The following is a 288,358-nucleotide window of genomic DNA, read 5'->3' as shown; positions in this document are numbered from 1 at the left end:
GTACTTTGAAACTATGTAAATACCCTATTCTTTGCCAAACTTTCAATTCTTTCATTTACATATTTATATCAATATGGACTCTAGATTCCCTATTTTATTCCATGGGTTATTATCTATTGTGATCACTGTTGACTTTGATGCACAAATTGTCCCAGATATGGCCAGTAGATGCCCCTTCAGACTAGTTTCTGTGTCTCTCTGACTTGTACCCATTGTATTCCAGGCTCATCTTGTACTTTGCCTGTCCCAGCTGTGAAATAAGTCATTTCTCCAAAGAACACAGTTTCCTTTATTGTAGAATAATACTTAGAAACCAAGATCACGATGCTAAATGGGCTTATTGCTTTATGGGGCATCTTCATCCTCAGGACTTCTATCAGTGGACATAGCTCGGGGAGATTAAATTTGTACACATACACACACATCTATATTTGTCTCTATATCTATATCTATTTGTGGGAAGTAATGAGTTCAATTCCAATCCAACACTACAGGGTCCATTCTGCTTTCTCTCCTTCTGTATTTGTAACATCTTTCTCCAGGGGGTTAGGCAATCACTCCAATTATCTATAACATGTTTACTCATTTGGCCAATTCCCCACAGCGTCCCATAGCTGCTGCCACTTCCTCTCCTATGACAAGCCCTCTCCCCACCCTACTGGGGCTCTGACACCCGCTCCAGGCTGCAGCCACTGACTGTCCCCATGGGCACCCTCCTCATCCGCCCACGCTCCAACACCCAGCGTCAGGCTGCTCCTCCACACGGGCACCATCCTCGTCCAGTTGGCTCTGACCACACGCTGGCAGCCCACCCTTCCTCAGGGACACCCTCTGCACCCCAGGGCTCCCCTATCCTGACCCCCCCCAAGCGTGCACCTCTTCCTCAGCTGCACCTCATGGCTTTAGCGATGAATTGTTGAACAAGAGAAAAGAAGACAAATAAAGGAAAGAGGTAGAGGATGAGAAAGAAAGAATAGCTACATTTTTTTGTTTGTTTGTTTTTAACAGAGAGGAAAAACTTCTGGAGTATATATATTTCCAATCCAAATTTAGGAGTATATAATTTTACTTAATTTCTTCGATTTCATATTTTTATCTTTTTTCTCTTAAGCCAAAGATCTTGATTCCTAACCACATCAAGATGATTATTTACTCTACCTTACTATATGTTTAATAGTTTCAGACTAACAAAACCAACACTATTGCGAACAATATGATTGGTGAAAAGAGTTTAAGATCTTTTAGAGTTCTTTTTATCCTAAGGTATTCCCCACTAAGGGTGTACAGTCAAATTACTATGTTTAGGTCATTTAAAATAATTACTCTCAGTGTGGTTAAGCCTCCAACTCAAAATGCAGTTGTGTATTATGTTTCATTTTGCTTTTGTATTTTCGGGATAACTAGAGGGAGAAAAGAGATATGAGTTGGTAATAATTTTTGGCAGAAAGAACACTCTGAAGGAGACTAGTTCAGGACAGGTGGAGGATAGAGGGGAGAGGTCCAGAAAGTTAGGAGAGGGTCATAGAAAAGGACTGAAAAGCCACAAAAACCACATAACCTCTTTGGAGAGGAGCTTGGCAATATCTACCAACATACATTTGATACTTTACTACCCTGTAATATTTATCACTTACTGTAGGGTTAGCATGTAAGTCTATAAGTAAAAACATTTGACTCAGCAAACCCCATTTCTAGGGATCTATCCCAAAGACACACTGGCATAAATATGAAAAGATAACGTGTTCAAGGCTGTTCAATGCAGCACTATTTGCAATAGTAGAAGATTAGGGATAACACTAACATCCATTAGGATGTTGAGAGACTCATGAGGACATAGGGCCGTGAAGGGGCCTGATAAACCAAAGTTTGAGGAAGCAGAAACCATGAGGAAACAGCATTTACGAGGGAGAAAGAGAGAGAGAGAGGAGAGAAGAATCAATTTGACTAGAAGCTCCACGAGGCCAGGCAGGAATCGTTCTCAGTTTTAGTCGCTGGAGTATCTTCAACACTTAAAATGGTGCTTGGCACACAGTAGGTGATCAATAAATATTTATCAATATATTGATAAATAAATAAGGTAGCAAGGTGGGGGAGAAAGAGTAGCACTGACAGAGAGACGCAGGAACAGACACCCATGCAGGGCACAGAAAGGACACTAAGTGAGCAGCATTTCCCCTCCCAGCCAGCCCACCACGTTCTAGTGTGCTTGATGCAAAGTCTCCTGGGATCCAAAATCTAACTCAGGGGTTGAGATAAGATCTGCCTTTTTGTACATTCTACCCTTTGTCTTCTAGAATTATTAGAATTTAAAAATGTGGTCAAACTTCTGGGTTTTTTTCTGTAGAATAGAAATGATTCCTCTGTGCAGCTTAAATGTGCATTTCTTCTATTATGAGTAAAGTTGATCAGCTCTTTATATGTTTAACGGTCACTTGTATTTTTTGTTTTCTGTCCCCTTAATGTCCTTCTTGACATCCTGATTTGGGGGAGCTCCATACCGCCTTTGGGAACAAGATAAGCCCGTCTTATTTACTTTATGACATAATTTGGTTCTAATGGTTCAAAAGATAATAGTAGACAGGCACGATAAGGTGAATGGTAAGTAAAGCAGCTTCCCAACCAATTCCATTCTAGGGTCCTGCTCCCTCACCCCCACTCCATACACACACTCTCCCCAAATTAGCCCAAACCTCACAAACAATAGGAAACGTATTACATTCCTAGCAACACCATCCGGCCAGTTAGTCTCACGTCTCCCTCACCCCACCCCCTCTACCAACTTGTCTCCTTCTGACTCCAGATCGCAACTTCAACTCTTGCCTGGATCTCCAGCCTGACAGACTGCGCTGCAGACTTCAAACTGGCCAACCAACCCTCACAATTGTATGAGCCAATTCCTTAAAAAGAAATATAAAAATATTTACGTGTGTGTTTGTGTACACTGGCTGAGATGGCCAGTAATGGTGAGTCACACTAAAATGGTATTTAGAGCAGACGGCAGGGAAAACCCAGTGGCTGCCTATATGCATAAGATTGAGCAAATAAGTAAATAAATCGATGGTAATGGGAGTCAGGCTTCTCACTGACAGAGAAAGTAGGTGTAAATGTGAAAATGCGGAATGCAAGAATAAATCCTGTAGTATGGATTGAAATGGAAGTATCAGTGTGAATTCACGGTTTGATAGATAGATAGGTAGGTAGGTAGGTAGAAAGACAGATAGATAGGTAGATAGATAGATAGATAGATAGAAGATAAATAGATAAAAAAATAAACGGAGATGAAGAGGTACATACATGTGCGTTCTCCGTAGTACTGTTGCAACCTTTCTGCAAGGTTGAAAGTGGTCCAAGATAAAATTACAGAGCTCCATAGAGATGTAGACACAGATACAGGTATAGGGATGTAGATGGATATATAGATAAACACTAGAATGATACCCCCCCATAAATAAACAACTAATAAAAGGGGTAACCTAGGGCAGCTGGGCATGGGTGAAAGAATAGATGCAGTCAGGCAAGAAGATAAGACTTTTCAATGTAGATCTTTTAACATAATTTTTATTTCAAACCATGCGATAGTATTAACTACTCGAGAAATAAACCAAATTTAAGAAGTATAAAACACAGCTCTGACCATGTCCCTCCACTGCCTGAACCTTATCGTGGCACTTGGTTGCGTCTGCCTGTCTGTCTGTCTGTCTCAAGTCTTCCTTGTTATTCTCCTCACCAGTCACACCCCTCAGTCCTGCCTCCCCAGACCCTCCCTCAGGTTCTATTATGACCACAGACATTGATGGGCACCAAGTACTCAACGCGGGGCCAAGCCCTTGACTCATGTATTATCTGATTGCAAGGTCCTCCGCCTCTATGGCCTTGTTTCTACGGCAGACCCTCTGCCCAGAATACTCCTCCACAACCTGGTATGTTTGAAGCGATCCTTTGAATCCCAGATCAAATGCCGCCTTCTTGTGGAAACTTCCCTGCCCCAGGCTACTAAATGGCCCCCTCCTCTGGGCTCTCAGGGCGCTTTTTCATCTAGTCACTTGTCAACTTCAGGAGTGTCTTTGGGAAAAGTCATCTACTTCCCAAATCCTTAGGCGGTGCCTGGGAAGGTCAGATGTCCCACGAACGTTTATTGAATTCATTTGGACTGAGAAAAACGTTCCCCAAAACGTTAGACCAGCACTAAAGACCTTTCCTGGGCAAAGAATGGATTTCAAATGAATTTGGGAGTCCTGTGACTCCTAACAGAGACCTAGAGACCAGAAGTTTCAGGAACTCCCATTCCAGCTCTACTGTTTTCAAAACTTAAGTTGGATCAATGGTAAAACTCTAGACCCCCAGGGGAGTGGGGGAGTATTTCTTGGGAAAAGTATAGAGAACAGTGGAATGATTCATTTACGACACAAAAGATGCAATACCAGATATGTAAGCTTCAGCTTTTCACCAGCTGAAGACAGAAAGACTGGGGGTGCCGGCTGGATACTTCACGTCTCTCTACTCTCCTTCAGGACTAATTAGAATTTCAAAACACCTAGATGACTGTATAAAAGCAAAAATCTTATGCCCTTATCTTCTCTCCCCTTCTTTGAAGTAACGTGTCCGTAGTCTTATAACTAACTTCAGAAACAGAAAAAAATTCCTATGTTCTTCTTTGGAAAGTGAAAGTATAATCACTTTCCCTCCCTCTAAATCAGCTAAGCTCAGACATCCAACAGTGTCAGGACATAAATAGAAGATAATAGAAGATCGTTATGTTTGGAATGTCATACCTTAGAAAGTGTTTTAATGCGAAGAAAAGCTACTTCACCTGCAAGAAGAAATGCAGGTTGTTCCATTCTGGGAGATTTTCAGGACGTGGAGTTTTTGAAGACAGAGACAGCAGCAAGCTTGATCCTATCCACACAGGGAAAGACGGGAGGGGTAATGATGATACTTCTCAGAATGGAGATGAGGCCTAGGCTGGGTGATGCTGAGCAAAGCACTTTACTTCTGAAGGTCTCAGTTTCCTCATCTGTTTAATGTGCATAATAGCGAAGGGGTCTTAAGGATTAAACAACACTACATCTGGCACTATATATAGGAGGTGCTTAGTAAATGTCTGTTGTTTATTCCCCTGTTTCTGTCTTCAAAAACTCCATGTCCTAAAAATCTCCCAGAACGGAACAATGTGCATTTCTTCTTGCAGGTGATATAGCTTCTCTTTGCAATTGGAGAAGCAAATGTAGTCAATTACAAGCTAATTGCCTCCATTCCCAGTTGCCTTTAAATAGCCAACCCTCCTCACTTATTTAGGATTTCTGCCATCAAAACGTCTTGGGAGGAAAGAGATAAAAGACACAGTCCTTACTCTCTGGGAACGAGTAATTACTTACGATTTACTTTGAGAAGTGGAAACATACAGGTCACTGCAAAGAACCAGGGAATAGAGAGAAAAAGCAGGTGACTCAGCGTAAAGATGGCTTCCTGGAGATATTTGAGCTAAGTCCTCAAGGATAAGCAGGAGTTGGCCAGGTCAAGGAAGGGGGGGGACAGGGCTCTTCCCCAGGAGAGAGCAGCAGCTGGGGAGGTTATGGAGCTGACAGGAGACACTTGGGGCTCAAAGGCTGAGCTTCAGCTGGGTAAGGAAGGACCCCTAACCCTCTCTGTCAATTGAGAATCAAGAAGGGCCAGACGGTCCTGATGCTGGAGGCCCAGTCTCCAGCCTTGCCCAAGGCAGCAGAAGAGTCCAGTGAGGCTGAAGGATGAGAAGTAGCAGGAGCTGGGTGGAGCCAGAGCCGTGCACACGCTCTCCGGGCCCAGGTTTCCCCTTTGTCCTTCATGGGAGCTTTAGGCTCAGGTCTTCCCAGACCCTTTTCTGGGGTGTGTATGGAGGGAATAGGCACCCTGGGCAGGACCCTGTTCTCTCCCCCACCATCCTGAAACTGCACACCCCAGATTGGGACTCAAACTCACAATCTCCCAGCTGAAATTGCACACCTGGTCTCAGGACTTAATGAAGCTCAGGTTCTTTACGTCTTGTCGCAGAAGGAATTCAGGGAGAGGTAAAGTGATAAGAAGTAGATCTATCGAGAGAGGTATATACGCTCCATAGGCAGAGTGTGGGTCATCTTAGAAGGTGAGAGTGGCCCTGAAATATGGGGTGGTTAGTTTTTATGGGCTGGGTAATTTCATAGGCTAACAAGTGGGAGGATTATTCCAACTACCTTGAAGAAGGGATAGGAATTTCCAGGAATTGGGCCACCGCCCACTTTTTTGCCTTTTATGGTAGGCCTTGGAATTGTCACGGGCGCCCTTGGGTGTGTCACTTAGCATATGCTAATGTATTACGATAGCGTATAATGAGGCTCAAGGTCTACTGGAAGTCGAATCTCCCGCCACCTTGAGCCTATTCGGTTCTCAACAGTTTATTCATATGTCATTCTTTCAAAGGTTGTGCCCTGCCCACTTCCCTCCTGTCTCAATCCCAGCCCTAGTCAGGTCCTGCCCCTTCCTGGATCTCTCCAGCAAGGCCAAAGATCGTCACACACACACACCCCCGCCCCCCACCATTCTGGGAAGAGGAGGGATTTCTCCCCCAAAACAGGCCCATTTTCAACCTCTCCAATCAGGTCGTTGCAGGTCCTTCCTAAGCCCTGGTTGGGAATCTTGTCTTGTTCTCCAAGTTTGGGGCCTGCTGGGCCTGGGAGGCAGGTCAGTCATGTATGGATGTGTGGGGTGGCAGGGAGGGTGAGGGTAGGCCATTCTGCTTGTGCCTACGACTGGGTAGCTCCCAGTTTGGGGCAGCCTGAAGCTGATACCATTTGCCAGGAGGCCCTCTTTAGGAAAAGGTGCGTAACATTACAAATGCAAAATTAGACGCAGACCTTGGAAGGGGGTCTGTGCAAGTGAGGTGACCCTACACATTAAGCATCATTGGTTTCATGGCAAGCCCGCTAAGACACTCACCACATGCTCCACCCACCTTGGGAGTGGGGGTGGGCTGCAGAAAGAGTACAGGCCTAGGACCCTGATTCAGTCCAGCCTCTGCCCTGGATAATCAAATCAGGGCATATCTCTGTTCTGGCTGATCTCTAAGGTACTTCCCAGCTTCATGAACAAGGCCATTTAAAAACTATCCAAGTCCCTGTTACCGTTTTTGGAAGCTCCAGCCCATCTTACATTAAATGCAATAAATTTTTTTTTTGGCCATGCCACGTGGCTTATGGGATCTTAGTTCCCCAACCAAGGATTGAACCCATGCCCCCTGCAGTGGAAGCGCAGAGCCCTAACCACTGGACATCCAGGAAATTTCCTAAATGCAGTAAAATGTATTTAATTAAACATAAACCCATTAAATATATATTTGGATTTGCTGTAAAATTTGGAAGCTGTTTTTAAACTTCACTTTGGGAAGTGTCATTCATTCAGCAAATATGCATTGCATGCCCACTCTGAGTCAGGCACTGTTCTAGATATTGGGGTACAGAGTTAACAAAAACCCCTGCCCTTATGGAACCTATGTGGGCTGGGGCCCAAGAAACAGATACAAAAAATAGATAGTGTGGCAGATGGTGATAAGTGCTGTGGAGAAAAATAAAGCAAGAGATTAAAAAAAAAAAAAAAGCAAAAAATAAATTAAAAAATAAAGCAAGGATGGGGATAGGGCTGGCTCATTGCTCATAAAGGCCCTGGAGTTTGGTGGTCAGTTCTGACCTTTGGCAATGACTGATGAAAGACAATTGGGATTAGTTGTGGCCTCTGATGAGACAAAAGTCAGTGAGACTGGGTGTCTTGCCAGGAATACTCAGGACTCTGGAGCTCAACCTTAATTCAGGGATGAGTCAGCGGTTCTTTGGCTTTGATTAATTCAAATAGTTTACAAGTGAGTACAATTTCTCAATAATCAATGCGCATTGCTAACTTAGAAGTTTGAAATGAAATGTTTCTATGCTAACTCTAAGCATAAGGATGGCAGACTACTATTACATTTGTAGACAGTAGTTGAACACGTATTTGTGTGCTGGTTTCTATTTAAATTTGGTAGCCCATCCATGCTTTTAAAAGTCTTAGACATTTCGTCTGCCCTGGGAAAGCTGGCAGGAACTGTGCTGAATGGGTGACCTGCCCTGGTGATGACCTCCTCCCATTGGGGCAGGTGCTCTTTGGTAGTGAAATTGAATAAAGACACAGGCAGGCCCTGGGTGCAGGGCACCCATTGTTTTTGTTCACATCTACCCTGGGCTTCACATCTCTAAAAGGGAGCTCGTATTCATGAACTACCCCATGGGGTAGTTTGAGGCTTCAGCAAGGTCACTCCTGGCCCTCACAGAGGCCTGCCAACTCTTTTTTAAAGATTTTTTTTTTGATGTGGACCATTTTTAAAGTCTTTATTGAATTTATTACAATATTGTTTCTGTTTTATGTTTTGGTTTTTTGGCCATGAGGGATCTTAGCTCCCCGACCAGGGATCGAACACGCACACCCTGTATTGGAAGGCGAAGTGTTAACCACTGGACCACCAGGGAAGTCCCAGGCCTCCCAACTATTGGTGCCTTCATCCCTATTATCCACAGAGCACTCTTTGAAAAACCATTCACTAGCTCCCCTGCTACATCCTGCAACTCACCAACCGGCCTCCACCCCCCTCCTGAAAGGCTGACTCCTGGAACTGCTGTCACAAAGCCCCGACCTTCCAGCTTTGTCACCGTGAATTTTCATTCACTCTCAAACCCTTTCCCTCCTTCACCCTCCTCCTTAGCCAAAGTGGCTCTCCCCTGTCCCATGGGGTCATCTCCCACTGCCATCACACTCTGTGGCCATATAGGGAGCTCTCCCTCGTTCCCTGCTGAGAACTCCAGGCCACGAACCCATCACCATCCCCTGCTCCTCCTTTGAAGTTCATCTGTTTCTGGCACTTTCCTCTTCAACTCCAGTGGCTCTGGCACCTAACATGGGCCTGGCGCCCTGACCTGGTCCGTGGTGCTCGCCTGCCTGGGGATGCCCCCCATGAGCCTGCTCCCACCCTGACATCACCCCCCGGGTCCATCTTCAGCAGCACGCAGCACCCCTTCCCCAGGCCACGTCGTCACCCTACTCTGTGTCCATCCTCCCGGCCTCACGCTCAGTGGCTTCCCTTTCCTACCATAACCATAACCCACTCACCTCTCCGCAGACCCCCAGTCACATCACCTGTCCCGTCTCCCCCACGCACTCCACTCTCATGCCGTCTGATTTCCTTCCCCTGAGGGCTGGAGCCCCTCAGCCCTTTGGATGCTGCCCTTGCCAATGGCCTCAACTCTTCTCAGTTTACCCCTCTGCCCCGGACTGTCCTGTCTTCTCTCTCCTCTCCTGTTCCTTGGCTGGGAGTTGGCTGGTGGAGAAAGTTATCATTCCATGCTAAATGGACCGACTACAAAATCATTCTAACTCTGCCACTTCTTCGGCAATCTGATCCCTTTTCCCATAATAGCACGCTTTTCATTACTCCAGGGACTATCTCAACCTTGGCCTTTTGCTCTCAAATTCTTAATACCGCGCCTATTGCCAATTTCTTAAAATTACTTCGCCTACCACTTTCTGGAAGCCAATCTTTAAGAGCTTTGTCCTCTTCCCATCTCTGCAGTAAAATGCCTTCCTTGTCTTAGGGGATTAGTTGCCTCTGATTCTCTCCAAGTCCTAACTTCCTGGTCCAGATCAAGGACACTCCAGGTAGCGAAAACTTGTGAAGGGGGGTTCTCTCAATGCTGTTTGAGAACTTTGAGAAATCATGGAAAGCAACAGGTCAGAAAACATAGGTCTGATTTTTCAAAGGTCGAAGGCGATTTCCCACAACTATAGGCTTGGTGAGCTTGCCCTCAATCTCCGACAAAATCATGGAAACCAAAAGGCTGCTTTATGCTCTTTAAAAAACAGTAGAGCAATTACTTGGAGCCAATACACGTTCTCTAAGCCTCATTTTGACAAGTCTGCTGGACAGGTAGATCAGGAAAATGCCATAAATATAGTTTATCTGGATTTCAAGCAAGGTTTTGTGTGTGGGGGGGTTTAATATTAAAATATAGTTGATTTACAATGTTGTGTTAGTTTCAGGTGTACAGCAAAGTGATTCAGCTATACATATATATATTCTTTTTCAGAGTCTTTTCCAGAATATAGTTCCCTGTGCTATATAGTAGGTCCTTGTTGTTTATCTATTTTATATATAGTAGCAAGGTGTTTTTTGATAATCATGTGAGCAAGTAGGAAAATATCGTCTGAATTAAAGTAAAACTAGGAGAATTAGTTACTGGGTGACTGTGCCCAAAGAGTGCTAAATAATCCATTAATCTCAGTCAGAAGGGATGTTTCTAGAAGTTTGCTGAAGGTACTACCCTGAGACTTACCCATTCAACATTCCCCAACATTTTTTGGATGATAATATAGAAGGAATACTTACAAATATGTAGATAATATTTATAAAGGGTTAGAGGAGATCATTAAAACCAGAATTAACTCAACTCTAACAAGATATCTTTAATAGGGAAAATTAATTAAACACATAATATTGAGTGAAAGAAGCAAGTCATAGAAAAAAATCACAATAAGATTCCCTTTATATAAAGTTCAAAATAGGCAGAACTTAACAGTGTATTGTTTTGGGAAACGCGTGTAGGGGATAAAAGCCACGAAGAAAAGCAAGGGAATGATAATCACAGAAGCCAGGAGAGTTGAGAGGGAAGGAAGGGATGTGACTAGGGACAGGAACTAAGGGTCTGTGGGGGGCTACTGTTCTAATTTCTTAGCTTGGGCAATGGAACACAGTATTTATATTATTATTATCCTTGAAAATGAATATATCTTTCCATGCATTCTTTTGAGTGTTTGTTACATTTTACAGTAAAAAAAAAAAAAAAAAATTGAAAGGAATAAATCTGAAGCTCTCTGGTCCAAAAAACTCCCCCAAAGTTCCAACAGTCTAATCAACATGATGTGTGGAAAAGACTTAGGGGACTTAGCTGATAATGTAAGTCAAAGAGTCAGGTGATCTAGGCTAGGCGTGGAGAATGGTCTTTACCCTGCTCTGTACGAGCCACTGGGGGCATGGCCAGAGACCGTGCACAGTTGGGGAGCTGCTCTTTCCCTGGGAGGAGGGGACTTGACTCAGGTGATATGAGGCACCATCATCTGTCCTCAGATGCCTGCTTTTCCTGCTAATGGGAGTTTAGGAGGAATCACAGTTGGCAGTTGACAGCTGTCATCAAACCTTTCAAGGCTGTTACATGGAAGAGGAATTCAACTTGCCCAGGGTAGCTGCAGAAGACAGAACGATGGGTATGTTACTGTGAGGCTGACTTTGGCTCAATCAAGTAACTTTCTAATAGTCAAATGGCTTTAAAAATTCATGAGCTTCCCGTCTCTGGATGCATTCACGCCAAGAGTGGAGGAGCTCTGTTACGGGTGGTTGGAAAGGACACAGAAGAGTACGATTGGTTTAAATAATCTTTCAGGTCCCTTCCAACCTCCACAGGCTACGGTTCTATGAAATTCCATGATTCAGTGCAACTTGTGCATTATGCCTGGGAAGGAAAGCGAGAGGCTGATTCTGAAACAAGAGAGATTTGTTCTCAAATATAAGCCTTATGTTTTGACAACTTTTTTTTTTTTTTTTGGCTGCACCACGTGGCACGCGGCATCTCAAACAGGGATCGAACCCGCGTCCCCTGCAGTGGAAGTGTGGAGTCTTAACTATTGGACCACCAGGGAATTCCCCCAGCTTCTTTTTAGATCGATACATGGCATTGGTTTAGAAGGTTCGGGCACCTTCTACCCCACATTTCTGAGATTTCAATGGCCAAGAGCTTTGAGACCCCACCCCCACCAACAGAAGCATCTCTTTTCCTGATGTGCTTCAAGATTCTCGGTGCTGGAGGGGTCCCTGAGGTCCCGTGTCAACCTCCCATCCAACTGCAAGAATGCAATACGGGCTCAGAGGGACACCCGGAACTACAACCGGACGGAAGCTGACTCATGCTGTTCTCTCCTGCCACCTTCTGGCCCTTCCCTTCATCTCCTGCTTCTTCAGAATGCTGGAGGTGTCTACTCAGGATAAAACATTTCCAGGAGGCCTCTGCCACCCAGAATTCCTAGGGGGGGAGGGACCCTTCCTATAAGGGGAAAAGCTTGGAGGACTTCCAGTGGTTCTTACTAAATCTAGGAAAAGCATAAATTCACAGATGATGAGGACTGCAAGAGACCTCAGAACTCTTCTAACCCAGAGCCCTCAAACTGATAGCCCGTGGGTGACAGGCAGCCCATGGACAGGTCTGATTGGATCTAGCAGCGCTGAATAATTTTGAGCTACCATATACACATTTGGAAATTTGACTTAAAAACCAGATTTGTAATGTAATTTGCTATTGGATATTCATGAAGTCTCAAAACTGAGAGCAGTAAGTAGTTGAGTATATCCACATTCTACCTGCAAGACACAACAATAGCCAGATTACAATAGTGTTTATCCCAAAGGACCCCTCCCATTGGCTCTTGTAAAGGAGGACCAAGTGGTAACCCTCCTTAAACCTACCTTTCTAGCCTGTGCCCCGCCCCTAGAGGAGCCAGCTGCTGGGGGGCAAGGGGAGCCCAGGGAGAGCTGGAAGAGGCAGAGTGAAGAATCAGACCTGAACTAGAAGGTGGGTTGAAGTTTGGAATCCTATTTGTGGTTAAAGTTTGGATTTAAATGATACTGGAATTTTTTTTTAATTTATTTTTTATTGAAATATAGTTGAATTACAACGTTGTGTTAATTACTGCTGTTCAGCAAAGTGACTCAGTTATACATACATATTTTCTTTTTCCTATTCTTTTCCATTATGGTTTATCACAGGATATCGAACATAGTTCCCTGTGCTATACAGTAGGACCTTGTTGTTTATCCATTCTATATAAGACTGGAATTTTTAATACATAAAAGGAAACTGTAATTTAAAAATGTAACTGTTCCTATCCTGGGAAGCAGCCAGAAAGTCATGGAATCTGACCTATTCATCCAAGATGTCATCCAAGGGTAGGGAAAGCAGACCATTGTGGAAGGTGAAATTAAAACGCTCTTCTTTTTCCCCTGTCCTGTCAAGTTCAGCTCCTTCAATGAATGTTATGCATTGGCTTGTCTTATGGAACTTGATTTCCCTGGAGCAATTCGCAGCTGGAGCTCAGCGGCAGCTGCCCCCTTTAGAAGAGCTACCCACACGTGGTGCGCACAAGCTTGCCCACCTCGCCTCACCGGCCCTCATTCCCGTCACCGGCCTGCCCCCCGTAGCACTGGGATTTATAACCCTTCCTCTAGTCCTATTCCTCTCTCCAGTGGGCAACCGGAGGCCCAGAGGGGACAACTGACTTGTCGTTAAGTCACATAGTAAAGGAGCTGAGTTACATCCTAAAATGCACACTCCTAAAGGTAAAATCTAGGGTGAAAATGGTGTACGGCTCCCTCTCCTTCACGATACCGGGCATATCCTCACCCACACTACATCTTCTCTCCCGTCCTTTCCGCCATAGTAAGAAGAGGCGATGGGATGCAGGGTAGCTAAGGTAGCAAGCTGGGGGCGGGAGACAGAACCCAAGGGGGGCGGGGGTGCTGACATCCCGAGTTGCCTGAGGCCAGTCCTGCTCCAACCCCCTCCCCACCCCCAAGCACAAACTGAGATGAAAGTAAGCAGTTTTCTTCCTTTTCCTTTGTTCGTTCTCCACTGCGCTCAGATTTTAATTGGAACTCGGGAGTTTACTGAGAGAGAACCCGCCCTGTACCTCCGTGTCCAGGCAGAGGTTGTTTCGTGGATGGGGACACCAAGACACCACTCGTCCTCTCGTTCCTCTCCATTTCTGAACTCCTGACCTTCCCCTAAGCCCCAGCGAGGGGTGACTCTGGGAAGGGGCTGGGCATTTTCTCTTGGATTCAATGCCCCAGGAGGCAAAAGCATAGAGCAGTCCCCCCATACTCCCCCTTCGCTGAGCCGCTGGTACATCCGGGCTGAGAAGCAGGCCGAATCCCCGAGCTCAGCTGAGTCCAGATCTAGACATCCTGCCTTTAATAAAAAACTGGTGCTACTGGTAGCCTCCAAGAAGGGGAACTGGGAACATTTATCACTCTACCCCTATTTTCTTTTAAGTAGACTTTATTTTTTAGAACAGTGTTAGGTTCACTGCAAAACTGAGTGGAAGGTACAGAGAGTTCCCACGTACCCCCTGCCCCCCTCACATGCACACAGCCTCCCCACCATCAACATCCCTCACGAATGGTACGTCCATTACAGCTGATGAACCTACATGACGCGTCATTATCACCCAGAGTCCACAGTTTGCAGTTGGGTTCACTAGGTGTTGGACATTCTATGAGTTTGGACAAACGTATAATGACATGTATCCACCATCAGAGTATCATCCAGAGTAGTTTCACTGCCCTAAAATACCTGTGCCCTTTTCTACCTTTTAAACGCTGAATTTCTAATCATATAAAGGGAAATATTTTAAACATTCTTCCCAACTCAGAATCCCCGGAGATCCAGCGGAGTTCACTGGTGCTTGGAGGGAGGAGTCGACATGCTGGAGTGAGGGAAGGTTTGTGTGTTTCCTTTATCCTCTTTAATCCCTGATATACGAGCAGTTGTCTGGACAGATGTGAGGGAGAAAAAAAGTCCTGGTAATCAGTGTATTGTCCTGTTCACCAAGGTCTTAACGACAATAAAGCCCTAACGACAATAAAGCCCTAATCGATCACTGGACTTAAACATGGCAGCGGAACGCTTTCCGCCACGGCAGGAGCAGGACCTCGAGGGGCATCGCCGAGGGGCGGGAGGCGGGCAGGAACACAGGTTGCCCTCTCCCTTCTTATTGAAAAAGTAAACATTTTCCAACCATAGGCACCAGTACAGCTTTTCCTGTGACTAAATTTAAGCCTTGACTATTTCAGACCTTCCATCCTTTTCCTAAGACTCTTCTTAAAGCAATTCTAGTTTGGAAATAAGTTATGTAAGCCTCATTGGGTGCAGAGTACATTAACCAAAGAACAAAAATTTCAGAGTTTTGAAGGGATTATTATAACGAAGCGAGGGGCTTCACAATTGAAGATAATTCTGGCAAGGCTGAGACGGATAAAAGGCCATTGCCTCTAACTGTATTTTTCTCTTTACATTTCTCAATCTGCAATTTTAACCTGTTGACCCTGAATCTGACTAAGAGCTAAAACAGTTCAAGAGCCACAGAATAGCCCTCAACACCTGGAAGATCCCGTTCTCATAAGCATATCCCAGAAATCATAAGCAAATGTTGACCTTCTCTCTACAAGGCAAACTGCTGAGGCAGAAACCAAAATACCAGCAAGAACGCAGGCAGCTAAGCCTCCATCTAGGCAGGATGTGAAATGTCAGGCCATTAATCTTATATCTTTAATGCAGTGGTTACAGGATGGGGTTGATGTGGGATTGAAAAACAATACTGACTTTGGAGAATTCCTTTTTATTTTAGCCTTTAACACTGACTCCCACTCACCAGGGCTGGGAACTAGCAAAAGCTACATGGGATTCTAGGGTGAGCGTTCATTTCCCCTGGCCTCTGTTCCTTGGCTGTCAACAGAAGCAGAAAATGCCTAGTCAGAGCCCACTGGCGCATGCCAACACAGAGACCTGTTTCTTATTTCATCTGGCACAGTACAGAACTGCAGTCATAACCACTAAGGTGGAGAGCTTGGAGTTCCTCCAATAATTGACACCATGAAATCAGCAAGACAAAACAAAGCAATCAATTGTGAGAAAATGGAGGTACGTATATTCTAATGGTAAGCCATGGTTAACACATGGCGTTAGATAGCTATTTGTATTTTCAGTGTACTCCTGAGTCCACCAAGAATATACACGGATCTCTACATTTTTCTATATGAAAAGTCTGGTTTCAACCTACATTCCCCAGATAGGTTGATTTACTCAAAACCTTAAACCCCAGGAGTCAAGTAGCTAAGGCAGTTAAAATCAAAAGGGCACAGGTATTGCCTTGACTAGTGACAAACAGAACCCAGCATCCTCTAATAAACATTTAAGAAGTCAAACATGCTTTTTATAGCTGGGAGCGAAGCCTGACTGTTTCTGTGGTTCCTTCTATCCTGATACCTCCTGCCAACACACTGGGTAACGTTAGAATAAGCACTGCCACAGAAGGGGTGACTGTATAAACAGAACACTGGCCCAGAGATACGACATTCATCAGTGATACCATTCCAGCAAGTCTGCATGTTTTGCACCTCATTCCAGGGTCAGGGTCTCAGGCAGACCCCTAGGAACTCTAGGGGGGCGGGGAATGAGTTGTAGACATCAAATTCTAGGGCTCAAAGATCACGGCCCTCAGGCTCCGAGTTCTTCAGTTCTCTTCCTGGAATTCTTGGGGCATCTTCCCTTTACTCTAATTTGCTCTCTTCTTCCTGCTAAAGGGCAAAACTGACTGTTCGAAGGGCATCATCTCAGGTAGCCAAGAACCTCCTTCTTCCTACTTGCCTAAAATAATTACACATCCCATCAGTGAGACTGTGTCATGGAGGAGAAAAGTAAAAGTGAAATCCCACACACACACTTGGTTCTTCTCAAACTATCAGCTTTTATTCTATTTTACATATCATTCATCCAGAACATGATGAATACGTGACTGGCATCATCCATTTCGTTTGTGAAATGATATAACGCACCCGAGTCTCTTGCCCTGTGCTGGGCCCACGTGCACCTGGCAGAGAAGAGCTCTCACGAAGTCCAACTTGAACGTGAGCCTGCTGAAGCATCAGCCGTGCTGTCCTCATTTCCCAGCTGTCACATACTTGCTGGAGTCAGATGGGTCAAGACGGACATTTAGCTTGGAATTTAAGTTTCTAATTTTACACTTTTGAGTACAGCTGGATATTTTCACAGTCTACTTTAAAATCCAAAGGTTGCCCACTCTACTATGATCATTCTGAGTGTGGGATTCATTATTCACAATGCTGTACTTCAAATCAGAGAAAAGCGGCTTCAATACCACAGCTCGGGAAAAACTGGAAAGTGTTCCATTTCTCCATCCTGCTCAGTTTTTCCCATAACCTGTTCCAGCTTGGAAGACGAGAGCTTCCCGTCTCTGAGGGATGCAAATGTGGGAAGAGGAGCTTCGCTCTTAAACAAGAGGCTAGAGCTGAACTCTCCTTCTCTAATCTTGCTGTATGTGTGGCTCATACCTTCCTTCCCAAGTGGGGGAAACCACTGGCACTGAAGAGTTAAAAGGTTCACCAAAATCTGGGCTTCAGAAAATGTTAAAAACAGCACAACAAAGAGATACTGAAGGGGTTCAACTACAGCTTAGTGCCTACTTTGCTAAGGTCAAAACCATCCGTATTTTGGTAAACATCCTAGTCTGTTCCACCACAAGCACTGTGACAAACTTCCCTTGCCCAAAGATCATGACCCTACGTCAACAAAGGTGGATAAGAAATAAATTCTCAAGCTACAGGAATACAACAGAGTTTGTGAAGTAAATTAAATGATAATGTGAACCTCACCTGCATGCAGATCAGAGTGGGGAAACCGAAGGCAGAGCTGGAAAGAGAAATCCTCTTTATGCATGATTTGATCAAGGACACAGCTCATAAAACTGCCAACAATTTGGAATTTTCCTACAGAAAGCTGAGGAAACATGCCAATAGCAAGAAATGAGATGACTTCAGTGCCGACAGTTTGACCTGTTGGCACTGAACCAATGTCCTCAAAAGAAAAGGACGATGCTTCCTCTGGGACCGCGGGAGCTGGGGAAAAAAACCTACCCATCGCACAGGCAGAGGTAGGAGGAGACCACCACAGAGCGGCTAGAAAGGTTTGAGCGCCGGGGATTCAGAAGAGAGGCCCTGACATTTGAAACCAGTGTCAGCTGAGAGGACGTGTGTACGATGTGGACCCCAGGATCTCCCACACTAAAGTAAAAATAGATGTATTCTTCAAAAGCTCTCCCTGTATTGTATATGTTATAATGTGCAGTAGAGAGGAGTCCTTCTTAAGCAGCAGAGAGCTGAGGTGACAAAGGCGATGTTAGAAGCAAAGTCTCCCCATTTTAGACATTCGCAGCAGTTTGCCTACAGTAACCAGGCAGGAGGGCCACCTGATTGAAGAAGCACGGTTACTAATTTACACTCAATCCAGAGTGTGTCTGAGAAAGGTCATCCACTCTGACCCAGTGGGCATCTGGGGGAGAGACACATTTATCAGTGAGGCGGGAAGATTACCCCATAGAACCTGCCAGTTTAAGCCTATATAATAGATGAGGTTTTCACAGCCCGATCACCCTCAAAACTAGTTTGGGGAAGGAAATAACAAGCTAATTCTAAGAATTTATATATCAGTGTCCTCCCAAATAAAAAAATGAGTCTTTATTATTACATTTCCAACTCACAACTCCAGGCTGAAAATGACTGGACATATATACACACACAATCACAAATTTCTGGAGTCATCTCCCACACCCCTTCTCACAATTTGGCCGAGTTATGTCTCAGGAAATCTTCCAGTTCAACCCCATACACCAACTTGGGATAAACAGAAACCTTGAAGTCTTGTGGTTTTACCCGCCACTCCAAAGTGCTGTTACAGGTGGAATATCTGTTGGAGGACATATTTTTGCTGGGTTAGAATACAGCTGCAGACTCTGCGTGTGGTTAAAATGTGCATCTGCATGCCTTCTGATCTGCAGGCTTTGTGCCTTCCCCTTTCATTGTCTTGTCTTGTCTCTTGCCACACGGGTTGCCTTGCAGGCTGTAATAACAATATATCTTCTATTCAGAATTATCCTGGAGGGTAGGTGGTGCAGATGGGTAGGACTGCTACATATTAAGTTACTGAGTCTACAATTGAGAAATCTCAACTCTGGGGTTCTAACTCAAAATAAATATTATTTCAAGGTAAATAAACTACTTGGCTGGTTAGTGAAATGCTTAATTCTTTCTAAAACCATAACTGCCAAGTAGACTTGTGCTTTATGCTACATCCCAAGACAAAAATCAGGTAACCTACATCTTCAAAATAATTCACAGAGCATCCCTTCCTATTTCTCCCCTCAGTGCTGAGAAATGACTCTGGAGCCTGGAGTTTAATATACGCAGCTGGGGTTACTTGGTGCTCAGGTAAAAACTGCCATAAGGCCCAACCTTGATTAACACCGACTATTTATTTAAGTCTGATGGTACCTGGATGGAGGCTCTCAATGGGAAAAGGAAGGATGTAGCACATGGAAGCTTGGACAAGCTGAGAGCTGAGGGCAGCTCTGCTAACAGACTCAGATGGCACAATGGGACATGACCATTGAAGCCAGCAACCTTCTGAAAATATCACTATCACCTTCAAAACCCATGCTTTTTTTTTTTCCTAATCAGGAAATCAAGGGTGAGGGGAACATTCCAAGAACAAGGGCAGCCAACCTTCATGAGGTACCAGGACATGCTCTGGCAAAAACATTTTCACTTTCCTAAAGTTATATGCTGTCTTCAAGTCCAACTATATTGTGTGTGTGTGTGTGTGTGTGTGTGTGTGTGTGTGTGTGTGTGGTGTGTATTTATCTGCTCCTTTTCTGAGAGCAGAAAAGGGAACAATTTTTTTTAACTCCAAAGTTGGTAATATTTGTAGAATATTATTTTGGTTGGTTGTTGTTTATGACTCAGAACACAGATGAAATCAAAACTTCTGCAACTGTCCCTAAATTCACATCTTTAAAAGGTCTTTTTCTCCATTCACATGAATTCATCTGAATCATTGCCGTCCTGTAGGAAACAAAACAGTGAAACCATAAAAGCCTTCGAAATAAATAACTTGATTTAAAAAATTTACAGTTAGTATTAAGTAACAAGCCTCCTTATGCCGAACTGCAGAATTCAGAGTAAAAAGTAAAATAATTAAATTCACTGATTTCTTCTCTGTCTTTAATTGCTAGTTGTTTAGAATAGCTAGATTAGCGGCTATATTCTCTAAGGTGTCATTACATGGCCTGGATTGCCCAGCAATAAGAGACCAATGATTCCCAAATTATGAAGTAAGGCCCAGTGACTTAGTATAGGATGTAGCAAGAGTGACCGAAAGAAAGTGTAACTCTTCCTTCAACAAATATACCATAAAATGAAACCAAACAAATACTGCCTCAATGTTTTAATGCCAACAAAGCTGCAAATATGCAAAAATATTTTTGACCTAAATTCCATTACTTTGAGCCTCAGGGTTATCACGTATTTGTTACTTCACAAGATGGCTTCTTTTCTTTTTTTTTTTTTTAAACTGAAAAAGTCACCAGGAAACTACAGGCTAGTTATCAAGTTAGCTGGCTTGCCAAGCTTTTGATGAAAAAAATCTTACATGATGGTGGTATACAGTGTAAACAAGTCCTGAAGATCAAGTACAAAAGTAGAGCCCCAAACTCCTTTCTGAGCTACTGCACATCCTAAGAAAACTGCTCTGGATGCCAACGTTCACTAATAATGTGAGTTCTGGGACATCTGCTTGAAAATGTCATAACTTGAACACAACACTGTTTTGACTTCTCTCTCTTTCCCGCTGCTTATATACCTGACTTGTTAGAGAGGGAGAGGACTTACGCTTATAGGTATGCTATATGCTTTTCTCCTTAATAACTCGTATTAAAGATGGGCAGGGAAATAGGAGGAACAGGTAGAAAACAGTGATTTCTGTGAAGTCTGGTTTGATCTCTAGTTTCATTCAGCAGGCGTCTCTGTGCTTCTCTTCAATTAGCACAACAAACTGAGGCCACAGTAAAAATGCCTTGGATAACTGTACAAAAAGAAAACTAATGTTTGTAGTCTATCCACGCACCAGAACTCTGACTGCCCGAAAGTTCTAAACTGAAATAACAGCATTAGGGATGTTGAAAGAGTCAGCCTGCAACTCTGAAGGTCAGCTTTAGATGCCAAACACTGAGGGTGTTTGTGTCCCCAAAACTCACTAAGATAATGTGGCTCAGGGCCAATCCAAGTGAATTACTCCCTATAAAGGCTGTGCGTTAGATCTGCAGAGCTCCCATGTGTCTGAGGATCTGTGTTTTGGGATTAAAGTAACTTTGAAATATATAGCTGTGATCCAAGACTTGATTTGGACAATTTTTGTATTTTAGATTCCCTTTAAGAGTCAATATGTTGGGCTTCCCTGGTGGCGCAGTGGTTAAGAATCTGCCTGCCAATGCAGGGGACACGGGTTCGAGCCCTGGTCTGGGAAGATCCCACATGCCATGGAGCAACTAAGCCTGTGAGCCACAACTGCTGAGCCTGCGCGTCTGGAGCCTGTGCTCCGCAACAAGAGAGGCCGCGACAGTGAGAGGCCCGCGCACCGTGATGAAGAGTGGCCCCCGCTCGCCGCAACTGGAGAAAGCCCTTGCACAGAAATGAAGACCCAACACAGCCAAAAATAAATAAATAAATAAATAAATTTATTTAAAAAAAAATAAATAAAACACTCATCTTTAAAAAAAAAGAGTCAATATGTTTTTCAGCGTAGCAAAATAGGTTTCTTGTCATCCACTTAAAAAGTGATAAGCAAATAAAATGTCAAAAGTAACTGCTGATGGTTCCTGATGCCTAATTTAGAAAGATTAGAAAGAAATTATAGATTGAAGAGAATTATTCTACACAGGAGAGCAAAAACTCAAAATTAAAACCAACCTCAGAGCGGAAGACTAATATTTTTCCTGATGAGCTTATATAAGCTAAATTAAAAATTAAGTCATATCTTATGTAAACACCAGCCTTTGACTGAAAATCAACTGATCATGCTGCCAAAGTGGATCAAAAAAAGGTCTGCGTCCCCTTAACAGAAGACAGTTACAAGGAGAATGAAAGCCCATTCTTTCGATGTATGAGGAAAAGCTGTGTGAGTCCTACCACTGTGTGAGAGAGAGAGAATGGAAACACCTAATGCAAAACTTCCTCAGAAATTTGAACCCGATTCCAACCTGGGCCTCAGGAACAGAGGTTGCAGCAATGGGGGAGAGAGGAAAGGCAGAAGGTTAATAATCCTTTGGTCTACAAATCTGACTTCCTAATCCTGGAACTTTTAACATCCGTAGCTATATGCTGGTGTTTGTATACATATGTATATTCCTGTGTGTGTGTGTGTGTGTGTGTGTGTGTGTGCGTGTGTGTGTGTGTGTGTGCGCGCGTTTATTTCTTAATTCCAAAACAACATTCAAAATTTGAAAATCTATGATGAAAATGCCTAAGGTCATAACATAATATACATGCCAGATTTCTGCTGAAAAGTTGTCTCTAAATAACAGGAAACTTCAATAGCAACAACAACCACAACAAAGACATTAGATTTGGGTTATGTTAAAGACTTCTGCTCAACTGTTAAACTGTTTTCTAAGAATAGTTTCCAGAAGGGATTAAATACATCTCCTCTTTTGACACTGATACTCTGTGTGTAAATAACAACTAAGGACTAGAAGGATAAGAAATAGTAATGACCGTTTATACTGAGTGTCTAAGTCAAAGAAGAACTTTCACACACATGACCTTGTTTAAATTTCAGAACAGCCTCAGAAGTAATATGTCTCCTTTTATTGCTGATAAATACTCCTTCTGAGAGGTTAAATAACTTTATTAGTCTTATCCAATCAGTAAACGACAATTTAAGTGTCTAAACTTCAAATTCAAGGTTCTATTTAATTACATAATGCTACTCTGGAATTTTTCAGGAATAAATTATGAAGATACGTTTCTGACTCATAAAGGAGCCTCATAAATTTAGTTTTTCAAAGAGACAGGAGTACAAATATTGTTCTTATCCATTTTTAGAAGGACATATAGATATGAACAAGGTGTAAAATCCTATTAACAATTATAATTCATGCACTGAATATGGGGTTTGGCTAGGTGACCCTTAAGGGACCTTAAATTCTGTTATTTCCAAGCATCTAGAGCAGTTTTGTTTAATACTATTTTTTGCTGTGACGGAAATGTTCTATTTCTACACTGTCCAATATCATAGCCACTAGCCACACATGGCTAGTGTGACTGAGAAACTGAATTTTTAAATTAAATCAAATTAAATGTAATTTAAATAGCCACAAGCAATGAGTGCCCAGTGCACTGGACAACACAGATCTAAAGCATCATACACTATACTATAAACATTCAACATAGCAAATATATCCACCTAATTTCAATTTTCCGCAAAGACTGTTTAATAATAGCTAAATTGTACTATCTCCAGACACTTCAAAATAAATTTTGGGAAAGACAGCACTTGTGGACACTAAGTCCCTGCCACAGTTCCAATCAAATAACCAAGTGCTGATGCTAAGACGATCCTTTCCGCGCTATAACGTGGATCACCGTTCCCCTTTACCGTAGGTCCTGAGGAACATGAAGACAACCAATGCTGCTGTTTAGTCTACAAATAAGATCTTTTGTTTCATTTAACTGAAGGTGATAATTTTGTCCTCGCTCAATTACAATATAGAATCTACGGTCACATTAACATAGAACAGTAATAGATAAAGGCACTTTTGCATGCCTGCAACTGGAAAAGAGGGGAATGGGGAATCGGAAAGTCCTATAAATACTAACAGACCTGCACTTCACAACAGACAAGGTGTAACAATCTCTTTCCACGAGGTGACCTACTTAAAAACAAACACAAGACAAAGTCCGCAGGGAAGGGGGGGGGGGGGTGGGTCAATGTCTAATGGAATCCACCTGAGTGTAGGACTGTTGCCAAACCACGTCAAGCCATCTGCGAGATGTGAACCAACACTGGCCAGAAACTCAGTCATTAAAAACTTAGTGAATTATTTCAAGGCACAACATTAGAGCAAAGAACTTGAACATACCTGATTTGAAGACATATTCTCAACTTTCATTAGTGACGAGTAGCTCCTAGAAGAAAAGACACATTTAAAGTAAGGTTATTTGGCTGCCAAGTATCTCATGAACCTTTACCAGGTATCTAGCAATGCTGAGGGCCTTTCGAAGAAAATATAATCCCTGCTGAGCTCAAGGAGATTGCAACATATAAAGGATAAATATCTCTGACAATAAATAACATGTGCACTACACTTTATAGTTTACAAACACGCTTGCTCACTCATATCATGTCACTTCCACAATAACAGTGAGGTGGTGGCATTATTCAGATGAGGAACTTCATTTATAGTCAAGAGCAGACATGATTCAGAGCTGAAGTACACTGTTCAGACTATAGATCTACAGGAATTCAAAAGAAGAAACACATTAGTGTGGAAAGGACTGTCGGCGTACTCTTCTCAGGTGACGTGTAACCCAAACTGAGCCTGACAAGTAGGGAGGATGACTGAGGAGGGCAGATGCAGAGATCAGCATGAGCAAAGGCAAAGAGATGGTACTTACAATGACATTTCAAACCAACTCAGGTGGAGTCTGAAAGCAAAGTAGTGGGAAATCAGGCCGGATGTGTGGGGCTAAGTTACCTTGTCCTAACCCTGTGAGTCACAGCAGTGTGACCAGCAGGAAGCCGCAGTACACGGTGGAGTGAAGAGATGAGACTCGACAAGTATTTATTAAATATCCATGATGTATAAGACCCTGCGCTAAGCCTGGGGAGAAAACGGAATGGGAAGAAACGAGAAAATGATGAATAAGACAAAGCCTAACCCCAAAAAGCTTATCAGGAAAGGAAATAAGACCTATTCAGTAGTGGCTACATAAAAAGTTCTAGTAAAAATACATAAAGAGACAAAGGAAAGTTAAGACCACGTAATACCAGTGTTTTAAAAAGTGTAATCCGGGGACTTCCCTGGTGGTGCAGTGGTTAAGACTCCGCACCCCCAATGCAGGGGGCCCGGGTTCGACCCCTGGTCAGGGAACTAGATCCCACATGCATGCCGCAGCTAAGAGTTTGCATGCCACAACTAAGGAGCCGGCGAGCTACCACTGAGGAGCCGGCAAGCCACAACTAAGGAGCCCGTGAGCCGCAACTAAGGAGCTCGTGTGCCGCAACTAAGGAGCCCACCTGCCGCAACTAAGTAGTCTGCCTGCCACAACTAAGACCCGGTGCAACCAAATAAATAAATAAATATATTTTTAAAACATAAATTTAAAAAAATAGAGTAATCTGTAGCAGAGAGAAGAGAGGGAGAAGGGCAATTAAGGCAAGGAGACCAGTTAATGACAACGGTACTTACCATTTACCAAGGACCCTTTACTTGCTAGGACCTGTACTATGTGCTTCATAAATTACTGCTCATCCCCACAACCACCTCATAAGGCAAGGGATAGCAGCAGGCCCACTGTACACACAGGAGTTACAGAAGCTGTCCAAGGTGTCACAGCGAAGAAGTGGGGAGAGAGGTTTTGAACCCAGATCTGACTCCCAAGCTTATACTCAGGCCATCGTGCTCCAGTCCACCGCAATATCCCACCTCGAGGGCATGAACGCAAGGGGTTAACGGCTGTGCTGGTAAGAAGGGATAAATCTGAGAGGAATCAACAATGGCACCAAGGTTTCTAGCATGGGTGATCTGAAGGAAATAATGTTACAACTGAGAGAAATGGGAAAATGTTGCAAAGAAGATGTACTTGGTTTAGGACAATGTCACACTTGAAGCGATGGCGGGACAAACAAGTAAATATGAACTGTAGAAACTGGAAAATGAGGACCAGAGGGAAGGAGACTTGTCACAGACAGAGACAATGAGCTGAGAGACACGCAGAGAGAGACAGCAATCATGCTTGTAAGAGTCAGTGGCATCGATAAGGTATAAATGGACAGATAGGATCAATAAGCTGCATGAGCAGAAAAAGAAAGCCATGCTGATAAAGAAGTAGTTAAGAGCAGAGAACCTCACTTCCAGCTGTATCTTAAAATCACCTGTGAAGATTAAAATATCTTCAAGCGCCCAGCTGCGGGCATCTACGAGCCAGGTTCAGGAACCACAGGGTCCGAATTCCCACTCATATGAAAGCAACACACAAATTACCCTTCTTTAGGCCACACGCCTCCTCTGAGCTCCATCCCATTAATCCAACTGCCTGTCTGACTTTTTCGGGGGATGCCTCAAAGATACTTTCAGATTCCTAGGTCCATACACAACTCGTGGTCTTCCCCCCAACCAAAAACAGTTTGGTTCCTTTCCAGCATTTCCTAGCTCAAAGAACAGCATCGCTATCCATTCCATTTCACAAGCCAGAATCCCCGCAGTCATTCTTTTCCCTGCCCCTCCTCTGAATCCAATCTATTTTCAAATCCTGTAATTTTATCCAGGGAACTATTTCTCACTGGTCCAGTTCTCTCCACCTCCACATCACCACCACAGCCCAAGCGACTAACTCTGTCATGTGGACAGCTACTGGCCTAGCCACACCCCTACCTGGCGCCCTTTCCAATCAGGTCAGTCACAGGACCTTTCCAAAACACAAACCTTTTCACACTACCCCTGGCTTAACACTCTCCAGTGACCTCACGAAACCCTCAGCCTGAAGACACACATGACCAACAAGGCCCTGCTGGACTAGCCCTTGATCCCCGGGCTCCCTCACCCCTGCTGCTCCAGACGTTTGGGTCGGCTTTTAGTCCTGTGATGTGGTCTTTGCACAGACAGTTCCTTCTGCTTCCGGTACTCTTTCCACCGCCCCTGCCCTTTTAACTAGCAAATAGTTTGGATCTTAGCTCAAGCATCACTGTATCAAGGGAAGCTAATCTCAGTTACTTATTCATCCGTAATGTACTGACGAGTCACTCACTGCATGTGCAAAGCACAGGGTCACAATCAAGGAGATACAGGAATGCAGAAGTGCCTCTTTGAAGGAGTTTATCATTAAAACAAAGACCTATGGCACAACACAGCATTATTTATGGAAGGCAGCAGCAGTAGTGCGTGAGAGAGAAACAACAGGAGGTACAGTGAAAGCAGCCACTTCTACACCTGACCATACCATCCTTTCAATCACTGGTCTCACCATTACCTCCTTGACACGTCGCCAATAAACCCTTCCGACAAGTTTTCTTCTTCCTAATATCCCAGGAAACCTACAGTGGTTCCTTAGCACTTACAGCATGAAATTCTGGACTAAACAAAACCTTTTAAGTCACTCTCTAATGTACCTAATTTTTCATTCTTTTATTTGCCTTTGAATCACCTTGACTCAGGTCTTGCCAACCTGGGCATTCTTTGCCTCACAGGCAGCAAGCTAACAGTAGAAGTGTGGACTTCAGAATTACAGACTTGAGTTTGAATTTCCTGCTTTGCCACTGATCAGCTATAACCTTTCACACATTAACCTCCTTGCTAAAGTAATCTCTGCCCCCAAATCAAGTTCATGCCAATTCTCAGACGTACGACATGCGTACCTGTGACTTGCCATCTTACCTGGGTCTTGTACTTTCCTGACTTCAATCACCTGAACGTCAGGTTCCAATTCTGATCTTTGAGACTCCCAACTTTTAAATATCCCCATCTCAGGTAAACTTTGGCCCTACCCTTGGTCTTTTCTGATCTGTTATTGACTTGCTTATTTCTTCCGGTTTCAATGTTCACATGGTGAGCTTGATTTTGATGTTAATAAATGTTTGTTACAGTATGACAAAAGTCAAGTAAGTGAATACAAGATTATACCCTGAGAAAACCATAATTCGAAAAGAGACATATACCACAATGTTCATTGCAGCACTATTTACAATAGCCAGGACATGGAAGCAACCTAAATGTCCATCGACAGATGAATGGATAAAGATGTGGCACATATATACAATGGAATATTACTCAGCCATAAAAAGAAACGAAATTGAGTTATTTGTAGTGAGGTGGACAGACCCAGAGTCAGTCATGTAGAGTGAATTAAGTCAGAAAAAGAAAAACAAATACCGTATGCTAGCGCATATATATGGAATCTAAAAAAAAAAAATGGTACTGATGAACCTAGTGGCAGGGCAGGAATAAAGATGCAGACATAGGGAATGGACTTGAGGATATGGGGGCAGGGCGCAGGAGGGAAGGGGAAGCTGGGAGGAAGTGAGAGAGTAGCAGTGACATATATACACTTACCAAATGTAAAACAGATAGCTAGTGGGAAGCAGATGCATAGCACAGGGAGATCAGCTTGGTGCTCTGCAACGACTTAGAGGGGTGGGATAGGGAGGGTGGGAGGGAGGCGCAAGCGGGAGGGGATATGGGGATATATGTATACATATAGCTGATTCACTTTGCTGTACAACAGAAACTAGCACAGCATTGTGAAGCAAATTTACTCCAATAAAGATGTATTAAAAAAATAAATAAACACAGCAGGTAAGCAGGCTGTAACCATGAATCCAACTGCCGAGATGAAACTAACTACGACACACTGCAGGGAGACACGGACACTCTTCCACAGCACCTGTACTTTCAAAACCTATGTAGACTCTCTTCTGCTACATCCTCTTACTCTATGTATGGCTTACAGCGTAGCAGGTACGGAAAGAACATGCCATGTGAGGCTTCCTCCCTACACCTAACCCTACACAAAGATTCTCTAAACTAAAATCCCATGAGATCCTAGGCTGACAGGGCAAGTGTGAGCTAAAAAGCTGTCTAAAGAGCTAACGAACAAGATGGGTAAGTGAGAATTAATATGTGAAGCCTAAATAAGGGGAACTTTTCATTATTGTGTGAATGAATAAAATGGTTAATAAAAGATGTTAATATACTGCTACCATTTAGCCTCCACACTTTGGCGTCCTCCCAAACAACCTAAATATTTCTTTAAAAAACTACCTAAAAGGATGATCTTTATGTAGACCTATCTACATTATCAGATCACTGGAATTTCTGCACACCGAGGACAAGGGTAAAGCACTCATTTGCAAGAACAAGATGGAGTTCTGTCTCCAGGGGCTGCTTCCTGCTCTTTTCATCTGAGAAGGAAGTTGGTGCCTTCTGTGTTGTGGGCTTTGTTCTGTTCTGATCCCGAGGCTAATGGATATACTCCTGACTAGAGCTCAAAGAACCTGGACTATACAATGACAATTCCATCCATTTTTTTTCTCCTGGTAGAAATTAGAAATGAAAAGCTTACTGCCATTCCTGTTCAGAAAGTTGAAGAAAGGAGTCTAGAGTCTAAATAATGGCTTTAGAATTGGAAAGAAGCTGGATATCTTCTGGGTGTGAGGCTGTTAAGGATTTCTTCCCTGAAATCATCTGGAAGCACCGGGGATAGTGTCCAGGATGAGACTATCTTCTCAGTTTATCTGTAGAATCCCCTGAAGACTCGAAAGTCAATTTCCTTCAGCTATCACAGCAATTAAATTGGACATTCCTTACCAGATGGTCCAAACAAAAGAATCAACTGTTGGTGAAACTTAATGGTATTTTCCTTGTCAGAAAGGCAAGTGAAAGACTTCAGAATGAGAAGATTTTGTAGGCATAGCATTTGATCCCTCGGGTGGAAGAGTCAAAGACAGACAATTAAAGTGATGCTAGCACTGCAAATGTATAAAAACAGGTTATAGAACAAGTCCGAAGCTTAGAGCTTTTTGCTGGAGTTTCACAGAAGCTGCGGAATAGACTGGACAGAGGGCAGAAGAGAGTGGTAACAGTGTGAGTGAGCTTGAGAATCAGACTGAGACGAGCTACGTGCCTTTGAGCGAGTTGCTTAACTGCTCCTCAGTCTCAGTTTCCTCTTCTACAAAATGCAGATGATAAAAACATTTGCCTCACATGGCTATTGTTAGGATTAAATGAGATAATGCAGTAAAGCACAATACAGTGTTGGGCAGATGACAAGTGTCCAAAAATGTTAGCTAATCTTTCTTATTGAATGTTATGAGTAAGGGACTTCCCTGGCGGTCCAGTGGGTAAGATGCTGCGCTCCCAGTGCAGGGGGCCTGGGTTGGATCCCTGGTCGGGGAACTAGATCCCACATGCATGCCACAGCTAAGAGCGCACATGCTGCAACAAAGATCCCGAGGGCCACAACTAAGATCCGACGCAGCGAAATAAATAAATATTAAAAAAATAAAAATAAAAAAATAAAGAGCCTACAAGTCTAAAAAAACATGTTGTAAGTAAATTAAGTGACATTATATTTCTAGCATATAATATTATGTCTCTAAACAACATTACGGCAGAGTTTTAAGAGGCACAAAAAGGCATGTTTTCAATTTTTTCTCCACTCCACACTAAAAACAAAAAGAATAAACTAGTCTAAATCCTGTATCACTCAAAATTCCACACATTTCTCAAAAGTAATGGTGTTGGTAATTTGTCTTTCACTCACAACACAAAATGGACTCACAATTCTACATCAAATTGAACGTTTAAATCTCTGCATCAGTCTGTCTCATGCTGGCAGCTTATAACTTGGGGTAACACTTCCGGAGTTCTCCATTTGAATACTGTATTGTAAATGAAGTCACTCACCCTGTTTTAGCAGAACCCCCAACAGGGACGCGTGCATATGGATAACAAATAAATACCAGTGCTTGATCATAAAGCCTCCATTCTGGCCCAATGATCTTTCTAATAATCCAGGGTATTCCAAGGAAACTAGGTCAGGACAGGGCAAGACAGCTCACATTGATCCTATACCCTTCCCAAAGGAATCAATAACTTTTTGTTTTTTGGTATACTTATCACAAATGAAATCTATGGAAAATAGTGGAAAAAAATCTAGGAATTCTGTGACTGGAAGTGGCAGGATTAATTTCCTTCTTTCTCGAAGAAAAACTGAGGCCCCTTCAGGTATAGTACTATGCATCTATAGAGAGTCAGTATAGTAGGCAGAATGATGATCTTACCCAAATGTCTACGTCCTAATCTCCAGAACCTGCGAATATGCTACCTCACATGGCAGAAGGGACTTTAATTAAAGATCTTAGATGGGGAGGGGTGGGATAGGGAGGGTGGGAGGGAGCGAGACGCAAGAGGGAAGAGATATGGGGATATATGTATATGTATAGCTGATTCACTTTGTTATAAAGCAGAAACTAACACACCATTGTAAAGCAATTATACTCCAATAAAGAGGTTAAAAAAACCCCAAAAACATAAAACTATACAAAAAACAAAGCTCATATCTTCTTTAGACTTCACCCTATGTAAATTTAGAGCTGTAATAAAGAGGAGAAGACTATAAATTGTCATGAAGACTGCTTGACACAGTGAGAATGGAGCTGATAACTTGGCAGTCTCTGAAAAGGCATGGAATCTGACTTGGTGAATAATAATGAGGAATGGAAAAAGAGAGTGGATAAGGTAAGATGATGAAAGTACAATGGTTCATTGTGTAATACAGGCAGGAAGAGAAAAGTAGTTCATCTCTAGAAGTTCTTGTGAGCCTGCGAGCACTGAGACAAATGACATTTGCAAGGACTTCTGGGAAGATGCTGAAATGAAAGTGCCCGGGATGCTGTCCAGCTACTACTCGGCACTATTTTTCTAAAAATCAATAGATTCCAGAATTCATTCCCTTTCTGTTAACGGAGTTCCTGTGATTTCTCTCCATTTGTGTCCGATTCACTTATTTAAATTTAATTTAAAAGAGGTTTGATGTTCAATTTACAAAACTGAATACATTTTTATCATTTTAAAATAAAATGAGAATTAAAAAAAAAAAAAGATCTTAGATGGGGAGATTATCACGCGGTATCTGGGTGGGCCCAATGTCATCACATCAGTCCTTAGAAGCAGAGAAGGCTGCGGTCAGAGAGGGGGCTGTGACTATGAAGGGGCAGAGAGATGCACTGTTGCTGGCCTTGAAGATGAGCAAGGAGTCACAAGCCCAGGAGTGTGGGCGGCCTCTAGGAGCTGGAAGGTAAACAGATTCTCTCCTAGAGCTCCAGAAAGAAACACAGCCCCGCAGACACCTTGATTCTAGCCCAGTGAGAACTATTTTGAACTTCTAACATGAAGAACTGTAAGATGATAAATCTATGTCATTTTAAGCCACTAAATTTGTGGTAATTTGTTATAGTAACAATAGAAAACTAATATAATCAGTACTTTCATGGCCTTATACACTAGAATTTCAGGATGCAAGACGTGTTTTAACTACTATTTATTGTTTAAAAATGCTGTGTTTTGGAGCAGGCCTCTCCACATTAATTACTTTAAACTTTCGAAATCTATAAAAAAGAGGTTTTAAAAACAGCTTTTAAGAGTTACTAGCACTGGCCTTTAGAGCTGAGACAATTTCATTCAAATACCATAGCTAATGTAAAACACTCAATATAGTATCTCTTCTTTCCCTGAAGATGTTTACAAACCAAACTCTAAAGATAACCTGTAATGGTTTATCTAAGATTAAAATTAGCTATTTCATTTCCTACACTCTCATATCCTGCCCCTATAAAAGGGCAATTCATCTGACCAACACATTAGCATAAATGCCTTATTCTAACTCATTTAAGGCTTGGAGCTTGTTATATGTCCCTTCATCTACCAGAATACTCTTGTCCCTCGGAATCCATGGGGGATTGGTTCCAGGACCCCCCTCAGATACCAAAACCTGCAGATGCTCAAGTCCTTATAAAAATGGCATAGTATTTGCATATAACCTACATACATCCTCCCATATACTTTAAATCATCTGTAGATTACTTATCTGACACACTGTAAATGCTATGTAAATAGTCATAAAGGTAAATGCTATGTCAATAGTTGTCAGCACAAGGGAAATTCAAGTGTTGCTTTTTGGACCTTTCTGGAATTTCTTCCACCCCCAAACATTTTTGATCCATGGTTGACTGGATCCGTGGATACACAGGGCCAACTGTACCATTCTTAAGGGTTAATCCCTAATTAAATCAGCAGTGAAGACTCTCCAAGGTCAACGTCAGTGCCTTAGCTCCAACATACCTAAGTTCGTCCATCTCCCTCTTCTTTTTCATCTCTTCTTTTTCTTTCCTTTTCATTTCCTGAATCTGGGCTTTCTTCTCATTCCTCTCTTCGCGGTCTCTGCATTCTTTCTCTGCCTCTAGGTCTGGGAACCGCTCCATTTTGGTCTTTTCCAATCGGTTCAGGATCTCATTCACTTTCTTCTCTACTGTCACAATTTTCACCTTGAGGGAGATGGAGGGAAAAAAAATACTGCATCTTTATGTTTTTTTTTCCCCCCCCAGGACAGGGCAGGGCTTTCCAGCAGCTTAGCAACCCAGCTTGATTCCCTTTAGGAAAGAGACATCATGCTGAGCCCTCAACAGCAGAGACAGACACCCACTCAGCGCCAGGGCTCTGCCACCCTGTGATGCTCACACTTACGTCCTTCTGCCTGTGAAAGCCTATCTGTCCCACATCCATGTCGGCCGTTTTCTTCAGGTTAGACCACGGGGTATAGACCACGTTGACGTTGTTCATCTTGCAGCCTGCCAAGAGAGACTGTCCTCAACATGCGGGCAGGAGGACGCTGAGCAATGCGTCCCCTCACCCACAATGAAGTCACCATAATCCAACAAAGGAAAAGGCTGAGAATGAACAAGCCACCAAGTGTTTCAAACCACAAAATACTTTTTTTTTTAAAAAGAAGCCACCCACAAAGGCAAATGGGAAAGCCGACAAACAATTCAAGCTAAAGTATTCTGATGAAAAGCAGGGTCAAGAGATCAGCTTCAGGGATCTTTGAGACTCTCTAAAATTGAATGCAAATTTTATTGTATGTGTTTTTAAAGAGAAAAGGACCAAACAGGTTTCCTCAGATCCTCAAAGGAGCCCTTGATCTAATAAAGGTTAAGCAGCAAGATAAAGTGATTCGAGACACCGGATTCTACCCTGCACTACCACAAACCAGCTGTGTCGCTTTGGGAAAATCCCCATGGCTCCTGGCATCTCATCTGAAACATGAGGAAACTGGACCAGTTTAGTAGAGCTTTTTGGTTTTTGTTTCTTTAGCCGTGGAACCTCTTTTACCAAAGAAAACGTAACAAAGTAATCAAAGCAGAGATGCTCCGGAGGAAAGGGGTGCCAGCTGTCCTGCTCACTCCTCCCCCCCCACCACCCCCACTTCGCGTTTCCCCTCCACCCCTGACAGCCCCCCAGGCGGCTCTGAGAATCACAGTCTAATCACTGGTCCAGTGCTCTCAAAGGCCCTTCCAAATTAGATGGCAATACATTTCAATGTTTATTAAATGACCACGTACACTGGGGAAATCTGGTGAACACGACCTTACCTAAGCGATCAGTTAACATCGCCAAAAATGAGGCAAACTGGCAGCATGTGCCTCCTGACCGTAATGCACAAGACTGCACTTACGCAGTATTCCTGCCGCAAAATGCGTAATGTGGTCCTACTGAACAGGAAGCATCGGACCAACCCAAAGTGGTCTCCACTCTAAAAGTGTCAACGTCTTGAAAGACAAAGAAGTGTCCAGATTAAAGGAGACCAGCGATACATGACAAGTGAATAGAATGTATGATCCTGGATCAAAAAAAAAAAAAAATGCTATAAAGTGACGGTAGTGGGACAACTGACAAAACTTACACATGCACTCTGTATAACAGTATTCTACCCATGTGAAATTTCCTGAATTTGATCACTGTAATGCAGTTACTTAAGACAATGTACTTCTTAGGACATGCTGAATGGTCACGATGCCTGTGATTTTCTTTCAAATGGTTCAGCTAAAAAACCATTGAGTGAATTACAGGGAGAAGGCAAACAAATACGGAAAAACTGTTGATTCTAAATTTTCTTGCAACTTTTCTGTAGGTTTGAAATTTTTTTCAAAATTAAGTCAAAAAAAAAAAAACTCCACGTGCAAGGCACTGTGGGAGATACAAACATGGATCAGATAATGGATCCTGCCTTTGAAGATTAAAGGAAGGCAGATAAGTACATAAGTAATTTCAATGAAAATTAGAAGTCATCAAGTGATGTTGGAAAGATACAGGTAGAGTTAAGGGAGTTCAGAGAGGGCAGTGGTCACTCAAAGCTGGAGGAAGGAAAAGGCTCCGTGGGAGAGGTTAAGTTCCTTAATTCTTAATTTCTTAAATTCAGCCTCCTCATCTATAAAATGAAAGTAATATCTTAATTCAGTAGAGTTGATAAATGAACAATCTGTAATGTTCTTGGCACAGTGCCAGGCATGTAATTAACATTCAATGCCAGCTGTTATTACTATTACTGTAACTACAGCGTAGCCCTTGAACCTTAGCTCGAATCTAGACATGTGATGACTGAGCAGGAGTGTAACATTGAGGGCAGAGGGAACAATACAAGCAAAGGCACAAAGTAGGAAAACAGCAAATATTTACTTTGGCTGCAGTATGAAATACATGAAGGGAAACAAAGTCTGTGTTCAGATCAGAGATGCTTAAATGCCAGCTTAGGAAGTTTGGGTTTAACTGTAGAGACAAGGTGAAGGGTGTCACAGAAAGTGTCTAAGTTTTTAGAAAGTTTAATCTGGCAAGAGATTATAAAATGAATAAAGAGGAGGCTGACCAGATTCTCTGATGACAAACAGCGCTGAAGGTGGTCAACCAGGGACGGAAATATTTTAATAACACAGTGACGCAAATGTAGTGTACTTAGCAAATCTCACAGCAAAGACAATCTTCTTCACTCCTCAGCATCCTCTGCTATTGACTCCTGAGAGTGAGACGCTTGGGCTTAGCTCCTTATGAGTGAGCTATCCCTGTGGAAGGCTGAAGAGGAGAGAAGAGTGATTCAGTGATTCAATGACTCTTCCTCTTTTTTGTTTTCTTTAGAACTGGTAAACTATAAAGGGATTAAGAAGAAAGAGGCCGGGCCAAGAATAATGAGTCCAAAGCTCTTTTAATAAATTCACATCTGCTAGCCAGGGGCACAAAAACACATTAAAGAGGTTGCAACACACAAGGAAGGAGGATAATGACGTAGTTTCAATTTTCATTATTTTTCTTTCCATAACCAAAGATTTTAACTGGAAATCTGAGGAGCTCTTCTTCTACTCATAAAAATGGAACGTCCTAAAACTAACTGCAATTTAATGATTTGTGGAGTTGAAAATGAATGGCTCTGTAAGACAAGACTTCCAGTTTCTTTGACTAAGCACCTGATTCAGTAAAGCTGCCGAGTGAGATGCAGGAAAACGCGGACTAAGTGATGGGGGAGGGAGCACACTGCCCAGCTCTTCTCCTATAATCACCAGCTCCCGGTACCTGCTGTCAGCTCTGTGTCTGCCCCATGCTTATCTTCTATGCAAACCATATTTTTTCCGAACCCTCTGGATCACCCCTCAACTTTATATCAAACCAAACTTACCTCTACCTTATCTAGGTCCATGTCCTACAACTAAAATCCAGTCTACTAGCTCATTCCTAGCAGAATACCATCACCCAGCTCCCCTTTATAACTGCCACCTCCACTCCATTAACTGTCCTTCTTGACCTATACTGACTTGACAAATTAAATCTTGTACAGTAGAACTAAACCAGCACCAAGGCCAATACTACAGGTCCTACTTAAAACATGGAGGCCAACTGTCTCAACACTCTTTGCACATTAGAATCACCTGGAGAGCACTGTAAAAATACTGATTCTAATGCATCACCCTAGACATATTATTTAAGGTTCTCTGGGAGATAACAAGATCAACAGACTTGATACCTTCACAATTTACAGGGAGAAGAAAGTATGGAAGGAGAGAAGGAAAGAAAGAAACAGTAGGAAAGAGTAATTGGGAGACTTGGGTTCTAGAATCTAGTAACAAATAATGGAAACAAACACATCAAACATTACAAATAAAGCCATGAGACACATCTCTTGCTTGGCAATTAACATAATGCAATTTCCAAAAGTCTTTCTACAAGTAACCTTAGGGGTAGGCAGGTCTAGACAATTTTCTTTTCTTTTTTAAAATTATTTATTTATTTTTGGTTGCATTGGGTCTGTTGCTGTGTGCGGGCTTTCTCTAGTTGCGGTGTGCAGGCTTCTCACTGCAGTGGCTTCTCTTGTTGTGGAGCATGGGCTCTAGGTGCACGGGCTTCAGTAGTTGTGGCACGTGGACTCTAGAGCGCAGCCTCTGTAGCTGTGGCGCACGGGCTTAGTTGCTCCACGGCATGTGCGATCTTCCCAGACCAGGGCTCAAACCCGTGTTCCCTGCATTGGCAGGCGGGTTCTTAACCACTGCGCCACCAGGGAAGCCCTAGACAATTTTCTATTCAAGGTAAAGAAAACAGGGTAAAAAAGACTTGAGATGGGGCCATGAAAATTAGAGGGGCAGGGAGGTTGGCTTTCAGTTCTCTGACAGGTAGTGCAACTGCCACCTTAAAGAACAAAACAGGGGAAAGGCATATTACATGTCATTCCCTTGACTCAAGCCAAAGTCAGTAATATGTTCTCTAAGATGTAATCCATTTCAGACACAGAGAAAGCAGTGCTAATTCTGAAAACACCTCTAGGAAAACTGACCTTGAATGCTATTGGCCTTCACAAGATGGGCACAGTCCATTAGTACTTCCTTTGGAATGTCTTCTATTTTCTCCCCCTGAAACACAAGAATAAACCAAATGGTCCACTACCTTGTTACTGATCAATACTGCAGCACTTTTATAGGGCTTTGCTACCTTACTAGGCACAATTTTATTAAAAGCAGGGGCTCTTCAACTGTATTTCAAAACACTGAAAAATGAAGTCCATTGTGGAAATGTTTACTTTAAGAGAAGGCAGTAATATGGAAAATCCTGACTTAATTAAGTGGGGAAAAAAACAGGGTATGAAAGAAAACCACTAAAATATTAACTGTATTTATGTCTGAGTAATTTTTCCCTCTTCCCTTTCTTACTTTTAGAAACCTTGTGGAGAAATGGTGCCTATTTTTGGCAATGGGAAGTCTTCTTAGCTGAGGTCCCTACAAACTCCCTCTCAAGAGACATCTTATAGTTTTGGGTCTCCATGATCTGGTAGGTCATCTACCCTCAGAATTAGTCAGGAACCAAGCTCCTGGTGTGTTAGATATAACCTTCTACCATAAAAGAGAAAAAATACTGATTCATTCTCTTTACAGATACCGTATCAAAGTCTAAGCTGAATAAGCAAAGCCATTCCAAAAGAACAAAAATATCTGAGGCAAGAGCTAGTGGAAATCAACTCAGCACTTGGCTATTAGGCATGGGATTACTGAAGCACTTCTGTCTGGGAATGAAATGTTTTATCTACCTAAATATTTGAGATAAATTAAGTTTATTCCATTATGTTTCTGTTTTTTTCCTTATTTTAAATGTTTCAAAATGGGAATCTCAATTACCTAAATTTTGACCAAAAAATACGTGATTTAAGTTTGTCACTACTTTAACGCCACATCTCATCCTGTGAGATTCCCTGACCACTTAAATAGAGGATTCTGAATTTACCATCTTGATAACACAATGTCATCATCATGAATATCAACCATTACACTAGGCTATAATATAGTGATAGTGATGCCTTCAGGGGCATCTAAAATACACAGAAGCTGACTGACCCTATACTAAGTAAATCACAGAAAAAATTAAAAAACAAAACAATAGCTACCACTTTTTGAATATCTGCTTTCTGAGTGCTAGGTACACTAAATAAATGGCCATATGAAATGGATAGTACTACGTTCACTTTGCCAATGAAGAAAATGAAGCTTGGAGAGGTTAAGCAACTAGGCCAAGCTCCCCAATATCTAGTAAGTGACAGAGCTGAGAGATGAACCCAGGACTAACTAAAGCCACGCTCTAACAACTGGCCCCAGAGTGTGGTGCTTATGGAGTTTCTGTGGAAACGTACAGCTTCTTGGTCCTTGCTATATCAGGCTATGTCGCAACATCCCTTCTTGCTATTCCTGAAGCAACAGCCTCTTCTTGTTTTGCTACTTCTAATATAATATGAGCATACCAAATAAAATAAAAGAATTCAGCTTAGCATTATGCATAAAGTCAGAGTAAACAAATTCTGCATGGAGAGTGTAAGGTACTCCCATATGTAAAGGCCAGAATTTTGACTGTGGGCTTTGTGCCATCTGTGTTAATGAGATAAGCGACCTCTTGATAAGTGAGATTTTTCTATAGGTTTTCAAAAATCAAATAAGCCTAGGAAAACACACTTGTTGAATATCCATGATCTTCAAGGCTTGGGCTGAATTCACCTGAACTTGACAAAGAAAGAATGAACACACATAGCGCTTAGCATGTGCCAAGCATTATTCTAAATGCTTCAGTTATGCTAGCTCATTTAATTCTCACAACCCAGTAAGACAGGGGCTGTTAGCTCCCTTTTACAGATGAGGAAACGGGCACAGCTGAATAACTTGCTCAAAGTCGCACAGCTGGTAAGCAGCAAGGTCAGGATACAAAGCTGGCAGTCTGGCTCCAGAGTTTGGGTTCTGAACTACTTATACTTAGTCTCACTGCATCTCCAACACTTACTTGGTACCTACTAAGTACAAAGGGCTATGTCGTTTACTGCAGGAGATCAACCAGGTAAAAGTTCCGCAAGGAGCACATATTTTTATCTAGCACATTATGTGCTTCCAAAAGAAAATGAAATCAAACTCCTGTTCAAACAAGTTCTAACTGGTGGCAATGTGAACTTGGGACTACCCACCGTTATTTCCATTTTCTGATGCAGCAGAACCCAAAGGAAAAAATTTAATCTGAACCAAAAGGAAAGTTGGGAACACCATACTTTATTTTCTCTAGACTTAAAATAGTTCCAAAATGGCAAGAAGTTGCCTAGGAAAATTCAGAATTTTGTTCCAGCAAAGAGTTCACAATCTTCTTTTTTTTTTACAACACAGTTCTCAAAAATATAAATAGAATAAGTAAAGATGTGGTAGAACGTTTTACCTTGTTAGTAAATTAAGGAGTAAATATTATAAGCATAATGAAGTAGTATCTTGTATTTATTAAAATGGTCAAAAGGTTGCTATTTTTCTGAAGTTATAAAACCCCAAAAAGTTTTTGGAAAACCTATATATATATATATCAGGTAGCATTTTAAACCAGCATAATATTTTCAAAGGGCAATCTGGCATAAAAGGAGTTATCAAAATGTTTATATCTTTTGACCCAGTAATTTCATTTCTGAGAACTACTCTAAAAAAAAAAAAAAGAAAAGAAAAGAAAAATAGAAAGTAGTTCATTAAGAAAATATTTCTTGTTGGGGATTCATAATGCTGAAAACTGTAAACAACTTATATTCTGACAAGGGAGCTTTCAAATTAACTGTGGCATATTATCAACTCAAAGCAGCCAGTCAAAACAATAAATATGAAAATAATGCAGTAACGTGAAAAAGTCTGTAAACTGTCACTTTAAAAGTAATACAATCTTTTTGATATCGAGCTCCATGAGCTGTTTATATATTTTGGAGATTAATCCTTTGTCCGTTGTTTCATTTGCAAATATTTTCTCCCATTCTGAGGGTTGTCTTTTTGTCTTGTTTATGGTTTCCTTTGATTAAAAGCAAAAGCTTTTAAGTTTAATTAGGTCCCATTTGTCTATTTTTGTTTTTATTTTCATTACTCTAGGAGGTGGGTCAAAAAAGATCTTGTTGTGGTTTATGTCAAAGAGTGTTTTTCCTATGTTTTCCTCTAAGAGTTTTACAGTGTCTGGTCTTACATTTAGGTCTTTAATCCATTTTGAGAAAACCATAATTCAAAAAGAGACATGTACCAGCGTAAATGCAGCACTATTTACAATAGCCAGGACATGGAAGAAACCTAAATGTCCATCGACAGATGAATGGATAAAGAAGATGTGGCACATATATAGAATGGAATATTACTCAGCCATAAAAAGAAACGAAATTGACTTATTTGCAGTGAGGTGGATGGACCTAGAGTCTGTCATACAGAGTGAAATAAGTCAGAAAGAGAAAAACAAATACCGTATGCTAACACATATACATGGAATCTAAAAAAAAAAAAAAGGTTCTGAAGAAGCTAGGGGCAGGACAGGAATAAAGACGCAGATGTAGAAAATGGACTTGAGGATATGGGGAGGGGGTGGGGTGAGATGTGACAGGGTGAGAGAGTGTCATGGACATATACACTACCAAATGTAAAACAGATAGCTAGTGGGAAGCAGCCACATAGCACAGGGAGATCAGCTTGGTGCTTTGTGACCACCTAGAGGGGTGGGAGAGGGAGGGCGGGAGGGAGGCTCAAGAGGGAGGGGATGAGGGGATATGGGGATATGTGTACGCATATGGCTGATACATTTTGTTGTACAACAGAAACTAACACAGCATTGTGAAGCAATTATACTCCAATAAAAATGTGTTAAAAAAAAAAAAGTAATACAATCAACCAGGGGAAGCCAAGGTGGAATGCAGACTGAGACAAAAGAACCTAAGTGTGTGACAGACATCACTGAAAGGCATGAGGTGGGGAGGGCGGGGAGCAGCTGACAAGTAACTTTGAAAAACAGCATTTTGAATGGAAACTGTAACTGCACTGTACTTTAGTTGATAAAGTTGTTTCTTATGGGGATACAGGCTAACAAATCTGAAACCACTTCCATATATACTGGATTCAAATAAGCAAATGATGGTGGATGGTGGGAGCCAGGCTTCCCACTGTCTGAGAAGGAAGTAATAGCTAAGCAAGGAAGGAATGTGAGAAAGGCCCCTGTAGTAACGGGTTCATCAGAGACACCAGTCATGTTTAGCTTACTGCAGATACAGAAAAAATTATGCATACGAATTACTCACACGGGTTAGTATACATACACCTATTTCCTAGCTCTGTCACATGAGAGGGCCTAGAAGCAATGATACTGTAGCAGCAATGAGCACACCCAGAGTCCAGGTCTTGATTTCTAAATACCATTTCCCAATAAAAGAAACCAAAGTTCCTCAGAGAAACGGCTGATCCTAGAGCTGGAGCAGGGAAAACACAAGATGAGTCTGGAGCATATTGAGTGTCAGAAAGTAAGGAAGTGCTCAGAAAGTAAAATGACAGGAGCACGTCAAAGGAACACAAGAGCCAAGCTGGAAGAGTCAAAGCAGGGACAATTTTAGCAACAAAATGACACAGTACTGGATTACAACCCAAAGTAAAAAGTAAATGTGTGAGTCCATACTGATATAAGTAAATGACTGAATTAAATACATAGGAGAGAAGAGATGAATTCCTTACAGAAGAATTCCAAACAATATATGCAGGTACTCCCCGCGCCAGGACGTGGAGCTCTCCCCCTTGAGTACAGGCTGGACTTAGTGACTTGCTTCCAAATAATAAAGTATGTGGGGAGAAGAGCAACTCTCTAGTGAAAAACCCTGACAAACATTACCCTGGCCAGGAGATCAAGGTTAACACCATCAGTGCGAAGTCCTATTAATGCATATACCCCTGACATGATGGGATAAGAGCACTTCACCTCTGTGCTATTGTTCCCCCAAACCCGTAACTCCAGTCTAGTCATGACCTGATCAGTACTTCTCAAACTGTCAAGGTCATGACAAACAGGGAAAGAGTGACAAACTGTCACAGACCAGAGACTAGGCAGACATGACAACTAAAATGCAATGTGTGACGCTGGACCAGATCCTGGAACAGAAAAAGGACATTAATGGAAAAACTGGAGAAATCCAAATAGAGTCCAGAGGTTAGTTAATAGTGATGCATCAGTTCTGGCTTCTCAGTTCAGACAAATTTACCATGGTAATGTTAAGATGTTAACAATGGGGAAAACTGGACATGGGGTATATAGGAACTTGTACTACCTTTGCAACTTTTCTGTAAATCTAAAATCATTCCAAAATAAATATTTTAAAAAATACACATAACAATTATCCATACCCTATAATTCAACTACACAAAATACAATAGATGGATATAAAGACAGATTGGAAAAACAGTGGTTTTATGTGACTAGGGAACATTAAATCTTTTCCCTTTACTAGGATAATGCTGTTTTAAACCTCCCAAAGCAACCCCTGATAACTAGGAACATATGCCCTTGGTGAGGCAGGAGAATCACATGAGTCTGAGAAAAAGGAACTACAACATGATCTTCCTAGAAGAAGACAAAGTCCAGTAGTGTCAACTGAAATGACAGGGAGAGAGAGAGGTGACACACAGCACACCTCAGCTGGCAGGACAAGGCAGTGCTTCTATCTGGGAAATATGTGCTGTGTCCCCTTCCAAGCCTCAAAAATCACCAGAATTGCCCTTAGTGGTTTCCTGGGTTGGGGGAAGACATCTCTTCATTTGCTAATTTGTAGACTTTTGTACATATTTATTACTCTAAACAATTTATTTGCCAAAAAAAAAGGATGGAGGACAAGATAGGATGCTCATCACTACAGAAAAAGTCACAAATCCATGTTTAAATCCAGTTACCTTATGTAATCGAAGGTATACATGAGCCGAAGAGAGTTTGTCCACATGAAACCTACAAAGAATGAAAACCACTTTTAGCAAGAGGTACAAGATAACCATCTCCTCAGGCCACCTGCATTTAAAGCATTCCAATCCAAAAATATTAATTCAGTGCCGACTGCACACTGAGCACTATGGGGGCAGAAAACAGTCACCGCCTCCAGAGAGCTCACTATCCACTGGGAGACGTGAGAAGAACACGGAAAGTTCTGCAGCTGTGTGAGACTAAGTATCAAGATGAGTACAGGAGGCAATGAATGTTAAAAGCCCAGGGAAGGGTGATTTTTGAAGCGAGAAAGAGCTATCAGTGACCCAAGGCTTCATTGATGAACTGAGACTTGGTGGGTCCCAAGCTGAACCACGGGACTCAGAGCAAACACGGGGAAGGAATTTTAGGTGAGAAGAGAAGGGAATGAAAGAAGTCAGCAAGACTCCAGGGTTGCAAGCCTGGGAGACTCACAGGACCACTGACAGTAACATCTTACAGTTGGAGAGGGAGCCAGTTTGGCAAAAAGATGACAGGTTTGGTTTGGGAAATCCTGAGTTTCAAGCGATGGCAAAACAATCCAAAGAGAATGTCAATCACAGAGATGGAAGAGTCAGGTGAGGACTGAAGCAGTAAGCAGACCACATCACCAAATGGGTCAGACCAACAATTCATCCAGCCTTACCTCTGACAATGACACTAATACGCGTCTCCTGGGAAAGCATGGTGATTGCCCTTTATGACGCTGTCCTAAAAATATTCAGAATACCCTCTCACCCCAGTATCCTAAATTTACCTTTCATTAAGGCTCTATCATTCACCAATTTAATTAAATCTTTTAAAACTTACTTCTTTTTTCACCTAGTCCAACATTTGGGGATTTTAAGTTTTTCATATTTACAATTCACCAAATGAAGTTGACCGCTCTTTCCAACACCCAGAGAGGCCTCCAGAATGCTAGCAAACAATGGTAACACATGACTGTCACTTTGTGATTTCTGTTAACTTTACTCATCTCTTCCTTAGTCCTTTCCTTTCCAGACTGAGGAATGTTCAGTAAAATCCTAAGGAGGCAACGTCACGTCCCATTACATATTTCTTTAGACATTTTCTTAGCATTAATGGATTTTTTAGAGCTGCAAATGGTTACACACTCATACCTGGTCCAAGATGTAGGCAGTGTGATTCTATATAAAGGTCAAGGTTTGCTGTTTCTCATGCCCTCTTTAAAAAGGTCAAGCATCTTGCTAGTCACTTTGGATAAAGAAAATTTTTACACATTTTTGGCAGTCTATGATGACTCTAGGTTTTATTCCTAACCATTAGTGATAGCCAGAGATGAATATAACATCTTAGTTTGATTTATTTTTCTTCTGCTGGTTCATTTACTTATTTGCATTCCCACGTAAGAGATTCCTACTGATTATCATCTTCAGCTTGGCATTTTCCAGCCAGAAAATGTGTTTTTTGAAAATCTGGAAATTATACCTCACTACTCTGTTTCAGAATCTTAGGAAAATACCCCATTAGTAAGCAGGCTCAATTGAGAAAACTTCTCCCATTCCAATTTGTTTTAAGTTCTCTATTTACAACAACTCTTTCCTACATACCCATAGTAGCTTGATTGTATTCTGATTTTCCTTAAAGGTCTCTGATGTGGAATTTTATCAAAAGACATACACAAGTAATTCCATGTCTATAAACACTGGGTTCATACATAGGCAGTCAAAGTACTAAAACACACCCAGGAATATCACTGCTGATCTACACCAACTTCAGGCTTGTAGGTACACCTCTACAAAGTGCAAAGGGAATGCATGTCCCAACGGCGCTTTGGTTCAAATGTAAAACGAACAAAAAAGTCAGTTCTGTAAACAAACTATTTTGAGTGAGTTTCCTTAAAAAACCTTCCAAACCTCCCAAAATGCTCACTCCAAGTTTAAATTATGCCCACTAGTTCCCTAGTTACCTCTCTTCCTTGTTACCTTCCTCTCCCTGCTTAATCACTATTACTCTTTATTGAATGCAGAGACTAGAAACATGAGCATCCCTGACCTGAGAATGTAGAGATGCACGGGACCCCAAGCTGGGTCGTTTAACTCCTTAAAGTGGGGTCTCTAGAAATACTACTCATTAGGGGTATGGAAGCAGTGAACGCACACTCTGTATTTTCCTTTGTTTAAAATGAATTTAGTTCCATTCTCATTTAAGCCTAGAAAAATTCTTTGCTTAAAAGCACCTTAGGAGGTTTCCTGGTATAAACTTAGATGTTGGCATTCCCAGAGGTTAAGTTCCAGGTTGAAAATCTGCCCTGGAATGTAGATCAACTGACTCATTCTTTGCACACCCAGGAATGTTTCCAGGATTGACAGTTTATTAACTGTAACAGGTCTTGAAATTTAGGGCTATGCCAGCTCACATCTGACCTAGAATAGCTTCTGGAAGTAAAAGTCAATCACTTCCGACAACAGACATTAAATCTCAAGATTAAAGAGTGTCGAAATGGCTATCGGGCAGCTATAGACACCAGTCTGGTAAGTGCCTTCCAGAAGTCTACCTTAACGAAACGAAAAACCCAAGTCATAATACATGAGGTGTAGGTTGTAAATTGGAAATTTCTCTTCCACTTAATTTTTTTTTAAATGTCAAGTAAAAGGCTGTAGTGAACTGACTTTCATGGTGCATCTGAGTATGTAACCTTTCCTATGCAGGTATTTCTGCCCCAAACCTTACAGCAGGTAACTGCATAACAGGTGTGATCATCCTTATCTCTTGTGTGACAGATCTGGAGATCTTTGGGGCCATAAGGACAACTGAAATAATCCAGCCAAGGGTGACAGGTACTCAAAATGGAGATGACCAGAATGCAGTTACTGTGAAGAAATGTCCAGCAGAGATCATTTCCAGACAGGCAGAGAGCTAGTCAATTAGAAAGTCCACATCTATTGAACATTACTATGTGCCAGGTCCTACGCTAGGTAGTGGGACAGAGTAGTAAACAAACCCGATGGATCACTGTCCTGGGGTGGGCGGGGGAGGCAGGGGAGTAGAGCTTATAGTCAAGGGTCCTAGGAAGGTAAGCAGCACCCAGTGCAGAAGCCCTGAGCAGTGCAACCTGCCCACCTGAGGTATGGGGGCACCAAGCAGTGTCTACCTTGATGACATATTTGAGTTCAGAAGATGGGTCGCTGTGCTGGAACAGGGGGCTGATAAAAAAAACCTTTAAACTTCCTCAGGTTTCTAGTGCCTCTTGGTTCCTGGAGTGTGGACTTCAGAGAGGGCAAACAGACAGGGAAGTACTTCCACGGGGTCAGGAAGCGGCTCTTTCACAATGAGGTAGGCTGGAGCCAGAGAGGCGCCCTTCAGTGGGCTCCTGCAGGTAGGCCCGGGGGTTCCGAGAATGGCTACATCTAGGGAGTAGCTTAAGTTAGTCTCCGGGCAATATCCTTCCTACCAGATGCCCAATGCTGCACATCTTACTGAAAATCAGTCAACTCTTCTAAAAAGTGGCAGCCTAAGCTCTGTCACTATAGGAAATTAAGTGAAGGATCTGGGCCCAAATAGCCTGAGGGAAGACAGAAACAAGGATCTAGAACTCGAGCTGGCTGGGGGCCAGCAACGACCCGAGTGGATCTGTTCAGTTTCCCTTAGCCTGAGTTTCCTCATCTGAAAAATGGGCATGATATTGGTAACTACTTCACAGGGTTGTAGTGAAGTGAAATGTATTAGTGGAGGTAAACACTCCACAGGATCTGGCCTACAGTTATGTGTTTGGTGAATGTCCATTACTACTATCATTAAAGCCAACGGGATCCAAGTGCTTCTCCTCAGGGACGGCATTTGGTAGGGGGGTGTTAGGAGTTGTAGAGACCATATCCCGCTCTATAGTAGGTAGAATTAGGCTCCAGGAGAGAGACATCACAAGGGTCAGAGGGAGTGGTGGAAGCTGCAGCTAGAAAAAGAAAGCAAACTGAGTATGAGAGCATTACATGAAAGAAAAAGAAAGTAGCAGGAATCCATGAACTCCTCACAGGTTTTGGGTTTGAGTTGTAGAAAAGCCCATATGGCATCCCAAGGCAGTTAGAAAAAGAAAAGAATTCAACTAAAATGAAGGGTTTTTTTTCTGCATTTGTTTTGTTGTTTTTTTAGAATGGGTTTGGCAAGCAGCAAAATAAAATTATCTTGGAAGGAGGCTAAGAAAGAATATATTATAATTTTTGAAATTTCCATAAATTCTTTTAGAAAGAAGGGATAGGGGCTGGATCAAGCCAGGGTTAAACTCTTTGTTGAGAAGACAATGGGAAGCCAGTCTGTGTTTTCTTTAAAGCTGGATCTGGTCAGATGCTCTACCTATTCCAACGACATGGAAGCTTGTGTCTATTTTCTTCACTGCTTCTTGTGAAGCCTGCATCCATCCACTCAAAAAGAGTGCTCTGAGTGTGTTAAGTGCAGTGGTCTCAGTAACCTACTACGAGGAGACACACAGGAGGTAAAAGCAAGCCTATGTTCCTGAGACCTTTGCAGTGAGGCCCGAGATCTAGCCCTAAGACCTCATTCCCAGTTAACGTGGTAATTATAAACGAAGGGAGCTGGCTGGCAGCTATTTACCACTGAACATTCATAGACAAAACGCAAAGCATGAGTTCTAGTTTTAATCATAGGAGTCAGGTGGTTGGTCAAGTCTAAGAAAGTAAATAATGATCCATAAAAAGCAGAACCAAAATTGCTACTTACCAAATATCTTCAGGCCAGCCATACTTTATCAGATCTTCATCTGCAGAGAGACAGAAGAGAACAAAGAAAAGGAAAGAAAAGAGAAATGAAGGTCTGAAGGGATACAAACTACTATGTATAAAATAAATAAGCAACAAGGATACATTGTACAGCACAGAGAAGTACAGCCATTATTTTGTAATAACTTTAAATGGAGTACAGTACAATCTATAAAAATACTGAATCAGTATGTTGTACACTGAAACTAATACAATATTTTATTTATTTATTTTTTTAATTTTAAGTCAGTTTTAAAAGTATTCTTTGGTTCTTTTATTTATTTTTTGGCCATGCTGCACAGCTTGAGGGATCTTAGTTCCCCGACCAGGGATCGAACCTGGGCCCTGGCAGTGAAAGCGCTAGGTCCTAACCACTGGACCGCCAGGGAATTCCCTAATATAATATTTTAAATCAACTATACTTCAATAAAAATAATTTTTAAATTTTTAAATAAAACAAAACTAAAAACATGTTTTAAAGAGAAGGTTAGGGGCTTCCCTGGTGGTGCAGTGGTTGAGAATCTGCCTGCCAATGCAGGGGACACGGGTTCGAGCCCTGGTCTGGGAAGATCCCACATGCCACGGAGTAACTAAGCCCGTGAGCCACAAATTACTGAGCCTGCGTGTCTGGAGCCTGTGCTCCGCAACAAGAGGCCACGATAGTGAGAGGCCCACGCACCACGATGAAGAGCGGCCCCCACTTGCCGCAACTAGAGAAAGCAGTCGCACAGAAACGAAGACCCAACACAGCCAAAAATAAATAAATTAATTAAAAAAAAGAAACTGCTAAAAAAAAAACATGATGGCAACTTTTTCAGAGAGTGGTAGGATTATTTTCTGATAAAAAAATAAAAAATAAAAAAATAAAGAGAAGGTTAAATGAAATATGCCAAAGTTTATCGTAAGTTGGGAAGGGAAAAAAAAAAACCAATCTTTTCCACAAAACTTTTTCTCTCCCTTAATAAAGAGTAATTCAAAGAGGCTTTGATGCTTGAAAATACCAGAACATTTTTTTTAATAGTTTTTACAATTGGACAATTATAATCATTATAATTTTGTATAACACTTATAATCTAAAGTTCAAAGATATTTCTATTTGAAGATAAAACTAACACTGGCAAATCAGAGCAACTGAGATGTTAGATAATGTCTTAGAAAACTGATTCACTATAACAATACTTATATGTTAAAATGGTTTTGCTACAACTTTAAAACCAGTGGACTGCATTTTACATCTTAAAAAAAAAAAGCTTCTCAATTATAAAATTGTAGAAAATTAGGGAACAAAACAAACACCAGAAATATAAAGAAAATAAAAACACCTAAAATTCTGTCACATATGAAAATAAAAATAGAAGAAATAGGTAAAAGTCAAAGTAACTGTCTCTGAGGGTAGAACGTGGGTATTGAAAAGGATGGGGTAGTGAACTGATGTTTTTTACTATAAGCATTCTGTTATTACTTGAACTTTTGAACTATATATTTGTTAGATAAAAATAAAAATTTTAGAAGTTCTTTGGAAAAAATGACTACTTGATTCTATCATATGGATAAACTTTCCTGTTGTTGACATTTGGATTGCTTCTAATTATAAATGCTTCAGTAAATACTTTTTAAATAAAAATGTCCATACTCCTGATTATTTCCTTAAGGTGTATTTCTAAAAGGTGAAGTATTCATTCAAAACATATGCATATATATGTTTTTTTGTTTTGTTTTTTTTTTTTGTTTTTGGCTACACCACATGGCTTGCAAGATCTCAGTTCCCCGACCAGGGACTGAACCTGGGCCATGGCAGTGAAAGCACCAAATCCTAACCACTAGACCACCAGGGAACTCCTATGTATGTATATTTTTAAGGCTAATAATATATATCTCTACAGAAAGGTTATCTCAATATATACCTCTAATAGCCATATTAATAATTAGTAATACACAAGCATTACTTAAATTATTAAACCTAAAGTTAAAAATTGTAAGGTAAAGTGAGTCACATATGATGATTTAAAATGTACTCAAGTATAATCTATCTAACTTGAATGAGGTATTTATTTTCCAGAAAAGCAAAAAGATGATAGAGTACCCTCTTGGATGAGGGTACTCTAAGCAACTGCAGACACCCTGAGTTTTCTGAAGGGTTTTCTACTAGCTTAAGTAAGAAGCTGAGCAAATAGCCGACAAGTAATTAGAAAAATCAGAAAAAGGGAATTATAAAAACCTCTTTTCCTCATTTGGGCAATGTTTGGCTCCCTGGTGACACCTGCTGGCTAATAAAAAGAACACACCTGAAAGCTTTTTAGAGAAAGGACTCATTCAACTTAAAATTCATTTATGTTCCATCCAGCCCTTAGCCTGAAGTCATCAAGGCTATTGGAAGTAAACGTGATGTGCTAGGAGCGCTAGAGAACAGGCAACTTAAAAGTGTAATACCGTTCTTACAAAGCAGACTAAGAGAGTTGGATGACTCTTAAGAGTGCCTGGGGAAAAGTATTCTACATACAGATTTTTTTTCCTGCATATACTTTAGTGACAGCAAACCACCACTCCAGTGGGCTCTAGACAGAATCTAAATTTACATCTGCAGACATAAACTCTGTATCTAGATTTGTATCTGTAGAGAGAAATCCCTACAACGGAGGTTTAAAGGATTCATTCTAGCCCATCCTAACCCACTCTTCCACGAAGCTTCTCAGCTCTCCCTAACCACATTTACTCTCTGCCCCCTCTACTTCTACAGTGTTTGCTATTAATATTACTTCATTTTGCCCATACTTTTGTTTAATAGACTTTATTTTTTAGAGCAGTTTTATATTCACAGCAAAACTGACCGCTATTTGGTTTTTGTATGTGCCTCCACCTAAATGAACACTGTGAAAACACAGACTCAGTCTTCCTCTTTGGATACTCAGAGGCTGGCACATGGCCTCACACAGACCAGCCCCAGAGAACAGGAAACTACAAGGGAAGGGAAAAGAGACACGGTGGGAATGTCCCCGGCACAGCTGCCTGCGTCAGCAGCAAGGGTAGCCCATCAGTGTGCACCGGAATCAAAGCGGCCCTTCGCTGTAATACATACATAAAGCCGTCCCCGCCCCACCAGGGCTGCACAGTGCAAAACCCGCACGACCTCGGCTTTAGGTGCCTCTCAGGAACCTGAGTCTTGGGTTCACACCCTTCGTGTGGTAGAAGGGAAAGTAGATTTGGTCAGGTTTGGATCCATATCTACTGTAGATAACTAGGACTCCTATAACTGTGCCTTACTGTTCAATGTAATATAGGGAGACAGTATCCCCTCCCCCGCTATGTTCATCAGGAGGACGCTATGAGAAAAGTTATCCATGACAATTCACCGGTTACTAGGAGAAATATAAAACTCAAGTATTAATATACTGCAGACAGCTTCTCCATTAAGTCACAACCAGAGTCAATGGCATAAATTCATTATAAGGAAAAAACCATTTAAAAATTAGTTATTTTATGCTATTGGTTTTTTCTCTTGGCTAGGATGTGACAGTCTTGCTTATACTGATTCTGCTTATGGTTATAGCAGGGTTTGAAACTGTTATATAGATCTGATTTATAGTTATATAGTTATATAACTATATCACATTATTATATTTATAACATTATATATATTTTATGTAATGTATGTGTATATACACCAACTACATATACTTAGCATGTGTAACTATACATATACATACAACTATATATGTTTTTATAAAACTATACACATAGTTATATCTAAGTTATATATAACTTATCACTGTTCTTTGACATCTTTTAATCTGGGGCCTTATTTCATTAAGCAAGTGTCTCATACTGAAGAATGTTATACCTGTCTCTTTTAAAGGATCAAGTTTAAACTGTCAGTTACAAACTGCACCTAGAACAGACACCGATGGTTCTAGAAAAGGAAAAAAAAAAGCAATACCTGAGGGTTAAAGAAAAGTAACTGAAGTGAATCAGGCAGCTCTCAGACTACTGAGGCAGAGTCACCCAGGTCTGGAGTATTCCCACGGCAGAAAGGAGGCGGCTTCGGGGAGCTCCAGAGCTCCAGAGAGAACCATCAGTTACTGAGCGCCCACCGTGGGCCAGGCACTCTCCCCAGACTCTTTCATTTAACCTTCACAGCCCTGCAAGGCCGATACCGTCCCAGGATCCTCTTCTTACATCTAAGAACCCTGAGGTTCAAAGGGGTTAAGTAACTATGGCTAGTTTGCTGAAGAGGTGGGATTTTAACCCAGACTGGCCGGACTTCAGAGCTGTCTTTTCCAGAACATGATGCTACCCTCAAGAGAAGAGTAGCTGTGCTTTTCAAGCTTGAAGAAGAGGAATTCTGTCACTTTCTCCACGCTCCCTTGTTGCAGTTCTTTCCTCCCTCACCTCAGTGTCCCACACCGTGAGGGTCAGTGCTGTCACCTCCCTGCTCTCTCTCTCTTTTTTTAAAATAAATTTATTTATTTTTATTTTTGGCTGTGTCGTGTCTTCATCGCTGCGCGCAGGCTTTCTCTAGTTGCAGAGAGCGGGGGCTACTCTTCATTGCAGTGCACGGGCTTCTCATTGTGGTGGCTTCTCTTGTTGCAGAGCATGGACTCTAGGCGTGCAAGCTCAGTAGTTGTGGCTCGCGGGATCTAGAGCACAGGCTCAGTAGTTGTGGCAAACGGGCTTAGTTGCTCCGCGGCATGTGGGATCTTCCTGGACCAGGGCTCGAACCCGTGTCCCCTGCACTGGCTGGCAGATTCTTAACCACTGTGCTACCAGGGAAGTCCTCCTCCCTGCTCTCTTGATCAAGAAAACTACAGTTCCCTTTTGGCGCCCCCCGCCACTCGTGCAGTCAAAAAGGTGATCCCTAAATCAGTGTTTTTCTTGTAAACTTTATATCAAATTCATTAGTGAGTCATAAAATTAATTTAGCAGGTTAAGACTAGCTTTTTAAAAATGAGATAAAACAGAAAATAGAGGGCACAGAAAATAGTATGGGTATTTTTTGGTAAATTTTTGTTTTAGTTAGGTGAATGTTTATATCATTTAGTCATAGGAATGTGCACAGTATGAGATAACGTGTTTCATTCTGAGAGTGGTCAAGAAAGCACTGTTAACATTTCAACTCAAAAAGAACCATCTTCTGCCTCAAAACAACCAAGATATGTTTCTTAAACAAGGTAAAAATGTACAGAAAATGATCTTTTCAAAGTCCAAGCCACAGATTATTTTTATTTAATGAAAACCGGCACAAGTTAACCTCTAATTCCTGTCACCCCTAAATCAAACGATACCACAAAACTCTTTGTAAAGATTCTAATCAGCCACAGGTGGTCCAATTAGCTCAACTATTATCTGATATAATGAAATTCTAAGGAAGTTAATCCTTTGGAATTCCTTATAACTGGTTAGTTAGTAGTTACTTGAAAACTCATATCCAACAAACCATTGGGAGAAAAGGCAATTAACACTTACCTGGTGGAAATTTCAAAATCAAATGCTTTTGAAAACTTACTTTCATATTTATCCTTTCCCATGTAAATAGTGTAAGCAGATGAGTTAACTAAGACAAAACAAAAATAAGAATAGTTAGATAACTTCAACACCGACACAACTGTCTGATGGGAAAAACAAGTGACAAGTGCTTATTAGGGGTTGGCAAAACATTCATGGCCGGTAGGCCAAATCCAGCCCTGTTTTTGGACAGCCCTTGAGCTAAGAATGATTTTTACATTTTTAAAGGGTTGAAAAAAGCAAAATGAAGAAGAATAAGCTAGAGAGACCGTACGTGGCTTACAAACTCTAAAATACTGACCATCTGGAGAAGGTTTACCAACCCTCATTAAAAATGGCTACTTTCCTACTTTCTCAGGATTTAGTTCAACGCAATTCCAGTTCAGTCCTATACTTTTGCCTTCTTCAAAATAGTTTTAAAAAAACAACGACCGAAACTCTTCACCTCAACCATTTAAAAATAGGTTCCTATACTTAGGCAAGTTTTATTTTTCATAATTTGATTTAGTTATGTCCTAGGTGTGCTGCAAATTATAAGAAGCTCCCTATCACATTCAGGGGAAACACTGGCTCTCAAGCTTCTTCTAATCAGTGGCTCTGAACCCTGTTTACACATTAGAATCACCTAATTTTGCCCCAGCTCCACCTAAGACCAACCAAATCCAAATCTCTGGGGATTGGGGTTTTGCAAAAGATCTCTTTTTACAGTGATTCTAACGTGAAGTCAGCATTAGGAACCACTACCGTAAATCAAAAAGAATATTCTAGGTATGGTTTACCTTAGAAATGACATTTGATCATTATTATACTGAATTATTCTAGTATTTTTGTTACTCTCACCCAAATATTAAGGTTGATTAGTATGGGAACTAGTTATCTTGAAGATACCTGATACAGGTGTAGCAACCAGACCAACTTTAGAGGCACTGTGATAATCTCATAATTTATAGAACAACCTATCTTGAGACAGATGCTAGTAAAAGGTACTAAAAGTACAAGTGAAGTTAATGAGCCATGCACAGGTAATTTGTGGGTCCATAAATCAGAGGGGCTTAAGTTTGACACTGGAAATATAGCAAGGCTAATGTTTCATTATTCTATTATGAGAACATGAAAGAATAAAACTAAGCAGATTTTAGAGATACTAATTTTAAAAGGGAAGGCAAAAACTTCCTATTGAGATTTTCAACCCATTTTTTAAAAAAGTTTTTTTGCAGTAAACCATCAGTTGCTTGAAAAGCTTAGCTATCTATACGAAGTCATTTCCTGCAGATTCTGTATGTTCAAGTTGTTTTCTGTACTAGGATATATAAAGTTTTACTACTATCTTACTGGAAGTTATAATTTTTCCATTAACTTTGCAATTTTAAAAGCTGCACAAGTGCAGATTTATTAGACTTAGAGACCAAATGTTTTTCTGACAGGAAGCAATTCTGATGTTATAATGGAAGCCAATGAGAAAAATATGATCCACAAATCAACTGAAGCACTCTGTTCTATTAAGGGCACCTGCGTGTGTATGACTAGCGCTCAAGGAATTTAGAATCACTTTAAGGAGAATAAAGCAGCCAGCATAAAATACATTTAGTACCTATATGGCCTGCCTGTAGTTTTCATTCCATTGCTGGACTTGTACAGGTAACTATGTTGTCAGGGACTCTCATGAGAAGCTACAAAGAGACACTCCAGTTATCTGGAGGGGCAGGACAGGACAGAGGGAGGATGAAAATGCTATTAGGGGCCTATAATGATTTTTCAGGCTAGTTTGAATTTTGTTTCTAGTAATTTTAAACTAAGCCTATAGAGACAGAGAAATAGCTTATGGTACACCGTGGAAGCCTAAACTACTGAGAAAAATGAGATGTGATAGTATGATGGAGTAGCAGGGGAGGGGGTCTGTGAGTTACAACTTCCCTGGGCTTCAGCATTCTCATCTCTAAAAAGCAAGTACCACTCTATTCAAACCCACACAAAACTGCGCAGCTAGTTTCACTTAAATCTCACCTTTAACAAGTAGGCAGAGACAGTAGCAACAGAATAGAGTGTGCTAGAAGTCAAAAAATACCATTCATTTATTCAATAAGTATTTATTGAGTAACTATTACGAGCCAGGCACTACACTAGAGAAACCAGGAGATCCCCTCCCTGCCCTCAAGGGGCTTACACTCTATCTCAAGCAGACAGAGTTTAATATCATATGACAAGTGCAATGCCAAAGGCATACATGGGTGTTAAGGGGATCCCCGAAGAGTTATATCTAAGCAATCCTGGGGTGGCGACAAGGTGGGAAAGGCATCTGGAAAAGATGGGCGAGGGCTGTCTCAGGGGAGAAGCAGCTAACTGGGGGGCTGATTATAGGCAAAGGGAACAACATAAGCAGAGAAATGAAGACACAGTATTTCCTGGGAACTAAACACACCCTTTCCTTGCCTGCCAAAGACAAATCAGAAACATTATCATGTCACTTTTCAAGATCTGGGACATCAACTCTGCCCAGTGAGTGGCTTTATCGCCATTCCAGAGTCTTTTTATGGCTTTCTGTAACATCCAGGCCCTATAACCCTTTCCTAGAAGGCTAAGGCGCACTTCCTATAAGGCAGAGTTGTTGGCAGATGTCTCCTTTCTTTCTCTATGCGGGTAATTACCAGGGCTTAGCAAGATTAAAGGTTACGGGGGTAGGTGGGGAAGGGAAGACTTAGGATAGGGGTGCGAAAAAGTCCACAAACTGTCCAATTCCAGGTAGCGACAGGTCTTTCTGATTGAGGGAAAAGAACAACTCCCGGAGGCAAAGACAGCAAGGGGGATGGTGCCTCTACGCGCCCGCAGGCCCTGACGAGGGGGCGCACGGGGGGAACTGGGACAGACACGGTGGGGGGACCATGAGAACGCGGGAAGAGGCACCCACTGCCGAGGAGGCGCTCAAGGACCAGGCTCAGCGGCGACCTGGGGGTCTCGGCTTCGGAGCCCCGCGGTCGAGCAGGGACCCGGGAGGTCTCGGCGCCCACTCACCGCTGCTACTGGTGAAGTAGAACACCATGATCCCGGCGGCGGCACGGCGACTCCAGCGCCGAGCAGCGGCACTCAGCTCCGGAAGCTCAAGATACCGGAAGCGCGGAGGCCGCGTCCCCCGGAACTCCTCCGTGCACTTCCGGCGGACGTCGGGCAGCGTCATAACGCCGGCTGCCGGCGCCGTCTTCAATCCTGGCGGGCTCCCCCCGTCGGCCCGCTGGGAGCTCAGTTTACTAGGGGGTTGAGGGGAAAGAGGATGGAGTCAGGATGATAGGTGATTGGAAAACTGCGGGGAAACTCCGTCTTCCTAAGAGAAAAATGTCATTCACTGACTTTATTTTCAGAACCTCCACCCCGTGAGCGGTCAAATCTTGAGGCTTAGCTCTTGGTCTTATCTGCCTCCTTTTACCCGCATCTGGCCTGCCTGAGTAGAAACCTTTTGCCTTCTTCACAGCTAGGCGTTCACTGAGCCAGTTACGGTACTTGGCACTTAGTAGGAGCTCATTAAATTTTGACTTAACCTTAGGTGTAAAATGAAGATGAATAGAGCTGCTAATTCACAGGCTATTTTGCCAGGGTTAAATAAGTTAATGGGCATAAAATGTTTAGAATATAGTGAGTAAATTGTGATATTCCCCGGAGGCAATATGCCTCTCTGCGTAAGATCTGCCATCTATTATTACCTGTGAGACTGGGCAAACCTCTGAACCTCAGATATCTTCCAGATGTAAAGTGGGAATTATCTGACTCAAGGAAAGTTCCCACAGCACTTAGTTTTGACCTATTTCTCTTAACTTCATCTGACCGACTTCATTCTATGAAGTTAAGCGCATCACTTTAACTAAATTTATTTAGAGCTAAGAAAGAGCCAGAGACTGTACCAGGAGCTGGTACACAAAGATAACAACAGTAGCTAATAATCAGTGAGTGCTTTAGGAATCTTTGGACTTTGCAAAAGAAGAACCTAGCTCTGTCTTATAAATAGTCATTGTTTTCAGGCCCTCAGTTTTATTCTCTGTAAAATGGGAATGATGATTCATATCTCATAGACTGTGGTGAAGAGTAAATGAAATAAAACACATCAAACGTGCAAGAATGCCTGGCGCATAGATGTTACTGTCATGAATTTTTAATTTAACTTGAAAAATGAAAAAATGAGCTGGAAACCTAACGTATTACTAGTCAAAAAAAAAAAAGTAAACTCACAGTAAAGCTTCAAATGTGAAAAATAACTGCCTCGAAATCTTAGGCTACTTTACAAAAACATCTTACACTAAGTGACCTTAGAATGTGCCTGGAGTTCCAGAGGGCGCCTTTATTCTGCCAAAAACTACAATTCCCAGAATGCATCTTAGATAGGGCCACCGGAATGGAGCCCGGCGCGCCTCAAGGGATTGTGGAAGACTTGATTTCGGTGAGAAGAGAGCTTTTAGCCTTGCAAGGGCGGGAGAATCTTGGAGACCGCCTTTCGGGTGGGCGGGGCAAACGCTAGTGCACAACCAATCACCGAGCCAGCCCCTGGACGCGCTGGGAAGCGGCCAATCGGAACTCACCTACTTCCGCTTGGACTGGCGCGCGAGAATTTGAATACAGTGGGGATCCGTGGCTCTGCTGAGGAGAGGTTGCCTGTCCGAGGAGCAGGTAAGTCCTGCGGAGGGTCGAGGCGTGGGGTGGAAGAGCCAGGAGACCGGGAGGTTCTGTGGAACGTGGAGGTGAATGTCAAGGAAAAAGAGCTTGTGCTCGGTGCTTGGCGCGTTCGCGGCTGGAGACCGAAGCCAGCGAGCGGGTGTCCGCACTTCATTCAGGTCACCGGGTTTCCATCTTTCTGACGCAGAGTTTTCTCGTCTTTTTGCCCTGACAGCGTTTGGGGACAGAGGCGCTTTTCTCTCCTACCTTTCCTCATTCAGCCCCAGAAGGGTCTTCCCTTAAGCCGCAGCTCGACACTAATTCCCAGACACCCAGGTTTTTCTGTTTGTTTGAAGTCACGCTTGTGTTTTTTTTTTTTTAAATATACTTGATCCGAAGGAAGGGGAAGGGAAAACCCTTATTGAGCAACATACCATCTGCCCGAGAGTTAACATGTGTGATTGTGTTTACCCGCAGCCTTAGGAGGTCAGAGTATTTTGTAAATAAGGAAACAAGCGGCTCCTCGACTAGAAAAATGAGAGAGGATTATGCCTCCCCGTTTTCTTGCTTCTGATGAAAAAGCTAGAGACGGTCTCTGCCTTCTTTGAACATGCAGGCTGTTGAGAAAAATAGTCAAACTAACAACAAGAAAATGTGCTAAACGGATACCAAGGAGGTGCAGGATGGAATGGAAGCCTAGGGCAAGAGCACCTAACAGCGGGAGGGGTAGGGGTGAGGGCAGTGGCAAGGACAGCTGCCCAGAATATAAAGTGATTAAACTTGGTATGGATTCATCAGGCTAATTGAGGGGAAGGTGTGTCCTGAAATGGGGTAAAATCCTTCCTCCTTGGTAGGATCATTTTCCGGCTTGAAACATGTACTATTCCTGCTTAATTAGTTAATTAAATTGTACTGTCCCTGCTGAATTAGTTGCTACTGTGATGTAGTGTTTTTCCTTTTCCTTTTTTTTTTTTTTTTTTACCTTCATGGTTTAAACCTTTATTAAAATGATTTGCTTTTTAAACCCACCGCCCCCTTTTTGGATCTTTATGGACCGTCACCCATCTGAGAACTCTTTCAGACCTATAAAGTATAATTTTGATTTAGTGATTTCTATACACATTGGATTAATTTGGTTATTATATTGTTCTGTTGCTTTTAGGAGTTCAGTTAAGAAGATGTCAACTTTAACTCCAAGGAAAAGGAAGCAGCATTCTTTGAACTGTGATAAGTGAGTCTCATCCTATGAGTAGAAACTGTTAAAAAAAGAAAAATCCACCATCTTGCATTTTTTATCTCCTCTCTTCTGTCTCTAAATATTTCCATTCTTCCATTCACCTACTCCTTGTGGCTACAGTAATACTTTATATTCTAATTCTAGTCTGGAAATACTGTAAGCTTTCATAATTAATTCTTTAAGGCCTTTGGAGGGAATCAGAGAAAGGGCTGTTTCCTATGGCTTGGAAATGTGGGTCAGAGCTTTTATTACCTTGCTCCTTACTGCTCTCTTATGTAATATTTAACATACTGTTTTGCATATAGTAGATACTCATCCGTAAGCAATCCTATAAAGCTCTATACTCTATGTATGTCGTACCAGAGATATATATTATAGAACAGCCCTAAGTGGTCAGTTTATTACATAAAATTAATCATTTTAGGTAAATTATAGCAGGTATATGGCCAAAACTTAGAAATAGGTTTTAAAACACACACACACACACATATACATATACATGCATCTCAAAGCTTCTTTGTAAACAGTGTTTATTTTTACAAACATTGGAATCTTAGTTTTGAAAAATATTCAAATGCTTTGTTTGGTAAAGACAGAATTTGAGAATTCTGCTGTTAAACTACTAATGTATATGGATGGATATTTGGTGGAGAAGATGCATTTTTAATATGCCTTACAGGTAGAGCTGTTTATTGCTTAGCAGTAAATTGACATAGAAATGGAAGCAAAATAACAATATTTATCAATGGACTGTGTTTCTTTTCATAGCCTATTATCAGAAATTCCATCAAAGAAATTAATTTCGGACTTTACTGAAAATATATTTCCATCACCTAATAAAAAGCACATTTGCCAAAGCAGTGATAAAAATGAAGAAAAGATTCATTGCTCTCAACAAGGCCATTTCATTTCAAGTCCACTCAAAACGACTAAAAATAGATTGCCATCTGCAAATCAAGGTTCACCATTTAAATCTGCTGTGTCTACTATATCCTTTTACAACAAAGATAAGTGGTACCTCAATCCACTGGAGAGAAAGCTGATAAAAGAGAGTAGATCCATTTGTCTAAAAACTAATAATGAAGATAGATCATATCCCAGTGTGACAGAAAAAATGCAGGGAAAACCAGCCTGCTCCAAGAAGATGAACAAAAAACCACAGAAGAGTTTAACTGCTAAGTGTCAACCAGGATATAAGTGCATCAAGCCTGTGTCAAAGAATTCTAAAAATTCCAAGCCAAATCGAGTGGCCTATAAGCCAATTGTGGAGAAAGAGAATAATTGTTACTCAGCTGAAAATAATCTGAAGGCTCCTCGCGTTCTAAGCCAAAAGGTCAAACCACAAGTTACCCTCCAGGGAGGAGCGGCTTTTTTTGTTAGTAGGAAAAAACCCTCTCTGAGAAAATTGCCCCTGGAAGATAAGCCATTACTGGGACTCACCCAAAAGAATAAATCAGAAGTTATTGAAGAGTCTGATGTGGAAACTGTCAATGAAAGAAGTTTTGAGACAAGGCAAGTGCCAAAGTGTTTATTAGTAGAAAAAAAACTGAACACTGAGCTGCTGAGTGAAAGAAGTAAAAATGAAGAGAAATTAATAAAGGTAAATGTAAATGTATCACTTTTAAAACTAAGCTGGTTATATAACAGAGCTTCAGTATACATTGTATATATGTAACTTTGAACAAAATTTGTTTTCTTTTTTTTTTTTATAAATTTATTTTATTTTTGGCTGCGTTGGGCCTTCCTTGCTGCACGTGGGCTTTCTCTAGTTGTGGCGAGCAGGGGCTATTCTTCGTTGCGGTGTGCGGGCTTCTCATTGCGGTGGCTTCTCTTGTGGAGCATGGGCTCTGGGTGCGTGGGCTTCAGTAGTTGTGGCTCGCGGGTTCTAGAGCACAGTAGTTGTGCACGGGCTTAGTTGCTCTGCGGCATGTGGGGTCTTCCCGGACCAGGGCTCAAACCCGTGTTGCTTGCGTTGGCAGGCAGATTCTTAACCACTGTGCCACCAGGGAAGCCCAAAATTTTGTTTTCTTTACAGTCTGTAGGACTGCTTTTATGAAGCCAAATAGTATCATCACTATAAAGAATTTAGAGACAGGGTAGAAAGATGGGCTTTTCCTCCCTTTTTTGGCTTACGGAAGCCCAGCAACATCTTCTTGGCATTAAGGTTTACATCTCATTAAGTTCCCTCATGACTGTGGTCCAGAGAAACGTAACTTTTACTTGGTAGTCAGTGTTTTTAGAAAGTAGAAATAATAAAATTCATGTAGTAGATTTCCAGAGAATGAGCATATTTTTGTTTGTTTGTTTCAGCTCGTTATTTAAAGTGCTAGCTTATTCTAGAAAATTTAGAGAATACAGAGAATATAAAAAATATGTATTGCCCTTGTGCAGAAACGAAGACCCGACACAGCCAAAAATTAATTAATTAATTAATTAATTTTAAAAAAATGTATCTTCTGTAATCCCACTACTTGGAGATGATCACTGTGAATGTATAGTTGGATTTTTGTTTATTTTACATAGTATGTTTTCATGGGTGCCGTTCTGTGCTTTTTTGATTGTGCTCCTATTTGTCACAGCCGGCCTAGACTAGTGCTGTCTGATAGAATACCAATACACGTAATTTAAAATCTTCTAGTGGCCACATTAAGATAGTATCTAAAAAGTTTAACCCAATATATTTTAAATGTTACTATTTCTATGTCATCAATATAAAAAGTTATTAATGAGATATTTTACATTCTTTTTTTTTGTACCAAGTCCTTGAAATCCATGTTTATTTCCACTGGCAGCATGTATCAATTGGGACTAGCCATGTAGCAAGTTCTCATTAGCTGCTTGTGGCTGGTGGCTACCATAATAAACAGTGCAGGTCTATACCTTCTATTGTTGACCTCTTGTCAGTAGGGAGAGAAAGGTGGTTTTTTTCCATGTAGCCAAGTGCAGAAAGTAGTTCAGGCAACAGGCCTTAAGAAGGGCTCCCAGTTTGGTGACTTCCATGTCTGTGGTGACTTGTTTATGTTCATCACAACCCTTGCAGCTGTAGGCTTTCACATACACTCTGAGGCTCATACACTGCTGAGCAATTCAAACTCTCTCTGCAGTCATTTCCCTCCTCACCTCCTCTTATTGTTCTCATTGCCTCCTCCCAAATTCAACCCCAGTTCCTACCTCTTGTAGTCGCCTACATTTCAGATCTCAATGGCAAAGATTATAATTGGTGGCCAGTGGACCAAGTCCAGCCCATGGATGTTTGCTTGGCCTACATAATGTTTAGAGCCAGCATTTTTTTTTAAATGTAAGGTAACAGATTTCTGGTGTTTCATGAAAAATTGAACTCTGGCAAAGCTAAGCCCACATTCCTGCATGGCAGTAATCTCCCAGAACAGAGTATCAGGCTACCATTTGACAGGTATGGGCTCTTCATTTCCTTCCACTAAATCAACGTATGGATACATATCTGGATCAGTCCAGTTTTGCTGCTAATTTCATTTACCTGCTGCCCTTGTAAGCATTTCTATCAAGTATTGCCAAGTATATTGTTAAATGGAGCATGTTCTTGCTTGCCTAAGCCATAACAGCAATTCTGCTAATTCTTCATCTTATTTCTGACCCAAAAAAAAAAATAAATAACCCTATATCTTGATAGGGGTTTTGGGTTTGAGTTACATGATATATAAGTTTATGAAAAATTCATCAAACTCTACTTTGTATCTGTGCATGTCACTGTATATAAATATAACTCAGTTTTTAAAAATCTAGGGCATAACTCAAGCTAAAATTAATTCTCAATCCAATGAAGCAAAGTGCGTGTAGGGTAGGGGTCCTGATTAGTATTCTCCACATCCATTTGATAATGAAGAGACAGTCTTGTTACAGTGACATGATGATTTCTCTGCAATACTCTTCTGACTTTTTTTTCTGAGCTTCATTTTAAGGGGTTAGGTTTTGGGTTCTGCCTAGTTTTTAGTAGTTTGAGAAGCTGGGCTTTTGTGCATCTTAAATTTGTGGAACTGGGCTCTGTTCTCTACCTAAAGTTTTGTTAAATACCCACTACTAGTATTCATCTCTGCTAGATGAGGGTGAATCCTATTTTCATTAGAGGGTGCATAACCTTTCCCCAACTCCTTATGGACCCCTGAGAAGTGGCACACTGATGGGTTGTCTCACCTCTTCTGAGATGTTATGATGTTGAATGAGTTCCTCTTTAATCAAAAGTTTTTTCCTTTTCCCCCAAGCTATATATTCTGAGTCTCACCAAACAAGTAGTGTTAGTCCCTGCTACTGCCCAAAAAGTGGGAGTTTAGAAGCCTCTCCAACTACTCCAGAATGTTCTTTTTCTTTCCTTGGCTCCCTGATTTTAAAGCGTGTGACAAAAGGTTGTTCCTTTTCAGCTTGGCAGCTGCTGGGGAAATTTTTGCTGTTTTCACTAATTTTTTTGTTGTTGTTCAATTCATTTTTGTAGAAGGGATGTTCTATAATCTTCATTCTGTCATCTTTGTCAGGAAATAATACATTTTTGACAGGATGACAAATTATAGACTTAAATATGCACACTCTGTCTTTTAAAATATTACATTTAGTAGATATAAAGGGAATTTTCCTTAAAATAGACTGCAAATTGAGAATCTAAGGTCATTATGAAATATAATTCATAATAAACTACATACTCTGTTTTAGAAGCAGATCTATTGGGATTCATTCACTAAATAGAAAATGATTAAGAATTATAGGTTTCCTTAATTTTACTTATTCATTATTTTCAGGATGCATCAGATAGAGTCATTTCTTCAAGGGAATGTAAAACCGATGAAAATAAGAGTTTTTCTTCAGAGGAGTCTTTCAGTGAGAACAAGGCAGGTAAGAGAAAAGTTTTCTTCTCAAAATGAGTTTATTTGCTTGTAATAATGCTTCATTACATGTGTCAATATGAAATTATATACAATAATATTTTGGTTTTTTTAAATATTCAGTATCTGTGACCTGTATCTTTGTGTTTATCTTGGTAACACTGTTTTGTATGATAAGCAGTGCAGTGCATTTTGTGGAGGAGACAAAGAGACCTTAGGCTGGAACTTAAGACAAAATACTGATGATTAATTGGTCTGTGAGATGTGGCCAAGTTACTTAAGCTCTCTAGGGCCAGGTGTTCTTATCATACATACCCTACCTACCTTTTACCCCAAATAGTAGGAGGGAGTGAAAACAATTTGTTATATATCTATGATCAAAGCCCAGTTGTAAGCAGAATTTAAAAGGCCATAAAAGGGCACTGAATTGGGCATCAGGAACCTTGGGGTTTTGTCTAGGTCTGCCACTAATTAACTGTGTGATCTAGGGAAGAGATCTCTGAAGTAAGGGGTTAGTCTTAATTTTTAAATTTCTCTTAGTCCTGAAATCCTATTGTTAACTTATGGTGTCACTGTTCACTTAAACAGTATTTACTAAACTATGAATATATAAAGAGGTTGATTAACATTCTACTTACCAGCCAGATTCTTGGTAACTTTAACTTGTTCATTATATCTATAAATTTGGAAATAAATTAAAGTTCTAGAAGTAGATATGCAGACTATAGTGAGAAACTGTAGCTCACAGGAAGAAAACAAAGATAAAACTAAAAGCAAAATAGCCCTTAAGAGGATCTAATGACATAAGGATATACAGAATGATGATTCATAATGGTTATTCTGAGATATACTGTTAATAACTAGTACTTATTAGCTGCTGAATATGTACCAGGCAGCGCTAAATGTTTAGTACGCTTTGTGTTTTCCATGGGTTGTGCTATCCCTGCTATGACAGAACCTGGAGCAGAAAAATAATAACGGCTTTTCATTTACAATAGTTATAAAATTTTCTTTAAAAATAAATTTATTTTAGTACACTGTCTAAGTCCATTTAAGGAAAAATATTTAATAAATAAAATATAATACAAATGGTACAAGGGACTTCCCTGGCGGTCCAGTGGTTAAGACTCCGTGCTTCCACTGCAGGCGGCACAGGTTCGATCTCTGGTTGGGGAACTAAGATTCTGCATGCCACTCTGCGTGACCAAACAAACAAACAAAAGAACAGATGGTACAAGCATATGGCAAAATTCATAAAGGTAGTAAACAAATGATAAAACCTTATTACTTAATAACTAATTTATCATTTAATTCTTACAACAACCCTAGGAAATAAGTTTGTATGCCCATTTTACAGATGAGGAAACAGACTTAAGGTTAAGTAACTTATCCATAGCAGGTCAGATTCTCAACTGTCTTGGCCTTGTTTCTAGAGAATGAGTTCTAATTATTTTTCAGTGCAAAGTTAAAAGTTTGCTCTTTTACTAAATAGCATACTTTCAATGTACTATTTTTCTCGAATCAACTACTATTTAACTTTTTTCTTTCTTTTACTTTTTTTTTTTTTTTCTGGCCATGCCATGCGGCTTGTGGGATCTCAGTTCCTGGACCAGGGGTTACACCTGGGCAGTGAAAGCTCCGAGTCCTAACCACCAGGGAACTCACACCTTTTTTCTTTTTTTTAATAAGCTTTTTATTTTGTAGTAATTTTAGATTTACAGAAAAGTTGTAAAGATAATACAGAGAGTTCCTGTATTACCCTCTTTCCCCCTTTGTTAGCATCTTAAATTACTGTGGTACCTTTGTCAAAACTAAGAAACCTAGATCATTGGTATGTTCCTATTAACTAAGCTCTAGACTGTATTTGGATTTGATCAATTTTTCCATTAATGTCCCCTTTCTGTTCTAGGATCCACCCTGGGGATCATATTGCATTTAGCTGTCATGTCTCCCTAGTCTCCTCTGGTCTGTGATATTTTCTCAGTCTTTTCTTTGTTTCCATGTTTTTCATGACCTTGCCATTCTTAAGGAGTCCTGACCAGATATCTTATCTGGATGTTCCTGAACCTGGGTTTGTCTGATGTTTTCCTCATCATTAGACTGGGGTTATGGGTTTGGGGGAAGAATGCCACTGAGGTGAACTGCCCTTCTCACCACATCGTATTGGGTGCTGATGTCCACATGACATTACAGATGATGTTAACCTCTGTCACTTGGTGAAGGTCAGGTTTGCCCTATTTCTCCACTGTAAAAGTTACCCTTTTTCCTTTCCCAAACTCTGTTCTTTGGAAGTAAGTCACTCAGTCTGGCCTGCCCTTTCAGGGAAGGGTGGGGATTAAGTTTCATCTCCTAGAGAGGAAGATTTTTCATATATTATTTGGATTCCTTCTTTTTTTTTTTTTAAACAATGTTCCCTTATTTTATTTTTAAAAATAATCCTTTATTTTTTATTTTTTTCTAGATTTAGTTTTATTTATTTATTTATTTATTTATGGCTGCATTGGGTCTTCGTTGCTGCGCGCGGGCTTTCTCTAGCTGCGGCGAGCAGGGGCTGCTCTTCATCGCGGTGCACGGGCTCCTCATTGCGGGGCTTCTCTTGTTGCAGAGCATGGGCTCTAGGCGCGTGGGCTTCAGTAGTTGTGGCACGCAGGCTCAGTAGTTGTGGCTCGCGGGCTCTAGTGCGCAGGCTCAGTAATTGTGGTGCACAGGCTTAGTTGCTCTGCAGCATGTGGGATCTTCCTGGACCAGGGCTCGAACCCATGTCCCCCTGCATTGGCAGGCGGATTCTTAACCACTGCACCACCAGGGAAGCCCAATTTGGATTCCTTATGTAAAGAAGAGTTGTCTTTATTTTATTTTTTTGTCTGCGTCGGGTCTTAGTTATGGCACGCGGGATCTTCATCGCGGCATGTAGAATCTTTTGTTGCAGTGCACGGGCTCTTTGTTGTGGTGTGCGGGCTTCTCTCTAGTTGTGGTGTGTGGGTTTTGTCTCTCTAGTTGTGGCGCACAGGCTCCAGAGTGTGTGGGCTCTGTAGTTTCTGGCATGCGGGCTCTCTAGTTGAGGCGCACAGGCTCAGTAGTTGCGGCGTGCAGGCTTAGTTGCCCCGTGGCATGTGGGATCTTAGCTCCTTGACCAGGGATTGAACCCTTATCCCCTGCATTGGAAGATGGATTCTTTACCATTGGACTACCAGGGGAGTCCCTATTTATTCAATCTTTAAATAAATAAATGGACTCCTGGATATTCATCAGTATGCACTCATGAATATTTTATATTTTGGGTTAAAATTTAATACTACATTATTTATATATTCTGTTGCTCATATTGTTCCAGCTTTGACCATTGGGAGATATTTTCAGGTCAGTTCTCTTTGACCTGTCCCCTTCTTTTGCTTTTTGAGCACTTCCTTCTTACTTTCTGTCACTACAAGATGCTCCCGGCTCATCCTTGCGTTTGCTTTGACGCAGTCCTAGACTCGGCCACTTCTCCAAGGAACCCTAGTTCCTTCTGCTGGGGAATATAATTTAGAAACCAAGTTCTGGACTTGGTGTGCTTGTTGCTACTGGAGTGTCGTGGCTCCTAGGCCCTCTCAGCAGACAGAGCTAGAAAATATCAATATATGTATGTATCCTAATCCATGTATATGCACACATCTATAATTGTTTGTGCATCTCTCCATCTGTACATATGCTAAAGAAACTAAGTTCAAACTTGATGTCTCCGACTAATCCAGTCCCACAGGGTTTATCCGTCCCTTCCTTTTGTGCTTATCTGTAACTTCTCTCAGATAGTGAGAACCTGGCTCCTCCCAGCCACTGTGCGCCTACGTAATTAAGTACAGTCCCAATATACCTGCAACACAGTTTCAGAATTAATTCATACTCCTGTGGGAAACAGATTTACCAGCGTATACCATTTAAGTACAGTCCTTTTGTCTTTAGCCTTCCAATTTCTAGTCAAAATGTTGTTTTGTAAAGTTACTTAGGTCATCTTTCCTTTCTTCCACTGTCTCCTTCAGTGCAGTTCTCCGTGCAGTTCTAATGCAGTTAGATTCATTTGTCACAGTCTGCATTCCATCTTGGGGTCCCTCAACATCATGGTTGATTTTTTTTTTTTATACATACATTCAATTTTACTCTCTGTTATATATAATTCTATGGATTTTGCAAGTGCATAGAGCCATGAATCAACCCCTCCAGTACCCTGCAGAACAGATCTCTCATCCTAAAATTTCCCTTGTGTGTATCCTTCGTAGTCACCTATTCTACCCTTCTTCATCCCCCTGGCAACCGTTAATCTGTTTTCTGTCCCCATGGTTTTACCTTTTCCGGTAAAAATGTCACACAAATGCAGTCGTGCAATAGGTAGACTTTTGGGTCTGACTTCTTTCACTTAGTAAAATGCGTTTAAGATTCATGTGTGTTGTTGCATATATTAATAGTTCATTCCCTTTTTTCTGCTGAACTATGGAATTACCATACATAGTCTGTTTATCCATTCCCCCATTAAAGGACATCTTGGTTGCTTTCAGTTTTTAGCAATTATGAATAAAGCTGCTATAAACATTTGTGTACATGTTATTCTGTGGACATAAGATTTCATAATACTTGGGTTAACACCTACAAGCATGATTGCTGGGTTATGTGGCAAATCTATGTTAAACATTATAAAAAAACTGCCAAAATGTTCCATAGCAACTGTGCCATTTTGCATTCCCACCTGCAATGAATGGGAGTTCCTGTTACTCCCCATTCCCTCCAGCATTTGTTACTGTCAGTGTTTTGGATGTTACCCATTCTAATAGGTGTGTAGTAATAGCTCATTGTGCTTTTAATCTGCATTTCCCTAAGGACAAATTATGCAGAACATCTTTTCATGTGTTTATTTGCCATCTGTATGTCTTTGGAGAAGGGTCTGTTCAGATCTTTTGCCGATTCTTAATTGGACTTTTCTTATTATTATTGAGTTTTAAGACTTCTTTTTATATTCTGGATACAAATCTTTGATCAGAAATATGATTGAAAGTATCTACTCCCTAGTCTGTGGCTTGTCTTTTTATTCTCTTAACAGTTTTTGCAGAGCAAAACACTTAAATTTGATAAAGTCTGACTCATTTAATTTTTCTTTCATGTATTGTTCTTTTGGTGTTGTATGTAAAAAAATATTACCAAACCCAAGTTCATGTGGATTTTTCTTCTAGAAGTTTTATAGTTCTACATTTTGCATTTAGATCTGTGATCCGTTTTGAGTTAATTTTTATGTGAGTGTTGTCATTTTTTTGCATGTAGATGTCAAATTGTTCCAGCACCATTTGATGACTGTCTTTTCTCCATTGCATTAACTTATGTCTCTTTGTCAAAAATCAGTTGACTGTATCTGCATGGGTGTTTCCGGGCTCTCTATTTTGTTCCATTGATCTATTTGTCTATCCCTTTGTCAATACCATACTGTCCTGATTACTGTTAAGTCTTGAAATCAAGTAATGTGAGTATTTTGGTCTTATTAACCTTTATACTCTTATGCTTTAAAGCTTTAAGTTTATTCTGTGATACAAATTATTGTCACCTTTTTGCCTACAAGTTTCTCCTGAGACCCTTGTCTATCCCATCTTCACCGTGTCTTCAGTCAACACAAAAAGGTAAGTGTCACTCTTATTTTAATGTTCAAGGTTTAACTGTGAGACCACTGGGTCTCTTTTTCTTTCTTACACTATTTAATTTGGAGAACATTGTTTTTCTTCCCCATTAAAGAGATATTGAGAATTGGAGATGAAATCAGATCCTCTCATAGAAACTTCATAAAAACTTGAAGAGTTGAGAGAAGGAAAAGACCTTTGTGGACTTGAATAGCAATAATTGCTACGTTTTTATATAGTACCTGACCCATAATAAGTAGTTTATATCCATTATTTCACTTATCCCCACAACAACCTAGAAGGTTGATGCTATTATTACCATTTTCAGCTGAGAAAACTGTTTGTAATTCAGCCACGGTTGCACAGCTATTATAGTTGGCAGGGCCAGGACTAGAATCCATATTTTAACCAAAGCCCATTAGGCTGTATTGCCTCCCCTGTGTGACAACATATGGATAATAGTTCATGTTTAATGGGCGTTTACAACCTCATGGTGTGGATACCATCGTTACCCCATCTTATAGATGAGGAGACTCTGGCCAGAGGAGTAAGTAACTTGCAGCAGCTTAATGCTGTTACAAATCCCAGCTGAAGCTACCACTATCCTGGTCAAAACTAAAACTGGAAGTGCGGGAGGCATGGGTACATGTGAGCATAAGTGGAAAAGCTCTGAAAAAGAAGTTTCTTATAGTCTGAACGTCTCATCTCGCTAAGCAGCTTTGGTTCTTTTCTCCCTGTTTGATGATAAACAACTAAAGGTATTGAGCAAGGTACTTCCTAGGTAAGTTCTCCTACTCTTAGGGCATCTTACCCTAAATTGCCTTGGAGATTGGGTTGGTTGGGCAACTTTTCCCCTTCAAAGGCCATATTCCTAGTTTTTTTCACCCTTTTCTCATCCGTCTTCTTTCATGACTATTTATTGAGGATTGAAACCTACCACAATTAGCTAATAACAGCATATAAACTAATTTAACCTAGCATAAGGAGATATTAGGAGACTGTCGGTTGAATCATTTGAAATTTGCTCATTATGTAGGACCTAAAAAATCAGATATCATCAATTTCTTGTGGTTTAATCTGTGAGTTTTACTTTAGGTAGTTTACAGATTCTTTGGATTTGTAGTCTCACGTTTGGCAAACATTTATAGAGTACCATGTGGTACTGAAGTACACCGAGTTTTAGAGATGTGAAGGTAAATAACACATGGTCCTGCTATCAAGGAAGTTATGGTTAGAAGAGGACAGGCATTTAAACAAATACGTATAATAAACTGTTAAAATTGCTAGGATAGAAATAAAGAGATTGCGGTCACGCATGCAGAGATGGCAAGAGCTGTGGTACTTAGCAAACGTTGTATAAGGGGTGGAGGGGGTCAGCGACCTAGACAAGTGTTTTTTATGTTACAGGCATTAGTAGTTTATCAAATCAGTTTAAGGGCATCACATCTAGCATTTTTTTTGAATGGAATAATGCATCTCTCACGTAGTAAGTGTATTTAGTGAATCCTTTTTTTTTCAGTTATATATATGTATCTGTATTGGTCATGATGTGAAATATATTTCTCACCATAGGTTTGTCAAGTCAGTTTGAAAGCCATTTTCTAGTCAGTTGCTAGCAAGACACCTTGAGTTAGCATAAAGCGTTAGACAGGGTTTTTTTCCAGTGTTTTTTCATTTGTCAGTATCAGTTTCTGTTTGAACCCCTTGCTTTGGGTACTTGGTTTTTTCCCTTGCCTCTACTCTCTAGAGATTTCTATTTCTTTGATCCTTGGAAAAAGGTCATTTCATTATAAGGCAAGGGTTACAAACTCAGTGCCTACAGAGCCAGCCAGGCTGGGCAGAGACTGGAGCCAACTGGAGAAGCATGCCCCACCTAAAAGAGCATGTGCTGTGTAGCTCCAACTAGTAGATTCTTCGATGAAACAGAGGTCTAATGATCTTACAGTGTTTTTGCAATGTTGGAAAGACACATTTTTAAGTGGAATCTCTAGATTTTAAAATATTGGTAGCTAATCCAAAGTTTTAAACTCTGTGCGAGTTGATCAAAACATTTGCTAGCTGGTTTTGGCCGAAGGGCTCCTGTTTGCAATCTCTATAAGCCAGTCCCAGCGTTCTCTCCTAATGTGAAAAGGTTGCCTCAACAACATCTATCCAGCCAATTTTTTTTTTTCTCTAAGAATTTGAGAATAGTAGGGTGCTGCTTTAGGCATGCGGACTAGCGAGTGTATTAGCCTCACTCACTGCCCCAGTAAAAAGTTGTTGGATCATAATGTGCTGATGACTGACTTCCTGTGGGTCTGTGAGATTCAGTATTAGAGTCTACTTATCTGCTGTGGTATTCCAGGAGTTTCTTTATGCCTACATGGGTAAATATTGTCCTAAGGTTTGATAAAGCAAGAAAAGATTAAATTTTAAGGGTGACGTCGACTTACAGAGAAATCCTGCATATATGCAGCTGATACTGTAGATGAAATCCCTTGGATGTGGAGTTAGAAGACAGGGATTTGAGTCTTTCTGCCATTCTTCACTAGTTACTTTACCTTGAGTAGTTTACCGATCCTGTCTGAGTGGGCCTCAGGTTTCTCATTGTTTCTAGCCCTATTACTTCATCAAGTTATGTCAATAGAAAGCCCTAAAAATTGCAAAGTCCTCTGCAAATGTTATATACATTTCTTTTCTTTTCATTATAATTTGTCAAATATTTTTAAATTATTAAATAATACTTACCAACTTTCTACTTCAAGATCTCTAGTTGAAGAACAGTCTTCTGTGGGATCTGTCACATCTACTAACTTCTTGAAACAAATCAATATACAGAAAAATACTAATACCAGAGATGCAAATAAAGAAACAAAAGACCAGCTCGTCATTGTGAGTAAATTTAAAACAAAGCTCCTCCTGTACGTGGCTCTCACATATAGAACCTGAAGTCTGACATGTTGTCTAAGCATAGTTACCGGGGGTTATAGATATTCTGAGTTTGTAAATGCTACCTTTGCTGTAGTGGCAGCATTTAAAGCTAGTCAAGTACATTTTTGAACTGATGGTGTTGGGCAGTCCTAGCAACTTAGTAGAAGGCTGATGAATGAGTTGCCTCTGGATAAGGAAAATTATTGTTCATCTATAAAAGACTTAATGAGAATAGCAACATTGCATTAGACCTGGGTTTGGCAGACTATGGCTGTGGGCCAAATCTGGACCATGGCCTGTGAGCTAAAAATGGCTTTTACATTTTTAAAGGGTTGGAAAAAAAGAATATGTGTGTCCTGCAAAGCCTAAAATGTTTATTTTCTGGCCCTTGGTAGAAAGTTTGCAAACGCCTATATAGACAATTCAAAATTTGGTATTTTTCGGTAGCATTAAGCAATGCCTTATGAGATAGAATGGGAATTAATAAGCCTTGACATTGAATATCCCTGAATTCTCTATATTCACTAATTTATCTGCGCTTTTCCTGAACTTTTACTATGTATTATACTTATTTTTTATCAACTCTTGGGGAAAAGACTTTTTAGACTCCTAACCACTTAAGGAAAAAATACTATATAATGAATGTATAAGTCCTGAAATTTTTGCTCTACCTCTTTGAAATGAGGCTTTTTTAGGCCTCTCGTATAAGAGCTTAATAAGGAAGTTCCATTGTTCATCTTAGCTATAATATTTATGATTTAATCTTATTGCTTCCTAGAACTATGGGTCCAGCTAAAGAATCTTGATTTTTTTCCCACTGTCCAAAGAGGCAGTTTCACTTCTTTCATCACTATTGCACGTTTAGGGCTCTTCTTATTCCATTTTGTTTATGTGGAGAGAGAAGAAGATAGAGTAACCAGACTTTCATTTAGTATTTCACCTGTGCCAGCATAAAAAAAAAAATGAGGACAAATTTGAATGAATGGACAAATTTACATGAACTAAATGTAGAGCTAACTGTGATGTGTTTAGATAGGCTTTTTTTTTCTCTTCCAATTGTAGGACGCTGGTCAGAAACATTTTGGAGCCACCATGTGTAGGTCCTGTGGCATGATCTACACTGCTTCCAGCCCCGAGGATGAACTGCAGCATGTTCAGCACCACCACAGATTTCTGGAGGGAATCAAATACGCAGTAAGTAAAAAAATACAGTCGTTTCCATTTGTTCTAAAGAGTGAAGCTGCTTTTACATCTCTTTTGCCCAAATATGGAAAGATCTATGTGTCCAAAAATATTTCATCATCTGCAATTTTGTTGTCCTTAATATTTGAGACTGTTGGTATTTAAAAGTTAAGTTTTAATAAAAGTGCCACTTCAAACCTCCTGTCCTAATATAAGAGAAGCTATTGTTCTAGGTTGAGTGAACACCCTGCATCCTTACCTCTAGCTTTCAGAGCTGAGCAGTCAAGATACAAAACTCAAAGACTTGAGGAGTTTCTCCTTTCCTCACTTTAGTTTCTTCTTTATAGATAACCTTAGAAAAACGGCTTTTCTACGACTTCTCCAGACTTTTTCTTTACTGAGAAGAGAGGTCCCACCTCTTCATCAAGCACCCTCCTACTCCAGATACATCCTATTGTTGGCCTTATCTTTATGACTACACCTGCTACTCAAATGCACTCCCTTTTCTCCCTATTTTTATTGCTGTAGTTCATGCCTTCATAATATTTTTAGCCTTATTTATTAAAACTCTGCTTGGTGACTTCCCTGGCAGTCGAGCGGTTAAGACTCTGCGCTGCCAGTGCAGGGGGTGCAGGTTCGATCTCTGGTCAGGGAACTAAGACCCTACTTGCTGCTGGTGCGACCCAAAAAAAAACCCCTCTGCTTATCCCACCCCTCCCCCACCTTCACACCCCTGATAATTCATTGTTTTTTTCTCTATATTCCTATGAAGGGCTCTTATTTGACTTCAACTTATTTTATAATAGATTGTTTACATGTCTCCTGATAGGGTGTCAACCCCTGGAGGGCAGACACTTTGTTTTAGGCATCTTTTATTTCCCTTACCACATTCCTGTAGTTGGGTTTTATCTTTTTTGTATCATTCATTGTCCATCTTTTTGTTCTCTCCAGACCATATTATTTAATTTTTTTTCCTCTTCAGATTAAACTGTGACTTTTTTTTTCCTTTGGCAGGGCTGGAAAAAAGAACGTGTCGTAGCAGAATTTTGGGATGGGAAAATTGTGTTGGTCCTGTCACATGATCCGAGTTATGCTATCAGAAAGGTGTGGAACATTAGTTTTTCTTTTCTTTTTTTAATTGAAATGTAGTTGATTTATAGTGTTACTTTCTCAATCTTCGTTTTCCTCCTACTCTCCCCATTCTCTACCAAGAAATCAACCTATGTTGAACTGTAAAATACCTTTGCTAATAGATAATCCGCTGTACTTTGGTACAGTTATAAGGAAGACTTTCATAGTACATCATACAAAATTAAACTTACAGTTACAAGACAAAGGAGCGTCAGGTGGAGAGATTAAAGAAGACAGATAAGGCTCTATAGCTTATCTTTTACCTACATCTTCAATTTGTGAGAGAGAAACTAAACTTTTTAATAATGAGAAATTAATGGCTCCAGAGTCTAATTCTTATGTTGGTGTTGCGTTTGTTTCTTGGGCTGGATGTTTAGCCCCAGTGAGCAATGAATAAAGCTGAAATAAAATTGTCCTACTCCTTATCCCTCCCAAGGGTCTGAATTTCTGTCTGCTGTAAGCAATCTTTAAAATAGTTTCTTAAAACCCTGTTTCCAAAGTGGTAGAGACACGCATCAATAGTGAAATAATTTTGGGATTGTGTAAATTTAGGAAGTAGAGATAAAAGAGGCAAAACATGGTAATCATACTTTTTGTGTATATAAATATGTATATTTTCTATTATACTTTTTAAAACAAATTCACATCTTTTGGTTTTTAACATCATTAGGTCGAAGATGTCCAAGAACTTGTCGATTATGAATTGGGCTTCCAGCAAGTTGTTCCCAGATGTCCAAACAAAACCAAAACTTTTCTCTTTATTTCTGATGAAAAGAAAGTAGTTGGGTGTTTAATTGCAGAGCCCATCAAACAGGTATCATATATGTCTAATAAATTGCTGGTATAATTTGTGAGCAAAATAAAGTAGTTGGGAGAAGTCTCAAGCATTTAAGAATGCTACCATTAATGAATTTTTCCTTCTAAAATATCCTTGACCATATAGATAATTGAAGTCATGTTTTTCTATTATATCTGGTATTTTGCCTTATATAAGCAGGATAAGTCAGTCTTAAGTTCATGTTGTCTTTTATATACCTGGACTATAAAGTATAGTATTTTAAATAAGCTCAGTTATTGAACACATGTGGCTTAGTGCAGGTAAATATATTTGGCAACATAGTCCTTACTTGTGCCTTAATTAGAATCTACTTTGGATACTAATTGGCAGTGTTCTGGCAGAGGAGCAAACAATAGCCCATGGGCCAAGTGTGGCCCTCCACCTGTTTTTGTAAAGTTTTATTGACACACAACCATGCTCATTCATTTCCATATTAATCTGTGGTTGCTTTTGTGCTACAAAGGCAGGGTTGAGTCAGTGCAAAAGAGACCACGTGGCCCAAAGAGCCTAAAGTATTTAAAATTTGAACCCATACAGAAAAAGGTTACCAACCCTTGTTCTACAATAGAGATATATAGTTTTTGCCTTTCAAGGAGCTTACAGGGTAATCTTTAGCTAAGAAGACTTATAGTTCAAATGTGTTCTTTAAACCTGACTTTATAATGTCCCACACTTATGTCTCCTTCCTTTTAAAAATACTTATCTGTCTCAGTACATCTTGAAACGATGCTCTTAGTCCTTTTTATTTTATTTTATTATTTGAATTTTATTTTATTTTTTTATACAGCAGGTTCTTATTAGTTATCTATTTTATACATATTAGTGTGTATACGTCAATCCCAATCTCCCAATTCATCACACCACCAACCTCCCCCCACCCCCGCTTTCCCCCCTTGGTGTCCATACATTTGTTCTCTACATCTGTGTCTCTATTTCTGCCTTGCAAACCGGTTCCTCTGTACCATTTTTCTAGATTTCACATATATGCGTTAATATACGATATTTGTTTTTCTCTTTCTGAGTTACTTCACTCTGTATGACAGCCTCTAGGTCCATCCACGTCTCTACAAATGACCCAATTTCGTTCCCTTTTATGGCTGAGTAATGTTCCATTGTATATATGTACCACATCTTCTTTATCCATTCATCTGTCGATGGGCATTTAGGTTGCTTCCATGACCTGGCTGTTGTAAATAGTGCTGCAATGGACATTGGGGTGCATGTGTCTTTTTGAATTATGGTTTTCTCTGGGTATATGCCCAGTAGTGGGATTGCTGGGTCATGTGGTAGTTCTATTTTTAGTTTTCTAAGGAACGTCCAATACTGTTCTCCATAGTGGCTGTATCAATTTACATTCCCACCAACAGTGCAAGAGGGTTCCCTTTTCTCCACACCCTTTCCAGCATTTGTTGTTTGTACATTTTCTGATGATGCCCATTCTAACTGGTATGAGGTGGTACCTCATTGTAGTTTTGATTTGCATTTCTCTAATAATTAGTGATGTTGAGCAGCTTTTCATGTGCTTCTTGGCCATCTGTATGTCTTCTTTGGAGAAATGTCTATTTAGGTCTTCTGCCCATTTTTTAATTGGGTTGTTTGTTTCTTTAATATTGAGCTGAATGAGCTGTTTATATATTTTGGAGATTAATCCATTGTCTGTTGATTCGTTTGCAAATATTTTCTCCCATTCTGAGGGTTGTCTTTTCATCTTGTTTATGGTTTCCTTTGCTGTGCAAAAGCTTTGAAGTTTCATTAGGCCCCATTTGTTTATTTTTGTTTTTACTTCCATTACTCTAGGAGGTGGGTCAAAAAAGATCTTGCTGTGATTTATGTCAAAGAGTGTTCTTCCTATGTTTTCCTGTAAGAGTTTTATAGTGTCTGGCCTTACCTTTAGGTCTTTAATCCATTTTGAGTTTCTTTTTGTGTATGGTGTCAGGGAGTGTTCTAGTTTCATTCTTTTACATGTAGCTGTCCAGTTTTCCCAGCACCACTTATTGAAGAGGCTGTCTTTTCTCCACTGTATATGCTTGCCTCTCCTCCTGGTCAAAGATTAGTTGACCACAGGTGCGTGGGTTTATCTCTGGGCTTTCTATCCTGTTTCATTGATCTATATTTCTGTTTTTGTGCCAGTACCATATTGTCTTCATTACTGTAGCTTTGTATCTTACTCCTTTTTATACATGCCTTCCCTTTTTTCCCCTCATTTCTACCATCTTTCTTATTTTCCTTTTTTCTGCTTTTCATCTCATATATATATATATGCACACACCCACACACCCACACATATACATATATAGTCTCTTGTGTGTTTATCAGACAGTAGAGAGAGAAGAGCAGTTGGTTTGTACTATGGGCTGTAAAAGTGATCAACTTGGCCTTTTCTTTCTTTGATCTTTTTCTTTTTTTTTAATAAATTTATTTATTTAATTATTTTTGGCTGTGTTAGGTCTTCATTGCTGTGTGTGGGCTTTTCTCTGGTTGCGGCGAGCGGGGACTACTCTTCGTTGCGGTGTGCAGGCTTCTCATTGTGTTGGCTTATCTTGTTGCAGAGCACGGGCTCTAGACGCACAGGCTTCAGTAGTTGTGGCTCGCGGGCTCTAGAGCGCAGGCTCAGTAGTTGTGGCGCACGGGCGTAGTTGCCCCGCAGCATGTGGTATCTTCCCAGACCAGGGCTTGAACTCATGTCCCCTGCATTGGCAGGCGGATTCTTAACCACTGCGCCACCAGGGAAGCCCACAATCTACATTTACCGGGATGTAATCCCATCATAAGTTGAGGAAGATCTGTATAGCCAGCTAACTCATACATATACTCTTCTATTCATTCTCATTTCAGAAGCAGAGTTTTCTCAGTGGGAGTTAAAACTTAATATCCACCTATCAGAACAGCTACAATAGAAAATAGTGACAATAGCAAATGCTGGTGTGCATGCAGGGAAACTAGATTTCTCGTACATTGTTGGAGGGAAGGTAAAATGTTACAGCCACTCCGGAAAAAGGTTGGCAGTTTCGTAAAAAACTAATCATACATTTACCATATGACCCAGCAATCATACTCTTGGGCATTTATCCTGGAAATGAAAACTTATGTCTACACAAAAACCCACACCTGAGTGTTTATAGCAGCTTTATTTGTAATAGCCAAAACCTGGAAACAAGCAAAGTGTCCTTCAGTAGGTGAGTGATTAGAGAAACTGGTACATCCATACAATGGAATATTACTTAGCGATAAAAAGGAACAAACTGTGGATATGTGCAACAACTTGGACAGGTGTCAAGGGCATTGTGCTGAGTGAAAAAGAGCCATTCTCCAGAAATAGAGACACAGACGTAGAGAACAAACGTATGGACACCAAGTGGGGAAAGTGGCGGGTAGGATGAATTGGGAGATTGGGATTGACATATATACACTAATATGTATAAAATAGATAACTAATAAGAACCTGCTGTATAAAAAAATAAATAAAATTCAAAAAAAAAGCCATTCTCAAAGGGTCACATTCCGTATGAGTCCATTTGTATGATATCCTCAGAATATCAGAGTTTTAGAGATAGAGAACAGATTGTGGTTGCCAGGGTTTAGGGATGGTGGGGGGCAGGGAAATGGGTGTGATTATAAGGAGGTAACAAGAGGAAGAGCTTCGTGATGATGCGGTAGCTCTGTATTTTGATTGTGGTGATGGTTAAATCAGTGTTCAGTTATGTTGAATTGTCATGGAACTATACACACACATTGTACCCATGTTAATTTCTTGCTTTTGGTGTTGTACTATAGTTATGGAAGATGTAACTATTGGGGGAAATTAGGTGAAGGATACATGTCCTCTTTGTACTATTTGTCAACTTCCTCTGAATCTATAATTATTCAAAATAAGAAGTTTAAAGAAAAATTTAAATACCAAATTTCATAGTTTATATGCAAAAACCTTCTTTAGTGTTATTAGTTTTTTAGAATATCAAATGTACATTTTAGGATGGAGAGAATGGGAGAAGTTTATGTACTTTATTAGAAGTAAGAGGCTTTTATAATTTTTTTAAATCAACACTAAGTTTCACAATGGTATAATACACTAGGATGTGGGACTATCTCAACACCACTAGTAATTTTTAAGTGTTGTGTTACTATAAATGGGCAAGAATTCAAGAAAGAGCAAAGAATTTTAACATTTTTGTGAAGGTAGGATAAGATTAATTTTAGATACTTAAATTTTGTTTAAAGAATGGTTTTTAAAAAGAAATGTGAACTCAGTTGTATTGTTAGCTCTAGATGCTTCCGTGTATCATTGCAGGCCTTCCGTGTCCTGTCTGAACCAACTGGTCCAGAATCCCCAAGCTCTAAAGAATGTCATAGGGCTTGGCAATGTTCAGATGTACCAGAACCTGCAATCTGTGGGATAAGTAGAATCTGGGTCTTCAGACTGAAGAGAAGAAAGCGCATTGCAAGACGACTGGTAGATACTCTCAGGTAAGAAATCAAATAAAATGGATTAGACCCAGATTAGCTTTCCCAGAACCTTTCCCGGCTCATGAGCCAAAGGGAATGATGTTGGTAAGACACTCCTATATAAATACTACCAAAGTCAGGCTAAGGCAATGCTGGCACTGAAAAAAAAAAAAGAACTAGATATACTCAGTTTTGGGCACAACATTCCAAGTCTGAAACATTCTAGCCCAGTGCTTTTCAAACTACCTGTGGTCAAAGACTGGATTTTGTTACAGACCAACACATTAACAAAATAAAGATAAATTGCTAGGAAACAAACAAATGGAAAAATGGAAGCCCAAATTTTTATTAGATTCAACAGATGTAAAATTACATTTAAATAAATCTATAAAAACAAAATATAAGTTTAAAAAAAAGAATTTTAGGGACTTCCCTGGTGGTCCAGTGGTAAAGAATCTGCCTTCCAATGCAGGGGACGTGGGTTTGATCCCTGGTCAGGGAACTAAGATCCCACATGCCATGGGGCAACTAAGCCTGTGCACCACAACTACTGAGCTCACGCGCCTCAACTAGAGAGCCCGCGTGCTCTGGAGCCCGCGCGCCACAACTAGAGAGAGAAAGCCTGCACACTACAACTAGAGAGAGAAAACCCACGCACCTCAATGAAGAGCCCACATGCTGCAACTAAGACCCAATGGCAGCCTAAATAAATAAATAAATAAATATTTTTTAAAAAAAGAATTTTAGAAATTGTACATAAAAAATAAATATTTTTTAAAAAAAGAATTTTAGAAATTGTACATGTTTATTGACCGTGTGTGACTAGGTGATTAATAAAGACTTGCTGTAACTCACAAGTGTAACTAAATGTAAAAGTAAATTAGCAAGACAGCCCACAGAATGAGAGAAAATATTTGCAAATCATTTATCTAATAAGAGTCTAGTATATCCAACATATATAAAAGAACCCTTACAACACACAAAAAGACAACCCAATTTAAAAACAGGCAAAGGATTTCAACGTATTCTATTTTCTTCCAAAGCAGAAATACAAATGGCTGATAAGCATGTGAAGCTATGCTCAACATCCTTAGCTATAAAGGAAATCACAAATCAAAACCATCATGAGATACCACTTCACAGCCACTTGGATGACTAAACGAAAACAAAGGGAAAATAACAAGTGTTGGTGAGGATGTGGAGGAAACTAATCCTTGTATGCTGCTGGTAGGAATGTAAAATGCTACAGCTGCTGTGGAATCTAGTCTGGCAGTTTGTCAAGAAATTAAACTGTTACCATATGACCCAGCAATTCTGCTCCTACAAGTATACTCAAGAGAAATGGAAGCATCTGTCCACGCAAAAACTTATACATGAAGGTTCATAGCAGCATTATTCATAATAGCCAAAAAAAATGTAAACAACCAAATTCATGACTAATGGATAATCACAATGTGGTATATCCACACAATACTACAATAGGATATTCAGCCACGAAAAGGAATGAAGTTCTGATACATGCTACAACATGGATGAACCTTGAAAATATTATGCTAACTAAAAAAAACCACCCACAAAATACCCCATATTATCATATGATTCTGTTTATAGAAAACATCCAGAATAGGCAGATCCATGGATAGAAAGTAGACTAGCAGTTTCCAGGGACTGAGGGAAGGGTGAATGGAGAGTGACTGCTAATGGCTACGGGGTTTCTTTGGGTGATGAAATGTTCTTGAATTTTGTGCCATTTTTGAATATACTAAAACCACTGAACTGTGTATTTCTAAATGGTGAGTCTTTGGTATATGAATTCTCCATTTTAAAACTACAGTATGCACACTCTGTACTAACACTGTATGTTGGTACTCAGTTAATAATGGGACAAATGAGTTTGCTTCTTTCTTGCTTGTTAATTACCTAATCTAGGTTAGATAGATGAGTTTCACAACACTTACTCTCTCAACTTCTGTCTTTAAGATAACAGATTACAAACCAATGATTCCACTTTGACAAAACCAAGGACCACACTTTGAGTAGCACTATTCTAGCCTTTGGGTTCCATACACTTTTTAAGAAAGAACACCAAGACCACAGCAGGGCTGCAGCCCTAGGCCTCAATCCTAGTCCCCCAGCATACCTTACAAAGGGGAGCAGTGAGAGAAGTTGGTGTCTGTAAAGATTTTATTTCATAGTGAATTGTGAAATGCCTCTATTTTCTATATTTTATGTTGAGATACATAAATTTGGTATGGAGAATACCAGTATATAACCTGGTATGTATTTCTTAATAACAAGGATATTCTCTTATATAAGGACAGATCAGATATCAAATTTGGAGTATTTAATATCCCAATATAATGCTATGCTATCTAATGTATAGTCGATATTTCAATTTTGTCATTTGTCTCAAATGCCCTTCATAGCATTTTTTTTCCTGTTCGGGATTACATATTGCATTTAGTCATAATATCTCTTTAGTATTCATCTTCCTTAACCTGGAACAGTTTCTTAGCCTTTCTTTGTATTTCATGACTGAAGAATTTGAAGAGTACAGGCCAGTTATTTCATAGACTATCCCTCAGTTTTGTTGAATTCTTTCAGCTATTTCATTTTCTTTTAATCATAGTTGAGCTGGATCAAGGAGAGTTGTAGTCAAAATGTAGATTAGTTTTTGTCTTCTTAAAGCTCTGAGTGCGTGATGTAGTTGAAAAGAATATAGTTATTGGTTAAAATAATTATTTTTTTGTTGTTATAACTATCTGTGGCTTTTAATTAGCAATAGTATCTCGTATTCGTTGCTTACTATCACGGATCACCTAGAGTCAACCGGATGGTTTGTGTGGCTCCCTTTGCCTCAGCAGAACTTTTTCTGGGCCTTAGTGTTCTCATCTGTGAAATGATATCATTAGACTTCCACCTGTAAAATACAAGGCATGGAGTCATTTTACCACTTAATAAAATAATGTTGGTTTTAATCAAGAATACGTAAAGAGATTGAAATTTTTTAATTGGATTGCTTTAAAATATTGATATAATTGTGCTTACGTTTAATCAAAATTTTAAGTTGTTTCCATTGTTAAATTATCTTTTTCTCTTTTTTAGGAATTGCTTCATGTTTGGCTGTTTTCTCAGCACGAATGAAATAGCATTTTCTGACCCAACACCAGATGGCAAGTTATTTGCAACCAAGTACTGCAACACCCCTAATTTCCTTGTATACAATTTTAATACTTAAAGCCAATTTCAACTATAGAACAGTTACTATATGGATGAGTTCAGACAGCCCATTATCATAAAATACAAACTATTTAACAAATATCAAAATAAAAATACTAAGACACACACACATATGCAGAAACCTGCCTCAGTTTTGTTCCTTATGAATTGAAAAGTCAGGGGTAAATTCATTGAAAATTATCTAGGGATACAAAGAAAGGAAAAGTCTTTGGATGATGTATACTGACTAGCACTCTGAATCCTTAATTATGAAACTTAGTAGCTATAGCTGGAAAATACTTGCCTTCTATGTAAGAACATTGACAAAGCAAGGTGGTTTTCCACAGAAATGTGACCACTTATCATTTATAAAGCACACTTTGGGGCCAGAATTATCTCGTGCCTGATCAGAAGCAAAGAGGAAAATTTAAAGACAAGCAAATAATTTCCATCCCCATTTTTTAAAAGGTAATTCCTGAATTCGTACACAAAATTCTCACTTTATAGGCACTTGGCTGTAGCAACTCAGTTTGAGTATATTTAAAGTATTTTGAGTTTCTAATTTGTACCAGGGAAAGATGATAAAGCATAAGATTTCCATATCCTTTTGTATAGAACAGAATTCTAGAGCTTAATATTTTTATCTTTTTAAAAATCATTAATCAAAACACACTTGTCATCAGATTTAATTAAACTTAGTAATTGCACTATTGTCATTTCATTAATTTTTGGTGTTTGAAAATGCTAATTGTGTTACTTTTCTTTAGTGAACTTACTGCTGGTGATTGATGTCTAACAAAATGGATACCCAGTTGGATTAGATGATTCATATGATTACATTTTAAATGTATACTAACAGAACCAAGGTTAGTAAATAAATATATCTAGGCTGATGGGCCACAGAACATGATGACATTATGTAAATACACCTAAATAGGCACACATTTTTCTGGTATAATTCTTGGATACTTACTTTGAAAAGCAAAGAATTATTCAGGTTTTTTTTTTTTTTATTCTAAAAAACTCATGTCATAACTTCTCTCTGGCAATAAGACTCTAGGGAAGTAGTGTCCAGGTTGTAACTCTATGTAGAATCTGTTCCTCTACATTCTTTTATTTGCCTTTAATGGTTCAAAAATTTAAAAGCCTGGGTTCCACAAAGACTGTGGAAGTGTTAAAATGTGTGTAATTTTACAAACATTTTAATGCTATTTTCTGCACTGCTGTGTTTAAAAATTGTCTTAAATAGTTTATTTTAAAAAATTTTATTAACATTATTTTGCTCAATGCCTTTATGATGAATCAATTAAAGTTCTTTTCAATATTCTCTTATTCAGTTGAATGTACTGATTTTCATTTTAAATTACAGTTTGTGGTTATAAAAATAGTACATGCTCTTTATGAAAAACAATCATTGAAAACTATATCCACACAAAAACCTGCACACGGATATTTATAGCAGCTGTTGACATAAAACAAATAGACTGCCAGTTATTTCTCCATCAAAAATGGGTTTATTCGAGATTAGCAAAGAATTACAATTCAGGGTCTGTAACCAAGTTGACCATGTTCAAGTCCTCAACAAAAAATGGCGGGAACTCTTTTACAGAGAGGAAGAGGAAGTTGAGAGGGCAATAGTAAACCAAGAGTCCAGCACTTATCATTGGCTGAGCTCTAGCCAGGCAAGAAAAGGTTGGCTTCCTCTTGTGCTCTGCTATCTTCATAGGGCAAGAGCTCCCCCTTCTGGCCTCCCAACTTTATTTTTTTATAATTTTATTTTGATTAGAGGTCTGTTTCTAAAATATAATTTCTATTTATTTTTGCCACACAAAAGTATCGCTGGTCTCTGCAATATGAAAATAATTCTAAAATAATCTGCATGTTGACCATTTCTCATTACTTTTTTTTTTTTTTTTTTTTTTTTTTAGAAATTTCATGTAATGTCTGAAACATTTATATTAACATATTTCCATACATCTCATTACTTTTTTTTAAACCTTTTTTTTTCCATTTTATTTATTTTACTTAAGTATAGTTGATTTACAGTGTTTCAGGTATATAGCAAAGTGATTCAGTTTATACATATATATATATATATATTCAGTCACATATTCTTTTTCAGGTTTTTTTCCATTATAGACTATTACAAGATATTGAATATAGTTCCCTGTGCTATACATTAGGTCCTTGTTTATTTTATATATAGGAATATGTATCTGTTAATCCCACATTTCTAATTTATCCCCCCACCTTTCCCCTTTGGTAACTATAAATTTGTATTCTATGTAAGTCTGTTTCTGTTTTGTAACATTTGTTCATTTGTATCATTTTTTAGATTCCACATATAAATGATATGATATTTGTCATTGTCTGACTTACTTCACTTAGTATGATAATCTCTAGGTCCATCCATGTTGCTGCAAATGGGATTACTTCATTCTTTTTTTTATGGCTGAGATGTACCACATCTTCTTTATCCATTCATCTGCTGATGGACATTTAGGTTGCTTCCATGTCTTGGCTATTGTAAGTAGTACTGCAATGAACATTAGGGTGCATGCATCTTTTTGAATTAGAGTTTTTGTCTTTTCCGGATATATGCCCAGGCATGCGACTGCTGGATCATGTGGTAAATCTACTTTCAGTTTTTTAAGGATGCTCCACACTGTTCTCCATAGTGGCTGCACCAATTTACATCCCCACCTACAGTGCAGGAGGGTTCCCTTTCCTCCACAGCCTCTCCAGCATTTATTATTCGTAGACTTTTTGATGATGGCCGCTCTGAACGGTGAGGTAATATCTCATTGTAGTTCTGATTTGCATTTCTCTGATAATCAGCAATGTTGAGCATCTTTTCACGTGCCTGTTGGCCATCAGTGAAGAAACCATCAATGAAAAAAACTGGAACCTACCAGAAAAGATCTAAAACTAAAGACATAAAGAAGGAACCACAACAAGTTGGGTAGGAGGGGCAGACTCACAGTACAATCAAACCGCATACCCCGTGGGTGGGCGACGCACAAGATGGAGAAGAATAATATAGCAAGGTCTTCCCACAGACGTGGCAGTTTTGAGCCCCACGTCAAGCTCCCCAGCCCAGGGATCCGGCACTGGGAAGACAAGCCTCCAGAGCAGGTGGCTTTGAAGGCCAGCAGGGCTTAACTGCAGGAGCCCTATGGGACTGGGGGAAATAGAGGCTTCACGCTTAAAGGGTGCAAACAAAATCTCAGGCACACCGGGACCGGGGTAAAAGCAGTAATTTGATAGGAGCCTGGGCCGGACCTACCTGCTGGTCTCGGAGAGTCTCCTGGGTGGGGGCGGAGGCGGCTGCAGCTCATGCTGGGGACATAGACACTGGTGGCAGACATATGGGGGAACAGCCAACCTTGGGGACACACGTGGTGGCGGCCATATTGACTCACTAGCAACAAGCCTGACCCCGCACAACGGCCGGCGGGCTCCAGTGCTGGGAGCCTCAGACCAAACTAACTGGGGGGAGTCACAGACCCAGCGTCGGCACACAGGCTGCCTGAGGACTAACGAGCACACAGCCTCCCGCGGACGGCTCCCCCCAGACACACAGCCCCAGCGTCGGCACACAGGCTGCCTAAGGACTAACGAGCACACAGCCTCCCGCAGGCAGCTCCCCCCCCCAGACACACAGCCCCAGCGTCGGCGCACAGGCTGCCTAAAGACTAACGAGCACACAGCCTCCTGCAGGCAGCTCCCCCGAGACAGGTCCCAGCTCACCAGGGGAACAACACCCAGCTGCAGGCACTGGCGGGCAGGCACCGGCCCCTCCCACCAGGAAGCCTGTACAAGCCACTAGATAAGCCTCACCAACTGGTCTGTGGCCATCATCAAAGAGTACAAACAATGAATGCTGGAGAGGGTGTGGAGAAAGGGGAACCCTCCTACACTGCTGGCGGGAATGTAAGTTAGTACAGCCACTCTGGAAAGCTGTATGGAGGTTCCTTAAAAAACTAAAAACAGAGGTACCAAATAATCCTGCAATCCCATTCCTGGGCATATATCCGGAGAAAACTAATTCAAAAAGACACATGCACCCCAATATTCATTGCAGCACTCTCTACAATAGCCAAGAGATGGAAGCAACTTAATGTCCATCGACAGATGAATGGATAAAGATGTGGTGTGTATATATACAATGGAATATTACTCAGCCATAAAAGAAAGAAATAATGTCATTTTCAGCAACATGGATGGACCTAGTGATTATCGTACTAAGTGAAGTAAGTCAGAGGAAAACAAGTAAGTCAGACAGAGGAAGACAAGTACCATATGATATCACTTACATGTGGAATCTAAAATATGATACAAATGAACTTATTTACAAAACAGAAATAGACTCACAGACATAGAAAACAAACTTACGGTTACCAAAGGGGAAAGGGGTGGGGATGGGGATAAATGAGGCGTTGGGATTAGCATATACACACTACTATATAGAGAATAGATAACCAAGGACCTACTGTATAGCACAGGGAACTATAATCAATATTTGTAAAAAATAAATCTGAATAAAGTATGGACTTGTTAATAGTAATGTATCAATATTGTTTAGTAATTGTGATAAATATACCAATGTTAAGATTTTGACAATAGGGGAAACTAGGTGTGGGGTTTATAGGAATTGTCTTTGCAACTTTTCTGTAAGTCTAAGACTTCTTTAAAAGTTTATTTTTAAAAATGTACAGTTCAATGAGTTATCACAAACACCTTCATAACTACTACCCAGATAAGAAATTTTTCACAAGGAATCTCAGATTGAACTTTTTAAAAAAGTTCTCAAGGCCAACAAAGCCACACCAAGGGTGTGTCATAGATTCTGTCTGTGAGATCTATAGATTTGGGCGATAGAGATTTGGGCAAATTTCTCTCTTCTCGAGATCCCCCCAAATTTCTCGAGATTCCTGCATCCATTAGGAGGTGGTCTTCCTTATTTACCAGATAAAGCTGCTGGAAACCTAACAGTTTCCAAATTCTGAAGGGATCAGGTAGAGAGAAAAGGTAAAAATTCCATATCTACCAACAGAAGTGTAATTTAAAGGCTTCCGTATATCTGGAAAACACAGATTAAAAACCAGTAATATTTCAGATAAAAACCAAAAATTATAACCATACTCATAAGTTCACTCAGTCCTATGTGACTTCCTTGATCTTAATCTTCTGTTAACAGTTTTATGAAGCCATCAGGTTTTCCAGTAGAATTCTTTAATTTCTTACCCAGTTCAGCAGTATGATCTGAAAGTTATCAGAAACCTGTACTTGTCAAAAAGTCCTTTCTATGAATCTTCTTGAAGATGAAGCATTTTTGCAAAAACACTGGAGTAAAATAACTGTCTATAAATGACAAAAAACTTTCATTGAAAAGTCAAGGTTAAAGACCTGATCACAATGCAGCTGACAAATAAACTGGGGTACCTCTGTGACATACAACAATTTAAGATAATAACTAGAATTATGACTGATATCACTTACCAGGACATACCAGAAGTTTAGGAGTGCTATATTAATTTCTAGAATATCTGTATTAATAACATTTACCCATACAATACAACCTAAGAAGTTTTATCACCACTCATTTGACAACACTTAATGTAACATACCAAATAAGCCTAATTTGTTTATTCCTCTCCCTGAGATGGAGAGAAAAATACTTTTAGGTGTTCCAGGGACCCTTTGGAAAACCTCAAAGTTAGCTAGAGTTCAAACGAACTTCATTTAGAATTTATCTTTGGGAATTTTGTCAAAAATACCAAAAAGCTTCAAAACACCTGGCCAAATAGGATCATACATCACTGTAAAACAATACCCATTCACAGCCAAAACCCAGATTGGGATTTGAACCCACGGTCTTTTAACTGAGATCGCACACCTGGTCTCAGGACTTAATGAAGCTCAGGTTCTTTTTTTTTTTTTTTTTTTAGCGCATTTTCTTTTTTTTAATTTTTATTTATTTATTTATTTATTTATTTATTTATGGCTGTGTTGGATCTTCGTTTCTGTGCGAGGACTTTCTCTAGTTGTGGCAAGCGGGGGCCACTCTTCATCGCGGTGCGCGGGCCTCTCACTATCATGGCCCCTCTTGTTGCGGAGCACAGGCTCCAGACGCGCAGGCTCAGTAATTGTGGCTCACGGGCCCATTTGCTCCGCGGCATGTGGGATCTGCCCAGACCAGGGCTCGAACCCGTGTCCCCTGCATTGGCAGGCAGATTCTCAACCACTGCGCCACCAGGGAAGCCCCAAAGCTCAGGTTCTTGATGTCTCATCGCAGAAAGAATTCAGTGAGAGACACAGTGATAGGTAAGAAGTGGATTTATTTAGAGAGAAACACTCCACAGACAGAGTGTGGGCCATCTCAGAAGGCGAGAGCAACCCCAGGGTATGGGGTTGTCAGTTTTTATAGGGGTGGGTAATTTCATAGGCTAATGAGTGGGAGGAGTATTTCAGCTATTTGGGGGAAGGGGTGGGAATTTCCAGGAATTGGACCACGGCTCACTTCTTGACCTTTATGGTCAGCCTTGGAACTGTCATGGCACCTGTGGGTGTGTCATTTAGCTTGCTGATGTGTTACAATGAGCATATACTGAGGCTCAAGGTCTAGTGGAAGTCGACTCTGCCATCTTGGACCTATGTGGTTATAATCAGTTTATGTCGTGTCCTCAAGCTATGTCATTCTTTTAAAGGTTGTGCCCTGCCCTCTTCCCTCCTGTTTCACTTCCATAACTTTCTGCATCCATATTACTCTGTCCTTCACTTTCTTTTTCATTCAGAAACAGCCAGCTCTAGGACCAAAACCATCCTTTTTTCCTTTAACAAAATGCATCTCCATTCCTCATACCTTCTTTTACTGAAAACATGCTTCCCATCTTCCTTGCATACTGAAATATTTCCCTTATAAATCGTAACCTTAAAACCTTAATCTATAGCGAAAACCAAGAAGTAAGTAATTGTGAACTGTTTGTCATACCAGCACTTCCTGATTGGAAAACTTATGCAAGATATGTGTTAAAAAAACCCAAACATCTTTAGTTTCCCTCTCATAAGAAGACAAAAGTAGGTAATCTTAGACCTGCCCAGCAGTTAATGTTCCAGTATTTTATCCTATTTGAAATGACCCAGAGAGTGAATGAATTCTCATAGTTTAACTTAGTTTAGTTTCAAATAACCAAAATCTGGATATACTATCCTTAAAGGAGATATTCCCAAAACACAATTATTCCTAAAGAGTTTACCTAAAAGCTCTTATCTCATTTACCTTATTTTATTTACTTAAAAATTTCATCATTGGGATTTCCCTGGTGGCCGCAGTGGTTAAGAATCCGCCTGCCAATGCAGGGGACACGAGTTCGAGCCCTGGTCCGGGAGGATCCCACATGCCGTGGAGCAACTGGGCCCTTGAGCCACAATTACTGAGCCTGCGCTCTAGAGCCCGCGAGCCACAACTACCGAGCCCACATGCCTAGAGTCCGTGCTCTGCAACAAGATAAAGCCACCAGAATGAGAAGCTCGCACACCGCAGTGAAGAGTGGTCCCTGCTTGCCGCAACTAGAGAAAGCCCACATGCAGTGGCGAAGACCCAATGCAGCCAAACATAAATAAATAAAATAAATACGTTTAAAAAAAATTCATCATATTGTTATTTTTCTTGTTGACAAACTTTGTAACAGGAATACGGTCTTGATTTCTAGTCAACCTAGGTACAAATAAAAGTGTTATACTTAATGTTGATGACTTGAAAGACATGTCTATATTAATGAAACTGAAACCCAGCAGGATCCTGTGGGGCCTTCCCAGGTACAAATCCTTTCCATGACCCCTGTTTCTTGTTTGTAGGAAATAGGCTTCATTCAGCCTCTGTGACCTTCCTTGAGTTCCAAAGGGCAGATTCAAATAGTTGCTTATGAGAAAAGGGAGGGAATGCAGAAACAAAGGAGGAGCAGTCAAGAAACAATAGTGCAGGGTCCTGGCTTCTACTCAAGGAATATACGTAATAATATACCTTTGAGTTCTTCTGTAAGAACTAAGGCACCACCCAGGTAGAGGATGGTAACTTCAGGCTGAACACAAGATTCCTGGAACACTGCCCTGTTACCTCACCACCAACCAATCAGAAGAGTCTGCACACAGTGGATGATAATGAAGATTCTGACCCCTTCCCCAAATGATTCCCCCTTTAAAAACTTTCATGGTGGAGCAGTCTTAGAAGTTGGTTTTTGGACAGGAGTCCACCTTCTCCCCAGGTTGCTGCCTCCTGAATAAAGCAACCTTTCTTTTCCAACCAACCCTTGTCTCTCGAGTATTGGTTTTTGAGCGCAAACAGCCAAACTGAGTTGGGCAACAAAACCAACAAGCTTAAGCTAGCTTCAATACCAGATATCGATTCAGTACTATTTCCCAGATCACGTGACCCTGAAATTCATTCTGGCCAGTTTCTTTTATATTTCTGAGTATATAAGTGCTTAATTTCCTTTAAGCCAATTAAATAGAGTTCTTTTACAAATTAATTTTGGCAATACCACACATCTACAACACACATATACAGATATGCACAAACACACAGACCTCATAGTTGCCATTCCAAAATTTCAGCCAGGAGTCAGGTGCAACAATATAAAACCCATCAGTTACAAAAGAGGCAGGTTTCAAATTGGTGGGTTTCTGGCTGATGGAACAAACCAAGGTCACCTGTCTAGATGGCTAAACACTTTTACTAATATTTATGGAGACGATACAAGATTTCTATTTGTCCTTGACTATTCAAGTCCCAAGTTACCTATCCCTCTTTCCTGAACTTTGCATTTTGAAAAGATGGCGGACATAAGGGTTCCTGGAGAAAACCAGGTAGAATATTTGCATCTCAAAGATATAGGAGGAGAAAGGCAAGTTCCTCCTTGGATGACTTTGTTCCCTTAAGGCCAGAAAAAAAAATTTTTTTTTCAATACTTACAAGCCTCTTAAGATAAATAGGGGAGATTTGGGGAGTGGTAAAAAGATTTACCACTTTTAGATTATTTCTGGAGCCACACCTCTGGTCCTGTAAAGACTAGATTTGTAAAACAAGTACAGTTGCTTTTAATTCCTCAAAGAACTGAGTGGCCACCTCAGTGATAGCAAAGGACTGACATACCCATTCACCTATGTTGGGATGTTTTACTTTCCCTCATTTAGCTTAGGGGAGAAGCACCTGCACCCCCCAAAATAAAATTCCTGTCAGGCTCTGAACATCAGCTATGGTCAGTTTAGTCAGACCTGTGGCCTCCTATTTTGGTAATCCATTTACAAACAGTTGAGGATCCTCCCTGGGTTTAAGAAATTCTTTAACTATGGCCCTCAGTTCAGCTTTCTATCTGAAGAGACTGCCTACAGCCTCAGGTGGTCCGATTTTTTTTTTTTTTTTACATATACATTCTTTTTCCTATTCTTTTCCATTAGGGTTTACCAGGTGGTCCCATTTCTAAAGGTAACCATTTAATACTGTCTTCAGAGTGGAAAGGCAATTCAGACAGATTTCTAGAATGAGTACTCAAAGAAGGATAGAGAGGAGCAATAAAGTTTTACGTACCTTTTTTTTCCCCCCCCCGACCGCACTGCGCAGCATGTGGGATCTTAGTTCCCAGACCAGGAATCGAACCTGTGCCCCTGCAGTGGAAGCACGGAGTCTTTTTTTAAAAATAAATTTATTATTTAGTTTTGGCTGCGTTGGGTCTTCATTGCTGCGCGCGGGCTTTCTCTAGTTGCAGTGAATGGGGGCTACTCTTCGTTGTGGTGCGCAGGCTTCTCATTGCGGTGGCTTCTCTTGTTGCAGAGCATGGGCTCTAGGCGTGTGGGCTTCAGGAGTTGTGGCACACGGGCCTCAGTAGTTGTCTCACGGGCTCTAGAGCGCAGGCTCAGTAGTTGTGGCTCACGGGCCTAGTTGCTCCGCGGCATGTGGGATCTTCCCGGACCAGGGCTCGAACCCGTGTCCCCTGCATTGGCAGGCAGATTCTCAACCACTGCGCCACCAGGGAAGTCCCTTAGGTACCTTTTATATCATTAATCTTTCATCAGCCTTATACAACGAATCTTTCAATGAGGACATTTTGGAATTTTGAAGCCTTTGGGGACTTCCACATACCAATTAAAATAGTTTAAAATAATTGAAATCGTTTAAGATGAGAGCTCTCTAAAATTTTAACAATTTAGAAGTTTCTCCAATTCAAAAGATCCAAGGAGCTAGCCTAACAAATTTTTCCCTGCTAATCTAATTTTAGAAAAGAGAAAAACACTTACCACTGTTATTTCCAGTAGACCCTGCAGGCACAGATCCAGAAGATTGCTGGCTTCAACTGTGCACTCAAAATTGTTTTGGAGTGCCAGCAGAACCCCAACTTGGCCATTTCAGGGCCCAATTTCCTTTAGCTCCCATTTGAGCACTTGCAAGCATACATAAACCCAGCTGGTATTCCCATAGGTGGCTGTTTGCATGGGACCTGTTTGGCCATTGAGGCACAATTCCCACTATTAATTTGGTAGCCTAATTCAGATATGAGATATGAGATATAATTTGAACAACTTTCTGAGGACACTGTGCTTCTGAGTCTAGCACCCCAGGGAGTTACCCTTGGGTCAGTTTGACTTCTTTTATGTGGCTTGGTTTCTCCCTGTGACAGTCTAAAACCGCCATGTGTGCTCAGAGCACTAGATTGTCATCCTCTGTCACGTCCCCCGGATGAGCAGTATTTATTTAATGGTTGTAGTGGGTCTTCCTTATTCTTCAGATTTGACTAATTCATTCTCTCATTTCACTAGCAAAAGTTTTGTTCAGACCATATATCAACTCATTTTTTTCGATTTAAGTCAAATTTAACAAAAACCCAGCCACCTATGTTTCCCTGGGCCTCTTGCCCAGAGCCTCTGTGTCCTGCCTAGGAAATGCACTGGTGCCCCGTAAGGCCCAAGGCTTAAGTGAAACAGCTCAAATAAAATTTTCAGGATCCTCACTCAAACAATAAAATCCAGATATCAGGAGAACTCACTGGAACACCTGAGGAGTACCGAGAAGTCTGTGGGGCTCAATGGGCCCATGCTGGTACCGAATGCTGGTACTGGGTAGACTCCAGGTGCCCTCTGATGGGTATCTCTGATATCCTGCCAGCTATGCCAGGCATGAAGACAAAGTTAATCAGCCGATCTAAGAAAGAAATGGAAAACTTTACTGGACCCAAATTGAGGATTATAACCCCGGGAACAGCATCTCAGAAAGCTCCAAGAACTGTACCATCTGTTACAAGTCAAAACACAGTTATAAAAGTTTTTTCAGACAGAGGTCTCTACATTAAATATTATTGACAGTTAACAAAATCCAGATCTAAGTGTCCTCGTGGCCCCTTACAACATCAGGAAGGAATGTTATCTTTTAAGGAGTTGTCTTGTTGATGCTGGGAGAATATTGCTCTTTATGGTTGAGCAGGTATTTCTGCTGATGGGGGAGGTTCGGTCGATGCATAATGCAGGTACACAGCGCGCAGTGGAGGGGACAGAGGAGGCCAAAGGGCAGAGGACATTTTTTTATGTTTAAATTTTTGTCTCGCCATAAAATATGAATTTTATTTCACATCTCTAAGGGCACGATTCCCATTCATGAGGGTCACCCTCATGGCCTAATCACCTTCCAAAGGCCCCACTTCCAGATACCATCACAGTGGGGATTAGGCTTCAATATATGACTTTCAGTGGAACACAAACTTTCAATCCATAGCTACTATAAAATGATGTTTACTATAGCTTCCTTGCTAGATATGGACACCCTTTCTTACATTAAGGAAGTTCCTCTCTAGTCCCAGTTTTCTAAGATGCTTTTAAACATCTTGAAGAGATATTGGATTCTATCAACATTTTTATTCCATCTTTTGATTTTTCTTGTGTTAATATGGGGATTACATTGTTCTTTAAATGTTAAATCAACCTAGCCTTCCTGAAATAGACCCAACTTGATCTTGATGAAGTTTTTCCTTTTTATGTTACTGGTTTTGGTTTACTAATATTTTGTTTGCGAATTTTCATGTGTTCATGAATGAGGCTGGATATCTACAGGATCTGCAGTGATGTTTCCTTTTTAATTTACGACATGTCTTTTTTGCTCTCTATATAAGTCTTGCTAGGGCTTATCAATTTTATTTATATTTTCAAAGACCCAACTTTTGGCATTGTTGATCCTACTATATGTTTGTTTTCTATTTTCTATGATAGGTTTTGTTTTAAAATTTTTGCTCATTTCTTTCCATTGGAAGGGAGCCTTACTTTGTTTTTCCTAGATTCTTAGCTGATTTTTCAGCCTTTCTTTCCTAATATAGCATTTAAGACTATAAATCTCTCTAAGGACAACTTCAGCTGCATGCCACAAGTTTTTATATATAGTATTTTTGTTATTTAAAAGTCAGCTCTAATTTTATTTTAATCAACAAATTGTAGATTAAGTAGGTACCATGAGGCATGAAAGAACAGTCCTCTACATTTCTTAAGCAAGTGCTTATTATCTCCGTTTTATAGAGGTACAAACAGGTTCCTGGAGGCCTTCGTCTGGGAGGTGAGAAAGCTACTTCAGAGAAGTCTGTTTTGATTTGCCAATTATAATTAATTCAGCAAAAAGATTAGTACTGCTATATCCTCAACCCAGTCACACGTAAATTTTTCCTGAGAATGAAGCAAATGACCAAAAAAAGAAGGTAACTTAAGAAGAGACTTCAAGAGCAAGTTCCAGAACAAGAATTGTAAAAGTTTTCTTGCCATTGGTAGTAAAATCTCTGCAACCTTGTGCTGAGGGTCTCAAGGCCCTATCCAGACTCAGAGGGAAAAGCAGGCTGGGATCACTTGGTAACGTCTGCCACAGACAAGTGCTATGGATTTGCACCCCCAGTCCTTGGATGTTAGTTTGTTTCCATTTAGATATTCCAACTATAGGAACTGGAAACAATTATTCAAGGAAAAGTATTTGTTTATGTATTAAAAAGAACGTTGCAGTTCATGAGAACAGGCTAAGAGAGAGCAACTCCTTTGTCAGCTTGGCAGACCTAGTGAGAAGCAACACAACATATAAGTTAGTCAGGATAACTGATGTCAGGATGCAAAAGTGTACATAAGTAAAATTTTTCCATAAATCAGTCGGTTTTCCATTTACTTTCTTGGCACTTTAATGTTATTTTGATAGAAGATAAGCCATTAATGATCTGTATAGTACTGCTTGGTACAATCTCATGCTAAAAGGAACCCTCCATTGAATTCCAGAATTGTTTAAATCTCAGAGAGCAGTGGTTCTTAATCTAAGATCCCCCATGTGACAGTAATTTTTAGTCTACGCATACCACCTAGATTCACAAGCACAATTCAATAACTGAAAAATCTCAGGGAGCTGTGGCTCACAGATAGAAACTAACGATTCAAATCACCCTCATTTTACAGATTAACAAAATAAGGCCAAGAAAGAGAAAGAAGCCTCCTCACTTTCACTCAGTAAGTTTAATGACAACATTCAAATCAATGGAGTACCAAATAAGATAATAAACCTTCTGGTAACTAAAGTGTCCTTTACTCTATATTGTTCTATTAGAGTTTTATTATTTTTACACCAATACTGTGATATGCTTAAGTACAGACTAGTAAATAAAAAAAATTTTAAAGATATCAGTACAGAAAATACATTTAATAAATTAAAGCAAAACCCAAAGATATGGCTGGAGCCAAGAGAGCAAGAAAAGCCTCAACCAAAAATGTTTAGAAATATCCAAGGAGCTACTCTTTTGAGCCATATCCCAGGTCTCTGGTCTCAGTGACCTTATTTAATAAGCACATCAGCCAAGAAAGGCCAGCAAAAGGTTTAATGTTTTAAAAGATAAGCAAATGTAGACCTATTTTGTAATACACAAAGTGCTAATTTCAATAGATCCATTAAAATAGAGAATATCTGAGAAAGATCATTAAGAAAAGTAACAGTCACTCAATCCAAATTAATGTTAGAGTTTACAGCAATTTATTTTAAATCTGTATAAACAAGTTCAAATACTTGAGTAGCTAGTTTCTTAAACTTTATAGAAAACCTACAATCTCAAATGCTTATTAGCATAAGCATACACGAAATACCTTTATAATAGAAATAGTCGTTCAAATGTTAAAAAGGTGCTATCTACGGTCCTAAAATGGCCACTTCTGAAAAGTCTAATAATTATGGGCCATCATAATAACTATATAAATGTATTATGGTAAACAGAACAGCTATACACACAAGCTACACTTGAAGCTCCGGCAGTCATGAGCATGAGGTGATCACAGGACATCCATTTCCAAAGCGTCAACGACGTGCGCAGCAGAAGGGCGATCTTTCGGGTCTTCATGAGTGCACACAGAGAAGAGCTCGATTGCTGTCTGGTACGACGCGTCCAGTTCTTCCATGTTAACAGGAGGCCTCGTTCCCAAGGCTGCATAGTACGCTTCATCATCAAAGTCACTTTCATCAAAAGTTCTATCTGCTCGTGAAGGAGTTGGAGATTGAAACAAAATCACTTTAAATCATGGAAAAGCTTAGCGACTGCTCAAATTCACTCTCCTGAAATAAGAATTCATCATCCAATGTGCTTTTCATTGTACACAGGCAGTCTCTTCAATTGACCTGCCATGGTGTAGATTAGCTACTGTCAGGGAATTTTTTTTTTTTTTTTGGCCGCACACGTGGCATGTGGGGTCTTAGTTCCCCGACCAGGAATCTAACCTGCGCCCCCTGCAGTGGAAGCGCGGAGTCTTAACCACTGGACCACCAGGGAGGTCCCTGTCAAGGATTTAAAGGTTATTGACCCCAACCCTCTTACTGTTGTAACTTTCCAATCATTTTCTCAGGCAAGGGGAGTTTTTAAGGTAGCTTTTCGCTCCTCTGGATTTTCTCAATTTACCTCCCTATTCTCATTTACTCTACATCTCATTTGTATGAGATTAAACCAGGATGGTACCAAATTAATCATCAGTATTAATATAACCTACATCTTGTGCCACTAAATCAAACTAATAGCTCTTTTAAATTTTAACTTAATAGAGAAAATATAATTTTATAAGCTATTCTTTAGTTCAAACTGAAGAGATTGGGATTTATGTTAAAAATATGCAGTTATACCTTCATCATCATCATCATCTGGAAGACTAATGTGTGGAATAGATAAAGTCATCATTTCCCACAGAGTAAGGCCAAAGGCAAATATGTCTGCCTTGTCAGTAATAATACCATTCTCCTCCAGAGCCTCCTTAGGTTTCCAGGGCTCAGTGCCAATATAACAGGCCTCAGGGTCAGTCACTGAAACAAGTAAAATACAGGCAAGATGGTCATAAGGGCAAGCACCAGAAACCACTAAGAAAGGCAAACAACCCAAAGAACAACGAGCAAGTTAGTTAACAGGTTTTTAAAGGTTAATAAATATAGCCAGTAAACATGAAAAATACACTTAGCCTTGTAAAAAGAGTCTTTCCCTCTCAGATTGCTAAATATTCAAAAAGCTAGTCAGTTGGCAAGGGTGTAGAGAAACAGCAATTCTCTTAGAAAGGGGTAGGAACATAGATTGTGGATGTCTGGAGTACAGACTCTGGAGCCAGATTGCCTTGCCCGGGTTCAAAGACATGTGCAAGCTGTGTGACCTTGAGCAGATCACAATCTCTGTGCCTCAGTTTCTTTATTTTTCAAACTATGCTGTCTTTCAGCTGAGAGAATTACCACTTCTTTGCTTTTATGATTGCTAAATCAGGGAAAAGGGAGAGTGGAATCACATAGTGGCTCTTAAAGCTTCTCTGCCCAGGAATGACATAGGTCCACTCACATTTCCATTTAAATGTTAAGAGTCAACTTGTCAGTTTCAATGAAAAGGCCAACTAGAATTTTGATTGGGATTGGACTGAATCTCTAGATCAGTTTGGGAAGAATTAACATCTAAACAGTATTGTGTCTGTCAATCCACAATCATGATCTCTCCATTTACTTAACATCTTATTTAATTCTCTCAGTGAAGCTTTATGGTGTTCAATAAAGAGGTATTGGACTTTTTGCTAAATTTATTCTTGAATATTTTATGCTTTTTGGTATAGCAGTCTCCCCTTATACCTGGGGGATACATTCTAAGATCCCCAGTGGATGCCGGAAAACTATGGATAGTACCGAACCATATCTATACTATTTTTTTTCCTATACCTACACACCTATGATAAAGTTTAATTCATAAATTAGGCACTACAAGAGATTAACAACAACATAATAAAATACAACAATTATAACAATAAACTGTCATAAAAGTTATGTGAATGTGGTCTCTCCTTCTGTCTCAAAATTATCTTATTGTACAAATTTGATGCCTTTTTCTTCTTAACTATGCACTTATCACACACTATGGCCATAACTTTTGCAGTCTGAGGCGTAACAGCAAAACTAGGATAAACTTCTTTTTCCTTCTTCACAATTACATGGACAGAAGATTCGTCCTTACTGTAGATCTCAGCAACCTCGGCATATGATTTTTTTTCTTTCTTTATTAAGTGGAGAACTGTCACCTTTTCACTTGAAAGAAGCGCTTTATGGCCTCTCTTCGGCGCATCTGAATTCCCAGCATCACTACTCTCTCACTTTGGGGCCATTATTAAGTAAAACAAGGTTCACTTGAACTCGAGCACTGCCACACTGGCAACAGTCATCTGATAACCGAGATGGCTACAGAGTGACTAACGGGCAGGATATGCCGGACAAAGGGATGATTCACTTCCCAGGTGGGATGGCAGGATTTCATCATGTTACTCAGAACAGCGAGCAATTTAAAACCTATGAATTATTTATTTCTGGAATTTTCTATTTAATATTTTCGAACTGCAGGTAACTGAAACTGGAAAGCAAACCTGTGGATACTGGAGGACAGCTCTATTTGTAAATAGAAATCTTAAATTTTTCTTTTTTTCATTATTTATTTTGAATATATAGAAGTATAATATAGCTAACTTCATTTATTGGTTGTAGTAGTTATTCTGTAGATTCCTTGAGTTTTTCTACCTAAACAAAATATGAACAATTTCATTTCCTCCTCAATCTTGATGGCTTTTACTTTTTTCTTGCCTTATTTTAACGGTAGGACTATAAGACAGTGTTTAACCCTGGTGAGAGCAGGCACATAAGCCTTGTTCTGTAAGTACGATGCTGCCCGTAGGTTTTTCTGTTAGGTACCCTTTCTGAGGCTAAGTTCCCTTCTATGTCTACTTAGCAATTTTTATCATGAACGGAAGTTGGATTTTGTTAAATGCTTTTTCTGCTTCAATTGAGATGTTTTCAAATCTCAAAACAGTTTTCAAATTTGTTAATATGGTGGCTAGCATAAACTTCTGAATATTAAAATAACTTTTCTTTCCTGGGATAAACTCTTGTTGGTCAGATGTACTATCCTTTTTATATACTGTTAGATTCAATTTGCTAATATTTTGTAAAGGATTTTTGCACCTATGTTTGTGAGTCGGTGATTTTCTTTTTTCATGAGTATTTGTCAGGTTTTGATATCAGAGTTATGCTGGCCTCAGAACAAATTGGTCAGTGGTCCCTACTCCTCTATTTTCTGAAAAATTTATGTAAAATCGGTGTCATTTCTTCCTTGAATGTTTGACAGAAATCAGCAGTGAAAACATCTGGGTGTTGGGCTTTCTCTGGGGGAATGTTTAATAGATATAGGGCTACTTGGACTTCCTATTACTTCCTATACCAATTTTGGTAAATTGTATTTCTCAAGGAAATTGTTCTCTTTATTTAAGTTGTCAAATTTGTTAGCATAAAGTTGTCTGTAATGGCCTATTAATCTTTAAATGTGTGCAGGATCTGTAGTGATAACCTTTCTTTCATTCCTGATGTTGGAGATTTGTGTTTTTTCTTGATCAATCCAGCTAAGGATCTGTCAATTTTATTATCTTTCAGAGAACCAGCTTTTGGCTTTATTAATATTTTCTTGTGTTTATTTTTTATTTCATTGATTTCTGCTCATATATTTATTATTTCTTTCCTTTGACTTACTTTGGACCTGTTTTGCTCTTCTTTTTCTAGCTTAAGATGGAACATAAATTATTCATTCAGATCCCTTCTTTTTTCTACTATAATCACGTACACAGCTACAAATTTCCCTCTAAGCCCTGCTTTAGCTATATCTCACACATTTTGATATGTACTGCTTTCCTTTTTATTCAATTCAAAATATTTTCTAATTTCCCTTGTCATTTTCTTTGACACACGTTATTTGAATTTCCAAATACTTGGGGTTTTTCTAGACATCTTATTGTTACTGGTTTCTAACTTAATTCCATTGTAGTCAACAAAGATACTCTATAATTTCTTCCATAATTTTATACATGTTCCTTTTCATATTTAAAAATTTTTACTTCTGCTATGACTAGGATAAACTCAAACACTTACAAACAGAACATTCACTTCAGAGTATACTGTACTAAAAATGGAATTTTTCAGTACTTGATTGCTATAATCTCCATTTCCTCACAAATAAGGTTAGAGTGAAAACAAACTGAATTAATATAACTCACTTTCATACAGGAAGTAGGAAAAAAACACAGGAAGCCTGTTTAATGAAAGAAGCTTCTCTTCAGAACTAAAGGAAGGTCTGCCTTGAGGGTCTCAAGAAATTTACAAAGAAAGGGGAGGAAGAAGGAAACTAACATTTAGAGAACTAAAGGGGCAGACCAAGAAGGAAGACATAAAGATACAGAAGTCAGGAAATTGAAGATTCCAGTCAACAAGCACTCATTCATTCATTCAGCATTTTGAGGAAATCTGCCTAAGAAGTAAGCGGGCTCTATCTGAAGATGAAGTGAAAACAATGATGCCAGACTAGAACAGTACCCAGCATTGGGTGGCCAGAACAAAATATGTGACAGCCTTTTTACTTAACCCAGCTTTAGGAGATAAAGTTTGGAAGGCAGTCATGTCCAGTATAAGCTGCTTGAAGTTTTCCCCCGTATCACCTCACATCTAAGAGGCCCTAATGGAATGCATGACCGGGTAAAGAGTCTACAGACATGGTCCCCATGGGCGGTGACTCTGTGGCAATAAGGAAGGATTCATACCCCATTCTAAACAGGTCAAATTCCTACAGGGATCCGCCATGCTGAAGAGTAGCTTTCTAGAAGTCTGGGTCTAATATATCAGTTCCAATTGGAGACTCTAGCCAACCACAAGTGTACTTCCTATATGTCCACTTACTACATTTCTCCAAGTCTGTGCTTAGACTTTAAACATAATAGAAGTGGTTCCCCCACATATGTTACTAATTAAGTTTACTTCTCTGTGAAGATGAATTTTTCTGACAAAAGTTTGATGAGATCATAAGTCAATGGTTCAGTCATTCCTTCTTGTCAACACAGAAACAACTTAAATATTTTATTGCCCTTTACTGCTTTCAAAGAGTTTAAGCGGACATTACCTTTTTCAGTTCTCATGGACACAAATTGAAAACTGATGAAACTGGAGGTTCTACTCATCCTTCAACTCTCAGCTTAAACATTAATTATTTAGGGAGGCCTTTCTCAACATCTAGGCTGAGTTAAGTGTCACTGTCATGTTTACAAAATTCCTTACATCATAACGGTCATTATACTTTAGTATTAGTTATTCAAGAACTGCTTTCCATCTAGATTATGAGCCCTAAAAGGGCAAGGACTGTGTCTATCCTTTTTTCCTCTACATTTATAGTTCCTAGCACAATGCCTGACTGTACTTAGTATTAAAAATATTTGCTAAATAAATAATCATCCTGGAATTTACCACTGTTAAGATTTGGGCTTTTTAACAAAACACCCTGTGTATATTATAGTTGTGAAATATGTGACTATGTTACCTACTAAAACACAAAACTTTAAAAAAATTTAGTATTTTTTAAACTTCTCTTAATGTGTATGTAAATACATATTTTAGGTGCTATTTTATCATCTGTTCATCTCACTTAACATATTTAGATATATTTCCATGTCAACAAATGTAAACCTATATAATTTTAATGGATATATGGTATTCTATTGTGTGGTGGTACAATAAATAACACCATCCCTTCCTTATTGATGGACATTCTTGCAAAATCTGTTCTGGTACAATGTGTACTTTTCTAACACAAATTAGCTCATACACAACTAGTAAAAAAGATTAATTATGTGATTTTTTTTCCCCAGTATGTTAATGTTATCTTTTAAGTGATTAGGAGTAAACTTCCTCACAAAGAAAAAGCCTTAGCCCGCAGAAACGCCTTCCCTCAGAGCACTGCTTTAAGAACTGCTGTGCTGACTATAACACTAAACTATCTGGTGAAGCTGAGAGTGCAGGTAAAAGAGCTGCCAAGACATTTCCCCCAAGCTTAAAAATACTTTTTTGTTATTATTATAATTTTTTATTGAGGTATAGTTGATGTACAATATTATATAAATTTCAGGTACACAACATAGTGATTCACAATATTTAAAGGTTATATTCCATTTATAGTTACTATAAAATATTGGCTATACTTCCTGTGTGTACAACATATCCTTGTAGCTTATTTATTTTATACACAGTAGTCTGTACCTCTTAATCCCCTACCCTTATCTTGCCTCTCCTCCCTTCCTTCTCACCACTGGTAACCACTAGTTTGTTCTCTATATCTGTGAGTCTGTTTCTTCTTTTGTGATATTCACTAGTTTATTGTTTAGATTCCACATGTAAGTGATATGATACTTTTTTATTGAAAAAGCCAGATCAAATTTTTAATTTTAATGAAAAGTATCTATTGAAAATAAACACCCTCATATTTACCTTCAAGGAAGCACAAACCCAGGGTTCGTGGCTACACAACACTGAATGATACTGGGTGCCAGTGAAGATCTAAGGTGTTAGTATTTTTACTAGGATTGTTACTGTTTTGGGTATTGCTTTGTTTTCAAGGTTGCATGGGTTTTGATTCTTCTGTTCCAACTCTATTTCTTCTATAAGCCTAGTTCTAGCTTTTGACTTTTCCAGAAATTAATATACCAGGTTATTGTAAAAAAATACCTGTACTGCCCAATTATTTCTTTGGAATGTGTTCTTGGAAATGAAATTACAGGATCGAAGGGCATAAACATTTTTAAGGGTTTTGTTTTTTAGAAAAATACGTATTTCCAACTGCCATCTGAAAAGGCTACACCACTGTGATAGTTACTAGTGCTGTACATCAAGCAGTTCTTCTCTCCACTTTCTACACACACAGAAGGACCACCTTCTCGACACACAGAAGGACCACACTTTCTGGCCTGTCATGGCTGGGTGAAGCCATTTGACTAGTTCTAATCAGTGACTTGTGAAAGAAGTGACCTGTGTCATTTCTAAGCTGGAGCATTTAATTGTTAGTGTAAGACTTTCTAGGGTGGCACTGTCCAACAGAACTTTCTGTGATGATAAAAATGTTCTGTATCTGCATCATCCAATATGGTAGCCACTAACCACACGTAGCTACTGAGTACTTGAAATGTGCCTAAAGTGGCTGAGAAAATGAATTTTTAAAAACTTTAAATATTAATTAATTTAAACAGCCATACATAGCTAGTGGCTACTGTAGTGGACACTGCAGCTCTAGAGTTTTTTTTTACCTTCCACACAATGATGGCAGTATTCCATATAGTGGATGTCCTAGCAGCTTAGGTCCTAATGTGAGAATGACATGGAACACAGCCCTAATGGACATGTAGCTTGAATAATAAGCCTTGGTTTAAGGCACTGAGGTTTTTGAGGGTCTATGTTGCCACAGCAAAACTTATCTTAACCTGAATGATACACCAATTGCAACTTCCATGTAGTGTATGAGAGTATATTAATCTATACTGTTGCTCATACTAACATACAGAAATTTTTCAAAGAATTTTCAGTAGTCATGACTTTTTTTTAAAAAATGGTTTCTGGGGCTTCCCTGGTGGCGCAGTGGTTGAGAATCTGCCTGCCAATGCAGGGGACACGGGTTCGAGCCCTGGTCTGGGAAGATCCCACATGCCGCGGAGCAACTAGGCCCGTGAGCCACAACTACTGCGCCTGCGCGTCTGGAGCCTGTGCTCCGCAACAAGAGAGGCCGTGATGGTGAGAGGCCCGTGCACCGCGATGAAGAGTGGCCCCCGCTTGCCACAACTAGAGAAAGCCCTCGCACAGAAACGAAGACCCAACACAGTCATAAATAAATAAATAAACAAACAAACAAACAAATAAATAAATAAAGACCGTGAATTTCAAAAAAAAATTATTAAAAAAAAAATGGTTTCTACCTCTGGTGTCCTTCTTAAGCCCAACGTTAAGGAAATATTTACCAACAATTTTTTTCTGCTACTTTTTTTTTTTTATCTTTGATCTACAGGGATTAGAGTGTGAGGATAGAAAACAACTTTCTCTAAAATGACCAGACACCATCATTTACTGACTCAACTACCTCTTTCTCACTAATACAAAAATGTCACCTTTATCATGTAACAAATTTTATATATTTGGGAACTATCTCTTGACTCTCATGTTAAAATTTTCTGCCTAGTTTGGCATGAGTATCACGGCTTTAATTACTATAGCTTTATAATACTTCACATCTGGTCAGGAAAATTCCTACTCAACACTCTTTCACAGAATTTTCCTGGCTGTGTTTGAACATGTATCCTCAAGGATAAACTTTACATCTCTTTGAAATGTTCTAAAATAACATAGATCATATTGGGATATTATAGAATTTATAGATTTTCTCATTCATTAATTTCTCCGTTCTTTTAGGGCTTCATTTTTTTTTCTGATTTCAGTTGAATACTCAATTTCATAAAGGTTAAATAATGAAAATGTTTTCCTTTGAGTATTTTGACCATATAAAATAGGTTTTGATTCGTTCTTACATTCTCATTATTTTCTAAATAGCGTGTAACTGGAATTTCACTTCTTTTGGCCAAGAACTATATACAATTATATTAAATTCCTGAATTTTTGTTTCCAACTGTACTACCAATTTCTATATTTATAGCACTGAGGATAATGAATGTTAACCTTTAGTCTAGTTCTACTTTTTGTAATCTGAGATTTTCTTTTGTAACCTAACTAGTATATGGTCAATTTTGATAAATATTCTAATGCATAGAGATTGAACGTATTATTTACTCAGATCTTCTACATCTTAGTTTTGTCTATTAGATCTATTAAGGATTGAGAAAATTATGTTAAAAAATCTTATTTTTATTCTTTTTGACAATTTCTCCTTTTATTTGCTGAAGTTTCAACCTTGTACCAGTTATTTAGCCTAAGGGTTCATGCCAGTTCTGTCTTTATTAATGATTACAGACATCATTATAAAGTCAATCTATTTATCTTGGCTTTTTCCTTCAATTCAACTTGTAGACTTTAACTAGAAATTAAGATGTACATAAGTTCGAAACAGTATCATTAGCCTTCCCTCTACCTTATATTTATATAAAGAGGTAAATTTAAATATTACTTATTAAATAATATGTTGAAAGCAGAGGCTTTCTCTTTAAGGCTTTTGCCTTTTTGTTTTTGTTTCTCATCAAGAACATATCTTAAATTCCCTACAGTCTCTTCAGCAAGTGGTACTGGGGAAGCTGTACAGCTGCACCTTGTCACACCCGCTCACCATTCACAAAAATAAACTCAAAATGGCTTAAAGACTTAAACATAAGACAAGACACCATAAAACTCCTAAAAGAGATCATAGGCAAGACATTCTATGACATAAATCGTAGCAATGTTTTCTTAGGTCAGTCTCCCAAGGCAACAGAAATAAAAACAAAAATAAATGGGACCTAATCAAATGTACAAGCTTTTGTACAGCAAAGGAAACCATAAACAAAACAAAAAGACAACCTACAGAATGGGAGAAAATATTTGCAAATGATGTGAATGACAAGGGATTCCAAAATATACAAACAGCTCATACAACTCAACAACAATAAAACAAACAACTCAATAGAAAAATGGGCAGAGGACCTAAATAGACATTACTCCAAAGAAGAAATACAGATGGCCAATAGGTACATGAAAAGATGCTCAACATTGGTAATTATTAGAGAAGTGCAAATCAAAACTGCAATGAGGTACCACCTCACGCTGGTCAGAATGGCCATCATTAAAAAGTGTACAAATAAATGCTGGAGAGGGTGTGGAGAAAATGGAATCCTCCTACACTGTTGGTGGGAATGTAAGTTGGTGCAGCCACTGTGGAAAACAGTATGGTGGTTCCTCAGGAAACTAAAAATAGAATTACCATTAAGATCCAGCAATCCCACTTCTGGGCATATATCCAGACAAAACTATAATTCAAAAAGATACATGCACCCCTATGTTCAGAGCAGCACTATTCACAATAGCCAAGACATGGAAACAACCTAAATGTCCATCAACAGATGAATGGAAAAAGAAGATGTGGTACATATATACAGTGGAATACTACTCAGCCATGAAAAAGAATGAAATAATGTCATTTGCAGCAACATGGATGCAACTAGAGATTATCATACTAAGTAAGTCAGAAAGAGAAAGACAAATACCATATGATATCACTTATATGTGGAATCTAAAATGAGACAAATGAACCTATCTATGAAACAGAATCACGGACATAGAGAACAGACTGGTGGTTGCCAAGGGGGAGGGGCTTGGGGGAGGGATGGAGTGGGAGGTTGGGGTTAGCAGATGTAAGCTTTTATATAGAGGATGGATAAACAACAAGGTCCTGCTGTATAGCACAGGGAACTATATTCAATATCCTCTGATAAACCATAATGGAAAACAATATTCAAAGAAGGTATTTAAAAAAAAAGAAAGAAAGAACATATCTTAAATTCCCTGAGAAGATAATGGTCAGTATTCACAATAAAGAGAGAAGAATGAGGTGCGGTGGGCCAAGGGGCAAAAAGCAGAAGACAGGCATTAATTAGCACCCTTCTTTCCTACTCCCACTCCAGTTTCTTCTAGCAGTTTCCCAAATCTTGTCACTATGCTGATGCTAAATGAATTCCTTTACAAAACCTTATAAAAATTTTGTTTTCTATTCCCAGATCTTTTACCACTTAAAAATCCTAATCCAGGTTAGAAATAGTTCCCCACATTTCTTCAATTAAAATATATACTAATGAGAAACCAATAATTTATATTGTGTGTGTGGCAAGAAAGGGGGCTAGAGGCTGAGTAGAAGAGAGACATAAAAGAAGGGATTTTTTTTTACTGTACGCTTTTTATTCATAGTTTTTGATTTTTGAAGAATGTGAACTTATTACCTTTTTAAATATGTAAAAATTAGAAATTTAAATACTGTATAAAAGCAATTTTAAAAATTAGAATTCTTGGGACTTCCCTGGTGGCGCAGTGGTTAGGAATCCGCCTGCCAACACAGGGGACATGGGTTCAAACCCTGCTCCGGGAAGATCCCACATGCCGCAGAGCAACTGAGCCCCTGTGCCACAACTACTGAAGCCCCCGCGCCTAGAGCCTGTGCTCCGCAACAAGAGAAGCCATCGCAATGAGAAGCCTGCACACAGCAACGAAGAGTAGCCCCTGCTCGCCACAACTAGAGAAAGCCCACATGCAGCAACAAAGACCGAACGCAGCCAAAATAAAATAGATAGCTAGTGGGAAGCAGCCGCATAGCACAGGGAGATCAGCTCGGTGCTTTGTGACCACCTAGAGGGGTGAGATAGGGAGGGTGGGTTGGTGGGAGGGAGGGAGATGCAAGAGGGAAGAGATATGGGAACATATGTATATGTATAAATTATTCACTTTGTTATAAAGCAGAAACTAACACACCATTGTAAAGCAATTATACTCCAATAAAGATGTTTAAAAAAAATAATAAATAAATAAATAAATAAATTTATTTTTAAAAAAAATTAGAATTCTACTTACCGGTCATATTTTCATCCAATGGTAGAGAGACTCCTACATCACAAATTTTAATTGTTTCAAAATCACCTTTAATAACAACATTTGAAGACTTTATATCTCCATGAAGCAGTTTCTTGTCTTGGTGCAAATACTAAAATAGTGGAAAATTTAACACATCTGAGCAAAAAATACAAACTAATTAAAAAAATATAACTCTCAAACAAAAATAACAACTTGAATGCCCTTCCTAACCTACAGGCTTATATCTGTCCATCATTTCAAATTATTCGAAGCTAGAGAAGGGACCATCCCAAGCTATCTTGGTCTGCTATACTGACCAGAAATCTGAAAGATTCTTTGGAAACTGATGTCTATTTATAGATAAGCTAACTTTTAATTTTCAAACCCACCTCACATACTTTTACATCAAAAATGCTACTGCAGATTTCAAAATATACTACAATTTTACTTGAGGCTAGTAATTTTTAGAAATAATTTTGTAATCTTCACAATGACACAGGGTTTCCTCAAATTGTTGAGATAATGCTACAAATAATTCACAAGCAGAAGATGAAGGAGTAATGTAATCTAAGACTATATTTTGTTTTACACATTAACTCTTTCTTAGAATTGACAAGTGATGATATTCATCCATAATCAAAAACGTCCTGCAAAACTGTTATTTTTTCATTCATCAGCATTTGGGCATCTACTGTGAGCTGGGCCTGAAAATGATGCAGAAACAATTCTTGGTATTTAACTTGGAACACTTACTGTGCTGAATTTAAATGTTGCTGACCATAAATTGAATATGCTCAAATATATTTATAATGTAATTTATTAATTCCATTATGCACATTTAAAATAATTATTTATTAAATAATTCAAATTATTAATTTAGTTCATCCTACCTATTTAAAATCAGTTTTTCTATACACATATTAAAATATATATTTAGAAATACTGCCTTTTTCCAGTTTCACATTTCATGAAACAACTTTATTTGAATTCTTAACATACAACTCTGACATCAGTATCATTACATAATCTGTTTTTTGAGTCACCCAACAATTTTCTGGAGCCATAATTACTTAAGTTATTTAGGATACAGAATTCTTTTTATCTCTTACTTATTTCTTACAGTATGTCTACTCAAAGGCACAATAATTTGTTTGCATAACATTGAGAGCACTTTTTTCACTTGACCTATAGATGTATATTCACCATGTCCAAAACTTAGTATCCCACAAAAAAATCTTTGAAAGGCTTGTTTATAGCAACAGAGGGTTAGAGTACACCCCCAGGAATAATGACTAAATTTGTTTTAAATATATTAGTCCATTTAACTAAATCTAACACGCAATCTCTATAAGCAAGACTTCCTGACTTGGGTTATTTAAGGCTATGTGAAGGTGTGAAGGCCTCTAACAATATTTTGCTGATCAAAATAAATAAACAGTGCACTCTTCAATGTGAAAGATTCTATAAAGACTTTAACTTAAAGCAACTCCCTCTTTGGGAAAAACATTCCACCTTGTAATTAGGTATATTAATATCTGTTCATCAACAGATGAATGGATAAAGAAGATGTGTACACACACACACACACACACACACACACACACACACAGTGGAATATTACTCAGCCATTAAAAAGAATGAAATAATGCCATTTGTAGCAACATGGATGGACCTAGAGATTATCATACTAGGTAAGTCAGAAAGAGAAAGACAAATACCATACAATTATCACTTATATGTGGAATCTAAAATATTACACAAATGAACTTATTTACAAAGCAGACACAGACTCACAAATATAGAGAGCAGACTTGTGGTTGCCAAGGGGCAGGCTGGGTAGGGGAGGGAAGGATTGGGAGTTTGGGATTAGCAGCTGCAAACTATTATATATAGGATGGATAAATAACAAGGTTCTACTGTATAGCACAGGGAACTATATTCAATATCCTATGATAAACCATAATGAAAAAGAATATGAAAAAGAATATATAAGTATAACTGAGTCACTTTGATGTACAGCAGAAATTAAACACAACATTTTAAATAATAAATAAAGTATTTCATTTCTTCAGGTCCCACAAAAGTCATTTAAAATATAATAGCATGGGATTCCCCTGGTCGTCCAGTGGTGAAGAATCCGCCTTACAATGCAGGGGACGCAGGTTCAATCCCTGGTCAGGGAACTAAGATCTCACATGCTGCAGGGAAACTAGGTCAGCACGCCACAACTACTGAGCTCACGCCTCAACTAGAGAGCCTGCGTGCCACAACCTACAGAGCCCACGTGCCCTGGAGCCCACATGCCACAACTAGAGAAGAGAAAACCCGCATGCCACAACTAGAGAGAAGGCCACCCGCTGCAATGAAAGATCCCACATGCCTCAACAAAGATTTCGTGTGCCACAACTAAGACCCGACGCAGCCAAAATTAAATAAATAGATAATAAATAAATCTTAAAAAAAATATATAGATATAATAGCATAGTTACCTTTAACCCTCTTGCCATATTCAAAGCAACTTTTAAAATTATGGCTGCTGGAAAAGGATCTCGGCTATCTCTATTTCGTTCTTCTATTAAGTCATTCAGAGACTTTTCACCTCCGTATTCCATAGCAAGACAGAGACTACCATCGCTAGCTTTAGTGAAAGCACGGTAACCTTAAAGAAAACACGACATTTTCTTACTGGAATAGGGAAGAACAACAGTATTTAAGTTTTTTACAGTAATGTGACCGAATACAGATCCGGATTAACACTGTCAAATATAAAATGAAATAGCTATTATTTACAAAACTCATTCAGTAGATCTAATTTAAAATGCCTTCAGTGTTTGCCAGTAGTATCGCAAATTGAGGTATTTTTTAATACTCAATGCCTTCCTAAATATAATGGTTTCACCAGCCCTACTTACATTAAAAATGAAAATAAGGAAATTATGTAAATGAATATCATATTACATTCCTGAATTCTCCATAGTAGCAGCACCATAAATGACTATATGTACTCCCATGAAGTTTTAAATATATACTTAAGCATCTAAAAATACATACTAATTTTTTTTTTTTTGGCCAAGCCGCGCGGCTTGCAGGATTTTAGTTCCCCGACCAGGGATTGAACCGGTGCCCCCTGCAGTGGAAGCACAGGGTCCTAACCACTGGATCACCAGGGAATTCCCACTAATTTTTATTTTAGAATGTTCACATTAATTTGATTCTTGCCAAACTCCATCACTACCCTCTTCATTTTTATTAGTGAAACCAGTTAAGATATTATATAAACCATTTCTGGATAAACAGAATACTATACCAGATACTGTTACCAAATAAATCTAAACTTACCTATAATGTTTGGATGATTAAGGCTTTTCAAAATCTTAGCTTCATCAGTTAGTCTCTTTTGATACACACTCTGATAATCATCATTACATCTAGGATTAATCTTTTTCACAGCCCAAGGAGAATGAGACAAACCTCTTGGAGATCTTAAAAAATAATTAATCAAAAATGTACAGAAAGATTATATAATACTTTCAAATGACTAATAAGAACTTCCAAATTTTGAAAAGGACTTAATAATAATTTGTTGTTTTTTTTAAAAAAAATAGTTAAAATATTTTAGACTATCAACACTTCTGTTATACATCCTCTTTAATTGGGTACTTATATCTGATAAATTTATTGATTACGAGAGAAGTCTGATATCTATTACTGGAAGGGAAGGGTTAAAAAGAGAAAACTAAAAGGAAAAAGATGAAATGTTATAAATTTTAAACTTCAAAATTACTATAGTATTTTCTAATTTTTTCATTCAAGCATGTCAAACTACCAACTACTCAAAAAGCATTTAACTATATGTACTAAATATGAGTTACAGAATGTTAAAGTAATAAACACTAATGTCTAAAAAACAATCTAAAGAAGATATACATTTGGCTCATATATAACCGTGCAAAGAATAACAGACTGTTCTTCACCAACAAATATTGTGCCTCTAACAGACTTAGCAGTTCATCTTATATACCTCTCACCATATACATGTGTTTAGGGAGATAATAATAAACATAAAAATAAGAAAAAAATGTAAATTTCTATTTTCTAGGCAGATTCAGCTGTTTTAAGAATATTTAAGGTATAAATGTTTTGAGGCCTAAATAAACAAACAGGTAAAACGAAGTCAGGGAAAGGTTTGTTCACCTGGTAAGGTAGGCGTTTATGAGTATGGCAAATTACAAAGGACAAAGTGTATGCAGCATATGGGCACAATAGCTAGTCAAAGAGTCAAAAGTTAAAGATTAAAAGTTCAACCATAAGAAGGTAAAACAATAGATTGAACCAAGAGCCCATTTAGCTCTGTACTACCTCATGAGCACAGCTCTATGATTGCAGGACCTCTGTTTAGAATCAAAAAACGTGTATTCAAAGGATCACTAGATTTCTTAATTCATATATATCTATCATGCATAAGTTTATCTAAATTATTCTTAAACCTCCAGTTTTAGATAACAATAGCATTTCGGGATACCTCTTCCATCTCATTTTAATATGAAAAATATATTTTTCAAGTTTCAAGGGGTACCCCATAGCTCTCAATTATTTAGAATTCAGTGAGCAAGTCCATCTTCACCTTTTCCATAACATATCCTAACCTACAGAATGACAAGAAAGTATTTACAAAATCTGAATACAAATTCGCCAAGTTAAAAGTTGGTTCACTAAAATACTAATAAAACAAGCAAATTTCTGTTGAGACTGCACAAGGAAAACAACAAAAGGAGACACAAATAATATTGCAAACAAAAATGGGGACATATTCAGCAGAGATTTAAAAATATATAAGTGAATAAATACTAAAACTTTTAAGGCCAATATATTTAAAAGACAAAATGGACAAATTTGTTTAAAAAAATCTAAGAAAACTGATAAAAGAAGAAATGTAATCAAGAGTTTAAAATTTTCCCTCAAGAAACACAAAACCTAGATAATTTTATAGGTGAGTTTACTAAATTTTAAAGGAACACATTATTCAATCCCATACAAACTGTTCCAGGGAATAGAATGAAAAGGGACTATGAGTCGAATATAACCTTAATAAAAAAATCAAACAGGGACAAGGAAAATCACAAGGAAAAAGGAAAGGAAAAGGAAAAATCACAAGCTAATTTCACTTGTATCAGAGATGCAAATATTCTAAACAAATACTAAAATGAATCCATCCATTTATTAAAAGATAATAATACATCACAACTATGTTGGGTTTTATCTAGCAATGCAAATTTGACAGTAAAAAATGTAGACTTCTGAATTAAAATGATAGCCTGAACATAAACATATAATTTTGATCCCTCTCAGGCACCTCTAAAATAAAAACAAAAGAATATTTTAAGACATACACCGACTGACAATGGATGGAAATAATGAAGAGGAGACAACAGCAACAAAGTCTCAGAAGCCTGAAAAGCAGTTGAAAGTTACTGACTTAACAGGCCCAATGAACTTCTTGAAAGTTGTTTTAAAAGCAGGTGCATTCCTAGATATGATCCTCGATTCTGTATCAGCAGGCAGTTGCCCATCCTCTATCCCCCAGCTTCTGAAGATGGAAGACTGGCTTTGAAAGGGGAAAAAGCAGAGGGTCTTTAGCCTAAGGTTGACTGACATAGTTGAGAATCTGTGAACCATACAGGAACAGAGTAATTCACGACCACATGCACCCTAAATGCTCAGTGAGTTTTCACACGTGTATATACCTGTGTTATCAACATCCAGATCAAGATATACAACATGTCTAGCATCCCCACAAGACTAAGGATGCCATCTTAAAAAGGAAAATTTTCAGATAATTAGTTAAAAACAAGATAGACAAAAATGAAAAACTCAATGGAAGTATCAGAAGATGAAGTTGGGGAAATCTCCCAGAAAATAGAACAAAAAGAGAAAGAGAAAATAGAAAAACAGACGAAAAAAATAAATAAAATAAAGGTAGATCAGAGATCAGTCCAGTAAATCCAACATCCAAATAATAGGAGTTCCAAGACAGAGAACAGAAAAACAGGGGTGATGGGACTTCCCTGGTGGTGCAGTGGTTAAGAATCCGCCTGCCGGTGCAGGGGATGCAGGTTCGAGCCCTGGTCTGGGAAGACCCCACATGCTGTGGAGCAACTGATCCCGTGGCCACAACTACTGAGCCTGCACTTTAGAGCCTGTGAGCCACAACTACTGAGCCTGCGCACCACATACTGAGCCCACATGCCACAACTACTGAAGCCCGCAAGCCTAGAGCCCATGCTCCACAACGAGAAGCCACCGCAATGAGAGGCCCGCGCACCGCAACGAAGAGTAGCCCCCGCTCGCCGCAACTAGAGAAAGCCTGCACGCAGCAAAGAAGACCCAATGCAGCCATTAATTAATTAATTAAAAAAAAAAGAAAAACGGGTAAAATGATCAGCAAAGTAATTTAAAAAAATAATTTCTCAAAAATTTAAGAACAGGAATTTTCAGTTTCCAAGAGGCCCACACCCATGCATGTCATTGTGAAATTACAGTGGGAGGAACAGATAACATAGAACAGGTACATAAAAAGAATCAGTAGTCAGAAGGGCTTCAGAATTCTCAACAGCAACACTTGAACAATGTCCTCAAAATTCTGGAGGAAAAGTACTTCTGAATGAGAATTATAACCCAGAAAATCAAAAAAGGCCATTCAAGTATGAGGGTAAAATGAGAACGTTTTTAGAAATGCAAATTCTCAAAAACGTATCTTCTGTGCATCTTTTCATGGGGCGCTACCAAATGTCCTCAACCAAAATGAGATGTAAACCAAGAAATACTAAGACATGAGATACAGAAAAACAGAGGATTCAGTTCACCAGAGAAGCAAAGGAAGTCTCTAGGCTACCTACCGGTAAAGGAAAATCCCAAGCTAACAGGGCCACCCTGAAGACTCGGAGGCTCAGGCAGGAACTGCTATTTTCAGTCACCTGAAGCTTCCTAATTAAGTCACACACAGTATAACTTTGTTAACAACACACTTCACTTTTTTAAAATATTTTTTAAAAGGGAGAAAAATGAGACTAGCCATGAACCTGTGAGAAATTTTTTCTTTCAAAATAACTTAGACAAGAGTTTTAGACATTAAAAAATGAAAGTTCACAAAACTTATAGCATACAAACACACAAAGGGGGTGTTTAAACTGCAAAAATGCTTCAAGAATACCCACTAATATATAACTGCTATGCTATTCTCAATTCATTAGCTTTTTATTACAGTATTTCTATTCGGAAACAATATAAACCTAGAGAAGCTAATGACGTGCTGGGTTGGACTAGTCAGGCTGATTCCGAGAACACATTAAGCAATACATAATGGCTTAATTGTTTGCCACTTAAACATGAAACTAGGTACAGAGTAATGAATAAAACAAACAACTTTTAATAAAATGTGTTTGTTGTCATGTGTAATATTATTAGCTATTAGCCCTTATTCTATTTCATTTTTCTTTTTTTTTTTATTTCATTTTTCTTTTAATACGATTTTCCTACTTTCAAATCACATATCTGTCCTTCTTACTTAACAATGATGACATAAGAAATAAAAAAACTTTTACTTCTTTAGAAGAGAATATCTTGAGAAGGCAACTCTCCAGATAGAAGGGATTAATAATCACTGATATCCCCCAACACTGGTATCACACAGGAACCCCTCTCCTCTGTCCTCTTCCCTTCTTAAACAAGCCAAGGAAAAATTACAAAGTAAATTACTTCTCCTTTAATAATCCATCAGGAGGAAGCTAGGAGAAAAGTATACCAGGCAGAGCTCTGGCAAAGTTATGAACATACCCCAAATCTAAATATTTGAATTTTCATATTCCTTTTTGTCTCCAAGTGCAGTGGAACTATGGTTCCATGTAAAAACATTCATCTGAAATCTTATACTCACCTTTTCATGAGGTAGACATTTACCCCAGTACCAAAGCCAAGCTTCTGCATAAACGGAGAGGCAGGAATATTTATGCATGGAGTTAAACACGATGCTAAACGTCAGAAAGAGAAATAAAAGATAAAATTAGTATTTGAAAAGACCTCTACAAATGCATCCTAACATTCTCAATATATTATTCTTAAAGAGTATTAACTGGCAAAGTCTTGGAAAGCAATTTGACACTATCTATCCTAATTCTAAATGGATACCCTTTGACCAAGTCTACTTTTAGAGCTTGAACTGACAGTAACACTAAAGCAGCGGTCAGTAAACGGCCTGTTTTTGTATGGCCCACAAGCTAAGAATCGATTTTTACATTTTAAAAGCGTTGTTTAAAAATAGATAAAGAAGGTCTCTTGGCCAAATCCTTAGACTTCATGACTCTCTTCCAACATGGCCCAAGACAACTCTCCAAACAACACCATGGCAACGAAGTGTAGACACAGCTGCACCAAATTCACAGATCAAAAACTGAAAATCCTCATCAATGCTTTCAACCAAAAAACTTATCCAGGTTATGCTACCAAACGAAGACTTGCCTTTAATAACACTGAAGAGTCTAGAATACAGATTTGGTTTCAGAATCGAAGAGCTAGGAACTGATTCCAGAAAAGATCAGAACCTGAGTAGGACTTAGAATCAAGCCAAGACCAAGATCACCCTGAAAGAAGATGCAAAGTAGAAAAGACAGACAGTGTCATATCAGCTACACTCCTCTCAATTACACACCCTCATCAAGGCATTTATGGACAACCGTTATCGTGGGATTGATTCCAGAGAGCAACTTGCTAAAGAAACCAGGGTTCTAGAGTCAAGAGTTCAATTCTGGTTTCAAAATCGAAGATCTAGATTCCATGTCCAGAAAAAAAGAGAAATTGAGGAGGCCTTAGAACAAAGACAAAACCAGGGACAAGATCTCTGAGTTGAGAAAATTCAAAGTATAGAAAGTAACTACACAGAATGGCACCAATCTCACTAGTGACTGTCTTATTTCTCTGAAGCCAGAACAGGGGAAACAGACAGATTCAGTGTACTTGATTGTCATCAGTCTGGACTCCAAATCTCTCTCTCTTCCTGGGAACATACCCTTCTAAACACACCTCCAGCTTCTCCAGGAGCTGAGCCTTTCGGAGACGGTAAACAGGACTTCAGGAAGCAGCGACAGATATAAGGCACCACGCAGCCCTACTGACTTAGCCTGGATCCAGAGTTCAGCAGATTTCGAGGACAATAAAATAAACTTTTTAATATCATTTTTCAGCCATCATAGTAATGATTGATTCAGGCAAAAATCATAAAAAAAAAGAAGAATATAACAACAGGTTTCCTATGTGGCCCACAAAGCCTAAACTATTTACTATCATATATGCATGCATATACATGTGAATATCGGGATGTGCTTTTGTGGTTGCAAAAAGACAAAAAAGCCTAAGTATTCATCATTAGAGTCATAATTATAGTATATCTATATTACAGAGTATTATACAGTCATTAAAAAAGATGAGATAGAGGAGTCCTACTTTTGCTAATGAACAATTAACTGCTCCTGGAATTGCCATCTTGCCATGAACAACTAGAAAGTTTGACAAGATATAATAGTTTTCAGATACTTGACAATTGGCAGAGCAGGACTATAAACTCTGAGAGAAGAGAAACAAATGAGGTGAGTCCTATCATTGACCTAACTTACTGCTTAAAGGCAGTTTCCAGGCTGTAGTGCAAAGAAACACAGCGGAGGCCTTGTCAAATTGAGGAGATGGAGATTAGAGGTCAACAAGATTTAAGTAGCTAGAATTTGTGGAATAGAGAACTAAAGAGGGAGCCAAAAAGTGGGAGAAAAAGCTCCAGAGATCTGAAAAGAGGTCTCTCTTTGAGCGTTTGGCTAAGTACTTACCTGCACATACAATGGACAGAACCCCCAAAAGCTGAGGAAAGCACCAAACGCAAACAATAGGTTAAACAATTACCAGAGATTACACAGGTCTAGGAATAGTTCAATTACCATCAGCCAGAGCATGGTAACTCTCACAGAGTATTGAGTAAAGTCCTCTAAAGAGTCACACTTACTGGTACAGCTACATTTTAGCCCATGGAAAAAGTTTAGAACAAAGCTTACAAGCAAGCCTCAAAAGAAAACAAGCTAATGTGCAGGTAACCTAACTGGACCATAACAAAACCACACACCCCTCAAAGGAATAACAAAATCCAGCACTCAACAATATTAAATGTCCAGCAGCCATAAAAAATTACCAGGCATGAAAGAAGCAAGAAAATATGGCCCATCCCAGGAGAAAAATAAACCAATAGAAACATACCACAAAATGGCAGTGATGTAGAATTAGCAGATAAGAACCTTAAGATATAATCTCCAAAATATGCTCAATAATGTAAAGGAAAATGTGAGCATAACAAGGAAAGAAAAAGATGTAAAAAAAGATCCAAATGGAACTTCAAGGAATGAAAAATACAATGAATAAGAACACCACCTTAGAGAAGCATTAGAAAAAGTAACTAAATTTTAAGACGAAGCAACAGAAACTACCAAAAATGAAGCACTGAGAAAAAGATTAGGAAAAAAATTTAAAAATCATCTGTGAGCTATGGGACAAGAGCAAAATAGTAGGTTTAAATCCAACCATACAGAATTACATTAAATGTAAATGGTCTGAACAGTGTTGTCCAATAGAACTTTCTGTCTTGATGAAAATGTTCTATATCTGTGTTGTCCAGGAAGGGAGCCACTAGTCACATGTGGTTACTGAGCACTTGAAATGTGGCTAGTAAAACTGAGGAACTAAATTTGTAATTTAATTTTATTTCATTTGAACCTAAATTTAAATTGCCATATGTTGCTAGTGCCTAAACATTCCAATTAAAGACAGAAGTTGTCAGAATGGATAAAAACAAAACAACACATAACTACATGCTGTCTATAATAAACTCACTTTAAATATAAAGATATAAATATGTTAAAAGTAAAAGGTTGGAAAACATATACCATCAAAACACTAATCAAAATAAAACTGGGTGGCTCTATTGATACCACATAAAGTGGACTATGAACAGAGAGTACAACAATAACCATCCTAAATGTATATGGTACCTAATAACAAGTTTCAAAATACGTAAAGCAACAACTGATAGGATTGAAAAAAAGACAAATCCACAATTGTAGTTGGAGACACTCCTCTCTCAGTAATAGAATATGTAAACAGAAAAATCAGTAAGGGTACAGAAGATTTGAACAAAACAACACAAACAAGTCAACCGGCTTGACCTAATTGACACTTATGGAACACTGCACCCAACAACAGCAGAAAATATCTTTTCAAGGGCATGAAACGTTCACCAAGATAGATAAACCTCTAGTCAGACTGATCAAGAAAGAAAATGTAAAATACCAGTACCAGAAATGAAAAAAGAGATAGCACTACAAATCCTACCAACATTAGAAGGGTAATAAGAGTATATCACAAATAACTTAATGCCAATAACTTTGACAACTTAGAATAGACAAACTCCTTGAAAAAACACTAACAAAGCTTACATAGGAAGAAATAGATAACCTGTATAGCCCTACATCTATTAACTGTGAAGTCACAGTTAAAATCTTTCAACTAAGAAAACTCCAGGCCCACATGGTTTTCCTGGTAAATTCTACCAGTTAAGAAATACTGTCGTTTCTACAAATACTCTTCAAGAAAAAGAAGGAAACACTTCCCATCTTACGTTATGAATATAAAATACCCTGATACCAAAACTAGACAGACACTCCATACAGTCAATATCTCTCATGAACATAGAAAATATTAGCAAATTGAATCAAGCAATACATAAAATACATTATGGCCAAATTGGCTTTACCTCAGGAATGAAAGGTTGGTTTGAGATTTAAAAATTAACATAATTTACCACATGAACAGTTTAAAAAGGAAAACTTTATCTTAACAGATACTGAAAAAGCACTTGACAAAGTTCAATACCCATTCATGATAATAACCAGGAATAAAAGGAAAATTCCTCAACCTGATTAAGGGCATCTGGGAGAAACCTACATCTAACATGATACTTCATTAGGAACAAGGCAAGTATGTCTTCTCATACCTCTTTATTCAAAAATATACTGGAGCCAGTGCCGTAAGGAAAGAAAAGAGAAATAAAGTAACACAGACCAGGAAAAAAAAGTAAAACTGCCTTTATTCATCTACATTAACAACTATGTACAATATCCTAAGCAATCTACAAAAAAGCTAATAGAATAAGTGAGTTTAGTATGGTTGCAGGACACAAAGTCAATATACAAAAATCTATATACTTAGAGCACAAAACATTTTCTCCTATGTTATCTTCTAGAAATTTTATAATTTTGGCCATTTTTGCATATGATGTGAGCTAAGGGTTGATTTGCATATGGATATCCAATTGTTTTTATTTATTGAAAAGATTACCCTTTGTCCATTGAATTGCCTTGGAAAATACCTTTCCATGTATGAGAGGCAGAAAGGTAAAGTAGTTCCTTAATGGTCCAAGTTAAGTTGGTTCTTCACCAGGGAGAACCTACAAATCTGTTAGAATGTCAATAAAATTAACTCATAGATGACCAAACTCTGGCCTATAAAAGAAGTCTTATTTCTTAAGATCAACATTATAAAGACGACTTATGCTAAAATTGTTCATGTGTGATAGATAGTAATTAAAGGATCAAACTATAATAATACCAAGACATTTCTGATAGCAATAACAAAGAAGAAAGGTTTATGTCTTACCAGATTTCTTTTTTTCAGATAATCTGCTTGGTGTCTTGAAATTACTGGTTTCTTCCATTGTAATAATCACTCAAGGTCCTATGATGAAAATAAAGAGAAAGTTACACTGCAGTTATAAAGAATACATCTTTCATTCATGAAGAAAAAATTCCTGTAATACTATCACTCATTTACATAAAATTTGAGAACTGAAAAAGACCATGACAAATATTTAGTCTGATTTTATTTACAATGAGAAAACTGAAACCCAGAGAAGTACAATTACATACCCAAGGTCATGCTATTACTGATAGTGAGTTTTTTGTTTTAGTTAAAAAAATAATATATGCACACGGTTAAAAAAAAAAAATCATCTAGTACCCTCCCACACTTCCCGGGGGTAGTTATTAACAGGTCTTTTATATCCTTTTAAGAGATTGTCTATGTAAGCAGCATTATTCATAATAGCCAAAAAGAGGAGACAGAAATAGCTATCAGATGATGAACGGATAAACAAAATGTGGTATACAATACACACAACAGAATATTATTCAACAGAGTACATAGTCTAATATGGAATATTATTCAGTCATAAAAAGGGATGTAGTACTAATATACACTACAACATGAAAGAAACTTGAAAACATTATGCTAAGTGAAAGAAGCCAGACACAAGAGGCCACATATATGATTGCTGTTATACAAAATGTCCAGAAAAGGCAACTCCATAGACAGAAGATAAATTAGTAGTTGCTATGGGCTGAGGGGAAGAGAGAATGTGGAGTGACTGCTAGTAGATGTGTGCTTTCTTTTTTGGGGTGACGAAAATGTTCTAAAATTAGGTAGTGGTTTAATATATTCAATTCTATTCCAAAAACCACTGAACTGTATACTTTCAAAGAGTGAATTTTATGATATGTGAATTGTATCTTAATAAGCTATTATTTTAAAATTGTTTTTGAAAATAAAGTGTACATACTGCATACACAAGCAAGTTAATCCAAGCTTTTTATTTCTTCTGTAACATATTTCTTAAAAAAATCTTTTTTATTAAAAAATTTAAATTCATTTTTCTTTTTAAAAAAAGTTAGGTTCCATATTAGATTTACTATAAAGCAAACTGTTCCTACATGTCTATAAGCTTGTTTGGATTGTCTGTAAAAAACTGGGAGGCAGAGAGAACATTTGCTTAAATGTTGCACAGAGCCCTTAATATCCCTTAATAGATAGCATCTTTAAAAACTCTGTGCTAATAAAAAAAAAAAATCGCACAAAGGCCCTGCTTTGTCTATTAATATGAAGCCTATTCATTTTTTAAAATGTAGCTACAATCACCACTGTCTTCAGATTTGCCTGAATTTAGAACACCAACAATCCCCTTTTCATGCCAAATATACTAATTTAATCAAGTGACGTCCAACTAAAAGGAAGGAACAAGTTTTTCTGGAACAAGTTTCACATCTTTGGGAAAGGATAAACTATTTTTAACAGAGTGGGTTCAGGAGGTATTTCTACCTTGGAAATAATTTCCCCCGTGAGATTCTGATTCCCCTTTTTGCATCTCCATCTTTCCTCACAGGAAGTTGTGAGGGAGCATCTCAATGAGTTTCTAAGACTTCTCTCTACCTGTGGGAAGCTAATCTTCATTCATTCAGTCAACTTATACTTATGTAGCATGTACCATGCACCAGGTACTGTTCTAGATACTGGAGACACAGCAGAGAACATGACTCAAACAAACAGTAAGATAAATATATAAGATGATGATATATAGTCAGGGGAAACATACACCAAGTGAAGGAAGACAAAAGGGCTTGAAATCTGTGTTAGGGTAGTCAAGGGAGGTCTCTTTGAGGAGGTGTCATTTGAAGGAAGTGAGGGAGCTAGCCCAAGCAAATACCTAGGGGAAGTCTGCCGGACAGAGGAAGTAATGAACCCAAAGGTCCTGAGGCAGAAATGTTCAAGGAAAAGCTAAGTGGGCAGAGCTGGCAAGAGGGAGAAGGAAATAAAGTCAAAGTTTGGGAATGGAGGATGGCAGATCAAGTACAGCATCGTGGCCATAACATCTCTGGCTTTTATTTAGAGAGCTTTAGTCACAATAAGGATTTCAGCTTTTAGTGAGAAACGGGAAGCTATTAGAGGGTTTTGAGCAGAGGAGGTGAAGTGATATATTCCATCTTATGTTTCACCAGGATCACTATGGCTTGTGTTTATTAACTGAAGAGAACAAGGGCAGAGGCAATCGGACCAATAAGATGGCTATTTCAATAATCAGGAGAGATAATGGTGTCTTGGATCACGATAGTTAGCAGTAGAGATGGTGAGAAACAGTTGGGTTCTGGCAGTTCTGAATCTGGAACCAGTAGGATTTCCTAATGTTTGGTTTGTTGTTAGGAATGAGAGAAAAGTCAAAGATAGCTCCAGGTTTTCAGACTGAGCAACTGAAAGAACAGAGGTGCCACTACTGAGATCAGAAAACCAATTCTGAATGCCTGAGTCTGACGTCCAAGTAGAAATGTGAAACACACAGCTGGATATCGGTCTGGAATCCAAGCTGAAGATGTGTATTTGTGGGATATCAGCATGTATATGGTATTAAAGCCAAGAGACTGGATAAAATCACCTAGGAAGTACGTATAGATAGAAAACTGAGAGCTCTGAGGAATCTCAACTTGAGAAATGAAAAACAAACAAAGTAGCCTGAGAAGGGGCCAGAAAAGCAGGATGCAAATAAGGCCGGCAAGAATGGTATCCTAGGGGCTTCCCTGGTGGCGCAGTGGTTGAGAATCTGCCTGCCAATGCAGGGGACATGGGTTCGAGCCCTGGTCTGGGAAGATCCCACATGCCACGGAGCGACTGGGCCCGTGAGCCACAATTACTGAGCCTGCGCGTCTGGAGCCTGTGCCCCGCAACAAGAGAGGCCACGATGGTGAGAGGCCCGCGCATCGCGATGAAGAGTGGTCCCCGCTTGCCGCAACTAGAGAAAGCCCTCGCACAGAAACGAAGACCCAACACAGTCATTAATTAATTAATTAATTAATTAAAAAGAACGTGAATTTCTAAAAAAAAAAAGAGTTAAAAAATAATTAAAAAAAAAAAAAAAGAATGGTATCCTGGAAATCTTACTGCCTTCTATGTCTCATTGCCTTTCCCCCCTCAGCATAAGGCAGATTTGATATTGAGATAGACTGGGACCTCGGATCTTTTACCGGAGTGCTTGCACTTGCACCTGGGGCAATTATGACCAATAAGATACCAAAAGGCCACAAACCAACGGCCACTTCTGAGGTGCCAAGAGCAAAAGCGGGGTACTGTGCATGATCCCTGCACACAGCACCGCCAAGGTGGTGGGCAGACCACCTAAGCCACTACTCGGGCTTGACCCACCAATCCACCCCTTCCCTCACCCTATTTAAGGACCCAGCCCACCCTCCTCAGGGAGCAAGCAAGGGCACCTGTTACTTGTTTTTGCTCCCTCATGCTACACCATGAGTCCCAATAAAGCCTTGTCTGAATTCCTTATCTGGCCTCTTATCAATTTCTATTGATAAAAGAGTTCAAGGACCCGAGTTGGTAACAATAGTTAGAAGCAGCATGAGTGTTAAAAATAAAACCTCCCTTCAATTAAAAACACCTAAGTTGGACTTCCCTGGTGGTGCAGTGGTTAAGAATCCACCTGCCAATGCAGGGGACACAGGTTCGAGCCCTGGTCTGGGGAGATCCCACATGCTGCAGGGCAACTAAGCCCGTGCGCCACAACTACTGAGCCTGCGCTCTAGAGCCCGAGAGCCACAACTACTGAAGCCCGCGTGCCGCAACTACTGAAGCCTGTGCGCCTAGAGCCCATGCTCCGCAACAAGAGAAGCCACCGCAATGAGTAGTCCCCGCTCGCCGCAACTAGAGAGAGCCTGCACGCTGGAATGAAGACCCAACGCAGCCAAAATTAAAATAAATAAATAATTTTAAAAAAAATTTTAAAACCTAAGTTTAAACAGAAGCCTTTTAACATTTCATTACATTCTAGGACACTCTAGGACTCAGTCCCACCTTCCACTCCAACCTACTTGCACCTAAATATATCCTATCCATTCCACAGATGTCTGAGGCAACTTTTTTCACTACTACACAGTTTAGGCCTTACTCTACTGATAAATGGCTTCTGGCCACTGGCCCTAACTCTGTTTCAGATTCTGTATATATTGTATGTACACATTATATATATATATATACATTAACTGCTAAATTACCATACTAATCTAAATCAAAAAGTTCTTAGGAAGCATAAAATTATAAACATTTTAGATGATACATTAGAAATGAGAGTAATACAACTGTTAGCAGAATTTCATAGTTTGTCGAACACCTAGGGTATTTTTAAAAAGTCAGGTACTGTTTGAGAAGCAATACTAAAAAGTGGACAGCAAGCTGGGACTTCCCTGGTGGCGCAGTGGTTAAGAATCCGCCTGCCAATGCAGGGGACACGGGTTCGAGCCCTGGTCCAGGAAGATCCCACATGCTGCTGAGCAATTAAGCCTGTGCACCACAACTAGTGAGCCTGGGCTCTAGAGCCCGCGAGCCACAACCACTGAGCCCACGTGCCACAACTACTGAAGCCCGCGCACCTAGAGCCCGTGATCCACAACAAGAGAAGCCACCGCAATGAGAAGCCCCCGCACCACAACAAAGAGTAGCCCCCGCTCGCCGCAACTAGAGAAAGCCCACGTGCAGCAACGAAGACCCAATGCAGCCATAAATAAATACATAAATAAATATATAATTTTAAAAAAAGTGGACAGCAAGCTAATCAACAGGTCTACTGGATCAGATGTCAGTAACTTTTGGACCTAGGACTAAACAAATACTGGATACTACTGGCAAAGCTAAAGTATAGCTAGGCAGCAGAAAAAGGAGGGGGGAAAAATAAAGAACGGGAGAAAAAGTAAAGATAACTGAGAAAAGAGAAACAAAATAGACGAAAAAAGTAGAATGAAAAAGAACGGGGAAGTTCTGATCACATTATTTCTAAGGTCCTTTACACCTGACACCCTCAGCAGGATTCCCGGAGGTAAAGACACCCACTGTTCATCACCGGACCCAGGAGCTTACAGACGCAGGCTGTTAAAATCCTTCTTCCACCCGCTCCGGGGCTCACGGTATCCCTTTGTAAAACAATGGCAGCTTGCTAGAGCAGGGCTTCCCATATCTGTCTAACCACCGTCTTCTCCTACGGAGTTTCCATACGAAGTACAACTGTCAAGCTCTGATTCGAGAAAAGGGCAATTTCTTTCTTGAAATCCCCACCTAACCCCATGATGCAGATGCGCACTCGGGTCGCCAAAATGATTCCTAAGATAATTCCCAGTTCAACGCCATATTCCCAACGTCTTCCAGCTGCCTTCCAGGCCCCCAGCTGTCAGGAAAGCAAACGCAGAGGCCTCGGCTCGGGGTGGGGCGACCCCCGGCCAGGCCCACGCGCGGAAAGGACCCGCAAAAGCTCCCCTTACCGGAGCCGCGCGGTGGGACGACGAGATGTCCAGGCCAAGGCTGTCTTGAAAATTGGTCCCGAGTGGCCCCCGACAACAAGCCGCGACCGCCTGCACGTCCCACCTGCCAACACAAACAGTCAGCAACTGTCGTTGCGATGGGAACCCGCCCGGCTTTCAAAAGCGCGCGCACCGCCCTTACGTCTGCCGAGAACTACGGGGTGGCGCGAAGGACACACCAAGCCGCATTCGCCGTTACTTTTTTTTTTGCTCTTTGCATTTTGCTTAGCGATCCCTTTTACTACCTAATTGGGATGATCTGAAGCCAAATTAAAGGAAGAGAAGCGGAGCAAAGGACAAACTGATTTTTACAGTCACTGTCAGCCCTTCAGACGGACAACTCTAGTTAAAAAGAAAACATATGCCTGTATTTAGGATGAACTTCTTCCCCAGTTACGAACACTGCGCCCAGAATGTGTAATGGTTATTACATGCATTTTTATTACAGATTTATTTGGCCTCTAAACACTGTACCTAAAAACTGATTAGCCTCGAGTAGCAATCATTTTTGGCTGAGACGAAAAATAGATATTCAGAAATTTTGCTAACTCTTATAATCACATTCATTTCACAACAAATATTTAGAGAGCACCTACTATATGCCAGGTGTGTATTGAATGCCCACTGTAGAGGATATACTATAGTAGTCACTAAAAGAGACACACAAGACGATTAAGTCACAGAAACCCCTCCTGCTCAGGAGGAGCTTAGAATCTATGCGGTGGGGGAATGGGGGAAGGGTGGGTAAGTACCCTAAGAAAGAAACACACACACAACACAACACAATACAAAACAGACTATGATGTAGGTTACTATGATCGTAAACCACATTTTTATTTCAAATGAGGAAACTATGGCACAGAGAGGTTAAGTAATTTGCCTAAAGTCACATAGCTAATGAATGGTTGAGCCAGGACTTGAACCCATGTTAAACTTGGACTTCCTCTTTAACAAATGTGTTCAAAATGTCTTCCGTCTTACACACACATACACACCCCTCCACCTCCAGGGCCTTCCCATTTTTGGCCCCCTCTCCTAAGCAGAGATGGTCTCATTGCACCTTCCCTCTATTCTCATTCTAATTTTTTTTTGCGGAGGCATAGTATAGACCTCATCGTCTTTTTTTAAAAAATACCTATAATTTTTTATGCTTTTTATTAAGTTCTACATTTTTACAAGCCCTCTGTTTTCTATTCTTACGGCTAATAAAGTCCTGCCTAAAGCCAGAGGCTTAGAGCTTCTTAATTAACCGCTGCCTGTGCAAAGTAACTCTAGGGAGATGAGGATATTGACACAGGTGTAAGATGAGGCAGAAAATATTCACAGGAATGAAGGCCCTTGGGTAAAGGCTTATAACCATCCTGTTCTCCATCTTGTAACTACAAAAGTACCTCCAGAGATTATCTGAAGAAACATCTGAACTTCACAAGCTTAATGTTATTGCCTATGAAATGTAACCACTAATCTCAAAATCTTGCACACCAGTCAGTTGTCATGGGAAACAGCTTCCAACCTGAACGGCTTATTTCTCCCAGTGAGTAAATAGCCTGGATTCCTTGGCTTAGGCAAAAGAGACCCAAACTCTGTATTTGACTCTTGGCTGGTTATGCTCAAAGGAACATCTGCATCCTCACCTTTTTATGGCATAAACTCCAACTTCTGCTCCATTCAGGGCCTCCCCTTTTGAGCCTAGTTTAAAGGAGAAAAAAAAAGGATATTAACTTTTTTTCCCTCTTTTCTACTGCTGATACATTTCAATTCTCTTTGAGGCCATATGGATGCTGGTGATTGGTTAGAATGGTGGGAACGTTTAGGGAAGAGGAAGAAAAAAGTGAAAATTTCAAAATTTCATCTTGTTACCTCTGTCTGTCCAACAAGTCAACGTGTGCCTAGGGTGCTGCTCTGGGATCCTGAAGCCACTGGGTCCACAGCTGAGGCCACCTGAGTGCCCCCCCCCCCAACCATGGTGCGTCCCTTCTGGGTCCCAGTTTTGGTGAATGGCTCCTCCATCTATCCCCACATCCTGAGCCAAGAGCTTCCCTTTCCCTTAACCCATCCAAGTTCTGACAACTCTTCCTTGTGCATCTCTTAAATCTCTTTCCTCCTCCCCATTCCACCTTCCTCCGCCTTGGACTATAAATTCTCATTTCTCTCCACTGATGACCCCAACAGCCTCCTAATTTGCGCCCCCTGAGTCCGGTCACTCCTTTCCTCCAGTTGATTTCCACATTGCTTCCTGGTTAATCTTCCTGAAATGTAGATTTGGAAATCCTTCAGGGCTCCTCATTAACTTCAGGGTGAAAAACAACTCCTCTTAGCATCTGGCTCTGAATGTCTCTAGCTTGGGTTCCTCCAGCTCTGAATCTGGTCTCCAGTTATACTGAGTTAAGGTAGTTCCCGGAACATGCATGTTTTCTCGTGTCTCCAGCACAAGCCCATGAATTCCTCTCTGCCAGGAAAGCCCTTCCCCTCTTCCTGGCTGGATCAGTATCTCCTCATCCTTCAGCTCTTAGCTCAGGAGCTGCCTGTCCCAGGAAACACTCTCTAATGCCCCCAGTCTACGTGATTCCTCCTCCAAGCTCTCAGAATGCCTTCCGACTTTCCCTGTCCCAGCACATAACCCAGTGCATTGGAATTTTCTCTCTACTTCTGTCTTCCCCCACTAGAGTATCAGTTCTATATCCCGCCCCTGCCTGCCTAGGTGAGTGCACAGAAATGTTTGGTGAATACATGAGTGAATGACAAGATGGATAAACATTGGTGCATATAGAATTTATCTGTCCTTCAGTGACACAGAATATGCCAGTTTGTCTGGAAGCTGGTCCTGTTACTGACCTGGGTTCTTGACCTTCCTTACTCAATAGAAATTGATAAGAGGCCAGACAGGAAATTCAGGCAAGGCTTTACTGGGGCCTCCTGCTGCAGCAGGAGGGAGCAAAAACAAGTAACAGATTCCCTTGCTTGCTCCTGGAGCGGGGACCGAGCTGGTTCGGGTGGGACGAGGGTAGATACAGGTACAGGGGTCGGCCGGGAGAGGTGGCTTAGGTGGTCTCACCACCCCTTTGGTGGAGTTGCGTGCAGGGTGCATGCTCAGTACCCAGCTTGTGCTCCTGGCACCGGGCTTTTGCTCCCAGCTCCTCAGAAGTGGCAGTTGGGTTTTTGGTCTTTTCGTATCTTGTTGTCCATAATTTGCCCCAACTGTGCATGCACACAGCTATTTTTAGTCCCAGACAGATACTTTGTATTTTGTTGCCTGAGGAGACGTTTGTCCAGGTGCAAGCAGAGCAGAAAAGTGTCCCAGGTCCCAGGTCCCAGCCTGTCTCAGTCCAAACTGATAACTTAAATGTCTTAGCAATGGTCCCTGAATCAATGTTTGCTGACTGTTATGGACTGAATGTCTGTGTCCCCCTAAAATTCATATGCTGAAGCCTTAACCCCCTACTGTGATGATATTTGGAGGTGGGCCTTTTGGGAGATAATTAGGTTTAGATGAGATCATGAGGGTGGGGCCCTGGTCCAATGGGATTAGTGTTCTTATAAGAAGAGACACCAGGGACTTCCCTGGTGGCGCAGTGGTTAAGAATCCGCCTGCCAGTGCAGGGGACACGGGTTTGAGCCCTGGTCCAGGAAGATCCCACATGCCGCAGAGCAACTAAGCCCGTGTGCCACAACTGCTGAACCTGCGCTCTAGAGCCTGTGAGCCACAACTACTGAGCCCATGTGCCACAACTACTGAAGCCCGTGTGCCTAGAGCCCATGCTCTGCAACAAGAGAAGCCAACGCAGTGAGAAGCCCACTCACCACAACGAAGAGTAGCCCCACTCGCTGCAACTAGAGAAAGCCTGTATGCAGCAACAAAGACCCAACGCAGCCAAAAATAAATAAATTTAATAAATAAATTTATTAAGAAAAAAAAAGAAGAAGAAGAGACACGAGAGAGAGCTCTCTCGTTCTCTTTCTCTGTCATATGAGGACCCAGTGAGAAGGTGGCTGTCTGCAAGCAAGGAAGAGAGCCCTTGCCAGAACCCAACCATGTCAGCAGCCTGATCTCAGGCTTCTAGCCTCCAGAACTGTGAGAAATAGATGTCTGTTGTTTAAGCCATCTAGTCTATTATATTTTATTATGGCAGCTTGAGCAGACTAAGACACTGATCAGATTTGGAAGTGGTTAACTCCAGCACAGAGGAAGGGAAAGAAAAGAATCAGAAGGAAATTGAAGAGTGTTTGCTCCCATGTATCTTCTCATTCTTATATTTACCAGTTTTCCCAATAGCTTCTCTTTTTTATTATTATTTTTTAATTTATTATTTATTTATTTATTTTTGGCTGCGTTGGGTCTTAGTTGTGGCACGCAGGATCTTCGTTGAGGCAGGTGGGATCTTCGTTGTGGTGCGTGGGCTTCTCTCTAGTTGTGGTACGCAGGCTCTAGGGCGCGTGGGCGCTGTAGTTTGCAGCACGCAGGCTCTAGTTGAGGTGCACGAGCTCAGCAGTTGTGGCACCCGGTCTAGTTGCCCCTCAGCATGTGGTACCTTAGCTCCCCCGCGGCATGTGGTGTCTTAGTTCCCTGACCAGGGATCGAACCCGCGTCCTCTGCATTGGAAGGTGGATTTTTTACCCCTGGACCACCAGGGAAGTCCCTCAATAGCTTCTCTTTTGATTGCTAAAAACAGATGACTCTCCAAACTGGAGTCCAAACCCTTCATTGTTCAGTGGACTTGTCTAAAATCTGAACGTGTTCATAATGGAACCACCCTGCTTCTCCTCCCCATCACTTCCAGCACCAGAGTCTCAGAGTTGAGAGGAACCGTCGACATTGCTTTGTTGGGTTTTTCAAGATGTGGAAATGCCTCTGTGTCATCCCATTCCAGGGAGAGGACTTCAGACATGCCACGCAGCCCACTGCTTTTCACACAGCCCTAGCTTTCAGGAAACTCCTCCTAATATTGGAACAAAGCTAGCCATATCACCACAAACTCTAGCTTAATGACAACATTTAACCAATATTTTGGACGCAACTACTGTATGCCAGACACTGGGCTACACGCTGGGGAACCAACATTGGGCAAGATCAACAACTCGGCCCTTTTCTTCATAGAGCTTACCATCTACTGGAGAAGGTAGACAATAAATGAGTGAATAAAGCACTTGCAGATGGTGGTCAAGACTGTGGAGGGTGTACGCGGGCTGCCGTGATAGAGAATGATGGGTGGTAATGTAGAGGAGTCTACTCTCACAGCGTAGTCAGAGAAGCTTTATCTGAGCAGCTGACTTTAAACTGAGACTTCAGGGATCAGAAGGAGCCAGTCGCATGAGGAGCCAGGGGAAGAACCTTCCAAACAGAGGGAAGGGCAAGTGCAAAGACATTGGAGTGTTTGGGGGACCAAGAAGAAGGTAGGGTGGCTGGGACCTCGTGGGAGGTGGGTGAAAGTGACCCAGGATGAAGCTGGAGAGGTAGGTGTCCTCTTAGTGCAAGAATAAGCTACTGAAGCATTTAAACAGGAGAATGACATGGTCTGATTTTTAGTTTAGGAGGATCACTCTGGCTGGAGCATTTTTAAAAAATGATGCTGGAGAAATTGGACATCCATAGGCAAAAAAAAAAAAAAGGGAAAAGGAAAAAAGAAGAATCTTTACCTAAACCTCACCTTATAAAAAAATTAACTGAAAACAACATTATCCACACCTAGATATATATACAACTGAAATGCACACATGTGCACCAAAAGACATGTACATAATTGTGTATAGCAGCATTATCTGTAATAGCCAAACTGGGAAACCACCTAAATGTCCATCAAGAGAAGAAAGGCTAGGTAAATGATAGTATATTCATGCAGTGGAATACCATATACAGCAATGTCACTGTCTGCGCCAACTGGGATTAACCTCACAGTGTTGAGCAAAGAAGCTAGATACAAAAATATAATACTTTGTAATTCCATTTATAGAATGCTCAAAAACAGGCACTATGAAACCATACTATTTACAAGTTTAAACTGGCAAAAAAAAATTTTTTTTAAACCACCAAAGTGATGACCATAAAAATCAGGTTTGTTGTCACTTAGAAGGAAGGGGGTGAAAAGTGATTGGGAGGAGAACAGGAAGTACTCCAGGAGTGCTAACATTCTAGCTCTCAATCTGGGTGATGCTACAGGAGGGTTTGCTTTGATAAATCATTGAGCTGAATGCTTTGTTTTGAGTGCTTTCTGTATTTTTGTTATATTTTACAACAAAGGAGCTTTAAAAAAAAAAAAAAAGGAAAGAAAGGAGAAGAAAGTGCATGATGGAAGATGAACCTGGGAAGTTTGGCTGTACATTGGACATAGTAAGTGGGCTCTGGTGGTAAATTTGAAATTGCCAGTGAGATGTACTCAGTGCAATTTGGAAGACAGAAGTGAGCCAGAACCCCTTTCCTGCCCTTTCACCTATGTCCCCTGGCAAGCAGAGTTGTGAGGCTTGGGGTTTCAGTAGGTGTGTTCTAGTGCCTGGTCACTTACTCTGTGGGCATTGAAAGACAACTGCAGTGGCAGTGGTGGTCTCTTGACCCCTGGACCACAGCTATGGTGAATATCCTTGAACATGACATTCCCAGCCTCAGCTTCCTGCCTGGAAATAGACACAGATATATAATCCTCATAAAGGGAAGAGGGAGAGTGAATAACACAAACAGTAATACAGTCCACCACAGTATCCTAGAAATCTTCATAACTGTGTAATAAAGTCCATCATGGCAAAGAGCTGGGAAAACATGGACTCAAATGTAAAATACAAAACATAAAACTATAAAACTTTTAGAAAAAAATGTAAAACACAAAACTATAAAACATAAAAATGTAAAATATATAACTATAAAACTTTTAGAAAAAAGCATAAAACATAAAATTATAAAAATTTAGAAATACACTGGTGATACTTGAAGAAAAATTTCAGAACAAAGGGCTAGGTGAAGAGTTTATAGACTTGACCCTAAAGGCATGGTTTATAAAAAGAAAAATTGATAAATTGAACCTCATCACAATGAAAAACTTCAGTTCTGCAAAAGACCCCATGAAGAGGGCTAAAAAACAAAAACAAAACAAACAAACAAAAACAAGCTACAGAATTGGAGAAAATATTTGTGAACCACATGTCTGCAAAGGATTTGTATCTCAGCTCTTGTATAAAGAACTCCCAAAATTCCACAGTAGAGAAAACAAACAGTCCAGACTGAAAATGGGCAAAAGACATTGTAATAGGCTGAATGGTGGCCTCCAAAGACATGGGTTTCTAATCTCTGGAACCTGTAAATGTTAGCTCATTTGGAAATAGAGTCTTTGCAGATGTGATTAAGTTAAAGGATGTTGGGATGAGGAGATTATCCTGGATTATCCGGTGGGACCTAAATGCAATCACATGTGTCCTTATAAGAGGAAGCAGAGGAGATTGACAGACACACAAAAGAGAAGGCAGCGTGAAGATGGAGCAGAGGGAGATTTGAGGATGTTGATCTTAAAGATGTGGCCTTGTGGCCACGAACCAAGTAATGCCGACAGTCACCAGAAGCTGGAAGAGGCAAAGGACGGATGATCCCCTAGTCACCTCACTCATACGCTTCATTCCACAAGGATCTGAACACCTGCTAAAGCCTGCGGCTGCCTCTTAGATGATGTTTCTAACTATCACGTTTTCCCTTTCCACTTAATCTCAAGGAGAAACCACTTTTGGTTTAATTGTTGTCATCTGCTTCATGAATCCACCTGTGGAAGTAGGGAAGTGGTAAAACACTGGGCAAATATGACATCTTATTATAGTTTAATTACTTTTAGCTTCATACTCTGCTCCCTTCCCCCAAAGGACAGTAAAAGGGTGTGTCAGTTCAGATGGATGGTGATGGCAAGATGGAAATGCTTAAGGATAGAAAAGAGAAAACAGGAACGGGAATATCGGTGAACTCTTAAAAGGTAATCTGCTCGTCTGGAGCATCTTCCTAACACGAGATCTGAGACAGCGGTGCAGCTGCAAGCTTGGAGCAGAGAAAAGAGCTGGAAGCCCTCCACACAGCTGCCTGTTAGGAAGACTGGACTCCTCTAGCTTTTGCTCATCCTCAATGGCTAAAGATTTCCACTTTCAGCTCTGACTTTTCCTACCGCCCAACAAGAAATGAAACTTTGCTTGTTCTGGGAATATGGGGCTAGAAAAACAAGAAGTGCTTTGGAAAATGTGCTGGGATCTGAGTGGCCTATAACTGATGAGTTCCTTCCTCCACTGTGGTCCAGCAAACCGGGAAGATGTAACAGGGAATTCTAACCTTCCCTCAGGGAAGACGCCTACTTAATGCCTAACGAAGATCAGTATTCCATCCTCTGTGATTGTGTAAGACTTCTGGGCTGGTTCTGACATCTGGCCACAGTTTCGGCACCCTGACTTTGTTTTTGCTCTAAGATGTTCTTTGCTTTCTAATTCAGCCAGAAAACATTTTCTTGATTTTCAACTTCTTAGGGTGAATCAATACAGTGAATAACAGGAAAGAGGTTTTGGTGGTTTACATTTCAACTACTCAATACCTACCTGGAATGCATAGAGAGTTTAGAGGGAATGGAAGTCCTTCTGCTTACTGCATGCTGTTGGAAATTATCCTGCCAGTAAGGCAACAGCATATACTAAACAGATTGAGTGAAGAGAAATAAACCAGATGTACTCAAGACATAAGAAAATGATAGGTTCAGGCCCTTTCCTCTGGGGATGGAGTTAAATGGAGAAGCTGGTCGGGCTGTACACACGTACCACATATTAAAACCCATGAAGCAGAGCCATAAAAACAAGCCTGGAGCTGGGCTGCTCTTAACCAGAAATCACTTTTCCAGCAACATGATACACTCATTTTTTTAAAAATGGTTGCTCCTCAGGTGAAGAGCTAGGTGGATATCAGAAGGGAAGGGCCCCCCAAGACCTCAACACCTATAGGCCTTCGTGTATACCTATTAATATTCTCAGCACAAATTCAGCAATCCTGAATCAGAGAACAGTCCTAAGCTAGGTATATAGCTTATTAAAATGGCTGCTGTAGTGAACAGGACGGAGGGAGGGAGGGAGCCAGCTTTTATTTATTTACTTACTTATTTGTTTGTTTATTTATTTAGACTGTAAGCTTGAACTAAGTGGACTTTGATGAGGCTCTTCCCTGGAAGTGGTCAGACGGATTTTGCTTTAAGAACTGCTCATGAAAAATTCCAGAAGTGGGTCAACTCCTTCATTCACTTATTCATCGAACAAATGATCCTGAGCCAGGTGCTGGAGGTTAAAAAATTGAAAAAAAATAAAAACCCACCCTGCCCGCAGGGAGCATATAGACTAGCGAACAAACAGATACAGTAGAATTGTGATAAGTACATAATGGGAGTCTGACTCTACTTAAGGTGTGGGAAGATTTCACTGATGTGGGTCTTGAAAAGTAAGAAGTTTGCATGACCATCCTGATTGGTGGGCAGAAGGGGAGTGTCTGGGATCTCCAGGCAGAGGACAGACTACGTGGAGGCATAAGAAAGGATGCATAGTCTTAGGGCAATAAATAGCAAGGAAAAGTGACTAGGAAAAATAGGTAGAGGCCACATCATGGGCTTTTCTGATGGTAGGATTTTGTTTTGTAGGTATTAGAGAGCCATACAAGGATTTGAAACAGGAGAGTTATATGGTCAGATGTTAGATGGAGAAATCTCCTTGGTACATATTGGAGAGGGGCAGACAATGGGAGATTGTTGTCAAAGTCCAGATGAGAAATTAAGAAGTGTTAAACCGGCCGGTGGCAGTGGGCTGGAAGGGACAAAATTAATCAGGCCAGTGTATGGAGTAGAATCAACTCGTAGGAAAAATTACTCCTCTGTGATGGGGGGACAGGAAGGGAGCTGGGAGGAAAGGAAGCTAGCAGAGGTATCCACTAAGCTGAACTGACATCACCTTGAGTTCACATTGCTGTTTAGGCCTAAAAATCCAATAGAATATAGTTAAAAATTCCAGGCCAGAATAAGACTGAAGACATTTTTTGTTTTGTTTTTGTTTATTTGTTTCTTTGCATCTTCTGCAAGTTCCTTTTTAAAAAAAAGACTACTTTGAAAAATGTATTTAGTTTAATGTGTGTTGAATCAAAATTCACATACAGTGAAATGCATAGGTTTTTATGTACACTATTGATAAATTTCACTTATTTCACACACAATACACAAATGTATACATCTGGGTAATAAACACTGCAGTCAAAATAATACATTATTTCTGTCACCCAAAAAGTTCTCTCTTGCCCCCTTCCTGATAATCTCTACCACCCGTAGATAACAATTGTTCTTATTTCCATCATCTAATTAGTTTTACTTGTCCTTGAAGTTCATATAAAATAAGTCAGACAGTATGTACTTTTTCTTAGCTGAATGGATATCTCACAATTTCTTTCTCCCATCTTCTGTTGATGGATATTAGAGCTGTTTCTAATTGGGGGCTATTGTGACTATAAATGATATAAATATTATTGTACAAGTCTTTTTGTGGATATATGTTTTCATTAGTCTTGAGTAAATATTAAAAGTGGAATTTCTAGGTCATGGGGCATGGGTATATTTAACTTTATAAGGAACTGCCAAACCATTTTTCCAAAATTGTACCATTTTACACTCCCACTAACAATGTATGCTTTTATTTCTAGTGCAAAGTGGTATTCTATTGTACTTTTTAATTTATATTTCCCTGAAGACTAATAATGTTGACCATCCTTTCACATGCCTGTTGATCATATTGCTTCTTTTTTAAACTCTCTGTTGAAGTGTTTAGCCCATTTTTCCATTGGGTTGGTTGTCTTTTTATTATTGAGTTGTACACGTTATTTATATACTCTGAACACAAACCTTTCATTGGCTGTATGTAATGCAAATATTTTCTCCCAGTCTTTGACTTGTCTTTTGATTTTCTAGACATCTTTCAATGAACAGATTTTAAAATCTTTTATGAAATCCAATTTAACAATTTTTCATGGTTAGTGCTTTTTATGTCCTTTCTAAGAAGACTTTGCCTCATCCAAGTTTGCCAAGATATTCTCCTAAGTTTTCTTCTAGAAGCTTTATAGTTTTAGCTTTTTTTGTGTGTGTGGTCACACTGTATGGCATGTGGGATCTTAGTTCCCTGACCAGGGATTGAACCTGCGTCCTCTGCAGTGGAAGGGCAAAGTCTCAACCACTGGACCGCCAGGGAAATCCCTATAGTTTTCGCTTTTAATTTGGGTTTATGGTCATCTCAACTTTTGTGTATGGCAGGAGATAGGGGTCAAAGTTCATTTTTCCTGCATACATGTCCCATTCTTCCAGCACTGTTTATTGGAAAGACTTTCCCCTTAGTGACTTTGTCGAAAATCAATTGATAGTATATATGTAGGTATATTTCTGAATTTTCTAATATGTTCTTTTGATCTAGTTGTTTGTCCTTATGCCAAAATCATTTTGGCTTGATTAACATAATATTACCACAAGTCTTCAAATCAGGTAGTAGAAGTCTTCCAACTGTGTTTTTATTATTGTTTTGACTCTTCTAAGTGCTTTGATTTTCCACATAAATTTCAGAATTATCAGTTTAGACAAAAAACTCTGTTGATATTTTGATAGGATTTTATTGAATCCATAGAGCAATTTGACCTCTGAGTAATATTGAGTGTTCATGTACATGAACAAAGTGTACCTCTCATTTTTTTAGGTCTTCTTAGCAATGTTTTATGGTTTTTGTGTGTAGAGGTTTTGCATGTCTTTTGTTAAACGTATTCTGCAGTAGTCTATTTTTTTTGATGCTATCGTAAATGACCTTGTTTTCCACTTTAATTTCCATTTTTTGTTGCTAGTATAAACAATAATACAAACATACAATTTTTGTATGTTGAGCTTATATCCTGCTATTAACTTATTTACTAGTTTTAGTAGATTTTTTGAGGTTTTTAAAATATACATAATCGTGCATGTATATTTTCTTAATTTGATTTTCCAATATTTTATTAAGGATTTTTCTATCTATATTCATGAAAAATATTAGCCTGTAATTTTCTTTTCTCATAACATCCCTGTTAGGTTTTGATATCCAGGTTATGATGACTTTGTAAAATACTGGGAAGGTATTCCTCCTTCTCTATTTTCTGAAAGAGTTCAGAAAGAGTTCAGTATTTATTTCTTACTTAAATATTTGATAGAATTCATCAAATTTCTAATTTACAAATTAAAAATTTAACTACTTGAACAGATATGAGCTATTCAGATTTTCTATTTCTTTCTGAGTTAAGATTGGTAAGGGCATCCTTCAAGGAATTTGTCTATTTCATCTAAGTCCTCAAATTAATTGGTACAAAGTTGTTCATAATATTTCCTTACTATCATTTTATCATCTGTAGGCTCTATAGTGATGTCCCTCTTTCCTGACTTTAATAGTCTTTGTTTTCCCTCCTTTTTTTTGATCAGTTTTGCTAAGAGATAATAAATTTTATTAATGTTTTCCAAAGAATAAACTTTTGGCTTTGTTTGTTTTCTCTGTTGTTTGTCTATCTTGTTTCATTAATTACCACTCTTACCTTTTTTATTTCTTTCCTTCTAGTTGATTTAGATTTAATTTTCTTTTTTTTTAATTTTATTTTTTCCCCTAGCTTCTTAAGGTAGAGATTTAGATAATTGATTTTAAATATTTTTTTCTTCTGTAATGTATTTAAAGTTATACATTTCCTCTAAGCATTGTTTTAGCTGCATTACCTAGATTTTGACACATTGCATTTTCATTGTATTTTGGTTCAAAATACTTTCTAATTTCCCTAGTAATTTATTCTTTAATGCAGGGTTATTTAGAAGTTTGACTTTTAATTTCCAAACATTTCAAGGTTTTTTTTTATATATCTCAGTATTATTGATTAATAATTTAATTCCATTTGGTCAGAGAACATACTCTGTAAGATTTTTTTTGAAATTTATTGATACTTGTTTTTAATGACCCATAACTTGGTATACATTAGAGAAATTTCCATGTGCATGTATAGAAATGGTATATTCTATGGTTTGGAGTGGATTACCCTATAAATGTCCATTAGATCAAGTTGGTTGATAGAGTTGTCCTACATATAGCACAGCATATATTCTATGTATATAGTGTCTATTCTTATTGATTTTCTCTCTCCTTGTTCTATCAATTATTTAGAGAAGAGTGCTAAAATCTTGAATTATGATTGTAGATCTATCTCTTTTTTTTTAGTTCTGTTAGTTTTTGCTTCACGTGTATTAAACCATAAGTGGTGGCACTTTTTTTTCATCAGGAGGCACATATGTCTGGTTGTCTCTCTTTTTAGGATGTTAGTAGTTACTGATGGTTAATCCTTTGATCCATTAATTTATTGAAGTTTACAAAATGGTGATATTTTAATTCAGTTCTTTTTCATTTAGTAGTTGCTTCTCAAACTACTATTTCGTTAATCAGTTATACTATTTATATAACTGCTCATTCTTTCCATTTATACACCAGTTTTCAAAATAATGAATTGGTTGCCAATCATCTTTCTAAGGTGACCACTTACGGTTTTTAAAAAATACCTTTATAAATACATGGATTTGAACAGATTTGATGGATTTTAATTCATTTCAACTATAGTCCTTACTGACACACTGTAACATCTTTTGCCAGTGGAAGACTTTTCCAGTTGGCTCCTGATTCTTGTTTACATGACTTTAATAGTTTTTGATAGTTTCATTTTCAATTGATATGACAAGACGTTTCAGACCCATCTTGTACATTTCTCACCCCAGACTTGGTATCAGCCATTTCTTCAAGAAGCCCCCATATTTTTCTTTTTAAAGTGGGATATTTCAATACCACAATCTGGGTGCTAGGGATGAATCTTGCTTTTGGTTTGGTCACTGTTTCTAGGTCTAACTGTTTCTTAAACAAAGTTGCAACCAATTTTCTAACTTTAGCCACACATTCACCCCCACTTTCAAAAGTCATTACTGCCACTGAGTCCTAAGCTTTTTGGGAATTCCGTAGCCTTCTCCAATCATGGTTATCATTCAGCCTTTTCATGTCTGTTAAGTCATTCACTTCTTGTCCATCAGCTTCCCAGTTTGTTATTGCTTTTGTCTCCCCTCCTGTTAACCCATTCTTGTGGGCTTATGCCTGCAATAGACAAAGTTGCTTTATTCTTATTTCATAAGGGCATTAGGAGGAAGTGAAAGAAAGGACATGTGAAAGGACTTTCTCATTTTTAGCTCTGAAACTCTCCTTGAACTTTGTATTCATTGTTCAAGTACAGCCTTCATTACTACTTAGTAAATATTTGTGGAAGAAAACTGTCTTCTCTTGGGCTCGCTTTGTGACAAGATGGGTCAGTCCAGGACATGCTGGATGAGTTGTTCCTAGACACTTTCCATTTCTCCTCATTCCCGGACTTGGCCTTGCATATTCCCTGGCAATCGCCTCGTTATTTAAGTTTTAGATCCTGAACTTGCGTTCCCCTGAATTTCAACACACATCTGGTTGATCTGGACTTTCTGATTCTGTCATGCTTAGAGCCCCTCCTTGCTTATTAACCTTGCTATTGACTGACTGGTCACCAAAGCTTAATCCGGAGCTCAGATTCCCGGGTGGTGCTACTGGTCAACATTAGCTTCAACAGAAACCCTTTAGCTGAGGAAGACCTGAACATGCTGACTTTTAAGGCAGGTAGGTCTGCTCACACAGGAAGAAAGCTTTAGGAAAGAACCATTCTCATCCGTCTATAAAACACGGAATGTCATCAACCCAGAGCTCCTCTGGCTTAAAGAAAGTTGAGCTCTGCTCCCCACCCGAAAACCCAGGGAGGAGACTTTTTGCCAGAATTATTATTTATTTCAAAACATTTTATATTCTGAGGAAGAGAAAAAAAGACACTTACATTATTTGGTTTGGAAGTTATTTTGCTTTGCCCGAGTTATTCCTCATCTTCCAAATAATTTGTGGGATGAGGGGATTATCTGATATCTCATGTGAAAAGGAAAAAAGGAAGAGGAGAAAAACTCTCATAATTCTCTGGGGAAGCAACATGGAATTAAAATGGGAAAAGGAGGCACCAGTGACACGTTCCATTTACCTGCAGTAAACACTGTGTAGAGGACGCGTTGACCACAGAATCCACAATGCCAGAAATGTATGCTGACTCCTTTTCTCAAATGTGACATATTTTCTGCAGAATTTGATTCTGATCTTTGCTATGACTGCCCCTGGTCACTCAGTTACTGGAAACCTACAATGCCAGTTCTTTGCTAAGTGTCTTTGGCAAGTCCTTTGCTAGTGTTTAATCACAGTAAGAAGGTTCCAGAGACTTTATTAGCTGTATAAAGAATTATAGAGATATTAGCCTAAGTTGGATGAAGCCCAGAGCAGCTGTACTGCTCTTCAAGTGCAGGAGAATTTCTCAGAGATACATTATGCTAACAGAAAAGTATCCTGGGATTTAACCCTTAAATTATGTTAACAATGAACATAAGTGTTCCTCGTTTTACAAAACAGCTGTATTCCTGAAAATTGTGTAAATCTCACATCTCATACCTACTCTTACTTCCCCTTTCAATACATTGTAATTTCCAGAATGCTTAATCTCCATTTATGGCTGAATGTCAATGTACATACTGTTATCTTTCAATTCCTCTACTTCTCCAAGTTTCTTTGACAAGTACTTGAATATAAAAAATGTAAATATACTCTGATAGCTATGTATTTAGGAGGTGTTTATTAAGTGTTTTGGTAAAGTGAATATTCGCTCAGTATATTTAGATTTTTACATATTGATAGGAATTAAGTCTAGGCTTTATCCAAAATGTATGACTAGGGAAGGGGTGCCTTGCAAAAACAAGGGAGCCCACTAAGTTTGCCATTTTTATTTGTTTAGCTTGCAAATTTCGATGGTTCCCAAATGCCAATTTTCCAATCAGTCTGTAACAAAGCTTCCACAGGACTACCATTAAAAGAGTAAAAAGGGGGAATAAATGACATTTTAGAAGGCTAAATGCACAGTTTCAAAGATTATCCTTCATAATCCTGAGATTATGACCTCCTTTCTTATTGATGCTCAAATGCCCTCTCAGATCTGAAATGGTGATGGTTTGTATAGATGGTTTTTCAAAGATGTCCTTATATGGCAAATATTAAAAGGGGGCAACCCTACAACAGCCTCCCAATATTTTTTGGAAATTAACTGATCAGCGAAACTCAGAAGTATGGAATGTGCTGGTTTACTTAACCTTCTAAAATGTATTTGCCTGTAATTAATATATACTGGCATGAGGTACTGGGAGTGCTTTGGCTATGCATAATTTATGGAAGGAGACAAATATGCTCTTCCTTTTGAAATTAAAAATAAAAAGATTCCACTGTTGAAATGGGTGCCATCAATGTATTTTCCATTAATCATTAAATATCATCCTTTTCAAATTAATCTAATTTTCCATTTATTCCAGTGCTTGATTAGCCAACAACAGTGCTTCTCAAAGTAAATATTGTAAGAGCACTAGTTCCCTGTGTAACAGTTTTCCATGCTGCATGACAAATTACCACAATCTTAGCAGCTTTAAACAACAAACATTTAGATTTCCACCTCTAGGATGACAGTGTCGAGAGCTCTGCAGTCTCCAGCAAAACAAGCATAACTAGTGAAAATTATTTCTTAAATCCTAATATTTTAAGTCTCTGGAAATCATCCTTAGGGTATAGAGCAAATGAAGAAATACTTATTCAAGAAAACCTAGTAAAACTTGGTGAGAATAGTGAGAGTCTGTAGCATTTGAACCATAACTCATCCCCTCCCTCCCTCCTCCCAGCTCAATGGGACAAAAACTCTATTCCAGGCAGGTGACGCCAAGAACACAGGGCTCCCTCTTCTCCCATCTCTCACTTACGGGATATGGTATCTTCCTGGCAGAGGCAGGCCATTGGAAGTTCTCATCAGCCCCAGCTACGCGTTGGTAAGGAGGCTGAGAAATCGGAAACCTCATACACGGCTGGTAGAAATACTGCCTTGGAAAACAGTTTGGCAGTTCCTCAAAAGTTTAATCATAGAGTTACCATATGACCCAGCAATTCCACTCCTGTACATATACCCAGGAGAAATGAAAACATATGCCTACCAAAAAACTTGCACACAAACATTCGTAGCAGCATTATTCATAAGAGCCAAGAGGTAGAAAAAACACTCATCAATTGACAGCCAAATGTGGTATATCCACCCAATGGCATATTATTCAGCAATTTTTAAAAAATGAAATACTCATACATGCCACAACATGGATAAACCTTGAAAACATTGTGCTAAGTGAAAGAAGCCAGTCACAAGAGACCACATATTGTATGACTCCATTTATATGAAATGTCTAGAACAGACAAATTTATAGAGACAGAAAGGAGGTTAGCGGTAGCCTAGGGCTGAGGGAATAGAAGAATGGTGGGTGACTGCTAAAAAATATGGGCTTGCTTTTGGGAGTACTGAAAATATTATAAAACTGATTATGGTGATGGTTTCACAATGCTGTGAAGAGAATAAAAACCATCAAATTGCATGCTTTAAGTGGGCAAATTGTATTGCATGTGAATAAAAGTGTAAACAGAAAAAATCTACTTGACCCAACATTTATTAGCTCACGTTTTCTGTGGATCAGGAGTCTAGGCATGGCTTAACTGGGTAGTTTGCTTAGGATCTCACGAAGCTACAGTGAAGGTGGTGGGCAGGGCTGTGATCATATCTGAGGTTGGGATCCCCAACTAAGTTAACTGGTTGTTGGCTGCATTCATGTCCTTGCCATTGTAGGACTGAGGTCCACAGCTCCTACAGGCTACCTACCATTCTCGCACATGGCCCTCTCCACAACATGGCAGTTCGCTTCTTCGATGCCATTTACAAGCTTTGGTGATTTTGAATAAATGAGTTAACCTATGTTCCACCTTCTTCATTTGAACTTGGTAACAACAACAACAGCAACAATAATAATAGTAGCTGCTTACCATGGTTGTTGTAAAGATCAAATAATATGCCTGGCTCCTCATATCAGTCAACAAATCATAGCTGGTACACTATTAATAAGCACAGGATGGTAACAGATGTGGCATAAAGAAAGAGTTCTATGGTTTTAAAAAAAAGTTTGGAGGCTCTAACTTCTAGAATGATGTAGTAAAGAAAAAATCTGCTCCTCCAAAAAGCAATGAGAACACCAGCAAAAATTATCCAAAGCAACATTTTTATAACTCTGGAAATTAAAAGTTTGCAACGATCCAATGAATGTTTATTAAAAGGAGGAGGAGAAGGAGGAGAGAAGAAGCAACTGAACCTCAGTAAGAAGAATTAATTTGTGGTGTTTTAACTTGTCCTATCCCATCTCCCCCTCCTCAGCTCCATGGTAGCCAACAACAACGATGGTAGGCATGAATTGGAAGGGGGGAAACATGTTTGAGGTCCCCTAAAAAGCCCCATCCCCAGAGAACTGTCACTATTTGACCTGACTGGCAGTTCCTTGGAAACACCCACTTGCAGGGCTTGTCTTTATCTGATCTGACTCAGAGTTTTCTCAGTGTCAACAGCCTTTTCCCTGGGGCATTTGTTGAAAATAATTAGTGGCAATGGTTTAACATCACAGCTGCCTAAAGCAGCACTAACAGTTGGAGCAACGAAGAAGCTGCCCAAAAACATAAAAGGAAAAGCTGGGGAATAAAATATCCATAGGGGGCTTTGAAAACCTCTGACACATTCCTGGGAATCTAGAAGGCCACATACATGGGCAGGGCTGTGCACTTTCCCAGGAAAGTCCTGAGAAGGCTATAATCTTTCACCTCTGGCTGACCTTGAAGCTCCATGCAAGCAGGAAGTGAAGGCCAAGGCAGTGTTACAGACTGCCCGTCAGAGCACTGAAGGCATTTTCCAACACACACAGAGCCTCTAGACAGAGGCTGGGAGACTTCAAGGTATTTTAGGAAATCTTTATTTGATTATTTGGCGACCCCTAAACTAATCTAGCAGAGACTTCAATGGCAACACATTGAGTATAGACTTTACAGAATTCATTTAGGAAAGTCACTAAACAAACAGTAAAAATAACAATAACAAACAGCAACAGCAAAAAAGCCCAGGGGAGGGGGATCCAATTTTCAGAGTCACCGTATTACACAATTTAAATATCCAAGTGTCCACAAAAAATTGTGAGACATGCAAAGAAACAGGAAAGTATGACCCATACACAAGGAAAAAAATAGCAGTCAACAGCAACTATCCCTGAGAAATACCAAATGTTGGAATTATTGGACAAAGAACTTAAAAGCTATTACAAATATTTTTAGAGAACTAAAGGCAACTATGTTTAAAGAACTAAAGGAGAGTATGAGAACAATGTCTTACCAAATAGTAAACGTTAATAAAAAGATAGAAAATATAAAAAAGAATGACCACAACATTGTAAATCAACTACAATAATAAAAGAAAAGAAAATATAAAAAAGAATAAAACAAAGTAAGAGAGCCAACATGCTCTTCAAGAAATACCAAAAGGAGTCCTTCAGGTGGAATGAAAGGGTACTAGGCAGTAACTTGAATACATATGAAGAAATAAAGAGCACCAGGAAAGGTAACTACATAGGTAAATATAAAAAGGCAGTATAAATATTGCTTTTGTTCATAAGTCTCTTTTTCTTCTATCTGATTTAAAAGGCAACTGCATAAACAATCATTGTAAATCCGTGTTGATGGGCACACGATGTATAAAGACATAATTTGTATGATGATAATAACAGTACAAAGGAGAGTGGAGGAAATGGAGCTCACGGGCTCTAGAGCGCAGGCTCAGTAGTTGTGGCGCATGGGCTAAGTTGCTCCATGGCATGTGGGACCTTCCCGAACCCGTGTCCCCTGCATTTGCAGGTGGATTCTCAACCACTGTGCCACCAGGGAAGTCCTGGATTTTTGTTTTAATTTGGGGAGATAATGGCCTTAATAAAATTAAACAAATTTCTTTATTTCTCAGAGCCTTGAAGAAGCTTTGAGATATGCTGGTCTACCTCATTCTAATGAGTAATACATACTATCTTGGAGTCAAATTTGGATACACTTCTGGTCAATTTTGTGTCAGAAGTGGTTTGTGTACAATACTGCACATTTTGCTGTCAAAATTTCCTTAGCTTCTTTAACACTGTTGTTGGGTTTCTGACTTTTTTCCCTTGCAGCTCCCCCCATATAGCTACTAAAAAAATATTTTCCCAAGAGGAACACATTATTTCTTCCATGGTTTCCTACTTCTCCTGGGTTTCTTTCAAGTGGCATAAATAGGAAGGCAAAGAGTAATTAGACAGTATAAAATTCCTGATGATGAGAATAACCCAGAGACAATTCTTAACGACTTTTCATTTTTCTATTATAAAACAAGTGTCTCCAATGTTAGCTACCAAGGTGCTATGTGTACGTGAAACACTTCTCTACAGCTTGTTGCTATCAGCCACCTACAATTTTGCCCTCTCCAATTAAAACCATTCTGTAAAAAACATTTAAATGACTTTTAAAAACAAAGCTACAATGTTATTTCAAGTCAATTACTTGGTTTTACATCATAGGTCATCTTATCTTTTCATTCTATGCTCTCTCCCAAGGCAGTCTTATCTTTCCCCATGGCTTTAGTACTGTCTAATTTATGGTAAGAGCTAACAGCTTCTACTTCTATATTGTTAGTCATTGGGTTGGCCAAAAAGTGCCTTCGGTTTTTAAGTAAAAAATAAAAGACACATTTTTCATTTTCACCAAGAAGTTTATTGAACAATGTATTCACCCTTCTGTTCCACGACCTTCTGCCATTTTTTAGGCAACTTCATAATTCCACCTTCCCCAAACTTGTTAGCTTTTTGAGCAGAAAATTGTTCCAGGTGCCTTTTACAGTCTTCCAGGGAATTGACATTTTTTCCATTAAGAGAATTTTGTAAAGACCGAAATAAATGGAAATCTGAAGTTGCAATGTCTGGTGAATACGGCAGATGAATCAGAATTTCCCAGCCAAGCTGTAACAGTTTTTGCCTGGTCATCAAAGAAACATGTGGTTTTGCGTTATCCTGATGGAAGATTATGCATTTTCTGTTGACTAATCCTGGACGCTTTTCGTCGAGTGCCGCTTTCAGTTGGTCTAATTGGGAGCAATACTTGTTGGAGTTAATCATTTGGTTTTCCGGAAGGAGCTCATAATAGAGGACTCCCTTCCAGTCCCACCATATACACAACATCACCTTCTTTGGATGAAGACTGGCCTTTGGTGTGGTTAGTGGTGGTTCATTTCGCTTGCCCCAGGATCTCTTCCATTCCACATTGTTGTACAGTATCCACTTTTCATCGCCCGTCACAATTTGTTTTAAAAACGGAACGTTTCCATTACGTTTAAGTAGAGAATTGTATGCGGAAATATGGTCAAGAAGGTTTTTCTTGCTTAACTTATGTGGAACCCAAACATCAACGCGATTCACATACCCACGCTGGTGCGAATGATTTTCAGCGCTTGATTTGGATATTTTGAGTATGTCAGCTATCTCCCGCGTGGTGTAACATTGATTGTTCTCCAAAAAAAAAAAAAAAAAAAAAAATTGATTGTTCTCAATTAATGTTTCCATTTGATCGCTGTCAGCTTCAACTGGTCTGCCTGACCCCTTGGAGCATCGTCCAGTGAGAAATCTCCAGCACAAAACTTCGCAAACCACTTTTGACACGTTCAATCAGTCACAGCACCTTCTCCATTCACGACACAAATCTGTGTTTGCGTTTCAGTTGCGTTTTTACCTTTCTTGAAATAATAAAGCATAATATGCCAAAAATGTTGCTTTTTTTCTTCCATCTTCAATATTAACATGGCTACGCAAAAATTCACCAATTTTGATGTCTTTTTTTAAACGCACACTGATATGAGAGCTGTCACAATACAAACTAACAGAATTGTTTCGAATGAAGTTAAAGACAACTAAGTGCAACTAGAGCCATCTTAAGGAAAAAACCGAATGAAACTTTTGGCCCACCCAATAAATACTTAACTTTTGCACTGCCTTCCTGATTCCTCTGCCTGAATATCTCAAAAGAACCTCAAATTCTACATGCGTCAAACTGAATCTGTGTGTTCCTCCCACCTCCACTCGCTGCCACATCCAAAGAATCGCTCCTGCTCTGATGTTTTTCTACTGATGCTTCCAGAAACCTCTCCTCCACCTTCTACCTCAAACCAATCAACTATCGATTCTACCTTCTTAATATATCTAGAATTTGGCCCTCTTTCTCCATTTCTAATGCCACTTCCTTTCTCCATAACACTGTTATCTCTCCTGGATCACTACAATTGCCTCTTCCCTCTTCCCTTAGATTCTATTTGTCAAACACATCTATTACATTTTCATACCACCAATTTCTTTATTTATTTATTATTGTTGTTATTATTATGATTATTATTTTCTTGGCCGTGCCATGCAGCATGTGGGATCTTAGTTCCCTGACCAAGGATGGAACCCACGCTCCTTGCATTGGAAGCTCGGACTCTCAACCACTGGACTGCCAGGGAAGTCCCCATACCTCTAATTTAATTGTGCATTATGATTTCAATATGTGAATTTGGGGAGAGGGCACAAAAATTCAGACCATAGCACCAGCTATGTGACTTTAGGCAATTTACCTAACCTGGCTGTGCCTCAACGTCTTCACCTACATAATGGAGATAATAGTAACAGCCTTAACATCACAGAGCAATTACAAAAGCCAAATCAGATAACACATAAAGCTGCCTTAAATTAGGTTATACTATGCAAATGTAAGGGTTTATTTTTATTGATGACGATCATCATGATGATTAATCACTGATTAGCCACAAATAATTGGCTGGCTTAAGGAAGCATGGTTATTCAAGCAAATTATCCTTGATTGATTAAACAGGTTTAAAACCATAGAATAATCAGTCATTTACTAGGATGGTGGTTCTCAAATTTGAGTGTGTTTTAGAATCATCTGGAATGCTTATTGAAACACAGACTTCAAGACCCCCTTCTTCAGGGTTTCTGATTCAGAAAGTCTAGATTGGGGTCTGGAAATCTGCATTTTTAACAAGTCCCCAGGAGACACTGATTTGGTTAGTCCAGAGACCACAGTTTGTGAACCACTGTCCTGTTCTAAGAGGATAGGAAATTTTCATTCTTGTTACAAATTTTGGTACGTGCCCTGAGGGAAAATGGCAGGGGGATATGAAAGCATTTTTTAAAAAAGAACCTGCCCTAGTCCAAGGGGATCCCAGAAATCTCTGCGAAGGAAGGAGCATTTGAGCTGAAATCTGACACACGGGCAGCAGTTAATCAACGTTAACAGGGTGGCAGGTGGAAAGAACTGCTAGCCCCAAAGGAAGAGCATGTCAAGGACTCTGAGGCCTGATGGAATTTGGTGCTTCTGATGGAGCAAAAGGCCGGAGTGCTAGAGTACGGGAGGTGGAGTTGGGGCGTCAATGGAGGCACCGGGGTGAGGTTGGGGAGAGAGGAACAACAAGACCATGTGGATTTTGAATTTCATCCTAAAAGCAGTGGGAATTTGTTGAAAGGTTTCCATCAAGGGACTGAAAGGACCAAATTTGTGTTTGGTCTTCTCTCTGCCTACTGTAGAGAAAATTGATTGTAGGCAGACAAAAGTAGAAATGGTGCACCCAGCTAGGAAGGTACCGAAGTTGCCCAGGTGAGCTGGACGCGTGGGCTAAGGCGTGGGGTGGAGAGCTGCAGCCAGGCTGGGTGAGGCACTGGTTAGAGTGGCAGGAGAGGGAGCTGTCAGCAGGCCAACTGGACCGTGGCATTTCTTGTTCTCTGCACCAGAGAGGACTGAACGACAGAGGACTACTGTGTGATGGTGGCCATGGATGGAAGGCGATACAGGATTTGGTTTTGAACATATTGTATCTTAATTTGAAAAAATTCACGTAGAGTAAAAATCAGGGCTTTCTTTTTGCTTTTGGAGGGTATACATTTCTATGAATTTGGGCAAGTGCATAGACTCACATAACCACCACTACACTCAGGATATATAACCATTTCATCTCCAAAAATTCCCTCAAGCTGTCCTTGGTAGTCAAATATTCCCCTTACTCCTAAAACCTGGCAACCCCCGACAGAGTCTTGGTCCTTGTAATTTTACTTTTTCAAAAATGTCATTTAAGTGCAATCCTATAGTATATAGTAATCTTTTGAGTCTGGCTTCTTTCACTTAGCATAACGCAATTGAGATTCATCTGTGTCGTCATGTACAGCGATAGTTCCTTTCTTTTTATTCCTAGGTGGTATTGCCTTGTATGTACCCTGGTTTGTTTATCCACTCACCCACTGAAGGACATCTGGGTTTCCAGTTTTGGATATTTATGAATAATGGTGCTAGAAAGATCCATGTACAGTGAACATAGGTTTTCATTTCTCTCGAGTTGCTGGCTTGGATAAGTATATAATTAATAAAAAAACAGCTAAACTATTTTCCAAAATGGCTGTGCCACTTTGCATTCCCACTGGGGAAGTTATGAGAGCACCAGTTACACCGTATCTTCATCACTACTTGTTATTGTTTGTTTGTTTGTTTTGAATTTTGCCCATTCTAGTGGGTGCATAGTGGTGTGGGTTTAACAGTGTTGAATGTCTTTTCATGTACGTATTTTACATATGTATATTGTCTTTGCTGAAGTGTCCCTTGAAATCTTTTGTCGAATTTTTAATCAGGTTGTTTGTTTTCTTCTTGGTGAGTTGGTCACATTGTATTTGATAGGACTTGGTGAAATCTTGGTGACAAGGTCAGCCCTTGGAGATAGAAACTTAGGGTTCAGAGATGTCTGGTCTGCAGATAGACCTTTGGGAGTCAGGGGCATATAGATGCATGATAGTCCAAGGAGTGCTAACAGGACTGAGTCTGGAGAAATTCCAGCACCTAAATGGCCAGGGAAAAGGGGGAGCCCACAAAGGAGACTAAAGATAAGAAACCATAGAGGGTGAGGGAAACTAGAAAAGTGAAGTGTGAAGGAAACCAGATGAGCTCCTTCCAAAAGAAAGATGGTGGACAGCAGAGCTGAATGCTGGTGAGTGAGCAGGTGTAATAAAGACTACAAAAGGCCCATTTTGTTTACCAACTAAAGGAAAACTGTTTCTCTACTCACGACACTTCTGACACCAAATGTGTGGGTTGTCCACACCAAACATTTCTCCAGTTCTCTGTAGATACCACTTGGTGTCTCACAATTTAATTCAATTCAGACACCAACTACCTGGAGTTAGTGCAGATCCCACGGGTTAGGGGCTTAATCCCCCAAGATGCCAGTCTCAAGTCTGGGCCTCCTGTACTCCTGACCGATCAGCTATAAATCAAGGGTTCCCAGGACTACCTCCTGCAGTTTGGTAATTTGTTAGAACGGCTCACAGAACTCAAGGAAACACTTTACTTACTATTACTGGATAATTATGAAGGATAGAACTCAGGAACAGGCAAACGCAAGAGATGCACAGGGCAGGGTATGGTAAGAGGCAAGGAGCTCCCATGCTCCCTCCAGGAGTGCCACCCTCCCAGCACCCCCCTGTGCTCATCAACCCAGAAGCTCTCCCAATCCCGTTGTTTAAGCATTGACATATACACACTACTAACTGTAAAATGGATGGCTAGTGGGAAGCAGCTGCATAGCCCAGGGAGATCAGCTCGGTGCTTTGTGACCACCTAGAGGGGTGGGATAGGGAGGGTGGGAGGGAGGCTCAAGAGGGAGGGGATATGGGGCTATATGTATACATATAGCTGATTCACTTTGTTGTACAGCAGAAACTAACACAACATTGTAAAGCAATTATACTCCAATAAAGATATAAAAAAAAAAATACAATAAAATTTTTAACTCAGAAAAAAAAAGATTTTTATGGAGGTTCCATTATGTTGTATGACTGATTAAATCATTGACCATTGGTGATTAACTCAATCCCCATCTCCTCCCAGAGATCAGGGTGGGGCTGAAAGTTTCAACTCTCTAATCAAATGACTGGTTCCTTTGGTAACCAACCCCCATCCTCTGAAAGTCACCTCATTAGCATAAACTCAGGTAAGGTGGAAAGGGACTTACTATGAGTACCAAAAGATGTCCCCTCTCATCTTTAGCACTCAGGAAATTACAAGGGCTTTAGGAGCTCTGTCCCAGGAACCAGCGACCAAGACCAAATATACACATTTCACAGAGTCACACCAACACCAGAGTCACTGGTAAGCTTAGGATTATGTCAGTGTCCCTCAAGGGGTAGGTGTCAGTGGGAAGAAGGAAATGGAGTCAGCAGTCATCTCTTCAGATTTGGCTTTAAAGAGGGGACACATAGGGTAGTGATTGGAAGTAGCATGGAGGAAATTATGTTCTTAAGCCCTGCCAGAATTGTAGAATTTCTAAATGAAGACTTGACTCTCTTCATTCACTTACTCAACATTTATGAGGTCCTGCTATGTGCTGAGGAAACACAGCTGAATATGATCAAGGTCCTAGATGGCAAACAGCTAGCTCTAGACAGCTGGCCTGTGTCTGTGGGTCTGCCTCCATGGGGTCCACGGGTCAACCAACTGTGTATAAAACATATTCCCCCCCAAAATCCAGAAGATTTCAAAAAGCAAAATTTGAATTTGTCTGAACCACAACTACTGTTGACCCTTGAACAACACAGGTTTGAGCTGGGTTGGTCCACTTATACACCCATTTTTTTTTCAATAAACACTACAGTACTACACAATCCAAGGTTGGTTGAATTTGCAGATGTGGAACTTCGGATATGGGTAGCTGACTGTCAAGTTCACCTCTAATTTTCAACTTCAAGGGTTGGCACCCCTAACCCCAGAGTGGTTCAAGGGTCAGCTGCATTTCCATAGCATTTACATTGTGTTAGGTGTTATAGGTAATCTAGAGATGATTTAAAGTATATGGGAGGACGTGTGTAGGTTACATGCAAATCCCACACCATTTAATATAAGGGACTTGAGCATCCTCGGATCTTGGTATCCATGGGAGATCCTGGAACCAATCCCTCACAGATACCGAGGGACGACTGTATACAGTTCCTGAGCAGAACAGACAGTTCTGTGTGTGACATTAAGGTATAAGAGACCCCTTACTAGCATTTTTCTTCTGTTTGTGAAACCTATACAGGTATCGAGGTCATAAAAAATCGGAGCTGGAAGGGAACTGAGAGATCATCTAACAGCCCTTTCATCTTACAAATGTAGGAATTTGGGTCCCAGAGAGGTTAAGTAGCTTGCCCAAGGACGCACATCTAGTAAGTGGCAGATTCAGGAATAAAGCCCCTATCTTCTGCTTCCCCATTCAGGGAATTTTCCACTACTCCAGGCCAGATCATACATACAAGTGTCAATTTCTGCACTTCTAATTTCATAGAGCTGAACCATTACTTTAAACGGTAATGTTAATGAATTCCATGAGTCAGCGCTTATTTTCATATTGTGTCAATTAATTGTGGTTTGGGGGTAATTCACTCCAAGGCCCTGGATTATAAAATGCAGCGTCAGCTGTTTTTTCAAGGTAATTCATTCCAAAACTTGGACCAAGGACACCTAACGTAGTTCAGAGTTAGTTGAATTTGTCTCTAAGTGTCCTTGAATTAAAAATCAAGAGTCCTGTTTGTTTCCCCCGTACCATGGCTATAGGGAGGAATTGTGGCATTGGGCCGGGGTGGGAGGGGGGTTCCATGGAACCTGGGGAAGTGGGTACTCTGGGGAGTGTAAGGGTCAGGCTTGAGGTAACCCCACTGTAACCTGGTGGGTGGTGTGCTGTTGTGACTATTTTGGGAGATGGCCTTTCTTTGTAATTGCAGCCAGAGATGACAGTTGGAAGAACTAGTGTGATTTCTGACCCAGACTTCTCTTCAGCAATCTGGACTGGTCTCTACCATCTGGAAAATATCAATTTCATTTGGAAACCAAGAAGATCATCTGCCTCATCTAGAACTAGTTACTTCCCCAGCCAGGAGCACAAGGAGGTCAAGGAGAAACAGGAAAAAAAAAAAAAAAAATCATTCAGTTGTACAAAACAGCCATTTTGATGCCCAAGGCATTTGGTAATCAGATGAATCTTCGGGCACCTCTGCCATCCAACCTGATCTCTTGAGCTCATCAGAGGAGGCAGACTAGACTCGCATTGCTCTATCTAAGCAGCGTGGCCTTGGGCAAGTGATGTCATCATTAAATGTAAGAGCTGGAAAGCCTGTCTGAGCTTAGGTAGTCTATTGTTACAGACCAGGAAGCCAAGATTTAGAGAAATGAAACATCTTATATTACTTACATTTGTGGAGGTGCCCACCTTCTCTCTTTGCCCTCAGGCTTCCTCACCTGTAAAATAAGGAGGTTGGACAAGATGACCTCTAATACCCTCTCCACCTCTGGCATTCAATGCCCTGAAAGTTCCCCAGAGCCCTGCTACCCAGCAGGTGGAGTGGCCAAGCAGTCTTGGGCGTTACCCGGGAAACAGACCTGTGGAATCTCGGGTCCCAACCAGTCCTACTGAATGAGAATCCGCATCTGAAAAAAATCCCCAGGCGATTCATATGCACGTTAGCGTCGTCTTTAGAAATCTGGTTGATTTTGGCCCTAGATGGTTTGTGTTCTTTCCCTAAGGCTTTCAACCCTCATTCTCTCATTAGCCTGCAGGTGTCACCAGAGAGCCAGCAGTGATCTTACTGGAGAGGCGGGAACTGTGTAGAGATTTTATTCCCCTTTTCTTTTGTGTATTCTACCCTCCTGCCCTTCAAGTTCCTGTACACTCTTTGGCCTGTTATCCAGTAAGCTGGAGAAATGGGCTACAAAGTGTATTTTGCAGCTGTTCACACTACAGATGCTTCAGTGTCTGCCCTTCCAGAAAAGAACTGGACCTAGGGGACCTCTTGTTTCATGAGCAGACTCCCATGGAGTGATTTTTTAAAAACCCCAATTCTGTGTTTCCTTGACAATTCAAATCTGTGGCTGATACTCTAACAATGTAATACTACAATGAAGTATACTTTATTTTGGTCCCAGAATTTATTTATTAAGGTATTTGTATTGTATTATATTATCGATCAATTCTTACAATCTTAAATTATAATGACCATCTTTCCAGTAAACCAAAGGCTGAAGTCTTCCATGTTATTATATAAATGTTATTATTCGTATAACCCTTTAGATCTTTTTAAAAACACTTCTAATTTAACATATTTTTAAAAAATCCTTGTAACATAAGGTGTGTAGGATACTTCAATTATAGATGATGATCTGGAGGCTGGAGTTTCATCTCGTACATTGTGGAAATAAGACTTGGATCCAGGTCTTCTGATTCCATATTCTATAATCTTTCTACTTTACCAAATGGCCTCCCATAACTATAATCAAATTTCTGCTCAATGGATGATGTCAAACTACAGTTACTCACCACTGAGGTGTTTAATTGGGGGGATGTAACATTTTTACCTACTGATTTTTGTTTGTTTTTTTTTTTGGCCGTGCGGCATGTGGGATCTTCGTTCCCCACCAGGGATGGAACCCATGCCCCCTGCAGTGGAACTGTGGAGTCCTAACCACTCCACGGCCAGGGAATTCCCCTACTGATATTTTTCTGAGCTGTGTTAATTCACCAGCAATAACTGATTAGATAATGGAATTTCCAAAGATCTCCTTATGTCTGTGGTTGGGAAGCTGCTACTGGGAAAAATGTACTTTAGAAATAATAATATCCCAAGTACCGTGGGATGGGGTAACAAAGCCAATGCCCCCTTGTCCCCTCAACCATCCCTCTACCCACCCCCCAACATACAAGTTCTCTTTCTTCTCTCTCTAGTTTAGAAAGGAGAGGGTTTTTCTTCCTGCCTCTTGCTATTCCTTCTTTTCTCCGATATTAAGCACCTAGTATTTATCAGACCTTCCAGCAGCTGCTGATGACACAGTGGAGAACAGGTTCCTGCCCTCATGAAGTTGACAGTCTATTGAGGGAATCAGATACCAGACAAATAGGAGTAGTGATGTGAAAAGGAAAGAGCAGGGTACCATGAGAGTTGATAATAAGGAGACATACCCTAGAGTGGGGCTCAGGGAAGACTCCCCCATCAGCACTGATATTTAGGTGGAGAGCTGAAAGACAGCAACAGTAAGCAGTGGGAGTGGGGCCGTGGAAGGAGGAACTCTCTCTGCAGAGGAAATGGCACACGTGTCGGGGCTGTCAGGTAGACTGGAGTGAAGGGGCAGGAGAGGGGCAGTGGGACAAGATGTGGTGAGAGAGATGGCCTGGGTTCAGAGAGTCAAGGGCTTCATGGGTCCACAGTACTCCCTGCTCCAAAATTATTGATGAGTCCACCTGTTTATATATTTCAGTGGGAGCATCCTGCTACTATTCATATCTTTTGAGGAGCTTTAAAATATACATTGGGGGAATTCCCTGGTGGTCCAGTGGTTAGGACCCTGCGCTTCCACTGCAGGGGGCACGGGTTCAATTCCTGGTCGGGGAACTAAGATCCCGCATGCCTTGTGGTGCAGCCAAAAAATAAAATATAATTAACATTGGGATATAATATTTCATGTTTTTAAACATCAGAAGTAAGAGTGTACCTAAAAGTGATCAGACATCAGAATGAGAGACTGCATGTTTACATCTCTTTCTGTCTCATAGTTATTCATTCGTGCATTTAACTCATACTAATTCTAATAGCTTGTTCATATTCTAAGTTTTCTGTGTGTATATATGATCATGTTTTCTATGTATATCACCTGCAAATGCTTAGTTTTGTTTCTTCCTTTCCAATCCTCACACTTTTAATTTCTTTTTCTTTTCTTATTGTGCAGGCCAAGATGTCTGGCACATTGCTGAAAGGTAGCAGAGATGGCTGGCATTTTTAATCTTGTTTCTGATGTTTGAAAGGAAAGTTGCTGATATTTACATGTAAGTATCTTTGTTACATGCTGATATTTACATGTAAGTATATTTGCTACATGTCTTGTAAGTATATTTGTTTCTGAGGAATTCCTGTCTATCCTTATTTGCAAAGAGTTTTTATTATTAATGAATATTGAATTTTCATTTATTGAGATAACCATTTACTTTTTCTCCTTTAACCTGTTAATGATTTACATTAGTAGATTTTCTAATGTTAAACCAAGTTTGCATTCCTAGGATAAATCCAACTTGGCATGTTGGACAATGCTTTTTATACTTTGCTGGATTCCATTTGCTAATACGATGTTTAGGGTTTTTGCATCTATGTTGATGGCTGAGATTGGCCTATAAATTTTCCTTTTCCATGTGTTTTTTTCTTCTTTTGTTATGGAGGTCATTCACGTTTCATATAATGAGTTTCATAAAATTATCTTTTTCTATAATCAGGAAATATTTGTGTAAGATTTCCACACTCTGTTCTTTGAATGTTTGGTACAGCTTATCTGTTCAACCACTGCAGATTCTATTTCTTTAAATGTCATTGCAATATACACTACTATCTATAAAATAGATAACTAATGAGAACCTACTGTATAGCACAGGGAACTCTATTCAATGCTCTGTGGTGACCTAAATGGGAAGGAAATCCACAAAAGAGTGGATATATGTATACATATAACTGATCCACTTTGCTGTACAGCAGAAACTAACACAACCTTGTAAAGCAACTACACTCCAATTAAAAAAAAAATTTTAAAAAATAAAATAAAATAAATAAATGTCATTGCACTAATTCAAGTTCTTGGTGCCATTCTGGCATTTAAAAATTACCTGTGATTTCACCTCGATTTTCATCTAAATTTCATCTAAGTTTTCAAAAAATTCATAGACATAAAGTTGTTTATAATATTCTCTTATTTTCTTTTTATTCTCTGCTACGTCTCTACTTTGTCCTTGTTTACATTCCTAACATATTATTTGTTTCACCTCTTTTTCTTCTTGATCAGTTTTGCCTCAGATCATTCAACATTATTTGTCTTTTTAAACTTCCAGCTTTGGCTTTGTTCATCCACAATTATGTCCATTGTTCACAATTTATCTATCCATTCACCTGTTGCTGGGCATTGATGGACACACACACAAAATACATTTTTGTGTATTAGAAATAAAGCTTCTATGAACATTAATATATCAAGTCTTTGTGTGAACACGTGCTTTTATTTCTCTTCCATAAAAACTTAGGACTGAAATGGCTAGATTGTATGGCAGGTATATAAGTAAACTTATAGAATTCTAGTACTATCATTGCTTGTGTTATGTAGAGTGTAGTGTTTAAGACTTCTTGGATTCAAGTCCTAACTTCTTCATTTACTGTGTGATCTTCTCAGTGCCCGAGTCTCCCCCACAGAACTGGAATGATTAGAACAGAACCAGTGGTTGTAAAGATTCAAGGAGTTCATTCTTGTAAAGCCTGGAGAACCTGTCCCACGTTAAATGCTAAAGGGATGTTAGCTATTGTTTCCGCTTATCTACTGCTATTTGGAATGAATGGGCATATGTACTTAGTGTGCAATCATCCTCATTTCCTATTTGTTGATTATTTGCATAACCAGAGCCACCTATGCTGTTGTTAACGCATTAGCAACGAAGATGATTTTTTTAAAAAACAATTGACCTATTTGTGTTTTGTATAAGTAGCATGGCAGGCAACCACTGTCCCCTCACCTGGGCATTTCCTGTTGTTAGATATTATTGTTCTTGTGTGGTTAATGTTACACTGAAAGCCTGTGAAAAGGATATAAGAGCTAGAAGGTAAGCTCCCTGAGGGCAGGGACCAAATCAGTCTGGTCCTATATCTCCTATACCTGGTCTGGGCCTCACACGTGGTAGAGACTCAATAATCATGGATTAAGTGAACATGCAGATGAAGGAAGGGCAAGAACTTTGTCAGAACCATTGCCCTGGGTTTCCACTGGGAGAGAAAGGTGATCCGTTGTGCCTGTTAAAGTGATCTGTATCCATCAGCAGCAGAAAGATGAGGTCTTCCCCTGGGCCCAGAATGAGCTCTCAGTGACTGGAGGTCCTGAAGGCAACAGGGCCAGTGCACTCTTTTCTGCTTGTTGAGGAGAACAAGATGGGAAATGAGAAAGCACCCATGATGTGGACACAGGCAGGGGCTGAGAGGGAAGCGGGCCAGGCAAGGAGCCAGGACATTTTTACCAGCTCTTGGGGACCACAACTCAAGCAGTTATTGAAGGATCTAAGACTTCCGTTTTGGAGACTTGTCTGTTTTAAAGCTGTTTGTCTTTTTCTGAAATTACTTCCTCGTTGCTCATCCTTAGTTTAACTGGGCCAAGTACTGAGGAGAAACATGCAAGAGCCCCGGGGAGCTGACCTTTGGAAGGAGTCTGAGCGGTCGGGGGCCGTGAGAGAATGTGACAGGGAAGCCCTCTCCCCACCTGGAGAGCCTCTTTCCAGAACTAGTCTCCGCCAGATCCTCATGTTGTGCTGGGTTCTAACCACGAAGGCTCTTCCCTTATGATTCTCTTCCACCAGAAAATACCCACAGGGCAGACTTCCGCTTTGGGCCGTGAGAGAGTCCTTACCAGAAATATCCTCCTTCTGTCATAACTAGAAAATTGTCCAAAATACTTGACAAAATATTTTCAGACTTTGGACCACAGGTAGCATAAGTCTGTGCTCCTTGAGAAAAAGACAGCAAGTGAGGTGAGCCTCCCCTGGCCTAGGTTCCCTGCTGACTGCGGCCACGTGGCAAACTCGCTGAGGTGAGGAGAAAGAGATAGGAGATTGGGTAGGCCAAGGTGGCTGGAATTTGCAGGGCACAGTATCCGAGAGTAGGGAGCTAGGCAGAGAAATTTCCAGAAAGGTGCATAGGGTTCCCTTGAGTTGTCTGCTGAATACCGATCTGTGTGAACCCCAGGAGGCCAGCTAGAACAACTTCTGAGGAAAGCATCATTACCAGAGCTCATGCAGAGCTGGGAATCGTTCAAGTTCCCTCCAGCCAGGGTGGGAGGGTGACCTGGGGGACTGAGGGTCCTCCCAGAAAGCTCCTTAGCCTATTCTAACTGGGGGGTGAGCTGGTGGAGAGGATTCGATAACAAAGCTCCAGTCAGTCAGAACCCATCTCAGCTCCCAGAAGCGAAAGGTGGAGGAGAAGGAGAGGAAAAGGAAGGGAAAGGTGTTCTATGGAGGATTGAAGGGAGAGCGCTTCTAAGAAGAGAAAGACAAGTGAGTCACACAGCTGACCTCTTACAGAAATGTTAGAGTAACTGTCAGAAAACAATGTAGCTGAAGAAACCACAGTGCCTATGGTGGAGAACGGTGTAACTCCTTTCCATAATTCCAAACCCACTAGAGTGGCTGGCTTGACCACAACACACGAAGGAGCCAAAGGTCAGTTCTCAGGTATCTGAGACCAGGGAAAAGCAGTGCCTTGTAGACATTAGAGTGGAGAAGAAGAAAGGCCACCGCCCTTCTCCATGGGACTGAATATAGAACGGGAACCACAGTGATTTGGGTGTGGGTATCACCGGACTTTTTAGAGGAGAAAACCAGGATGCCTCCTTTGTGCATTTCCAGAAAGTCCACTTTTCTCTGTTGACTTCCTTTGGCAAATTTTTATGGCCTGCAGGAAGCTTGGGCCATTAGCTTTTCCCACAGGTGCAGCTATGAGTTTGTGGCCAGGACTATGCGGTGATCTGGGCCATCCCCACACTCGCCCCGGCTCCTGTGCCTGGGAGTTCATACCTCTCACTGGGTGATGAGGCCCAGTGACTTCACAGACGTTGTACCCAACTCTGGACGGTCTTCTTATCTGTGAATGGAACTCCGGATGAGAGCACATCCCCAAGTAAGAACTCTGGAGAAGTGAGGAAATAGGTGTTCTTTCCTTTAATGACTATGAAAGCAATTCTCTTACAAGCTGGGCCGTGATTATTGTTCTGCTGCTTGGGGCCCTTTCCTTAGGTTACCAAATAGGGCTTAAGACATCATGTGCCACCATGTTCTTGCTCTAGACTGTGTTTATTATTGTCCTCCGGAAGTATTAAGACAGCTTCTCATAAGCCACCCATTCTACCAATTCCCGCTGAAAAATTATCGGACGATCCAATTTTCACCCGTCCTCCCCACGCTCACTGGGTTTTCATGAGAAAGAATATGAGGGGAAGCTTGTTAGCAACATGTTTTTAGCTTTATTGAAATTCTTTCTTATAAAAGGTCTGATGTATTTTAGGCCTGGCCTAATTTCCTTTAGTCCCTGAAATACAGGTCCATGGTTATTTCCATGTCCTCTTAAGTAGGAATGTAAACTAGTAGACTTTTATTTTAAGGTTCAAACACTTATCACCATTGTTTTTCTTTGATGTCAAGCAAGACTTGTATTTTCCCGAATGAAAAGACCAAGTAAGAAAGTTATGTGGGTCTTCATTGGTAGGATAACTGGATTCTTTGCCAGAACGGACTTGGGAATTTATATCGTTCAACGTGACATCTTTCCACCTTGAGTATTTTCTTTTTTAATGCAAACTCTGTAGTGTGCTGAGCTATTTATAGTAAAGAGTGCTGTGTTCATATATGCGTACATATATTGGCTCTGGGAAAAGATGCATGAGTACGTGCGCGTTACGTAAACATAGCCGTTAGCCAGAAGGAGAGTCTCTGATCATTAGGACATTAATGAAAAACAAGCATATGGTAAGCAAAGAACAACCAATAGCACATATTGGTTTAGTTGTCAGCCAGGAACTTTGCTGGTCTTACACCCAGAGGGTCCCAGCTGTCACCTTCCCCAGGCAAGCGGTGCTCACCAGATAGGACAGGTGATTGTGTATCCGAGGCCTGAGTTTGTGGCTCCCTCAAGGCAGGAGGGTCTGCACTCACTTGCTACCATGTAGGTCCCCAGGCCTAGAACACATATATGGCCCAATCTGACCTCCTCCTCGTGTCAAAAGTAGAATATGATCTCCCATCACTAGGAAAGGGGTACAGATTGAGGACTTGCAAAGGCCCACGGCCTCTTCTTCCCCCAGAGATTGTAGGGAATCCTCATTTCCTTTCAATCTTTTTTTTTTTTTCTTTTAATATTTATTTATTTATTTATTTGGTTGCACTGGGTCTCAGTTGAGCCAGGCGGGCTCCTTAGTTGAGGCTCGCGGCCTCCTTAGTTGCGGCTCGCTGGCTCCTTAGTTGCGGCACGTGGGCTCCTTAGTTGCGGCACGCATGTGGGATCTAGTTCCCTGACCAGGGATCGAACACGGGCCCCCTGCATTGGGAGCGCAGAGTCTTAACCACTGTGCCACCAGGGAAGTCCCCTCCTTTCACTCTTATAGGCTCCATCAGGACATGTGTTCTCCTGACCACAGGACGACACCCAAAGAGGTCTGGAAGGTTCAAAATCATCACCTCCAAACAGCTCTGAGACACAGGCGACATAGCTTTAACCCTGACTGCTAGATAACTGAGGGTTGATCTTGGTTTAACCCAGACAGTCCCCATGTCACCCTCCAAATCAGCTTTCCTCCTGTGTGGATGGTTGCCCTGGAAGCCAGTCCTGTCTGACCTTGAACTCACACCCTGTGGGGTTTGGAGTATGTAACCTTCTAGTCGCACCCGTCCTGCACCCAAGCTTCTTGCTTGAGCCTGGCGAAGACACAGGAAAGTTCAGGTAGCGACAGCGGTCTCAGTCATTCTCGATCTGACTGATAGGTCAGGCGAAGGGGTCAGTTGAATGCTACCTGGAGGTGACGTGGTACCCACACCAACATGACTTATAGGAATGCTGCAAAGTGTTAAATGAATTTAGCGCCCAAGATACTATGCAATAGCATGTGTGGCAGTCACTCAATAAATGTTCCTTTCACTCCTCTTCTCTGAATCCAGACTGGTTCCTGCAGGAGACTTGCATTTCCCTCTGGCTCCTACAGCTGGCCTCTCCTCTATGTCACTTCCCCCAACTAACAAACGCTGTGCAGAGGCAGAGTAAAGGGGGAAAATGAATCACTCAGTATTGTCTCTGGCTGGTCAAAACTCTTGGCCTGAGGTTTGGGAATGATCTGCAGAGTAAACGATCTGGGATGCCTCCCTCCCATCTTCATGGATGCATTTGTGGCCAACATTTATCTGTAACTCACAGACCACAGAGAACATGGATACGGAGGCCTGATGCATGGTGTTTAGAAGACTCAGCAAAATGGCGATCCAGTTGACCAGGGCTCCATGCAGGAACTCTGGTGGAAGGGAGAGACAGGCAGTAGATCCCAGAGTTGTGCTTTGGAAAAGATGTCCAAGGGGAGGAGGATGACAGGCCACCATGGGTCCTGGGATGGGAATCCGGGGGTCTGGGGGTGCTGGGCGGGGAGGCATGGTCAGGGGAGCCCCGAGCAATGCCCCCACCCCAGGAATGCAGGAAGGAGGCTTGGCAGCTGGGTCCGGACCTTGGGCTGTGCCCACTGTCAGGGTCTCTTGCATGTCACTCCAGCATCCTCAGCGTGTCCGCAGTTTGTCACCCCCCATTTGGAGAAGCTGCAGCGGAAGATGCTTTCCTCCGTGCCCTTGCAGGCGACATCATCCATCCAAATCCTCCCTGTGCCTGTGGAGACAAGTCAACACGATTTCTTAGCGGAGATGCAGGAGGGCAGGACAGACAGGAACACTGCTGTCTGTCCTTGACCCGGCTGTCCCGAGCTCTGCTGTCAGTTCTCAAATCTAGTGGTTCCCATCTGCCTTCTCCACTCCACTGAGACCAAATACTTCTTTTCTAGGCTCAGTTTCTTGAGGGCAGAATAAGAATAATTGACAGTGGAGATGGTGGTATTTACTGAGTAGCCCCTACGTGTCAGCATCTCACACATACGATCTTCGTCCATTCTCACCATGGTGCTGTGAGATAGCCATGAATAAACCCTTTTCCTAGATGGGAAAACTGAGGTTCAGAAGGCAACTGGTGCAAGGTTGCTCAGCTTGTAAGTGGCAGAGTCTGAACTCAAGCCCAAGTCTTGCTGCCTCCCAGGCCACGCTTTATATGAGACACTTCATAGCTTTTGAGATACGATATCTTGCGGCATTTGTTGATGAATATTCAGACAGGGCCTAATCAGAAGGACAATGTCAGACAGACCCTGGGTTGGACAGATCCAGTGCCCCATAAGTATCTCAAGTATGTCAGTACCAACATTACCTTCAATCTTTTGAAATTTAAAGCAGGCGGTCTCTTTCTATGAGCTCAACACAGTGGTACTTGGAATGACAGGGGATCCCAGAATTTAGCATTATAACCAGACATCTATGTAATGACAGGCAGAAGCATCCCTAACCACAAGTAATTAGGTCAAGTTCCCAAAATACAAGGTCCCTAAGACAATCTAGCTGAGTTTTGCCTGTTTGTTCACTCAGCTCTTAAGGGGACCAACCTACTGGTCTGAAGATGCCCATGCAGGGGAGCCTTTAGCTGGCTTTCCCAAGATTGTACCTGAGTCTCAAGAGACATAAACTCGGCACTGAGGTCCCTTACTGAATGTCAAGGGAATAGGGCAGCTGCGTGAGGCTCCAAGGGAATGGAGAGGGCTTGTTTGGGGTCAGAGGGGTCAGTGGAGAGGGGAGGAGTCACCTAGAGCCCCCGCTGATGAACTGGCAGGGCCATCGCCCCTGGTTCAGGTGGGCCCTCTGGGCTGATGGCCAAGGAAGGTCTCCAATGGTGGGAGCTCACTTGGGAGCCCTCTGGAAGGATGCCTGACCTTTAGGGCTCCCATCGCCCGTGGAAGCAGTAGCTCAGAGCTTCGCTACTCAAAGTGTGGTCCTGGCCCAGTAGCATCAGCATTCCCCAGAGCTTGTCAAACCTGCAGAACCTCAGGCCCCACCCAAGACCTACTGAATCAGAATCTACATTTGAAGCAAGTGGTTCTGCATTGAAGTTTGAGAAGCAGAACTAGGTACAGCAGAAATAGGGCTTTACAATAAGTAGAATAAATCTCAATTCAAGTCTCAGCCCCATCTAGGAAGACCATTTCAGCTGTAAAACCGGGAAGGGATTCCCGAAATATGAGACTTTTCGTGCTAAAGCTGGGTAGGTTCTGGGTAAACCGGGATGGCTGGTCACTCCAGCACCCTGACTTGTTAGGTCTACGAGCCGGCACCAAATATCATGGGGTCAAAGGTCATAAACTGGGTTCCAACATTACTGACTGGGTCAACCTGGGCAAGTTCAATGAGGTAACTTGTATTCCTGTATTTTGTTTTTTGTGTTTTCTTGGCCACACTGCACGGCATGTGGGATCTGAGTTCCCCAGCCAGGGATGGAACCTGCGCCCCCTGCATTGGAAGTGGTCTTAACCACTGGACCACCAGGGACGTCCCAAGAGAATTTTTTTTGGCCACACCGTGTGGCTTGTGGGATCTTAGTTCCCCGACCAGGGATTGAACCCTGGCCCTCGGCAGTGAGAGCACAGAGTCCTAACCCCTGAACCACCAGGGAATTCCCAGTTCGTGTATTTTAAAGGGCTTTCAAGTGCACCAAAAGCCTGTACAAAAGGTAGCTCAGGTATTAGTACTGTACCCTGATCCTACCCCCATCTCCTCCCTGTCCCAACTCTCAGCAGCCAGACAACCTCTCCTTTTGGAGGAATTGTCAGGACTAATTATTAAAACCCTTCAAACTGTCACTCACCCTTGGATTGCATGGGAAATCCCTTTACAAAGAGCATCAAGGGAACACCTAAACCATTTTGCTGCCCACGAAATCCACCGCACGAACTAAGCGGTTTGGACATATTTTTTATGCCGAGATTTTCAGCATCTGTTGTCATGGGAATACCAAGCAGTGAATTCAGGAACAGAGCTGGGAGAAGAGGCCTCCTTCTGCTGTCTTTCTGGATGTTATTTCTTCATCAGAGCCTCTTCCCTAGCCGGATACAGTGTGCCTCTTACACAATAAGCCCTTTGAGGCCGAGCAAAAATTCTCAGATTAAATGTCTCCTGGAAAACACATCAGTTTACAAATTACCCTTCCTTGGGCTACAGGCCCAAGAGCTCTGTGGGATTAGTCACATCCAAAACAAATAAAGAAGCAAATGAAGGAGACCGACAAATACAGAACAGGCCCCAAGGTTACGAGCCCAAATGCATACACAGGATCACGAGACTCCAAACTCTAGCTGGTGTTTGGCTAGGGAGTTCTGGCTAACGTTCAGTCATGGAAAAGCTAATAAAATGAGAAAAGCGTTGTTAAATCAGCAGCACTGAATAGCTACAGTTACTGGGACATCGCTGAAGGGCCTATTAACCCGAAGACTGTTTCTGCTCCTTGCCGTGTCAGAGGGGCTAGCACTTCCATGACTCCAGGTGCCAATCATCCTTTTAGCTTTAGAGCTGACACCTGATACTCAACGTGTGGCCCAAGGACCAGGAAATCAGCATCACCTGGGAGGTTGTTAGCGACACAGAGTCTTGGGCCCACCCGGACCTGAATCAGGGTCTGCATCTTAACAAGATCTCCTAGATTCAGGCATGCATTCAGGTCCGAGAAGCCCTGCTCTAGGTTAGGTCTGCTGCTCTACACCAGTCTCTCTGTGAGCGCCATAACATGCCCCATCAGGTAAGCAGGGAAGGGGGTACTCTGCTCCCCACTGTACAGTCAGAAAAATGAAACAATAGGGTGAGGTTTTTACCTTGAGGAGGAAAACCTGGGACTAGAGGCCAGGTCTTCTGACACTTAGAGCTGTTGGAAGGTGATATTGTTGGGATGCGTAAGTGGAGATTTTATTTTATCCTTATTCATTCATTCATTCAACAAGTATTTAAGAGTCTACTCCATGCTCGGCACTATTCTGGGTGTATGGACTACATCAATGCACAAAAAATGATTAAAGAAAAACACTGTTGGTGGGAATGTAAACCGGTGTAGTCACTGTGGAGAACAGTACGGAGACTTCTCAAAAAACTAAAAACAGAACTACTGTATGACCCAGCAATCCCACTCCTGGGTACATATCTGAAAAAAACCAAAAACACTAATTTGAAAGATAACATGCCCCCCAGTGTTCATAGCAGCATTATTTACAATTGCCAAGATACGGAAGCAACCTAAGTGTCCATCAACAGATGAATAGATAAAGAAGCTGTGGTATATATATACAATGGAATATTACGCAGCTATAAAAAAAGAATGAAATTTTGCCATTTGCAGCAAAACATTAATGAACTTGGAGGGCATTATTCTAAGTGAAATAAGTCAGACAGAGACAGACAAATACTGTATGATATCACTTATAAGTGGAATCTAAAAACTGCAACAAACTAGTGAATATAACGAAAAAGAAGCAGACTCACAGATATAGAGAACAAATTAGTGGTTACCAGTGGGAGGGGAGGGGCAAAACAGGGGTGGGGAACTGGGAGGTACAAACTATTGGCTGTAAGATAAGCTGAAGGATGTATTACTGGGTTGGCCAAAAAGTTCGTTTGGTTAGTGAAAACGTTGTTCAATAAAGTTCTTGGTGAAAATGAAAAATGTGTCTTTTATTTTTACTTAAAACTGAACGAATTTTTTGGCCAACCCAATATGTAACCATGGGGAGTAGAGCCAATATTTTGTTATAACTGTAAAGGGAAAGCAACCTTTCAAAATTGTATAAAAACAAAACAAAAATCTCTGCTTCATGGAACAAACACTTGAGCTGCTCCATGTTTATTTGAGTAATATTGATAGAAGGAATTGAGGGAGGAAGTAGATGGGCCCCTGGCCTGGACAGCTGGTGTTTGTCAAGGGCAGTAAAATTGAAGCTTTGTTTTCCCCCAGACACTCCAAGGACAAAGTGAGTGGCAAAAACTGAGCTCTGCTGAAGTAAAGAGATAAGATGACCACTCCTGAGGTTAAGAAAAACTCCCTGACTGCACAGGCACAGAAAGGTTCCTTGGGGGTCAAAAAGGAGGGGGTGCCACCCCATAATAGGTGATGCCAAGACCCCCATAGGCCTCTGCAGCGGGATCCATCTTAGCAAAAAGTTAGCACGCATGTTGGGGAGAGTCCTAGGACAGGTCAGGTGTGGAATAAGAAACAAGAAATTGGCCAAAGGTAAACAAAGACCCGGAAGGACTGTCCTAAATAAATGATTTAAATCACCTTTTTACTGCGCTCCTCATTAGAGGATGCCCACATCCTCTCTCTCCAGGCGTGTATTTCTGCCTTGCTTCAGTCTCTAACAAACTGTTTCTCTGTGTGCTCTCCCACTTGTCGTGCTGTGTCTCTAATAATAAACTTTGTACCTGTTTTTACAGTTTTTGCCTCCCTGAAACATTCTTGCTTTCAAATGGGGGCAAGAGCCAGGGCCACTTAGCTTCTAGCCTCTGGCCCCTGGTGGTCTAGCGGCTAGGATTCCTGGTTTTCATCTAGGCTACCCAGGTTCGGTTCCTGGGCAGGGAACTAAGATCCTGCTTCAAGCCACCAGTCACTGCTGTCTCTCTGAGATCAGAATGAGTTACACTGATTCCTGCAGGCTGCCATCTGAGCCTCACACAGGGACAGGCAGGATGGCTATCAAACAGATATTTAAGAGGTAGGAAAACTAAGGCCCCAGAAAGGTTAAGTGACCTGTCCCACGACTATTAAGGGGATGAGGTCATGACCCAGGCCTCTGACGTCCAGTCCAGTCCCCGTTCCTTATAGAACCACATACACGGCACACAGCACAGATCACTAAGCCAGGAGGCTGCAAACCCAATTCGACCTACTGCCTGCTTTTGTAAATAAAGTTTTATTGGAACACGGAGCCTCCCCGCCCCCAGTCTGATTACATTTTGTCTGTAGTTGCTTTTATGCTTACAACTACAGAGCTGAGTAGTTGTGAGAGCGACCATCTGGCCCACAAAGCCCAAAATATTTACTCCCTGGCCCTTGAATGTTTGCTGACCCTTGCACTAAGCCACCTCCCAGTATTTGAATTTTATCTTAGAAAAAAAGGGCAAAAAGATGCTAATAATTTAATTAAAAGAGAACACTCCCAATTCCGTCCACCCACTCCCACCTACAAATCTGTACGCGTTTGTACCCATCCTCAGCTCCTTTTGTCTGTCTCTCTGTCTCAAAGAAAGATTTTCTTGGCGGGTACAGGACTAATTTCCCAGCGGTGCTATGGTGGTCTCACCCCGTCCATCTCCTCCTGGACCCTTGCTCCAGCCATCAACCTCCATCTTCCTGAGCTGCACTCATTCCCTCTCCAACAGCTCTTGGACCAATTTAAAATTAAAAAAAAAAAATCTCCAAGTCTTTCTCATTTGGGTCTTTCCTTGCTTTTTTCCCAGGGAAACTGATAATTCAATTATTGAGCCCTGTCCAGGAAAACTTTTATGGTTCCAGACCACAGAGAGCACTGCCAGGGTGTGGCAGTTTCTTGTATGACTCTGGGGAGGACGCAGGTTTGGCAGGCACAGAATTTCCTTCCTTCCTTCTTTCCTCGCCCCCTCCTCCTGTCCCTCCTCCCTCCCTCCCACATTTATCCAGTACCTATCACATCCCAGGCACAGTCCTGGGTTTTGGAGCTCTGCCCCCAAGGTGTTCCCACATACCTCAGCGATCAGGAGCGTGTGAGAGGTACGCACAGAAGATGCCACGGGAGCAGAGGGGGTACCTACATCACGGGCTGGGGTGGAGCGGCAAAGCTCCCCTCAGGAGGTCATCATTGAGCTGACTTTAAAAGCTGAGGGGGAATTAGCTAGGTGAAGAGGAGGGAAAGGCGTTCCAGACCCAAGGAACAGCACGTGAGAGGATACGGAGCCGGGAAACAGCTGTGTGAGCTCAGAGACCACACGTGGGCGCACGCAGCTAAGGGATGCGCCACCAGAGGCGGGAGGCGTGTGAGGACTCGCCTTGGGCACTAAGCTAAGGAAACCAAATTTGATCCTGAGAGCAGGAAAGACCCACTGAGCATCGGGCAGGGGAGTGACAGAGGCAGGAGCTCATTTTAGAAAGATCCCTGGCAGCCAGGAAGAGGAAGGCAAAGGAGGCACCCTGGAGGGGCCAGGGGGCAGCAGTGTGGAAAGCAGCTCATGGAGGACGCCCCCATCTCCACCCAACAAGCAGCAAATAAATGTGCACCGCAGGGCCTGCAATGTGCTAACCGCTCACCGTATGTGATCCCATTTCGAGTTTGCAATCATCCTCCACAAGTGGAGGGACTGAAGCCTGGAGAGGTTAAGAAATCTGCTCCAGGTCACCAGCCAGTAAGTGGCACATGTGGGATGCTAGCTTGGCTTTGACCCAGAGCTTGAGCTCCTAGCCACTGCTCTACCCAGCCCGAGCTCCTAAGGCAAGAGCAGGGGGAACAGAGAGGAGGGGACAGAGTCAAGGGACCAGAGACGTTGACACCGGTAGCATCTGTTAAGACTCAGGGACCCAGCAGATAAGGGACACGGGAGTGGGTGAGGGTGGCAGGAGGGACGAGTCTGCAGTCCTGGCTGGCAGGGCAGGAAGCACAGCCGGAAGAGAAACAGAGTGGATGGAGAGCGGGGCCGGGGGCTTGGGAGACTCCGGGAGGCTGAGGGTGAGCGGACCGGGATTGGGAATCGGGGCACCTGCATGACGGGAGGCTGTGGTCAGAGGGGCGTTGGGGCCTGATGCAAACCCCACCAGCTGCCGGGAGAGGCGGCCTTCCCCTCCCTCTGCCCCCAGCTGCCAGGGCAGGATAAGCCCTTCCAACGGTTTAGAACCTGTGAACATGTCTGCCTCCCCCTGTAAACTGAATGTGCTGAGGTCAGAGACTAGGTTGACTCAACTCTGTGCCCCAGCGCTGAGCCTAGTCCCCGTCCATGGAAAGTGCCAGAAGCCGCTGTGGGAAGAAGGGAGTGCAGCCGGGCTAGGAGGATGGGTGCCACGCAAGCCCCATCCCTTCCCCGGCCCCCCTTTCCCTCTGTGCACCCATGAGTAACACCTGGCCTGCCTACCTGTCCAGGTCTCGAATATCACGTGACCTAAGTTATTGGATGATGATGGAGAAGTACGGTGCAAATTTCATGCTGATGTGGAAGCGAGTCTGGCTTCCCACTGACTGGCGTAAAGACTTGAGTGGTGGGAACTCCCTAGCGGTCCAGTGGTTAGGACTCGGCACTTTCACTGCCGTGGACCCGGGTTCGATCCCTGGTCGGGGAACTAAGATCCCACAAGCCGTGCAGTGCGGCCAGGAAAAAAAAAAAAAAAAAATCCGGTGCCAATTGTAGAGCTTCCCTTCACACCATACAATACAAAAATCAAGGCAGGATGAAAGAGGTTTAGGCTAACCCTGCCCATGACATTCAAATGACCTAATGTGGCTTCACTGAAAGAGTTTATGATTTCCCCCCCCCCAAAGGTTTACTTCCACTTATTAGGGAGAAGCCCTCATTGGAGCCAAAAAAGGAAAACGAGGACCGTTCCCACTGTTTCTGTTCCTCATGCAAACAGAAATGGCAGTTTTCCTTGAAGAAAACAGGCTGAGACCCAGCACAGAGCTTTAGATGGGAGGGAAGCGCTCTCCCCGAGTGGGCTGCCCTCCGTGGAGCTGGACCCTTTGAATTCCCCACGCGCTGGCCTTGAAGTCGAGAGGCCAGGACGCTGGGGTCAATCGGCCACTCTCCGCCAGCTGTCACAACACATTTCACAAGAGTCACTTCAGTGAGTGCGATTGTCTTGTCTGCTCGGACTGGGTGGCTTGTAAACAACAGACATTTATTTCTCACGGTTCTGGAGGCTGCAAGTCCAAGATCAGGGTGCCTGCATGTTCCGGTTCTAGGGGAGGGCCCTCTTCCGGCTTGTAGGCTACTGTATGTCCTCACGGAAGCAGGAGGGAGCTCTCTGAGGTCCCTTTTATAAGGGCACCAGTCCCATTATGAGGGCTCTGCTCATGACCTGATCACCCCCCAAAGGCCCCACCTTCTGATACCATCACACTGGGGCTGAGGATTCCAACATATGAATTTGGGGGGGCGGGCGACACAAACATTCAGTCTGCAACAGTGACTGAGGTCTAAGGGACAAGACTCTGAGCCAGGATTGTGGCAGTCCAAAGTGGGCGCGAGAAGAAAGGCAGCTGTGAGGAGCGGAGGGTTCCACGGCCAGTCGGGATGTGACCCGGCTCTATGTCCCCATCTGAAAACGATGCCCCTCCTCTCACCATGAGGCCCTTTACCATTTAACACAGTGGGCTGGGCCGCCATGGTCTCAGGTAGGACGGCAAACGCTCCATGACACAGTAGCCTCCATAGCGGGGCCAGCGGTCCCCCCACAGGTCACCAGGGGACCTGGCAACTGAGCGTGAGTGGGTCAGTCCAAATCCCTCCCCGCACCTGCCAGAATATAGGTCCTCGTGACAGGTGAGCAGAAGTATTTCACATTCCAGGGGCCCAAGCTGGAAAGCACATCACAGAGTCTGTAAGCCGCTTTAAGTTATAGATGGGACACCAAGATCCAGGGTGGAGGGGCAACGAGATCACACAGTCGGGCGCAGCACATTGTTATACAGGTGCAGGGAGCACTGTCTTCTAGCAGGTGGGACCATTGTTTTAGTTGTGAGTCAACACAGGTTTCTCTGAGTTCAAGGTCCGATGAAGGACAAAGCATTTGTGATGGTGAGTATTTATATTTGAGTGTGGTGTGCTGTGTGTGTAGCTGAATTGTTATGGGCTGAATTGTGTTCCCCCAAAATTCCTATGTGGAAGTCCTAACCCCCAGGACCTCAGAATGTGCCTGTCTTTGGACACAGGGCCTTTAAAAAAGGTGATTAAAGATAAATGAGGTCATTAGAGGGGCCCTAATCCAGCATGATTGGTGTTCTTCTAAGAGGAAGAGACACAGACCCACACAGAGGGATGACCATGTGAGGACGCAGGGGGAAGGTGTCCCTCTACAAGCCAAGGAGAGAGGCCTCAGGAGAAACCAGACCTGCCAACACCTTGATCTTGGACTTCTAGCCTCTAGAACTGTGAGAAAATAAATGTCTGCAGTTTAAGTCCTACAGTCTGTGGTATTTGTTACAGCAGCTGAGCAGACTAATACAGAGAACTAGCCTGAGGGGAAGACACAGTGCTGTGGATAGAGACCGGAGCTGGGGTAGAGCCAACCTCTTTGCAACAGGAAAGGGACAGATGGTTCAAATCAGCCGTCTGCCCAGGAAGGGTCTGCACCTCTCTTTCAAACTCTCTTGTACCATCTAAGCCTGTCAAAGGAAAGCAACCAAAATGGTGAAGACTGCCGAAATCTTTTCCTCTGAGGATGAGATGAAGGGTTTGGAGATCTTCATCTGAAGAAGAAGAGACTCAAAGAGGAGCAGGGACAGCCAGCAGAGTGGATAAGAGAACGGACTCCCGAGCTACCTGCTTGGGTCTGAACCTGGGCTCTGCCATTTGCTAGCTGTGTGACCTTGGACAAGGTATCCAGCCTCTCTGTGCCACCGTTTCCGCATATGGAAAATAGGGATGATAGCTGTACCTGCTTCCTAGTGTGGTAAGGATTACATGAGTGAATATTTTTAACATGTTTAGAACTGAGCCTGGCACACAGGCAGTGCTATCTAAGCACTAAATAGTAACAAAAATGTAATCAGGACAAATGGGCGTGGGATTAGATAAGAGCCCTGAGATGCAGGGCTGAAAACGGGGGCCAGTGGGAGACCAAAAAAGAAAGGCAGTCAATTCAAGGGAAGGAAGAATGTTCTAATAAGCAGAGCTGTCTGAAGACAGACCAGCTCGCTTGGGGGCCGTGAGCATCCCGTGGTCATGGCGGGAAGGATCCAGGCAGAGCCCGGCTGACGCTGGCAGGACTGCCGTCAAGGGGATGCCGGACAGGAGGGCAGGCCTAGGCCTCCGGGACCCTCGCCCCACGTCCTCCCCCTCCGGGTGCCCTACCTTGTCCGAACTGAGCCGTCCGGTGCACGTCCTCGGCGCTGGGGAAGCCCAGCGTGCGGCACACCACGTCCCCGTCCTTCTTGTCCCAGCCGTCATCGCACACGGTGCCCCAGCGCCGCTCGTGGTACACCTCCACGCGGCCCTGGTGTGGGCCCGAGCCGTTCACCAGCCGGACCATCAAGGCCTCCATGCCACCTGCCGGGAGCAGCGCAGGGTCAGGGGTCACTACCCGAGCTGGACACAGTGGGGTCCCGCCTAGGGACCCTCCTCGACTCCCCGCCACCACCCGGCATAGGAGAGGGGAGCTGGGGCTACAACCGAGGCGGAGCTGGCGGCCAGCAGAAACCGTGGTGTCACCCCTGCCCATTATCACCCCTGCCCGTCTTCTCTCCACCTTTTTTTTTTAAATAGACTTTTTTTTTTTAATAGCAAAATTGAGAAGGAGGTACAAAGATTTCCCATAGATCCCCTACCACCCCCCATCCATGCACAGCCCCCTTGGCCACTATCAACACCTCCACCACGGCGGTAATCTGTGAACCCACAATGACACGTCATGATCACCCAGAGTCGACAGTTTACACTAGGGTTCACTCTTGGTGTTGTCCATTCAATGCTTTGGGCGAATGTCTAATGACATGTATCCATCATTACAGTATCATACAGAACAGTTTCACTGCCCTAAAAGTCCCCTGTGCTCCGTCTATTCACCTGCCACCCCACCCCCTAACCCCTGTCAACCACTGATCTTTTTCCTGTCTCCATAGTTTCGGCCTTCCCAGAATGTCATATACTTGGAATCATACGGTATGTAGTCTTTTCAGATTGGCCTCTTTCACTTAGTCATATGCATTTAAGGTTCCTCCATGTCTTTTCATGGCTTGATAGCGCATTTCTTTCTAGCACTGAATAATATTCCGTTGCCTGGATGTACCACAGTTTAGTTATCCATTCACCCACTGAAGGACCTCTCGGAAGGAATTATGAATAAAGCTGTTACAAACAATCCTGCGCAGATTTCTGTGTAGACATAAGTTTTCAACTCATTTGGGTAAATACCAAGGAGCAGGACTGTTGGATTCCTCTCTACCTTTTGACACCTGGTGACCAGCAGTCAGGCCTGCCAGAGAGGAGGGTGAAGGGGAACAGAGGAAATCAAGGGATGGTCAAGGCTTTGTGAACAGGTGGCCCTGCTGCATAGTTTAGTAGGTGGAGAGGTCCCCAAGGAGTGTCTCAGCCCTGCGTTGTCATCTGTGTCCACCTTCCCACTAGGCTGTCAGCACGAAAGTGTCTGAAGCCAGACAGACCTGGGTGTGAATTCTGGCTCTGCCCCTTACTACCTGTTAAGTGGGGGACAGTAATTCATCAAGTCTAAAAAGCCGCTGTTTTGTAAGGCCCATCACTATTTTACATGCTACTAAGAAGGAAGAAGCTTTGCCAGTTACAGTGGCAGGCTATACATATTGCTACAGGCTTCCAGATTTCAGAGATGTTAAAATGTGTGTCACAGAATCAGTGAAATACAGCAATAGATGTAAAGAGCTTAGAACGGCGCCTGGCACATACAAGACTCTTCTTCCTACCTGAACGACCTTAAGAAAGCCTTCTAGACTCTCTGAGGGCATTGCCCCAACTGTGACATGGGGACAACGCATGGGGCTGTTTTGCAGACTAAGTGAAATGACCTGCGTAAGGCTCCAAGCACGGTGCCTGGCACATAGTAGGAAATAAGCAAGTCCTAGTTGGCAAGCCCCCGTCCCCATCTCTGCTGGCTGAAGCCCTGTCACGTTCACCTATAAACTCTGTTCAGCACAGAGTTTGGCTGCAGGAAATGTACAGTAAACGTTTGCTACATCGATGAAAGAGTGAAGATTCATTCATTTGCATTACAAAGCAAGGCGCTACTTCTCCAGGGGGAGCAACCGAAAAAAGCCTTCGGATCATCTCAAAGCCAGGGTTTGGCTGGAGAGTTACAGCGTCAGGGAGATACACACTGTTAGTGCCAGAGCTGGGATGGCAGCTTGGGTCTACCGATGTGTCATCTAAGGTCCTTTCACCAACCTGCCTGCCATGCCATGAGTTGGGGGCGGGGGGCAGGTCTTTTCGCCCCTCAGGGACCTGAGCTTCCTCTTGACAAGATATTGGAGTGGTCATTGAGTCTTAAGTCTGGCCACACATCAAAATCATTAGCAACGCTCGTGAAAAGGCAGATTCCTGGGCCCACTCAGACCTATTGGATCAGAATCTTGGTGGCAGGAGTTAGGGATCTGTATTTTTTACCAGTGTCCCAAATGACTGTGAGGTAATCTATGTTTGTGGAGTGGCCTTTGGGAGCGATGTGATTAGGTGATCTGTAAGGTTCCTTCCGGCTCCATGGCTCAGTGATTCCAAGACCAGGGACGAGGTCAAGGTTGCCACTTTTGCAACCAGAAGCCTCCTGGACATGTGGGGTGGAGACGGGTACAACCGTGCTGTGACACAGTGACAAGTGGGTGATACGATGCAGGAAAACCCTTCCACGAACTGCCAGCGAAAATAGCAAACCTGGACTTCCCTGGTGGCGCAGTGGTTAAGAATCCGCCTGCCAATGCAGGGGACATGGGTTCAATCCCTGGTCCAGGAAGATCCCACATGGCAGGAGCTACTGAGCCTGTGCTCTAGAGCCCATGAGCCACAACTACTGAGCCTGCATGCCACAACTACTGAAGCCCTCATGCCTAGAGCCCATGCTCCGCAACAAAGACAAGCCACCGTAATGAGAAGCACGTGCACCGCAACGAAGAGTAGCCCCTGCTCGCCGCAACTAGAAAAAGCCCGCGCACAGCAACAAAGACCCAACGCAGCCAAAAATAAATAGATTAATTATTAATTTTTAAAAGTCCTTATCTTAAAAAAAAAATAAAGAAAGAAAATAGCAAACCCAATCAAGTTCTGCTCCCAATAAGTACTGCACCCTTGGACTATGCTTTTGTCTTTCTTTTCTTGACCGGCTGGGCTAGGGGATTCCCTCTTCTAATGACTGTGACTTAGCAACGAACTTTTTTTTTTTAAAATAAATTTATTTATTTTTTACTTATTTATTTTTGGCTGCCTTGGGTCTTCGTTGCGGCATGCGGGTTTTCTCTAGTTGCGGCGAGCGGGGGTTACTCTTCGTTGCGGTGCGCAGGCTTCTCATTGCGGCGGCTTCTCTTGTTGCGGCGCATGGGCTCTAGGTGCCCAGGCTTCAGTAGTTGTGGCTCGTGGGCTCTAGAGCGCAGGCTCAGGAGTTGTGGCACATGGGCTTAGTTGCTCCGCAGCATGTGGGATTTTCCCAGACCAGGGCTCGAACCCGTGTCCCCTGCATTGGCAGGTGGATTCTTAACCACTGCGCCACCAGGGAAGTCTTGGCAAAGACCTTTATAGGCTCCTGGAGGAGGTGGCAGAATTGATAAACCCCACATCTGTGCCACATGGGAAAGGACAGGAATTAGAACTAGCTGCGTGTCTATTTTGAGTTGCCCAGGCTAGGAAAACCCCAGAATATTCTGCACAGGGGGACCAAAGAAGTCCCCAGGAGACCACACCATTCCCAAGATGCTGCAAGAGTACAGTGTGATGGCATGGAAAGGCTCCTGGAAAAGTTTAATGCCACTTCCTATGCATCCTTCATCCCTGACTATTCTCCCCACGTGGGTTTACAAGCTCCAGCCAGGTTATCAGAAAAGGCTGAGGATGAGAAAGAGAGTGCAGGAATCCTGGAGACAGAAAACACAGAGAGAAGCAGGATGCAGAGGCCAGGTCTGAGACAGGGACGTTCCCCCGGGAGCAGTCATGACAAGCTAACCTGGAGCCAGCAGCAGCAAAGGAGGCCTGGCCCCGGGTCAGGGGTTGGCCCTGGTGGGTTGGCCGAGGCTGAGATGTCAGCCTTGATTTCTCCCAGACCCGCCTCACCTCTGGCACCACCCTGTCACGGTGGCAGTGGGCCACGCCAGGCCAGGAGGCCTCCAACAGCAGCCTCCATGTGGGGTCATCAGTAGAGGGAGAAGGGGCGGGAGGATGCTGTGTGGCCCAGAGCAGGCCAAGCAGAGTTCAGGGTCAAAATAACAGGAAGAAGCTGGGTGGAGTGTGGGCTAACAGGGCTGATGTTCAGAGATTCCCCCTTAATCTCTCCACTCTGGCCAGCCTGAACTCACTCTGTTCACCTCTCTGTTTTGCCAAAAAAGTGATCATCTATTAGGGGCTTGGTCCTGTTCTAGGAGCTATGGATACATCCATGAACAAAGTCTCTGCCCTCGTGGACTAATATCGTAGTGGGAAAGACTAGCGATAAAGCTAGGAAACAAATAAAAATATAACTATGGCCACATAGTGATGCGCAGATGGGAACAGAAGCACAGGAAGGGAATGGACCATGGCGGGGGGCACCATCTTGGACGGGGAGACAAGGAAGGGAATGGATCATGGCGGGGTCACCATCTTGGACGGGGAGACAAGGAAGGGAATGGATCGTGGCGGGGGGCACCATCCTGGACGCAGAGACAAGGAAGACCTTGAGTGGAGACCTGAATGAGCAGAGGGAGAACATGGACCTCCCCCCACCCCCCAACTCAGAAAGACCCATGTCTGTACTCTGGCCTAAGATTTTCATGTCCTTTAAATCTCAGCTTGAATGTCACATCTCTCAGAAAGCCTTCTGTGGTTCCCCCATACCTGGCCACGGCCCCTTCTGTGGACATACTTATCACTCCATGTAATAATTGCCTGTTTACTCTTCTGGGACACTGTAAGCATTCTGCAGACAGGTCATGTGGCCTGACACAGTGCCTGGTACATCAAGATGCCCAAGCTGGGCTAAATGAAGGCATGCACGAATGAATGCACTCAGATAGTGCATACCCCAGTGGGCAAGTTCTGTCTAGTGGACACAGCTCCCCAGAGCCAATGGCTTCGGTGGGAGCCTGAGGAGAGTCAGCTTCAGGGCTACCAGTGTTTCCAACACCCTCTTTACTCCATCACTCAGTCCCCTCACTGATGGCTTCTTTCAGTGGGACGGTCCTGGATGCTGGACCCAGAATTCAAGCTATTGGTACAATGGCCATACATTCCAAATGAGAAAATAAGGATGTGGTCTGACATGTGATTATAGCGAGTGCTGAAGGAAATCTGGAGAGCGTCGCTTGGATGCTGAAATATTAGAATTCCCAGGAGGCACCAATGTATATGGAAGTGGCAAAAGAATATTTGGAAACAGGTCAACTTCCAAAAATTGGAAACATATGGTAACCATAATTATGGGACTCACAGCGTCAATGTCAAGGATGTTCCTGGTCTATGCCCCATGCTCCCCACACATCAAGCAAGGTCACAGCCCCCATCAGTCCCGTGGCTATGTGTGTCCCCCGTGCCCCGCACACCCAGAGCCCAGGGTTGGCTCATCAAGCACTGGGGCCTGTTCCTTGTCACTTGTTCCCAGGTCCCCCCGATCCAGGGCTTCTCCCTGGATGGAGGCTGAGGACAGTTCCCTGCCCACGGGGTCAGAAGATGCTGCATGCCCCAAAAGAATCAATGAGGCACATCTTGGTCTAGCTCCATCTTACAGAACGTGGCACGAAGCTGCAATTTTTTAATCCTTTCCTCCCCCTAACAAAAGCCCATCCCTGTGGATACCTCCCTTAGGAAATCCGTGGCTGAGATTTGACCTGATTATGACGCAAACTGCCCCATTTCAGGGAATCAGACAGTTTAAGGGGCTGTCCTAGGAACAGAATCTCTAGCCTGCTTTGCCCTGGAAAGCTACAAGGGGGCCTGGAGGCAACCTTTCCCAGGCTGAGCCATAATGCCACCTTCTGGAATGCACTTGCGGAATCACCCAGTGATGGCAACACTGACCCCCTCTCCAGCTGAGAAGAATGTCATGACTTGCTAAGAGGTTTGGGTTTCTGTGGGCAGAGGGTGTAAACTTTGCTTTTTCCCAGCAGTTTCTGCCCTAGAGCAAAGCTTTCCCACCAAGCAACCAACCACCTATGGGAAACGCTCTTACCCCACAGCTGTGTCAGCCCGACATAATCAGATGTGGTGTCTGGGAGGCTGCCTCAGCCTGGCACGTGCCCCCCACCCCCTTACACTTCTTGTAAGTCCAGGGAGCTTATTCCTTAGACACCCACCCGGAGTGCTCCCCAAGGAGTATGTGCGGCTATTTGGGGTCAAGGAGATGCCTCTCTTTGCACATGACAGTAGAGGAAGATGGAAGGCAGGGGTTTTGATTGTACAAAGCCCAGGCACTCCCAGGCCAGTAGTCAGACGGGATGGCCCAGGTTGGGGGCAGAGGACCGTAGGCTGTCACAACTGCAAGTGACTTCCCCTAATAGCTGCCCTTGACCGACAGGCCTCTTTACTTCCTTCTTAACCTCCCACCTCGGTGAGCCCTGGGAAATCCTTCCCGAGCAAAATGTGGATCCACAGCTCCACACAACCCAGTCCCCCAAGCGAAGCTCATGTGGATATCTGAGTTCGATTCATAAAGGGAACCCCCTGAGTGAAGAGAATATCAAACTCTTTCTCTTGCTCTGGGGTCCCTACTCTGCAGACTGGAATCTACCTGGACATGTGCCTACGGTTTGCAAGTGGAGAAGACAGTAGCGACCACTAGGCTGGCCCACACCCTGCTCTCTGCAGCAAGAGCCCTGCCCGCGTTCCATCTCTGGTCTGGGAGACCCAAGCTGAAGGGAAACACCAAACGCTGTTCCTCACCGAACACCTGGAGGATGAGTGGAGGGTTTCCTGACTTGATAGCTTGTCCCAAGTCGTAGCCCACTAAGTCCTGGGCACGAGTTTTTCCTCATACTTCCCATAGCAGGGACACCCCGATGTTCTTTTTTCCCTGCTGCCCCAGATTTGGGGTCAGAGGTTCTCCCTTTTTATACAGAGAAGAGTCCCTTCCACCAAAGCCTCGACCAGCAGCATCACAGTAACTAACAGAGGAGGAAGCTGATGTGTGGAACTCAGGGCAGGAGACTGGTCCTTTCCAGCTGGGAAGCCTCCTTGCTCTCCCCCAGCTCAAAGGGTTCAGTCATTTCACCAACAAGCTTCCCAGAGCATCAGTGGTTCTAATCCCTGCTTGGAGCTTCCTGCCTAGCTGCAGGGCCAGACCCCAGAAGCCACCCCCTCATTCCCTGACCTGCTCTGCTGACCCTGCCCATTATCCAGGCCACTCCTGGGACCGATCATGAGGCCCTCATCCACCCTCCTGCAGCAAGATCGCAGGTCTGCTCCAGTCCTGACCCAGCCCCTCAGTAAAGAGGGTGGGGCTGAGGCACAGAAGAGGTCAGATGGTGGAGAAGAACAAGACATTGTGTCTGGATGAAGGAGCTTTGCATTTTCTGGAGATATCTCTAGCGACAACTTCCTCACGCTCAGTTGTAGGCTACAGATGTCGCCACTATTTGGTGCGTGGAGCTACTTTTAGGTAATCGTCACACAGTCTTTAGGCTTTTCTTTTTCCTTTTTTGCTGCACCGCGTGGCATGCGGGATCTTAGTGGTTCCCTGACCAGGGATTGAACCCACTGCAGTGGAAGCGCAGAGTCTTAGTCACTGGACGGCCAGGGAAGTCCCTGGGCTTTTCTAACCATCACAAATGATGGAGAAGCCTAGAATTTCCCAGCTGGCAAAGACTTGGAGATCATCATAATCCAAACTCTTCATGTGATACACGAGGGAACAGAGGCCCAGAGAGGTGCTGTGTTTGCCTAAGGTCATCCCACAGTCAGTAGTAGAAGAGCTGGGACTGAACTTGAGACTTCACATTGGAACCAGCTCTCCATCTATATCTTCCTTTCTCTCCAAGTCCTTCATTCTTTTTTTTTTTTTGGCCACATTGCATGGCTTGTGGGATCTTAGTTCCCTGACCAGGAATTGAACCTGGGCCACAGCAGTGAAAGCACCAAGTCCAAACCACTGGACCACCAGGGAATTCCCTGAGTCCTTCATTCTTCATGGGATCTCTGGGCTGGGTCCACTAAGTCGGCTTCACGACTTTGATGCAAGATGTCTTTGGACGGAGGAGTCCCCTTAAAAACAAGTGACTTTAACCCTTGAATAGTAATGCTTCTACCCTAAATGCACAGAAACAATTTGGCTTCTCCTAAGTCTTCTGGGAGTTCCAAGATGGCAGGAATACCCTCGTGAAGCACAGCTACTGCTGAGTTTGTGTATGAAAATGAAGATGTTGCTGTTTCCAGTTGGGGAAAGGATAAACCTGTCTTAGCTTTCGAGAGAAGTGATAATATTCATTGACATCCAATGTGATTCTACTTCCATTGACATCCAATGTGATTCTACTTCCATTGACATCCAATGTGATTCTAATTCCTGTGCACAGATGTGGGGGACTGAAGATGCATTATCTTTATTAATTATCTATACAATGTATGTATTTCTTTTTTCAGTTACTCATTTACTTATCCATCCAGATGCACTTATGGAATCCCCACAATATTCCAGAATTGTACTAGGTGCTAAGGATGCAAGGACAAATAAGTATTGTCTACCCTTGAGGCACTCAAATGAACTAACAGCCTAAAATGGATAAAACCACAGAATGCCAGAGCTGGTAGAGACCTCAGGGACTTCCCAGTCCAAACCCCTCATCTAGAGATTAGGAAGCTGATGTCCAGAGCTGGGATGCCAGATCCCCTTCTTTCTAGACCACTGCTCCTCCCAGCATTGGCATTTTCAGTACCCTCAATACTTAACATCATGCTTGGCCGGCTGAAAAAGCTAAGTCAATGTTTGATGGCTAGGTGGGATGAAGGGCAGATGGGTGGATGGATACATGACTTTGTCAGGGGGTCCGATCAGAATCCCCAGCTGCGTACCGCATGGTTCCTGTATCTCTCTGGTTCTAGTCTTAACCTTTGGTGCCCGGCTGTTCAGAATGGGTGCAGTGTCTCCGCACTGAGCCCACCACACCAGAATGAAGACCGTGACGGGGGGCCCTGACCCCGGGTTGTATCTATTTGTGCTGATTTTCTGTAGCTCATTCTAGACTCCCTATTACTGGTTGATTTCTAAACATGGATTGACCCAGCCATGGGGACACAGAGGGTTGGAACGTGCTTCTTCTCTGGACACAAAAATGCTACAAGGCAATTCCAAACTGCCCCTGCTAAGTGCCACCAGAGGGGATCTGGGGTGGGCAGTGTGGGGTAGGGAGGAGGGCGGTGAGCCAGGAGGAGGCGACTGGCAGGGGCCAGGCAGGGCACGCTGCCAGCGTTCTTCTTAAGCCTTAGAGGCACTAGGACACTCTCTCTTCCTCCTTTCTTCACCTGTCACACTCACTTCCCAGGGTGCTTGAGGGGATCAGTGACAAAGACCCTCTCCTTGACCAAACCCACAGTTTCTAACAGCTCCAAGCTGCATCCCTAGGATGACCCTAGCCTCCCCCCCCCCCCCTTAAAGTGCCTGCCTGAGAACACTCAAGGCTGCTAAAAGAATTTACTGTTTGTTCCAGCCGCCATCTGAAGACAGCGCGCTGTCTCCCAGCCTCTGTGGGAGGGGAGGGGCTTAACTTGAATCAGACCCAGTTAGAAACCCAGATGGGTTTCACGGGGACCAGCCCCCTCCTGCTTTTAGTAATTTTTCACGTCCCTGACTCTACTGAGTCCCCACTCACCCCTCACCCCCTCACTCTCCCATTAAAATGCCCAGTCACCTCTGTACAAATCACAGTTGAATTCAATTCCCCTTGACCGCATTGCCCCACTACATATAGTATATTACTGATTAAGATCTGTCCTGACCACTTTAGCACCCAGCTTTGCTTATCTTTGACAGCAGGTGTGATAAGACTGGCATTAGATAAGCTAGTCAACATGTATGCCATGCTCACAGCCCGTGGGCACTTCCTTTCCCATGTGTAAGGCCATGAGTCATGGATGGGTCTGGCTCAGGAGTTCGGTCCAAACCACTAGAATGATGTAGCGGGATCACCCAGATTCTCTCAGGAGTCTGAGTGGGGGGAATATGCAGAGAGCTGAGAAGCAGCAGAAGCAAAAAGAGGCAGGGACAGTGGAATTAACAAGCCATGTTGGACATGAGACACTAGAGTGAAGACATGAACCCCAGTCCTGAAGCCCCCAGAACTGCCTGGGATTCTGAAAGAACTTCCCCTTCCAGGCTCTACAAGGCCCACTTGTATTATGAACCCCAGTCTTCCAAAGTCTTCCCAGGTGTCCTTACCATATGACCCCATTACTTGAAGTGACCCAGTGAGTCTCTGGTCCTCGCTACCAAAAATGCCCAAAGAGAGCACCTGTGAAGCCCACGCACCCATCTGAAAGCTGCTTAGCTACCTGCCTCTTCTGCGCTGGTGGATTGGGGAATTCGGATGGAGGAAGACATGGTGGTGGTGATCCCTGGGGGAGGCACCAGGGGAGAGCGGAATGAGGCTGGCTCTGGACTCAGGAACAGGGTCTAAATTCTGCCTCCACTATAGGACCAGATAGGACCTCTCTACACCTACCCTCTTCTTAAAATGGGTAAAATGGTGATGGTTGGGAGCAATCGCACATGTCAAAGACTTGGCACACCACGGGCACCCATTACTGTGAGCTCCACCCCTGGTCAGCCAGCACTTCGCCCGGAAACATGTGGGTTAGCTCTGAGACGTCTTCATGAGTTGCTGAGGATGGCTTGGATACCAGTAGCCCCATCAGGGGTGTATCCTTGAAAGGCTCGTTGCAAAGCAAGCCTGCTGCCTGGGGAGCGGGAGCAAGGGGGGGCTCATCCCTCCAATTGGATTAATCTCCTCCTAACTTCCTCTGCTCTCCCCAGGGCTCAGTTCCTGGCTTCCTAGCATATTAGGGGAGGGGGACAGGGGCGTCCGCAGAAGACTGGCTCCTGCTGTCAGCAAGTTTCTGCTCACTAATGCAAGCTGGATGTGATTCGTTAAGCAAGGCCATTCCGGAATGGTCCAGGAATGTGAAGCCAGGGCTGAGGCCACTCTGGGGCTCCCAGCACGTATCTAATATGTGGGGATTCTTTTCTAAAAAACAAATATCTTTGCTCTCTTTGCCTTGTAAATGTAGATGTAGGAAAAGCAAGGTCTTAGACAAAGCAGGCTGGGTCTGCTCCAGATTCCCCTGCTTTGGCGTTGAATGCCTAAGCCCCAGAGCTGGAAGGGACTCTGGATGTTGGCCTTGAACCCCCCCTCCCACTTCAAATACAGGATTCCTCTCCACTCTGTACCAGGCCTGACAGCTGCTCATTCTGCCTCTGGGGATGGAAGGGAACTTGACAGTATCTCTTGGGAATCCATTCCAGGATTTTAAAACCAACATCTGGTTTCACTCACAGGGCGCTGGCATCTCTGGAGGGCTCCAGTGTTTTTTTCATCCAATTACTCCCTACCTTATTTTACTCTATTTGCTTTGGGTTTCAGGGTTATAATTGGGGGGGCGAGATGCAGAATATCTTCCTCTTTCTCCAGCATCTGGTGGGAGCACAGCCGAGGGAGTGGCTGCATTATTCAGCCCCTCAGTGGGTCCGGGAGGACAGCTTAATGACCAGTAGCTACCATCTCGGAACTGGTTTCCAGGGCTGGGGCAGCCTTAGAACTACCCACTGCCTGTGGGGCTTGTCTGCACCTGGCTCAGAGCCGCCCCAAACCCAGCACAACAAAGGCAGGTCCTGGGTGCTGCCCGGGAGAGATTTCAAGTCAAGGGCGGACGGTGAAGGGAACCCATGTACACTCAGTCCCCACGACATGTCAGGCCCCGTGCAGTGCTCACGCACGCCTTTGCTCACTTACTGTTCACAACAGCTCCATGAGTTAGTCATCATGACCCTCGCTTAACAGAGGAGAAATGGGCCCACAGAAGTCAAATAACTTGCCTAAGGTCACACAGCTGCTCCGAGGTGGAGCCAGGGAGAGCAAAGGCCTTTCATTTTCAAACCACAGAGCCAACTGTCAGGCTGAACACTTCAGACAAATATTTAATAACAGCCCACCCCATATGTAACGTACCTTTCATCTATCTCCCAGCAGCCCCCTGGGGCTGTAGGAATTCGTGTCTTTAGGAGTAAGGGAAAGAGCCTGGGACTTAAAGCAGTGGTTCTTGGCCCTGGGCTTCATGTACGAATCACCGGGGTGCTTCAAAATCTACCAGCGGGGAATCGGGGGAGGGACATTTTTGAACAGTTGGCAGGTAGTGGAAATGCCCAGCCAGGGCTAGAAGCACTGTTGGAGAGGATGGATCTGGGATCAAGCCTGGGCTACACGACTTCACAGTAGTCAGGTCACCTCCTCCAGGAGGGCCTCCCTGACCTGTGGCCCCCATATGCGCTTCCCACAGATACGAAATAGTCCAGCACCGCTCCCTCGGCCAGCCCGCATGCCCCACCATTGGAAGCTCCCAGGAAGTGACAGGCATTCAGCATCCTTGTGGTTCCCAGTCGCAGCCCCACTTGCAGACAGAGACCTAGCACATTGCCATCAACAAATGGTACTAAATGAGTGAGTGGTTGAGGGGCTCTAGGAACAGAACTGATCCCTAAATACCCCAGAACCTGCTTGGTTGTGCATCAGAAGGGCCCAAAAGCCCAGGGAAATTTGCTTCTCAAGAGAAGAGAGAAGGAGAAACCCAGCATAATACTGAAACCTCATAGCTCCTTTAGGTGTATTTATCCTGCCTTCCAGGCCCTGCCAAAGCAAAACAAGTTGAAAGAAAGGAGGTTGTGGGGAATAGAAATAAACACATGGGGCTGGGAAAATAGGCTCTGATTCTCTGCAGCTGCAGAGTAGAGACCCGGTGATAATCTAGACCAGCTGCCCTTTAAGGAAGTTGAACTTTTCTTCTCCTGTGAAGAAAGAACTCCCCATGCCCCCAGCCAGCCTGCAGCACAAGAGCTCTGTGCCTGCCTAGACGGGGCACTGCTCTTTCCCCTGACGTCCACAGGAAATGTGGTCTGAATGGGAAGGACAGGAGTCATCCCACAAGCCTAAAGAATTTCTGGTCAGGCTGGAAAAGCGATGCTGGAGGGCATCGCTTTTAAAACGTGGTCTGGCCTGTGGGTGCACTTTATAAAATGCTATTTTTTTCCTAATGGCAATCTGCTCTAAATATGGTGATGTATGCCTCTTCAAAGAACTTTTGTTAGACGGTCTTATTTGATCTTCGCAGTCCTCCTCTGGGGTGGTGGGCGTGATACCCATTTTACAGATGAGAAAGCTGAGACTCAGAGAAGGTAAGTGACTTTCTCAAGGTCACAGGATAAAGTGGCCACACCTGGGTCTCCAGCCCCACAGGCCACTGTACTGTGTCTTTCATTGGGGGGTCACATGGGGGTACTTGGGACTTTACTGGACAGAAGGAATAGCAGAAATATCTCCCAATTATCACTGTACTTCTTATGCTGGATTTTTTTTCTTAACTGTTGACTCTTCCATTGGTCTCCCCAACTCTATTGCATATTCCTTGGAAACCAGGAGTTTGTCTTGGCTGATTTTGTTCCTCTAATGCCCTAACCACGGTTGCCTGGCTCCTAGCAGGTGTTCAATGAAAATGTGTCTGATCAAATAATAAACGAAGCACTTTCCCTGCCCAGTCCTGAAGCAGAGGCTCACCCCATCACAGTGGGAGGAGGTTGCTAATGCCCAGAAGCTCTGCTTGGAGCTGGATTTGTAGGAATTTACTGGGCGGCCTGGGTGGAGAGGTGAGTCCTTTGCCTTGCTTTTGCTCCTGGTCCTCTCAAAGGGCAGTGAGGGGTCATAGAGGGTCAACAGGCCTTTAGGACTAGAAAGAAATGCTGTAGAGCCGGGAGAAAGGCCATGATCCTGAACCCTCATTTTGTCACGGGTATAGCTGAGAGGAAGTGCTGATGTTTACACAGCATCCCTCTGAAGCCTTCACGGACCATTGCCTTACCTCCAGGGCTCATGACCAAGACTGGTGGCCTTTCCTAAGAAGGCTCTTTCACACCCTCTGGCTTCGTTCACCGTGTCCCCGCCCTGCCCTGTTTCCTCTCTCTTGGTTCTGCTCTCTTCCAAGTTCAAGGTCTGAGACCCCTGGCTGGGATGCTTCCCCATCTGTATATTCTAAACCCTTGAAGACATAGCTGCTTGTATACTGGGTCCCCCACTTTCTAGCTCTCTGACCTTGGGCAAGTAATTTAACCTCTCAGAGTAGTTTCCTCATCTGTTTAAATGGGATAATGACACATACCTTCAAGAGTTCTGAAATACAAGGAGCTCGGGGACTGGGGTGGTCAGTTCTCAGTAAATAGTACTGAGCTCAGTATTAATTCCCAAGGATGGTGCTGGCCACTGCAGCAAAGGACTCACCCAGCCTTTGAGTCGGTGAAGCATCAGCGTGACCTCCCCCAACCATAGCATCCACAAGACCTCCCGGGATGTCCACAGGCTTTGCCTACCTCTTTGTTCCATCAGAATTCCACAATGGCACTCTTTAGAAGAGCGGCTGAAATCCAGCGCTAGGAGAAGTAAGTCCATCTAGACCACTGTTTCCAAGTACACCCCACGGGGGTTTTCCACAGGCAAAGGACTCGAGAGGAAGTGGAGCCATGAAGTTAATGCAGTGGCAGCTAACTCTGATCCAGTTACGTCAAGAAGACTCGGCAGCGGGGACCTCCCGGATTTCATCTAGTGCCTGCAGCACGTTTACCACCCAACCTAAAATGAGTGAGTGCGGGGTCACGGGGATTAGGCACAATTCCTGAGTTGGTTGAGTTGCTTTCTCAGTAAACAGTTCAATCATTCCTGGTTTTAACGTACGTCTCAAAACTTTCCTCGTACAAAACCCACATCAAAGGCCAAAACTTCAATTCTTCAGTGGTTCCAAGGCATTGTTTTTGTAGAAAATGCCTCTCTCGCCCTCGATCTGAGGTTTGTATTCCTACAAGTTTTCTTTAGGGCAGATTCCAGAAACCGCCGCCTGTTGGCCAGGGAGTCGAGGGTGCTGTGGTCCTGCGGGCCCCCGGGAGGATGGGCTGAGCAGTGTCAGCTGAGTGTGGGTCATGCGAGACGCGCAGACGGTGCTGACACACTCCCTGGTTCACTCATCATAAAAAGAACAGGTGCTTAGGGGACGGACTGGTTACCTCCACCGACAAGAGTAACACCCACCAGCCTAACAGTTAAAAGCAGCAAACCTCTCCAAGTGCCACTCCAGCACTTGGCCACTCACTTTTGACATAAACGTCAAACACTGGCTTGTTCATTTTTCTCCCCCTGGCCCTCAGCGGGCTCCTGCGTCCGTTCACTCAGCATCTATGTATCTAGAGTACAAACACTAGCGGGCCTGTTAAGGACCTCCTAGCATCCTCTGCTGCTCGGTGAGAGCGTGGATTCTCCAAGGGGGCCGCGTTGCCCCAGGGCCCAAGCTGCAGCTCTTCTCTCTCCGTTTTACAAGCCGGGAGTGTCTGTGGATCTTAGACAGCACACCTCCCCTACCGCACTCTCCCACTTCGCCCCCTGGCTTCTTAAAGGAGCCAGCCCTTGTGTTTTTCCAGGCCTTCCTGGATCTATTTGAAGCCATCAAACCAAGGTCAGCTTGGGTTCAGCGGAACTGAGCTGCTTTCTGGGCAGAGCGATTTGAAGCTCTCCTGGAAGGGGTCACTAGGAAGCTTTCAGGAAAAGTCACTGGATTGGTTTTTGGAAGGCTTAAGGAAGGCTCTTGGCAAAGCGGGGCCCGATCCCATCCTCTGCACAGAACGGGGGTTGAAAAGAGGAAATTGTGGCCGGAGAGGCTCAGCGAGTGGCCTCAGGGCCACACGGCCGGGTCAGGAAGGGACTCGGATCTCAGGACGGCTGCTCCACAGCCCGCCGTCCCTGCTTCTTCTCAGGAAACGGGGGTTTCTGAAAAGCAGATCTTTCTCAAAGCAGAGCAGCTCGGCCGAGCGCAGGCGCAGAGGCAGCGGGGAAGCCCGGACCTGAACGCGGACCTTCCCGTCGGGGGAAGGGCCAGCCTGCCAGGTGCCAGCTTCGGCTGAGGGGCTGAGGGCCATCAGGGATGCCTGGGGCTCCACTGTCACGGCCTGGGTCCTGGCTCTAGTCTGGTTCTCCGCTTGGCCGGTCACCTCCCACTGTTGCCACGTCACACCCTGCTTAGAGCCCGCCCGGGTCGCCCAGAGACCAAGCCTGCGTTCCTGCGCACAGATCCCTGAATAGCCCTCTGGCCTTAGTGTTTGTTCCTTGCCCCTCAAACCTCTGCTGTACCAAACGCTCTGGGTTTATCAGACAGCGCTCTGCCGTTCCATGCGCAGTTCCCTTTACCTGGAGTTTCTTCACCTTCTCCAGGCACCGGCTGGACACCAACTTGCCCTTCAAGACTTGGGTCAAAGACACCTCATTGAGTGACTCCCTTTGTATATTCACCTCCTAAAACCCTCAGCATGCTGTCCTAGGATTGTCACCTGCCAGCCTGTGAGCTCCTCAAGGTGAGGCCAGGCCTTCCTCATCTGGGCTGCCCAGCCTTCAGCCAGAGCCTCACCTCCAGCGAAGCCGCCGTGAATGTTCGCTAAATAAGTGAATAACCGACGCTCTCTTGCCTAAACGTTTCCTTCCTGCCACACATGTACCTTTCCTCTAGGACAAAAGTGAGGGCGGCCCCCTCGCCTTCTCTTGCCTTGGCCCCCTTCCAAAGCCAGCTCCGTGCTGTGCCGGCCCGGTTTCTGACCCGCGGGCTTCAGGCCCTGCCTGCCCCTGCTCAGTTTTCATCTGGTTCCCAGGGCTCCTCATTTTCAGCATCCTTGGGCTCATTTCTCTCTCTGGGGCGTCCCCCACTCTGCTCCAGCCAGAGACAGTGTTTGCTGTGGGACAATTTTTCTCAGTGAGTCTTGTGTGTCTGTGTATTTTCAGTCACCAGACATAAGCGTAGGGGGAGAAACATTTAAAAACCACTTTTCCATCTCCACCCACCCTGTGATGTTTGCATCTGTCAGAGATTCACTATGTGAGGATAAAAGAAGGGACAAAGGAAGGCACAATTGCATAGTCACGAAGAATGCGAAACGCCCACGACGGGGGAGGCTTCACTGGCAGAGGCAGAGACCCCCATCCCCGGTGTGAAAACTTTAGTCTGGCCTATCCCAGAGCCACCAAGGCAGGGGAGGCAGTTAAGGCTTGGCAAAAGAAAGAGCGAACTCTGAGACGGGGAAAAGTCTTTCAAAAGTAACTGAGCATCTAAAAAATACAGCAAACTAGTGAATATAACAAACAAGAAGCAGTCTCAATGATAGAGAGAACAAACCAGTGGTTGCCAGTGGGGAGAGGGAAGGGGGGGCGGTAATACAGGGATAGAGGATGAAAAGGTATTAGGTATAAAATGGGCTACAGGGGGCATCCCTGGTGGCGCAGTGGTTGAGAATCCGCCTGCCAATGCAGGGAACACGGGTTCGAGCCCTGGTCCGGGAAGATCCCACACGCCGTGGAGCAACTAAGCCCGTGCACCACAACTACTGAGCCTGCGCTCTAGAGCCCGCAAGCCACCGCTACTGAGCCCGCGTGCCACAACTACTGAAGCCCACGCGCCTAGAGCCCGTGCTCCGCAACTAGAGAAGCCACCGCGATGAGAGGCCCGCGCACCTCAACAAAGAGTAGTCCCCGCTCGCCGCAACTAGAGAAAGCCCACGTGCAGCAATGAAGACCCAACGCAGCCAAAAATAAATAAATAAATTTATAAAAAAAAAAAAAAGGGCTACAGGGATGTATTGTACAGCACGGGGAACAGAGCCAATATTTTGTGATAACTGTAAATGGGGGATAACCTTTAAACATTGTGAATTGCTTTGTTGTACACCTATAACTTATATGATGTTTTACATCAACTATACTGCAATTAGAAAATCAATTTTAAAAAAGGGAGCATTGCTAAGGAAGAAATGAGCGCTTTCATATTAAACCCACTAAGGATGGTAGCCCATGAGGACCCCATGCTGACCCCCATGTCAAAGGCCAGAGAGAAAACAAGAATAAAAGATAATCGAAGATGGTAGCAGAACTGGTAGTAGGTTCCAGGGAGGACAGACCCGCCTTGTGTCCTGGCTCTGCCCCTGATGAACGCCGGTGGCTCTGGGCGAGTTCCTTATCCTCTACCCTCAGCCTCCTCATCCCTCCAACAGGGACATCATTATGCCTCCTGAATAGGAAGGACTGGAGAATTACGTGAAATGTCAGGCACAGAGACTTTACTCCCCAGAGTACCAGGTGCAAGTTGGTGAGCAGTCTTGCGTGAGGGGTTAGTTTTTCTTGGAAGTGTGGTTTACTTTTCAACCATGTTGTTGCTGGGGCATTAAAGTTGTATAAGGAATAAGATGTACACGCAGTTGAGTTCATAAAGAAATATGATTATACATAAAAGGTCCAGTAGCTCCGTCTCTCAGGCCTGAAAGAATGCTATCTTCTGGTGCTCAAACAGGTCCCCTGGGGCACCCAGTGCCGCCAATTCTAGGGACAGGGATGGGCGGAAGGGAATTCACGGACTCCAAAGGACTGTCTTTGCATCCCTTATTCTCAAACAGAGATAGAAGGAATTTCGTGGCGGTCCAGTGGTTAGGACTCCACGCTTCCACCGCAGGGGGCACGAGTTGGATCCCTCGTGTCGGGGAACTAAGATCCTGCGTGCCACGCAGCGCGCCCCCCCTCCCCCAAAGTGAGTACCTGTTACAACAGAGATAGAGACATCTCAGTAGCAATGGGGGAAAAAAAAAAAAAAACTGTCTAGAAACCACCATCCTGATCATTTATTTTGAGCTTATACTGCATGCTGGGGCGCCTGCCCACTGGCTCCCCTCCCCGCCAAACACACACAAACCTACTTCCCTAAATACTGAAAACACACACAAGGTGTTAAGCATTTTTCAAGTTTTCTGAGATGCAACTGATAGCTATCAACAAGCACTGGCTTGGAACTTACCCCTGGGTCATTCTGCATACTTTTTTCCATGTGAAACCAAATTGAGGAAACGTATTTACACAATCTGAATTTATATCCTGCTTGAAATTCATGCTGTGGGGCTTAAACAAGACTGGATCCTTTACCTACCCCTTAGCTGCAAAAATACTATTTATTTTTCTTGCAAATGGACCATATATGAGGGTAAAACAAATGTCTTTCTGTCTTGAGATGTGTATATGTAACTTTTTTTTTTTTTCCTGGCGAAACTCTCAAAAGCCAAACATCTAACAGAATGACTAATATCACCCTTGCCTGAAACAAACAACAGCAAAAAACCTTTACCTCGTATATAGCACAGGGAACTCAATACTCTGTAATGGCCTATATGGGAAAAGAATCTAAAAAAGAGGGGATATATGTATATGTGTAACTGATTCACTTTGCTGTACCCCTGAAACTAACACAACATTGTAAATCAACTATGCTCCAATAAAAATTAAAAACAAACAAACACCTTTACTTCTCATCAAGCAGCAATCAAGAGCTCTGTATTCTAGCCCCAATTTGGCCATGACCTAGCTGGGGGACTGTGGGAATTCTCTCCAGCTCTCTGTTCAGAGGACCGGTTGGGTGGGCTCAGGGGTGGGAGAGGAGTTGGTCTGAAACACCATCCAAACCCTATGACTCTAAAACCCTATGACTCCAGGCCAAAACATGGGTAAACAATTACAAGATCTTGTTCTGAAAAATATTTTAATATTTACTTAAAACAGGGGTCCTGAGAAGTCTTTTCTGTAATGCCCTCTTCAAAGGAAAACCCCTAATTTCCAATTCTGACCTGAGGTGGGGGTCTTTGTTGTTTTTCTCATCAATCCCTTTAATGTAGTAACATCCCCACCTGCTGGAGCTTTAGGATTTTGCTGCTAAAGGTGGGAGGTGTTTGGTAAAGGTTCCAGGCCTTAGGTGCAAGCTGGGTTCCCAGAGGGTTCCTCCTCCACCATATCCTTTCTTGAAGGAGGGTGGAGTCCTGTGCTGAGAACTCCTTCTTCCCACCCACTGGATCTCACGGTGGGGCTGCCCTGGGCCCAGGGAATGACTAAGAACCCCCCAGAAGCGGGCACTCAGCCTGGGTCAGAATTTCCACACTTTTCTGAAAGATGATCCCTGGCTCCCTCCCCAGAACCTCAGTCCCAGGGATCCAGTGAAGGCCTCTGGGACGAGAGTTCCTCAGAAACCTAAGCAGCAGTCTGACTACAGTGGGTTTGGCGTGCGCAGAGGCAGGCCAGGGGGCAGAGGCCATGGCAAGGCCCAGGTCTCAGCCCTGAACTGCTTCAGCGGCCCCCCTTCAGCCTCAGGCCCTTCCATCCATACCTCCAAGTGGAGGCATCTCTAGGGGGTTTAAGGAGCCCAACCCTCCTCTTCAAGACCAGGGGCCTGAGCTCTCATTCCAGAATCAGAGAAGGCCGAGGCCTGGGTTTTCCCTCCAGCCTCTGCCTTGGGTGTCTCCTCTCCCCATTCCAGGCCTCTGAGAATGGGACATGGATGGATGGCCGTCCAGCCTGGTGGTTCTGCGATCCCCATATGTGTCCCTTGTGCCTCCCACGCTGTGTGCGGCCGCCTGTCGATGGGGCTGTCCCTGTCCCCACTTTCCAGCTCCATCACCAATGGAGACATCTTGGGGTCTTGTCAGGGGGCTGCTACGTGAGCTCTGGCTCCAGGCAGGGCACAGAAACTTCAGGGCAGTCCCCGAGGAGGGGCCATCCAGAGCTGACACGGGCCTCTTGCGGTGCAGTCAATAGGCTCTGGAGTCAAGTGGATTAGCTGTCCTTCCCCAGGCTCCCCACCCGTGCCTGGGGGAGCGCCCCCAGGTGGCTCAGCTCCCACCCCCCATCCCCCCCCCGCCCCCACCACGCACACACACACACTGCCCCTAGCCTCAGAGCCCAATCCCAGTGCAAAGCCCACCCAGCTGGGCCCACAGAGGCAAGGTAAACAGTGACGCGAGCATCCCGGGGGTGAATGGCACCTGACAACCATCACCTCTCCCAGGTTCGGCTAGCTCAGACCACCCCATCCTCTCGAGTCAGCTGGAGAACAGCTGTCAAAGAGTCCTGACAAGCACCCCTGGGTATGTGGGCAGCGTTTCTGATTCCCCTCTCAGAGGTTATCTTTCCGCAGTCCCTCCCTTCCTGCCACCCCATCAGGAGTTATTTATTTCACACAGCTAAATGGCACGGTCCTTCTCAGCTGCAGTGGCAGCATTCCGTCAGAAGCCAGTCAACAAAGAGCAGCAGAAGGCAGCATTCAAGAGACAAAGTACTGGTGCCCAGCCTTAGATAACTGTGAGTCAGATCTATCACAGACACCCTAATCAGATCTAGACTCCCTTTCTTTGCCTTCGAAATTTTCTTTTGGCTCCTGCAGGGTCCAGCAGATCTCATCTAGCCGGGACGCTCCCAGTTAAGCCCTTGGCTATCCTTGGAAGGGACTCTACATAATGCTAGAAAAGACGGCGAAGCACATCGATTGCTTTGTGGATTACAGCATCTAAGGTACGGTGGGCATGTGGAGTCCGGGTAGACACAGGCATACCTCCTCCTCAGGTACACCCATCACTTTAGAGCGACAGAGAGCTGTCATGTACACTTTTCCTGTTTGATCCTTAATCACTGCCCTGGGAAAGGAAAGGGTAGAGGAAGTAGGAGGCAAGTTAAAGTTTCAGGGACCTTGGAGAAGGGCACTATTCAATAGCAAGGTCTCCGGGTCCTGCATGGCTGGGATGGAAATGTCATTTTAAGGACCCACTGAAACCGAAGATTAGCCTTCAAGAAACCCTCAATCTGGGTCCAAAGTGTGCATCTACAGTGGTATCTGTCCCTTTCCCCAGGCCCAGGCTTCTTAGGCAGCCCCACTTAGGCAGATGCCCTAGAAGTGGGTAAACTGCTTGAGCCTTCACCCAGATGGCAGCATTTCAGAGCCCAACAGATACTATATGGTGGTATTTTTTTGCATCTTGGCTAGGAGACTCTATTCATTGAAACTTGGCTGGGAGGCTCGCTCTTTTCTGGCACTCCCTCCAAGGTTCTACATGTAGCTCTTTGTAGGGGAAACAAACCCTGGAAAAGAGTGTCATAACTAGATAAGCTGGCTTCCCTTGTAAACATTTTAGGAAGGACCCTCTTTGGAAAGACACCCATTCCTGGCCTCGGTGGTCTTCCAAATAATGAAACTTCCAGCATCACTGCTCAGTTAGTGGCAGAGGAGGAAAACAAACAGGATTCTGCTTCACCTCTACACCTTTCCCCATGAGGTCTTGCTGAATTTTAACAAGGTCAGTAACTGAATTTTAGCAAGCATCTCCAATGATGTAAGTCTGTCTAAACTGGTGTATTACATAGGATAATAATATTAAACACTTACTGAGTCCTAACCACCTGTTACATGGGTTAACTCATTTAATTCTCTACAATGACTCTATGACATAAGAATGCTTCTTCTCCCCATTCTATAGATGAGAAAACTGAGGCACACATTACATACATAGTGAGGCGGCCGGAAGGGAGCCCATGCAGTCTGCCTCCAGTCCCTCCCACACAACCACTGGGTTTATACCATGTCTGGAAACGTGGCCTGTGCCCCTGGGGTATAATTCTCTCTTGCTGGATCAGCTGAGCCCTGGAGTGGATAGGGAGCTCCTTTGACACGGGAGCCCCAGCCTATGGCTCCAGCCTCCAGCCACTGAAACTTGGGTTGCTTGGGCAACAGCTACACCTGTGCTGACACAGAATCCAGTGACCCCCAACAGAATTTCCTTACTGGCATCCCCTGTTCTGTCTCCTTTCTCTCCTTTCTCTCCTTTTGGGCCTCGGTCACCTGCAACAGAGGAGGAAAAAGGGCATTAGAAATGGAAATAAATCCTAATTGTAAATAAAGTCTTACCTGCAGGTAACATTAACCCAAGACCAGAGAAATCCTCAGGGAGGAGCCCGCAGCCCTGGAGGGCATGCATGGCTGAAAGGGTAAGAGCTTGGGCCAATTATGTTGCCTATTCTGGTCCCCCTTGGAAGCAGGGTGGTGGGCACCAAGCTGAGACGTTTCATTCCCTCCTAACTAAAGCACAGAGGAACAGTGCAGCACAGACTAAAGGAGTACATGGTATCCCACAGGAAAAAGACAAAGCAAAGATATTCCTATTAAACAGCCGAAGTTTCAGAAGTCCAAATCCAAGGTTGTTCTAATAAGCACGGAAAGAGAAAAGGACGGAGGGAGGGTCTTCAGTTACAAAGGGAGAGACATAGGTTCTACGTCAGGCAGATTTATCAGTGGAGGAGGCTATAAAACACGAGGGAGAGTTTCCAGGGAATTGTGGAATTTCCTTCCCAGGATATGGTTAAAACAACACAGCTTTTTTCTCAGCTAACATCTCACTCTACAAAGAAGTAGAAGGGTCCTGACACCACTCAAGGGGACATTAAAATGACCAGGGAATTCCATCCAATTGCCTCCAGAAAGATATCTGCAAATCAAAAGCTTATGGCATATTCTCTCATGAAAAAAAGCAAGCCAGCAAGTTCCAGGGGAGGATGCCTCATGTGTTCCGAGTCTTGAAAAAAACAAAAGCAACCATATATGTAAATACGAATGTGCTTGGAAAAGGGTCTGGCAGGATGTACTCCAAAGTGTTTACAGTAGTTATTCTGAAGAATAAGTGCGTAAGAGACCTAGCGGGAAGGCACTCACTTTTTACTTTATACATTTCTGTATTGTTAAATTGTTTTCAATAAGCATGTGCTGCTTTTGTAATGTGTTTTAAAATCGATTTTTTTAAATGTGGATCATAAAAGGAAGGAAAACCTCAGTCTGTCTAATCACCAACCAGAAAGTAGAATAAAAGTTCCCAGGGATCCTAGATTAAGAGGTCATCCTAGATGTGGAGTGGGAATGATTAATAGTACTTTTCTTTTTCTTAGTTTTCATTTTAACAAGTGAGAGAGCCTGGGGCAAGAGTGTCAGAGTTCCTCTTCTTCTTCTGCAATGGTGCTAAGAGGTCTGGACACTCTTGAAATGAACGTGGAAAGATGGGACTGACTATAAAGTGGGATTCCCTGAAAATGAACAAGATGACTATTAATGGGAAGGAAAAAAAGTCAGAAGAAACACTATTGGCAATGGAAATCTGAGGATTGATTAAAGTTTTAAATATTTGGGGAACAAAAAGAATATGAGGGAACTGTGAGGAACCTGGCAGTATTGGGGGAAGGGGGCCATCCTGGGTCTGTGTTTCTCCTGCAAGCCCGCTCTCCTGGCCTGGCTTCCTCTGGTTACATCACCTAGCTGCAACCAATAGTAACACTCCCTTGCGTTTCTACAGCGCTTTGGAGTTGACCGTGTTTTCACTCATATACATTCCACGTAATCCTCGTGACAGCCCTGTGAAATACGGTATCACGAGGCTCGCTGGTTTGGGGATGAGGAAACTGATGCTTAATGGGAATTCCCTGGGCAGTCCGGTGGTTAGGACGCGCGCTTCCACTGCAGGGGGTGCGAGTTCCATCCCTGGTCGGGGGGGAACTAAGATCCCGCAAGCCCTGCGGTGCGGCCAAAAGAAAAAAAAAAAAAAAAAGAAAAGAAAACAAACTGATGCCTAATGAGATTAAGTGACTTGGCCAAGGTCACTCAGCTTGTCAGTGGAAGAACTAGAACTTGAACCCGGTCCACACTCCAGTGCCCACATTGGTGCGCAGGGGCTGGCGGTGAGCAAGGGTGCGCAAGAGATGCGTTGTTACCTTTGAACCCACGCATGCCCATCGGTCCCATGGCTCCCAGCTTCCCTTCGTCGCCCTTGGGGCCGGGCAGTCCTGGGGTCCCTCTCTCCCCTGGCAGACCTGGGGAGACAAGAAAGTTTTGGAGCCTCAGACTCAGAACCGGAAGGGCCCCCAGAGGCCATCGTCTGGCTCAGCCACAGGCCTCGACCATGAATCCTCCTGCTGCCCCCGCTTCCTGATTCTTCTCAGGTAAAGATGCTGCAGAGACAGTGTCCAAAAGGTCAGCACAAACCCTCCCCGTCAGCACCTTTTATCCAGTGAGGCTGAACCCCTCCCCCCGAAAGGTCCAAGATGGTGGAGGTGCCAACCTCATTCGGGAGCTGTCTCTATACCTCTAGCTTTGCTAGAGATTTAGACTTGCAAAATTTTTTTGAGCCTTTTGAATGTGGCAGGCACTGTTCTGGGTGCTTTCCATTACGTATCTTATTTAATCCTCCCCATAAACTGAGGTATTATTTCACCTGAGTTACCAATGAGAAAACGGAGGCCCAGAGAGGTTAGGTAACCTGCCCATGGTCACACAGCAGAGAGCGCTGGAGGCAGGGTCCTATCCTTGGTTGGCTGGCTTCATCTCAGCTGGATGAAAAGGGCTTACTGGTACTTGGGGTAGGAGGAAGATTAAATCACTCCCCGTCCTATGTAAGACAAAACCAGAAAGGTCCCTTCCTTGTGGTAAACACAGGGAAGTGTAGAGAAGGGGAAGGTAGGCTGAAGAGGAGGCAGGAAGTCTGCAAAGCTCAGTAACTGGGGCAGACAGGCTGCTGTCACATCAGTCCCCAGGGCTCCTGGCCACAAGGCCCCATGGCACTGGCTGCACGTCACCATGGAAAGCCGGAGTCAACAAATGGTTTCGCCCAGCGAGGCCTCAGCCCTGGAGGCCTGACCTAAGCCCACAGTTATCTCTGCAAAGCAGGGCACTCTAATTAACTAATTAATTGTACTTTGCTGCTTCAAATGTTAGCTGGTTTCCTTTGGCCTTTTTCTGTGACATGGAGAAATCTGTCTCGCACTTATGATTCCTCCGCCGTGAACATCAAACAGTTGGAAGAGGATGGGGGCCCCAAGAGGGTGGTAGCACCTCAGACGAGGGCTTGATTTCTTTATTTTTTTCCCTAATGCAACATTCCTGGAGCCCAACAGCCCTGCTGCCACGGCGTTGTGTGTCTCCTGCAGGATATGCCCAGGGACCCTGCATCCTGTCATTGACTAAGGCAGAACAGGAGGTTCCACAGCTCTGGGAGCCCCTGGGCATCCTTGATTCTGAGTTTAGGGAGCTGTGCTGAGAGGTGGAGGCCAGGAGTGGAGGCCAGGCTGTGGGTTCTGCCTCCACCAGCCTCTGCCTCTTCTCCTGTTCTCAGCCTCCTTAGAGATTTAGGAAGGGGGTGGTTTGGAGGTATAATTCCTGACATAAATAAGCCGACACCTTTCCCCCGATAAACCTCCCCTTTTCTTACATCACTTAGAAGACTCTACACTCCCTTAGAAAAACGCTGCTCACGGCAGAGGCTCGGGAATGGACAGGCTGGGATGCCAAATTTGGTAAAGTAACAGAACGGGAACTCCTGAGACGAGGCATTTAAGACAAACATACTCTTTCCAGAAGGCCCCAAAGTACCCTCCCCGCCAGCTATTGGACCTTCCGGGCTGTCACGAGTGCATGTAGCAGGGTGGAGAGGGCATGAGAGGGCAGGTATCTACTGCCCGGGGCAGGTTCCGCAGGAGGTAGGGGGTCAGGCGCTGGGGACTCAGGAAACACTGAGGGGACAGAGCATACTTGATGGGCTGCTCTGCATCAGGGGACACCCTCAATACCTTCCAATGGCCCTGGGCACAGGGACCCTGACTCCTGGGGTGGGCAGTGGCTTCAAGGAGTTGTGAGCCTCGTGTGTACCCTTTTTCTTCAGGTCCTGGTACTCTCTATGGAAAAGGATTTGCTCCATCCTATTCTTATACCAATAACCTCTTAGTCTCTTAACAGAACAGGGCATCTGAAGCTGAGTTGATTGGGCACTGTCCCAGGAGCCCCATCACCGATACCAAAGAGAAAATAGAGGGTCAGGGATGGATAGCAGAGCCCCTTCCCTTCCTGGTACGTCCAGGTCCCTCCCAGGGGCCTCCCCATTACCTCGAAGTCCAGGTAATCCAGGGATTCCAGGCGTGCCTTCTTTCCCTTCATCCCCCTGATCGCCTTTGGGGCCCGGTGGTCCTGAAAGGGTTACAAACAGCACTAAGGTTAGAGGATGGCTTTCTGGAGTAGGTCACCTGTGGAGGAAACTCCCTCCTAAAAAGAGGAAGGGTCAGCATTATGCTTTGGAGGCACACAGGGCTCTATCTAGTCCAGCCGTGTGTGTGTGTGTGTGTGTGTGTGTGTGTGTGTGTGTGTTTGCACTGGGGAGGCAGGAATCAGGGAAAGCTTCCTGGAAGAAGTAACATCCAAAGTGAGATTGCAAGGAGGAACAGAAGGTGGCTAAGTAAAGAGAGGAGTGGGAGTGTGTTATGGACTGAATGGCTGTGGCTCCCCTAACCCAACACCAAATTCATGTGTTGAAGCCCCAACGTCCAATGTGCTGGTATTTGGAGACGGGGCCTTTTTGGGAGATGATTAGGTTTAGATGAGGTCATGAGAGTGGGGCCCCCATGATGGGATTAGCGCCCTTGTAAGAAGAGACCCCAGAGAGCACTCTCCCTCCCTCCCTTCCTCACGCCGGCACTGATGAGCATGCTTTCTCTGCCATAGCGGGGCACGGCAAGAAGACAGCCATCTGCAGCCAGGAAGAAGGCTCTCATCTGAACCCAACCCTCATCTCAGACTTCTAGCCTCCGGAACTGTGAGAAAGGAATGCTGTGTAAGGCACCCAGTCTGTGGTATTGTTACAACAGCCTTAACTAAGAGGAAAAGGGGAAAGTTCCAGGCTGAGGGAACAATCCCTATAAGAGCTTAAAGATAAGAAAGAGATCTGTGAATCATGATGGGATTAGAAACTGGGGGTGGGGGTCCCATGATAGGATAAGAAGGGTGACAAAGTGGAGGGTCCTGGAGGCCTGGTGTAAGTGTGTTGAATTTGACCCTGAGGGCACCAGAAGACACAGAAGGGGCCTGAGAGAAGAGTGTGGTCATACCTGCACACAAGGAAGACTGCTCAGCCTGCAGTGTTGGAAAGGGATTGGAACAGAGGGAAAGCAGAGGCAGGGAGGTCAAGGAGGAGGCTGCACCCCAGGTGAGAGGCGGCGGAGCCCTGTGTTAAGGAAGTAGCCGTGGGGAGGGATGTGAGTGGCTGTTAGGAAGTAGAAGAGACAGACCTTGGCTAAACTAGGTGAAGGCAGGGGAGGCGGCCAGGATCAGGTTCAGATCTCTGGCTTGAGCACCTGGACGGAAGAAGAGGTTTCTAATTGCTCCTTAGCGGGGCTTCCTTCCAGGGCGAGGGTCCAGCACCATGGCAGGGATTCTAGCTTGTGTGGTCAGATTCAGTCTCCACATGCTGGGTGTTGAGATTACACAGCCAACTAGCAAGTGAGGGAGCCGTGGTTTCAGCTCAGGTCTGCCTGGCCCTGTCCACCCTGCCTTGCTCCTCATGCTAGACCTCCTGCCATTCCCAGAATGCACCCGAACCTTCCCGCACGGCAGCCTGCTGTTCCCAGACTGGCGAGCCAGGGGGGCCCTCCCTGCCAATCTCCTATGGCTACCTGCCCCTCAAGGATGCTCATGACCACCTTCTTGGCCAAACCTTCTCGGATCTATCATTCCTGCTGCAAGTGGGCACGGCCTGTTTGAATGCACGTCCTTGGTGCCACTTGACGTTTATCTCACACTGCCTGGTCTTACAGTCACAGGAGTATGTGTTCTCTTTTTCCTAAGAGAATGGCCAGCTCCCTGAGACAGGACCACATCCTTGACATCCTCGTACTGGCTGTGAAGATCCAGACTCTAAATTGCCCTGCTCTGGCTGCTCGATGAGAGAAAAAAGGGGACCAAGGAAAATGCCCAAACTGTATTGCACTGGGTGGAAGTGTGTCCCCTCCACGTTCACGTCCACCTGGAACCACAGAATTTGACTTTCTTTGAAAACAGGGTCTTTGCAGATGTAATTAGTTAAGATGAGGTCAGATTGGAGTAGGGTGGGTCCTTACCCAATGACTGGCATCCTTATAAAAAGAGAAAGCACAGACAGCTGGGCAGAAGGCCAGGTGACCATGGAGGCTGAGACTGGAGTGATGTGTCTACAGGCCAAGGAACGCCAAGGATGGCTGGCAACATGAGAAGTTAGAAAGAGGCCAAGCAGGATCCTCCCCTAGACCTTTTAGACAGAGTATGGACACCTTGATTTCAGACTTCTGGCCTCCAGAACTGTGAGAGAATAAATTTCTGTTGTTTGAAGCCACCCAGCTTGTGGTGCTTTGTTATGGCAGCCCTAGGAAACCAAAACACGTATACTCGCAGCACAGCAGTCATGTCTTGCACAATAAATATTTGATGAATGAATGAGTATATGAGATCAGAGGGTGTAAATACACACAAAACAGCCAGGTGGCCAAGATCAAGATGTACTGATACATTCCCAAAGTTGACACTGTCCGCAGACCCTAACCCAGGTTGACAGCTGTTTAAGAATTCAATGGCATGTGCACAGGGAAAAAAGTAATCAACAATTGAAAAATGCACAAATCATTGCACAATGACTTGTGAGTTACACAAATCATTTAAGGAGGACTGGGGTCTGTAGTCATCTTCCTCTTTCCTAGGAAGAAAAGCAAAGTAAGACTGGCCATGTTGACCTCGGTTTTTGAACAGGAACTGCTGGGAACATGCCTAAGATTATACAGCAAAGAAAGACAGAGTACAGAAGCAAATGAGCTTTAACAATGCCCATTCCAACAATCTCCTGGCCAGGTCAAAGCTGCAGCAAAGGGAGCTGAGAGCGGTTCCTCGATCTCTGTACGTCATGGGCTGTCACTGGGCTGTCACCCTCCCCCTGTCCCCAGTCCACTCCATCCCTTTTCACTCTTCTCTGCTCCCTCCCGGCCTCCCCATGGGAAACCCAGCACTCCGGGAATCAAGCAGGTCAAGGATACCATGGACCATGCCCTCCATTTGTTTTATTCGCTCTGATGTGGGTGTGAACCAACATATGGACCTTCCCGGGAGTCATTCTGGCAAAGAGAGGATGTTGCCCAGTGGCCTGACCCTGATGGTAAGGCATCAAGGTGGCAGAGGTCATTTGGAAGGTGAGGTTTGAGGATGGATATGGAAGATCTTAGGTTCAGGTCCTGGTTCTATAAAGTCTAAGTAAAAATCCCTTCCTCTGGCGTTCGTAGTGAGGAATAAGCGAATTCAGTGACGTGGTGGATAGAAACAGTCTTGGGAAGCTTTGAGTGGCAAGGCCATCCCTGACCATCTGTACCTCACTTTTCGTAATGCTTCATCAGAACTATTTGGAGATGGTTATTCCAGGCTCTGAAATCACCCTGCCAATCCAGGGAGAGCCAGATCCAAAAAACATCCTACACATGGAGAGTTTTTAAGACATAACTAAGTGGTTAGTGAAGGCCTTTACTAGAGATTAACTGGGAAGAAGCCGGGGTAGACAGTTAAGGTGGGTGCTGATTTCCAAGCCTTAGTCATGTCCTCAGGTGGTACTGGCCCGGCCGACTCAGAAGAGCCTGGAATGCGGCCAGTCTGAGTCTCATGGGGCCATGCTGCCTGGAGCCCTGAGGACCAAGTGCTTCTTTAAAGCAGGGCTGCCCATGGGTCATGCACTCCTGGGACCTGACTTTTTGTCATTTTCTCAGGAATCCAGGTTAACGATCTGGAGCTTTCTTGGACTCCTCCCTTTCCTCTGCCCAGCCCCCTTCAAGGCTGTCATCCAGGTGATTCCCATGTCATGTGTCTAACTCCTTCCTCACTGCCTCACTCATTGGGGTCCTCCCAGCCTCCGTCCTTGGCTCCAGCCTCTCTCTCCAGCCCACTGTTGCTGTCTGATTAATCTCATCAGAATCAAGTGAACTCAGAGCCCTTGGAAGCCCCTCACACCATGAGGGGTGGGCAGCCCCCTCTGTTGGGGACCCCCTGAAAATCATTCCCAACCTGACCCCTTCTTCTGCAAACTCACAGCCTGATGCTTCTCGACACAAACTCTCTTCCACCTCAGCAGAAACGTTCTCCTTATGGTGTCCCCAGATACTAGCCAAATCTTTTCCTTTCTAAGAGGCCCATCACTCTCAGCCCTGAAGCTCACCTTCACACTCATCCCTCCCATCTCTGAGGGCACCAGGGCGGAACCCCCAGATCTCAGAACGGGAAGGACCCTCAGGCATCACCGTGTACAAACTCCTCAGGGGAGCGCCAGAGCCTGGGCAGGCCGCCCTGTGCCCACACGCCAGCCACTGTCACTCCCCTCGGACTGTGGTCCCCAAGGAGGACAGGCCTATCTAAAGGGCTGGAGCCCCACTCTCTGTGGCCCTGGGCCTCACATAGCACCTGGCACACAGGAGAGATTTCAAGGAATGACTTCCAGGCAGTCCTGGAAGCTGTTATGGTGTCAGTGGTCCCAGTGGTCCCCAAGATGAGCATTTTTTAAAATTTTTATTAAAGCATAGTTGATTTACAATGTTGTGTTAATTTCTTCTGTACAGCAAAGTGACTCACTCATATATATATAGATATAGATATAGATATATATACTCTTTTTCATATATGGCTTATCACAGGATATTGAATATAGTTCACTGTGCTATACAGTAGGACCTTGTTGTTTATCCATCCTAAATATTATAGTTTGCCTCTGCTAATCCCAAACTCCATCCCTCCCACATCCCCCTCCTGGCAACCACAAGTGTGTTCTCTACAACTGTGAGTCTGGTTTTGTTTCATAGATATGTTGATTTGTATCATATTTCAGATTCCACATATAAGTGATATCTTATGATATTTGTCTTTCTCTATCTGACTTACTTCACTTAGCATGATAATCTCTAGGTCCATCCATGTTGCTGCAAATGGCATTATTTCATCTTTTTGATGACTGAGTAATATTCGGACGAGCTTCTGAGCTTCTCAGCTTACGCCATCATGTCTCACCTTTTCCGCCACTGGAGCAGGCCAGGGCAGAGGTGGCCTGGGACAAGGGGAAGCAGACTCCACTTCTCCTCAATCATGGAAACAGTCCAGAGCCCCTCTGCTGGGCTTCCGGTCCTGGGTGCCAGCCCCTCTCTCCCTCCACCTCCCACAGGGGGCACTGGGAGTGGGAGGAGGCGGGGAGGGAACCTCCGGGCCCTGGGCCCAGGTCCCCCTCGGAGTCTGTCCACTGGTCTAGCCCACCCCCCATGCCACCCCCAGCACAACTCTGCCCTCGCTGGGCTGCCATGAGCCGCTCCAGCTGGAAGCATCTCCAGCACAGAACAAAGGATTTGGGACTGAGCATTTGGGAGAAACGCCAGGATTCTTCTGGGGACCAGCCAACGGGGAGGGGAAAGCAATCCGCTCTCCCTTCCCGGATTCTGGAACGAGAGACGGGGTGGGGGACTCATGTGTGCTGGAATCCAGACAGGGACCTGCCAAGAACAAATGATCATGACAGCTGATGCCTCGGGCCCGAAGCCAGCAGAACCGTGACCAAGCTCGTAATGTAAACACCACTGCGGAACCACGCTAATCCTGGGGTGGCTGCCAGAGGTCGGGTCCCTGCTTCCATTGCCCTGATGTCACTGGGGCTCTGCATTCTCAGTGCTATGACGTTTACAGTATCAAGAGCTCTCTCACTTCATTTCATGCATCCTCTCTGGGACCCTGAGCGCGTGCACGGGGCCGTGGCCCAGCCTGCAAAGCCAGCTTCCTTCTGAGCCTCAGAGGCAGAGGGCTGGCGGGCAAGGCTGGGGGCAACTGCTAACTTCCACAGCAGGCGCTCCATTCCCCTCCCAGCAGAGCCTCCTGCAGCCTGCAGCGGGGTTAGGGAGGGCGGCACCAGTCCGTGCTTCCTAGTCCGTGGTGGGATAGAAACACCTCCGTTCACAGAGACGCCCACCACCTTCAGGGGTGCACACCTCTGTGCACCAGAGACCAGGGCCCACCGTTCCCGCCTGGAACCCAAGACCCCATTCCCATTATGAACATTTGTTGAGTGGGACTCTCTACTCTACCAGATGGTGTTTTTTCTCAAAACAGCAGCCCACAGATAAGTTTGCTTTGTCCATTTGCTTTCATGAATTGAGAGATGACTCTTCGAGCCCAGCCGAGGCACTGGCTGGGGATTTGATGTAGGCAAGTCCTTTCCCCTCTCTGAGCCTCAAGGGCCTCAACTACAAAATGAGGGGAGTGGACTAGGTGATTTCAGAGCCCTATCGTCACTCTAACCTTCTGTGGATCTATAAACACCCGTGTAGCGAACTGAGCCACCTGCATGTGGCTGGGGAGTCCTGCCTGCAGGCCTTTGCTCACACACTGCCCCCTCCTGGGATGCCTGCCCTCTCTGGTTAGCTTTCCCCCTCCTGGGATGCCTGTCTGATCATCTAAGTTCTCTGCTCCTTTCAGAGCCACAGAGAGATTTCAACAGACTTGATAAGTGCTGAAAATCCAAAGCAGAAAACAGAAAGTCCCACTGTGAATGTACACAAAAGACAAACCCAGAGACAAAACTCATAGAAAACTGTGTAACAAAGTGAGAGAATGAAACCGTTTGGGGTCAAGCTCAAGAATAACATAAACAAGCTCATATTTGAAAAATATACATAGTGGGGTATTTGTGGATTCTGAGCCAGGAAAGGGCAAAGTGCGTGCATGTGTGTGTGTGTGTGTGTGTGTGTGTGTGTGTGTAAAGACTAAGAGAAGAACTGAACAAAACTAGTAAAGAAAGGCCACTCAGACAGCAGTATAGAAATGCAGGAAAGCTTATCTGGTAAAACATCCCTTATCTAAAAGCCAGGGTAGAGTTTTGTGCTGTTGAAGTTGAATGGTAATTATATTCAGACATACCAAACAGAACTCTCTTTAATCATACCAGTTGGGTCCCTAACAACCATGAGAGAGGGAGGTGGGAAGGGGAGACACCAGCCACAGTGGTGGTCCTGGGAGATATAGGGGCCGAATGGTCTTCATCTCTGAAGAGCCAGCAACCCATCAATAATGCCAAGCTTGAAGACTGGAAGGCAGGTCTGGGCAGAACCGAGATGAAACTTCAGTTCAAGGGAACTAAGTGTGAAACTTAGTTTCAGAACCAAAGAAAGACTGCTTAGAGGATACCACCGGAAGAACCATGGCAAATGCATGACCCAGAGCCGCTTCAGCCCGAGCCAAGGAGAGGGACTCAGAAATTAAAGAATCAGGATGTGAAACGTTCGGTGAGGCCAAAGAGGCTGCACCAGCAGGAAGCCTGGTGATGTCTGTTGACCGGAAGAAGAAGGAAGGGGGAGCGCCTGGTAGGGCCTACCCCCAAACTACAGGAATAGACCCGAGGGACCACTCTCCCTTCTCACTTCATGGCTGCTAGCTGGTCTCTCTCCACCCCAGAAAGCACCACGGTCAGTGAAAAAACATGGTTACTGAGCCAGAAAGACCCACGTTAAATCTTGGCTTTGTCACTTGCCAATTGTGTAAGAAACATTGGGAAAGTTATTCGAGTTTCTCAGCTATAAAATGGGTTCAATAATACCTTTTTTGCAGGATGTGAGGATTAGCACTCTTTAATGTCTACTTAGAGAATAAATGTCGACAAAATGTCTGGCTCGTGGTAGGTTATGATGCGGTGTCGCTGCTATTATTAAGTACTGAACAGACTGGGGAGGTCAAGGAAATGAAAAGATGGGAAAAGCTAAGACCCCAGGGGTGTGGATTTGGAAGAAGACATGCTACCGCCTGCTCTCCTTTGATTTCTGAGACATGAAACCAAAGTGACCCAGGACAAGAAAACTGATCCTCTGACGGCACGGGTTCAAAAGATGTAATAGCTGTTCCACAAACATTCCTCGAGTTCCACTCACATGTATCACACTGTTAGGTGCTGGGGGACACAGGGGTGGGCAGCTGAGGGTGACTGGCTGTGACAGATTGAGCACTGGCGTTGGGTTGCAAGTCGTGGGCTGGCGACCGAATGGCACGTTTAACATGGGTGAATCCGACGGCATGTAAATTACACCTTATTAAAGCTGTTGAATACAAAAGCCCTGGGTTGGATCATTTCTAACTGTGTGTCCTGGAGTAAGCCTGGTATTTTCTCCTGCAGCCTCAGTTGCTTTTCTGCAGGAATCCTACACGCTCTCCATAGTGAAACCTGCCTTCAACCAAGCTCATAGCTGGTGATGGGGACCCACTTTAAAACAAAATAATGTTCTATTATTATTAACTGGACCTGGAAAGTACCATGCAAATATAAGTCTCCATCATGACTATCTTCTGCTCTGATAAATACAGAATCCCAGAGAAGGGAGACTTCAGTGAGCTAGAGAGGCCAGCGGGTTCCTGGAGGCGGTGGGTTTGACTGAGATGGGAAGGATCAGTGGGATTTGTATCACAAGGAGGAAGAAGGAGGTTTTGCAGTGGAAGGAACCGCTGGAGTAAAGCTAAGGCAGTGGGAAAGGTGGGCTGTATCTCTGAGGCAGGGACAAGACGTGTCCCACTGGACTGGATGCTTCGCATAGAGCAGGGGATGCCAGATGGCTGTCTGTGAACCATGTATGACCCACAGATGTGTTGTTTTTGGCCCACAGAGTTAAATAATTAAAATTTTCTAGAACATTCCATGTTTCCAGTTTCTCTGGAAAAAATGGGAAGACCTTATTATCAATGCCAAGCCAAAATGGGCTGGACCTGCCATAGCCCCTACTATTCCCCTGACACCAAAGTCATTTTAGGCATTGACATTGCTCGACTGCCCCTGCAGACAGTTCTGTTTGTAACCCCTGGTACAGGGGACCAGTTACAGGAGAAGGCAGGAAGGACAGGCTGGGGCCAGGGATGCGATGGAAGGCACATCAGCTCTGGGATCAGAAGAGCTAGGGTTCAAGTCCTGGCGCCATCACCTCCTAGCCTGCAACTTCCTGAGCCGCTTCCTGAATCTCACCACATTCATGGTTGTTTTTAAAAGACACCCTGTGAGATACACCCGGCACGGTACCTGACATAGTTGGTGTTCAAAATGGTATTATCATTGTCTACTGTCAGCCTAAGGAGTTTTTGGTGAACCCGGCAGACCTGGGTTCTGAGCAGGGGGTCATGCAGGAAGAGCACATTTCATGAACACTCTGACAGTGACACGCAGGGCAGACAGCAGCGGGAAGGAATGGGGGAGAGGGGAGCGGGGAAGTGGGCAGTCAGGGGTGCAAGAGAGGAAGGTTGGCTGTAAAGGTGCTGATGTCTGTGGACCCCGAGCGAGAGTCCGAATGGAGGCCCGTGCATTTTTGCCATTATATTCAAGAGTGATAAATGAAGCCAACACATTGTTAAAGAAAATAAAACATGTTCTTCTACCTGGATGAATATAGCTTTCTAACAGTCTGGAAGGCCAGGTTCAAATTTGGAATCTTCCAACTTTTTGTAGCTCCACCATGTGTATGGTCAGGCTACCCAAGATGGCTGTTCTCTTGCTCTCTGTACATCCCCTGCCCAACGAGTGTCTGCTTCACCTACACCCTAATCACATGACTCATCTTCCTACATACTTGCCTCCACCCCAGCTAGTGACTGTTCTTATCAAAGGGGCCTTGAGGAGCGTGACCCTCTGCTAGTTTCCCTGGTAACCGATGAGCCCACCTGACATCAGTTCCCAACTGGCAATCTCCCCTTCCCCCCCCACCGCCCCACAGAGAAGACTTCCGCCTTGTCCTGCCCGCCCGTCCGACGCACACGGTGGGGTGTCGCTCCAGGACCTTGCTTCAGACGTGTAAACTCCCCAATCCATTAAACCACTCATGTCTCTGTTGCTGACTCCAGGCTCGCTCTTCCGTCTTAAAGCTGGGCAAGTGCAGGCCTTGTAGGCCTGCGGGGTGCAGCCCAACATCAGGGAACACCATGCAAGGACCAGGACACTGGGGGAGCGCCTCTCTGTCTGGCCTGAGCCCCAGCTTTCCTCCCCAGCCCCAAACTCTTGGAGGCTCCGGCTGGCACATCCAAGCCCTGACCACCCAGGTCCCCAGCAGCCATCTTGGCCATTCTCATGTCTCCCCACTGTCTGCGGGGAGAGGGAGGGCAGCAGGGAGGAGGTTTATCCTGTGCCGGCCTGGAAACGGGCACGGTCCGTTTGGAGAGAACACTCCAGGGTCCCGGAGGGCCAGACTTCATGAAGGGAGAGTGGGTTCCGGGAGGGAAGGGGGCTCCCGGACCTTGGGGAGGCAGGTGCGGGAAGAAGGCCTGAGCGGGAGGGCCCAAGCAGCCCCCGGGGGCCCGGGCGGTCGCGGGTACCTTTGGCCAGGGAGATGTTGCGCAGCGCGATGGAGTGCTCCCAGTCCTTGAGGCGCAGGTCCTCGGTGACGCTGTTGAGCACGGCCAGCTCCTGCTTGAGCTGCAGCTCCAGGCTCCGGTGCACGAGGCGCATGCGGCGCGCGTCCTCGCTGGCGTTGCTCACCAGCACCTGCAGGTCCCGCAGCCGCGTGCCCTGCAGGGCCACGTCGTAGGACAGGCTGAGGTTGAGGCCGCGCAGGGCGCCGCCCACGTCGGCCAGCTCGTCGCCCAGGGCGCCCACCCGGCGCGCCAGCCCGTCCAGCAGGCCGGCGTGGCGCCGCAGCAGCCCCTGGCTGCGGTTGCTCTCCACCTGCAGCTGGTAGAGCTCCAGCTGCGCCGCGTCGCTCTGCTGGGCCGTGCGGTCGCGCAGCAGGGCCACCGCCTGCTCGCTCTGCGTCGCCTGCGCCTGGAGTCCCCACAGCGCGCCCTCCAGCCGCTGCACCGCGCCCGCCAGCGCCAGCAGCGAGTCCGACTGGTTCTGCAGCGCGTCCTGCACCTTCCACACCTGCTCGCTCAGCTCGGCCTGCAGCGGAGCCTGCAACAGCCGCAGCTGCAAGTCCCGGAAGCTCTCGTTCAGCCGGTTCACGTTCCGAGTCAGCGCCTTCAGGTCGTCCGGGGAGCTCCGGGGCCTGGACACTGCGGAGGAGGGGGAGGAGGAGGAGGGGGAGGGGAGGGAGAGATGAGGCGGCTGCGCAGGCCCCCGGGGCCCAAGAGGCAGGCCCGGACAGAGCCCGGCAGGCCGGAGGTGCTCAATAAACGACAGCTGAAGGGAAATCAGAGGTGGCCGTGGCTGAGCGCCTCAATACGTCCCCGGCACTGTGCTCAGCCAGTGGTCCCCAAACGTGTCTGCCCATGAGAATCACCTGGCCAGGCATCCCACCTGTCGAAATTGTGATTGGATGGGTCTGGGAGGTGACCCGGGCTTTGGAATTTTAAAAAGAGCCCGAGATCATTCTAAGGTGCGGATGAGTTTGGGAACCGGGGACTCATTATGGATGAGGTTGATCCATAAGACATTGTCTTTTTTATATTTTGGAAATGATCAGACATCAGCGGTCCCACGTGGCTCACCCTACAATACTGTGTGTCATCCTCTCCACTTTAGGAGGGAGGTACCCTGATTTATCCCCTTTCAGGGCAAGAGCTGTTAGAGCTGCCCCAGGCAGAACAGCAAGTAAGAGGGGGAGCCAGGATTCCAATCCAGAGGGCTTGCTTGCTCCCGAACCCGGGTGCCTCCCTACAAGTCGGCTGGGGAACTGCCTGAAGGGACCACGGCAGCGGCAGACTCACCCAGGCTCTGGGCAACACTGGTAATTCCCGCTCCTGAATTCAGGGTCCCATTCCCTCTGGGCGGGTGGAGATGCTTTTACATCCATACCCTCCCTTCTCTGCCTCTGACTTCTTCTGGATCTCCTACTTCCCTCCTCAGGCAAACAACCCATCTCAGTGATTTCCCACCCTTTCCTCTTGGCGAGGTTTCCTTTTCTTGGTTATAAGAAAAGCTATTTCACAATACGAAGGGGAGGGGTGTGCATCTTAATCATTATAAGCTAGCATCCGGTGTCTCTTGGAAGCTGGTGGGCTGCACTCAGGTACACTACAAACCCTGGTGCATCCTGGGATGTCTAGGGATGCTTGTTTGTTTGCTGTGCACTATCCGCAGCTGTCTCCCGCTCTGCTCTGCAAACCAGACAAATGGAAACTAGTAGTGGGGGGGGGGGGGGGGAGCAGGGTAGGAGATGGGGCAAATGAGGCACAGAGGGAGTTGTGCCTTGGAAATCTTGGAATGGAGAGAGCCGGGGAATTTGGTACCCAGCTTGTTCAAGCAATGAGAAGATTTGGAAGGGGAAGGTAGTTTGGGAGCGTGCTGGGGCTGATGCTTCCGGAAGTGCACAGCGTTGATGGTGGCCACTCTGGAGGAGATAAGTCATTTCAGATTCGATTCAGAGGCTCACAGTGCTAGCTGGGCATTGGAACCCCACTTCACATTCTCCCTCGGGACTTCCCTGGTGGTCCAGTGCTCCCACTGCAGGGGGCAAGGGTTCGATTCCTGGTCAGGGAACTAAGATCCCACATGCCGCGCGGCATGGCCAAAAAAACCCCCAAAAAACAAACAAAATAAAAACCCGAAAACCAAACAACAACAACAACAACAGAAAAACAAATTCTCCCTCACTCAGCGCTTTAATCTCCAAGGAAAGCATATGCCCAGCCTCTGCATATACCCATCTCTCCACCTTCAGTTAGTTCTAACTGTTCAAATGTTCTGCATTCCATCCAGACTTGAAAGTTGCCTCCCTGTAATTTCTATCCACTGATCCTGCCCTCTGAGATCACTTAAAGCGAGTGAATTTTTTTTTTTTTCCCACAAGACAGCTCTTCAGCATCTCAAAGACAGTTATCACATCCCTGCTACGTAACAATGTTTCTGGTTTAAATCTGTAGTTCCTTCATCTGCTGTCTCACAACAAGCTTCTAAGCCTCCATGTATCCTGGCTAACCTCTTTTGCACATATGCAGTGTGTCAACATCCCCTTACAGGGTGGGGCTTGATCTAAATTTGGGTTTTCCATGGTGTGGAAACACTGGGCAAAGTATGGTAGAAGGATCGTCAACTTCATTCTGGGCATAAGACTCTCTCTAATACGGCCCAAAGTGGGTTTTTCAGACTTGCATCACAGAATTTAGGTCTACGCAGTCATCTGTAAAAAGTTTCCCCAATTTACAGATAAAAAGACTGAGGCCGGGAGAGTATTTGTGATCTGCCTAGTGGCATGCTTCCTGACTCCTGGTCCAGTGGTTCCCTCCATTGCTCCGCTACTCTGGAAAATCAGCTAAAGAGTTGTCAATACAAGGAAAGGTTCTGGGGAAATGAATCCATGAACCAGTCACAACCCAAGTAACCACAGGAACTGTCTACCTAAGAAATCATTGCAGGTCAGGATTAGATCATGTGTTTGTCCAATATTCGACCCAGATTGCTTGACAAGTATTAGAGACAGGGCAGTTGGAAAACAGAAAGGCCAGTATTTTAGTGGCAGTCTCTGCTCTTGATGCTGCAAAGTTCAAAGGGATACCGCAGCTTATCAGAAGTAGTAAAACACTGTGAGTTTTGTTAATTCTGGTTTTAAAATTGGGATTGTGAGTGCCTAAGAGTAACAGTGCAACTACTTGATTTAAGGCTCCATTAGCTCAGGCTGGCCGGAGGCAATGCCATGAAGGAGGCAATTTCCCTTAAACTCACTCTCTGCCAGCTCCCACCAGCCCCTCCTTCTCTCTTCAGGTGGTCCCCATGCCCAACTGGTGCCCTGTGCCCTTGGAGGCTCCTGGCCTTGCCCATCAGCCCCCTCCTTTCAGAACCTACCAGCTTTAAGACCCCTTCTCTCTGTCCAGAAAACTGGACTGAAACTTGCCCGCATGGTAAAGGCTGAAAATCAGCTACCCCTTCCAGGAGGGTTCATTTGGGTCTTTGATTATTGTTCATTGCACAACTAATTTTAACATAAATTGAAATAAAAGAAAAAATTCTTCCACCATCCCACAACCTCCAACAAAGCCCACTGGTTTTCCTTCCATTTTCTTCTTCTAGTTCCATCCATGTGCATACCCAATCTTTACAATTTGATTTCTGGGTTTTTTAAATTTGTGAATGATTATTTTACAAATATTCTCCCATCTGTCATTTATAATTATACTTCTGATGGCTGCCTAAGAGTCTGTCAGGGAGATGTCTTGTAATTTACCCATTCTCAATCATGGAAGATAAACACAGAAAGGTCCCTCCTTCTTTTGAAATTTTTCCTACCAGTAAATTCCCAGAAGTTGGATTAGTAAAGCCAAAGTTATAGACCTTTTTATGACTCTTAAAAATTCCAACCCAATCACAAAAAGAAAAAAAAAAAAGAATAAAAAAATTCCAGCCAAATCGCATCCCCAGAAGTTATACCTATTTATAGGTATATTATAGATTTTTAAATGTGCCAGTTTCAGTGAAACCTCAGTGAACTCTTACAGTTTTCATATTGTTAATTTCACAGATACAAAAACGATACCTTGTTATTTTATGTTAGTATATTTGCATTTAAGAAATGGCTTTTTCAAGGCAATGCATTAGCTCAAAGGAATGTTACTGGCATTTTAGGTACTCCAGCTAATCAGAACAAAATTATTTTGAGGGGTTAATACTCTTCAGGCATCCAATCATGCCGTAGAAGCCCAGAGCAGCCTCCCCCTTTGGGGATCACTTACCTACCCCAGAAGTGAATTATCTCCTTCCAACAGTCACAGCGTGTTCTTAGCTCACACTACCCCCACCCCCTCTCATCCGCCATTTAATTCCTTCCAGATGTTCGCTGTCCTCAACAGGGAACAATTCTTCCTTGAGTGTGACTCTCTTAATTCATGTTTATGCAAACAGTTCATTTATCTCTCTGCCTGCTGTATTTACGTTTAATGTGCTTTAACCATGCTTCAACTTTCATACTTTCACAAGGAGAAAATAAATTATAGAGTAACAATAATAACTGGCATTTCCTGAGTCCTATATGCCAGGCACTGTTCTAAGTGCTTCCCGTATTAATACGCTTAATTCCATAACAAGCCTATGAGATAAGCGTTGTTATGACCCTTATATTCCAAACGAGGAAACTGAGGCACACAGAGGTTGAGTAACTCACAAGGTCACACACTGGTTGACGGAGGAGACTGACTTTGGGCTCAGGCAGTTTGGGTCCAGAGTTCCCCTTGCGATACTGCCGAAACGGTGGAAGGCACAGAACAAACTTTTTAACAGAGACACACAAATATGGAATAAACCTTGAAGGTAATGAGTTCCCCATCATTAAACCCAAGTGGGAGTCAGGCTGCTTCGCAGGAATCATGGATTCTAATTGGGATTCTGATTCGGTATTAATTGCTGAATACTAATGAATGTGTTAATATACACTTTATAATAATATATGATTAATGTATTAATGTCTGTCTCAGGCCATGCCCTGGGCTAGGTGGTTCGCACAGACACGTCTCCTGCAGCCTTCCTACCCACACCCCAGCCCTGAGATGTCTCCCTGTTCCATAACTGTCTTCTATGTTCATTAAAAAATGATCACATGCTGGTTAAGTCACGGTGCTCCAGATGTCACTGACCAGAGAGGCTGTCTTCCCCCAAAACATCAGGCACACCCACAGTGCCAGCAAGGAAGGGGAAGTATGTATGAGTTGGGAGGAAGAAAGCTAAGTGTTCTGTTTGAGGTTTGGTCACCTAAACCTTGGGCATTGGTGTTAATAACCCTGTATCTCTGTATAAAATTTCACATCCATTACCTCCCTTAATTTTCACTATAACTTATCTCGGGAGGTAGGAAGGGCAGGTATTCCTAATCTCATCGAAGGGTGAAAAAAAGAGGCTCAGAGAAGGCAAGAGATGCCAGAAGCATGAAATAAGGATGTGATGGGGTCATCTGTCCCTCAATCCAGTCTTCTGTCCTCCACACCTGCTGCAGGGAAGGTCAGTCCCATACTGAACTCCAAAGTCTACATGGGGAAGCAGGGCAGGAGATGACATTTATTAAGCACCTACTGTATACCAGACTCGGTTCTAGTTTCTTGCTAGAAGTGGCTTCCTTTCCTCTTCCCAGCACAATTGTGAAGTAGGAATTCTGCCTGTGTCCAGATGAGGAAGCGCGAGAAGGTGGCAGAGCATGAAAGGAAGCTCAGGCTGCTCGGTCTCTGAAGGCCCTGCTGGCCCCCCCTTACCCCCCAACCCCCTTACACAAAACAGCAGAAGGCATCTGCCTCCCTTTCTTTCCAGACCACCTGGGCAGAGGCCCTGCACCGGCCCAAGAAGCAGGAGGGACTTGTTAGAGGCTTGGGGAGGGGGGTGGCACGAAGAAATAGCATCCAAGTTTGATGGAGGCCCTTGGGCAGGTAGATGCTAGAACACTGCCAAGGGCCTTACAATTCTCCTGTGGTCCTCCCAAGCCTACGGGCAGACGGTATTACCATTTCACAGATGAAAAATGGAAACTCAAGCGATGAAGTAAGTAACTCAAGGCCATCTGTGAGTAGGAGGTGGACCTTCCTGGCTCTTTCACTGCCCCATGCAGCGGTCCTGCCTTGACTTCATTTAGGCTAACAGAAGGAAGGCGGGTACCAGAATTCATAGAGCATCACATTAAGGGCAGAGATGGGAAAGGATGGGGCTGAAATGAAACTGCAAGGTAAGCACCTCAATTTAAGCACCAAGAAAAAGACAGGGGCTTTCTTTCAGGAGGTCTGCAACACAGGGTTGGATTTCCTGAGATCTGGAGACATGTGACTTTAATAGAAAATTAATTTAAAAGTGGAGCATAATATTCATTCAGAATTGCATAACGAAGAGGTTCTCAGTAGACCTTCAGCACTTAAAGTGATGCACATTTTCACTAGGGCCCCCCTGTTTCCAAGAGGTAGGAGGAAACCAGGGCCAGCCTCGTGGTGTGCGACCAAGTGCAGTGACACACGGCGCCACGTGCAGAAGGGCCCCGTGCTTGGGGCTTACTGCTCTGCGGTCACTCTCTTGAAATTTTGCATAATTTTATCTTGGAATGCATGTTTTGTAAGTGAAGGACTGAGGCAGGGGAAATGAAGCAGATTGGGGAGGGAGGGTATTAGGGGACACTCATAAGGACCCAAAGAGGAGGGCAGCAGATTGGTACATTTGGGGTGAGCTTATTTCCTTATTTGTTTTTAAGAACCACATGCCCTCGTTCCTAGCTCAGAAGGATGTCCAGGATAAACATTTATAGTCTGGAGACTGGCTTCTCCTTTGTCTGTGGCCTCACCAGCCCCTGCACTCACACAGGAGGGGGCTGGGAGCTTGCAGCCGCAGCTCAGAGCATCAGGAGGCCCTTTGAGAAGGAAGCCAGACAGACGCTCCGTCTTTGCACAGGTGGTCTGAGCTTTCTGATGCCCGGTCCATCTGAAGACTCATCAACCAGTGGCTCCCGGGGCCACAGGCTTTGGCCACATAGGTGTGTCCTCCTGAGCGCCTACCTGCAGTGGCCTTTGTCAGTTCAGAGGCTGGTAGGGCTCCCTAAGTAAGCAAGCACAGGTGGCCAGTTCTCGGTCTTACAGGCAGGATCCAACAAACAGGCATGAAGGATGCAGACTGCCTGCCCCCTGGAACGGTGGGTTGGCTGCAGCCCAGATACCCATCCTTTACACAGAGACCCTGACTCTGGCCCATGGATGAGCACAGACTGGTAGCTGGAGGGTGCATGGAGCACAGGCTGACGGGAAGCCAGCAGACAGCCGTGGATATCCACATTAGGATGGCCTGGTACAACCTCAGAGGAAGAAAGACCCCACCAACATGCTGATTACTTTCCTCAGAGGTGTGGCTGGATATTCTGCGCTCCTGGCATAAGCATTCCCTTTGGTGGTCCAAGCAGATGGAGTCTCTGATAACTCACTGTTGATTGCTGTGGAAATGGGATCCAAGACAAATTATAACTCAGAAGGCTCCTCTTGCAGAACCTAGCCCCAGGATTCCCATTTCGGAGGCGAAAGGATCTGAAATTATTACCAGCAATGCCAGGAAACCCAGCATTTTGATGGGGTGCATACGTCTAATAGGAAAGAGACCAATTCTTTGTGAATTCGCAAATGGAATTAGGGACTTGCTATTTAGACTAACACAGTGCCTACTGCAGAATCTTGCAACCTGGTAGCTGGTCAGTAAATAGCTATCGGATGAATAAGTGAATGATTGAAAATGGAGAGTGGTAGGAGGCACAGAAGTGCCCTCATGTCTTCTTAGAAGAGCTTGGAGGACTTCCCTGGTGGTCCAGTGGTTAAGCTTCTACTGCAGGGGGCGCAGGTTCGATCCCGCAGGCCATGCAGTGCACCAAAAAAAAAAAAAAAAAAAATGCCTGGACCAGCGGAGGAGACGGGGGCAGCCCTTGGGCCCAGCCTCGCTCTCTCTCAGCCCACCTTTTACTCTGGCCAGGGCTACAATGACCAACTTCAGGTGGGTGTAACCCGGCAACACCGCACTTCATCCGCACCTCCGATCTCTAGCTGTCTGCCCCCAGGGCTTCTGTGACTTCTCAGAATCATGGGAACCATCTGGACCTCATCCATGCATGGCCTTGCCACTCAGGGTAACCCCGACCTATACAGGAAGCAGCTGGTGGATAAACACTCTCCACGGACAGACAAGTCTGCAGCTTTTACTACATAGCCCCTTGGAAGGTCCTGGAAGGACTAAGCTCTAGCAGCCACAGCAGAGACCGGCTCAAGAACACATCCTTGTAATTGTTTTCCCTCCTTCCTGACCCCTCCGGTCCCCAACTCCTGCTTCCCAGGATCACTTTTCACAATAAACTACCAAGCCCGTGTCTCTGGCTCTGATTTCCAAAGAAATTCCAGGCTAAGACAAGAAACATCCCTTCTTCCCTAAGCATAAAGAGGCCAGCTCTCTTCCCATCTCCCTTTTTTCAGATTCCCAGTTCACATCCTGATTCCCTGTTGTCCTAAGAGCTCACAAATAAGTTTGAATTGGGGACATTCATTTGTTCATTCATGCATTAAGTCATTCAATACATGTCTGTGAGGTACCAACTCACTATAAGGGTTTGGGCAGCAGTAAATACACAGAAGTCTAAAATGTAAGCTTTCCTATCAAGAAATTTATCATTTACTTAGGGAGAAAAGTACACACAAAAGGAACCTGTTTTAAAACTCTTCTAATGTGTTTCCAAATGTTCTTTGGGAAAAGAAAACCCAAACCCAATATTAAGATTATCTGAAGAAGCTGAATGCAACGAGTGTAATCTCTGCCAGCGGTGCAGAGGGTGAATTGCAAAGAACTGGACCTGGAGGAGGTTTGGAAATGCAGTAGGAGGCTGTGGTCCTGGTGACAGAGGAGGGCCTTGGAGCAGGGCCACGCCTGTTAGGACAGAGAAGAGGGACATACAAGACACGATAGAGAAGTAACATTGTTAGGACTCAGTGGCCTCTTGGAACTGGAGGTTGAAGAATAGGAAGGCTGTAGTACTGTTGAATGATATGGTATCATTCTGGAGGAATCAAAATGCTATTTTGTGGGGGGCGGGAGGGGGTCCACTTTTTAAAAAATTGAAATATAGTTGATTTACAATGTTGTGTTAGTTTCTATATAGTTTCAGAAACTATATAGTCTTTTTCAGATTCTTCTCTGTTATCGTATATTACAGGATATTGAATATAGTTCCCTGCGCTATACAGTAGATCCTTGTTGTTTATCTATTTTATATATAATAGTTTATATCTGCTAATCCAACACTTCTAATTTATCTTTCCCCCACCACCTCTTCCCTTTGGTAACCATAAGTCTGTTCTCTATGTCTGTAAGTCTGTTTCTGTTTCATAAATAAGTTCCTTTGTGTCCTATTTTAGATTCCACCATATGATAAGTCATAGCATATAGTATTTGTCTTCCGCTGTCTGACTTACTTCACTTAATATGAAAATCTCTAGGTCTATCCATGTTGCTGCAAAATGGCATTATTTCATTCCTTTTTTATGGCTGAGTAATATTCCATTGTATATATGTACCATGTCTTCTATATCCACTCATCTGTTGATGGACATTTAGGTTATTTCCATGTCTTCGCTATTGTAAATAGTGCTGCTGTGAACATTGGGGTGCATGTATCTTTTCAAATTAGTGTTTTTGTTTTGTTTTTTTAAGATATGTACCCAGGAGTAAAATTGCTATTGTTCTATTTTTAGTTTTCTGAGGAACAACCAGACTGTTTTCCACAGTGGCTGCACCAACTTACATTCCCACCAACAGTGTGGGAGGGTTCCCTTTTCTCCACACCCTCTCCAGCATCTGTTATTTGTAGACTTTCTTATGATGGCCATTATGACTGGTGTGAGATGGTACCTCACTGCAGTTTTGATTTGCATTTCTCTAATAATTAGCAATGTTGAGCATCTTTTCATGTGCCTATTGGCCATGTGTATGTCTTCTTTGGAGAAATGTCTGTTTAGGTCTTCTGCCCATTTTTTGATTAAGTTGTTTGTTTTTTTGTTATTAAGTTGTATGAGCTATTTGTATATTTTGGAAAGTAAGCCCTTGTAGGTTGCATCATTTGCAAATATTTTCTCCCAGTCCATGGGTTTGTCTTTCTGTTTTGTTTATGGTTTCCTTTGCTGTGCAAAAGCTTATAAGTTTGATTAGGTCCCATTTGTTTATTTTTGCTTTTATTTCTATTCCCTTGGGAGACTGACCTAAGAAAACATTGGTACAACTTATGTCAGAGAATGTTTTGCCTACGTTCTTTTCTAGGAGTTTTATGGTGTCATGTCTTACATTTAAGTCTTCAAGCCATTTTGAATCAAATTGCTGTAGATAACCAACAGCCGATGCAAAGCTGGCAAGAGTAATATTGTAGATGACAAAATCGAAACTCAAAATTATCTTAATTGATGTGAAATCTCAGCTGAAGGCAAGAGGATTACATATAAAAGGGACAAATGTGGTATATTGCATTTACAATCAGACTCTCAAAGCGATCCCTGGATTCAACATTAGTTAGCTCACCCTTGTCAAATTCTTACCAGCACCTCAGACATTCCATGTACCTGTGCTACTTAATCCTCAGAACGACCTGTGAAGTAGGCATTATTTATTATCCCTGTTTTAAAGTGAGGAGAGCTAAAGCTCAGAGAAATTAAGTATATTTCAGAGGTCTTATAGCTAAGAAGGGGCAAGCCAGAGTTGGGAGCTAGGTGTTCTGATGCCAACTGCAGAGGCTCTCCATCAGACTCCTCTTGGCTTCACATCATTGTGGGGAAAAAAAAAGCACTCACCATGAAAACAAAGTGGTGTGATATTATAATCAGGGGCTGTAAATAAGATGATTTCTTGTGGTTATTCTAAGCTGTACCTGTAATCACCCTGCCAAGCTTCAGTGGGCCATCCAGGGAGAGGCAGGTCTAAAAACCATTCTACTCATGGATACGCTTGTTCTTATCATTGTTTCTTTCCTTTTTTTTTTTGTCTTTATTTTTTATTTTATCTTTTCCTTCTTTTATTTATGCATTTTTTAAAAGACAAATAAGTGGTATATTAGTTTGCTTGGGCTGCCATAGGAAAATACCACAGACTGGCTTCCCTGGTGGCACAGTGGTTGAGAGTCTGCCTGCCAATGCAGGGGACACAGGTTCGAGCCCTGGTCCAGGAAGATCCCACATGCCACAGAGCAACTAAGCCCGTGTGCCACAACTACTGAGCCTGTGCCCTAGAGCCCGTGAGCCACAGCTACTGAGCCTGCATGCTGCAACTACTGAAGCCCACGCGCCTAGAGCCCGTGCTCCACGACAAGAGAAGCCACCGCAATGAGAAGCCCGCGCATTGCAAAGAAGAGTAGTCCCCGCTCGCCACAACTAGAGAAAGCCCACGCACAGCAATGAAGACCCGACACAGCCAAAAATAAATAAATAAAATAAATTAATTTTAAAAGATACCACAGACTGCATGACTTAAACAACAGAAATTAGAAATTAATTGTCTCATAGTTCTGGAGGCTGGAAGTCCAAAATCAAGGTGTTGGCAGGTTTGATTTCTCCTGAGGCCTTTCTCCTTGGCTTGTAGATGGCTGTGTTCATCCCGTGTCTTCATGGCCTTCCCTCTGTGCATGTCTGTGTCCTAAACTCCTTTTCTTATAAGGACACTAATCATACCGATTTAGGGCCCAACGTGGTGACCTCATCTGACTTTAATCACCTCTTTAAAAGCCCTGTCTCCAAATACAGTCACATTCTGAGCTACTAGGGGTTAAGGCTTCAAATTATCAATTTTGAGGGGTACACAATTTAACCCATAATAAGTGAAGGCCTTTACTAGAGATTAACTGGGAAGAAGCCGGGGTGGAGAGTAAAGGTGGGTGCTGATTTCCAAGTCTTAGTCACATCCTTAGGTGGTACTATCCTGGCCAACTCAGAAGAGCCTTGAATGCAACCAGTCTGAGTCTCACGGAGCCAGACTGCCTGGAGATTTGAGGACCAAGCCCCTCTTCAAATCGCTGCTGCCTTTGGGTGATGATGCACTCTTGGGATGTGACAGTTTCATTTAGAAACAAAAATCTAGTGAGGAATCTTCTCTATACTTTAATGGGGCTTGTTGGTCCTTTATTGCAGTTATTTCTACAAAGTAGCCCTCAAAGACTTACTAATGGAATATAGTTATAAATAAATAAAAACCTCTCCTGACACATTTAGACCCTTATTCTCAAACCACACATGGAAAGGAGAGTCCCATTTAGAGAAAAGTGACTTGCCCCATGGTACATGCTCAGTGATTTTCCCAGGCACCTTTCTTTGGCATTTAAGCTGGAGTCCCCCTTGATATACAATATAATAAAACCCCTAAGCTATAATGAAGCAATCCATCAAGAAGAAGGGGTCGGGGTGTAAGTACTGCTCTTTTAGAGCCCAGAGTTGATCTTATCTCCAGCAGTTTTCATTCTATTTGAAAAGGAAAGTAAAACAACAACAACACAAAAGAAAATGAAAAAAACCTAAAACCTAACTTGCTGGATTTCACTTAATGCACGGCCCTTCTATATACATGGTACCCACCCATCATAGAGCATAAACTCCTCTCTAGAATCTCATGTCATCACTGTGCTAGCAAATGGACCATTCACATTTTTTAAAAAATACAAATAAGTGTTTGAATGTTATTAAGACATGAGACAGTTTCATTGGGTCATGAATAATTCACAAGAGAGGAAACTTTCATATTCAGCACTTATTGATTGCTGGACACTTGACCACGTGTGGAATATCGGATACCCACCCCAATCTTTTTTTTTTTTTTTTATAGCAGTCCTCAGAGTTAGATGCTGTGGGGAAACATAGGGGTTTGGTCTACAGGCAAGATACTTACATCAGTGTGAAAATTAAATGTATGCACTGGAATAGGTGCTTTTGTGCTTCACCACCTCATACGCACTGTCCCTGTTCCCTGGCTCACCAAGGCTGGGCCCATGGTTGGTTACTGGGGAAATTAACTGTGTGGGCTCTAAAGAGATGGCCCAGCATGGGCCGTCAGAGCTGGGCTCTGTGCTCAAGGGTGTGGACAATCTCTTTTTCAATCTGGCATCACGGTTTCAACCTCCAAGGCTGCCTTTTCCATGCCCCGCAGTGGGACCTCTTGTCCCGTCCTTCCATCCCACAAAAGTGCACTTCCAACCTCAGCAGGAATCAGACAAGAAAGTGGCAACATCGGGCCTTAAAGGTACCTTGGGGACCATGTGGATGCCCCCTCCCTCTTTCACAGATATGAAAACAGAGTCCTAGACAGAAGGACCCTCTTGCCCCAGGCCACACAGGTAGACAGAGGTGTAGATGGGATGACTAATCCCATGGTCCTTCCACTTAGCTGAACAGAAGAAGAGAGAAAACTAATATTAATGACTGTCCACTCAGTATCAGATAGTGGGCTGGGTGTCATGTATCGTATCTCATGTGATCCTTTGAGATCGTCATTCGTGTGTCCAGTTTCACAGATGAGACGTGTTCTGTATTGTATCTGTGAGTATACATACAGGCATGCCTTGTTTTATCATACTTTGCTTTATTACACTTTGCACACACTGTATCTTTTACAAATTCAAGGTTTGTGGAAACCCTGCATCAAGCAAGTCTATTGGCACCATTTTCCCAGCAGCATTTGCTCATTTTGTGTCTCTGTGTCCCTTTTTCGTAATTCTTGAAATATTTCAATCCTCCGTCTCCCGGCAAAAAATATTACAACTCTGGGAAGGCTCAGATGATGGTTGGCATTTTTTAGCATTGGAGTATTTTTAAATTAAGGTATGTACATTGTTTTTTTAGACATAATGTTATTGCATACTTAATAGACTATAGGATAGTGTAAACATAACATTTATATACACTGGGAAACCAAACAATTCGTGTGACTTGCTTTATTGCAATATTCACTTTATTGTGGTAGTCTGGACCCAGACCCACACGATCTCTGAGGTATGCCTGTATACATAATTATTTTCTGTATATTATGATGTTTTGACTTCTTAAGAAACCTTTTTTGGCTGGGGAGAGAGAGCTCTTCCTGAAGCTAGCCAATTCTTAGAGATGCAAAGGATCCAGCGAGAGCATCCTTTACTATCCAATCTGGAGCCATACCTCCTCTCTCTGGCCCCAAGAGGCAATATTCCTCTGCCTTAATCATCCCAGGGCCAGGTAAAAGGCAACTAGAGACCACCTCTATAGCCCGACGTCCACTAAAATTATTCATACTAGCTAATCCTAAATTGTTTACCCTGCCCTGCCTTGTCTTTCTCACAGAAACCCCGAGAAAGGCCGTGGCCTGTTCCCCTCACTCCTGTCTTCTGTTTCCTGATGCCCCTGATGCTTCCCCATGTGGCCCTGTGTGGCCTTCATGCCTCCTGTCTCTGGGACCTGTGAGTACAATACACTTTGCCTGAGCCTCTGTCTCCTCTTGTGGCCACACATGCCTGGCCATTTCATAAAAGAATACAGGACATGTTCATATCCCCAGTTCTACAGATGAAGTTCAGAGAGACTGAGCAGCTTGTTCGAGAAAACACTATGTGCAAATGGCAAATCCAGATTTAAACCCCAGAGTATGTGACTTTTTGCTCTACCCCATGTGCGGTCCATCCCTCTGGCGCCAGCAAGAGCCTCCTGATGCTGGGTTAGAGGGGCCCCCTCCATCTCTCCAGTCTGCCTCCCAGCCACAGTCACATGAGGCCATAATCTGAAATCAGGGAGGGCAGCGAGCATGTTTCTGTGTTTCTATCTTTCTGGACAATTTGTTCCATAAGTGCTTGTTTTCAAACAGCTCAATATCAGGCCCCCAGGGCTTCCATGCAGCTTTTGGTTGGAGTTCTGTGAGCTCTCCCCATTGGCTGATTTTCTCAGATCCATCTTTCTTCATTTCTTGAGTCTGTCATAAAGTATTCTGAGGAGGTTGGAAATTATTCTCACTAATAAACATGTGAGGAATCTGAGCCAGACTTGCCAGGAGTCTTGGCACTTACTGAGTTTCTTCTTTTGGAACACGAGGTTTGCAGCCAATGTGTCAAACCTCTTATATCTTTGTTCTTCAGAACTCGGACTCGTGGTGCAGTTAGATCATGGATGCTTTGAGCTAAAAGTGACCTTAATAATCATTTACCCCTCAATTTCAGATGAGGAAATGAAGGCTGAGAAAGGTGATATGAAAATGTCCCAGGTCATCTAACAATTGGTGGCAGAATCAGGGCTAGTACTCATATATCTTGAAACCCAGTTCACATCTCTTTCTACTATACCACACTGTTGTCCAGGAAATCAGAATAAGGTATCCACCCATCAATCCATCCATCCATCCATCCATCCATCCATCCATCCATCCATCCATCCATGTGAATCATTATCAACAATAATGCAAAAGCATTTTCACCCAAACAGGCAGAGTTTTTCGAACTAAAAACATTTACACCAAGAGTAAGAGTTACTTTGAAATATTAACTGGTCCCCAGAGTATCTTGCATTATTAGATTGGATATTGTTAGTGTTACAAAAATATTTACTACTGCAAAAGAGTCATATGAAATTGTGCCAGTGACAATCAACAATCACGATGTAGTATTATGTGGGTTCAGCGTCTTTTCTACAAAAGGGAAAAATTTAATGACGACTTTTAACATATTGTAATTAAAAACCAAAACAAAACACTGCATGTATCTCACGTGTACAATTTTTCAAAAACTGACATCTTGGTGTGAAGTGCAGATTATATAAAGGAAGTGGATTTGAGAATGTCATAGACTCTGAAAATTGGATGGGTCCTTACACGTAGATGAGAAAGGAAGGAATATCAAACTTAGAGTCCAAAGACCTGGGTTCAAGCCCTGCCCACCACTTCACTTGCTGCTCTTGGACAAGGGAATTCATCATTCTGAGTCTCTCCCTTTTCATCTAAAAATAGAATTAACAACATCTATCTGGGGTGGGGGGGACGGGGTGGGGGGGGGCGCATTGTGAGGACTAAAGAAAAGAGTAAACTCTAATTGAGCACTTATTATGGGCCAGGCACTGTGTTGTGTTTTATGTAGATGTTATCTCATTTGAGGAAATCAAACGTGTGGGAAGAAAACCCCAGCTCTGTCTCGAAGGCCTATTCAAATTCAAACTATTGGTGTTCAGGTAACCCTCTACTCTAGGTGCCTTCCCTTCCTTCATTGATTATCGGATTAGTTGACATGAATATTCATAAAGGTACATCGAAGAGTTGTATAGAGCTTTACATAATTGTATACTTTTCACCAGCACTTAATCCCCATTTACATTAGAGGAAGAACTGAGGGCAGTGAAAAGAAATGGTTTTTCCACCATCAGCCAGTGACAGCCAGGCCTTGAGATGCAGTCGCACACACATTTATCCCTCATCTTCCTCCCGTTTGTGACTCTCTGGGGTCCCTGGGGGTGAAGAGGGTGAAGACCACCCCCCGCCCCACTCCTTCCCCTGGCACCTGGTATCATTGGGTACTTTCCAAAGAGACCCAAACACTGATTCCCCTCTTTTCTACAACCGCTACCAAGCTTGTCGGCTCTCCCATCAGGAGGGGACCTGCCACTGTCTTCAGTGGGCAGATTGATCCTAGTAACTCGACCTCCTCCGTGAGCCCTCGTCTGGCTACACCTGAATCACTGCTGTGCCCGGATTCAGACCTGCTTTCAAATGCCCAGGCCTCTGGGGAGTTTTCCTACTTTATACTCATCAGTGACAAACCCCGGGTAGCTGCATCCCCCTCCTTTCCTTGCTTTACTTCTTGGACTCTGTAGAAGAAGAATTGTGCTGACTTGGCTCACCCTTGTGCTGTTGGAATACACCTGGAGTTGAACTGCCTTGAGTGGGATGGTAGGCTGGAAAAAATCCCCTTAGCTGCTATTCAAAACTTTCTTCATGCTCCTTGACGCCCAAGCCTACTTTATCCCTCATTCTTAGAAGTAACACTGTACGTACTTTACCAAGGATATGAAAGCCATGAACTCTATGTCCTCTGCACCTCGCAGCCCTGCATGCACATTGTTTCCTCTAAGATCAGGGAATTCCCTGGTGGCCCAGTGGTTAGGGCTCCGTGCTGTCACTCCTGAGGGCCCGGGTTCAATCCCTGGTCAGGGAACTAAGATCCCATAGGCCACTCGGTGCAGCCAAAACACAGAAAACACATTGTTTCCTGTAAGATCAGAGTGAGAAGTATCCCTTTCCCTTCCCAAGGTGACCCGCTGCCTCTGCCCTCCGCGCCACACCCCTCAGCTCCACACAGGAAGGTCAGTGGTGGGGACGGAACGTAGAGTGCCTGTGATTCCTTCAAGGGCTCAGGCATGGCTGGAGCACCAAGTGGGGAGAGAGGGTGGGGTGTTCATGGATTTCCTCCTAAATGACGAAGAATCCACACAAGGTAGTCATTTTAATATTTGAAGACAGATCCCCTTTCCTTAAAGTTTCAAGGCCCATCGCTACCAAAACCATTCTCCTTTGAATGTGTTTCAGCTTGTCTGCAATTAGCAGTAAATGTTTAACAACTGGTTCTCCAAGGGAAAAACAAAAATCCCTCTTTGTAGCACTTGCCAATTTCTGAGGTGTAAATACTCCCGCTATGGCCGACATCAAGGTACCGAGAGGACATCACTCTAGTGTCACTGAGATGGGCTGGGAAAAAACACCATTTTATGACCAGCTTTGTGATAACTGATTCAGGCAATAATTATCAGTGGATGATAAAAATCACTGAGTGAGAGACTGTTGGGAAACAGTATATCTACACAGTATCAAAGAGTCTCCCACAGATCACTTCTTAATTAGAAAGGAAATAAAAGGTACCTTTACAGTAGATGAAGACCTCAACCAAGTGATCACATTTAACATCATCAGTAAAGGAACAAAATGACATAATATGCCCCTGATGCGATTCACTGAGCAGGATTTATGAAATAATTCTGCCACAAATGTTTAACCGATATCTAATCACAGGGAAACAAACAAACTCAAATTGAGGGACATTATACCAAGCAACAGACCTGTGTTCTTCAAAAATATCGTGGTCATGAAAAACCATCAATGGCTAGGAGTTATTTTAGATAAAAGAATGACTAAAGAGACATGGTAACTGAATGCGTAATCCTGGCTTTGCAACCATGTACAAGCCCCTGTGTCCTTGCCTTTGAAGTAAAATGCTGACTCAAGAGTAATGATTGGGAAATGTGAAGATGGAGAAACAGAGAATAGCCGCTGGGCTGGGGAACCAGTAACAATTTAGACTATAAATCTGCCACATCGCAGAATCACTGAACTCCCAGTTCCCTGAAAGATACAGATAAAGGCCTGACACACATTCCTAAGTTGTTTGTACAGGAAGCCAACCCAGCAGATGAAAACTGCTGACCACAGGAGCATGGACCCCCTAGACTGGTTGAAACCGGAGGGTTGATGATGCTTGAAACTTCACCTTGATGCCAACCAATCCAAGAATGGTCCACAAGCTGATCACGCCCTGCTCCTTGAACACTATAAAACTCCTCACTACCCCCCTCCAGGGTGGGTCACACAGTCTTGAGGGCATTAGCCCGCTGTGCTCCCCTGTGCCTGCTGGCAAAGCAATAAAAGCTACTCTTCTCAGGCTTTCTTGGTGGTGCAATGGTTAAGAAATCGCCTGCCAATGCAGGGGACACGGGTTCGAGCCCTGGTCCGGGAGGATCCCACATGCCGCGGAGCAACTGAGCCCGTGCGCCACAACTACTGAGCCCGCATGCCGCAACTACTGAAGCCCGTGCACCTAGAGCCCGTGCTCAGTAACAAGAGAAGCCATCGCAATGAGAAGTCCGCACACCGCAATGAAGAGTAGCCCCCGCTCGCTGCAACTAGAGAAAGTCTGCGTACAGCAACGAAGACCCAACGCAGCCAAAAATAAATAAAATAAATTAAAAAAAAAAAAAGCTACTCTTTTTTACTTCACCCAGAACTCTGTCTCGGCGTTTCTATTCAGCACCAGTGAACAGAGGCTGAGTTTCAGCAACAGCTTTGATCCTGCAGCAGGTTAAAAAAAATGCTATGGAAGCAAGTTAATTATGGCCTATATATTTACGATTGTATTGTACCTACATTAAATTTCCAAATGTAAAAACTCTAAGTGATGATATAAGAGAATTTCCTTGTTCTTGGAAATCCATACTAAAGTATTTAGGGGTGAAGTTTACAACTTACTTTCAAATGGTTCAACAACAACAACAAAATAGTACTAATAACAATGAGAGAGGATAGGAGAGAGAGAAAATGTAGCAAAATGTTAACAATTGAGGCACCAAGGTGAAGGGTATATAGACACTTATTATACAATGTTTCCAACTTCTCTGTAGGTTTAAAATGTTTTTCAAAATAAAAAACTGAAAAGACAGGAAAAAAGGACAAACGGGAATTGGTTCCACATAGTTTAGACAACTCTGCAATTCCCGTTTGTCCTTTTTTCCTGTCTTAACTATGTGGACCCAGACAGTACTGTCACCTCCCTTATTCTACACACTGCACTGCTATTAACATGACTCTGATGGCAATAGCTTCTGGTGAGCAGCTGTATTATTCAGTTACTCATTCTGCCAACCTCAAACCCTGAATCTCCCTTTAAAATTCCTGTCAAGTGCACCTTCCCTGTGCTGGAACACAGGACCTCATGCTCATCCAAGGAAGATTCTCAGTTTTGGGCTATCTCTCTGGGTTTCAGGCTCATTTTGCATTCTGAGCCTGCATTCCTTTGAATGGAATACAGATCTCTGCAAACTGCAAGAAACAGAAACACGTTAGCTGGGGTTGAACTACATATGCAACAAAATTTACCGAGCACACAAAATGTGCAAAGCAGTGGACTGGGTACAGAGAAATCAGCAATAACTAAATAAGATGTGATTGTTGACTTCAGGCTTCTGCAAGGTAAGAACTAAGCCTTACACACCCTTGGTCACCCTCTAGTATTCCCGGAGCATGTAGTAGATACTTGATAAATATCTGACGTGGCCTCACATAGGTAAGCAGGAAAAAGGCTTAAAGAGCCAGTTGCTTAAGAGGTGCTACAAGTAATAATCAAATGTATGAAAAACTTTATGAGATGATTAGTTATCAGAGAAATGCAGAATAAAACAAAATGAAATCTCTCTAAAAATAATGGGACGGTGCTACATCATGCTGGCAAAACTATGGTGAAAACTTGTGCGTTTATATATTGCTGATGACAATATCAAATACTTTTGGAAAGCAATTTGCCAAACTGTATCAAGAGCCATAAAAATATTCACATCCTTTGTCCAATAATCTCACCCCTGGGAATTTACCCTAAGGAAACAGTCCAAATGAAGGGAAATGGGATAGCACAAAGAAATTCATTGTATCCTTGTTTGTAGGGGTGAAAAACTGGGGAAAGTAGTGACTGAACCATTTAGGAATAATTAAATGATCATACATCCACTTGGTAGACTTTGATGAAGCCCTAAAGATGACAGCTATGAGGTCTATTATGTAACAATGTGGGAAATGCATATGCTTTAATATTAAGCAAACACACACACACACAGATCAAGACTGGAATTCTTAAAAATAATTGATTTTGGGGGCTTCCCTGGTGGCGCAGTGGTTGGGAACCTGCCTGCCAACGCAGGGGACACGGGTTCGAGCCCTGGTCCGGGAGGATCCCACATGCCGCGGAACAGCTAAGCCCGTGCGCTGCAACTACTGAGCCTGTGCTCTAAAGCCCACGAGCCACATGTAGTGGCTCTGAGCCACTACAACTACTGAGCCCACGTGACACAACTACTGAAGCCCGCGCACCTAGAGCCCGTGCTCTGCAACAAGAGAAGCCACCTCAACAAGAAGCCGGCACACTGCAACCAAGAGTAGCCCCTGCTCGCCGCAACTAGAGAAAGCCTGCGCTCAGCAACGAAGACCCAAAGTAGCCAAAAAGAAAAAATTGATTTTTTGTGGTGGAATTATGAGTAATTTTTATTCTATTTTCTGATGGTATTATATTTTAGCAAAAGAAAGAATTTAAAATAATCATCTATTGAATAAAGGAGGAAACGATTGTGTTAGGGGCTAAATCGTGTCCCCCCCCGCCCAAAAGTCATGTGTTGAAATCCCAACCCCCAGTACCTTAGAATGTTAACTGTATTTGGACGTAAGGCTTTCAGAGACGTGATTAAGTTCAAATGAGGCCATTGGCCTTGATCCAATATGACTCGTGTCCTTATAAGAAGAGAAGACACCAGGGGCAGAAGAACACAGAGAGATGACCTGGTCAAGAGGCAGCAAGAGGGCAGCCATCTGCAAGCCAAGGAGAGAGGCCTCAGGAGAAACCAACCCTGCTAACACCTTGATCCTGGACTTCCAGTCTCCAGAACTGTGAGAAAATAAATTTCTGTTGTTAAAGCCACCTGGTGTATGGTATTTTGTTATGGCAGCCTGAGCTAATACAGACTGTTGTAGACAACCCACCCAGGCAGGGGTCACTGTGCTATGACCAAGAATCTGGCAAACAGAAGACCAGATGTGATGGACTGGTCATTATTGACACTCCAAGTGTACCCAGGACCACAGAGAATCTCACGAGGTCCCTTTTACCCACTTTAGCCCAGTGGGTGGAATGTGTAATTTGCAGGCAGTGGCTCTAAAACTTGCTGCGAATCAGAAGCACCCAAGTCACTCTGAGGTTATAGCCTGGAGATTCCAATTTAGGAATGGGCTGGGCCCTGGCAAGCTGCATTTCTAATAACAACCCTGTCCCATTTCTATTTCAGTGACATTGCTGTGCTGAGAGCTGTGGGATGATGAAACTTTATTATCTCCTTAGCTTTTGGTTTTCTTCTCTAATTTCCTTCAACCTCTTCTGTCTCTCCCAGCAAACAGAGGGTCCAGGTGGTCAGAATGTCCTGCTGAACTTTCAAGTACAAAAGTCCAAAGGGCAAGCAATTTGCACTTCTGGGGATACTCCCAATAGAATTGAAAACATGGACTCAAATAGATATTTGTACACCCATACTCATAGCAGCATTATTAACAACAGCCAAACGGTGGAAGCAACCCAAGTGTCCACTGATGGATGAATGGATAAACAGAAAGCAGAATATATATAGACACACACAAAGGAATATTACTCAGCCTTAAAAAATGACAGCAGTCCTGTCACATGCTACAACATGGATGAGCCTGGAGGACATTAATTATGTTAAATGAAATAAGCCAGTCACAAAAGGACAAATACTGTCGATTCCACTTATATGAGCTTCCTAGAGTAGTCAGATTTGCAGAGACAGAAAGCAGAAGGGTGGTTGCCAGGGGCTGGGGGGAGGGGAAATGGGGAGTTGGTGTGTAAAGGGCACAGAGTTTCAGTTTGAGAAGAAGAAAAGCGTTCTGGAGATGGATGGGGGTGAAGGTTGCACACTGTGAATGTACTTAATGCCACTGAACTGTACACTTTAAAATGGCTAAGATGGGGACTTCCCTGGCGGTCCAGTAGTTAGGACTCCGAGCTTCCATTGCAGGGGGGCACGGGTTTGATCCCTGGTCGGGGAACTAAGATCCTGCAAGCTGCATGGTGAGGCCAAAAAAATTTAAAAATAAATAAATAAAATAAAATGGTTAAGATGTAAGTTTTACTTTATGTCTATTTTACCACATTTAAAACAAAAATTCTAAAGGGGAGCTAAAGATGAGACCTGGGGTGGGGTAGATGAAGCCTCGCCTGGGTCTGGGGACTGATCCCCTGGGGTAAGGGCGGGGCTGAGGGGTAAGGGCGGGGCTGAGGGGCGAGTCTGGCTGGGTCTAAGCATGCACCCCAGGCAAGCATTACTCAGGCTCTGCCCAGTCCCACCCAAGGCCAGATGATAAATGGGCCGACCGGGAGCCACACTGATGCAGCCCCAGCTCAGCTTTTACAACTGAAGTTTCAGGAACTGGCCTGGGGCCCATGGGCTGGAATCGTTTTCCCTTCCCCCATCTTCTCTGCCATCAAACGTCAAGGAGGAGGGGCCTGGGGCCGGCCCTGCTTTGGGGAAGGTCAGGACCCTGGGCCAGCTTTTTGGCTCATTGGGAGAAAGAGTGCAGCCTGGGGCCCGTGTGTTTGGGGTTTGTGTGCCTGGGGACTTGAAAGCTCTTCAAACTGCCTATTCCTCTGGGGTTTGGTGGGTAACCTTCCCAAGTCCCGCTCCAAGGAAGAAAAACAAACAGTTGAGAGCAGGCAGCCCCAGCTGTGGGACATTTTCCAAGATTGAGAGGAAAAAAAAAAAATTATTCCAGACCAAACGCCTAATTAGATTGAAAGCAGTGGGCTGCGGAAAGGAAAAGGAACGTCTCCATCACACCCTGTTTTATCGAGAAAATTTAAAAATCCATCCTTGAGAATTCATGCGTTTTACTTTGCCATTTGCGACGCTTTACAGCCCTTTTTGTAGATCTGTTTGTATAATGTGCTAGAAAAGCAGACATTATAAAAACCCGCATGGCCAGGCTGTGTGAACAGACACAAAGGGATGGAACGGTGGATTGGCTTGGAAGTAGCCTTCTTTGTGAAAAACCACCCCTCTTGTCCCTCACGACCAGGTGCCTCAGTTTCTCTACCTATCTCTTGCCCAGAAGCCGTGAGCTATGGGAACAGAGATGAGGACCTGAGCCCCAGGCCTGTTTTCATCCTGCCTGGCCAGAGATCTGCTTCCAAGCTGAGCTGCATCCCCTTGCTGGGGGCCAGGTGGAAACCATGTGGACACTGCGCCGACGCGTGGGACGAGCTCTTGGCTGGAAAACCCGAGTCTGAGCCCAGCTCAGACCCCAACCATGGGTGCCAGTTAAACTTCATGAACAACTATTCACCTGTGGGAACCAGCAATCTCACTGGGCCTTGATTTTCTCATCTGTAAATGGGGATAATGGTATCTACCCCACCAAGTGAAATGGTGGATGGAAAATAGAATATGACTGTGATGTAATGGTGGCCGGGGTGGTGAAGGTAGCAGCTGCCATGTGGCAAGGTGGGGGACTCGGGCACCACCAACTGGGCAGCTGGGGCATCAGGCCGTAGTTACCACGGGAGAGCTCAGAGAGCGCGGAAGGTGAGAAGAGGGCGTAGCAGTGATCCGTTAACTCACTCCCAGCCGACCCGCCTCCGCCTTGACCACAGCCCCTTAGAGAGCTCTTCCTGGTGGACACTGTTATGCTCGTGGTGACTGGAGCCAAGCGGGAGCAGCCCTGCCTGAAGCCTGACCGTGTTGCAGGTCTGCATCCTCCACTGCAGGCGGCCTGGGCGAGGACGGCCGCTGGGCACAGGTATGGCTCCCGCAGAGGGGCTGGGGGCGGCGGCGGGGTGGGACACTGCCCCAGCCGAGGAGAGCAGAGCTGCTGCAGGAAGAACCAGAGCCGGAGGCAGCAGGCTGGTCCCGGGCGGGTCTGGGGGCACCAACGGGGTAGAGGCCAGGAAGGCGCAGCGAGCACGTCTGAGCATCCTTCCTCCCTGCGAGGCCTGGGCTGAGAGCAACCCCTCCACCCACCCCCCCGCTGGCTGCCTCTGAGCAGAGTCCCTGCAGCGAGGGGAGGTCCAGAACCTCCGAGGAGGGGACAGGCTTAGCACATGGCCACTGCCAACTGGAGGCCAGCCTCGAGGTCGGAGGCAGTGACACCAGCACATTCGCAGCCATTAAATCACCCATGTCTGGGCTTTGGTGAGAGCCAGAACTTGGAGGTGCCAGGAACACGTACGCCTCCCCGGAACCTGGTCCAGGCCCATGCCTGGTGAGAAGACCCTCACCCTCCCACGCCTGTGCGGTCCTGCACCACAGCGGGCCTCACACCCATGCCTGGGGTCACTCCAACATCCAAATCCCACCCTCCCATCCCCCCAACACCTGCAAACAGCTCCTGCTTTGCCACCCTCTGGCCAGCAATATGATTTGCCCTCAGCAAGACGGTCCAAAAGCCCTGGAAGAGAGCTGGGCCTTCAGGGCAGGAAATTCCCCAGCACCAGGTCCCTGGGGCAGGGCCCAGAGAGGGGGTCAAGGGCTCCAGGTGGGTATGTTCTCTTAGTGCCGAAGACGTCTCGCCTTGTGGGATCGAACGTGGTGGGATGAGGGACTGAGTGGGTCCCTCTGAAGTATGGGGACAGGGCAGGGGCTCCAGTCCAGGTGCCTGGATCTCAAAGTGGCACTAACCTTGTCTATCTCAGCAATGCCCAGAAACCCCGATGCCGACTCTTTCCCCGGAATGTAAGTTAAGAGATACCATGGGTGCACCCACTCAGTCTATCCAGCTGAGATCTGTTACAAAACACCTATGTGAGTGCTCAGCTCCAAGAGAAAAAAATAGCTTAGCGTGCACTGAACAGCTTATTCTGTAGCCCACACCAAGAATTACCGTAATATATGGTGTACTGGGACTCCTTCCCAAGAGGAATGGTGGGCACTTAAACTCACTGTCTCGTTCAAGGATCACCACATCACTTGGAGGATGGCACTAGAAGTGCCACTTACTGAGAAGAAAACTGCAGCTCAAAGAGGTTAAGTAATTTGCCGAAAGTCACAGAGTGAAAAAGAGCAGCTTGGGACCGGAGCCCAAGACCGTATAATTCCAAAACCTAGGCCAATGTGGATGATACAAAGGTATTCGCATGTGGCCCCTGCCCTCACAGAGGGCACAGTTTAGTGGGGAGTCATAGAAACCACCAGCCTTAATACAAGAGTGAGATGAAAGATGGGCTAAATGGATGCAGAAGGGGGACACCAGGGGACCTTTTCCGAGCTGATGGGACGTCGAAGGTCTAGTCCAGAAATGATCAACCTGGAGTCCCTGATATAACCTCTAAAGAGCCTCAGAGTAGAAATGGGGTCTCTAGGTAGCCAACAACTGGTAACCATCCGTGTGCCAAATGATCAGGTCTCCAGGCTTCCAGGCCACACAGCTATTGGCAGTGCTGAGGCCGAGAGCCAAGGGCCGGACCACCAGTGTGGAGACCTGTCGTCCTGGGGCAGCTGCTGACTTGCCCACGGTGTCCCGGTGAGGCAGAAGACAGAGCCCACTCTAGAATGTGAGTGCACCCCGCCAGCCCCCCGAGAACGCTGCACTGGTGTACATGAGCTGGGACCAAGGAACCCAGGTCCTTCCTCTTTCCCACAGGAGGGTGTGTATTGTATATGTGTTTAATTTTCTGTATATTACAATGTTTTGACATCCCTTCCTGGCTGGGAAGGGACAGCCCCTCCCTGGGCTAGCCAATTCTTAGAGATGATAGCAAGAGCCCAGCCTGATGCACGCCTGTGATTTGCAAACTAACCAACCCAGAGCCACACCTCCTCTATCTGGCCTGTGCACCCCAGGAGTCAATTTTCCTCTGTCCTAATCATCCCAGGGCCAGGTACCCCGATAGCCCACAGCCCACTGGAATTATTCAAAGCAGCCAGTCTTAAACTTTTTACTCTGCCCTGTCTTTCCTTTCCTTGAACCCCATTACAGGTCATGACCAAAGTACTCCCCTCACTCCTGTCTTCTGCCTCCTGACACCCCTGATGCTTCCCCATGTGGCTCTGTGTGGCATGTGTGCTTCCCGTCTCTGGGACCTGTGAGTACAATACATTATGTTTTCCTCAGCCTCTCTGTCCTTTCCTCTTGTGGCCGCACCTGACTGACCATATCATGAAAGAATATGAAATAGGGAGTTTCCCTGAGATTCAGCAGAAGAGGAAGTCCAAAATGTTTTCTTTCTTTCAATGCTTTTCACCAGCAATGACTTCAAATGTACTTCCATTCCCTGGTCTACTGGATCAAATAGCATCATGTCTACCCAGAACCTGTGAGTTGGCCTTATTTGGAAAGTAGGTCTTTGCAGATATAATCAAGTTAAGTTAAGGTCATACTGGATTAGAGTGGGCTCTAAATCCAATATGACTGATGTCCTTACAAGAAGAGGGAATTTGGACACAGAGACACAGGCACACAGGGAGAAGGCCACTTAAAGATGAGGCACATATTATAAGATGCAGCTACAAGCCAATAAATACTAAGGATTGCTGATAACCACCAGAATCTAGAAAAGACAAGGGAAGATTCTCCCCTAGAGCCTCCAGAGGGAGTACGGCCCTACCTGCACCTTGATTTTGGACTTCTAACCTCCAGAACCGTGAGAAAATAAATTTCTGTTGTTCTAAGCCACCCAGTTTGTGGCACTTTGTTAGGACAGCCCTAGGAAACTGATAGACGCAGGGAGTCATTTTCTGATCAGCTCAAAGTTGGAATATGAGGGTCGGCGTAGAGATCCCAGTTTGTATGGACCAAGTCCTTGTTAAGGTGGAGGAGAGTGGACTCTTTCTGCCTTCACTGCTATCACCTAAGGGCATGGGCTGCAGACCCAGCAAAGCGCTGCTTCCCTTGGGTCCTGAGTCCTCAGCTGGTTACCCAAAGGGCAATTAAGCTACTTCCTCTATTTCTCACAAGTAACAAGACCTTTCTTGTAGACCCAACAGTGACAAACCATTTACACATAGTTAAGACAGAATAATTAAAAATCTTGTCCTTCCATGTAAATTGGTGCAATCTTTCCATAAAACCTTAAAAACATATATCCACTGTGACCCAGCAATACCACCATCAGGAATCTATCCAAAGGAAATCATTGAACTGTTATGATTTACTTGCTATATGGACCATGGCTTATGTGCAAGCATTATTTATTATAGCAAAAAACAGTAGGACAGAATGGATTTTTTTCCTTCTCCCTTCACCCTCTTCCTCATTATGACACACACCCAACTCCTTTTGGGACCAAGCAAAGGCCAAGCTTGGGTTAAAAAAGAAAAGGGGTCCTTTGTAAAAGGCCACAAAGAGAAAGAAAGGTGACAGGAGTTCCTTTTTAGCACAATAGTCCATGGGGAAATTGCTTAGAGTAGGTCATTTTTGCAGGAGAAGGTCTGATACGCATAGATATCTGACCCTGAAGCAGATCCAGTGAGGGATGTTTTTCTTCATTCTTGTTTTGGACTGAATTGTGTCCCCTCCAAATTCATACGTTGAAGCCCTAACCACCACCACACCACCCCAACTGTGACTGTATTTGGAGATAGGACATTTAAGGAAGTAATGAAGGTTAAATGAGATCATAAAGTGGGGGCCCTAGTTTAATAGGACTGTGGCCTTATAAAAAGAGAGAGAGGGACTTCCCTGGTGGTCCAGCGGCTAAGACTCCACACTCCCAATGCGGGAGGCCCGGGTTTGATCCCTGGTCAGGGAACTAGATCCCACATGCGCGGCGACGAAAATCCCACATGCCGCAGCTAAGACCCGATGCAGCCAAATAAATAAATAAATAAATAAATAAATAAATAAATAAATAAAAAGAGAGAGATACACCAGGGATGTGCACATAGAGGGAGGACCATGTGAGGACACAGTGAGAAGGCGGCCGTCTGTAAGCCAAAGTGCGAGGCCTCAGAGAAAGCAAACCTGCCGCCACCTTGATCTTGGACTTCCAGCCTCCTATCTGTGAGAAAATAAATTTCTGTTGTTTAAGCCATTCAGTGTGTAGTATTTTGTTATGGCAACTTGAGCTGACTAATACAATCCCAGTCCCTCTTTCTGTAGTCTAGCCCAGAGGGAAGCCAGATGGCCTGAAGGCTGACATCCAGGACCAAAGGCTGTGAGGAAGCGGTAGGATGGGGTGGGGTGGGATGGCGGAGGAGGAGGGGCCCATTGGGCCAGGTCATCCGAGCAACCGAGCAACAGGGAGGCTCCTTGAAATGTCAGGAAAGGGATGCTTGGATGGCCCCAAAGTCCAGAGTAAAATGGGCACAGGTGACATGCTGCAGAAGCCCTTTCCTCTCCCCACCTGGGGGAGGACCTGGTGGGCCATTGGAGCCTGGGCTGAAAAGGGCAATCCCATGCCCTCGTGAACTCTGCCAGCCACAGAACAATGTCACCATTAATCAACTGTCGTGTCCTGTCCCTCATGCGGAGCTGGAGACATTAGCATCCAACAATGGGAATTTGGTTAAAGAAATAATGGTACACCCATAAAATGGGCTTCACATCTTAGATGGTTACGTTATCAAGCAAGGTGAGGAATAAGGGAGGCTGGGATAAGGAGAAATGGTGAGTTTGGGTTTGGGACTGTTGACTCTGAGGTGCCTGGGTGCCCTCCATGTGGAGCTCTTTAGAAGGCAGTTGCATGTAAGGAAGGACTTAGGGGCTCAGGGTCCTCAGAATGTGCAGGAGGTGCTGGAGGCTGTGAAAGTGGACACATGTTAGGGGACATGGGTCACGGCGCTGAGGCCTGCTCCTAGCGTGGAAGGAGGTGGACGTGCATGGGGGGGGGAGAAGTCACAGAGAAACAGATGACCTCATGCACTGCTGGTGGGAATGTAAAGTGGTACTGCCGCTATGGAAAACAAGTAAGGAGACGCCTAAAAAAATTAAAAATAGAGCTACCTTGTGATCCAGCAATCCCACTTCTGGGCATATATTCAAAGGAAATGAAATCAGGATCTTGAAGAGATATCTGTTTATTGCAGCATTATTCACAATAGCCAAGATATGGAAACAACCTGAGTGTCTGTGGATGGATGAATGGATAAAGAAAGTGTGGTATATACATACAGTGGAATATTACTCAGCCATAAAAAAGAAGGAAATCCTGCCATTTTCAGCAACATGGATGAACCTGGAGGACGTTACACTAAGTGAAATAAGTCAGAGTACTATATGATCTCACTTATAGGTGGAATCTAAAACAATTAAACTCATAACAGCAGAGAGTTAAAGAATGGTTGCCAGGGGCTAGGTGGGTAGGGGACGTGGGGAGATGGTGGTCAAAGGGTACAAAGTTGCAGTTATGCACAATCTAAGGTCCAGCATGGTGACTATAGTTAACAATACTGTTACAGTAGTCAAGACATGGAAGCAACCTAAATGTCCATCAAAAGAGGAATGGATAAAGAAGATGTGGTATATATATATACAATGGAATACTACTCAGCCATAAAAAGGAATGAAATATTGCGATTTACAGCAACATGGATGGACCTAGAGATTACCACACTAAGTGAAGTAAGTCAGACAGAGAAAGACAAATATCATATGATATCACTCATATGTGGAATCTAATTTTTAAAAAAATGATACAAATGAACTTATTTACAAAACAGTAACAGACTCACAGATTTCGAATACAAACTTATGGTTACCAAAGGGGAAATGTGGTGGGGAGGAGGGATAAATGAGGAGCTTGGGATGAACATACACACACTACTATATATAAGATAGATAACCAACAAGGACCTACTGTATAGCACAGGGAACTCTACTCAATATTCTGTGATAACCTATATGAGAAAAGAATCCAAAAAGGAATGAATATATGTATAACTGAATCACTTTGCTGTGCACCTGAAACACAATATTGTAAATCAACTATACTCCAATAAAATTGAAATAAATTAAAAAACCAATACTGCACTGTACACTGGAGATGTGCTAAGGGAGTAGGTCTTAAGTGTTCTCACCACACAAAAAATCTTAACCATGTGAGGAGATGGATACATTAATGGCTTGATTGTGATGATCATTTCATAACATAAATCAAAACATCACATTGTACACCTTAAATCTATATAATTTTTGTCAATTACAGCTCGATAAAGCTGGGCGGCGGGGAAAGCTAAAAGCAAGAAAAAAGAAAGACAGTTTAAATGGAAACTCGGAGCATTTGATTTTATTCCCAAAGGAAGTAGAAGTTATAAACAAACAAACAAACAAAAGTTAGCCAAGCAGAGAGCTTTGAGAACAAAGGGAGGCACCAGAAAGCATGTGTCTGGCTCTGGATGACAGCTGGCACCCCTGAGGAGGGTGCACGGGAAGACAGGGCTTCCTGGGGGACCAGGAGCTTGGGGGGATCTGGAGCCTTGGATGCAAGTCTGCACAGGGACACAGAGGCATGGGAAACCCTGAGCCAGACATCCCCTCCCTGGGCCTCGGTCTCATTTACAAAGCTGAGGTCAGGACTACCCCCTCCCGGCCCTGGTTTTATTAAATCACCAACAACATTAGAGGAAACTGAGAAAGAAGAATGTGTACCAATAAGCCTCACTGTACCACAGTTGTTTTCATTCCTCCAAGTTCCCTTCCACCCTTTCTCCTTGTATATGCACATCTGCTTGCACAACCACCCTGGAGCCTACACACACAATTGGGCAGTCTTTTCTCCCTTGACATGATTTCATAAACATTTCCCCATGTTGCTTCATAGTTATCATTTGGAATGGCTGTGTAATATTCCTTTGTGTTGACTTACCAAAGTTTAGCTAAACAATCCCTTAAGGCTGGCATTTAGGTTTTTTTCCACTTTTGAGTGATGCTGAATAACATTGCTAGGAGTTTTGAGTTTTTGTCTTCCTTTGTAATCATTGCATTGAGTCAAACGCAGTAGGATTTCTGAGCCAAAGGGTACTAACTGCTTTTATAGACTCTGAAAGGACACAATGACTTCCTCAAGGCAATCTGCTTGTTTATTCAGGCTGGAGGGCCACTAATGGTCAGGGGACAGGTGTTAACTGGTAAATCAGAGACACGTTTCCTCACCTCCTCCCAGAAACATGCGGTTTTTCCAAAACCTTGGCAGATAATATGCTGAAATGTTACACAGAGGACAACTGACCAGACCCTGTTGTCGTTGACAACAGCAAGAAGGAGAAACAAAGAGCTTTGCAGAAGGACTCCCCTCCCAGAGTGACTCAGCACAGCTAGGGCTCTGGATGATTCTCCAGCTTCTCCACCCTCGGAACTGGCACCATCGCCTCCTAGAAGTCCCTTCGGACACCTTCACTGCCCTCCCTCATGTTCACGCAGGTGCTAAGTTGGGGTAGAGGTTCCAAAGACCCCACAGAGAGATGGGGATCTTGTGAAAAGGAGGGCTGCCTCTGGGTAGCCCCCCTAGATGACAGCTGAGCCCAGAGTCACCCTCTCATCAGAGAGGAGTGTGGCAAGGGACCACTGGGAGAGGCCACCCATGTGCCCTGAGCTGGAGCAGAGCCTGGGCCTGCCTCTCTTCTGGGATTTCCCGAGGAGGGGAGACTGTGGAATGAGACCACCCCAGCAGGATGAGCCGGGAACACGCCAAGGGGGCACACCCCACCCCCTGCCCCATTTCCCCGCATCCCTTGGTTTGCTCTGAAAAGGATCTTGGGGAACGTGGGGCTCCCACAAAGGAGCACAGAAAAGGACAGGAGCCCAGGGATGCCTGCAGCCATCAGGCCATGCTGGGCTGCTCAGGTGGAAGGGCAGCTGAGGCCAAAACACTCGGTTTCCCAACTCTGAGGGACTTCTTAAGGATGGATGGCATGGACCCCCTGGTATAAACCAGACATTGTGCAAGGCATTTTATGTGTTATCTCACTGAATCCTCATAATACTGATAAGTGATCATTACTATCCCCAATTTAATGTTTTTTTTTAATGAGGGTTAAATAATTTCCCCAGATCACAATTCATAAATGATCAAGCTGATATTTGAACTCAGGTTTGCCTCGTTCCAAAACTTCTGTTTCTTTGCTCTATACTGTGTTTTATAGTTTATCTTTGCATATCTGCTCTTCCAGTTGCTACGATCTTTATGGCAGGGGCCTCTCTTCATTCCTCTTTGTATATTGCTGTGTCTAACACACTGCCAGGCACGTTGTTGGCACTCAACAAGCGTTTGTTGTTTTGAATTTGATGCGAGAGGGCTCCAAGCCCCTGGGCGGGGGCAGACGAGGCAAAATGCCTAGGATCGTTGCAGAAATTCCAAGTTTATAACTTCTTCTTTCCAAAAGAGCAAAGAATGAGAGCTTGTTAGTGGCTCAGCTTCAATCCCAGGCCACACTCAGAGCCATCAGTTAGCGATGAGATCTCTATGTGCCCTGATAGCTAAGGGCACATAGAGCAGCAGATAGAACCAGAAAGCAGAAGGAAAGGTAGGTTTCACAGGTGCAGAGGCTGAGCCATGAAGAGGGAGTTGAAAGCTGCAGAAGGAAGCAAGAGCCTAACTCAAGCCCATTCCATCTTCTTTTCGCTTAAATAAGAAAGCTCTTTTCTTAGCAAGACCTGGGTGCTGTGTCCACAGTGCCTCTAGAATTTCTTCCAATCCTGGCTTCTGGGAGAGAAATCAAAGCAATTGACAAGACTCTCTTGCTATTTTCTGTATAGATATGGACGAATGAGGGCTGGATTGTGGTACGGTTGATGGGAGTTGTTTTTTTGTTTTTTTGTTTTGTTTTGTTTGGCCGTGCTGCACGGCTTGTGGGAGCTCAGTTCCCTGACCAGGGATCGAACCCAGGCTCTCAGCAGTGAGAGCACAGAGTCCTAACCACTGGACCACCAGGGAATTCCCCAGTTGATGGGAGTTATTCTCGATTACAATCACCTAACAACGCTGATGATACTTAACTACATGCCACGGACTACCGTAAGTAGTCTACACGGATGGATTCATGTAATCCTCACCGCAACACTTTGAACTGGAGAGTGTTATCACTTCCACTTTACAGACGGGAACACTAAGACTCAGGAAGCTTGAATAACTTGCCCAAGGTCACGCAGTACGTGGCAAAGCCAAGATCTGTACCCTGGCAGTCCGACTCTAGCTCCCATGCACTTAGACGGTGAGCGGTAGATAGTACCTCCAACTGGAGTCTGGGGTGAGAGAAGTCCCAGATTCACACATTCCCACGGTCCTGGTCCAGGCTCCCACTGCCCCGCTGCGGGACCACAGGCGGGCACAGGCAACTCCCCCGAGCCTGTTTCCTCATCCAGATACTGTGAACTCTTTTCTGGAGTCCTTCGATTGTTAGAAGGATTAGATGACATCATGTATGTGAAAATTCTTTGAAAACTGTGAAGCACAACCCAGAGGTGAAAGATTAAAGGGTTAATTAGTGGTCAGTACAAGCCTGGAGGGGGAGGTCGGCAAACTTCTTCTGTAAAGGGCCAGGGAGTAACTATTTTAGTCTCTGCAGGCCATCTGGTCTCTGTTATAACAACTCGGCTCTGCCCTTGTAGCAAGAAAGCAGTCATAGACAATACACAAATGAACAGGCACGGCTCTGTGCCAATAAAACTTTATTGACAAAAACAGGCAGTGGCTGGATCTGGCACTTCGTCAAGAGGAAGGATTCCAGGGGATGTAGCTGAGATAGGTCCTCTGCCCTGTCCTATCTAATTATTGTAACAATTTGACTGAAGACCCAGAGAGCATATTGTCAAGTTTGCAGGTGACCTTCCCCCGTGCCCACTTTTCTCATTTCAGGGGTGGTTGGAAGCCTCCATCAAAGTCAGAGAGATATGAAATGTCTCCCATGCAGGGCAGTGGAATATTTTGTGGAGAAGTCAGGATGTCAAACTTCCTTCTTCCTTTTCCTCCCTCTGCCCTGGAGCTAAGATGAGGCTGGGGGTACTTCTGGGGGAGCTCTGATGGCGTGGGAAGGCCCACACAGCCAAGGTGGGTTGTAGGAGAAAGGTGGTTTCTTAGGTGGGGTTGGTCTAGGTTTAAGGAAGAAGGCTGGTGGGGGTCTGTGAGGTGTCCCCACCTCGCCTCACAGGACGGTAGAGCGCGTGCCTGAGCTGGCGTGCCTTTGGTCGTGTCCTCCTGGGAACCGTCCACGTGGCGGCAGGCTGTGGGATAGGGATCGGGTTGGGATGCTGGCTCAGACACGACTGATGACACAAGACTGAGAGGAAAAGTTAAGTGACAGATGTCCGAGTCTGGATTCAAACTCATCCAACAGGCTGCAATACTTGGCAGAAACCTGTGTGATGACATGGAATTGGGATCACTAACAAGATCTGCATTTAGGTGAAAGCAACAACAAAATCAACCAAAAGCCAGTTGTACTGATGTGGGACAAAGGAGCCCTCGCGAGGCAGTGTTTCTTTGAGAGAAATCTGGGCTTGGGGTGGGTGGGCAGTGGACATGATTATTAATGGCTGCCTAGTATTCCATCATTTTGATGTGGTATCATGTGTTACTATGAGTCACTGCTGGGAAGGCTCATGAAAATTTAGGCTACATCAGCCTAAATTTGATCTGGAGTGTCCAGATCAAAGTTCGTCTGGGAATTCCCTGGTGGTTCAGTGGTTAGGACTCTGAGCTTCCACTGCAGGGGCCACGGGTTCGATCCCTGGGTGGGGAAATAAGATGACGCATGCTGCATGGTGCGGCCAAAACAAAAACAAAAAACGAAACAGATCAAAGTTGGTCACAGCCCAGCAAACCCCGTCCTGGCCAGGCCACACCAGCAGTCCTGTGTCTATTCTGTTTACCACTAAAACCTGGAGCTCGTTGGGAGGGGCTGGGAGGATGTCCATTAAGTTGAGGTGTTCAGTTTAGGCCACACATTAAATGAGCATCTACTACGTGTAGGACATCCCGTTAGGCACTGGGAGTACAAAGATGAACAAGACACGGTGCTTTATCGTGAAGAGCTTTCTTTTGGACTAGGAGGGGAGCAGGCACAGAAACCGATGACTTCAATAGAATGTGGCAAGATCAGGGCATCTCACAGAGGCCCCCAAACCAGGTCTCCCAAGCGACTGTTGCTGAGCCTGGTATTTTCAACTCACTGAAGAATAACCATGAGGATGAGGAGACAGCCTTGTTGTGAGCTGTTCCTGCCAGAGAAACTAGAAAGAGCATGTGTGGGACAGTCAGGGATGATTAGGCAGGAGTTCCCTGTCACTCGTGGCTGTTCTTCCATAAGAGCACCATACCTCTTCTGTCTGGGGAGTCGGGAGGGAGGTTCCTGCCCTGGGAGGGAGGTTGTTCAAGGCGTGCCCTGAGGCCCCTTCCAAGGCTCAGCTCCCGAGTAGCACCGCAGAGCTGGCTCGCCCGCAGTGCTGGAAACACTGTCTTTTTTCTTGGCATCCTGTTCCCTGTGCTGCCACAGTAAGTGCAGGATCCCTCAGAGTCTCCAGGCTTCCCCTGTCCATTTATTGGAACCATGTGGGCTCTGAGCACATCCCCTCCCACTGCACCGAGCACGCCTAGTTCCCTCTGTTTATACACAAAACCACTGGGTGCTCAGGCTAAATGAGCAGGTTTCTAATCCTTTGCTATTCTGACAGAACGTGCCGGGCACGAAGAATTTTCATGCATGGATTAATTTCATTCTCACGACAACCCTAGGGGGCTAGGTACCATTGTCATCGCATGCAATAGGTGGGGAAACTGAGGATTTGAGAGGTTAAATGATTTGCCCCAAGATTACAGAAACATTCAGAGGCATAGCCTGGACTTGAACCCAGAAATTTACTCTCAAAACCCACAAGCCAAAGAGAACATAGCTACTCTCTTAGAATGTTTGAAAGACACATTGAATAATAGAGCTATCATTTAGCCCCTTGTATTTCAGGCTTTGGTTTGTACCCCATTCGTGGATCATGAAAAAAATGGGTGGGCTGTGACCAGTTTTTGTTAAATGAACAGAATAGAAAAACATCAGCATTCATCACACATTTAAGATTATTTCAGTTACGAATATATGTGTGAAATAGTTGTCATGTAAAATGTATTTCTTAATGTAGGTCATGGTCAAAAAGTTTGAGAAACACTGATCTAATCCAACCTGCTCATTTTGTAAATGAGTGTACAAAGGTTCAGCCAGCAAAGTGATTTCTCCCAAGATTACAGGGTGTTAATGGATGAAGTGGGACTATAGACCCAAGTTTTTCTGACTCTCAGTTTATGTTATCAAGCTTAACTGACTGCAGAGAAAACCAAGAAAAAGCAAAAGTCATAATACTGATAGTAGGCATAGTACTACTACTATAATAACAATAATAGCTACTACTTTTACCACGTTTAATGTGTGCCAGGTATTTCTCTAAGCGCTTTAGATATATTAACTTATTTAACTCTCATAAGAACCAAAAGAGGCAAGTACAATTACTTCTCCCATTTTCAGATGAAGAAACTCAGGTAGAAAAAGTTCATGTCACTTGGTTAACATCACATAGCTGGTAACACAGAATGGGGAATTCAAACCCAAACAGGCTGGCTTCAGAGTCCGTGGTGTTAACGAGCATAAGGTACTACATGACCCTCTCTATCCTAATATTCTCCCTAAATGCTGTAATGCCAATACAGTAGATACCATGACGTGTGTGTCTTAATATAATTAATTACACACCTACTTCGTCTATTAGCCAAGGGTACCTGATGGTGAGTCCATAATTACCATGTCATTTAGGTATTTGGCTAAAACTGAAATCATCATCTTTTTTCCACAACTAAGATCCCCTCTAAAGTACCTTGTCTCTATCATTCATTCATTCATTCATTCACATATTTAAAAAATCATGCACTTGCAGAATTGAATAGAGTAGGCAGAATTAAGGTTCCAGGATTAAGGCAGTTTATGAGGATACATAAAATATTCTAAAATAGCAGTAGATGAGAACAAGATAAAGGAAGAACAAGTTAGAGACACTAAATGAAGGTAAGAATGAGACTAGCAGAAAAACATTTTCCTGGAGGTCAATACACTTGCTGTGGGTGGACCAGAGATGTATCCAGGTTTCCATTTTAATTGCCTACAAATTCACACATTTTACAAAGGGATGACAACTCGCTCTCAGTTTGCATTAACTACCTCCCTGAAAGTGATTTTAATGACTTTCAGATCCACAGTCTCCTTCAGGTGAAAACAAACTAGTTCCTCAGGAACAGTATTTCTCCTTCTGAGACTAAGACAGAAAATACTTTCTCCACGGGTCCTCTTAGTTGACGTTATGTAACAGAACAAACAATGTCCTCAAGGGCGCCCTCACAATAAGCACAGGATGACATCGCATGTGCTGTTTCTGACAGAGTGTCCCAGAAAAGGCTGAGGGCACCACGCTCTAAATTCCAAGATGCACGATGGTATCAGTTATCTGCCGTATCAAGGGATGTGGGCTCTGAGCACGCTGTTCCCTGATTGCAAAGTCGGTGACAGACCTCCTTGAAACAACGTGATCTAAAAAGGGGTGCTCAATTTAAACAACATTTGGGTCACTTGGTGTTCAGCTCTCCCAGGCTGAGGCTGACCTAACCCCTCCAGCTCTTGAGAATCAGGCTCTCCTTTGCAGAATTTGGCACGGGGCCTTAGCTACATCACACTGTCCTAATGTGTACGTGTGTTAGGATTTTAAATCCTCCCAGAGCAGGAATTACATCTTTTATTCCGTAGCTATAGACTGAATGTTTTTGTTCCTCCCAAATTCATATGTTGAAATCCTAACCGCCAAAGGGATGGTATTAGGAGGTGGGGCCTTGGGGAGATAATTAAGTCATGAGGGTGGGGCCCTCAGGATGGGATTAGTGCCTTTATAAAAGAGACCCCTGAGAAATCCTTAGCCCTTTCTTCCATGTGAGGACACAGCAAAAAGACAGCCATCTATGAACCAGAAGTGGGCTCTCACCAGACATGGAGTCTGCCAGCACCTTGATCTCAGACTTCCCAGCCTCCAGAACTGTGAGAAATAAATACTTGTTGTTTGAGCCACCCAGTCTGTGGTAGTTTGTCATAGCAGCCTGAACAGACTAAGACACCAGGGCTTGCTCTGTTGTCCTAAACCCACGAAGCACTCATGCACAAGTTAAGTACTTATTGAGGATGTTGATGGCAATGGCTGACTGCTAGTAAGAAAGGATTAAATTAAGGCATGATAGGAGCCCCTAGTTCACCAGGAGCTCTCCCTGGTCCAACTCTATAGTCTGGATTGCTGTAATGCTCCAGCTTTCCGCCAAATTAGATCCCCAGATGTTGGCACATCCCCTTTCTGCTGTTTCATGTCACAGTGGGTGTTCAAATTCTTCAATGGGGCCATGACAGGCAAGGGGAGGAAGAGGTAGTTCCTGGTGACCACCCTTTGTCACCACAGTGATGTCCCACAATAGTCATGGATAAGGTTGAACTTCCTCTAACCCTTGAACTCCATCAGAGAGGACATCTTCCATAAAGTGCTAGATGGAGGACCTCCTGACCACGTGACCATCCAATCTCAATTCTCCTGTTCATGAACTTAAGCCTGAGAGTCTTTACTGTCCCACAATGAACGCTGGAACAGAACAAAAACATAATAGGAAACCATCAGTCCAGGTAAAATGGGTTGAAGACATAGAAAGGCTTAGAGGAATTTGGGAAGAATGGACCGATGCTGCCTTCTTGGGAGATGATGGAAGACTGTGGGCATAGAACCCAGTGATGGTGTGGGAATATCAGAGGAAAGCTCCCAAGAGGATGCTGGTCAGGAATGGAGAGTTAGGTGGTGGGTAGAAAGCCCAATATAGTACATAGTTTGGGCAATGGCTGGATTAACCTGAGAGGGGATGCTGAGATGCTGCATAAACACAGATACAGTATTTGTCTTTTATTTTGAATACTTGGATAAAGAAAGGAATCGAGAGAAATCCCATGAGAAATTTTATGAGTAATATTTTTATGCAGTGAGACTATAATTTGGTAATATTGAAGTAAGAGCAGGCATCTGTACTTCAATCAGATGTTACCAACCAGGTATTCAGACATGGCACTTGGCTGCAGTGGTTAATTTTGTCATCCAATTGTCAGATGTATGAGCTTTGTGTCAACGAGGAGGTTTTGAAGTCTAAGAGTGGTTCATACAGAACTCCTCTTGTCTTAACTAGGGCTGCTATAACAAGGCCCCACCCTCATGACCTAATTAGCTCCCTAGTGCCCCATCTCCAAATACCATAGGCCGGGTGGCTTAAACAACAGAAATTTATTTGTCGCAGTTGTAGAGGCTGGGAAGTCCAAGATCAAAGTGCAGGCGGATTTGGTTGTTGGTGAGGACTCTCCTCCTGGCTTCAGATGGCCCCTTCTCCCTGTGTCCTCACATGGCAGAGATCTCTCTCTCTCTGTGTCTCTCTCTCCCCTCTTCTTATATGGCCACTAACCCCATCATAAGGGCCGCACCCTCATGACCTAATTAGCTCCCTAGGGCCCCACCTCCAAATACCATCACACTGGGGGTTAAGGCTTCATACATAAATTTTGGAGGGGACACAATTCAGAACATAGTACCTCCTATGAAAGGTGACCTCAGTAGGGCACTGGAGAGCAAGTTCTGCCCCAAATGAGGAAGCAGCCACAGCAGGACACCTAAGAAAAGGCCAGGTTAGCTCTGGTTTACACTGAACCATGCATCTCTCCACCATCTTGGTATTTTTGAAAAGGAGCATCCCTGGAGGTCTTCAATCAGGGTAATCTGAAGAAACGTCCTACCCAACGTCAGGAAGGGCCTCTTTGAAGAACTCCGGACTCATCCACCACATTCCTAAGTCCCCTCCCTAGGGAAGGGGCAGCTGGTTACAATAGTTTTTCATTGGCTACCCTCCTCAAACCTCTCCCAGAGGCCAACATGATTTTCCGGACAAGAAACTGGGAAGGTGACAGTGGCCAGGCCACAGAGCCAAGAGATAAAGTCTGATGCTCTGTTTCATCAGATCAGTTCCAATCCACCCCAAATTTTCATTCCACGCAGGCAATCTGGTACTCATAAACTTCAGGTTCAAAGGTAATTATGATGATCAAAATCCTCCCCAGATTTCCACATGGAATAACAGGAAGCGAGGCAATGTTTCCATTAGATTAGGAAACCATGCTCCACCCTCCTTTCTGAAACTTCCAGAACATCATCATAAATCCCATTCGACCTCCAAGCCAGGAGAAAAGCCTCTCTGCATTGTTCTGGGTACCACTTCTTGTTAGAAAGTCTCCTCTATTTTGAATGGGAATTTGTCTCTTTACAAAATCTACGCATTCACTTAGTTCTACCCTCTGAGACCACACAGAATATGTCCGTCCTTTTCCCCATGGCAGCCCTTCAGACCGCGGAAGAGAACTTTCATTCCTCTGAAACCCAAGAGATGATGCCCTTCCAGGCCTTCCAGGGCTCCAGAGACCTGCCCCAGGGTCCCCACCAGCCTGGCTCTCTCCTCCAGACCCTCTTCTGTCACCTAAAAATTCTTGTTCAGCAGAGTAGTTGTAATACCATAGCCCAGCTTTCCTGCTAGGCCGAAACACTTTCCAAAAATTCTGGAAATTTGTTATGGTCGTGGCTGCCAAGCCCACAAAACCCAGATCCCAATCTCTCACTGAGCAGCCCAAGAACATGTTCAAAAAATCCTCTGGCTGGACATCATCCCTTGGACGAATCATTAGTTTCTCTCATTGTTGCTGTTGGCTGCCCCGCAACCCGGGTCAATGGTTGATGGGACAGACACCACCCCTAGTGATGCCCTTTGCCCCGAGTGTGGGAATCTGAGGGCAAAGGCAGCACTGATTATCCCATCACCGGGCCCAAGAGACTAGTCTCATTTGACAGAAAGTGACACGAGACCAGGGATTTCTAGTGAGGGGTCATCCGCAAGGACTTGGCCTCCATATTCCTAGAGTTAAGGGTTAAGTTAATTAAGAGTTAAGTCAAGGACCCCACCCTCCGCGCTCCAAGTCAGATCTGTCTGGCCAGCAGCCTTCCGCTGACTACATTCCCCGTACCCCACCCGGGCCCCTCCATGCAACAGCCACGCTTGCTCTGTGTGCATCTCCTCTGGGCCACCACAGCACTTGTGTGTCAACATCAAAGGCCCCATCATAGTCCCTGTCACATTCTGCCTTGAGACAGGGCTCTACCTCTGTGTTCCCACCTCCTCCCCTAGACTGGAAGCTCCAGGAGGGGAGCCCCTGGGTCTTATTTAGCAGTGTCTCCAATCCTAGCATGGAACCCCGCACAAAGTAGGCACTCATGTAAGATGAGTGATGCTGAAATAAACTGATCCCTTGGCCTCACTTTGTCAAGCTTTATATACCTCCATCGAGATAGGTGGGGATTGAGCCTCTCTCCCTCTGGGTGGGAGTCAGGAGAGACCACCACGGTCTCTGTCCCTAGCTGCTCCACCATCTCCATCACGGTGGTCTGACCTGTGTGTGAGCTGGGCTGATCAAAGCATGGGATCTTCCATCTGATCCCTTCCTGGGTCCATGAGCTCTTCTTCTGGGCTAGAGGACATGGACCAAAGTCCAGCCTGTTCTACAGACAGAAACTGGGGAGAAGAGCCCGGCTGACCTGGGGCAACCTCATCCCACCCCCAGTAATCACAAAGGGGCAGCAGGTTTACCATGACCCTGATTAGCCTCAGCAACAAAGTGTCTCAGAACTTTGAGACACATCCCAGGACAGGGGGCCCAGCCTGCTCAGTATTTTCATCACATCCCAGGACAGGGGGCCCAGCCTGCTCAGTATGAACCATAGTGCAGAGCTCTAGGGAGGTCCAGTGTAATGCACAGCGTCACACTATGAGGCAGGACAAGGCAGAAGCCACCTGGAGCAGCTAGGTCTCTACTCCTGGACTCAAGAGATTTCCCATGCTCATATAGCCCCTGCCAGCTCCTCATCCCACACAAAACAGGCAACGCTGCTCAGAGTCAGGCCTGGTCGGAAAGACCAGCCAGCTTCCTCCTTTGTGGTTTCCATGGTGAGAAAAGCAGTGTTTGGGTTCCTGACTGTGGGAAAGAAGAGCTCCAGCTCCCCAGTTTTCCCATCTGCTCTCACTTCTTGCTCACCTCCTTAAAGGCCAGGATGGGAAAGGATGCTCTTACCTGCTAAGATGAAGATGCCCACGAGAATCAGGAAGACCAGCAGGTAGAGCCCAAGGACTGCGTGCTTCAGGGCCGACAGGGAGCCCAGCTGGGTGCAGCAGCCTCCCGCCCGTCCTCTGTGGCACGGACCTAGACAATAAGGGTAAGAAGAAGAGGAAAAAAGACATTTGAAAATCCCCAAAGCCCTTTTTCTCTTTTGGTCTCATCTCTCCCTGATGCCTGCAGATGTTCACATGGAACCTCTCACACAACTTCTGCACATCTGTAATGCAGCTGGAATGGTGGGAAGCATTTCTGAATCGTGAGAAGCTTTTCTGCTTCTATCTCTCCTCCCACCCTCTGTGCTCACGAACTAGCCAGACAGGCATGCCCACAGCTCACGAGGCCACGCAAACCCGCCTCCTAGAGCCAGTCCAAGTCACAGAGAAAGCTCAAATAGGCTGGAATATGTGTCCTTTATAAAGTGCTATTGTCCCATGTGATTAGGAGAAGATGGAGAGAATTTTAGAAAGAGGTTGCAAACTCCAGCTTCTAACAGTGGCCTGGAAGGGATGTGGGCCAGGTGGGCCTGGGGAAACCAACAGTGCATGCCCAGTCCAGAAGAGGTTGCCATGCAGGAAGAAGGGCCGGGCGTCGGCAGATCCAAAAATCACTTCTCCAAACCACTTCTGGCTTCAAGACAAGTCAGAAGTGATTTGGAGAAATCTCCCTTTTTTTAAGTGTTGACAACTAATTAGAGCAAAAAAAAAAAGAAACCACTAGGGAGCGTAAACAAAACAAAACACATTTACATGCCGCATCCGACCACCAGTTTACAACCTCGGGTTAAGATTTACAGGAAAACATAGTACCTAACTTCATCCTGTGAAATTACACAAGGCTCATCAGGTTCTGGCCAAAATGGAACAGCAAAATATGAGTTCTAATGGAACTTATGGATTGTCTAGTTCAACCCCTTCTGTTTACAGATGAAGAACATCAAATGTTAGTGACAAATCCTGGGTGAGGACCCAGGTGCCCTGACCCTCTGTCCTCTTTCCACTGGACTTCTCCTTCGAGGCAGCCTTCAGATGGCCAGTGCAGAGGCCAGCAAGCTCATCAACGTCCACCTGCTCTGTCAGCTGACAATGGAGAGGAAGGGATGCCGTCTCGCCCTGACCCCCAGCACGGCAGGTAAGAATCTATGGAGGGGGGACTTCTCTGGTGGTGCAGTGGTTAAGAATCTGCCCACCAATGCAGGGGACACGGGTTCAAGCCCTGGTCCGGGAAGATCCCCCATTCCGCAGAGCAACTAAGCCCGTGCGCCACAACTACCGAGCCTGTGCTCTAGAGCCCGCGAGCCACAACTACTGAGCCCGCACGAGCCTAGAGCCCGTGCTCCGCAGCAAGAGAAGCCACTGCAATGAGAAGCCCGCGCGCCGCAATGAAGAGTAGCCCCCGCTCACCGCAACTAGAGGAAGCCCACGCACAGCAATGAAGACCCAACACAGCCAAAATATTAATTAATTAATTAATTATTTAAAAAAAGAATCTATGGAGGGCATTTTTTTTTTCAAAGTACGCATGTCCCTATCATGCTTATTCTCTGCCCCCTGCAAGGGAGAGTATTGCCAACTGGAGAACATTGCTCATGGAGGCACGGGTGGGAACCGGAAAAGGCTGACAGCAGATGTTGAAATAATTGAGAGTCAGAAAACATTTGAGGTGCTTCGGGGGCTCCTTATCACCTCTCAGGTAACACTGCCAACTGCACGGCCTTCAGGAGGTTTGGTGACCACAAGGGAAATGGCGGTGACCACGCTGGTGCCCTGGCTCTCCAGAGGTATTGTTCAGTGAGGAACATTTTCCCACGCATTTACTCCATTTTATTGAAAATGCTGTTGTTAAAATAGCTAAGTTGGACTATTACATACTATTTCCGTAAAACATCGGGTACGATTTGGAACGAGTTGTCGAGAAATACAAATTCAGTTACCATTCTCATCAACACTTAAATGTTAGCAAATTTTCTAGACTTAACCTGATTTTCCACAAAGACTTGCACATCTTTCTAACTCACCCTAAATCTTCTTTTCCAGAATTTTCTATCTCTTTCCACACAGTAGGATCTATAACCTGTTTTGCTCCTAAATACGCAAGCTTCTTGTAGCATTTTGTCTTTTTTTTTTTTTCTCATGAGAGCCACTGGCTGGCGGGTTGCAGCTCTTAGAGAAAAGTTTTTTTCCCTCAAGAGTCAAAGCGGTAGGCATAGCATAGTGTATTATACAAACATTAGTATCTTTATTGCGATGGTTGTTCCAGCTCTCCTCATCCCTGCTTTTCTTGACATAATGATGAGAATGATGGCAGCCTAGCTACTGGGAGGGGTCAGAAGATACCCAGGCTGAAATGCTATTGTCCTTATGTTTATCCCCAATCCATCTTGGGCTTCTTCATTTGTTGCCTTTGTTTGACCCTCTTCTTATTTCCCTTGAAGGTTTAATTAAGTTCAACCATATGCTGTTAACTGTTCCAGTTTCACTGAAATGTTCTATTTCTTGTTCATTACAAAAAAGAAATCGTTCTCTCAAAAAGAAGTTGATATAACTTTTTGCACGTAACTTTTTTATTGAGGCACAAGACATTATATTAATACTTTGCCTGAGCTTGAGGCAGTCTGTTTAGTAAGCTGAACATTAATACAGTAAGGGATTAAGTGCAAACAACACACATTCACGGATTGACTAGTGAGGCTACTTACGATTTATAAAGTGCTAGATTAGTGCTAATTGTCATTCAGTTTGAAATTTTTCACCTTCCGGAGGAAAACAAAGCAATCAGGACCCCTTCCTCCCTTTAGGAATGAAAACATTTTCCTAAACCAATCAGTCACAAGAGCAAGGGCTACTTTTCCTTTACTCCCACTAATTAGAGCGTCATCCCTTTATTGTCAAGTCTGTACTAACTTTCAATATTTGGCAGAATGGGGGAGGAAAATCACACAGCCAAGAAGACTGCTAACTTGCATCTTGCCCTGTTGCTTGCACGTGTATTGCCAGCTCATTGTAACAGTGGGGCAAACTGCAATGATATAGTTCTATTTTTTCTCCATCAAAAAAGAGTAGTTCCCTTCTCCTCTACCTGAGGCTTCTGTCTAATAGCAAGCACCCCTGGTGACAGATCCCTTCATCAACTTACACACACAACATAGACCTTCGTCTGAGAGAGCTCAGTTCCTTTAGCAAGACTCAATTACCTTGCGCATTACACAAAATTCATTCTAGATAGAACATAACAAGGGTTTCAAATAGAGATTTTCCAGAAACATTCAGTGAAGTACCGTTCCACAAGTGGAACTTCACGGAATGTTTCTGGCAAGATGGCTAGAGAATATGACTGTAAGGGAAAGAAGACAATTTAGGGGAAAGACAAGTTACTAAGTCTGCCCAAAACACTTTTATTGACTTTTTAATATAACATAGCAGCAGCATGTTAGCTGAGTAGACCATTCAAATTACTTAAGCTTCGTGGAAGATTGGAAACACTCCAAAACAATGCAATCAGTAAAAACAGTATGCTCATTTATTTTTTTAAAAAAGTAAAAGAAATGAGCTATCAAGCCATGAAAAGACATGGAGGAAGCTTAAGTGCCGATTAGTAAGTAAGAGACACCAATCTGAAAAAGCTACTTACTGTATGATTCCAGATTTATGACATTCTAGAAAAGGCAAAACTATAGGGACAGTAATAAGATCAGTGGTTGCCAGGGGTTGGGAGTGGGGAGGGATGAACAGGTGGAGCACGGAGGACTTTCAGGGCAGTAAAACTCCTCTGTATGATACTGTAATGATGGATACATGTCATTATACATTTGTCTAAGCCCATACAATGCTCAACACCAAGAGTGAACCCTAACGTAAACTATGGACTTTGCACGATAATGACATGTCAGTGTAGGTTCATCAGTTGTAACAAATGCCCCTCCCTGGTGGGGGATGTTGATTATAAGGGAAGCTGTGCACGTGTGGGGCAGGGGGTACATGGAAACTCTCTGTAATTTCCACTTAATTTTGTTGTAAACCTAAAACTGCTCTAAAAGTTAGTCTATTTAAAAAAAGTAAAGGTTTTTTAAAAAAATATTTATTTATTTATTTGGCTGCATTGTGTCTTAGTTGAGGGATCTTTGTAGCAGCACTCAGGCTCCTCTCTAGTTGTGGCGTGGGCTCTAGAGCGCACAGGCTCAGTTGCCCCGAGGCATGTGGGATCTTAGTTCCCAAACCAGGGATCGAACCCACGTCCCCTGCAGTGGAGGGCAGATTCTTAACCACTGGACCACCAGGGAAGTCTCAGTAAAGGTTTTGACTTACGGATTGTTGGGGTAAAAACTCTAACAGACTTTTATTGAACACCCACAGTCCTACTGTGGTAGCCCTACTGTGGTAGCCAGCCTTCAAGATGGCCCCAGATGATCCCAACCCCTTGTATAGTCTCCTTCTGCATTGTACCAGGATTGGCTTGTGTGACTAGTAGAATATGGTAGAAGTGATGATGGGTCGCTTCTGAGATGAGAGAAAAGACACTGCAGCTTCCTTCTTGCTTACTCTTTCTCTCTCTTGAAATATTCATTTGTGGGGAAGCCAGCCACTATGTCATGAATACACTATGGAGAGTCTACATGGTAAGGAACAGAGGCCTTCAGCCAACAGCCACATGAGTGAGTCTGGAAGCAGGTCCTCCAGCCAAATCAAGCCTTCAGATGACTACACCCTGGCTGAGATCTTGACAGCAGTCTCATGAGAGACCCTGAGCCAGAACAACCCAGCTAAGCTGCTCCCAGATTTCTGCCAGATTGGACTATATGTATATACATATTTTCTGAGCAGAATTTTGGATCTGAAAAAATAAACAAAATCTTGGATTTCCTTGCACACCCACGGCTTCCTCAGAAATGGAGTGAGATAACAAATTTTGTTGTTTTAAGCTGCTAAGGTTTGGGGTCATTTGTTACGCAGCAGTAGATAACTAATACACTATGGTAGACATTGGGAAATACAAGGATAACAAGCTGTGTGAGGGAGAGATTTTGTCAGTGTCATTCACGTCCAACTTTCCAGTTCCTAAACCAGTGCCTGGCACACAGCAGGCATTCAGAAAATATCTGTTGAATGAGAGATGAAGATACAATCACTGCCTTTCAGATGCTCACACCCGAGGGGAAGAAGACATATAAACTGGTAACTATCACACAGGTGTGAATGAAGCAGGTGTAGAGGGGCGATATGGCACAAGCAAAGCATGGCACTGCAGAGGCAGTGAGTCCTTCTGTGTTGCAGGTCATCTCAGGGTCTGCCTTGAAGAGGCAGCAACTCAGCAGGGCTTTGAAGGACAGGCTTTTGTAGATGGGCTGAAATCTATTCTCTTTCTCTCCAGCTTTATCGTCTGATTTACAGCTATTAGAAATTTGAAAACTGTGACTTGAAGAAGAAAACTTTCTTCCTCCGTGTGAGAACTGTTCTGAGGAAAGTACCAGACCAAGCTGTTAGTTATTAAACATAGTCGTTGCTTGCAGACATGGTCACACACAAAACCAGATCGAGGGGGAGAATGACACCAAAAAAACAAAACAAAAACTCTTCTAAGATCTGGGAGAATCAAGGGAAAGGGTTTTCATCTTGCAGTGGCCTCCAGAAAGGCGGGTTGACATCTCAGACGATCAGGAAGCCAAGAGAAGGAGGCTCAAGAGGCTTGGACAGGCTAGTGACTCCAGAAGGGCAAATAGGAACTAAAAAATAAGTACAAAGTGACTTGCAGACTGGGTTCCGAAGGCCAGGCTGGGAGATGTTGTGTGGAGCCGTGCTTGCTGATGAATGGCTAGAAGCAGTCCGATGGGTGGTTTCCCCACCTCTAAACACCCATCTCCATGTAGCTGCACAATTTTCCCATAGCTGAGTATCCCTGGGCTATTATTTTCTTTCTCACTCCACTTTTTTTTTTAAACTTAAATTTATGTAAGAAGGAAATTTTATATCATCCTCATAAGTGGAAAATTAGTATCTTCCTATTCCATTATTATTAATGGAATAAATAAATGGTACTTATTCCTTTAAAATAAATATCTAACTATTAAAATAACAAATTCACACCCATATGTCACCTTGAATACCACTGTCGTATATAGTCACATTCTGAGAATCATTAACTTTAGTAAAAGTAATTAAATCACAGTTCAATGCAAGTTGTGGAGAAAAAGTGGATGCTCTCCGTAGAAGAATTCACTTATAGAGAAGCAAAACCAAACTTTTTAGATGTTCAAGATTAAGAATAATCTAGAAGGTAAAATGTTAAGGATTAAGTGCCATTGAAATAACCACGTCAGAACCTTGCCCTCATCTCTGATACTAACCTCATTATTCACAGTTGTCGATTTCCATCTCTCCCTATCCTGCTTGTCTAAAGGTTCTCTGAGACTCACCCATTTCCCTACCCATCAACCAGCACACAGCAGAACTGCAATAAGGTTCTTTGCAAGAACAAAGGTATGTGGGACTTCCCTGGTGGCGAAGTGGTTAAGAATCCACCTGCCAATGCAGGGGACACGGGTTCGAGCCCTGGTCTGGGAAGATCCCCCATGCCACGGAGCAACTAAGCCCAGGCGCCACAACTACTGAGTCCACTTGCCACAACTACTGAAGCCCGTGCGCCTAGAGCCCGTGCTCCACAACAAGAGAAGCCACCGCGGTGAGAAGCCGCGCACCTTAACGAAGAGCAGCCCCCGCTCGCCACAACCAGAGGAAGCCCGCGCACAGCAACAAAAACCCAACGTAGCCAAAAATTAAATAAATAAATAAATAAATTTATAAAAAAAACAAAAGACATGTGTAAGTCATTTATTTTTGGTGCAAAGACTGGTTCTTACAGTTGTTGTATGCAAATAGTTGACACATTTTTGTTGGCTGAAAAACCAATTTTTGAGCAAAATTTTGGCCTGAAAAAATAAACAAAATCTTGGCTTTCCTTATTCACCGACGACTTGGAATAGCCACTTAGTGCCCACGTAGGTGAACTGTGGGAGCAAGTCATTGGGACTGAATTGGCACCTAATCCTAGCTGAGCACCATCATCACGCGTGGTGCTGATGCTGACATCCAGAGGCCTAAGCCACAACCCTGGACATTCTTGTTCTGATTCAATGATGAAATCATGCATCTATGGCATCGAGGTACCCAGTTCTGGAGTAAGGCTTTTGTCATATCAAAACAATATGAAGGGCTTCCCTGGTGGTGCAGTGGTTGAGAATCCGCCTGCCAATGCAGGGGACACGGGTTCGAGCCCTGGTCCGGGAAGATCCCACATGCCGTGGAGCAACTAGGCCCGTGAGCCACAATTACTGAGCCTGCGCGTCTGGAGCCTGTGCTCCGCAACAAGAGAGGCCATGATAGTGAGAGGCCTGCGCACCGCGATGAAGAGTGGCCCCCGCTCGCCGCAACTAGAGAAAGCCCTGGCACAGAAACGAAGACCCAACACAGCCATAAATAAATAAATAAACAAATAATTAAAAAAAAAAGAAAACCACTAATCTGTTTAAAAAAACAACAACAACAATATGGAGACACATTTTTGGAAAATCAATTAAAGTCTTTCTATTATCAGAGCTTCGTTTAATTTTTTTTAAACTTTGATTTCTCTTTAATAGGACACACACAAAAGGAGGTTGCCTCAAACTATTGTATTATTCCCAGAGGTTAAAATTGTGACGGGTTCCTTTTAATCATGGGAACAAGAGTACCCCCTAAAGAGCTTTTGCTAAAATACTGCTTACTGAGGGTGGTGAAGTGCTTGGGAGCAAGGGTTAAAGAACAGAAAAGGAAAGTTTATCTGAAAACCACTTGGTCCCAGACAGCTGAGCTGAGGTTGAGTCGTGAGATGGTCCCCCAGTGTCAGTGGGAGCATCAGAACCTCTGGGTCTTTGTTTCCCTGTACGATATTAGGCAGGTGAGGGTCCCTGACACTCTCACAGGGGGACAAGCATGGTTTTGGGGCTCTGTGCAGACAGAGTCAAAGCCTGCCCCTGTCACATATTGGCTGGGAGACATGAGAAAGCATTCTGAGTTAGCCCTTGCATCAATTTAGCCTTTCTTTACAAAACTGATTTTTCAATTTCTTAACCATAATTTTAAGGCATTTGGGGAGTTATCTGTTTGAATTTATTTTCCTTCCATTTGAAAAAATACTCACAAATTGCATCATCTGATAAAAGTGGGTATTTACTTCTTTCCAAAGAACCTGGGTCTAAACAACCTTAAAAATAAATAAATTTAAAAAAATAAAAATAAAAATAAAACAGGATGAAATGATTCAATTGTCACCTAATTGAGTTTTACCAACAACAAACACTCAGCCATTTTTTTGTCGTTGTTGTTGTTCTCTGTGGTCCCATAGCTCACACACAGCAGGTGGAGATAAGGTTTTACGGCTGGGAGGGACCTTGGCGCTCATCCCATCCAAGGATCCTGTTAAACCCTCCCAAGGCTGACTTCATCATCCTCACTCCGGTTACTCATCACTCACATTGTTCATTGTAATAGGCAGCCCCAAATAACCTCTGTCTTTGAAGCTGCCACCACTTTCTGGCTTTCATGGAGACCTCTGTTTACTTTTCCTCAATAAAGGGCAGAGGAGGGTGTCAGGCAGGAACATTGCAGAGCAGTTTCATCTGACCTGAGTCTAGGAGGGTCCCAAACCACCAGCCGGGGTGGGGTGAGCACCAATCACCTCTGCCCTGTTGGACCACACACCTGAGTCTTCAAGGCAGACCAGTGAGGGCGCCAGACAAAGGAGACTACAGTCCTCTGCATGATCCGATGGGATCCCATTTCTAAGAAAAGGAGAGGGAGGGATGGTGGAGCTAATTCAATCTAGATGTTATGGTGACCTAGGACAGTTTCTCCAAGTACTTCTAGAGATATTTTGTAACTTCCCTGCAATACTTGTTATTTTTTCCATCCCTATCTATTTCTCAAGTTACTCTGCATAAAAATTCTTGAGAACAATCAGGGGCTTGTGTGCTTATTTATCAGCAGCGGGAAGGGACTCTGGCTGGTGTGCATATAATTTTGCAGCTGGGGCCGAGGGATGAAGAGAGAAAGCCAGGTGGGAGGGGATAGAGGGCAGTCAAGGTGAGCTGGCTGGTCACTGCAACCCAGGAGGAGGGGAGCGGCCAGGGAGTCCCAGGAAGAAGAAGCAGGTCCTGGGGCTAGGGGAAGATGCCCATACTCTTACCCAACATGGGCAGCGCATGGATTGGAAGAAATGCTGTCGCAATGCAGAGAGACTCAAAACAACAGTGGGCTCAGGGTTCGACCTAAATAGGGGCCAAAGACCCTCCTCCAATAGAGTGGCTCTGGCTCCCTCTCAGAAAGATTCCCAGTTCCTCTCCTGGCGCCTTGTCAGAGGAAATAAATCATCTGATGATGTGTTAGCAATGTGGAGGCCAGGGCTCAGCTATTTCCATGTTTAAATCATTACTCTTTCCAGGCTGCTAGAGCAACCTCCCGCCCATGCCCTGGTCCACCTTGGTTGGATGAATTGGTTTATCCTCGGGGCAGGAATGGATAGGTTTAATACCCTCCGCCCCACCCCTGTCTCACTCCCCCAAATCCCACCGCCAGTTGAGTTGGAAGGGCCACCTGGCTGTTTGGTTTTGAAGACAGGAAGGCTAAAGTCTCAGCCCATGCCACCTGTATGGGAGGGAGCTGGGACTGTCCCTGAAGCCTCCAGGCTCAGAAGCCTCCAGCTCTGGCCTCTGCACGGGAAGCAGTACAGGCTGGGCCACAGGTGGGAGTTGAGCAGATCTGAGCAAAGACGATGGTCCTCAGACCCACTGAACCTCTGTCACCTGCTAAGGCCTAGAACCAACAGCTGTCAGGTATAGAGCTTCACTGGGAAATCATGGCCAATAATGGGATAGTTCATAATGAGAACGGAATTGCACCCATCAATCAATGAATAAAAATACACATTTGTCGAGGGTCAGCTCCCAGAGAACAGGGTCTGTGATTCATCTCTGGATCCCACACGTCCTGGCATATAGCAGATACTCAATTAACATCAGTTGGCTGTTTGTAGACAAGTGAGACTAATAAACTGAAGACAGATTTACTGGGCCTTCCAAGCCATCGTTTAGGCTTTTGTACTAACCATGTATTCTAGTTTCTGTATTTGATGCTTTGACATCTTGGAGCCTTGGAATAGGAAACATCCTCCTCTCCACCACTCAATTCACCTTTGTATCCAGGCATTGTGCTCTTTCCTTTGGTGATGGAGTTTTGCCCCTCCAAGAGATGTTCATCAACTCCTAGAACCTAGGACCTAAACTAGATACAAAGAACTTTGGGGCTTTGAAAACTTACCTAGAAATAGTAGCTGGAACAACCATTTTTATATTCCTGGTCACAAACAGAACACTTTACCAGGAGGGCCTTTCTCAGAGGGCAGGGAAAGGACACACTCAACAAGCTGAGGGTCCTGGGGCTGCCCTGGGTGTCCCGAGGTAGGCAGACTTTTCTTACTTCCACCCACTGGCAAGACAGTGCCCTTTTCACCTTCAGTCTGTCAGCATCCAGGGACCACCCCCGCCCCCAATCCCCATAAACCTACATGTGAAAGGCAGCTCCCCCTGGACACACTGGAAATGCTTAGAATACTTAAGATGTCATATTACATTTTAATAGATGCCCTTAGGTCAGGGTTGGGAGATCATCATAGCTCCAGAGGGAAGAAAGGAATTCCTGCATAATATACTGAGGTCAGAACGGGACCAGAGAAGCAAGATGCCCAGATAGAACTTTCCGGGCAAAGGGACAAGATCAAGCTCACTGTTACCAGTGCACAAACTATGAGATCATTTGCAAACAGAGAAACTGTTAAGAGTGAATAGTGCTCTAGAATCAACACGCAGGGAGAGCCGAGCGCCATAAACCAAACGGTTCCTGCAAGCTTCAGACAGGACACTTGTCCCAGTCTCCCCTGCCCTCTTGATCCTTTTCAATCTGCCCCTCCCAACCTGATCGCTGCCATCTGCCGCCTTCGGGTCTCGGGTACGTTCTATCTTCCCAGTCCCTCCTCCATTAATTGGAGAAACTCATCCACACGGAGCGTCAGGAGAGGAGGCCAGTAGGCAGCCCCTCCCTGCAGCCCCCTCTCTTAACAGGACTTCCTAAACACATGGCTTCTTCTGCCCGCTATGAACATCTTGGGTTATCTTGACTTGAACTCAATCTCAAGCCAGATAGCAGGAAGTAGGAAGGTACCAGGGAACAGGTGGGCTTCAGGACACTGTGCGGAAGGCTGGAACCATCACGGGCCCCCATCGGCTCTGTGGCTGGACCTCAGGTTAACCAGCATCTGCCTCTGCAGGGCAGGGTCCCGGCCAGCCCTACCCTACTGGCCTCCCTCTTCATGGCCGTGTTTATATCTTCCGAAACCTACTGCTGAACTCTGCATATGCAGTTTAGACTCCAGCCCAGAAGCCCCAGGAGATGGTAGGGGGAAGGGGGAGGATGCTGGCGAGAGAGGGGCATTTCTCTGACCTAATGTCTGTAGAGGATAGTGTCCCAGGCTTCCCTCTGAAGCCATTTAAGACCCTGTCCTTGTGCTCTTGTCCAAACCTATTTGGGTTTATATCTATTTCCTCTTAGAATAATTCATTCCATCTCTCTCCTGCAACAGAGCCATTTATTCCCACGGCCCCGTCCTAGCTTTGTCATTGCCCAGGACGTCTCCACCTCTGAAACCTGAAACTCCAAGAATCCACTCTCAGCCCCTCACCACCAGCAGCCTAGCTCTTGAAAGTCCAGGGTCTCCGAGTCCTGGAACCGCAGTGAACAGGGTGAGCTACGCTGAGGGGCGGGGTTTAGGGACCAGGCAGATGTGGATTTGAATCCAGGCTCTGCCTCTGACTACATGGGTGACCTTGGGCAATTTGCTTCACCTAAGATGTTACCTTCTCATCGACAAACTGGGAATAATAATATGTCCTGAGATGCTTTCTTTAATTTACCTTAATTATTTCTTTTTATTGGAGTATAATTGCTTTACAGTGTTGTGTTAGTTTCTGCTGTACCACGAAGTGAATCAGCTATACATATACATATATTCCTTCCCCCTTGGACCTCCCTCCCATCCCTGCCCCCCACCATCCCACCCATCTAGGTCATCACAGAGCACCAAGCTGAGCTCCCTGTGCTTTGGAGACAATGTATTGAAGCCCTGAGCACAGCCTGATGTTCCATCAAGGGCAACCATTGTATCATGATCGCTTGTATGTATCACATCATATCATCACTGCTACAAGACCCCTGCCCCCTTCCCACCACCTCCCTTGGCCTCCCCCGATCTCCCTGCCTCCACAAGAGCCAAAATGATCTCCAGAGCTCCTGGCACTCCAGGACAAGGCCCCCCTCCCCTGGCCCACACACCACCGTTGGGAAGGGGGTGCTGGTGCCCTAGGGCTCTGTGTGCTCCTGGCAAGACCCCTATCACCAACACTCAGTCTTGCCAGCAGTTCTGCCCTGACACCAGCACCCCAACCTCACTGAGTCCTCGATCCTGACTTCTATCAGCCCCACAGAAGCCCCAGGGCTCCCCATCACCCACCGTAATCTCCAGACAGCCTTGTTTCTTCTCCTTTGACATCTCCCTCCCCATCTGCTGAAACCTTCCCACTGTGGCCCAAGATGTCCCAGCCAGTCATCCAAAAAACCCTGATTTCCCCAACCTCTGCTCGAACATTTCCTTTTCTTTCTTCTTCTAACTGAACCCTGCTTCCCTTGTCTTCTCAAGTATGGATTTCTCTCTCCCACATTCATGCAACTGACCTAAGGGTGCGGTAGGTGGTTTTCTTTGCTCCTCATTACTTCCAGAACCTTCTCTCTCTTCTCCCTAAAAATCCCAGCTTTCACATCACACGACTGTACACTTCTCCTTGTTGCTAAGGGACACCTGCTCCCCTCCCCATCTCTGCACTCACTGTGGCTCTCTCTCAATCTCCAGTTCTGACTCTTCCTTATCTTCCCTCTCCTAATGGCAAGTCCTCCCTGATGCACTCGAAATGTGGGCAAAAATGAGATGGGCTCGGAATGCAAAATACACACCGGATTTTGAAGGTTCAGCCCGAGTAAAAATGTATAAATATCTCCATCACTTTGACAGTGATTACATATCAAACTGATACTATTTTGAATATACTGGATTAAATCAAATATATTCCTGTATTTAAATTCGGTTCATCTGTGTCTCTACCTTTTTGTGTGGCTACTAGAAAGTTTAAAATTGCACATGTGGCTCACATGACATTTTGATTGGCTCTACCAATAATCAAGGCCCTTTCTTAATCCCAGTTTCACACGTCCCAGGTGAGAGCTACCTCTCAGGTTTTCCTGGTGCCCTCCGTCCAGAACGCCAACTCGGCATTCCCTGACCTCACCAGGACCTACTAACCATGGACCCCACCACCGTCTTTCCACCACCCTTCCCGCCTCCCATCCAGCCTTCCCTTCTTGTCCGACTTGCATTCCGTGATTTACGTTATCCACTCTCTCCCACAGCCTCCCCTCTCTCGTCCCTCTCTGGCTTCCTCTCACTCACTGGGTGGCACTCTGACCCTGGTTAAACCTAACTCTGCAACCTCACCGTATCCACAGAGTGGAGCATCGCTGGGAAGGGAAGGACACGCCTCCATGCTCCTGACTTTGCAGGAGAGAACTTCCTTCCTTCCCAAGGCAGACTACAGAACTCTCCCCTCTAAACTGCACTTCCATTAGAAAATGAATCACATTATAATGCGGGGTCTGTGTCTTCTGGGGACTTTAAGCCCCTTGAGGGCAGGAACCAAGACCTTTTATTTCTGCACTCACCAGCAGCACCGTAAAACCCTGTCCTCTCTGGATGAAGGAAGTCCCAGTCCCTTGTGTGGACTTAGGTGCCCGGGGCGAGTGAGGCTGTGTGTAGTCTGCACCAAATGCCATCCTCCACCAGGAACAATGAAATGCACCCCTCGACTCTTCTGGTAGCCAACCTCAGGGACCTACTGTCTCTGATGGGGGTTGGGGGGTGGACAGACTCACACCTGCCACCGAGCCAGGTGCCCTCAGGACCCAGAATATTTCTTACAGATCCTATTGTACTCTTTGGGGATTAGGACTAAAAGAACTTGCTTGGTTTCCTCTAGTATTTAGGCTTCATGAGGAAGCCCACTAACCAAAACTCTGCTTTCTTTAGCAGAAGGAGGAACCAGCCTTAAAACACTGTCCAGGGGCTTCCCTGGTGGCGCAGTGGTTAGGAATCCGCCTGCCAATGCCAGGGACACAGGTTCAAGCCCTGGTCCGGGAAGATCCCACATGCCGTGGAGCAACTAGGCCCGTGAGCCACAACTACTGAGCCTGTGCTCTACAGCCCGCTAGCCACAATTACTGAAGCCCGCGTGCCTAGAGCTCCGCAACAAAGACAAGTCACTGTAATGAGAAGCACGTGCACCGCAACCAAGAGTAGCCCCCGCTCACCGCAACTAGAGAAAGCCCGCACGCAGCAACAAAGACCCAACGCAGCCAAAAATTAATTAATTAAATAATAAATTTTTTTAAAAAACAACAGAAAAAAAACACTGTCCAGGCCAGGGGTCTCTGAGAAGTGGCGTGGGTGCTTCCTGGGAGACCCTGGGTGGCAGCAGCTGTCCCTGACCTCCCTGTCTCCCCCTGTCCTTCTCCATTTCCCCAACATGTGCAGGGGACTCCCCAAAGGGCAGGGAGGTGAAATCAGTGTGTATCGAGGGTGCACTGTGTCCAAGGTGCTCTACTCGGGTTATATCACCTGATTCCCCCATGGGTCCTGTGAGTTGAATAACATTATTCCCATTTTGCAGATGGGAACACTGAGGATGAGAGGGTCAGGGCCTCAGTGAAACAGACAGCCCACTTAAATTAGGAAATGTCATAGAATTTAATAAAGGGAATATGTGCAAAGGTGTGGCCAAGGGTGTAAGATGCCCACAAGGGCCAGAGTGGTGTCCTTGGGCTGTAACCACCTCGGTTACAGAGCCCAGGAGGGGAGCAGTTACTGGAGCCTAGAAGGAGAAAGCCCAAGCGGAGAGGGTGGCTTACAAGGGGCTGTGACCTTGGGTGGAAGGACACAGTGGCCCAAGGTGACCCCACAGGGCAGGAGCTGGGGATAAACACGCAACCTCTCATCTTCCATCCTCCCCGTCCTGCCAGGGCCGCTCCCCACAAGGCAGAGAGCGGCGAGTGGCAGCGGGTGGGAACGGAGGGGCAACAGAAGACACCCCGCGCCGAGCCCAGACCTGCCAAAGTTCAACATCTTGGCACCTCCCTGGGCTGTCCCCCTCTTGTGGAGGGACAGTCCCTGGGGCCCAAGAGATCCAGGATCCTTCCTGGCCACCAGCCCCCAGTGAGCTGGGGGAGCTGAGCGCACCACGGCACCGCATGAGTTAACATCTCTGCTATTCTCCTGCTCCAGTGCCGGATTCTCCAACCTGTAGAGGGCCGGACCCTCTGTGAGGCCCCAGCCAGACCCTCCCAGGAAATCCACTCCCACCCTTGGGCAGCTGCCCGGCAGCCCTCAGCTACGCCAGATGAACCAGGGAGACTTGATGGATGAGAAAGTAGATGTGGGGACTCCCTTAGGAGAATAATTTAATTTTATGGGGCAGGGACGCAGGAATGGGAGCTCAGGCCCTAAACTCAGCAAGCGGCCTGGCGTGCAGGCGTTGGGCGCGGCCAGGAGCATGTGTAACTCATTACCTCTGCGAGCCTCCCATTTGCGGCCGATGGATGATGCTGGGAGCGCGGTGGAGGGCCCGAGGCCACGGGGTGAGCGTGACTGCAATATTTTTCTGACACTAACACCTCTCTCTGGCCCTTGGAGAGGGCCGTGGAGGAGTCAGGCCCGGCTGAACACCACCCACGCCCAGCCCTCCGCCTCTGGGCGCCAGACTGCAGAGGCTTCAGCTGTCTGGGCGGGAAGAGAAAGGCAGGACCGGGGAGGGAGAGGGGGAGGGGGAGGGGGAGGGGGCACAGAGGAGGGGGGGTGAGGAGGGGTCGCAGGCCCAGACAGCCCCCGTTTGGGTTTCTGCTCCAAGGGAGGTGTTGGTGGGCCCTGAGGTCAGAGGGGGCTTGGCTCTTGGAAGACCTTGGAGGTCGCGTTCTGCCACGAGCCCACCCAGCAATTCCAGCCACACAGGTGGAGCCCGTGCTCTTCCCCGCTGGAGCCCGGGAGGTGAGGAGGCCCCCTGCCTGGGCGTCTTCCCACCCACAGCGGGGCTCAGACACAGGAAGGAGGCGGCGGGGTCCTAAGAGGTGGCCCAGCCAAGGGGTGCAGAGGATGGAGAGGTCCCAAAGGTGTCACCCTGGAGCAGGGGTGCGAGAGAGAGAGCCTGGAAGGATGTGGGTGGCACCATGCGGGAGCCCCTCAGCTTCCTTCTCACCTGGCGCATGAACAGAAGGGAAGGGATGGGGGCAGGTAGGAGGAGAAGAGAAGATGATGGGAGGGGAGAGCAGAGGAGGGGAGGGGGGAGGGACCTGTAAATAACACCGTGTTTACACCCTGTCTTTAAAGTCCCACCTGCGTTAAGGCCTGAGTCATACCTCCATATCTAGGCTGCAGTTTTGCAGCTTTGCTCTCCCTGATCCCAAGATCCCCAGGGCCAAGAAGAGGCACCCCCTTGCCTCCCATCTCCCTGCTTTCAAGGGGAAAATCCTGGGAGGGACTTGGAGCCCCTACAAGGCCTAGCAGACAACACTGCTTTCATTTACTCAAGGCCCGGAGGAGCGGGGGGGGGGGGGGGGGGGGGGTTGGGGGGGATGGGGGGGGGTTGGGGGGGATGGGGGGGGTTGGGGGGGATGCGGGGGGGCGGTTGGCTGGCAGGGTCCCCACCTCTGTCCACCTCTGCTTTCCCATCAACCTCCCTCCGCCCCTACCAGCCCCACCCCTTCCCCCCTCTCCTGTTACTCTGCAGAGATGAGGATCAAAGCAGCAAAGTGCCGGGGAAACAGGTCAAATCTGGCTTGAATTTTCCCAAGTCGGAGCTCGCCATTTTCCTCTTAGAAATGAGAGGGAAGGGGAAAAAAGTCAAACCAGAAACCTAGGAGCCTTTAGGTGGTGATTTCATCTCAACACTCCAGTCTTTCTGGGGTCTTCACGGCCGCCCCTCCACCCCCGGCCCCATCTCTGGCGTCCAGGAATGAAGTGTGGAGGAGACCCAGACGATGTGGAAATCAGGTTTAGAATTTATTTGTTCTGCCACCTTTAGATTTCAAGGACCCCTGTGTTTGCTCAGCCATTAGTTCGCTCATTCAGTCAGTCAACAAATACTGATACTTAGGAGCACCTGCTGTGCACCAGGCTGGGAGACACTGATGAACAAAACAGAGATGCCTGCGCTGGTCCAGCCTATGTTCTTCCCATGAGGAACAGAGAGTAAATGATAAACGTGATAAATAAGAAAATGATACAGTGTGTTGAGGAGACTAGGACTAGGTGAAAAAGGAAAAAGAGAAGCAGGGAAATGGGTGTGCAGGGGAGGACAGGAAGCCCTGACGCAGAGGTGAGATTTGAGCAAAGACCAGAAGGAGGTCAGGGGGACGCCTGGAGGGTCTGGGGGCAGCGTACGTCGGGTAGAGCGTGCCAGCAGGTCCGCTGTGAGGGTCAGAGCCTCCTTGGCCACAGTCAGTGCCTGGGTTTTTATTCCCTTCAGCGTGGGAGCCTTTGCTGGGCTTTGCTCCAACTTAGGTTTTAAAAGGACCACACCGCAAATACAACATCCAAGTCTGTTTCTGTGCACAGAATTTTAGGACTGGATGGGAGCTCAGAGACACCCCCTCTGCCCCTGTGGAGCACTGAGATGGAGACACTGAGGCCCAGAGAGGGGACGTGCCCATCAGGTCACATGCCCCGGGGCGGGGGGAGAGGGAAGGGAAGAGTCAGCCTCCAGCCTACATCTTCCGACCTCTGCTGTCCACACTTCATGGGGTGCTGTAGCTCAGGTGACCCCTGGGACACTTGCTGGCCTGGTTCTAAAACTGCCCCCTGACCAGATCTCCCCATGGCTGGGGTTACTGTTATTTTTCAGTCCTTCTGGTCCAAATGGCCTTTTTTTAAATCTCAGGTTCAGAAAAGGGGAGGTAAGATGAGGTCAAGAGAAGGGGGGACCATGGCCCAATGACACTCCCCCAGGCCTCTCCCCACCCCTGGGGTCCCCCTGCCATGCCCTTCCCCACTGGCACCCCAGGATGGCCCTGGTGGTCCTGCAATTACCCCTCTGAGATGTACCCCAGTTCTTTCTTGCCAAATCAGGCCTCTTTACTGATGGGCCAGTGGGGAGAGAGGGTGGAGGAAGGATGTGAAAGCCAGCTTGGCTTTGCTGATGTACTGATGGGGAAGAGCTGAGCATTGGTAGTGACCCAGCTCCCTGCGGGCCTTCCTCTCTTCCCAGGTGTCGTTAACTTAACAGAAACACTGGCCTGTCTGGTGCAACTCAGCTGGTAATACCTTTCCCCAACTACCTCTTCTCTTACAAAATCGTATTCAGTCTTTAAGGCCTTTACCAGAAAGCCTTTGCCCTGCTTGACTTTAATAATCACACATATTTTTACCTCCTTTACATGGTGGGTAATTGTCCCCATGCCAGTCCCTCCCACTGGGTTCAGAAGCTCTTGGAGGGCAAGGATGGTTTAATTTCTCTCTGGAGCATCTCTGGCACCTAACCCATAGCTTGACACATGTGGGTCCTCAAAATGTGGTTGTCGACTGGAATTCAGAGGAAGGGCTCTGACGGTGGGTAGTTTACTAGGGCAGGTGAAGAGCCCAAATCTCCTGTCTCCTCTCCCTCCTGAGACAATCCCTAATCCCTGCCTTTCTGAGCCACCCAACTTCCCTTCCTACACTCAGCACCTCATGGGAGGAAAGATGGGGTTGAATGAGGGGGAGTCATTTCTAATTTTGAGTAATTTCAAGACAAAGGCAGTTGGCAGAGTGGACCACAGTGAAACATGGTGCTTGAGAAAAAGGTTGAATAAAGGCATCTGGGATGGTTAATTTTATATGTCAACTTGGTTGGCCATAGGGTAACCAGATTAAACATAATTTCTGGGTGTCCATGAGGGTGTTCTGGATGAGATTAGCTTTTAAATTGGTGGAATCAGTAGAGCAGATTGTCCTCCCCAATGTGGGTGGGTCTCATCTAATCAGTTGAGGGCCTGAGTAGCACAAAAGGTGGGGGAATTCACTTTTTGCTTCCTGCCTGACGGCTGGAGCTGGGACATATCTCATCCTCTCCGGCCCTCAGACTGTGATCTACACCACTGGCTTCTCTGGTTCTCAGGCCTTCTGACTCGGACTGAACTATACCACCAGCTTCCCTGGGTCTCCACTCTATAGACAGCAGATCGTGGGACTTCTCAGCCTCCATAACCATGTGAGTCAATTCCTCATAATCAGTCTCTTTGTGTGTATAGACACCCTCGTGCTTCTGTTTCTCTGGAGAACCCTAAGGCAGCCTGTTTCCATCTCATTGACCATAAGTTTTTACAAAACTCTCCTGTGGGTTTCCTCCTACTCATCTTTGAAGTGGGGATGAAGCTCTCATCTCCTATACTCACTGCAAAGAGGAATGTATTCATTCAGGCAATAAGCATTTATTAAGCACCTACTAAGTATCGAGCTCTGTGCTGGACGCACAGGGGTTGGCTGTTAGCAAGGTGCTCTGAGCTCCTCTAGAGGAATCTGCATCTGTTGAATCTCCAGAGTTTTAGCAAATAACCAGCCCACAAAGGTGCAGTGCGGTCTGGGTCACTAGGATGGGGCCCCTTCCCGTGCCATGACCTGAGGCCTCAGTCCCAGGGGAGGATGGGCACCTGGAGAGGTGCGTTCCCTCCTTGCAAACGCTTTAGGAAGTGCATTGGAGGTTCGTCACCCGAGATGGTCTGGGCTTCTTGGTTCAGTTGCCTTTTGCGTGACCCCAGCCTCACCCATAGGAGAGGATGGCAGAGAGGCAAAAGGATTGCCCTAGGAGTCAGGAGACTCAGTGCTGGGGCCGCTCTATGACTGACGAGCTATGTGATGCTTAATGCTTTTCTCAGTTTCCGCTAGCTTATCTGTAAAATGCGTCTCATCTTGCTGGTCACACAGGTGTGTTGAGATGCATGAATGAGAAAAGACCTTTCCGAGCACGCATTTCAACCTATGCAGTATTATGTGTGTGTGTGAGTCGGGGGTGGGGGTGGGGGGGGTCACCAGCACCCTGGGGCAATGCCAGGATCGGGTGGAGGGGGCAGGGCTGATCTCGCGCCTAAGACCGAGCCAGAGGCACTCACCGTCCTCACACAGGTTCAGCTTGGACAGGCTCCTGCCATCAAAGGGCTCCTCAAAGATGGAGCCAGAGTCACGGTCGCTCACGGTGGCGTGCAGGTACATGGCTTTGTTCTCCATCGCGTCCTGCAGCGGCAGCAGGAGAGGAAGGGAGGACGCAGTGGGGAGAGAAAGGACATAAGCTGTAGGTGGAGACACAGATGAGCGGTGACCCTGAGCCTGAACGCTGGGAACCTCCCTCATCAGCAGGCAGCAGCCACCGGATCCTTAGGACCCCAATTCCCCCTCCTCAACTTCCTTGGCTTGGGGAGGCCAAGGCCCTTTGGACCTTTCTGACCATGGGATCCAACCCCTCCCTTTCATAGGTCTGGGTGGGGCTGGAGCCCTGCGCTGGGGGGCACCGAGGGCCACGCTGGGTGGGGCTGGGAGGAGCCAACCCTCTTGACCCAAGCAGAGTAGTTTCCAAGATTCTGGAGCCCTGGGCACATCAGGGAGACTTGGGCTTCTGCTCTGTGTTGGAAATGGGGGGAAACTAGACATAAAATGGGGTGCAGGGACCACCAGCCAACACAGCTAAGACCAGAACTGCTCCCAAACCTGGCCGGGCTGGCATAGTCAGAAGGGCTGGGTTCAGGGGACCATAGCAGGGATTCACCCCCATGGGAGCCCAAGGGGCAGGTGGCCTCGGTGAGGTCCCCCAGACACTAAGGTCTGGGCAGCTTTAGACTGGGGAGGGCCCTGGTGTCCGATGGCCTCCTGAGGCTGGATCGCTGGGGCTTGGAGGGGACCCCATGGAATTCCAAGAATGTCCCATCAACATGGGGAAATGCTGTGTATGCTATTTGAAATGAACCAGCCCCGTTTACACAAGTGTGCACAATGTGATCCCATTTTGTAATATCTACACATGTCCCAAGTATGTGACGGGAAAGATGATATTCAGAGATGTTCTGGGTTTCCCTGGGTGAGACGTGTATTACAGGACTCTGGTTGGGATTGTGGGGATTTGTGCTTATTTTTGTTTGCTGGATTTTCTGGGCTTTCTGTAATACGTTTGCATTCTTTGTGTAATAAGAAGAAATCATTTGCGGAACCAGACCACAAAGTATTTATTTACATAAAATACTCAATATCCTTTTCCCACATATACGCTCGGTGATTTTGCAAATGACTCTCCACTTTCTGCTCAGTTCTAGCCATTGATTTATGTTGACTTTCGGTTCTGATGCTCTTTGACTATCTGGATATTGAACCCCAAAATCCACTTTTAAAAAGTGAATTCTTTGGAAGATAAAAGCCCCCGGGGAGGATGGATGGGTCCCAGGCCCAGCGTGAAGCCAACTCAACCCTGAGGCCCAGAGAGCCTGGCCAGGCGTCTACCGCTGTGAGAAGGGGACAGGGCCTGGCAGGTGGCAGTGGGGGGACAGTGGCCACTGACTGAAGGGAAAGGAGGCACCCACCCTGTTCCAGTAAATAGGGACAATGGCCAGACCCCCCTGCCAGGCACAGCAAACGCAAATCCCCTATTTTCACAACCTGACTTTTCTCTCCAGAGACCTCTGACCTCAGGGCTGAGAGGAGGCCAGAGCTGACCAGTTGCCATCCCCCTGTCCTTCCGCTGGCCCAGGAGGGATGGCTGGGCCTTCTGCTCTTGACTTCAACTAATGAGATGCCATCTGCCCCACACACATGCTCACGCGTGCACACACACACGCAGGCACACACACTCAGGGTGTTCCCAGGCCCTGCGGGCCTTTCCTCCAGCCAGCGGGAGGGAAGGGTGGAGGGGAGCCCGCAGCCCTGCCAGCGTCTCTCTTGCCTGCCCTCCGGGGTTCCTGGAGAGACAGCTCCCGGCCCCGCTTCTCCGGGCTGCAGTTGTGCCCAGTTTGCGAGTCTCCTGACGCTGGCCCTCCGTCTAAGCCCTCCACCCAGGGGGGGCCTCTAGGTGCGGCCCTGGGCAGCTCCACTGCTGCTAAGCTACAGGGGACCCTCCCTCGTTTCACAGCGCTCGTGCGGCACCCCGCCCTCTGGCTTCAGTCCTGGGGAGCTGCAAAGCAGGAGGCCGGTGTCTCCTCTGAGAGAGAGAACCCTCTCTCTGCCAAAGGCAAGAGCAGCTGCCGTCCAGAGCCCGTGGGGTCTCCGAGAACCAGGGGTGGAGGTGTGGAGCCGGGCTTGCGCCAGCTTCCCTCTCGCCCAGCGCATTATCTGGAACGTGTCTGCAGGGCGCCCCCCCCCCCCGACCCCTCAGCTGGTGGAGCAGGAGCCCTGGGGAGCCTGCTGGGGAAAGGGGCTGAGCTGGAGGCCAGAGGCCAGCGCCGTGGGATTGCAAGTGCTCAGCCGGCGCTGCTAATGTTTGCTACTTGGGAATGAAACCTAAGAATGTTCTGTCTGCCCCAGGTTTTATCTGGGGCTGCTTTTCTTTCTTGGGGAATGGGGGGCAGGAATTTGGACCTTGCCGGCATTGGTCTTATAGCCTTCGGGCCGAGCCTGTGCAACTAATTGCCAAGTGCGGTGACGACACAGCAATACCTCCCAGCCCCACACCCGTGTGCATGCGGCCCCCCCAAGTACAGACCCTTTGCCTTTAGGATCGCTCTGCTTCCCAGGAGCCCTGTGAGGGAGGCAGGTGGCATCGATCTGTCATATTCCCATTCTAAAGATAAGCCAACCGAGGCCCAGAGGGGAAGAACCGATGGGTGTCAGAGAGGGTGAGGCTTCCCACCTGGGGCACTGGCTTAGCGCCAAGTTGCTCTGTCCAGGAAGCATGTGTCAGTCCCTTTTGGTGGCCCCCTTTCAGGCCCAAAGTGATGCAGTGAAGAGGGCCAGGTTAGGTGACCTGGAGCCAAGAGAGCTGGAAGGGAGGGGACCAGGGCCACAGAAACACGGGCAGGGTGGAGACACCAAAGGGACCTGTGGGGAGTGCGGGCTCAGAGGACACGGGGTCCCATCCCGGCTCCACTTCTTGTCTCTGGGGAACTTGGCCCAATCAGCTGAGCTCATTCAGCCTCAGGCCATCGCCTCTGTGATGGGAAGAGCACATCTGCTAGCCACTTGGTCCCAGCGAGCCTCGTGTGGGACAGGGCATGTGGGAGGGCTGTATGGACAGGGGCATGCAGGGAGTCGGGGGTGGAGTCTGGTGAGAACCAACAGCCCCTCAGCATCTTCCGACCCTGCCAAGCAGCCAGGTACAGGGGTCCCTGGGCTCCTGAGGCCACCCTCCCGCCTAGCCAGTCCCAGAAACAATGCCATTTGGATCCCTGTGCGAAAGGCAATCACGAATGCAGACCAGAGCTGAGAGCTAGAGCCTGATATTAAAAGTCCCCCTCTGGGCAGCAGCGGGATACAATCAATTCTTCCTGCTGCGGGGGTGGCCCAAGCCTTGCTGGGTTCCAGCATCTAACTCTACAGGGCTCGTAACGCATCAAAACTAAATAGAGATCACCCTGAATGTGGCCCTCTCTGGAGACAGAATCGCTAAGTCGGTTTTAAGCCCTTTTCTCCTCTAACGGTACTTAGTTCATCTAAATCATAACCCAGAGCTGGAGAGGCACAGATGGTTTATAAATAAGCTCTGCCTTCATACATTCCACCACTGGACACACCTGCAGGCACGCACACACACGTAAAGGGCCTGTCACCTGTCCCATCTGCTCCCTGAATAGGCTCTGGAGCTGTGACATGAGCCTGGCAGAGTTGCCACTAAAGCAATCGCTTCCTCTGGCTCCCAAATGCGGGCTCACACCCACCAGCCCAGGCAGCTGGATGAGGGCCCAGCAGATCCCCCAGGCTGACAGCTAGGACTTTCCCACCCAGCGCTAGCACCTCCACGCTCCACATCCTGGGGATGCTCAAACCCAGCGCCCTGTGTCCCCTGGCTGCCTTTGGGAAGCTATGCCCAGGCGCCAGGACAGAGTCAGCACCAAGACTCACCTGAGGGCCCCCAGTGAGGCTGCAGCGACCGTCCCCTCAGTTCCTGGCATTTGCCATGGTGGCTGGAGAGCTGGCTGCTGCCACCACCCCGAGACCCAGGCAGCCCCTCAGAGCTCGTTCCCACTGCCAGCCAAATCCAGATGGACTCATAGAAAGAGGCTGCACCGTGCCCAGGGTCTCGGGGGTCACTTCTCCAGGAGGATCAGGTCAGGAGGCAAGACTCAACCTTGTGCCCAAGTGGGAGTCCCTGTCTTGGTGCCCCGCCTCGGTCAGCCTTGGGCAGCGCTCGGGAGATGTTCTGTGGAGGCACCAGCGGCTCTGCGAGGTACTGTCTGAGCTGTGAACTGCAGCTGCTCTGGCCGCCGGGCTTTATAAAGTTCTTGGAGCAGTTGCGAGGCTCCTATGGGGTCTGGAACGCGTCCCCCCTCTAGTGGCCAATCTGAGCATTACAGCCCCACGCAGGAACACCCGCTGGGTCCAGAGCAGCCTTGGTCTTGGGGACTCCACCCGCTGGTTCTAAAGGCCCTGCTCAAGGCATTTTGGGAACGCTTCTAGCGGAATGGCAGCTAGACCTGGCTTATTAGCCGCGCAAGAAAACCAGCCTTGTAAATTTATTTATAGGACGGAATTGGCATCGCTCGGTTCATTCACCAAACTTAGCTTAGAATTACTTTCTGTGTTTTCCTGGAGTCACATCCACCCATAAAGGACACAGATTGCCTGATTCAGAAGAGGGTTCTGGGAGTGCTGAAGGAACTTCCCAAAGTCAAGTTCAATGCAGCTCAGTAAGGAAGCCAGCATTTCTGGAGCACTGACATTGCGCAAAGGTCGGCATACAGAGGTGAGTGAGAGGAGCCCGCTGGCCTCAGGGAGCTGCAGTCCAGGCTGAGAGGTGGGCTTGGGCACAGATAACTGTAAACCTAGTGTAAACCTAAGCATAACTGATTACGTGTAGAAAAGGAGATTTCACCAAAATGTTAAGGGGGTAATTACCTTCAGGTTGAGGTGGTGATGGCAGAGGCATCAGGGAAATTCCCAGAATAGTCTGAACCAAGGCACATGGTCAGTTTATGTGTACGCCGTCCTACCCCCCACTGCCTGGGGCACAGAGCTCTGAGGTGACATTCACGAACACGCTCCTGTTTATTGGTTACGAGCTCAGCCTCAACCCCTGAGGGTCAGACCTCGTACAGGAGAATAGTTTGCCAAGGCTCAGCTCTCCCCACCGTGCAGCCCTCAAACCACAGCTGAGTCACAAATGTCTTCGTCATTTGCAGTGACTGCACCTTCTGACCGTCCCTGGCAGGCAGCTACAATGTGAGGCTCCAAGACTCCGTTTTACAGGAAAAAAAACCCCAGTAATTATATCATAATGATGATGATGATAATAATAATTGGAGAAGGAAGAAGAAGAAGGAGGGGAGGGGAGGGGGACCGGGAGAAGGAGGAGGAGGAGGGGAGGAAGAGGTGAGAAAAAACCACTTCTAATATATACGCTGCGCTAGGCAATTCCAAGTGCTTTTCATATATTAACTCATTTAACCTTGACAGTAGCCCTATGAGGTAGGTACTGCTATTATTCCCACTTTATTGAGACAGAAGAACTGAGCAGTATGTCCAAGGTCAAGCAGCCTGTACGTGGCAGAGCTAGATTCCACTCCAGGCAGTTTGACTGTAGTCTGTGCCCCGAACAACTCCCCTAACTGCCTCTGATGAAAAAGAGTGTGTTTCAGTCACCCATCAAGTCACCAATATTCCTGGGAATGTCATCTTACAAATAGCAGGAAATGTGCTCAAAATGTTATGTCCAGGGATCTCACTGTGGAGATGTATATATTAGCAATAAATGCCCTGGTTGGTGAGACCCTGGTGATGTCCTACTTATGTGAAACAAGGCTTTTTTTTTTTTTTTTTTTGAAGTATAGCTGATTTACAGGGTTTCAGGTGTACAGCAAAGTGATTCATTTATACATACATATATATTCTTTTTCAGATTCTTTTCCATTATACATTATTACAAGATGTTGAATATAGTTCCCTGTGCTACATAGTAGGTCCTTGTTGGTTATCTGTTTTATATACAGTAGTGTGTATCCGCTAATCCCAAATTCCTAATTTATCCCTCCCCCACCCCCTTTCCCCTTTGGTAACCATAAATTTGTTTTGTATGTCTGTGAATCTGCTTCTATTTCGTAAATAAGTTCATTTGTGTCATATTTTAGATTCCACATATAAGTGATATCATATGGTATTTGTCTTTCTCTTTCTGACTTACTTCACTTAGTATGATCATCTCTAGGCCCATCCATGTTGCTGCAAATGGCATTATTTCATTCATTTTTATGTCTGAGTAATATACCATTGTGTATATGTACCACATGTTCTTTATCCATTCATCTGGCGATGGACATTTAAATTGTTTCCATATCTTGGCTATTGTAAATAGTGTTGCTGTGAACATTGGGGTGCTTGTATCTTTTTGAATTAGAGTTTTTGTTTTTTCTGAATATATGCCCAGGAGTAAGATAGCTGGATCATATGGTAACTCTATTTTTAGTTTTTTAAGGAGCCTCCTTACTGTTTTTCATGGTGGCTTCACCAATTTACATTCCTACCAACAGTGTAGGAGGGTACAAAGCATTTTTTTTAACACTCCTATACTGGTGTGCCCTGCCCATAGGGGAAAGGGAGGATGGGGACCCAAATGCAGCCCAGGCTATTGGCTGAGCCTCTCCTTACCATTGGTAATTGATGATACAGACATGGAAGGGTCTCGTTCTCTGCATGTGAGACCCACGAGTGGGTACAGAACTATTAAACTCTAAAATTGCAGGAGGAATAAAGCTTAGCCTTTTAAACTCAGTAGCTTCAGGCAAAGGACATGACTTTCTTTCATTAATTCCTGATTTATTTCACTTCTTATAGTGATAAGATTTGTCCATATCAGTGCACATAGCAGTAGTTTGTTCTTTGTATTTTCCTTTTGGCTGAGTAATACTCCATTATATGTGTAGAACACAACTTGTTTATCCATTCTCCTTTTGATAGACATTTGGGTTGTTTCCAATCTTTGTCTGTTATGAATAAAGCTGCCCAAACAGGCGAGGAGACATCTGATAGCAAAGTATAGGAATGACCTGGGAGGCATGTCTTCTAGTGGATGAGAGTCTTTCTGGCAGCTCATAGCTCCGATGATACCTTCTTTTTTTTTTTTTTTTAATTGAACCCAGTGTTTATATTTAATTAATTAATTTATTTTTATTTATGGCTGTGTTGGGTCTTCGTTTCTATGCGAGGGCTTTCTCTAGTTGTGACAAGCGGGGCCACTCTTCATCGCGGTGCGCGGGCCTCTCACTATCGTGGCCTCTCTTGTTGCGGAGCACAGGCTCCAGACGCACAGGCTCAGTAGATGTGGCGCACGGGCGCAGTTGCTCCGCAGCACGTGGGATCTTTCCAGACCAGGGCTCGAACCCGTGTCCCCTGCATTGGCAGGCAGATTCTCAACCACTGCGCCACCAGGGAAGCCCACGATGATACCTTCTTGCCACCTGAAATCAGCATAGTCCAAAAAGCTTGCTTCCATTCAATGGCAGAAGGCATCTATAATAGGCATTTCCCACCAGATGGTATTATGAAACTGTGATTACACTGAAGGAGAGTAGAATAAACTTCTGCAATAGCTGCATCTATGGATGTGGAAGCCAATGAGACACATCAGTGTGCTCAAGGGCTTCCTGCTTTCTTTGAATGATTTCATTTGATTGTCCCAACAACTATCTAGGGCGGAGATGGGGAGAGAATTATCATCCTCAGTTTTCATATGGAGAAACCCAGCAATGCTGAAACTGAAGGTCACGACGCTGGGCTCTCGGATGCAACGTCCACAACTGTCCTCTACCTCTAGAGCCTCTACATCTGCAGGGATTCCTTCCATACATTCAGTTATTCATTCAACAAACATCTGTTACGTAACCTTCATGCAATGTATTCCAAATGTTTCTACAAACATGAATTAGACCCAGCCTTTGTCCTTCGGGATCTCGGTCCAGGGGAAGAAAAGGTATGAGAACAGAGAATCACAGCCCAGCACCCTTCAAGGGGCTCCTTGTGGCTTCAGGTGGGATGAATCTCAAACCTTCATCCTCAGGCCAGGTTTTTCCCCCAAAAGACTCTTTTTTGCCCCCAACAAGAGTCTTTTTAAAAAAACTCTACAAAGTTTAACTTCTTTTTGTAATATCAGGATATATATATGTGACTGGGATGAAAAAGACACAGAATTTTTTTTAAAGTCCCCAGGCAACCAAAATAAAACTCTAAAATGAAACATGGGGAAAAAAAAAAGACTCTAGGGCTTCCCTGGTGGCGCAGTGGTTGAGAATCTGCCTGCCAATGCAGGGACACAGGTTCGAGCCCTGGTCTGGGAAGATCCCACATGCCGCGGAGCGGCTGGGCCCGTGAGCCACGACTACTGAGCCTCCACGTCTGGAGCCTGTGCTCCGCAACGGGAGAGGCCGCGACAGTGAGAGGCCCGCGCACCACGATGAAGAGTGGCCCCCGCTTGCCGGAACTGGAGAAGGCCCGTGCACAGAAACGAAGACCCAACACACCCAAAATATAAATAAATAAATAAATTTATTTAAAAAAAAAAAAAGACTCTAAAAAGTTTAACATATCTAAGGAAACATGGACAAATCATAATCCAATTTGTACATTCTTCACAAACTGAATAGATTCCAGCAACTGAGTGTAGAGCACCTCAGAAGCTCCCCTCGTGCCCCTTCTGGTCCCTGATGCCCCCAAACCAGATAACCACTATCCCATATTCCATCACCGCACATGATTTTGCCTGTTTCTGAACTTCATGTATGTGGAATCATTCACTGCGTGTCTGGCTTCAACATCATGTTTGAGATTGTTCCCTTGTGCTTAGCAGTAGTTCATTCGTTCTCGTTGCTATAAGTACTCCATTGTGTGAATATCCTTTCTACTGTGGATGGCCATTTGGGTAGGTTCCAGCTTTCGACTGTTGTTAAAGAGTGCCGCTATGATCATTCAGTGCCTGTCTCCTGGTGAGCAAATGGGTACATTTCTGTTGGGTGTATACCTTGGAAGGGAATTGCTGGGTCCTAGGGTGGCCTGTGTTCAGCTTCGGTAGATATTGCCCAAGAATTTTGCAAAGTTATTGTACCAGTTTACCTTCCTCCAGCAAAGCATGAGCGTTCCAGTTGCTCCACGTCCTCGCCTGTGTTAGTGATGTTTATCTTTTGTGGAGTCATCATATTGTGGTTTTAATTTACATTTCCTTGACGACCAGTGAAGTTGAGCTCCTGTAACTATACTTACTTAGTTTGATTTTTTTTTCACGCACACACACTGTATTTTATTTTTACAAGAGATAAATAGACTGACACCAAGCATTGTACATGGATGACCACAACAAAAGCAACAATGATTGCAATTACCAAACACGAAACACACTCATACTATGTCATAATATTGACATTCAGTCCAGTAATCCTCCACTGTAACAGCTCCTTTACTTTGCAGTGAAAATTGATTTGTATATTCTTTGCCTCTGAGTCCTTGTGGGATTTTTTTTCTTTTTTTAATTCAAACAGAAAGTCACAAAAATTATAATCATCCTCATCAGTTCACTCAGTCCCATGTAATTAAATTTTTTTTCATCTTGATCTTTTGTTAGCACTTTTATGAGTTCATCAGTTTTTCATTAGAGTTCTGAAAATTCTTATTCATTCAGTTCAGCAGTACAGTTACCAGAAACCTGTACGTGTCAGAGTCTTTTCCATGAATTCCTTGAAGATGAAACCCGTTTATAGGAACATATTTGCAAAAGCATCAGAGTACACCCAGAACTGTCTGTAAATGACAAAAGACTTAAAAATGACCACGGTTAAAGATTTGATGAAAGTTCATAAAAAATGTAATTGACAAGGAAATTTAGTTATTTCTGAGTTATACATTTTAAAGTAATAACTAGAATTATGACTTATAACATTATACCAGAACATATAAGATTTTTAGAAATTTCACGTAATGTCTGAAACATTTATATTAACATATTTCCATACAAATAACCTAATGAAAGTTTAGTATCAGTTGTTTTGTTTGTTTGTTTTTTTATATTGCAGGTTCTTATTAGTCATCAATTTTATACACATCAGTGTATACATGTCAATCCCAATCGCCCAATTCAGCACACCACCATCCCCACCCCACCGCAGTTTTCCCCCCTTGGTGTCCATGTGTCTGTTCTCTACATCTGTGTCTCAACTTCTGCCCTGCAAACCGGCTCATCTGTACCATTTTTCTAGGTTCCACATACATGCGTTAATATACGATATTTGTTTTTCTCTTTCTGACTTACTTCACTCTGTATGACAGTCTCTAGATCCATCCACGTCTCAACAAATGACTCAATTTCATTCCTTTTTATGGCTGAGTAATATTCCATTGTATATATGTACCACATCTTCTTTATCCATTCATCTGTCGATGGGCATTTAGGTTGCTTCCATGTCCTGGCTATTGTAAATAGTGCTGCAATGAACGTTGGGGTACATGTGTCTTTTTGAATTATGGTTTTCTCTGGGTATACACCCAGTAGTGGGATTGCTGGATCATATGGTAAATCTATTTTTAGTTTTTTAAGGAACCTCCATACTGTTCTCCATAGTGGCTGTATCAATTTACATTCCCACCAACAGTGCAAGAGGGTTTCCTTTTCTCCACACCCTCTCCAGCATTTGTTGTTTGTAGATTTTCTGATAATGCCCATTCTAACTGGTGTGAGGTGATACCTCATTGTAGTTTTGATTTGCATTTCTCTAATAATTAGTGATGTTGAGCAGCTTTTCATGTGCTTCTTGGCCATCTGTATGTCTTCTTTGGAGAAATGTCTATTTAGGTCTTCTGCCCATTTTTGGATTGGGTTGTTTGTTTCTTTAATATTGAGCTGAATGAGCTGTTTATATATTTTGGAGATTAATCCATTGTCTGTTGATTCGTTTGCAAATATTTTCTCCCATTCTGAGGGTTGTCTTTGCGTCTTGTTTATGATTTCCTTTGCTGTGCAAAAGCTTTGAAGTTTCATTAGGTCCCATTTGTTTATTTTTGTTTTTATTTCCATTACTCTAGGAGGTGGATCAAAAAAGATCTTGCTGTGATTTATGTCAAAGAGTGTTCTTCCTATGTTTTCCTCTAAGAGTTTTATAGTGTCCGGTCTTACATTTAGGTCTCGAATCCATTTTGAGTTTATTTTTGTGTATGGTGCTAGGGAGTGTTCTAATTTCATACTTTTACATGTAGCTGTCCAGTTTTCCCAGCACCACTTATTGAAGAGACTGTCTTTTCTCCATTGTATATCTTTGCCTCCTTTGTCATAGATTAGTTGACCATAGGTGCGTGGGTTTATCTCTGGGCTTTCTATCTTGTTCCATTGATCTATGTTTCTGTTTTTGTGCCAGTACCATATTGTCTTGATTACTGTAGCTTTGTAGTATAGTGTGAAGTCAGGGAGTCTGATTCCTCCAGCTCCGTTTTTTCCCCTCAAGACTACTTTGGCTATTCGGGGTCTTTTGTGTCTCCATACAAATTTTAAGATGATTTGTTCTAGTTCCGTAAAAAATGCCATTGGTAATTTGATAGGGATTGCATTGAATCTGTAGATTGCTTTGGGTAGTATAGTCATTTTCACAATGTTGATTCTTCCAATCCAAGAACATGGTATATCTCTCCACCTGTTGGTATCATCTTTAATTTCTTTCATCAGTGTCTTATAGTTTTCTGCATACAGGTCTTTTGTCTCCCTGGGTAGGTTTATTCCTAGGTATTTTATTCTTTTTGTTGCAATGGTAAATGGGAGTGTTTCCATAATTTCTCTTTCAGATTTTTCATCATTAGTGTATAGGAATGCAAGAGATTTCTGTGCATTAATTTTGTATCCTGCAACTTTACCAAATTCATTGATTAGCTCTAGTAGTTTTCTGCTGGCATCTTTAGGATTCCCTATGTATAATATCATGTCATCTGCAAACAGTGACGGTTTTACTTCTTCTTTTCCAATTTGTATTTCTTTTATTTCTTTTTCTTCTCTGATTGCCATGGCTAGGACTTCCAAAACTATGTTGAATAATAGTGGTGAGAGTGGACATCCTTGTCTCATTCCTGATCTTAGAGGAAATGCTTCCAGTTTTTCACCATTGAGAATGTTTGCTGTGGGTTTGTCGTATATGGCCTTTATTATGTTGAGGTAGGTTCCCTCTATGCCCACTTTCTGGAGAGTTTTTATCATAAATGGGTGTTGAGTTTTGTCAAAAGCTTTTTCTGCATCTATTGAGATGATCATATGGTTTTTATTCTTCAATTTGTTAATATGGTGTATCACATTGATTGATTTGCGTATATTGAAGAATCCTTGCATCCCTGGGATAAATCCCACTTGATCGTGGTGTATGATCCTTTTAATGTGTTGTTGGATTCTGTGTGCTAGTATTTTGTTGAGGATTTTTGCATCTATATTCATCAGTGATATTGGTCTGTAATTTTC

The 288,358-nt window shown here is 43.7% G+C and overlaps 4 protein-coding genes, 1 non-coding gene and 1 pseudogene across 9 annotated transcripts; 3 read left to right on the top strand and 3 right to left on the bottom strand.

Annotated features, from left to right (window-relative positions):
- Positions 1-16,579: 16,579 nt before the first annotated feature.
- Positions 16,580-56,664, bottom strand: CCDC25 (coiled-coil domain containing 25). 5 transcript variants are annotated; one of them, XR_009503962.1, is made up of 10 exons: positions 56,553-56,664; positions 53,545-53,592; positions 48,007-48,046; positions 43,248-43,299; positions 37,346-37,421; positions 33,220-33,323; positions 32,818-33,020; positions 23,842-23,887; positions 17,525-19,768; positions 16,580-16,816 (listed from the first exon to the last, which is right to left on the bottom strand). XR_009503962.1 is itself a non-coding variant. In XM_059926840.1 (9 exons), exons 1-9 carry the CDS (start codon positions 56,578-56,580, stop codon positions 19,739-19,741), a joined length of 627 nt encoding a protein of 208 aa, XP_059782823.1. In that variant the 5' UTR covers positions 56,581-56,664; the 3' UTR covers positions 16,580-19,738. The 5 variants fall into 5 exon arrangements, 3 of the variants coding, with proteins under 3 accessions (XP_059782823.1, XP_059782824.1, XP_059782825.1); XM_059926840.1 differs by having other exon boundaries at positions 16,580-19,768; XM_059926841.1 differs by lacking the exons at positions 43,248-43,299; positions 56,553-56,664 and having other exon boundaries at positions 16,580-19,768; positions 53,545-53,586.
- Positions 56,665-58,151: 1,487 nt separating this feature from the next.
- ESCO2 (establishment of sister chromatid cohesion N-acetyltransferase 2) lies at positions 58,152-83,683 on the top strand. The gene is made up of 11 exons (XM_059926224.1): positions 58,152-58,193; positions 59,341-59,409; positions 60,184-61,015; positions 64,182-64,275; positions 69,847-69,904; positions 72,646-72,772; positions 73,874-74,005; positions 75,008-75,097; positions 75,795-75,938; positions 80,251-80,426; positions 83,511-83,683. The coding sequence occupies exons 2-11, from the start codon at positions 59,357-59,359 to the stop codon at positions 83,641-83,643; spliced, it is 1,839 nt and encodes a 612-aa protein (XP_059782207.1). The 5' UTR covers positions 58,152-58,193; positions 59,341-59,356; the 3' UTR covers positions 83,644-83,683.
- Positions 83,684-97,728: 14,045 nt separating this feature from the next.
- Positions 97,729-127,938, bottom strand: PBK (PDZ binding kinase). Its single transcript, XM_059926223.1, has 8 exons — positions 127,794-127,938; positions 122,311-122,388; positions 117,503-117,596; positions 112,909-113,051; positions 112,059-112,228; positions 109,570-109,699; positions 98,788-98,964; positions 97,729-98,149 (listed from the first exon to the last, which is right to left on the bottom strand). Exons 2-8 carry the CDS (start codon positions 122,366-122,368, stop codon positions 97,950-97,952), a joined length of 972 nt encoding a protein of 323 aa, XP_059782206.1. The 5' UTR covers positions 122,369-122,388; positions 127,794-127,938; the 3' UTR covers positions 97,729-97,949.
- On the top strand, positions 117,938-118,638 carry LOC132367573 (double homeobox protein A-like; annotated as a pseudogene).
- A 34,859-nt stretch (positions 127,939-162,797) lies between the features above and the next one.
- Positions 162,798-280,126, bottom strand: SCARA5 (scavenger receptor class A member 5). The gene is made up of 9 exons (XM_059926835.1): positions 279,793-280,126; positions 275,868-275,988; positions 255,508-255,636; positions 212,761-213,435; positions 202,501-202,581; positions 200,337-200,435; positions 198,367-198,423; positions 175,660-175,854; positions 162,798-165,382 (listed from the first exon to the last, which is right to left on the bottom strand). The coding sequence occupies exons 2-9, from the start codon at positions 275,980-275,982 to the stop codon at positions 165,246-165,248; spliced, it is 1,488 nt and encodes a 495-aa protein (XP_059782818.1). The 5' UTR covers positions 275,983-275,988; positions 279,793-280,126; the 3' UTR covers positions 162,798-165,245.
- Positions 229,916-229,988, top strand: TRNAD-GUC (transfer RNA aspartic acid (anticodon GUC)). The gene has a single exon. It is a non-coding gene; the product is annotated as a tRNA-Asp (tRNA).
- Positions 280,127-288,358: the final 8,232 nt, after the last annotated feature.

The sequence above is a fragment of the Balaenoptera ricei genome, chromosome 6 (assembly GCF_028023285.1).
Source record: "Balaenoptera ricei isolate mBalRic1 chromosome 6, mBalRic1.hap2, whole genome shotgun sequence".
NCBI classification, from domain to species: Eukaryota; Metazoa; Chordata; class Mammalia; order Artiodactyla; family Balaenopteridae; genus Balaenoptera; species Balaenoptera ricei.
Note: the sequence above shows the minus strand (reverse complement) of the source record. Positions and strands in the feature narration are given on the sequence as shown.

Bases quoted from the DNA above. Each gene is read 5' to 3' on its own strand.
- CCDC25 (XM_059926840.1), bottom strand. From the start codon at position 56,580: ATGGTGTTCTACTTCACCAGTAGCAGCG. The intron at 33,324-37,345 runs GTCAGTTTTCCT...CTCTCTTGGCAG, and splicing joins GAAGGCCAATAGCATTCAAG to GCTGCAAGATGAACAACGTC. The intron at 33,021-33,219 runs GTAAGTGTGAGC...ATCTCCCTCAAG, and splicing joins GCTTTCACAGGCAGAAGGAC to GTGAAAATTGTGACAGTAGA.
- ESCO2 (XM_059926224.1), top strand. From the start codon at position 59,357: ATGTCAACTTTAACTCCAAGGAAAAGGAAGCAGCATTCTTTGAACTGT. The intron at 59,410-60,183 runs GTGAGTCTCATC...TTCTTTTCATAG, and splicing joins CATTCTTTGAACTGTGATAA to CCTATTATCAGAAATTCCAT. The intron at 61,016-64,181 runs GTAAATGTAAAT...CATTATTTTCAG, and splicing joins ATGAAGAGAAATTAATAAAG to GATGCATCAGATAGAGTCAT.
- PBK (XM_059926223.1), bottom strand. From the start codon at position 122,368: ATGGAAGAAACCAGTAATTTCAAGACACCAAGCAGATTATCTGAAAAA. The intron at 112,229-112,908 runs GTAAGTTTAGAT...GTTTTCTTTAAG, and splicing joins TAATCATCCAAACATTATAG to GTTACCGTGCTTTCACTAAA. The intron at 109,700-112,058 runs GTAACTATGCTA...CCACTATTTTAG, and splicing joins ATATGGCAAGAGGGTTAAAG to TATTTGCACCAAGACAAGAA.
- SCARA5 (XM_059926835.1), bottom strand. From the start codon at position 275,982: ATGGAGAACAAAGCCATGTACCTGCACGCCACCGTGAGCGACCGTGAC. The intron at 255,637-275,867 runs GTGAGTGCCTCT...CTTATTGTCTAG, and splicing joins GCTGAACCTGTGTGAGGACG to GTCCGTGCCACAGAGGACGG. The intron at 198,424-200,336 runs GTAACAACGCAT...CCTCTGTTGCAG, and splicing joins GGGCATGCGTGGGTTCAAAG to GTGACCGAGGCCCAAAAGGA.